Consider the following 288,358-nt stretch of genomic DNA (forward strand, 5'->3'; position numbering starts at 1 on the left):
TCTCACTTGGGGATTTAATGCAGCAAGTGCTAAACAAAGAATACTAAAAGACCATGGAAAGGGGAAGTGACAATGGGCCCTTTCTGTCACGGTGTGAGTGACCTTTGTGCTTGTCTTTTATAGGATGGGAATCCTCAGGCACTTTCTTTTTCATTATTTGTCAGAGAAATGTGCCTCGGGACTTATTGTGTCCTCTCCCTCAGCCCTTTACCAGACATCCCAGCCAAAGAGGAACCAGAAGTTCTGCTGTCAAAAGGGGAAGACAAGATTATGGAGGCTGTCACCAGACAGTAAAAATTCATATGAAACTAACTTAAAGTTAACACAGTCCCATATAACCAGCTCGCTCTATCTTCAGGAGTTGGGGCTTCCTGCTGTTACACAAGAAGACCACAGCAGTTGTATACCATTACTTGACTGAAGTTTCCATGTGGCATTTGCGGGCAGCTCGGGGCTCTGTCTTACTGTCAATTCAGTGTTGCTGAGGTGGACACCAACATGTTCTGCCAGAGTCCCTGCGGAAGGACTTGTCCAGCTGCACGGAGCGGTGTCTGGGAGTGCAGACAGCTTTCAGTTGTCATCTGCAGAGAAGGCCTCAGCTGCAGAGAGCTTCCTTGTCCAGGGACATGCCCTTCCCCAGCTGGCCACTTAGAGCAGTGAGGGTGTTAAGTCCAGGCCTTTGGGACCAACATGGCACAGGGCAATTCTGAGAGTCCATTGAACTCTGGAGCTCTGACGGGGTTGGCCAAGGCTGTGCAAGCATCTTGGCTTCTCCCTCTGCTTGCTCCTGCTCCTGCCCTCCCTTCCACAGATGTTGCTCCCAAGAGCACTTCCTAGTAAGCATTCTGCATCTGCTTCTGGGGGAACACAGCTGGGATGATGACTTAATGAAAAAGCGGGCTGTGAGCTTGTATGAGACTATTTGTTTAACAAATGAATATATTGTTCCAAGTGAATATAGAACATTTGTGGAACCATACAGAAGATACTGTTAGTAATAGCTACCTCCAGGGACTAGCACTAGGACTTTTTGGGAGACAGGAGGTGTTGCTTTATACTCTTTACCATAGTATGAATTATTTTTTCTTTTATAATTAAAACATCTCTCTCTCTCTTTTTTTTTTTTATCCTTAGCCAAGGATATTTTTGCATTTATCTTCAGGTAGAGCGTGAGGGAGGGAGGAAGGGAGAGAGAGAGAGAGAGAGAGAGAGAGAGAGAGAGAGAGAGATGTGAGACAGACACATCAAGTGGCTGCCACCCACACGACCCCACCGGGGCTGAGAACAAACTGCAACCAAGGTACATGTCCTTAGCAGGAACTGAACCTGGGTCTCTCCGGTCCACAGGCCGACGCTCTAACTGCTGAGCCAAATCAACCAGGGCAAAGATTCTCTCATTTTAAGGAGAGATTAGATTACAGTATGAATAGTTGTCAAAGCTACTGTTTGTGGAACAAGTCACACCAGTACTTTAGCATGCATTCTCTAATCCTCACAACAATGCAGAGAGGCGGATGTTTTCACAATCACCCCATTTTAGAGGAGGGAGCTGAGCTTCAGCGGTGCCAAATGACTGGTCCAGTAGTATCTGCCACCAAGCAGTGGAGCTGGAATAGACTCAGGCTCTGGCTCCTAAGTTCAGCCTCTTTCTGAGCTCAATCAGCATACGTGTTTTTCCGTCAGCTCAAATGACCCCCTCTGTTCTGAGTGGAAAGCGTGGCATGGGGGCAGGAACGAGGAACTGGCAGTTGAGACCAAGCTTTTGGTCCTATTTCGGTCACTAGTGACCTCTGAATCATTTATTATCTCTGTGTTGCACAGAGTCGTGTTTGGGACAAAAACCTGAAAGACAGTTAGATACAGAGGCAAGATCAAAGGGCTGTGGGGTTTGACAGAGCTGGATCTGCTAGTTACTGTGTGACTTTTTACAAGTTACTTAACTTCTCTGAGCCTCACTTTTCTTTTTCTTTTTATCCTCACCCGAGGACATTTTTTCATTTTTTGTTCAGATAGAGTGGGAGGGAGAGAGAGAGAGAAACATTGATGTGAAAGGGACACATCGAGTGGCTGCCCCCTGCACGACCCAACAAGGGCCGGGGACAAACTGCAATCACGGTACATGCCCTTAGCGGGAACCGAACCTGGGTCTCTCTGGACCACAGGCTGACGCTCTAACTGCTGAGCCAAACCGGCCAGGGCCAGTTTTCTTTTCTCTGAAGTAGAGAAAAATGGGCTGTAAGACTCAGGGTTATTCTGAGAATTAAATAAGATAATATAATACCTCTAGAAACTCAAGAAATGATGCCTTCTTCTTTGGGATATAACCTTTGGTCTTTGAGGTAGAGAAAAACCGTCCATTTTATACTAAAAACCGTTTTAGCATAAGTAACAATACTCATTAAATTTGCTGAAGAAAATATATTTAATGTATGTGAAAGGACTGGTTTGAGATTCTTTTATGGATCAGCAGAAGAAAGAAACCATTTTTTCCAGGACTACTGTGTAACCTCCATGCACTCCATTGTGACTGAAATTTTCCGAGGGGTTTGGGCTGTCCTGGACGGAAGTGGGGCAGCAATCACTTCTACCTGTGAAAGGAAAAAATATCAATCCCTAGACTTGGGAAGAGTGGTGCTATAGTGGTGGCCCCCCAGAAGGTATGTCCACGTCTTGACCCCTGGAGCCTGTGAATGTGACCTCATTTGGAAAAAGGGTCTTTGCAGAAGTAATGTCAAAATTAGATTATCCTGGATTATCTTTATAAATGGCACAGAGGAGAGACATGGGGAGAAGAGGACAGGCCATGTAAAGACGGGGACAGAGATCTGGTTTATGCAGCCAGCTAGCAATGCCTAGAACCACCAGAGGCTGGGAGAGGCAAAGGAGGACCCCCTAGGCCTTCAGAGGGAGCATGGCTCTGCTGATACCTTCATTCAGACCCTGCTCACACCTTCATTGCAGTCTTGGGGCCTTCTGAACTGCGAAAGAATGTATCTCTGTTGTTTTAAGCCACTACTTTTGGGATAATTTGTCACAGCAGCCACAGGAAACTAATACAAGTGCCATGAGACAATTTTAGTGGCAACTCTGGAAAAAGAATGAAAATGAAAAGTCATCCAAAAAGGACCCTTTTGACTAGTCGGCATCAGGTAATTGAAATACAGACCTCACGTAGATGACAGGTAACCTCCTGAAATGAAGTCACACAAAGGGGGAGGTAGGTCAGCAGAGGCAACAGGAGTTAAGGGTAGGGGACAAAAGAAGACGTTGCGGGAAGTGAGAGACACTTGCCATTTCAAAGCCTGCACCGATAATGGCAAAACGGATTACTCAAGTGCTGGGAAATTGGACAGGGACATAGAAAGGATGAACATATTTCTGTAAAAGTAACAGAAAACAAAAACTATAAAGGAACTGGGCAACAGGCAGGAAGGCCTTCCTTTTTTTAATTGAATAGATTGGGGTGACATTGGTTAACAAAAGTATGCAGGTTTCAGGTACACAGTTCCATAACATATCATCTGTACACTGTATCGTGTGTTCACCACCCCAAGTCAAGTCTCTGTCCGTCAACATTTATCACCCCTTTACCCTCCCCCACCTCCTCCCACTCCCCTCCCCTGGCAATCACCACACTGTTGTCTGTGTCCATGAGTTTTTTTCTTTTCCCTTTTTGGCTCTATCCCTCCACTCCCATGCCCCCCAAAATAGCTTCCTTTCAGGGAGCCAAAGAATATTGGGATGTGCTGTCCTCTCAGAGTCAACGGTTTGAGAGGGCCAACTGACAGGCCTCCACTGAAGAATACCAAGGAGAAATGAAATGCATCAAAAGGAGAGAGTGTATGCCCTGGCCGGTTTGGCTCAGCGGTTAGAGCGTAGACCTGCGGTCCAGAGAGACCCGGGTTCAGTTCCCGCTAAGGGCATGTACCTGGGTTGTAGTTTGTCCCCAGCCCTGGTTGGGTTGTGCGGGTGGCAACCACTCGATGTGTCCCTTTCACGTTGATGTTTCTCTCTCTCTCTCCCTCCCACTCTATCTGAACAAAGTATGGAAAAATGTCCTCGGGTGAGGATTAATAAAAAAAAAAAAAAAAAAGGAGAGAGTGTGAAAACAACCGAAATGTCCAACACCAGAGGACTGGCTAAGTGATAGCATGGCCACATAACAGGACATAATGCAGTTACTAAAGATAAGGCTATAGACTAATATTCACTGAAATATTCACTTGAAAGATATTCAAGACACATTAGTAAGTGTGGAAGCAAATGATAAAACAGCTGGTACAATATAATCCCTTTCCTCATGTCTAAAAAGGAGGTGAAGATAACTGTACCTACCTTGTAGGGTGTTATAAGGATTAATTAATTAATGTATGCAAAGTGCTTAGTGGTACCTAGAGCATGTAGATGCCACACAGCATTATCATTATTATCATCATCACCTCTTTTTAGGTATTCAGGTTCACAGTTTTGACCCCTAGAGGTCCGATGTCCTTTGGAATTCAGAATTTTTCAGATTTTACAAAGGTGTATAATTACAGAAAACCCTCAGTGTCTCAGGCATCAATTCACAATCAAACCCATGAAAACTTCTGCAGCAAAACATAAATATTCACACTAAATGGGATAACTAAAGACTTTAGGAAATTTTTCCTGGCCAGTGTGGCTCAGTGGTTGAGCATCGACTCGACCCACGCACCAAGAAGTCGCCGGTTCGATTTCCAGTCAGGGCACATGCCCAGGTTGTGGGCCCAGTCCCCACTGCGTTGCATGTAGGAGGCGGACAACTGATGTTCTCTCTCATCGATGTTTCTATCTCTCTCTCCCTCTCCTTTCCTCTCTCTCTCAAATCAATAAAGGAAAAAAAAGACTTTAGCAAATTTATAAATTTGCTGCAAACTTAGAAAACACAACCACCTTGTGCTTCCAGAGATTTCACCTTCTGGACTCGTAGCTGGAGGCGTGTGCCCGTGTTCTGCATGGGCGTCAGGAAAGCCCGATAGCCCTGCACTGCTGCAGTTGTGAGTGCAGATGAGATTGCAGCTCACCTTTACTTTTGCCTTTTGACTTGGTTACAGTTTAATTTTCCTGCAATGAGTATTCATTCATTACTTTCTGTGTCTATAGTTTCCTGAATTTTAATCTATTCGAATAAATTTGGCACGGGGAACATTGCGTTGCTCCATGGACCTCAAAAGGATCTTCGTATCATGGTTACACTTCTCTCACTTTTGCCCTAACGAAAACATTTTTGGGCAGAAGAGGGGGACCATTAAGGAGATGGTGGTGGGTTTTTCAAGTCCTTGTCTGGTGTTTTTAAGCTAGTTCCAGCAACAGTCAACATTCAGGAAGATCAAGCCCCATAGAATCTTAACAAGGGCTTACCCTACCTACTCTTTCCTGATCAGTATGTATTCATTTTATATGAAAAAATAAAGCACCCTGCCCGGTTTGGCTCAGTGGTTAGAGCGTCGGTCCTCGGATCAATGAGTTGCGGGTTTGATTCCTGTCAAAGGGCAGGTACCTCGGTTGCGGTTTATCCCTGGCCCTGGTCAGTCATGTGGAAGGCAACCAGTCGATGTGTCTCTCTCATGTCAATGTTTCTCTCTCTCTCTCCCTCCCACTCTATCTGAAGGTAAATAGAAAAATATCCTCAGGTGAGAATTAAAAAAAAAAAAAAAAGCAATACCATGGCTGTTGTTGCTCAGTGGTTAGATCATTAATCCATGCACCAAAGGGTCATGGGTTCAATTCCTGGTCAAGGGCACATAGCTGGGTTGCAGGTTTGATCCCCAGCCCCAGTTGAATTGCATGCAGGATGATCGATGTGTCTCATATTGATGTCTCTCTCTCTCTCTCTCCCCCCCTTCCTCCCTCCCTTCCACTCTCTCTGGTCTGCGGGCCGATGCTCTAACTGCTGAGCCAAACCGGCCAGGGCCTTCCACTCTCTCTAAATATCCTTGGGTGAGGATTAACAACAACAAAAGAAACTAAAGCAACAATAACAACAACACATTGGAAAAGAAATAGTGAGAATATGGGGGGAAGGGAGGACAGCATCAATGCAACAAAGGAGAAAGGAACAAATGAGGCAGAGTTTGCTTCTGAGCCCCAGTGCCTGTCTGGTGAGAAAGGGAGTGGGAAGGGGTTCAGGGGAGAACAGCAGGTAAAGGGACAATGAGTGAGAAGCAGAGAAGAGTTGACTGTTTCAAGAGCCAGGAAGGAGCTGTCCTTGAGCAAAGCTGTGGTCAGGTGAAGCCGTGAGAAGCAGCTGCTGAGCCTGAGTTTGCAGTTCAGGCCAAGGCAGGGCCCCAGAGGGGAAGTGTCCATGTCGAAATGTCTGCAGACGCCCCACTGAGTTCTACAGGCAGTGAAACTAGGGGCCTCTTTCTGCTCAGCATCTTGGGTGATTGAACAATTTGAGGAGGGAAATTACAAATTCAGGAGGAAATTTCAATATGTGTATGTATAATTTTCTAGGGGCTGAGAATTTCTTAAAAAGAAAAACTAGGCATATTAAAAATGATATATATGTGTATGATTTTTAAATATATACTATTATTATTATTATATTGGATTGGCTGATCGTTGAGGGACTTCTGCCAGAAGGTTGGCGAGGCTTAGAAAGGAAAGTGGCCCGAAGCCAGTGGAAATCACAAAAGAGGGGTGGCAAGGACTTGAAGAAAATCTAAATAGAAGCTTTTAATTGCAAGTCCTGGTGTGGACTTCAAGGAGATCAAAAGGTAGAAAGTGCCAGATGAGCCCTGGCCAGTTTTGCTCAGTGGTTAGAACATTGGCCACAGACCAAAGAGTCTTGGGTTTGTTTCTGGTTAAGGGCCCAACCTCGGTTGTGGTTTGGTCGGAGTCGTGTGGGAGGCAGCCAGTCAATGTGTCTCTCTCATGTCAATGTTTCCCTCTCACGTCAATGTTTCTCTCTCACGTCAATGTTTCTCTCTCTTTCTTTCCCTCTCTTTCTCTCCCCCTCCCACTCTATCTGAAGATCTGTAGATAAAAAAAAGAAAATGCCAGATGAAGAAGACATTGTGTACCCACAAAACTAACAACCCATCCTGGCCGGTTTGACTCAGCGGTTGGAGCGTCGGCTCGTGGTCTGGAGAGACCCGGGTTCGGTTCCTGCTAAGGGCACGTACCTCGGCTGCAGTTTGTCTCCGGCCCCGGTTGGGCTCGTGTGGGTGGCAACCACTTAATATGTCTCTCTCACATCGATGTTTCTCTCTCTCTCTCTTCCTCCCTCTCTCCCTCTCACTCTATGAATGCAAAAAGTGTCTTCAGGTGAGGATTAAAAAAAACTAACAACCCCACGCTAGTTGACCTAAGTAAGCCTGGTGTCAGGACCCATGTCCAACAGCTAGTGGAGGGAGACAAAGAAGCGAGAGTCCCTGAGGAAGAGGATCCTCCCTCCAGAGAAAGCTCCAGGAGGCTTCAACACCTTCATAGCTCACAGAGGACACCCACCTCCCATCCTCCCAAGCAGTCTGCAGACTGACCAGGAGAGGAAGCTCCAATTTCTTACCCAGCTACCAAGTCAGCCCCTTGAGGCCTCAGGCTGCTGGAGGGGCAAACCTGGGGACTGAAGGGTCTCGGGTTCGATTCCCATCAAGAGCATGTAACTTGGTTGCAGCTTCGACCCCCGACCCCACTCGGGGTTGTACGGGAGGCAACCAATCAATGTGTCTCTCTCATATTGATGTTTCTCTCTCTCCCTCCCTTCCACTAATCTAAAAAGAAAAAAAAAATCAATGGAAAAATATCCTCTGGTGAAGATTAACAAAAAATTTTTTAAAAAATACATAAATAATGTTATTTTTCATGATAAAATTTGTACACTTTTTATCAGAAAAATTAAAAGAAGAAAAGTTATCCATAATCTCACTTCACCTCCATATATATAGATATATTTCCTTCCAGACTTTTTTGTTTCTTTTTAAAATTTTTAATTTAAATTTTTTTAAATTTAATTTTTTCCATCACCATTTATTCCCTCTATGCCCTCTTCCACCCCCACCCACCTCCCTCTACCCTGGGACTCTTTTTCAGTGGATAGATTAATCAATAATATATTTACAAATATAATTAGATATATTTATGAATAATTATAGTTAATTAATAATAATGTAATATTATATTAATAATAGTTAATTATAGGTTTATTTACTATGTATATAAACTGTATATGTATTTAATATATCAATATTTCAGAGTGTTAAAAAAGAAACCCTGTTGTCCTGAAGCTCCACACCCTGACTAAAAGCAAACAAACATTGTCATTTTTTCAAATTCTGCCTCTCTGTCCTTCTGTTCCTGACTTTCAGACACCTTTCATTTATTTGGGCAACATTTTCTGAGCACCTGTGATATGCCAGGTACTGGGGGTCCAGTGGTGAACAAGACACAGTCTGGGCCCCAAGGAGCTCTCTGTCCCATAGGGGAGATAGGCAAGAGAGTCCACCACAGAGTGGTGCAAGAAGCAGGCATAGTAAGGAGTGGGGAGGGGAACTGAGAGGGACAGGACATGCGCTCTCTGACCTGTGTCCTGAGGAAGGGGGCGGGGAAGGGCAGTCCCAGCATAGGGAGCACAATATGCAGAGGTATGAGGTGTGAAAGTGGAACTATAAATATGTTTCAAGCAGAGTGGTTGTTGGTGGGGAGGGAGGAGCAGAGAGAGAAGATAGTGAAGAAGAGGAGGAAATAGCACAGGTACTGTAGTTAGGGATTAAAGCCTACTATGAAGATTCATTGAGAGGGTTTAAACAGGCAAAGGACATGCTGATTTGTGCTTTGCAAAATGATTCTAATGGAGAACAGATCAGAGGAACAAAGACTTCAGGCAGGAAGTCCATGTGGAGGCTGATCCAGGGATCCAGAGAAGAAATGATGCAGCTTGAATTAGGACATGGGTCAGTGGGGATGGAGAGAAGAGAATGCAATCAAAGCAGCAAAAGGTCATATGTATTGGACATGGAAACTGGATCTATGTGATGAAGAAGAGGGAGGAAGACAGGATGACCCAGGCTTTTGGCTTAGGCTGCTGGGTGGACGGTGGGTCGGTGGTGGTACCCTACACAAGGATGGAAACTATCAGAATTGGTTTATAGATTTTATTTTTGGAAATGTTGAGTTTTAAATATCTAGCTAGGCCGTGGCCAGTGTAGCTTGGTTGGCTGAGTGTCACTCTGTGAATCAAAAGGTCACTGGTTACATTCCGGTCAGGGCACATGTCCAGGTTGAAGATTCGATCCCTGTTTAGGGTGCATGTGGGAGGCAACCAATAGATGTTTCTTTCTCACATCAATGTTTCTCTCTCTCTCTTTCTCCCTCTTCCTTCCTCTCTCTTTAAAATCAATAAAAATATACTTAAAATAAATAAACAAATAAATAGTAGTTGGAGATACATCTCTGGAACTTATAAAAGGAAAACTTAACTGTATAGCACATACATGTACATAATACTTGATAATGATGATACATGACTATATTACTGGTTTATGGATTTACTATACTTTTAAAAAAATATGTTTTTATTGATTTTTAGAGAGAGAAGAAGGGAGAAGGAGAGAGAGATAGAAACATCAATGAGAGAGACACATTAACTGGCTGCCTCCTGTACACTCCGCACTGGGGATCGACTTGGGCATGTGCCCTGACCGGGAACTGAACTGGCAACCTCTTGGTCCATGGGTCATTGCTCAACCACTGAGCCACACCAACTGGGGAATGTATTTACTATATACTTTTTATTGTTATTTTTCTACTTATAGCAAAAGGTTTTCTGTAAAACAGTATGCCAGGTGTTGACCATATCTCTTGATTGCTTCATTTTCTCTTGTGATTTAATCTCCTATTGTTCTGTACAGTAACATGCTACAGGCTTTTAGCTGAGGAGCAACAGGCTCTACCATATTGCCTAGGTGTGCAGTGGGCTATATACAATCTAGGTTTGTGTAACTGCACTCTATAAAATTGGCTACCTAAGAACATATCTTTGCCATTAAGGTGCAAATCTATAATACAAGAAGAACCTAATAAAGATTCCAGAAACAAATTCAAATGAGGATTTAATATAAATAAAAATAACATTTCATTTAGAGGGGAAAGATGAATTACTTAATATATAGTGCTGGCAGAACCAACTATCCATCTGGAAGAAAACATGGTTACACTTCTACCCCACATCATATACAAAAATAAATGCCAGATGGATTAAAAGTCTAAATGTGAAATATAAAAATATTAGATACAAATGTAAGGAATTATTTATAAAATCATAAAGTAAAGAAAGCCTTCTCAAGCAAAAGATAAAACCTAGATACACCAATGGGCACCACCTAAACATAATAGCCATACATCATCTCTTTAAATTTAATTGTTTTTTATTGATTTAAAAGAATTTTTTTTTGTTATTGATTTTAGAAAGAGAGGAATGGAGAGGGAGAGAGAGATAGAAACATCAATGAGCGTGAACATAGATTGGCCACCTCCTGCATGTCCCCCACTGGGGATTGGGCCCACAGCCTGAGCATGAGCCCTGACTGGGAATTAAACCGGTGGCCTCTGTGGACCGCAGGCTGACGCTCTAACCGCTGAGCCAAACTGGCCAGGGCAAACTGGTGGCCTCTTGGTGCACATACATCACCTCTTTAAAATGAACATAGTTTTGTATAGCAAAAGATACTATAAACAAAGTCAAAAGACAAATGATAGACTAAATACTTAAAATGTAGATGACAACGGACAAATGTTGCTAATGTACCATAACTCCTACAAACCAATTTTGTAAAAGACAATCCAATTAGAATTTGACTAAGCATATCAACAGGCTCTTCCAGAAAAAAAAGTGTAAATCATCATCAATATGAAAAGATTTTCAACCTCAATGGTATTCAAGAAAATACAAATTAGAACAATAAAGAGTATACCATTTTGAACTATTAGATTGGCAAAAATAAAAATGACTGGTAAGACCATCAATATGGGTGTGAAATATGAATTTATATAGCCTTTGGATAGTATTCTTAGAGAGAGAGAGAGAGAGAGAGAAATTACCAATAATAGAAACAAAAGAGGGGCTATCATTACAGACCCTACAGATATTACAAGTATAATAGAAAATAGTATGAATGACTTCATATTAATAAAAATTTAAAACTTAGATGAGGACTTCCGGTCAAGATGGTGGTGTAGGTAAATGCAGTATCACCTCCTCCCACAACCACATCAAAATTACAACTAAACTATAGCACAACCATCATTCAGAACCACCTGAAATCAAGCTGAATGGAAGTCCTACAACTATGAAATTAAAGCAGCAGCCACATCAAGACTGGTTGGAGGGGTGGAGGCGTGGACAGGCTGGTCCCACACCCACAAGTGGTGGATAAAAATCAGAAGAGATACCTTGGCTGGGAAGGTCCCCCAGAGGAGTGAGGGGTCCCCATCCCACACCAGGCACCCAGCTCAGAGTACCAGTGCTAGGAAGAGAAGTCCCCTAACTTCTGGCTGTAAAAACCAGCGGGAATTGAGGCTGAGGGAGGCTGAAGCTTCTGGAGCCCCAGGCAGCTCCTCTTAAAGGACCTGCACACGGACTTACTTGGATTTGCTCCCTCTAAGCTCAGAGGGGAGTCAGCTTGAAAGGCACCAGAGACATACGGGAAAGAACTGAGCTGTTTGGCCTTGGGATAAGGGCTGGAGCAGCAGTTTTTCTCTGACAGACATGCTGGTGGAGGCCATTGTTTCTTTGGTGAGCCCTTCCCTAGCGTGGCAGATGGCCGCCATATCTGAGACTCTAGCAACGTGGCTCACATTGTTTGCCCCACCCTGGTGATTCCCTGAGGCTCTGCCCCACCCAACTTTCAGGCCCACCCAAGCTGTTTCCAAAGGCTTTACCATAGGATTGGCCTGTCTTGGATCCTGCTTCAGATTTTTCTAAAATCGCTCAAACAAGCAGCACCTGGTCTCAGCTAGCCCCATACCTCTCATTAAGTGGCCCCAGGCCCAGCTCTAGGAGCAGCCAGCCTTAGTTCACAGCTTGGCTTTTCCTGGGCACCTCCAAGCCCAACACAAGAAGCAGCCATCTGCAGATCACTTTGTAGCTTATGCCATGTGGCCCCGGATAGAACACAGGCAGTAGCTGACCTTGCCCCAGAGCCAGCACACCCAGTGGACAGCTTCAGACCACATCGAAACACCACCACCCAACCACCTCCACAAGTGACACACCCAGTGAGTGGATTCAGTGAGTACCAGAGCCCTGCTGAAGTTTATAAATCTTGCTCTCTGTGGTGGGCCCCAACACAACTGATCCTCCAAGGGAGTCAGAAGCCAGTGGTCAGTGGGCACAGCTAGTCCTTACAGCTGATCAGCCTGAAAAAATCCCTTCTATTGACATGCCAACAGCGATCAAGACTCAATTACAACAGAAGAGTGTACAGTCTGCACTAGGGGTGCACCTCGAGGGCCCAACTGGGGTGAGCACAGAGGCTGTGCCACTGGATCCTACAGGACACCTTCAACAATAGGCCACCCTATGAAGCCTAGGAGAGATAGCAACTCTACTTAATACAAAGAAACAATCACAGGGAAGCAGCCAAAATGAGGAGACAAAGAAATATGCCCCAAATGAAAGAACAGAACAACACTCCAGGAAAAGAACTAAACAGAATGGAGATAAGCAATCCATCAGATGCAGAGTTCAAAACACTGGTTATAAGGATGCTCAAGGAACTTGGTGGGACATTCAAGGAACTTGGTGAGACATTCAAGGAACTTAGTGAGACCTTCAAGGAACTTAAGGAGACCTCCAAGGAACTTAGTGAGAACATGAACAACATAAAAATGAATCAATCAGAAATAAAGGATGCACTAATTGAAATAAATATAATATACAGGAAATCAATAGTAGAGTAGGTGAAGCCAAGAAGCAAACCATCAAATTGGAATATAAGGAAGCAAAAAAAACACCCAATCAGAACAGCAAAAAGAATCGAAAGAAAGAAAGAAAGAAAGAAAGAAAGAAAGAAAGAAAGAAAGAAAGAAAGAAAATAGTAAGAAGCCTCTGGGACAACTTCAAGCGTGCCAAAATTTGTATCATAGGGGTGCCAGAAGGAGAAGAAAGAGACCAAGAAATTGAAAACCTATTTGAAAAAATAATGATAGAAAACTTCCCTAACTTGGTGAAGGAAACAGACATACAAATCCAGGAAACACAGACAATCCCAAACAAGATGAACCCACAGAGGTCCACACCAAGACACATCATCATCAAAATGCCAAAGGTTAAATACAAAGAGAGAATCATAAAAGTAGCAAGAGAAAAGCAGGTCCTTACCTACAAAGGAGTTCCCATAAGACTGTCAGTTGATTTCTCAAAAGAAACTGTGCAGGCCAGAAAGGAGTGGCAAGAGGTATTCAAGGTGATGAAAAGCAACAATCTACAACCAAGATTACTCATTCCTGCAAAGCTATCATGTAGAATCGATGGACATATCAAGAGTTTCCCAAAGAAGAAAAAGCTAAAGGAGTTCATCACTACCAAACCAGTATTATATGAAATGTTGAAGGGTCTTCTTGAAGGAGAAGAAGAACAAAAATATTAACAATAAAATGGCAATTAATACATATCTATCAACAATTGAATCAACAAACAAAATGAGCAAGCAGAACAGAAACAGACTCATAGATACAGAGAACTTTTTGTTGTTTTCCACATGGGTAGGGGCTGGGGGATGGGTGAAAAAGATGAAGGAATTAAGAAGTACAAATTGGTTGTTAGGCTGATGAACCTCAAAGGAAAGGGGGTAGGAAGGGTGAGATGAGATAAACCAAAGAACTTTTCTGCATACATGCATAACCAATGGACACTGACAATAGTGTGGGGAAGGCAGGAGGGGGGTGGTATTGGAAAGGGGTGGGTCAATGGGGAAAAAAAGGGAGGACATCTGTAACTCATTGGACGATAAAGATAAGTTAAAATAAAATAAAACTTAGATAAAATGTATAATTTCTGTGAAGAATACAATTTATACTGGCACAAGATGAAATGCAAAATCTGAATAGTCTGAAGATTGAGAAAATTAAAATTGTTAGCAAAACTTTTACACAAAGAAAAATTTGCCCTGGCCGGTTTGGCTCAGCGGTTAGAGCGTCGGCCTGCGGTCCCGAGAGACCCGGGTTCGGTTCCCGTTAGGGGCATGTAACTCGGTTGCAGTTTGTCCCCGGCCCTGGTTGGTTGTGCGGGTGGCAGCCACTCGATGTGTCCCTTTCACATCGATGTTTCTCTCTCTCTCTCTGTTCCTCTCTCTCCCTCCCACTCTACCTGAACAAAAAGTGGAAAAATGTCCTCGGGTGAGGATAAAAAAAAAAAAAAAAGAAAAATTTAAGCCTAGATCCGTTTAGTGGTTAATTCTATCACTAAAAATGGCACTAATGATTATCTAATATAAAATGGAGAAGGAAATACTTTCAAATTTGTTTTATGAGGCCAGATTGAACCTGATACCAAAAACTAATAAAAGACATTACAAAAAAGAAAATTACAGCTCCCTGGCTGGTTTGGCTCAGCTGTTGGAGTGCCAGCCTGTGGACCAGAGAGTCCCGGGTTCGGTTCCCGCTAGGGGCACATACCAAAAAAAAAAAAAAGAAGAAAATTACAGACCAATATTTCTCATAAACACAGATACAAAAATCCTTAATAAAATATTAGTAAATTGGCAATATATAAAAGGAGGATAAATCATGCTAACTTGGGCTTATCCTACACATTTTCAAGTTTGGTTTAACCTTCTGGGGGGGTCAAATTGGTCTGTAATTTTCTTTCTTGTAATGTGGTAGATTTATGGGAAAAAACTACAAAGGTAAAACATTAGATCAAGGAAAGAATTTTTTACAGTTGCTGGTTTTTACTGGTAGGGAAGAAATTGGTGGTCAGGTCAGCTAAAAATCACCAGACTAGGAATGAGGACCATGATTCTAATCCTGGTTCTGCCCCCAACTCAATGTATGATGTCAGAGAGGCCACTTTGCCACTCTTGGCCTTAGTTTCTTTTTTATTTTTATTTTATTTTAACTCATCTTTATTGTTAAATGTATTACAGAAGTCTTGGCCTTAGTTTCCATGTGTGTCCACTAATGACCTCTTAGGGTTTTTTCCCCAACTTTAACATTCTGAGAAACTATGAGACCAAGTCCTAAAATTTTTATTATCACAGCTGCTTAGACTTTCTGCTTCAGCACCTCAGAAGGCAGAAGTAGAAATTGTGCAAAATATGCTTTCATGCACGAATGAAGTCACCATCTGCACGCAACTTGAGGTGCTGAGGACTCAGTAGTGACCCCCCACTTGAAAGCACCCACGTGTCCTCAGGAAGTGCTTTTAATTAACTCTCTGAAGTCACCCAATATGTCACTGTGCAATGGAAAGGCCATGGACTTTGAGCTCCTGGGTTTGAATCCCAGTTCTGCTACTGGCTGAATGACCCTGGAAACATTATCTAACATCGCTGTCTCAGTTTCTTCACCTGTGACATGATGATAATACCTATGATAATAACTGAGATAATACCTATGACTCAGAGTTACTGAGGATTAACTGAGATAGCATAAGAAAGTTCATGGATTACAGTCGGTGCTTAACAAATGTTAGCTTCCATTCCCATATCAGTAAATAATTAGGTTTGGCTACATATAGCAGAACACACATAATTATGGCTCAGACAAGACAGAGATGTATTTATTTCTCTTTCATATAAAAGAATTCAGAGGTGGGAGATCTGAAGCTTGTTTGGGGGCTCCGTGGTCAGAAGGGAATCAGATTGCCCATCTTCCTGCTCTACTCTCTTTAGTGTGTGACTTTCATTCACAGAGTCAGCTCACAAACTAAGAGGGCTGGTGGATCTCCAGCCATTTCATTCACATTCCAGGCAGGAACAGAAAGGGGGGGGAGGGTGTGGGGAGGGAGAGAGGCGGGGGGGGGGGGGAGAGAATGAATGAATGAATGAATGAATGTTCCAGCAGAGTTAAGCATCCTATAAAGAACCTCTTTTGATGCCCCAGTAATCTCTGCAACACTCCTTTTTCTTGTTTGTAAGGTTACATTTGGGTTGGGGAATCATGGAATAGCCGGTATGGCTTCTGAATCACACTGCATGACAAGAGAGGCAGCTCTTGTGTAACAAATGGATTTGAACTCAAAGTCTAGCTTTGACTTCAAAATCAAGTGACCCTGGGTCCAGTGGATTACCTTATTAGAGTCTCAGTTTATCTGTAAAATGGGATAAAATGCTTACCTCGAAGGTTTGATGTAAAGATTCAAGAAACCTGAATAAATAACAACACTCTGAGCAGAGTTGGCCACACAGTAGATGCCCAAGATTTGTTTCTCTGAATTTGGTTCAGGGCCTGGAAATGGGCACTGCTTTGTTCAACCTGGTCCTAGGAGGGGCCCTTGGGCTGTGGCAGAACCTTCATGGGGAGTGGCCATTTTGGTTAGTAGGGAAGGAGGCCTCACTCTTGCAAAGACTAGGCTTTATCGTCCTGGCCGGTTTGGCTCAGCGGTTAGAGCGTCGGCCTGCGGTCCTGAGAGACCCGGGTTCGGTTCCCGCTAAGGGCGCGTACCTCGGTTGCAGTTTGTCGTGTGGGTGGCAGCCACTCGACGTGTCCCTTTCACGTCGATGTTTCTCTCTCTCTCTCTCCCTCCCACACTCTATCTGAACAAAAAAAATGGAAAAAATGTCCTCGGGTGAGGATTAAAAAAAAAAAAAAAAAGACTAGGCTTTATCTGCGAAGTTATTTGTTTCTAAAAAGTTACAAATGTCCCCAAATAGCCTGCATTGGATTTTAATATGATTCTCCACTGGGTTGGGCTAAAACTGTTCTGAGGAGATAGAAAGGGCACCCGTCTGTATAAGCCCAAGGTGTTTCCAAGGCAAAACTGGTACCTGGTACCCTGGTACTCCTTTTCCCTCCCCCACCTGTGATGGCCCACCAGCCTGGCCAGTCTTCACACACCGTCTATATGAACGTACGGATTCTCCTTGGCCTCCTCATCAAAGCAGGGAACAAAGCCCTCGGATGAAGGTTGTGGGACCTTGGCTAGGTCACTTAACCTGCATAGCAGAGTCTATTTCTGTAAAAAGAGCAGGCTGAACTTGATGATTTAAAATCAAACAGCTAATGCTTGTTGAACACCTGTGTGCTGGCCCCTGTGTGACACTGGAGATGCGGTGGTGAAAGAGACACTGCTCTGCCTTCAAGATGCGATGGAACACTGACAGGGAGGTGGGCAGAGGTGGGGATGCTGGGGCAGCTCCGAGGGAGGGCCCTGTCCTGATGTTCATGTTTCACGAGTGGGAGATACTCCTGGCAGAGCAGGGGGAATCACAGGTGACAGAGAGCTATTGCCCCGCCCACCTGCAATGGGAGGTGATGCCAGCTCAGGCCAGTGGTGACTTGTGTGGCCCTTCAGATCACAGCAGGGCCTGCTTCAAGCACTTACCACCCACTCTAGTGTGCAGAAGCATGGACTCGGGGGCCAGATTATCTGGGTTTAAAACTCAGTTTAGCTATTTACTAGCTGTGTGCCCTTGGGCAAGTTACTTATGTACCTGCAAATGGTTATACTATTAGTACCTCTCTCATAGCATAGTTAAGAGAAGTAAGGTGAATTAAGACCATCCACTATGGCATGTTCCTCCACCTCCACCTTTTGCCCTAGCAAGTGAGGTCTTGATAACCAGGAAAAAGGCTCTTGTCCCCAGGCTTGAGAGATGATGAAATAACATCTTGAAGATGTAAAAAGGAGGGATTTCTTCCCCCTTTTGTTCCTTAGATGGTATGTGTTCATCTCTCTGGCCCTTCTTGTTTGACAAGCCAACAAGACTGTTGGGCAGCAATCAAGTCCAGGTCCTCCGTCATATCTGGAACCCATCCTCGGGCCATTCGGTGCTGGAGGGATTGAGTGCAGAGCCTGCCCCAAAGGTCAGTGCACAGGGACACAGCAGGGCCCTTCAGAAGGGCAGCGCCCTCCCCTCCACATTCTGCAAAAAACATCAAATGGAGATGCAGAAACAGACACCACTTCCCCCAATCTCACCCCACCTGCTCTACAAAGAACTCTGGTGGAATTGCCCGTGTTAGGGACTAGTTATGTCATCTCCCCAAGGAAATGTTGGCCTCTGAGTCCCCTTCCTGGCCAAATACCAGAGGTCAGTGCTCTGCAGCAGTGGCAGTGTTCAGAGTTTGGACAGGTGATTCAGCACCCAAGACCTTACCCACAACTAGCACACACCCTCTTACAGTTGTAACAATAAACAGAAGTATGCTTTTGGTTCAAAGTTGTCCAGATTCTCTTGGTTAGGAAGCAGGAAAGGCCTTTACTCCCTAACATCTGGAGCTGAAAGGAGGTCCATGCATTTGGATAGTAGAGTGGGGTGGGGTATGTGTGATTAGAGGAGAGGAATACACCCTCAGTAGAAAGGATTCTGACAAGGAATACAGACCAGCCAGGTCCCCAGGTCCCCAGGCTCACTTAGAGAGCGAGAGAGGGTGCAGGAGAGGGTAGAGTCTAGAAGACCTGTGTTCAAGGAAAGTTTTCCAAATAGGGTAGTGCACAGAGCTCTAGTATTTCTGAGTTGGAGTGCCCTCTGTAAACATGAGGAAACAGGATTTTGGTAGTTTACAGTTTGCCCTAGTTCCCAAAGTGGGCTTGGAGAGAATTTAGAGGGCTGAGATGAGAATATGGGGCATCCGTCTTTCTGTTCAGATCTCTGTCCTTGTCCCAGCTGCCTTCCTCACCACCCACTCCGTCTTCATCTTCCTGCAGTCCAGGTTCTGCTGTTCCAGGTTGGACTCCAGGATGTGACTGGTGACCACAGCAACCTGTCATTTTTATATCAAATCTCATTTCCCTCACCCCTCACACCCTGCTGATAACCTTCACCTCAAAACCCTCCTTCCGCCTTGGCAGGTTTGACTCAGCAGTTAGAGTGTTGGCCGGGGTTCGGTTCCTGCTAAGGGCATGTACCGTGGTTGCAGTTTGTCCCTGGCCCCGGTTGGGGTCGTGTGGGTGGCAACCACTGGATGTGTCTCTCTCACATCGATGTTTCTCTCTCTTCCTTCTTCTTTCTCTCCCACTCTACATCTCAAGATAAAATGCAAAAATGTCCTCAGGTGAGGATTAAAAAAACAAAACAAAACAAAACAAAAGAAAACCCTCCTTCCTTGGCTTCCTAGTTTTTCTGGCCTGCCTCTTACCCCACCTCTCGGTTACTCTGCAGTCCTTTGCAGACTCTTCATTCTTTGGCTCCTGAGCATGGCCCTTCCCCATGGCTCTGCCCTTGTTCCTGCTCTCTATTCCCTCTCCCCCACCCACTCATGCAGCTTTAATTCCAAGGGTGACATTCCATCCAAGTCCTAAGCCCCATCTCTATCTTCTGAAATGACATAATCCATTTCCCATGGGCACCTTAAACTCAAGGTTTCCAAACTTCAGCTCACCATTTTCCTTTCTCTGATGGCTTTTGTTACGTACAACCTTTTTTTTTTTTAATCCTCACCTGAGGATATTTTTGCATTTAACTTCAGATAGAGCTGGAGGGAAAGAGGGAGGAAGAGAGAAACATTGACATGAGAGAGACACATCGAGTGGTTGCCGCCCACACGACCCCAACCGGGCCAGGGACAAACTGCAACCGAGGTACTTGCCTTAGTGGGAACTGAACCCGGGACTCTCTGGTCCACAGGCTGATGCTCTAACCGCAGAGCCAAACTGGCCAGGGCTGTACAACCTAATTTTGACATCTTATATTCCCCTCCTCCAAGCTTGGGATTCTAAGATTTTCAGTGCCTGAAAAGTCCCGTCTATCCTTCTGTCTCAAATGGAAGGATCGCCTGGTCATATGCATTCATTCACTCATTCAAATACTTTCCGAGCATATTCTCTGTGTTTGAATTGGCTTCAAGTGTCGGAGGTTCTATGGTGAAAAAGGCAGGCTTGAATCCTACCTCCAAGGGGCTTAGGATTGAATGGAGGAGACACAAATTTAAATAAGTAATTGCACAAAAATATATAATTTTTACTAAAGAACAGTACAGGGCTGTGACAGCGCATGAGGGGTGTGTGTGTGTGTGTGTGTGTGTGTGTGTATCTAACGTGGTCTGGAGGGCAGAGAAGTCCTGAACATAGGTGTAAGGTATAACAGGTAGCAAGCTCATCTCCTCTTTTGGAATTCCAGGCCTGTGGGAGGCAGAATAATGTTCTTGCCCCCACACCAAAGATGTCCACGTACTAACCCCTAGAACCGGTGAATATGTTGCTAAATGGCAAAAGAGAATTAAAGTCACGGATGGTATTAAGTTGCTACTCGGCTGACCTTAAAATAGAGAGATTTTCCTGTACTCTCTGGGTGGGAACAATGTAATCGCCAGAATCCTTATAAGTGGAAGAGGGCCTGGGCCGGTGTGCTCAGTGGTTAGAGCACTGGCCCAAAGACTGAGGGGTCTTGGGTTTGATTCTGGTCAAAGGCATGTACCTGGGTTGTAGGTTCGATCCTCGGGCCTGGTCGGGGTGTGTGCAGGAGACAACCAATTGATGTGTCTCTTTCACATTGATATTTCTCTCCATCCCCCCTTCCACCCTAGAAATTAATGGAAAAAATATCCTCAGGTGATGATTTAAAAAAAAAAAGTGGAAGAGGGACGCAGATGTGAGTCAGAGAGAGAAGTGACGTCAGGAATTAGGGTCAGAGAGATGTTATGTTGCTGGCTTTGAAGCTGAAGGCGGCCATGAGCCAATGTTTGTAGTCTCTAGAGGTTGAAAAAGACAAGGAAGAGGATTCTCCTCTAGAGCCTTCAGAAAGGAACCCAACACCGCTGACCCTTGATTTTAGCCCAGTGCCACTCATGTTGGACTTCTGAAATACAGAACAGTAGGACAATACATTTGTGTTCTTTTAGACCACTAGGTTTGTGGTAATTTGTTATGACAGCAGTAGAAAATGAATTCTTGGTCTCAACCTTGGCATTTACATTCCTAAAGCCATTTAATTTATTTCCAGTTTGCTCTAACTCTATCTTTCTCTCATCTCTGCTCTCTGGATCCATCCTCTGGACCCTGTGTTGTCGAGGATCCAAAGGGACAGTGCTACTCAGCTCAATTACAGGAGCCAGCAAGGGAGGAGGACTAGGAGCCGACAGGTGAGTGCAAGAGTTAAACAAGAGCTCTAGCTCTGGACTCAGGTCCCTTATGGAACCTAGGGAGCATTTTCTCCCTGTGGGAGTCTGAGCAATATACAGTATTTGGCTTGTTTCTTCAGCTCTAACATGAAGACAGTGATGGGTGGTACCCCAAATGCATCAAAGACAAAAAGATAACTATATCATACACTCATCATACGAGATGATCATTAATATTCATTTGCCATCAAGAGACCAAATTCAGCCCTGGCCGGTTTGGCTCAGCGGTTAGAGCGTTGGCCTGTGGTCCTGAGAGACCGGGGTTTGGTTCCCGCTAAGGGCACGTACCTGGGTTGCAGTTTGTCCCCGGCCCTGCTTGGGTTGTGCGGGAGGCAGCCACTCAATGTGTCCCTTTCACATCGATGTTTCTCTCTCTCTCTCTCCCTCTTCCTCTCTATCTGAACAAAAAAAAGGAAAAATGTCCTCAGGCGAGGATAAAAAAAAAGAGAGAGAGAGAGACCAAATTCAAGAACTTACTGAAAGGTCACTGGAGGGTAATCAAGGGCAACGCCGAGCACCCAGGGCCAGGTGCCAGGGAAGGTGCCTCTTCCCCTTCCTGCCCCCTCCTCTTTCCTGCTGGGGCAGCGGCTCAGGGAGAAAGCCCAGGGGATGGGGAGAGGGCTTGACCATCTGTGCTCATAACCCCCACCCCCACCCCTCCAGGTCACAGGGGGGTCACAGGGGTCTGGCAGGCAGCGCAACACTCGTCCTCTCTTCCCTCCCGACACCTTCTCCACCTTCGGTGGAGATAAGACCAGGATGGTTCCGCGGGGAGTGGGCGCACGTGGCGCAAAGCCCCCAGCCTCTTCCCGATCCGAACGACGTGGGAGCGGAGGCCACGCAGGGAGCTGGCCGGCGGCCCGGCCGGCAGTTCTCACTTCCCCTCCGCAACCGCCTGGGGTGCAGGTGCGGCGGCTGACCCCGCAGGCGCAGGCGGGGCGGGCCCTGTGGACACGCCCTCGCGGCGAGTCTCCGCTGCCCGCGGGGAGGAAGCGTCAGAGCCGCGGCTGGGCTGCGCGGAGCCGGCGCCCTTCGGCCCCGCGCCCAGGGACGCTGCCGGCCGGCTCCGGGCACCAGCCCCGCGCACGCAGCGAGGCGGGGATGCGAGTGGCGCCCCGCGGCATGGCCGCCTCAGGTGCGTAGGCAGGGCGCCCGGCCCTCTGGAGCTCCCCGCTGGCGCGCCCCTTCCCTCCCCGCGCTCTCCTGCCCTCGGCGGCCCCCGAGGCCGTCCCGTTCCCAGCTCTGTCGGCCTCTGCGGTGCGGGGTCTGTGTTCTTTCTGATCCTTTCCCGGTTCCCTGTCGCAAACCTCCTGCCCCCCCTTTTCCACTGCTCCCTTCACAGCCTGTTGCGGATCCTACCCGACCCTCCTCTGTCCCCGTCTTCTAAGGCTTCTTTCCTCCCTCAGTCACTAGCCCTCGGAACTTCTGAGGGTCCTTCCCCTGTTCTTCCAACTCTGAACCGAGTCCAAGTTGAAAGAAGGCAGAAAGTCGATTTGTCTGTGCCGGCCAACGCTTCTCGGACAGATAGGGGGCGCTCAGGCAGTCCTAGGCTGGCACTGGGAGATCTCAGTAGGCTCTTGGGCCACCTTCCTGAGCCTGCCTTCTCTACCCATCCATCCTAAGCTTTGTTTTTCTTCTGAAATTTCAGTAGGAATCTAGGAACACCATTCCTTTAGCCTTACTTTTCCTATGTTCTTTGCAGAACTTTGGGGAATGGGGGAGAGGTGGTGGCCACTGAACATCGATCCGTCAAAAGGTTCCAGGAGGATGATTAATCTTTGGGTTCACTTCTTGGTTCATGGGGTGTGTACACTTGGCAAGTCGCTCACTGAGAATTAGGAAGAACCATATAACAACGATGATAATAGAGCCAACTTATGAGCGCTAACTATGTACATTGAGGGATAAGTATGTTCTCAGGGGGAACCAAGACATGCCTGGCCTCTGCTCTTGAGGACTTTAGTCTTGTGAAGAAAAGCATAAGTAAACAAAGAGTTACTAGATGAGAATATTATAGTTACCATGTTTGCAAGTGGATTTACTTGTGTTTTCCCTACTCATCTTATGATGTTTTAGTGGAGATAACGTGAAAACAGGAAGTAAAACCCTCTTGAAAAATAAAAAATCTAGTTGACTAGGAGAAGGTACTGTTCTTGGAGGATGTGCGCAGATGCTAGACCCCCTGAGGTCTAGCCTTCTCATGGTGCTTTGGAAGCAGGGGTGAAAAGGCCAATAGTGACAGTTCTATTAGATTCGGTGATATAGGTCTCCTATTTAAGGGGAGTGGAAAGGTAGCTAACCTTAGCCTCATGGCTCCCTAGGTAGGCTCTGAAGTTTAGAGAAAGCTATGTTGTGAATAAGGAACCCCTGGTAATAGTAGGTTCATAGTCCACATATTCCATTTGAAAGCTGAAGCAGAGTTATTTAGAGGGAATTCATTCATACAACAAATACTTATTGCATGTCTGCTGTTTCTAGATACTGTTCTAGGTGTCAAGTATATATCCAGTAAACGAAACAGATATAAGCGATGTCCCCATGCAGCTTATGAAGTAGTGGGGGAAGGCAGGCAGTACACTTAATAAGGAAGAGACATGATATGAGAAGTGCATGGAAAAACAGTAGGAAAGGTAAAGGGGGTTAGTCTTCACGAGAAAGGGTCATTTGGGAAAAGACCTGAAGTGTGTGTGTATCTGTATGTGTGGGGGACACATTTGGGGGGAGAGTGCTCCAGGTAGAACAGTAAGAGGGTGTATGTGGTGTATTTAAGGAGCCGGTGGCCAGAGTAGGTGGGTGACTGGGGAGAAGAAGGAGATGGAGTGAAGTTCCCACCTCCTTCTATGGCTTGGAACAGGCCCTGGGCTCTTAGGCCTGGGAAACAGAAACCCCTGTGAGGGCGGGGGTTGGGCAGAGGAGGCAGGAGAAGCCCTCCTTTAGTGTCCCGTGTGCATCATTCAAGTGGCTGAAGGGCTTAGAGGGCTAGAGGATGTGTTCCCATTCAGATGGGGCTCAAATCCAGTGGCCAAACCTGGGGCTTCTGGGCTCTGTAGTGGCTTCCATGACTGTCTGTAATAGTTAGAACTGCCAGCATCCTCTGTGGTGAGACACCACTGCAGGTGCTGCAAATGGAGTTGGGTCTCTGGGGTCCCTGGGGCTTCCTGAGGTCTAGAGATATAGTGACGCACAGTGGCAGGTCACAGTGGTGAGAATATCTCTTGCTAAGATGCTGTAAGCTCTGGAGTCATCCAGGCCACTCTTGCATGTGGTCTTCCTCTCCCTCTCCTCTACCCCCCCCTCCCCCTGCCCCTCTTTCTCCTCCTTCTTCTCCTCCCCATTTTTGTTTTCCTTCTCCTTCTTTTTAACAACTTTATTGAGATATAATTCACATACAGTACAATCCGCTCATTTAAAGTGTACAATTCAGTGGTTTTTAGTATCTTCACACACAGGTACAACCATTACCACAGTCAATTTCAGAACATTTCATCACCTCAAAAAGAAACTGCATCTGTCACTTTTTTTTTTTTTGGTACATGCCCCTAGCGGGAATCGACCCGGGGACTCTCCCTGGTCTGCAGGCTGACGCTCCAACCGCTGAGCCAAAGTGGCCAGGGCATCAGCTGTCACTTCTTATTCCCTCCTTCTCCCTACCCCTAAGTTCTTTTTTCTGTCTCCATAGATTTCCCTACTCTTGACTTTCATATAAGTGGGATCATGTAGAGGGTGGTCTTTGTGACTGGCTCCTTCATGTAGCAGAGTAATATCAAGGTTCACCCAGGTTTAACATGCATCATCAGTCCCTCATTCCTTTTTATGGCTGAATCATGTGGTCTCCTTAAATTGCCTTATACCGAAGGGTAATCCTTAGTCTTTTGTTTTTGAAAGGTTTATTTGCTTGTTGAAATCAGGGAAATCTTGGCTCCCTGTCCTTGAAAGAACTTGAGAAGCAAAATAAAATGGAGTGGAATCAGCCTTCCTGGAATATTCCCTAGGCCTCTGATGGTATCTCTTGTGTTTGCACTGGAGAGAGAGGAGAAAGAGGCCATAGGTAACTTCCCTAAGTGGTCAGGTATAGTTGGTGAAGACTAGAATTGTTTTCTCCAGGTGTCAGCCTCACACCTTTGAAGAAAGCTCACACCTCTCTTTCTGGCCCTGCTCTCTGCTCTCTAAGGCTTCTCTTATCTCCAGATCCTTCTACCCTCCTTGTACTTATAGGAAAATAGGGCTTGAAGGGACGTTTAATTTTTCATGATCTTAACTTCCATCTAATCCTTGAGATCCCTCAGCACTCCTAACAAGTCTCTGAATTAGAAATCTTCACAGTCTGGAAACTCCTCATATGAACTGTTTCCAGATCTCTCCCTGTCCCGGTCACCTTCACATCCCTTTTCAGTATGGTGCAGATTCAAACACGGGGCTCCAGGACAGATGAATTGTGGCCAGCATCATGCATGCACAGATTAAAGAAATGGTCTGGGCTAGGTAGTTTGAGAAGTACTTCCTCCTTGTTCTCTTCTCAGGTGGATTCTGAATCATTCAGAGGAACCTCTCTTTCAGTCAGGGTGTTTCTTATTCACCATCATCCCCCTGGCCACCAGCCAGCCCCTGCGCTACTGTCCTCTCTTCCTTTTTCTTTCTCCAGCAGAACCTGTTCTTTCAACTCTACATGACTCTTCCTCTTTTCTGTCTAGCTTTTATGGACTCCTTGTTGGTTCATGTATTTCATTTACTGGAATAAACAAATAACTAAAAACGAGAAAACTGATTTGGCACATTAAAGAAACAATGTATGACAGGAAGGGAATTATACTTGAAGAAAGGGGTGTCCTTTATAGGAGAGAGAGTTGCTAACAAAGCATTTAGTCCTTTAACATTGCTTAGTATGTTATGGAGGGACTTGAACTTTCACTTTGGACTTAGTATTTTTTTTTTGCAATTTCCTCAGCTTTCAGTTTCAGCAGCAGAGCAAAATCCAGGAAGGTGATAGATTTCGTTGTTCTCATTTACATTGAGGCAAAGTTTGCATAGATTTAGTATATGTATTGAAGTCACACTACAAGTTGGTGGTGACCAGTAAGTTGTGATATTAACTGGTCTGAGGCAGTAACCACTTCCTTCTCAAGTACTTTTGCTCAAAGGGGGTGTGTGTGTCAAATTTAACACTAGAAACCCTGGAATGAGATTTTTAAATATGTTTTCCATATAGAAGAGGACAATCCCTGCTTTTTATTTCAATTGCATATTTAAACTCTTATTTTAGAAGTTTTAGATTTATAGAAAACCTGAAGGTAGTAGAGAGTTCCCAGATACTCCACACTCAGTTTTCGCTATTATTAACATTTAAACTTTCCTTGATGACTAGGGGTCTTTAATGAACAGGTTTTGTGATGTCTGTTAACAGAGAAGCAGGGAGTGGTGAGGCAGGATGCAGGGTGAACTGAGTACCTCCTCAGTGGCCTGAACTTGTCAATCTTAAAAATGCTGTTTTGCTTTTGGGTCACTCATAAAAGTGGCATAAATGGCTCATGGCCACATGGTCAGGACAGTGTAGTAACTGGTTTCCTGCTGAGTTGCTCAGTGCTCCAAGAGCTATACTGTCTTCTCTTTTTTTCTTTATTGATTTTAGAGAGGGAGAGAGAGATAGAAACACCAATGAGTGAGAACATTGATTGACCGCCTCCTGCATGCTGTCCACTGGGGATTTGGCCCACAACCTGGGCATGTGTCCTGACCGGGAATTGAACTGGCGCCCTCTTGGTGCATGGGTTGATACTCAACCACTGAGACACACCAGCCAGGCTGCCGCCTTCTTCTTTTTTTTTTAAATATATTTTACCAGGCATGGGGGAAAGACTATGCCAGCAGAAGCAATAGCTAATGCAAACATCTGAAGTAGCATGTGTTTAGGCAAAGACAAAGAGTCTGGTATAGTTGTAACACTAACTGTAAGTGGGGAAGGAGATCAGACAGGTATGCTGGGTGCCCCGCTCCTCCTCTAGATGGTGTATCTTGCAAGTCTTGGGCAGCCTTTGAAGGAGCAGGCTTATTAATATATTCTGTGCCTTGTTCTTGCTCAGGGGTGTTCCGAGGGTGTGACATTCTCCTCATCTATAGCCCGGATGCTGAGGAATGGTGCCAGTACCTCCAGGACCTTTTCAGGTCCAGTTGGCGGCTCCGCAGCCAGAAGACGCTGACTTACAGGCTGGGCCCCCAGACCTCCTTCTCGGCCGAGGACCTGACCTTCTTCCTCAGCACACGCTGCATTGTGGTGCTGCTGTCTGCAGAGCTGGTGCGGCACGTCAGCCAGCCGGCCCTGCTGCCCCTGCTGCAGAGGGCCTTCCATCCTCCACACCGCATGGTCCGGCTGCTCTGCGGGGTGCAGGACAGCAAGGAGTTCCTGGACCTCTTTCCAGAATGGGCAGACTGGCAGGAGCTCACCTGTGACGACGAGCCTGAGACTTACATGGCAGCTGTGAAGAAGGCTATTACTGAAGGTAAGGGTCTCCTGATGTAAAGGTGAGCCAGCCCTAGAGAAATGGCTAACCCTGCTGTGGCCAGGTGCCTTGGTTGGTTGCAGTGTTGTCCCATACACCAAAAAGGTTGCAAGTTCAATTCTCAGTCAGGGTGTGTATAGGAGGCAGCCTATCAATGTTTCTCTCTTACATCGATGTTTCTCTCGCGCTTTTTCTCTCTCTCTCTCTCAAATCAATAAAACATATCCTCAGGTGAGGATTTAAAAAAATAAAGACTAACCCAGGTCCTAGGCATTTCGGGAGAGACATTGTCACATTAACACACGTCATCTATATTACAAAATGAACGTGGGCCTCACTATGCTGAGAGCCCCAGTTATATTTATTGGTGTAGAGCAGCCTGTTCCTGGGATGGGCTAGGAATAGGAGAGGTCTCTTGGACCACAGGACAGAAAGGCAACACTTTCCCTTGGGTTCTATACTAGGACAAAAGCCTTTTTAGAATTTTCTACACCTTGGAAGGGGCAGGACACAGGTTCCAGTCTAGTAGAGGGCAGTGGGGGTGGGGGGCTGAGACTTAGTTGGGTGAGGGTGTGAGGAACAAGACTGCCAGCCTTCCTGCGTGCAAGCCACTTCCATTTACCATCACATGACCGTAGGTTTTTGTTGAAAAGGAATCACTTTTTTTTCACATTTTAAAAATATTGTTGAAAGTACTACAGATGTCTCCTCTTTTATCCCCCATTGACCCCCCTCCTCCCCGCTCCCACCCCCCTCATGCTTTCCCCAAACTGTTGTCTGTGTCCATTGGTTATGCATATATGCATGTAAGTTCTTTGGTTTATCTCTTCCCTTCCCCCACCCTCCTTCACACTGAGGTTAGTTAGTCTCTTCTCTACTAACATGTCTCTGGATCTGTTTTGAGTGACAGCTTATTTTGTTCACAATATTCCATAAATAAGTGAGATCATGTAGTACTTGTCTTTCTCTGACTGACTTATTTCGCTCAGATAATACTTTCCAGGTCCCTCCATGTCATCTCAAAGGGTAAGAGATCTTTCTTCTTATACTGCATAGTACTCCATTGTGTATATGTATCACAGCTTTTTCATCCATTCGTCTACTGATGGACACTTGGGCTGTTTCCAGATCTTAGCTATTGTAAATAGCACTGCTATGAACATGGGGTTACATACACTCTTTCTTATTGGTGTTTCAGGCTTATTAGGATATATTTTTAGAAGTGGAATCACTGGGTCAAATGGCAGTTCCATTTTTAATTTTTTGAGGAAACACCATACTGTTTTCCATAGTGGCTGCACCAGTCTGCATTCCCACCAGCAGTGTACTAGAGTCCCCTTTTCTCCACACTCTCACCAGCAGTGTACTAGAGTCCCCTTTTCTCCACACTCTTGCCAGCACTTGTTGTTTGAGGATTTGTTGATGGTAGCCACTCTGATAATGAGAGATGTTGAGCATATTTTTCATATGTCTCTTGGCCATTTGCGTGTCCTGTTTGGAGAAGTGTCTATTCAGGTCCTCTGCTCATTTTTTAGTTGTATTGTTCGTCTTCCTTTTGTTGAGTTGTATGAGTACTCTATATATTTTGGATATTAACCCCTTATCTGATGTATCATTGGTAAATATATTCTCCCAAAAAGGTATCACTTTTAGGTCACATATTTATAGAGAAGCACCCCTCTGTTTCCCGCCAGTCTAGGTTTTGTTTTTAGCCCTGTTTTCCTTTTAAAGGGGGAAAATTCCAACTCTCTCTGCCAGGGAGGGCTAATGACTTCAGTGGCCGCAGGAAGTATGACATACACTCTGATTAACACTAACGGAAGATGTGCTCTTGGATGGATACATGTCACAGCCTTTCTTCCTCTTTTTGTTTTCCATTTTTGCCTCACTGTGGGCTGTGTGCTTTCTTCTGTTCTCTTGCCATTTAGGATCTTACTTACTTGATGCCAACAAAGAAGCCTGGAAAATTATAAAGTGATGTAACTATGTTCAGTTGTCCCTGGTGGGATTTGGGTATTAATTTGGTTCATCCATCCCTGTCTCATTTAATGAACTGAATCAAGAATTTACAAATTTTTAGTGACCTTAAAAGGCTAGTATGGGAGGGTGGGGCAGGAAGAGATTAACCAAAGAATTTACATGCATATATGCATTAACCATGGACACAGACAATAGAGTGGTGAAGGCCTGGGGTGGGTCAGGGGCTAGGTGAAAGGGGGAAGTGAGGGGACATCTGCAATACCCTCGACAGACAATAAAGATAAAAAAACACATTTTATAAGGGGGGAAAAAAGCTAATATAGCTTCCTAGATGCTTTTATATCAGGAACATGCTGCTTTCAACCAATAAATATAAGCAGATCACAGAACATAGTGGGATCCCAGTTCATTTTGTAATATAAATAACTAGTGTTAGCCTAAAGCTCTCACCTGAAATGCTTGGGACCGGATTAGTCATTTTCCCTGTGTTTGCGTTTGTTTGTTTGTTTGTTAATCCTCACCCAAGGATATTTTTCCATTGACAGAGTGAAAGGGAAGAAGGGAAGGAAAAGAGAGAAAGAGAGACATCAATGTGAGAGAGACGCATCAATTGGTTGCCTCCTGTACAACCCCAACCCGGGTCAGGGATTGAACCTGCAACCCAGGTACACCATGCCCTTGACTGGGAATTGAACCCAAGACCCTTTGGTCTGTAGGCTGACACTCTAACTGATGAGCCAAACTGGCCAGGGTTAGGTTTGCTCATTTTTACTTAAGAAGGACACGGTGATAGAAAAAGCACGCAATTCATACTTGCTTGATTGCACTTCATTGCTTTGAGGGAGTTGTGATCTGCCTGAATTTACAAAGAGCTGAGACACAACTGGTTGTTTCTGTGGATGAGCTCATGTCACTGCAGCGGCTCATTATGATCTTGTGGGCTGGCCACTGGGACCCACCAACCCCTCATTCAGAGCCCCATGGACACATTGTCACTGTCCTGGCACCTCGTGCTGTACGCTCTAACACATGTTTCTTTAAAACATTATACTGGTGTTTTCTTTAAAAATATGTTTTTAATGATTTTAGAGAGAGAGAAAGGGAGAGGGAGAGAGAGATAGAAACATCAGTGAAAGATAAACATCAACATCAATCAGAGTGAACTGGAAACCTGGGCATGTGCCCTGACTGGGAATCGAACTGGTGACCTCTTGGTGCATGGGTCGATGCTCAACCACTGAGCCACACTGGCTGGGAACACTGGTGTTATTTAAAAAAAATAGATGGTGAAAAGGATTTTTAAAATATAGTTTGGAGTGCTTGCTTTGGCAGCATATATACCAGAATATCGTTTAGATGCATCCATTGTTTAGATGCCTGGGTAAATGGATCACCTATATTGTTTTACTGTTTACTAACAACTCTGGCTCAGTATGCTGTGAACCTTTAGTTTCAAGTGTTTCAGAAAGAATGAAGTGTTTCACAGTGGTGTTTCTGTTCTGAGAGCGAATAGCCTTTCATCAGAAAGATTATTTAATGGGAAATTAAAATAAGCTGTTCAGTGGGAAATCTCTGCAGCTCAGAATCAGTGGATACATAGGAACAAATGGAATTCTAAGAAAGAGAGGAGGAGGATAGATGTCTCATGGCTTCAGTATAACTTTATCATCTGGTTTTAGGTTGTGAATTTGGGGGTTTGAGCTCTTTGTGTGTAACCGGATGGCTTGGGTTTGCTTTTGGGGTGTTCATAGCCATTGCCCTTGGTCGACCCAGTTGTATGCTTAGCTCTGATTTTTTATGTGTGTTTGTTTTTTTGTTTTGTTTGTAGTATGTGCCCCTAGCAGGAACCGAACCCGGGACTCTCTGGTCCGCAGGCCGACTCTCAACCGCTGAGCCAAACTGGCCAGGGCTCTGATTTTTTATGCTAGATAATCTTTCTTAACAAATGTAAGACTCAGAGTCTAGCAGTGTAGCAAAAAGACTTTTGAACACTCCATTACCTGGCTCTGCTGCCAACAATATTAGGCAAGTCACAGCTTCTTTGGGTTTCACTTTCCTTCTCTGTAAGAGATAGAATTAGACTTGACACTTTCCAGGGCTAATAGTGTACAACTGCCCTAGGCCAGAGAGCCCAGAGATTTTCAAAGCACCACCTTGCCCTATCTCATACCTGCTCTGGCTCCCAGGAAGTTTCAGGCTAAAAGAATGTTCAAGGACAGCACTATCCCTACATTGCGTGTCTGGTAGATTTGTGTCCTTGGTAACATTCTCTATAATTTGTGATAATTTAAATATTCCTCTTGTACATGTAAGGTTTTCCTAAGGCACCTCAAAATAAAAGCAAAAAATAAAAATTTCACACACCCCACTGCTATAAGCTTCCCTAGGCCAATGAGAAATAAATACATGAAACTTGTTTCTTCGACTTTGTGCGTTTAAAAAAAAGTCCCAGTGGGAAATGTAATGAAAAATTGGTAATGGGGATAAACTAATGGTAGGGACAATAATCATGGGGTTACTGATTGTAGGGCTGTTGAAAGCTATGGGAAGACAATTTTCAGGAAAGCTTAGTATCAATCAGAGCATGCAAAGTTGGAGTGGGTGGCCTTTGGAGGTGGTGAAACTCTCAGAATATTTATATTTATAATTTTTTCTTAACTTTAAGATAGTTTGTGAAAAGATATGACTACTTAATGAATATTCACTGAGACTGTTTAAAATTTAGGCTAAATTTTAGACCATTTAAAATGTTAAAGTAAGGCTCAAAGATCAAAAACTTTAGGGAGTAGAGCTGGTAATGGAGGTAATTATTCCAGAAATGTGGGTTAACTGTAGTTACAGGTTGTCAATTATACTTTCTCTTGCTGCTGCATTATCTAAATAAGTGTTTCTCAAACTTTACTGTGTTCAGGAGGCCCTGGGGGTCACAAACTCTGCATATTCTGACTCTGTAGGTCTGGGTGGGGCCCGAGATTCTGCATTTCTAACAAGCAACCAGGTGATGCTGATGCTGCTGGTCAGGGATCCACATCGAGCAAGGGTCTAAGCCACCCTTCTTTTGTCAGGTCATTGGTCATGTACTTCTGTTGTGCATGGACCATTTTCTTACTTCTCTGGAAATGGAAGTATCATTACATCAAGGCGACTCCTGGACACCCATCACTTTAGGTATAAAATTAGGCCAGTGTTGATACTTAGGCCAGTGATTTCAGTGTAGAGCTCCTGCGTTCCCTTCCTGTGCCCCTACTCACATTCCGGGAGTTAGCGCTGGCAACTTGTAATCTCTTAGTTTTCCATATGCACGTGGTCTTGATATTGGAGTGGGGGTATTCTTTCATCACAATCCTTATTGCTTCTTCATTTAGGCCCATTGATCATAATTACTGTTCCACTAAAAAATGTTTTAGAGGTTTCATTTTCCACCCCCTCTCTCCAAATTTATCAGCTACCTTAAAATCGAGCAGATTTTTTAAACGTATATTTATTTAAAAAATTTTTTTTTCTTTATTGATTTTAGAGAGAGAGGAAGGGAGCAGGAGAGAGATAGAAACACTAATGAGAGAGAATATCGGAGAGACAACAAAGGGAGAGAGAGAGAAACATCCACGTGAGAGGGACACATCGACTGGTTGCCTCCTGCACGACCCCAACCGTGGCTGGGGATGAACCGCAACCCAGGTACATGCCCTTGAGTGGAATCAAACCCAGGACTCATTGGTCCAAGGGCCGACACTCTGCCGCTGAGCCAAACCAGCCAGAGCAAGCAGATGTTTTAATTAGAGACTCCAGTGTGTTGGAGAAGCTAGTTGATTTCTCAAAATCTTCATCTGTGAAATGATGGGTTGGACCAGATGATTTGGAAGGTTGCTTCCAGCCCCCAGTCAGTGCTGTAATATAGCATTATAAGTTTTCTAAACAAATTACCTAGAACTTTTCACAGACGCAGTTTTGTTCCAAAATGTCTGTAGGGATGTATATCCAGGGTGTAGAAGACTGTACTATTATTTTCATTTTTTTGGCTTGTTGGGTGATTATTTTAAAAGAAGGAAGTGAGAAAAACCCAGTTACAGCACAAAAATTATTTCCTCTTTACTGGAACTCTATTCTTTGCTGCAAATCTCTCTGGAATACAAAAATAGATTCTGTTAGCCTGTGTGGGAAAGGACTTGGTGGGTGATATTGAGTTTTATTTCAAAAGTTCTCACATTGCGTGTATCTGTGTGTTGAGGGGGAAGGGAAGCTCTACACCTAATTCTCCTAATATTATTCACACTAGCAATCCTATCTGCTTCTTTATAGGAACTATTTTCTCTTTGCCTCCTGCATCCTTTCTCATGCCCTTTGTGCCTCAGAAGTTCCGACGATACCCCAAATCATAATGTATTTTGCCTTATTTTCCTATGGGAAGCATTTAGAGGGATATGCCCACATCTGGCCTTCCTTTGTTGATATTAATGTTCTAATCTGAATGTTAAACTGGAGTTTGAAAGAAAAACAGTTGGGATATATAAAATGCTTTCAGCTAATCTGTAGATTCCAAAATCTCTCCCTAAATTTAAAAAGAAACTTTTTTTTTTCATTGAAATAGTAATATATACTTCCATCATAATGTTTTAAAAAATACCTTTAGGTTATTTCCATTTTTTTCTTTTATAGATAATGTTGCAGTAAATCTTTATGCAGCTTTGTGCCCAAATCTTTGTGAATCTCTGTTGATTTCCCCCCAGCCACATCTTTGTAGCCTCCCAGAGGCAGGATTGCCCACCTGCTCTGTGCATCTCCCCACCCTTCCCATGTAGCCGGAGCCCATGGCCTCCCTGACTACAGTTTCTTGTTATTGCAGTTTATTTTATTTTTTTTTCTTTCCCTTTGTGCCTAAGTCAATTATTCACCTTTACAGTGTCTCTTGCAAAGATCCTCCTGTGGAGAGTAGCCCTTCCCTTTATGGAGAGAGCTAATAATCAGATCAGTGCTTTTAGAACAGTCACTCTGAGTAATGCCTTGGGCACTGCAGGTTCATTTGTTCCCACAACCCCGAATGAGTAGATGGTTTTACCACCATTCCACAGAAGAGGAAACTGAGGGTCAGAGAGTTTAAATGACGCGTAGGGAGCGGGAGCAGTTCACTTCGGAACCTAAGACCTTCAGACTCAAGAATGTGCTCCACTTGGCCTTGTTTTCCTCTAAGTCTCCTCTCCCCATTCTCTTCTTCCTCGTGGAGACAAGAAGGATGAAGAAACCTCATGGAAGAGAAAGGATTAGGGACAATGAAGCTTCTTTAGACAGGTTCCCAAGTCAGGCTGGGCGTTGTCATTGTGCTGCACTTTGTTTAAAATGCAGGTACCTGGGGCCCACCCCAGACCTACTGAACCAGAATCTCAGGGGGCTGGTTGCAGGAATATGAATTTCAGAGAGTCCACAGTTGGTTCTGCTGTGCAGCCATGTGCTAGGCTCTGCTCCTTGCCTGTTGTCCTGTCCATGGAGTTCTGGCTGGATGAGTCAGCAGCAGCTCAGACCCTGTGGGCAGGTCACAGGGCACCGGTCCCAAGGTTTCAGAGCCTGGCTGTAGCACAGCTCGCTTCCACGTCATAGGCAGCAGCCCTTAAAGAGGGGAAGAGAGTCAGACCCTCACAGTAAAGGGGAAGTCACTGCACCCTCCTTGCTCTCCTTGGTGTGGTGGCCTCGCTGATGGTAAGTCATTGACTTCTAGGGCATCCGTGGTGCCTTGCAGAGACCGAGGGAAGAATCTAACCTTGAGCCACTTGAAATGGACTACTTATGTTCTGCTGACCTCCTGCCTCGGGCTTTGGTTGTTGGGTCTGCTATTTTTCTGCTGTGGGTTAGTCTGCAGTCGGCTCCTCGAGGCTTCCTCCTGCTGAAGGATGCTGCCTGCACACAGTCTTTCCTTTTGAAATGATCTTTGATTTGGGGAAGAAGATGCTCAGCTGAGATGGTGAAATCCTTCCCGGTGTCACTGAAAAGCTACAGTCTGTCCAAGTGTTCTTTGGATTTCCCTTGCCAGGTACCCTGATTGTCTTGTAAAATAAAATACCTCTACTCCCCTAGCCTGCAACAGTTAACAAGGACGAATGCCCACGATAGATTTTTGTGCCCATGGAACTTTCCTCCTGAGGCCTGAGAGTCCCCCAGGATTAATTTCCCACAAGGCTGTGAGCCCCGGGGGTGTAATGAAATTGGCCACCCCGTTGCTTCATCCGCTATGCAGACAGCCTTATCCTCCTGGTTTGTTAGTCTTTCTGTGGTCCCTCAAGTAAAGTATCTGCAAGTCCTTTTGTCAGCTGTAGTTGATGAGAGGCACTGAAGAGGGGTGATGCATGCTGAAGTTTGTACCCGTCCTGATTTAAATTTTCGTACGCGTGCCAGAATCAAAATATCAGCTATAGGAATTTAATCGGTTTGTTTCTTATACTGTTGTTTCAGTATTTTTTTTCTGCATCTGGCTTCTCCTGACACTTGCTAGAAGAGAATACTGGAACCTCGGCGGAACCAGACATCTATTTTCCCATTTCAGAGCCCTTTTATAGACATTATTTCATTTGGTCCATGCAATTTTCCTAAAAAAGCAGATATTATCTTCCATTTGAAGATGAGGAAAACAAGGCTTAGCCAGGTTCAATGATTCGTCCAAGGTCACACAGCTGCTTTTATTTTTGAATTCTTTATTGATTTTTTGGGAGAGAAGAAGAAAGAGGGAGAGAGAGAGATAGAAACATCGATGAGAGAGAGCATCGACTGGCTGCCTCCTGCATGCTCCCCACTGGGGATTGAGCCCACAACCTGGGCCTGTGCCCTGACCGGGAATTGAACCGGCAGTCTCTTGGTGCATATGTTGATGCTCAACCACACCAGTCGGGCTGCACACAGCTGCTTTTACATTAGAGCTAAGATCAGGGCCAGGGCCTCCTGCCTTGTAGTCCGAGGCCCTAGTTATTGCCTTATCTAGACACCACAGACAGCCTTTCATCTGTTACATATTTACTGGGCATTTACTCTTTTCAAGGGCCTGTGCTAGGTGCTGGGATAGATCAGAGAGACAGATATAGTCACTGCTATAATCGTATCTACAATCAAAGCCAATGCTACTCAAAAATGCATAATGTGAGCCATATATGAACTTTAAAGTTTTCTAGTAGCTACAATAAGAGAGAGAGCCCTGGCCGGTTTGGCTCAGCGGTTAGAGCGTCGGCCTGCGGTCTGGAGAGACCCGGGTTCGGTTCCCACTAAGGGCGCGTACCTCGGTTGCAGTTTGTCCCCGGCCCTGGTCGGTCGTACGGGTGGCAGCCACTCGATGTGTTCCTTTCACATTGATGTTTCTCTCTCTCTCTCTCTGTTCCTCTCTCTCCCTCCCACTCTACCTGAACAAAAAATGGAAAAATGTCCTCGGGTGAGGATAAAAAAAAAAAAAAAATAAGAGAGAGAGAGAGAGCCCTGGCCAGTTTGTTCAGTGGTTAGAGCGTTAGTCCACGGACCAAAGAGACCTGGGTTCAGTTCCAACCAAGGGCATGTACCTCGGTTGCGGTTTGTCCCCGGCCCTGATTGGGGTCGTGTGGGTGGCAACCACTCGATGTGTCTCTCTCATATCGATGTTTCTCTCTCTCTCTCTCCCCCTCCCACTCTATCTGAAGACAAATGTAAAAATATATCCTCGGGTGAGGATTTAAAAAAAAAGAGAGAGAGAGAGAGAAGAAACAGGTGTATTCATTTTAAAAATATGGTTTACCTAACCCAATATATCTAAAATATTCTCATTTCAACATACAATCAATATAAAATTATTAATGAGATATTTTACATCCTTTAAAAAATATCAAGTCTTTGAAATCGAGTGCATATTTTACACTTAGAGAACACATTTCAGATATTCAATTGTCATGTGTTCTAGTGGCTACCATACCAGACAGTGAAGAGCAAGAAGGATACTTACTTTTCAAAGAATTGGGGCCATATCAGGTAATATATTAAATGTCATGTGTAAAAATATACCTATCCTGGTTTCTTCATTCATTCATTCATTTGGCAGTCAGTCATTCAGAAAGTACTGAGTGAGCATCTGCCAGGTGCAGGCCTGTATGCAACACTTCTTTGACTTTTCCTTTCCTTTTCTCACTAATCTCCTCCTGCTTTTCATCCCTGTTCTTCCCCTTTCTTTGGCCCTTTCTATATTTTGGCAGCTGTTTAGCTGTGTTCCCAAGGTCCAGAAATACAGTGTCAGTTAAGACAAAATTAGCTTTAATTAACAACAGTTCTCTGTCCTTGAAATGACCAGTGTGTCATCTGAATTAGTGGGACTGAGCTCCTGGCAATCTATGTGAAGACAGTCAAACCAGGGTGCTCATAGCACACACACACACACACACACACACACACCTAGATATGTAACTTTTAAAAATTGTGTGTGTGTGTGTAATTTTTTCCCTGAGAGAATATACAAGAAATTGTTGGTAGGGATTGCTTTTGGGTGAATGAAGGACATTTTGAAATTTTTGTTTTAGACATTTCTCCACTGTTTTAATTTTTGTACTGTGTTCATGTGTTACTTTCAGTTAGGAATTTTAAAAGAGAAAAATGAGCCCTGGCCGGTTTGGCTCAGCGGTTAGAGCGTCGGCTTGCGGTACTGAGAGACCCGGGTTCGGTTCCCGCTAAGGGCACGTACCTCGGTTGCAGTTTGTCCCCGGCCCTGGCCGGTCCTGCGGATGGCAGCCACTCGATGTGTTCCTTTCACGTCGATGTTTCTCTCTCTCTCTCTCTGTTCCTATCTCTCCCTCCCACTCTACCTGAACAAAAGATGGAAAAATGTCCTCAGGTGAGGATTAAAAAAAAAAAGAGAGAAAAATGAGCCCTGGCCGGTTTGGCTCCGTGGTTAGAGCGTCAGTCTGCGGACCAATGAGTCTCCGGTTCAATTCCAGTCAAGGGCATGTGCCTCGGTTTCAGTTCAGTTCCCGGCACTGGTCAGGGTCATGCGGGAGGCAACCAGTCCATGTGTGTCTCTCACATGGATGTTTCTCTCTCTCTCTCTCCCTCCCCTCTCTCCCTCCTTCCCTCCCTCCCTCCCACTCTATCTGAAAATAAGTGGAAAAATATCCTCGGGTGAGGATTTTAAATAAATAAATAAAAGAGAAAAATGATAGTGTCATGGGTATTTTATGGATCTAGAGGAAGGAGTTGGGCTCACACCCAGCTAATCTATATGGGTCAGGCTTCAGGTTAAGTTCTGGTGTGTGAACTCCTTGGCCTTTCTCTTGGTGTCATTAGGCTGCTACTCGGGGAAGGGGGTGGGGGTGGGGGCGGGGGGCAAGGTGTAGTGTTGATGTGTGTTATTGTTAAGTCTGTGCCATCACCGGCTGGGTGTGGGCTTATGACTGCAAAGAGGGGACAGCTGTCTTCTCAGGTTACTACAGTGTTTATGACAAAGAGTAAGAGAATATGAGTGAGTATTTCACGGACGCTGGCACTAACTGGTTTTGCCACCTTGAGCAAGTCACTTGGCCACTCTGGATCTGTTTTTACCTCTTTGAAAATGCTGGGAAGAGCACAAGTTAACATCTCAAACCTTTACAGACCCAAAGTTTTGTGATTTCAACTATGTATGATTTTTACATATCTGACCTTGTATTGCTGGGTCTCAATCTCGTAGTTTCAAAATCCCATTAAGATACAGTGTATTTCAGATAGCAAGTTATCTTTCACAACAGAATTTTAAACAGGAGCTTAAATGACACAATAGTAGCTTTCTGTTTATGGACATTAGCTCAAGTTCAGTCTTAAGAGAATATACCATGGTGCCATTCTCTGTGTAGGAGGAAAGAATGCATGTATTTAACATTTTATATATACTGTTTGTTATGGTCTACATGTAGATTTGTGAGCGTGGGTTCATGGAGAGGTAACGGGGACAGGGGAAATGGGGGCAAATATGCATGACAGAGTGGGTCTGTTAATTTCCCTATTATTACAGGATGTTTTGACAGCTTTCAGTTTGTTTCCAGTACCATTCACATGACTGAGAATATGTATGAAATGGCCAAGGAAATAGGATGATTAATGCTGTAAATGACTTGTTATCTGCCCATTAGAGACATTATTGAAACCACAGTAGGCTTGTCATATGGACTTAAGAGCAGAGAACTTCCTAATTTAGCCAGTTTGGTAAAACTGAGACACAAACACCAGTCAGTTGGTGTCCCAAGACACAGAAAAATGAACAAAATCAATAATGGAAAAAATGGTCTTTTCTGTGTGTGTGTGTGGGGGAAACATTTGGAAACTATTTCACCGTGTTTATGTTTTTAAAGAAAATGCTGATCTTGCCCTGGACAGGTAGCTCAGTTGGTTCAAGTGTCATCCAGACACACAAAGTTGCAAGTTCAATCCTAGGTCAGGGCATGTACAAGAATCAACCAATGAATGCATAAATAAGTGGGACAACAAATCGATGTTTCTCTCTCTGTCTTCCACCTCTATCTCCAATCAATCAATCAATCCATTTTTTTTTTTTTAAGATAAAGCTAAATGCTCATCTTTACTGACAATGTTTCTAAGTGATAGGTACCTAGTGAATGGCGGGTAGGTAGATGACTACATGGGTGGGTATGTCCATGGATTGCGGTCCATTTTCCCTACACTTGAGCCCATTTTGAATGTCCCAGTTGGAGAAAAAGATATTTTTCCTGTGAGCTTCCTAGGGCGTGTGCTACTGGTATTTGGATCGTTGGCTGTTCCCTCGGAGCAGGTTTGTCTTGTGGTCACATAGTCAGGATGTGACTAAACTGAAACTCTTCAAGTTAATTTAGAGCAAGACAGGGTCTATAGAGTGTGTCTTTTTTACTATATCCATACTTAAAATACACCAGATCGGACAACCTGTCCTGCAAAAGAATTAGGTATGCCATTACAGAAGCTAATTAGCAACTAGACTTGTTAGCTCCCTGGTGGTGGTGGTGGGGGGGCTGTAAGTCTATTAGGGGCAGAGGTTAAACCGGGTGTGTTCTGTTTGAAGGGGAGGATTGAACTGAAGAAATCTGTAGAGTTCAAAGGAGACCTCTAGAATTGGCTTAGTCGGTTCAGGAATTCCTTGGTACCTTTTTTTTCTGGGTTTATGCCTTGTGCGTGTATTTTCCCTATGACTCTTAGGAGACTAGATCCTTACTAGGTTCTTACTTAAAAGAATGCTGGTTGAACATGCATGTTTTGTCTGACAAATTGCCAGTTTCACAAACACCGCTGGCTCTCTCTCTAACATCTGATAACACAGGAAATAGAGGGGAGGCTGATGATAAAATGAAAATGCTCTACTTTTAAACTGGACTAAAATAAGCTTCCTTTTACATATACAGCTAATGTTTGCGGCTGTGGCTATAGTTAAAGCTTGCAGGTAGAAGCATCTCAGTGATAGCAGTTGACTCTTTTTTTGGAGCATGTAAAATGTGGGGAGACATTTCTGTGGCAGGATGTGGCACTGAGCATTCCAAATGGAGCCAACCTGTCACTCGTTCGGAAACAGATCCCTCTTTCATTCTATAAAACTTTCTGAGGATCATTTCTCAAAGCCTTGCTTTGTTGCCGGAGAAGGTGTCCGACAGTGATTATGGATTTTCGTGTTAAATGTTTTTCAGGAGAGATGGAATGCCAAGATAATCATACAGTCATTTTGGCAGCCTAAGTGTTTATTTTTATTTTGTAGTCACTTGGAATTCAGAATTCCTAGATTATAGAAATCCTTCAACATCCCTTCTTCCAGGGTGTTCATGTGATTAAAACTTGCTTGTACTCCGAAAACAGAGACAGGAGCCACTAGTCTACAAGGTGGAAATGCAGAATGTTAACATTTGGAAAGGAAACTTCAGGATCATCTGGCCCAACCCATTTAGTTTAAAACGAACAAAACAGGACCCAGAGGGGTTAGAGAACTTGTCCAGTGTTACACAGTTAGTGGCAGAGATGAGACTATTAATTTACGTTTATATTCAACACATACTTATTGAGCCTCTGGAGTGGGGTGACACTCGGCAGAGTCCTTGGGATACTTGATGAGAAAGTCGCAGTCAGTTCCTGCTCTTTCGCAGAGTTTATGTGTCCTAGAGGGAGGGGGCCAATAAACAGCTAGTCATCTGTTTTCGGAGTGTACAAGCAAGTTTTAATCATATGAACACCCTGGAAGAAGGGATGTTGAAGGATTTCTATAACCTAGGAATTCTGAATTCCAATTAATTACTTAATGCCAGGAGTGTCCAGTGTTATGAAAAAGAAATTAGGGACCTTTCTTTGACTAATAAAAGGGACTTGAGATATCCTAAGGGCCCTTTGATGGTTCCTTACAGCATCCGTCAGGAAAGAATGAATTTCCTGAGCATCCATCTTGGAAAAGAGAAGAAAAGACATGTGCTTATGGCAAATGTTATGCCGTGCTTACCTAATGGTAACTTAGAGCCCAATTAACCACGGCTTTCGGCAGGGCAGTCATTTTCTCAGAGTAGTGATTTGGACTGTCTAAAATTTTAGAGTAGTTTTATGCAAGCATTCAATTTTAAAATGAATATTTTTCTTTTTCCTTAAGTTTGTAGACAGCAGTGATGTAGAGGTGTGTATATTAATATATTCCCACAATTTGAAAGTTTTACATTCTAGTTCATCTAAGTGTGTGGTTGTTAGAAGGATGGGCTAAAGATAAGTTGAAAACTAATAAGGATCAATAAAAATCCTGCTCAGGTATCAGAAAACTTATCAAACTGTTGTACAAGAACAGGATGAAGGGATATGTATTTTAAGAGCAGCATTTATAGGAAAGTCTGGTGGATTTTGTTGAAGGCAAGTTAAACATGGTCGACAGAGCAATGTCACCTCCAAAAAAAGTAAATGCCCATGAAGGTTTATGAAGAGAAGTATTGGTGTCAGAGGATGCTCCTCCTCTACCCTGCATTGGTCAGCCTACCTGAAGAAGTGTTCAGTGGAAGGCATACACAGCTATCCATCCATCCATCCACCCACCCATCCATCCATCCACCCATCCATCCATCCACCCACCCACTCATCCATTCATCTACCCAGCCATTCACTCACTTATTTTTATTTGTTGTCCCTTCGATAGAATGGTAGCTTCAGGTAGTGACTTTTTTTTCCCACTGCTGTATCCTCAGTGCCTAGAACAGAGCTTTACTTGTAGTTTGCCTTCAGAAAATTGTTGGATGACTGAATGGAGTGAGTGGGGGAATTTCAAATGCTATAAAGTGATAAATGATTGAAGGGAATAAGCTTGTTGTAGAGAAAAGAAGTTTCGGTGGAACCACAGAAACTGTCTTCAGAGTGCTGAAGACCTGTCACGTGGCAAAGCAGGGAGTGGGGCTTTTCTGAGGACAAGGAACAATGGACAAAAGTTGCAACAATGGTAACAACTCAAGTGTAGGATGCCCACATAATCCAAAGACACAGATTCTGGAAACATTTTTATTGGGACTTCATTTTGAAAAGTAAAACTACAAATTAAAAAAGTAAATTTATTTGATCATATTAACACAGTTGTTTTTTTTTTGTATCCTCACCTGAGGACATTTTTCCATTTTTTGTTCAGGTAGAGCGGGAGGGAGAGAGAGGAACAGAGAGAGAGAGAGAGAAACATCGATGTGAAAGGAACACATCGAGTGGCTGCCACCTGCACAACCGACCAGGGCCGGGGACAAACTGCAACCGAGGTACGCGCCCTTAGCGGGAGCCGAACCCGGGTCTCTCAGGACCGCAGGCCGACGCTCTAACCGCTGAACCAAACCGGCCAGGGCTTAACACAGTTTTTATTATAATTTCAGCTGCATGCTAGTTCTTAAACCACACAAAGACTGAATCAGCTGTTTCTGGGTTTTATGCAAAAAGAGCTTAGTAGCCCTGGCCAGTTTGGGTCACTGGTTAGAGCATCGGCCTGCGGTCCAGAGAGACCCGGGTTCGGTTCCTGCTAAGGGCACGTACCTCGGTTGCAGTTTGTCCCCGGTCCTGGTTGGTCGTGTGGGTGGCAGCCACTCGATGTGTCCCTTTCACGTTGATGTTTCTTTCTCTCTCTCTCTCTCTCTCTCCCCCCCCCTCCCTCCCTCCCACTCTATCTGAACAAAAAAATGGAAAAATGTCCTCGGGTGAGGATAAAAAAAAACACACACAAAAAGAACTGAGTACATATTTTTCTAATACAATTTTATGCTTTTACAATATAACATTCCTTAGTTCACTTTTGACTTTTTATTTATTTATTTTTAAAATTTTATTTTCTTTATTGATTTTAGAGAGAGGAGGGGAAAGGGAGAGAGAAATAGAAACATCGATTGGCCGCCTCCTGCATGCCCCCTACTGGAGATTGAGCCCAAAACTGGGGCATGTGCCCTGACTGGGAATCAAACCGGTGACCTCTCGGTGCATGGGTCGATGCTCAACCACTGAGCCACACCAGCCGGGCACACTTTTAACTTTTTAAAAGTGACTGTATTTGAAATATAGTTTACAACACATTTGACTTTTACAGCTCTCAAAGCCTCCTCCCAATCATTATGTATTCCTATCATTGGCTTTTGATTATTGGGCAGTGTCCCTGTGAACTTTCTCCTGTTCAGTTGGTGACCTTTTCAATGCACAGTGGCTTTACTTGTGATTCAGTTTTCCAATATCAATTTCATAAACTTTATAACATTCTCCATCTTTTGCAAAATCTAGAATTACCTCCATAAACTGAATTACATTGCTTTTATAGTACTTTATTGTGGAGAAATTCTAAATCTGAGAGAGAACAAGCAATACAAATGTCACTTGATGGATGAGAATATAGACTAAGATTAAGTAAGCAGAGATGTTTACGTGGAGACCAGTTTTGAAAATGAGCATTTTGCTAGTAAATACTTTTATGTTATAAAAAGTTCAGCTTTCCTATGTTACCATAACTATGGAGACTTGAAATAAGAATACACAGAAAAGGCTGCCAGAGTTGGAAGCTTCTAACGTGGGTTCAGAGCCCTAAACTTCACTCCACCAAGCAGAGCAGTGGGGGAGAGACTATCCTGGCACGTCTCAAACCCAGTGCACTTGGTGGACTAGTTGGGAAGCTTTGTCACTGATGATGGAATCTTGAGTCAAAACAACCTCAACAGGCTGGAACACTGACCCCAATTCAACATATAACATTTAACAAGGCTAAGTGTTTATTTGCAATTAGAACCCAAACTTCATCCCCCAAACCCTCAAAACAAAACAAACTGAACTATACAGTTGTAGCCTAGCAAAGGAAAAGTCCTGGCTTCCATGTCCAACATGAAAAAGAGCTGGGGGTTTGAGGTGACCACATGCTCAGTGTGAATCCGCAAGGTGGCAAGACTGCCCTAAGGTGGAGTCTTGAAATGCCCTTCTGAACCACGGCCAGACCAGAAGAAGTGACAGCCCTTTTTGTGTTATACACAGACTCTAGTTGCCCATCTGGAATAGCTGTTGGCAGAAGGTTGGGGGAGTGGGAACAGATAAACCAGAGCTATCTCCATCTGAGGCCTGCTTCGAAAGGTGAGTGTATTACTCTGGACTTGTTTGTTTGTAAGGAGAGACCCCAGCTTGGGCAAAAGGGGAATTAACCAAACTCTGGGAAGGGTAAGAGTGTACTTGGTCCTCGGAGATAACCTGAAGTCAAGGACTTGAACTTCACAAGATTACCTCCCCACCTCTCCTTTTTGTGTCTCCCTGCATGTGGGTGTCATTCTCTGGTAAGCCATCTCCAAAAAGGTGGATTAGAGCACCTGGGAGCTGTCACCTCATTCCTTCCAATTCCAACTCCAGAGAGGAATTCATACTTGTTCTCTCTGGTCTAATTAGTTAAACTTGGGTAAGGTGCCTAACCCTAGGTCAGTTAACTGTGGCCAGGAGATTGGTAGACTATGAATGGCCCGTGTTGATAACCTGGGGTGTGAGATTTTTAAAAACTTGGCATATTCCAAACTACTTGTTGAGAGTGAGAGATCAAGAATTTTCCTAAAGGGGGACTGCTGTTCTGTTCTTGTCAAACCAATGCAAAAGACAACCGCCACAATGCGGGGTCTGGAAACATGTCTGTGCCTGAGGAACAGAAGAAATAAATAACAGAAGAAATTGTAGAATCATAGAATTTGGAGCGAGAGTGGAACGGAGGTTCAGCACTATCAAGTGACTTGCCCTAAGATACCGGCTGGTTTGAGACAAAAGCCCAAGCCCCTGACTCTGAACTCAGAGTTTCATCCCCTATACTTGATTGTCTTCCTCAAGAAGAAAATACCAAAGGAAGCCGTGATCATTACCTTCAAACACTTGAAGGACTCTCGCGGAAAAAAGAATGGTATGGTTTGATGTTGCTCCAAAGGGCAGATTAGGATTCATGGACAGTGGTGGTATCTAACAAGCAGAAGGAGTTAACATCTGTGATGCCTTAACAATGGAGAGGCTGCCTCAGGAGGTGGCCAGAGGCCTGGTCATTGGAAGCCTTCAGGTTGAAGTTGAATAAACATCTACCAACCACACTGAAGAAGGAATCCCTCAAGTCTCTTCTAACCCAAAGTAAAAACCTGGACAGTGTTGCTTTTTACTGTTTTCCTTCAACTTTTACCACTTGTAGAATGTTTACAGTGCTAAATGCTGTGCTAACCATTTTATAATGATAATCTCATTTCATCTTAACCTATAAGATAAATACTGTTATTATCTCTGTTCTGAAGAAGAGGCACAGAAACAATAAGTTACTTTTCCAGTGACTCATGGGAACTTCAGTTTTGCTCCCAAGACTCTAATTAGCCACTGCATTCAATGGCTCCTCAAAAACTGTGTTTCCAGCCCCATTTGCACAATGTCTCTATCTGGTGTTCTCACAATATGACCCTCACAGTACCTCCATCAAAACCTTTTTTTTTTGGTCTTGATGAAGAACCAAATATTTTGGACCTCATGTTCCTCATGAATATTTGAACCCCCTCGCCCCAATATTCATGTTCCTGGTCTCTCCCAGTTACTTAATGAACCAGACTATCTGGTGGAATGGACTGGGTATATGTATTTTTAAATAAGTACCCTGGATAATAGGCACTAAAGTTTTAAAATTGGTCTACTACTTTCATGGGAAGGCTAGAGGGAAGATGAAATCCTAAAAAGCCTCTTATTTAACTAAGCAGCTTAGACAAGGGCTGAAAGCTGGGGTTGACGTGATCAGAACTGATTTTCAGTAAGTGCAGTCTGGTGGCCATGTGGGCAGGGATGCAGGCTGGAGATCGGGCAGGAGGCTAATTGCGTCCTCCAGGGGAGAGGTGATGTGGGCCTGAGCTCAGCAGGCAGTGAGAATGGAGGGGAAGAGATACTTTGGAGAGATGAAAAGCGAGCAGAATCAGAACTTGGTGCTAGGTTGTGGGGGGAAGAAAGAGAACACAGCCTCGTGGGTGAGTTCCGCCCATAAGAATGAAAGATGCCTCCTGTGGGGCTGGTGTGCATGTAGAAGTGAGAAGATAAGAAGCACGGTCAGCAGGGTGGTCAGCTGCAAACTTCATGGAGGAGACAGCACTGAAGAATCGAGTGGGACTTAGGCATTTGTGAGAGTGGGAGGGAATGACGTCCCAGGATGAGGGAACACTGTGGGCAAGGCAGAGGGGTAGGAAACCCCAGGAGGCATTTGAATTGGGGCTAAGAAGTAGTTGTGAAGGGAAAGAGGAGGGAAAAATTATAAAGATCAGTTTGAGTAAGTGGGATAAGGAGCTTCATCAGGATTAAGAACTTCTCCCCAAGGAGTGCTAGACTTACTTTGTAAGTTATATAAATGCCTAATCATTATGTTATACACCTGAAACGAATATAATATTGTATGTCAACTATAATTTAAAAAATTTTTAAATTTAAATAGCTTTGCCCTTTTTATCTCAGAGGGCTTTTTGTTGGTCGGGGCAGCAATATGACCAAATGGCTTTTGGAGAGACAGTTTCAGCCCAGTGACAGGGCAAACCCTAGTTTTTGAGGCATCCTTTCCCTCAGCGTCAGGTGGACATAGAGCTAAATGCACATAGATCCTACTTAAATGAGAAATAGAACTCCTGTTGCTCAGATTTTTCTGATCAAATGGTATAGTAAATTTCCATAGGCTAGTGTATTTTGTTGAGATAGCATCAAGTGCTACGTTCCTCTGACATATCCTTGCCCTTTGACTGTTATCACCAGTCCCCCCACCCCCTTTATTGTCAGTGGTATTTACCCTAGAGATCTTGGGTAGTGTGTTTGCACCCGGCCTCATCTCATCTGTAGTGTGGGTGAGGAGTGATGGTTGGCTGGAATGACAAAGACTGACGCACAGTGTTCCTATTGAATAGACAGCGGAAATCCCAAGGGGTGTTTAGGTGGCACAGGGTTGTTTGTTCCTAAATCTGCAATAGCCTGTTGGTACATAAACATACAGAGTGGTGGTCAGGGCATTGAATAGTTCTGCCCAAGCAGCCATGTTATGCTGGTGGGTGAATAGCTTGAAAGCTATGGGCAAGCTGTTCTGGATTCTGTGAAATACCATTACGGTCCTAAGAAGCTGGGGTGAAGTCCTGTCTTTTTTATCTCTTTCCTTGACCCCACCACCCAAGTCCCTCTCCTTTAGATTCTAGTATCCATGGTTTGTCCTCTCTCTGGAGTCCTATGGAACTCATTTGCTGGACATCCAGAGGCTTTTCTGTAGTCACTGCCTGAATTCCGGGTTAGTTCCCCAGCTGGAGTGTACGTTCCTTGGGAGGAGGGCCATGGGTTATCATTCCGTAGGGTTCTCCATTGTGCCTGGGAACAGTGTGGGCCCACAGAGAGTTTAGAAAATGCTATTTGCTTGGTTGGCTGTTTGCTTGAAGTCTTGAAGCACAGATATTATAGTTACTTTCCTATCGAAGCAGCTTATAACAGTGATAAGATTATACTCTCAGTAGGATCACAGCCATTATCTGTCACAATTGTGCACTGACTGCCTACATCCTGAGTTGTCGAGGGGAAAAAAATGCTTTCAGAACACTCGTGATCTAAATAAGGAATCAAATGCAGTTTCCTATTTGCTTCAGGTGATCCTGCGGCCCTCCTATTAATATATATTTATTAAACGCCCACTTGGCAAATTTAGTGAGGACTTAGTGCTATATTAGATGCTGCAGAGGCTTTACAGATTCTGTGGAAAACACGGGCCCTGCACTCAAGAATCCTCATGAGCTAAGTTGGCATGTGGGTGTCGGTCTGTTAATGGCCAGTTGTAGCATCTGAGACTTATCTCCCAGTGGGGAGATGGGAGCATGTTTCAGCCTCACCATTTCCCCAGTGCCTCCTGTGTGGTCGGAACCAGCTCCCTCCTTCCCTACTGCTGCATCAGGTCAGCACTTCAGCACAGAAGAGGACATTAAAAGGGCCCTGGATATGAAGGAAATCATTGCCCAAGGCAGGAAGTCAAGGATTTGGAGTCAGATGGGCCAAGGTTCTAGTCTGGCTTGAGTAAGAAGTTCTGGGTTTTGCCCTGGCTGGTTTGGCTCAGCAGTTAGAGCATCGGCCTGCGGTCCTGAGAGACCCAGGTTCGGTTCCCACTAAGGGCAGGTATCTCGGTTGCAGTTTGTCCCCGGCCCTGGTTAGGGTTATGTGGGTGGCAACCACTCCATGTGTCCCTTTCATGTCGATGTTTCCCTCTCTCTCTCTCTCCCTCCTACTCTATCTGAACAAAAAATGGAAAAAAATGTCCTCAGGTGAGGATAAAAAAAATTTAAAAAGTTCTGGGTGTTGGGGCAAAGCTCATTATTTGTAAAATGAGGTGAAAATGCCCACCTCCTGGGGCTGTCAGGGAATGTAACAGGCTCCGGCCTCACCCAGGCTCATCTCTGCTTTTTAGTCAGCATCTGTCTGTGGGGTTATTTTCTCCTTTCTGTTCTCATGGCTGCTGGTTTGGTTTTAAGTCCTGATCATTTCTTGTCACAGAAACTGTATTTTTTATTATTTAAGTTGTAGAAATATCTTAAAATTATAAAATTCATGCTTGTTATAAAATTGTTTTCTAACCATCAGAGGTCTGTAGAGGAAAGAGTAAAAACATTCATTTGCTTCCCCAAATCTTCCTTCTCTTCCTTAGAGGTTAACTATCATAAACAGTTTGGTATGTATCTTTCCAGACCATTTGAATGCATTTATAAAACATGCACAAAGGTGTTTTTTCAGTATAAATAGAGTCATTGTGTATGTATTATTGTGCAACTTGATTTTTTTCAATTAATTGATTTCTTTTCTGTGAATTTAGAACATATATACATATGGAAAATTTTTTTACAGAGTATTGTCTACCTTTTATTATGTAGCTTGCTTTTTATTTTAGCTCATGACACCTGTTTTCTAAGTGGTCTTCTTGTTTCCATCACATACCTCTCTCTCCAGCCCTTCCTCCACCAAACGGCCAGAAAGGTTTTTCTAAAACCCAAACGGGGAACCATTGACTATAGGGTAGTTCAAAGCTCTCTACCATCTGGACCCTGCTGACTTCTGCAATTTTATTGGAGTATTTCTTAGATTTTTTTTTTTTTTAGTAGCAGAAGCTTTTTGTCCCCTGAACCTATGTATACCACCGATGTATTAAACATGGGGCTTTTGGGGTCTGCGTGTAGATGCGTGGGGGCCTCTAGACCTCAGCCGGCTCAGGCACCCTCCCTTGTCACCCAAATCTCATTCTCTATCCTATTGCATTTTCTGTGTTAGGGCATCTTGGTCCTTCCTCCTTGAGATCAGAAGTTTTTGTTGACATGTCCTGAATGATTTTAAGATGTCCTTTCTCAGACATGGAGATTTGGAGAACTTGTTCTTGTCATTTTTCTGTCCTTTTTCATGGTGAACACATTAGACATTCTCCTGTTGTTGACCCTTTCTCTTTGCACTGGAGTTATTATGTTTAGATCTCATGACCCAGAAACACTGAGGTCCTTGAGGAAGCAAGAAGACCAACGTACAGGACAGCTGTCCAAGAGCTAAAATAGAAAGCAAGCTGCAAAACAAAGCACAGTCAGCTGGGTCGTCTGCGTATCTAGCTCACTGCCTGGCGTGTAGTAAATGCTCAACAAACTTTTCATCCCTGGGATGCGTGTCAGGTATGACAATTCCCTCTGCAACAAGGGTGAAGAGATGCAGATATTCCCACTGCAGGAGATACAAGGCCCATCATTTGTTGTCAATCTAGCTTTGAAAGTGGCACCAGGGACCAGAGGCAGGTAAGGATGGTCAACATCCTTTTTTACTGAACTACAACCTCTGGCTGCCTCTACTCCAACCTTCATAGACTTGAACAGAATTGGGAAGACTTGCTAGTGCTCTGTCTTGCTACATTCATACCAGTGATAGATTTGTGCATCTTGAGTTTGATGACCCCTGGAATGACCACCCCAAAAGCATGCTGGGATTATTTTAGAATCTATATTGGTCATCTAAGAAACTGAAAAAAATTAAGACATAACTTGCAAGCTGAATTTTGTGGCTTTTGTGGATATATATATTTTTCAAAAGCAGTAAGTCTGCAGCCCTAAGATACTAAAAATGAAATTCTGTGCTTCCTTTGACCACAAAAGCCACACATCTGCATCATTGCCGGGAGGCTGTGTTGGGGCGTGCAATCTTCCTACTGATCTATAAAAAAGCAAAAACAAACGAATAGCCAAAAACTCCAGTATTGGTTACATGCATTTATTGATGATACACTTCATCTCTTATAAAAGGATTTGAATCTTATCTTCAATTTGTCTTGTTGATTGGCAACATGACATACTCAGCAGAGGGTATCACCTCAAATGCTCCAGGCTCTGATTTCTGTGATCATAGTAGGTTTTTAATAAATTTTGTGTACTTCCTGGTGGATCTTTTTCCTGATATGGAATGTGTTTGGTTAGCTTTTATCTTTTTCAGACATTTGGAAGTTATCCATTCTGCCTTAAATTTTGCCAGTTATGCCTCAAGAGTTTTTCTTAAGACTGCTGACACAGGTTCATTGGTGTTTGAATGCATTGGGATTTTCTGTTTGATTACTGCCGCACACTCTCCCGAGTAACTCAGTGGCGTGTATTTCCCCATCCCCACTCCGGCTCGCCCCACCCTCCATGGTCTGGAACAGCGGGCATGTTGTAGAGTGCAGCCTGCCGGCTCCCAGATCTGACTTCACCGATGAATCGAGCGTCTGTCCTCACTGAGCAGGGATTTGGCCTCCGCAGTGCTCTCGCTCAGGGTTCGAGGTATCCACCACATCCCGCTCACCAGTGGGATGGCACTTGAGATAAAACCAGCCTCCGCTTCCTGGTCTAGCACTTTCCTCACATATGTTGTTTCACTCAATATGTACAATTTCTCACTTCTAGGCATGTAAGATACGTTGGCAACTATTTGGAAATACCCCTCTGTCCACCCCCCACCCCCATCCTTGCCTACTAGCTACGTCAATGGTCTTGAATGGAAAAGGATGACTGAGAACCTTAAAGAGGTGACATGTCATTGCTTTTCACAACACCTGATTGTTAGGAGCATTTGGAGGAGCTTCTTTGTCATTTGGGTGAAATTCAGCCATAAGTCCTAAGTGGCAGAGTTGCACTAGGAGTCAGTCAGGACATTTTCAGAAATCTCAAAGTGAGTGTCCTCTAGTGAGGTCTACTAGGTCTTAGTGATAAAAGTGAACTATTAGCCCTGGCTAGTGTGGCTCAGTGGTTGGAGCATTGGCCCATGGACTGAAGGGTCATGGGTTTGATTCCCGGTCAAGGGCACGTACCTGGGTTGCAGTTTTCATCCCTGGCCCCGGTTGGGGTTGTATGGGAGGCAACCAATCGATGTATCTCTCTCACATTAATGTTTCTCTCCCTCTCTCTGTCTCTCCCTCCCTTCCTTCCGCTCTATCTAAAATCAATGGAAAAATATCCTCTGGTGAGGATTAACAACAACAAAAAAAAGTGCACTATTAGCCGTCAGTCCTAGTTTCTGGTGTTCAGATTGGGATGGGCTTCATCCGTCTCCTATGTATATAGATGCAACCTTGAGTGTTCATTCAGAGAAAGTGCATTACGATTTCTCTGACATTTTGGTATAAGACCTCTGCTGTGCTATGGAATTAGAAAAGCAAAGATCGTGAGGTCTTGGACAAAGTCTTCCTCGTCTTCAGGTAATGCAGCTCTCAGGATATGGTAGCATCTAGATCTCAATAAATATTTGACAAAAGAATAAATGAATGATTAGAGTATTGCTACATTATTATTTGGCTTTAAATAAACAAGATAAAATTATATGGCTTATGGAAAATGACTTCATTTCATTGTCCCAATTTTCAGTACAACCAAGTTGCCCAATTTCTGGGACTGTAAGTAGCAAGGATATGCAATGTATAGGAGGAATGAGGTGAGTGCAGATGTCTTTTTTAAAATTAGAATTTTCTGCCCAAGCTCGGGGTTGTTATCTTGGGGCACCTTTCAAGAGAAGATTGTCAGACTCAGGAGGGAAGCCTTGTTTTGATTTTAACAATTTCCAGCACAGGCCCCAATCCTTTCGACTTCAGCAATGTGTGGCCACCAGCGGAGGGAGAAAGTATATGGTGCAAAGTATCTAGAAGCCACTGTAAAGGTCTATTTTTAGAACCTTATTACATTCTGTTTAAATGTAGTTTTTCAAAATAGATTTTTAATGGTTATCTTCTGAATAACTTGGATTTTCAACTAAAGAGTAAAACAGCTTTTTAAAAAAAAGTAGATTATGTCAGAGGGGTTGCTATGGTGATGATTGAATGTAAATTTCAGTTTATATAAAACCCTGCTAAAGGTTTGATTAGAGACCAGAGGCAAGGCTTGGTGTCAGTTGATAAAGTGGCTAAAAGGAATCTATTAATGAAGCAAAAAAAAAAAAAGATGGGGTCACACAGCTCTCTCTCCACCCAGTTATCATGTAATCACAAACCAATTTCATAGTGGTGACCAAGGCAATACAAATTAGAGCAGGGAATGGAAAATGTTGGTTCTCTTCTCCCATAACAATTTTTCTTTGTAAACTTTTTCTTTGCAAAAGAGGCAGGTCTTGCCGAGGTGAACTCCCATGTGCCAGTATCATTGGCTTTAAGTAGGCATTTGCTGTGGGAAAGGAGATTTCAAGGATTTGATGCAGGAGCTGGGCTGAGTGACCTTTACAAACCCTCCAACCACAACTTCCCATCTTTTGCATGTTTGCTCAAACCAGCAAGAAGGAAAAAACAAACAAACAAACAGACGCTGGTGGAGGGGTTAATAGCATCATGTTACCCTAAAGCTTCAGGCACTAGAATTCCAAATGTACCTGGAGTACAAGCAGGCTTTTGCCTCTTAAATTAAGCACTTTCATCTAAGAAGCAAATAGTTAAGGATCACTGAGCTAACTAGAACAGGTGTTTGTTTCTGTAAATCCTACTCTTCCATGCTACCTACTTAATTCTTTAGTATTTATGTGTAGTTGCTCTAATAGCCCCCCCATATATGTACTTATTATTTATATTTGTGTGTGTATATTTTTAATAGAGGAGAGTATTGAGAAAGCATACCAATTGCTTTCCATTCACCACATCTATAAGAACATGGGTCTTCCAGTCCAGGCAAAATGCCAAGTCATAACTGCCCACCTGGCTAATTGCAGACCAAAGGAATGAAGACAGATGTAGTCAATCAATGCTATGAACATTCAGGATAATTATCAGTGTCTCAACTTCAGTTGCCACTACCCATGTCCTAAATGAAATTGGGAAGTAATTGAATTTGATAACCTCCTTGTTCTTTTTCCTTCAACATTTTCCATTATGATTCACTGCTCAGCAGCCCCCTGAGTCAGCCCTTTTATGTCCAGAGTCACCCACTCTGACTGTGGCAACACCCTGATAGAGCCCTCTTTGTGCAGCTAGAAATGCTCCAGTTCCCAGCACTCTTCAGCACTCTCTTCAACACTTGCCCAGACTTAGTCAAAATCCCCTTCCAGGGAGGCTGATCTCAGCACAACATAAGGAAGGTAGTTGGGTTAATGGTTATTCTTTAAGGATTGTCTAGTGAAGTGCCTGAGACTCTGGTCTCAGATTTCCTGTCCATTTTCTCTGACTTTGAGGCAAATACAAAGTCATATTTCAAATTTGTTTGGGCTGAATTACGTCCACCCCTACCCCTCACCAATTCATATGTTGAAATCCTAATCAGTAATGCCTCAGAATATGACTGTATTTATAGTTACGTTCTTTAAGAGGTAACTAAGGTTAAAATGAGGTCATTAGGGTAAGCCCTAATCCAGTGTGACTGATGTCCTTATAAGAAGAAATTAGGACCTGGGCATGTGTGTGCACAGAGGAAAGTCCATTTGAAGACACAGCCAGAAGGCAGCCAGCCATCCGCAAGCCAAGGAAAGAGGTTGCAGAAGAAACTAAATCTGCCAACATCTTGATCTTGGACTTCTAGCCTCCAGAACTATGATAAAATAGATTTCTGTTGTTTAAGACATTGAGTCTGTGTTATTTTGTTATGGCAGCCCTAGCAAACTAACACAGAATTAAAGATAGGTACCATTTGTAGGTGGCTGGGTAGTTAATACACTGAGTGGCAGAAGCATTATTCAGAATTATCTTGATCTAGTTCAATTTGGATGATCTGCTGTTAGGTCCATACAAGCAATTCAACTAGCACAGCATGGCAGAAATCCCCCATGGCATTAACTTGTGAAAATGAACTGCAGTTTATAGATGACTCCTCAGTTGATAAGGAACCAACAGTAACATGTTGCCACTATAAGCTATTACAGTATTAAGCCACATTAATAAAAATATAGCTCCCCCGTCTTGGAGTATGGTGTTCCATTCCTGGTACCACCTTTTTAGAAGGAAACTGACCACCTAGAATATGTCCCACAGACAGATCCCAGGGAGTTTGGAAACATGTCCTATGAGCCATTCTGTGGAAAGGGTTGTGTCTGTGTCCCAAGGGGGGTAAGGGAGAACTGAGCTTGAGATGGAGGCTCCTGGGCGGCAGGAGTGCTGGACATTATGGTGGAAGTTCCAACATTCCTTCTACCCTGGATGATTAGTGAAGTCAATGAATGCATGACCCCCCTGGTGACGGTTGTTGTGCATGTGACATAAGCTGGAATAGAGTGGAGGGAAGAGTTTATATTCCATGCCTGGGGGATAGTTTTCTCTTTCCTCTGGACCTTGTTGTGTCTAAAGTGAACCTGCAGATTGCTACTACCAATCTGAGAATGAAGCTCATGCTGGAGATGATAGAATAGAGCAGCGATGTTCCACCTTGCTCATCTCTCAGCACATAAACTAATTACTAACAGTCTGTGGCACACCCAAAAATATATTTTTTGCTGATTTGACCAAAAAATGTATAATTTTGATTAATTTACTAATAAAATAATAATAATATTAATTACCTACCCTTTTTGCTCCAAAGTGACTTTTTAAAGTCAGGTGCCTATACTTGTATATAAGGATTTCTGGTACCAAGAATTAACCAATCAGATGCAACTTTATCATGTGATGTGACCAATGAGATGCAACTCTATTATATGACCTATATATTTATGGTTCAAGACAGGACAGTCACACTGGATGGCTATTGTTGTGTTGACTGTTGTCATTTTTTTTATTTGACAATCTAAGGGAAAAGAGGTCAGTGCCTCTGACTAAATATTTTGCATGTTTTAAAAATTCTTGCAGCACACCGGTTGAAAACCGCTGCAATAGAGAAATGGAAAGAACCTGGGGCCTTGATGATGTAATTGAATCCTTCTATTAGCCAACCCCCAAATCAACCCAACTACTGTACTTCCTGTTCCGAGAGATAAATGTCCTTATTATTGGAGGCATTTTAAGTTGGGATTTCTTTTACTTGCAGAAGAATCATTTTAACAGATTCCACAAGGTTGGCTGAAGGTAAAGACGAGCTTTCACATATAATTCCAAACCACCATCAGCTGAGTAAACCCTGTCAAGCCGATAACTATTGTTACTGTAAGTGTTCAAAGAGAGGTTGCTGTGATTTTTAAAAACCCTCCTTGTGGAGTTTCTCTCTAAATGATTCTTAAGTGTCTTTTAAGCCCTGATGGTCTAACATTAACAAACAATCCCTTCTAAGGTGTGAGTGACCATGAAGCTGAACCTCTCCCCAGGCATTTGCATTATCCCCCGTGTAGCTTTTATTAGTAGAATGTGGAGGTGGGGGAGGTTTCTGTGCATGAGAGCCTTCCAGGTGCTCTTTGCCCACTTCACACCAGTGAGCCACTCTCCTCTCCCCCTACAGGGGTCTGGTCTGGCACCCCCACCTTTGGAAGGTTGTTGAACCCTGACCAAAGGGGAAATCAGCCATATTGTGACTGCTGGATTTGCAAAACACAACATACAAAGGGACTGCAGTCTCAGGGAGAGGAAAAGTGCAACCTAGCAGGTCTGTGGATTGTGGGTACTAGTGGCGGGGGCACAGATGCTGAGGGGAGTAGCAGACAGGTAGACAGAGGTTGCAATGATGACGGGAGCAGTTTCCAACCTGTCTGAACTCATGCTCCCTTTTGATAAATGTCCCCTTGCATGGTTCATATTATAAAAATGATCGTCTAAAATGTTTTTAAATACAAAATTATATCAGAATATTGATCAAGCTTTAAAAGCTATGCAATTTCTCCATTTGAATTCATCACTCTGGCAGGACATTTGCAAACATTCCTGCCCCCCTGTGAGAAGGTGCAAATCACTGGAATAGATTTTTCTGGATTCTGATCCCGGTGTTGATTAGATTTCTAGTGGTTCCTGTAATTAATATAAAATAACAGTGAAGATGATATTTTGTGCTCATACTCTGGAACTCTGAACCTGAAAGTGTGCTCTCATGCTGCGTATCTCGTACTACACATAACCAAACTGGGCTTCTGGGGAGAAGGGTTCAAAGAAGGTCGAAAAGGACGGCATGTTTGTGTTTAGTGGGGTACTACTCACAGACTGGCAGACAGAGCCTCCAAAATCACGTTGTATTGTCCACTGTGTGTTAACACAGAGGAGCACTACTGGGAACAGGAAGTGACTCACTCGGGTCAAGTAGTTAAATGGATCATTGACCTGGGAAGGTTGGAGTGTGAGAACTTAGGTTTTACTTCAGGGTATCCTTTTTTTTTTCTCACAGAATTTGAATTTGCAAGGAAACAAAATCTGATTGATTTTTTTTTTTTAATTACTGGGAGAGATAAATGCAAATAATAGGCAAAGGTAGTTAGTGTCAAGAGGCTGATTACTAGTAAATATTTTTGTGTGTAAATGGGGCAGAAGGTGACCCAACCAACGCTCTTAACTCCGGTGAGGGAGTCTCTGCCCACCAGGTGTGTATGGTGTCAGGCTGGCCCTTCCCCTGCTTTGGCTCGGGGGCTGGTGGAGAAACGCTGCGCTCAGAGCTGGGCTCGGTGTTCATGTTGATGGCCGACGAGCAAGTGACCAGCCCATTTTTGCTTTGTGGCTTTACTTCCACTTCAGGGAGTGATCTTATCCCTCAGACAGGAAGGCCCAGTTCAGCTTGGTTGGGAGGGCTCATCCAGTTCCTGTATTTTCTGCCTTCTGCTTTCCACCCTCAGGCTGAAACAGAGCAGCTCAAGGGTTGGAGTCCAGTGCCCGCACAGAAACGTAAAATTCCCCGGTAAAGTCCCTGTCAAGTGGAGACTGTCATTCTACAAGTACAGTTTGATCAGCCTTCTTAAGCTGTTAATTATTAAACAAAATCAATATTTGTTAGTTTAATTTTTACTCTTTTCAGTTAGAAAAACTGAAGGTCATTTATTCAAAGACAAAAAAATAAAACAAATATAAGATAACCAATTAAAACCCCCTGAGAAATCCCAGTGTGTGCTCTGGGTGACCCCCCGGGAAGTGGGGGTTGCAGACATGGCCCCTGAGGTGACAGAGGAGAGGTAACAGGGTTTCCAGTTCTTCTGGGCTCCTTTCCTTTCCTTGTAGGTTCTTAGTTGTTAGTACCACCAAGGTGCAAGGGTCAGCAAGGTTGGGAGAGGCCTGAGCCAGCTGACCCGAGGCCATGAAAGCTGTAATTGCCTCAGGTCACAGCCAGGCTAAGAAGGGGACACCTGTGTGACTCCAGTCAGATATATCGGTCAGAAGCCAGCAGTAGCCAGGCAATGGCCACCACCAGAACACTGGCCAAGGTTTAAAAAAATTAATGTCACAGAGACAGAAGCAATCAGAATTCCAAAACAGTGCTCAGAAGGTGTGCAGCCACGGTAAGAAAGAAAGATCTCTTATCCTTTGAGACGACATGGAGGGACCTGGAAAGTATTATCCTAAGTGAAAGAAGCCAAGCAGAAAAAGACAAATACCACATGATCTCACTTATATACGGAATATAATGAACATAACAGTCTGGGGAATACAATAGACCCAGACACATGGAAGTAGGGCACAGACTGACATCCCTCAGAAGAGGGGATGGGGGGTGGGGGGTGGGAAGAGATAAATCACAGAACTTATATGCATGTATGCATGACCAGTGGACATGGACAACTAAGCCGGGGACAGGGCGGAGGTGGGGTGGGGTGGGGGGTGCCAATGGGGTAAAAAGGTAAAATATCTGTAACAAAAAAATAAATTAAAAATTCATAAAAAAAAAAAAAAAAAAGAAGAAGAAGGTGTGCAGCCAAACAAGGAGTCCAGTGATGGTCCTCTTCATGGGGGAGGGGTGCCTGACTGTGCTTTCCTGAAAGGCAGGCGGCTGTCAGGGGACAGGCTGAGGACACTCAGACAAACAGCAGCACATGGCATAAAGGAGTGGGGTTTGTGTCTGTAGATGGATTCTGACACAATACAACCCACCTTGGCCTCCCCTCCAGGAAAGAGCCAAACTAGGAAAGCCCCTGTGACCTTTAATTTGTAGACCAACTGGTTTGGTTGTTTGAATTGTGTTATTGCCAAACCATGATTCTTGGCTTATGTTCCATGTCCTGGGGTAGACTTATAAAACTCAAATATACATGTGCAACAACGGGGGCTGCTCTCATGTCCTAATTTCTAATAGAAGTCCTTTGTTCTTAGTAATAATAATGGTCAGCGCTGGCCAGTTTGGCTCAGCGGTTACAGCATTGGCCCGAAGATGAAAGGGTCTCGGGTTTGATTCCTGGTCAAGGGCACCTACCTCAGTTGCAAGTTTGATACCCAGCCTGACTTGGGGTCATGTGGGAGGCAGCCAATTGATATGTGTCTTTCTCGCATCAATGTTTCTCTCTCTCACTCTCTCACTCCATCCACTCTATCTAAAATAAATAAATGGAAAAATGTCCTTTGGTGAGGATTAACAACAACAACAACAACAACATAATAATAATAGTCAGGGATATGGCAACTGCCTTTCATGGAGCACTTCTATGGGTTAGAGTGTTTGACACAACAGTTCTGAGATGTTGGAATTACAGATTCCATTTCACAAATAAGGAAAATGAGGCTTTGAGAGGTTAACTTGCCTAAGATAACCAGCCAGTAAGAGCCAAGATCCAACCTACATTGTCTGTACCCCAAATCCCATACTGGTAAGGACTACCCTGTGTGTGGCGGCGAGGAGAACGCACCTGGTAGACCTCTAGCTGTGGGGAGTGGAATTGACCAAGGGCCCCAGGCTGTGCTCTGAAACCATCACAGCATTTGACCAAAGCCACGTTTCCCCCACGCTGCTCCCATCTGCTGACTGAGCACAGCAGGGACTCTATAGCAGGCCAGCTCCTGGAAGACACGGCCTCCCTGTGGTCAGCTTCAGTCCCAGGATTCCCTGACAGATTTGCAGAACTTTGCTTAGGTGGCTCAGTGGTATAGGATCCTTCCACCCAGCCTTCCTTCCCCTTCCTCATTTGGACCCAGACCATCTGATGGGTCTCCCAGCCTCCCTCCTCATTTTCTGCCTCAGGCATTTTCCCTAATAAAGTCCTTGCTTGTTTAATCCTGTCTTAACGTTTGCTTCTCAGAAGACCTGGACTAACACAGTGCACCATGGCGAATTTTCAGGGCAGCCGAGTTTAGGCTGCTAGATTGAATTGGGAAGTTACTTTCCTGTTTCTCTCCAGATGCCACACTAAAAGCCTCAAGGCATGAAGCCTTGCTGTGGTCCTCCCTGTGTTGTATGTACTCCCTCCCCTGTTAGTCACTTAGGTGGTTGGTCTCATCTCATCCATCGATTCATCTATTCATGCAAGAAGCATTTATTGACTTCTCACTATGTCTTAGGCTCTGGGGATCCAAAGATGAATGTCAGGGAATCTGTCCTCAGAGAAATCACAGTCTGGTAGAAGAACAATTTGGTCAACAGATAAACAACACTAATTGCTAATGACTCTTCAGTGCTTCCTCCCTGTCCGGTGCTCTTTTAAGTGTTTTATAAGAATCAACTCATTTTATACTTACAACTATTATATGAGATAGGTGGTATTATTATGTCCATTTTCACATGGGGAGACCGATTCACTGGTGGCAGATGGAAAGTGACAGAATGGGGGTTTGAACGTAGGCAGAGCCCTTCAGCTTACTGTCCTGCTACACTGGCCCTTGCCAGAGTGCCTGTTCTAAGACAATTGGCCATGCCCAGGGAGTGCAGGTTTCCCCTGCAACCAAAACTCCGAGGCTAAAGTGGCTTGGTTCCCACTTTAAAAATCCTCACTGGCTGCCACAGAGAGAACAGTCTCACCAGGTCGTCTGATGGGCACAGAACGCCTGCTGTGTTGTGGAGAATCATAGCTCAGGCTCCCATAGGGAGGTGGCTAGATCTCAGCTGTTTCCTGTCTCCTTGGCTGCCTGGAGCATCCCTGGGCCACCTGATGCTCACTTCCTGGGCCACATTTGATTTCTAGCTTTGAACTATGGGATGCAGAGGTACACACCTGCCCCCTTCTACACAGAGAATTGTTTCGTAGGAGCTCTCCATTCGGTAAATGAATGATAAAAATAACACATACTTAACTGTGTCTAATACTTTTCAGTTTTCACAGGGCTTCTGTGTGTTTATCACTCCCAACAAGCTTGCCACAGGCCAGCTGGTATACATATTCTCATTTTAAAGAAGACAAAGCGAAACTTAGAAAAGCCATGGTTACCCAGTAAATGGTGGAGGTGGGACTTGAGTTCGTGCCTTCAGTGGCCTCGCTGACTGCACTGTCCCAGAACCCCTCAGTAGCTGCATTTCTGTTGCTAGGAAATATTTTACAATGTCTTCAGACCCTTGCCTTTAGTAGCTCAGGTTTTAATTACTGGGGACAACCAGCAGCCCAAGGTTAAAAGGGTTTTTATTTTGGCCCATAATTGTTTAAGCAACATTTGGAGTTTCATCATATTGTTTTAAATGTCTTTAAGTTGACCCAGGAGGATCACACCCCCACCCCAACTTGACCATACTGTGAAGCCAGACACAACCTCTCAGGGTGAGGGGTGAGAGAAAGTTACCCTCTCTGGAAATGGAAAGTGAAACTGACCAGTTCAATTTCACAGTTGCAGCTGGTTAGAATGCTAAGGGTCAGCAAAAGCAGGGACAAGAAAACACCCTCTCAGCCTTTCCTGGAAGTTTGAAGGGTGAGTGGTAGAAGGACAAAAGGAAGGGAGTTTTCACAGTTTCCTAAGCTCGGTTCTATTACCAAAAGTTGCCTTCGACCTCTCTCAGCCCTTGGTTGGGTGAAAATGAACCATATTTTCATGGCCTTCCCCAAACAAAGCCCATTTGTCTGTCCTGACACCAGTAAACCCAGACATCAGTGTCTGTTTAGATTGGAATTGATTCCTGAACCAGGAAACCAAGAAGAGGCTGTTTAAAGACTAGTTATTAATGGCCTCATTACAAGCCTGTGCCATGCCATTTGAACAAAATTTACATAGAGAGAGGAAGCACATTTAAGTGTCGGAAAGAGATGAAGAAAGAGGAAGCCTTCACTGGGGCTGTGGTATCCACAGCTTTATTAGCAACACTGGGGTTTCCTGAACAATGAAACAGGGGCCTGTGGGCCTCAAGCCCTGAGAGTCCAAGGGGAGTGCTTCCTCCCCAGTGGTGGCCTTTGGAATGCAGGTATGGACAGTGCTTCTTAAGGATCTTGACAAACTTGGCCAATGAAGCTGCACTTGGTTAGAGCCGTCCAGGAGACGCTGGGTCCAGGGAGGAGGCGGGTGTCTGTGGAACCCATTTCCACGGCGGGGCGGCAGATTTTCCCGCAATCCTTCCCAGATTCATCCCAGAGACTGGTTGAGGGAACCTGCGTCTGTGGCCAGGAAGCTGCCCGCCCAGGAGAATTATTTCTCCACTGGGGTCATATTTCCTGAGATCAGCTCTTGCTTCGGTCTGGGCCGGTTAGCAGATGGGAACCTTGACTTCTAAATGTGGTTCCATTATTGAGCAAGCAGGGTTCATCAGTTCACGTCCCGAGCCCCCGTTTTCCCTGTGAAATGGAGATAATCACGTCTGTCGCATGTGCCTGGGGACACTGAAAGGAACATGTGAGAACAAGTTAAAAAGTTCTGAGACACTGGGTGGTTCAAGAATGCCCAGTAACCCTTGGCTTCTTGGATGAAGATGGAGCAAATTGGCTTTGGTGTTCCAGGAAGTTTTCTGAAGGTTGAGCTTGGGAGAGGATGAGCGGCCCCAGCCATCGGCAGGTGGGAGGTGTGCAGGCAGATTCTATCATTGTTGGACAACCACACATCGGTTGTCATGGCAACCTCAGTGTGGGGCTATTTTTATTCAAGCTGAAAAGCAGGTAGGGTGAGTTGGGGAGGGGAAGGGAAGAACCATCACCCTTTGCTTTAAAACAAAACAAAACTAACACTTTGACTAGTTCATTTAGAGCAACTAGGTGGGGCTGGATAGAGGTCTAGAGGCCTGAGATCCGCTCTCCTCCTGCCTTGCTCCCTCAGCCTGAACTTTAAGTAATTACCTGGCGAATAAAGGAAATGTAGCTCCTTGTGTACATGAGCTGGAACAGACTGGGGTAGATTCCTGATCCAGAACCCTCCACCCAGCGCTGCAAACCCACCGGCGTGTAGTGCAGCTGGGCAGCCTCAGGAATCTGCAGCTGGCACGGGATGTCTGGATGGCAAGGCAGGTCGGATGTGACAGGTGAGCCAGCTTGTGTTGGGAAAGGAAGTTGGTGTGGCCTTGTGGGAGGATTAGATTCGGTTTTCCTTCTCCCTTCTACTCCTTTCTTCTTGTTTCCAGGGAGGCAGAGTGGCCACCATGAGTTTATCTAAAGCCTGAGTTGAGCATGTGTCGACAGGACTCTGCCTTACCTTTCTGGTAGCATGAGGAGGAGGAGGAGGATGAAGGTGATAAGGACATGATTGATATCACTTTAATGAATTCACACTAATGCCACTAAATAATCATTACTTTCTCCCTTCCCTGGCTTTAATGCCTGTAAGAATGTGGAGGGTAAGAGTCTGTCATTCTACTGACCTCTTAACATCATTCTGATTGATGACTGTATGTGACTTTGGGGGTAGCTGGTAACTTTCGGGTTGGACATTCTTGTCACTGTGTTGGGAGCTTTTTGAATGAAAGGGATTAGTTGGACAGGAAATTCAGTACCCATTAACCAAGGTGAGTGAACAAGGGGGAAGACAGACCCATGGGCGATGACTAAAATGAAAATGAAAAAGCAGCCTTGATGTTTGCCAGGAAGCTGGGCGAGGTGGGGGTTATGAAACTCAAGATCTGAGCCCCACCATGGCAAGCCTCTCACGTCCCCGCTCGGTCCCACATGTTTTTGCAGTGGAGCAAAAGCTCCTTCACTTGGATTCAAACACTTGGAATTTGGGGACAAGGCCAGGTCTGAGGTCTCCCTTTGTGCTTTCTAAGGACACGACAATAGCCATGACATAGATTTTCTTAGTCACTTGCTGGTATAAACAAGATATATGATAGGAGGAAAGCTTAATCTACTTCAGAATCATTTCTCTAAGCATTTTGCAAACCATGCTTGTGGTACGCTTTCAGACATCAGGTTAATTATAGCATCTTATTTGCTCATGAATTCAGATAGAGCAGGATGTTGGCTTGGTAACACTTTGTCAGCCACCAGCTTATGTTATTTTAGATATTTGAAGGCATTGCTTGCTCAGGGTAGGATGAGTGGTCAGCTGCTCCTCTTCTCGATTCTGACCCAGATTTACAAAGGAGCTGATGTATTCTGTTTGTGTGTCTAGAATTATTTCAAAAACAAGCAAAGAAAATTCTTCAACTTAAAAAAAAACCCCTACATTTTATATATAGGAATATATAAATATATATATTTAATCCTCACCTAAGGATATGTTTGTTTTTTTAACTTTAGAGAGAGAGGAAGGGAGAGAGAGAGGGAAGGAAAAGCATTGATGTGAGAGAGGAGCATCAGTTTGTTGCTTCCTATATGTGCCTTGACTGGGAGCTAAACCTGAAACCTAGGTATGTGCCCTGAACAGGAATCGAACCCACAACCTTTTGGTATATGAGACGATGCTCCAACCAATGGAACTACCCGGCCAGGGTTGATCTATATTTTATAGATTCTCCTTTTCTTATGAATACTCTTTGCCCACAAGTCTTCAATATTCAGTCCAACTCTTTGAGTGGTATTCAGGGTCCTCTCTGACACGGAGGTTCCTCTACCCTTTTTACTCTCCACCCCAATATAGAAGGTGCCCCCACTTTGCTTCCTGTACTGCAAGCGTATCATTTGCTCTCATGCCTTTGTGTCGTTAATCATACCTTTTACCTCTGCCAGCAAAGTCTTTCCAACCCCCACATCAGCATTCTCTACGCCTTTCAAGACCCTGCTTGTCACTTTGGGGATGTCTTTCCTTCGATTTTTCTGGTGGCCATAAACTGCATTTTATAAATTCCTGCTTATTTCCCATAATGTTTTGTTTTAAAGTTATTCCTCATCTTATTTGTTTCTGGAAGTTGTAAAGAAGCTATTTCTCTCTTGTGTGGTCCCCCAAAATTAGTAAGGACAAATTTTTTCACCCTAAACATTTCTTGGGGGGATCTAGGATAGGCCTTGAATACTTGTTATTCATTGATAGGAACACATATTTGTTGAGGGAATAAAGAAATGACTTATGAGTTATTTTATTATTTTAAATGGAAAATAGACCTTTTTCACAGAAGGGTAACCTCAGCACCCAAATGGTACTTGACCTAATCGAAGTAAGTTAACTTGTCTTCTTTATCCTTCAGGAAATCTTTCTTGATTTCTCAAAACGTACATGCCAACACTTTTCTAAACTCTTAGAAATGTAACATTTCACACATAGTGGTATTTATGGTCTCATCACACAGGTTAGTGCTTTTGGGGAAGGTATCACACAGTTGTCAGATTTTTTTTTTTTAACTTTATTTTTTACCTTTATTGATTTTTTAGAGAGAAAGGAAGTGAGAGGGAGAGAGATAGAAACATTGATGAGAGAGAACATCGATTGGCTGCCTCCTGCATGCCCCCCACTGGGGATTTGGCCCACAACCTGGGCATGTGCCCTGACCGGGAATCAAACTAGCGACCTCTTGGTGCCTGGGTCGACCCTCAACCACGGAGCCACATTGGCCAGACAGTTGTCAAGTTCTTTAAGTGGAGCCTCATCTTCCCAGTTCAGTCGTAAGCTCCCTAGAGGACACGCTCTTGGGATCCTCCAGGGGGTCGTGTCATACACATTTAGTAGACACTTGCTAGGTGATGAGGAAGCTCAGGCTTCAGCACATTTTACATCGGGCTTTGAGAAAGCGGTTTTACGATTTCATCCTTGTGGCTTAGGTAGATGGGTGAAAATCATAATAGGTGAGAAATTTTATCCTGTGTGGAGCAGCCTTCAGAGGTTTCTCAGACCTCAGGCAACTCTGTATTCCTGACCCTCTGTGCAGTGTTGAATCCTAGACCCAGGATGCAAATGAAGGGGGAACATGGCCCCTTTTTTTCGTGGGGTTGTTTGTCGAATCATTTCTGCATTCTGCCAAGAAATCATGAAACTTCTCTCTCTCATATCAGCCACTCTGGAAATTCAGGGCACAGATCATTCCAGCCCAGAGACATACATGTCCCTGTCTGTCTCCAATGATCATTTCTGTTTTATTCCATTTTGGGCTAGATTGGTGGAAAATTCTTGATTCTCAGTTGAAATTTATTTCCTTAATTTTCTTCTCTGCTCACTTTCTTTTTTCTTGGCATCCAAAACTCAGAGAAAAATAATTCAACATGTTTATGCTACAGGCTTTCTTCCCCCTTCCCACCTTCACTTTACCTTATTTTAAAAATCACTAATAAACAGCTTATTAAAATGGAACAGTGTAGTATAATTTGGTTTTTCTCAAACTGCGGTCATATGAGAATCATCAACACGGTTTAGATTTATTGTTTAAAACAGATTTATTGAAACATAATTTCTATGCCATGCAATTCACCCACTTAAAGTATACAAGTCAATGGATTTGGGGGGTATACATTATCAATTTTTTTAAATTGTGGCAAAATATATATAACATAATATTTGCCATTTTAACCAATTTTAGGTATACAACTCAGTAGCATTAATTACATTCACAATGTTGTGCTACCATCACCACTATTTCTAGAACTTTCCTATTGTACTATTTACAATATTTTCTTTATATTTATTTATTTTTTAAAATTAAATTAATTTTTATATTAATTAATTTTTGTTACAGATGTTTCTCCTTTTTCCCCCATTGACTCCCTCTTCCTGATCCAGCACCCCCCCCCCCCCAAACATTGTTGTCTATGTCCATTGGTTATAAGTTCTTTGCATATAAGTTCTTTGGTCCTGCGGCAGGACCAGTTATAATGTGGTTATCTGGATAATCTGGAAGATCTTTGCATTTACATCCCATTTTAAAGGCATTGTTATCTAAATGAAAAGCCCAGGCACGGGCTCTCATAAGGACTATATCTGAGGATTTTTGACCAATTTGAGAAACATTGGTTCACATCCTGCCTAGATCCCCAAAGTATTTGAAGCAGACTCTAATATTAAACACAGTATGGAAAAGAGAAATAGGCAAGACCAAAGACCTGAATGAGAGCATAGTAGCAGTTAAGAACCAAAACTGTCACTGAGCTACCCGGCATCAAGGGCAAAAGGTGAAACATACCATCGTGTTGTTTGTTCTCATTGTCGAAGAGAAAGCAGGCAAGCTCTCTGAAGAGACAAACTTTTCCGGACACTGAATTCTAGGAGTATTTGCCACTTGGATCCTTAATAGATGAGACTTTGGGGAGCCAAATGTTCAAAGAAAGTATTTTTTTTTATAATTCTTCCTCAGTATCTCTAAATCTCATCAAAGCCGAGGGGGATAGTGTTAAATTTTATTTTATTTTTTTACGTTTTTGTTGTTGTTGTTGTTGTTAATCCTCACCCGAGGATATTTTTCCATTGGTTTTTAGATAGAGTGGAAGGGAGGGAGAGAGAGAGAGAAAGAGAAGGAGAGAGAGAGAGAGAGAGAGAGAGAGATTGATTGCCTCCTGCATGACCTCAACCAGGGCTGGGGATCCAACCTGTAACCCAAGTATGTGCCCTTGACCGGGAATCGAACCCAAGACCCTTCAGTCCGTGAGCCAACGCTCTAACCGCTGAGCCAAATCAGCCAGTGCAAATTTCAAAGTAGTGAGGATACTATTGGTGTCTTAATAATACTTAACATTGTGGGGGATCCATTGGGATTTTCAGAATGCCTTCACTCAAACATTTGATTTTTGAGTCTCAGGACAGCAAAGGTGATATTGTCAAGGTGGTGAGGGTTAGTAAGAGTTTGGGGCTATCTCACTCTATCAGATGGGTTTCAGCAGTGCCTATGTCTGGGGTTGGCATTTCCTTCTGAAGAAACTGAATCTGCTGAAGTGGTTGGACGTGGCCCCGTCTGAAGTATGCCATGGAAGACCAACGTGGCTGGGAGGAACAGAAGTGATGGGGTTTCAGTCAGTGCCGCCAGAATCCCGGCAGAGTGAGTGGCATCCTTCCTGGCTGCCCAAAATGAATGAGCTGCTGGTAGCTATCTATGGGGACTTAAAGAATAGACCTACTGCAAGGAGTTGTTTCCACGGCCCATCGGAACTTGGGGGCATTGCTGCCAAGTGCTGCACTATTAGGATCGATCTCATTTATACCAAGCTGGTGAAATAATTAGCCAACACTCAGTGGCTGCTTTTCTCCTCACCCCACCCCCATTACCAAAGTGCTTTCTCACTGTGGAAAATATGAAAATACATGAAAGGTTGGAAGGAAAATAAGAGGGAGGGCGGGAAGGGCCATGCACAATCCAACCATGCATTTTCTTCTGACCTTTTAAAATGCCGTTTCCTTTATATAATTGATACCCTACATTAAGATGTATGATTTTATATCCTGCTTTTTTTGCTTCACATCATGTTGTGAACCTTTACCTAGAAAGTCTTTGAAACTAATATTTTAAATATTTTTTTCATCAGTTAGGTTATTTTCCAATATTCACTGATGCAAAGAATAATTTAGCAGAAGTCTTGGTTCGTTATCTTTGTCTACATTTTGGACATTTATTTTCCTCCTTAAGAAAGATTTTTAGAAATAGAATTATATGACCAAAGGTATGAACATTTTAAAGACTTTATCTTTCTCTGTTTATGGACACGTGGCTTTCTGGAAAGGTCGTACAAGTTTATACTTTGCTCAGCATCAAATGAGAGTATCTGTCCTACCTCACCTTTAAACATTTCCTTATTCAAAAAGGTAAAATAGCAACATTTTAAAAAATTTATTTGTAATTCCATGGTGATTAGTGATAATGAATTTTATATATACATATATATATATGTTTGATGGGGAGGTAATTTGTATTTCTTCCTTTGTGAATTATCTACTTATTGAGCTTTGGGTGTTTTTAAAGAGATTTCTCTGACCTCTTAATATATATAAAGGAGATTAGCCCCTTGGCATATTTATTTCAAATTTTAACCAGTTTGTGATTTGCCATTGGATTTTTCCTTTTTGTAACAGCTTTATTGAGATATAATTTACATAACATACAATTTACCCATTTAGAGTGTATAATTCAATGATATTTTTTTGGTGTAGTCTCAGGCTTGTGCAGCTGATCTACTTTGTCTCTAAAATTTGCCTATTCTAGACATATCATATATTTGGAATCATATAATATGTGTTTTTTTTTGTGCGTCTGGCTTCTTTCACTCAGCATCATGTTTACAGTGTTCATCTATGTTGTAGCATGTATTGATATCTGATTCCTTTTTATGTCTGAATAATAAAATTCATCAGTTGACCAGGGTTGGGGACCGAACTGTAACTGAGGTGCAAGCCCTTGACTGAAACTGAACCCGAGATTCTTCAGTCTGTAGGCCTACCCTCCAATGGCTAAGCCATGCTGGCCAGGGCATGTACTGATTTTTAATGCTTGCTTTATCACATAATATGTTTTCACAAGAGTGAAGTGTGGTTTGTGGGCTATCTATTGTATTTAATTGCCCTATTTAATTTTTTTATTATTTTAACATAACATAGGACTACGCTTGATTGTTTATTTAAACTTTAGTAGGAGACATCATAACTATATAAATAGAATTTTCTTAGGTAGGAAAATTGAATATTATAAAGAAGAACATTGTTGCTGTGGCAATTTTAAAAAGCAATGCAGGGCCCGGCTGGTGTTGCTTAGTGGATTGAGCATCATCCCATGGACTGAGAGGTCCTGGTTCGATTCCCGGTCCGGGCACATGCCCGGGTTGTGGGCTTGATCCCCAGTAGGGGGTGTGCAGGAGGCAGACGAGCGATGTTTCTCTCTCACATCTCTCTCTGTCTCCCTTCCTCTCTCTCTAAAAAAAAAAAATCAATAAAAACATTTTTAAAATAATGCAAGGAGGGGTGTATAGCTTAATTTGAAAACCAAGGAAATTTTTTTCCATGATTATTGATATAGTCAGGTTTTCTGTATATTTTGAGACAATTTTGGTAATTTATATTTTTCTATAAAACTGATATTGACATTTTCAAAATACTTAGCATAGAGTTTTCACATCAGTGTGTTCCTAAAAATTCTTCATATCTGCCATTATCATCTTTTTCTCATTTGGCTTATTTATATTTTCTGTATTCTTTTATTAACTATATTTACTAGAACTTTGACTCTGGCCAGATGAATGGATCAGCAATTTGGAAGAAATGAAGAGATTTTTTTCTTTTTTGAAGCAGTGATAGACTGTACAGTGGGTCTATCCCAAGGAGATTATGCCTATATAATAAATTAGAATAGGTAATTGGCAAAAGAGTGTCTAAATAATTCTGGAGCAATGAGTTCTGGGCAGCTTTTTGCAGTTTTAAGTAACTGATTGAATGTTTTAAGTCAGTGGGGTTGTTTTGTCATCCAAGAAGAACCTCAGAAATGAAAAAAATGGGATGGTCAGGCATCTAATAATAAAAAATTGACCCTGCCTGGCTGGTGTGGCTCAGTGGTTGAGCATCGACACAGGCACCAAGAGTTCACCAGTTTGATTGCCAGTCAGGGCACATGCCCATTTTGTGGGCCCAGGCCCCAGTGCGGGGCATGCAGGAGGCTTCCAGTTAATGTTCTCTGTCATCGATGTTTCTTTCTATCTCTTTCTCCCTCTCCCTTCCTCTTTCTCTAAAAATCAGTAAAGAGAAAAATAAATAAATAAATCAACCCTGGCCAGTTTGACTCAGCAGTTGGAGTGTCGGCCTGTGGACCAGAGAGACCTGGGTTCGGTTTCCCCTAGGACCATGTGCCTTGGTTGCAGTTTGTCCCTGGCCCCAGTTGGGGTGTGTGGGTGGCAGCCCGTCGATGTCTCTCTCTCACATTAGTGTTTCTCTCTCTCTTCCTTGCTCTCTCTCTCCTGCTCTGTCTGAAGATGTCCTCGGGTGAGGATTAAAAAAAATGTCCTCGGGTGAGGATTAAAAAAAAGAAGAAGAAGAATATACATTATCCCTGATCTTTTGGACTCTTTCGTTCACAGGCCCCGTGGTGGGTGGGAGTTGCTTAGGTAGCGTTTTAAAAGTAACCGACCAAGCAGAGAAGGGTGTAGGAAAGGGCAGATCCAGCAGAGAAAAGAGCAGCCTTCAGTTAATTTGTCTTGGAGAGCAGGGAGCGGGGTGGGGGTGTGTGACTGCCGTTAGCCTTTGCGGGATATTAGCACCTAGTGAGGGAGCCAGAGGAAAGGAAAGGAAAGGAGAGACAGAGGAGAATGATGGCTCTGCTGCCTCCTGAAAAACAGTACCACCCTCCTTGGCACCCCAGGGTCCTTTGTCCCATCTCTTAGCACTAAATTCTGCCTGAACTCTGTTGCAAAATAAGATCAGAGATCTGGACTCACTTAGCCAGGCCTCCTGGAATAATGCACCTTGGGAGAAAACACAGAGGGGGAGGAGCATCAGGATTTCGTGCCTCAATGCCCATCACGCTCTTGGGGTGAGTAGACATCTGTCAACACAGATGTCAGGCTCTTGGACAGGAATGGGAAGCCTCAGCCCCTTCCTCAGCCTGAGCAGCTCTTGGGGGTCCTTGCTTAGGATCTTGCCCCTAGCTCTGCTCCCCCACCTCAACCTTCGAGACTGTGGGAGCACAGCCTCTGCTGGCATGAACTGGTGTCCAGGGTGCAAGCCTGTGGTCACAGCTTTCTGTGGGGACTTATCAGTGGCCTGATCCACCAGACAGCCCAGCATTCTAGCAGGACTGATCAGCATAAGCTCTCCAGGAAGCCGACTCCTTCCCTGGGTGGCCACCCTGTAGGGATCAGCCAAGCTAACCCTGTCCTCTCACCCAGCCACCCTTTGAGATTGTGGGCTCTCTGAAGGCAGGGTCGGTGTCTGATTCATCCTCATGGCCTCTCAGTGCTGGCATATTTGGCTGGCTCTGTCAGTGGTTTAGGAATGCCGACAGCAAGCCCAAGCAAAGGCCGATGAACCTTCCCTCTCCTCTTAACCATTCTTGATCATTTGTCTCTCTTTGAGGATCTGATTAAATCTTTGAATTGTCTCCAGAAAAGTATAGGCGCGTGCGCGTGCACACACACACACACACACACACACACACACACAATCTTGCACACAGGTAGCCTATCAATGAATGGACCCTGGCCAAGAGGCCCTGCCTTAGAGTTCTGGCAGGTTCCATTTACACCATTTATGTCATCTCATATGTACCATGACCCATCTACACACCCCTTGCTTACCGGCCCTGAATCTGTGTGTGCTCTAAAGTCACACCGATCTAAGATTTGTCGAGAATGATTGCTTTTCACCGTTGCTCTGGAGGAGTCCATTGGCTAGCGATGACCCCGAGGGATCATGGCTTCCTGGACAGCACAGGTTTTACTTGATGTTCCAAAGATGGCCTTTAAGTGGACAGTCCCCACCTCAGAAGACTTTCCTCACAACCACCAAAGCCAGCCTTGCAAGAAGCCCCAACGTAAAGCTTCCGGAAGCCTGTTGGTTGAGACTGGACTTGCCAGCTTCAGACAGCAGCCTGCCTCAGACTTTCCTCTCTCATCATCCTCTTGCTGTCACCCTACCTTGTGGCCTACATGGTGGTTGACTTTTCCCCATTAGGTCCTCTTTCATGATTTCCTGAGTCACTCCCTTCAGCTTGTATTTGTTTAACATTCAGAACCATTTCCTATTTGGTAATGTTTGGGGCTTTCATGATATGGAACATACTCGTGAGTTCTCCTTCCTTCTGTCCTATTCAATGGGGTTCTCTGTTCCACAGATTCTGGCTGTGACTCAGTCACCGACACCGAGGCTGAGGACGAGAAGGCCCTGCCCTACGCGAAGCAGCAGAGCCTGCCGCTGACAACTTCACCTGGGAACCTGATGGTGGTGCAGCCGGACCGCATTCGCTGTGGGGTAGGCACTCCTGGGGCTGGTGGACTGATGTCCGAGCGTGGCTTTCAGGCTTCTCAGTAGGTTCATTTGCTGGAGTAAAGGAAGCGGGGTTCTTCCGTTGTGCCTCAGTGTAATCCCAGCCTTCCTGTGGGGTTTTTCCTGTACAGTAGCCGCCCTGGGAGCCCCAGTATGTGGGCCTTGGGCACACCTCACTCCTTTAAGTCAAAGATAGATGAGCCCAGGAATGTATGTACCATCGATCTAAGGCTTTTAGTTCGTGGATCCAAAACTTAGAACACATGGGAGACCAGCAGACGTGAGCATTTCCACTCGTGCCGCTGTGGAGTTAGGGGCCTGTTCCTGCCAGCATCCGCCTAGTGCGGGACAGAGGGGCGTGTGGCACTTTGAGAGCTTGCTGTCCGTCTACTGGCCACTGGCATGGCTCAAAGGAGTGCCGTGGGGCTTGATGGCTTACACTTGCTGGCCAATACTACTTGCTAAAGGGATAATATTGATGCCATATCATTTTCAGGGGTGGGACATACGTGACAGGTGACTGGCATGTGAGGACCACTGATGGGCCACTGGCATTTGAATTCTACTGTAGTGTTGATAGTTTCTCATGATCTTTCCTTTCCTGATGAACAGTGTGTGGTATTAGTTCAGAACAGCAAAGTGCTTCCCTGCGGGTACAAGCCTTGTGCTGAGTTTGCCGCCGTGGCCCCCGGAGACAAGAGGGCGGGGGAGCGGTGGCAGTGCGACGTGCCAGAGTTCTAGAGCTGGTGAGCGGCTTTCCTCGCAGTCTGAGGTCACAAGGCAAACGGCTGCTTTGGGCTGGATGGAACCCAAACATGTTGGTTTGAGACTGCTCGGTATTTTAAAAGTTAGGCGTGAAAATCGGATTCTTTGAATCAGACCCTGGTAATACCAGGCCTGAAATGACTAGCCGGGCCAGGCAGCCCTTTCGAAGGCGATGCGTGTCCCTGTTCGCTCAGTACTCCTCCCTGCCTCTCGTCCTGAGGTCAGGCTGGTGGGTGCCTGTCTGTGGGGGTTGGAACTAAAGAACGATGCCCTTCACATGCCTCCCTGATTCTCTAGGCTTTCGTTCCTTCCCCCAACCTGGCTCCCTGCCCCAGGATACTCCTTGTTACCTGCTCTAGATCTTTGGGTCCTGGGGCAGCTGGGCTGGGGTTGGGTCCTGACTGTCAGTGGAGGAGACACACTGGTTCTGTCTGGCTCCCCAGTCTCCCTAGGAGGAGGAGAGGTGGGGCAGGGCTGGGCCTGCAGCAGAAGCACAAACACATTCACACTCAGCCTCAGCAGCCAGGACCACACCCCTCCTTCACCTGTTGTGAAATCATGGTCCTTGTCATGAAGGGAACTATGAGAACTCTATAGCAAAACCTTAGGATGAACATTTGGGGATTAGCTTTGGCCAGAAGTATCGCGTTGTCATGTTTTTGGGAGGCCTGCCCTTACCAGTTCAGGGTCTAGCAGGACCATTGCCCATCACAGTAGAACAAGATAATTCCATTTGGCAGGCTCAGCAAGAGAGTTTAAAGCAAGGCAAGTAGTTATTCAGGTTGCTCAGTGCCTTTGGAAAATGAATCCTCCAGCAAGTTATTTTTGTTCTTCAAGAAGAGCGTCCATTTGCAGAACAAGAGGGCTTCTCTCGGCTGGTGCCTCTCACACGGTGAGGTGCCTGCATCACGTTGGTCAACTGCAGACTCTGGTTCAGTGGGTCCAGGTAGGGCCTGAGCATCTGCATTTCCAACAAGCTTCCAGCTGTAGCTGCTGGTCCCTTAGCCTCACTTTGGGTAGCAAGATGAATCTAGAACGGTGCTTCTCCAACTATCCGTGGTGAAGAACATTTTAAAATTTTGTTTCTGAATTTTCAGTTCTGCCATGGATCAATGCTTGTATCAAATACAATAAAAAAGAAACATTATAAAAATAAAATCATAAGCCATGTAAGCCTCAGGTTTTAAAATTGTTACTATAAGACTACTCCATCAAATTATTATAAAGGTTTATAAATGTTTACTCTCAGTTTTTGTAACTGGTATCATTGGTCCCGCAGCAAACCGTGGCTGCCCAGCCCTGGACTGCAGACCTGCGCTGTTCTAGAGCAGCCTCCCTAGATAAGGCTGGGGCTAAGGGAGCCAGGAGACTCTGGCTCAGCCACCCTAGCAGGGGACCTAGGAGGGAGAGGGGATGATGACTGGTGTCCCGTTCCAGGCAGAAACCACTGTCTACGTCATTGTGAGATGTAAGTTGGATGAGAGAGTAACGACGGAAGCAGAATTTTCTCCAGAGGATTCTCCCTCAATCAGGGTGGAAGCCAAGCTGGAGAATGAGTACACCGTTTCCGTGAAGGCTCCTGGTAAGTAGCCCGTTGTCCCTCCAGAGATTAGGCATCATGTCAGGGAAGAGGCCCCCTCTTGCTGTCTTTTACTTGTTCTGTCTTTATTCAGCAGCTGAGCAAAGATTTGGATTTGGTTGTCATGTTCTATTTAAAGGAAAAGGAAAGACAGAAACACTTTTTTTTTCCTGTTACAGAAGTAATGTGTGTTCAATACAGAAAACTTAAAGAATAGAGTAACCATAAAGGAAAGAAAGTAGAAAATTACCCATATGTCCACCCAAAGGGAAATCACTGGTTTCTGTATTTTTCCACATCTGTGTACATGGCTTCATACTGTCTCATAGCCCACTCTCATCACCTAGAAAATACCTTTGAGTGTTTCCCCACATTAATATTCTTTTACAACAAGATGCTTAATGGTTGCAATGTAATCCATTGTACAGGTGCGCCATAATTTATACAACCAGTTCCTTGTGTTGGACTTGTTTCTTATAACCATAATTTTTAAAGCTGCATGATACTCAGTTGAAAAGAAGTCTCATCTTTTAATTTTTCATTTCCTCATTGTTGCATATTTATGTAATTGCTGATTTCTTATTGTCTTTCTGTTTTAAATTATCGTATGTTAAGCATCCTTATGCTAGCAGGTGTGTGTGTGTGTGTGTGTGTGTTTTTCCTTTTTGTATTTAGGATTATTTCCTCCAGTTGGAAGCCCTGAAACAATAGGTTTTTTTTTTTAATCCTCACCAGAGGACATTTTTCCATTGTTTTTGTTCAGATAGAGCGGGAGGGAGAGAGAGGAAGAGAGAGAGAAACATCAGTGTGAAAGGGACACATCGAGTGGCTGCCACCCGCACAACCTAACTAGGCCCGGGGACAAACTGCAACTGAGGCACGTGCCCTTAGCGGGAACCGAACCCGGGTCTCTCTGGACGTCAGGCCGACGCTCTAACCGCTGAGCCAAACCGGCCAGGGCAACAATAGGTATTTTTAAGGATCCTGGAAAATAGTGCTTTCTGAAAAATTGCTACTATCAACTTTATGTTGCTATACCATCACCAACACTAGGTGTTAATCATTTTAAATATTTTTTCTAATTTGAGGTGTTTTTTTTTTTAAAGTAGCCCATTGTTTTAATTTGCATTTCTTTGATTACTAGTGAGATTGAATATTTTTCCGTGTTCTCTACTCGTCGCGTTTCCTCTTTTGTGAATCGAATCTTTGTGGTCAGGGTATTTTTAATTTTTCTTTCCCCTCAAAACCCCTTCCTGTGGCGCAGAAGAGAGCTCATAGTAATGCCAGCAGTGCAGTGAATCAATTCTATTGGCCAGATGTGGCGAAAATAAGGAGTTCCACCTGCCAGGATCCTTCTCCCCTTCCGGCAACCGCTGGCCTTTGTATAAAGTGCATTAAATTCAACTCTTCTTTCTGTTCATTGTGACACTGGGCCTATAGTACTGAACAAAACATGAAAATCATTCAAAAATTACATTTCAGGTCCAGTGAGAATAATTCCTCTGACTCAGAGCCCTGCCACGTGCTAGTCTGCTCATCTTCGGCTTCTGCCCCTTCCCTCACCTCCCTGTCCCCAGCTCACCTCCAAGATCTTTCTTCCAGCCCCTAGTTAATTTCTTCACCATTAAGATGAGTCCATAAACACTTTTCCCGGGACACTTGTTCTTCTCGGGCTCTTCTAATTTATCTTTTCTTCTGTTCAGACCTTTCATCTGGGAATGTTTCTCTGAAGATATATTCCGGGGATTTAGTGGTCTGCGAAGCTGTCATCAGCTACTACACTGACATGGAAGAAATCGGGACTCTGTTGTCCAATGCCGCGAATCCTGTGGAATTCATGTGTCAGGTAAGGATGTTGAAAGGAAACCTGAGTTTTCTGGACAGGTAATGTCTGTGCATGGTTTATTCGCCTCAGGTCTTCTGGGTGGGAGGTAGCTTGATTTAAAATCGGATTGTCTTCACTTTTTTATTCAGGCCTTTAAAATTGTGCCCTACAACACGGAGACCCTCGATAAACTGCTCACAGAGTCCTTGAAGAACAACATCCCAGCAAGTGGACTGCACCTCTTTGGCGTCAGCCAGCTGGAAGAAGAAGATATGATGACAAGTAAGTCAATAGTCAAACCTCAGGAAACTGTCCATGGGCGATTCCAGTTTGCTGGTTCAGCATCCACTCACCCCATTCGTCATTCATTCCTCATTGGCTAGCCGGAGATTCTTCTGCATCATAAATCTGAATACCTCAGCCCCTTACTAAAAACCCTAAAGTCCAGACTCCTTAGCCTGTTTGCAGACTTCTTCCCAAGGGCCCCTGCTGCGTTTCTGCTCCCATCTCTCCACTCTCTCCCTTGGCTTCTGTGCTCTGCTCTCCAGAAGATGAACTCCTTTCCCCCAACTAAAGTTCCGCCCTGCCTCTTGCCACCCTGACTCCTGCGAACACTGTTCTTCCTGCCCTTCTTGGTTACCATGTACCTGGCCAACCTCTCTTTGCCTCCCTGTAGCAGCTTAGGTTGCACTTTCTCGGGAAGATCTTCTCGAACCTTCGGTGTTCCATCTACATGCTGCGGCCCCCCTAGCATGTAGGGTTGCCACTGCCCTGGCGCTCCTCAGCTGTGCCTGTCTTCTTGGCTAGCTCAGTGAGGGCTGGGACTGTGCTTCAGTGGCACACTGTAGGCTCAAAACAAGTGTTTGTTTGATGGGGGAGGAGCAGTCTCGTGTGCACATGTGACATGGCTTCAGCTGGGAGAACCACTTGCGTGGGGATGGTGCCTGGCACGTGGCATAGGACGCCTGTTATGGTGGACATCACTCTTCCTTCATGCCACAGTTACACTGCACGGTGGGACCCGCATCCTGGTTGCCCTCTGCTGTGTCCCCCCTTCCACAGCTAAGAGAACCACAGTATGCGCTCATATTACCTTCACGTCCTTCTCCCGGGGGCAGTCTCCTGCTGTGGAATGTTCTTGCATCCCTCCCAGCGGGTTTAATATTCTCTATTCTTAAACTTGGGGCTCAGAAAAGAGTATGCCATAGCCTGGCAATGTGGGATCCTGGGGACATTTTCTGACCCTTCATCCCAAGGATCATATCCTAGTGAACAGGAAGATAGGCTTGTCTTATTTAAAAAACATGTTTGTGTGTGTGTACATGAAACATATATATGTATTTATAGATACATCTATGTATCTATCTTTATATAAATATATTACTGTTGGGCTTAGAAATCATATTTAATGAAAACAAGACAAATATTTTTCCTTCAACTCTCCAAGAAACATGTCTGTTTTCTTGGTCGAATTTAACTTGCTGTATCAAGGTGTTAGTAGGTAGAGGGGGTCATGGGGATCCAGTGACTCTCAGCGGTGCTTGGTTTCTCACGAATCAGGTTAACATACATCCTAGGGTTCACATGCATTAGTACAAACATTCAAAACCTGTTTTAAACAAGGAACTTACTGAATACCATCATATTAATCCTCTCAGCTCTCTTTAAGTTTGTCTGGAATACTTTCTGGTTCAAAACTAAGGTGTAGGGAAGGACTAAGCCATATACTCAGAATTTCTTGACATACTTTATGAAATTAGGAATAAGAGCTATGAAGATGGACTTCTTTTCTTTCAATCAGCACAAAACAATTGCTTTAAAGTACCCTGAAATTTGCAGAGAAGGTCAAAGCATGATTCCTGCTGTACTTTGTGGCTGCTATGTAAGCCTTTAGAAAATCAGCACATTTTGCATCAGTATCATTTCTCAGGATTCTCCGATCCTTTTAGAGAAAGAAGGTAGGATATTAATTATTAGATTTGCTAAGTAATTAACATATAATTTCTTTGTCATCCGAGGGCGTAATCTTCAGTGATGCCTTGAAGGAAGTTGTCAGATGTTAGGTTAGTCAACCAAGAAGTAATGATCGAGTGCCTGCTGGCTGCCCTACTAGGCACGCTGGCTTCATTTCCCAGGGCAAGGGTGCCCTCTGCCTTCATTGCTCTCTGTCCATTAAGTTTCCTTGACGTTATTTCAGATCAGAGGGATGAAGAGCTGCCCACCTTATTGCATTTTGCTGCAAAATACGGACTGAAGAACCTCACTGCCCTGCTGCTCACCTGCCCAGGAGCTCTGCAAGCATACAGTGTGGCCAACAAGCACGGCCACTACCCCAACACCATTGCCGAGAAGCACGGCTTCAGGGACCTGCGGCAGTTCATCGATGAGTATGTGGTAAGGTCCCGGCAGGAGAGGCCCCAGGAATGGGAATGCACTGTGTAGTGCTAGGGCTGCCTTTTCACCAGAGGCGTGGTCAGAGTTAATCTCTAGCGCGTCCTTGTGTGCCTCTTCTGGTGGGGACAGTCTGTGCGGGCTTAAGAACTGGAGTCACGTCGCCTGGGTCCTAGTTCCCATACCACCACTTGTCAGACACATGACTTTGGGGAAATCATGTGTCCTCTCTCTCTCAGTTTCCTAATATGCAGAAGGAAGATAATAATAGCTCTACCATAAGGTATTTTTGAGGATAAAAGGATATGTAGGTAAAGCACTGAGGTCCACCTTTAAAGAATTTAAAAAGATGTTTATGGAATGAATCTGCTGAAGGTTTGATGCTAATTCCTCTTCCGCAGTCACCTCCCCACCCACTTCCAAGGCACCTTGGTGGGATGCTCCCAGCTGCCTCACCCATCAGGCCCAGGGGAACTGTGTTAGGACTGGTTCCTTCCTTAGCAGAGAACCTTATAAAGCTCTGCACCTGAGGTTTCAGGGAGCCCAGCTGTGAGGTCCCACCTTCTGCTGACAGCCTGTTTCTTTCTGAGCCTCTACCTGTCTTACGGCAGATATATCTGCTCATCTGGTTTTGGACCCTCGGGTCCTACTTCATCATGACTTCTGGGTCCTTCTGTGAGTGTAGCCTCACCCCTCGGCTAGTCTATATTTCATGCCCCAGTATCGCTTTCATTGTCTTGGAGGCGGCTGCTCTTCCTGGCTGTACCCTTTTCTGGTTTTCCTCCATCTTCACGATTCACAGTGGGGACGTGGGACTCTCGAATGGGGCTGTGACCCCGAAAGGAACATTAAGTGCAATCCTGTCTTGTTCTCTACCTCCAGACAGGAGTAAGCCTGACACTGCCTCAGAAACTGAACTCTCTGTCCGTATTTGACAGAACAGAGTCACCATTGCATGGACAGGGGTCTTACCAGAGTTTGTGGGTGATTACGTATGCTGAATGAATAGGAGAATCTAAGTGCCTGTGCTGGGCATCACTGACATCAGTGAGGCTAACGGTGCTCACATTCTTGGAGTATTTACTCAGCTTTACTTTGAAGTCAAAGTTGTATAAATGTAGTGTTTCATTTCCATGCCAATACTTTTTATTAAGGACAATACTGTGTTCATAGTAATCACTACTTTCTATTGAATTTATTTGATTAGCAAATGCATGATCTCATTGAATCCTCACCACAATCCTTTGAAGTTGACACTATTATTATCTCTAACAATTGAGGAAAAGGGCCTAGAAAGGCACAGTAACTGTGCCTAGAGTCACATAGGGTAGAGATAGGATTTGAACCTAGTTTGCTGCTGGAGCGGGGGCTCGCTGTCCTACTTGCTGTGTGTACCAGGGAGGTTTAAAGAGGGACTTCCAGCTTGCATTGAAGTCACCTGGCCCCCACGTCTCATGTCATCTCTGTTCTCTGACTGTAATTCCCTTCAACTAATGCGTCTGTAGCGCTGCTCCCAAAAGGTTGTCCCTGAATGTTGGTTATGGCCTCTAAGAACTGTACCACTTCCTCTTTCTACCACATCAAACATAAAGCCAGACCTCGGGTCTCCCACACTCCACAGCTGCACCGGGTCCACTCCTTGGGTCTCATCAGGAAACCAGCTCAGAGTGTCGGTAACAGATCAGCTCTCGTGGGGCAGGGATGATGAAAGTGAATGTTTCTGGGGGTGCGGCTGAAATAAGGATTGAGAAACACCGGAGTTTCTTACCAGAAAAAGTACAGGGGTTTCGAGAAGCCAGCTCTCTGGCTTCATAGTCCCTTGGAGATGGAGTGACAGGGAGCCAGCCTGACTTTGGGGCACTTAATTCAAGGCCATGTCTCCTCCTGGGCACACAGGATATACACTGAGGGGGCACTTTGGAGCAACCTGCTGGCAGGAGCGGGGACTAGTGAGCGAGGTTCCTGAGGGACCTCTGACAACACAGACGTGCAGGAATATGTTAGCTACCGCCTCGCTTATCACATTTGAGTTTCCATGTGGCTGCTCAGTAAGGGCCACACCCTCATGTGCCATTTGTACCCATTAGAGGAATCACTACGGTTCAGTGGAAAGGTCAGCAGCCGGGATTGCAGGCCCTTGGTAAGGTAAAGCACTGGATTTTTCCGAGCTGTGGTTTTCTCGTCTGTGAACCAGGGAATATCGTATCTTTCTCAGGCAGTGGTGGACCCAATGGCACGTAATGTCTAGTCAAATACCGAGCATCAAGCATCATACCTGACACATAAGAGATGCTCATGAGAAAGGTGTATATTTTTATCATCTAGTCATTGGACATTTAACAAGTGTCTCCTGCTTAGGTGAGTCTGTGCTTAGTGCTGAGGGAAGAAACAAAAATTAAAACAAGAAACAGCCCCCCAAAACAGATTTGGAGCCTGGCTTCAAGGGGCTTCCAGCAGGGTGGGAAGTAGGTGTCCACACACAGTGGCCACCCTGACTCGTGTGAACCTTTGCTCAAGCCCACTTGGGGTGCCTCAGTGTGCCTGAAAGAACCACGCTCTCTTTCAGGAAACTGTGGACATGCTGAAGAGTCACATCAAAGAGGAACTGATGCAAGGGGAGGAGGCTGACGATGTGTATGAGTCCATGGCCCACCTTTCCACAGACCTGCTCATGAAGTGCTCCCTCAACCCGGGCTGTGACGAGGAGCTGTACGAGTCCATGGCTGCCTTCGTCCCGGATGCCTCCGAAGACCTCTGTAAGTAGCACAGCCCAGTTCTGCTTCCACGTTTCTGCTGACAGACAGCTTTCTTCGTTCTGGTGTGTGGGGGGTGGGAGGGGCAGTCCCTGCTTACTGACACCTCATCCCAGGGAGAGGAAGATCCTGTTTTATACAAAGTTAGAGCTGTCATCAGGTGCTGAGACAAGCAGAATCCCTCTCCAAACTTCCTCCGCTGTGAGACTGGAGGGTAAAGCAAGGGCCTGGGAGTCCGAGCTGATGAGGGCATTGCCTTGCGACCTAAGAAGCTGAGTCAGCGGCTTTCAATCCCTTCAGTCCCCACAGGCCCTTTTTATAGCAAACAATTTACAGTGAGTACACCCTTTACTACCCTGACACGAGCTTCATATAGAATGTAACCGACCTACATATGAAGTTTTTAGAAATCACATATACACTCTAATTGAAACATGAAACAGAATTATAAATATAAAATAGAGCTAATATAAAAAAGGAGAGGATTCAAACAAGTGCTGACGAGGGTGTGGAGAAAAGGGGACCCTGGTACACTGCTGGTGGGAATGCAGACTGGTGCAGCCACTGTGGAAAACTCAATGGTGTTACCTCAAAAAGTTAAAAATTGAACTGCCATTTGACCCAGTGATCCCCCTTCTAGGAATATACCCTAAGAAGCCTGAAACACCAATCAGAAAGAATATATGCACTCCCATGTTCGTAGCAGCACTATTTACAATAGCTAAGATCTGGAAACAGCCCAAGTGTCCATCAATAGATGAGTGGATAAGAAAGCTGTGGTACATATACACAATGGAGTACTATGCAACTATAAGAAAGAAAGATGTCTTATCCTTTGAGATGACATAGAGGAACCTGGAAAGTATTATCCTAAGCAAAACAAGTCAAGCAGAGAAAGACAAATATCACATGATCTCACTTATTTCTGGAATATAATGAACTAAACAAACTAATGAACAAAATAGACCCAAAGTCATAGAAGTAGGATACAGAATGACAATCCTCAGAAGAGGGGATGGGGAGGGAGGGAAAAGATAAACCACAAAGAACTTATGTGCATGTATGCATAACCGGTGGACATAGACAACAAAGCTGGGGATGGGGCGGGGGGGAGGATGGGGAGGAGGGTGTCAGTGGGGGAAAAAGGAGAAATATCTGTAACAAAAATAAATAAGAAATTTAAAAAAAAGAAACTAACTAACTAACTAAATAAATAAATAAAATTAAAAAGGAGAGGAAATCCTCAGGCGTGCCTGCACAGGAGGACGTGATGCAGTGGTCAGATACAGACCAGTGCTCAGAATACCACCAGTGTGAGGGCTCCCAGGCTGGCCGACACATGTCTGTTGTAGCAGGGACTCAGGTACCACCAGCATCGTTGACATCAGAGCCTGAATTTTCCTAAATGGTGAAAGGTTCTTCACACTCTCCTCTCCATTTTCATAATAATTGAACTCCTAGAAAATCCAGTGCATGTCGAAACCATGCAAAAATAGAAGTTGTATTTATATACCAAGTACTTTGGTTTCAGAGCTCAGAAAATGATAAGCAGGGTTTTTTTAAATGGTAACTTGGTTTTATTGGATTAATATAATAAACTTATTTTCATGTCTCTAGACATGATTTTTCTTGTAAATTGCTTAACAAAATTTGCCCCTTTTTGGTTATATTGTTTTCTTCCAATAATAAAGGTAATACAGTCTTACAAAAACTTGAAACAAAATAGAAATATAGCCTGGCCGGTGTGGCTTAGTGGTTGAGTCCTGTGGACTGAGAGGTTATGGCACATGCCCAGGTTGTGGGCTCAATCCTCAGTGGGGGGCATGCAGGAGGCAGCTGATTGATGTTTCTCTCTCACATGGATATTTCTGTTTCTCTCTCCCTTCCTTTCTCTCTAAAAAAAAAATCAATAAAGACATATTTTTTAAAAAATTATAAAAACAAAATAGAAATATTGAACTGAATTATTAAAAGTCCATATGACTCCACCCACCAACCAATATAACATTCGTAATAGTTTGGTAGATATATCTGTCCATCTTTTTCCTTGTGCCTTCTAATATTAAATAAAAAATATACACACATACATATGCACAGATACGTGCACACACACACATATGTATAAATATGTATCATAGGCAGTTTTTTTTAACCTATCTGAATGTCTGGGGAAATATCTAAAAGCCACAAGGGACATAAAACATCCTATGCAGGGCTGTCCTGCACATTGCAGAGTCTCTAGTATCTTTCTCCCTTTTTCTGCTAAAGGTCAGTAGTGTCCCTCTATCACCATGACAACTCAAAACACTCTCATAGATTTTCCAAACTCCCTCTAGAGGGCAGTGCCGCTCCCCTTGAGAGCCCCTGGTCTAGGTAATGTTGATTCCAGTGTACACACCAGGGTTGAAGCAGGAGGACCATGCCACTGGCCCTCTAGAAGCCTTCTTTTTTTGTTAATCCTCACCTGAGGATATTTTTTCCATTGATTTTTTTTTTTTTTTTTTTTTTTAAGAGAGAGCAGAAGGGAGGGAAGGCAGAGGGGGGAGAGAGAGAGAGACCCATCAATGTGAGAGAGACACATTGATTGGTTGCCTCCTGCATGTGCCCCATCTGGGGCTGGAGATAGAACCTGCAACCCAGGTACATGACCATGAATTGAACCCATGATTCCGTGGGTCACAGACTGTTGCTGTAATTACTGAGTCACACCGTCCATGGGTCTAAGAGCCTTCTTAATATGTTACCATCATTTGCTATAATGCTAAGCACTCCAAAACACTGCCTAAGACTTAGCTCTCCTTCCCTTTGGTCTATCTAATAGATTCAAGAAAGATAAGACAAAATACCTATCAACATATCAGCTTTATTGATGAATGGGCTAGATTGAGCATTGCCAGTTTGCAGCCCGAGAAAAAGACACTAGGCCCTGGGCCCACAGGGAGGTGGGCTTGGTTTTCCCATCCATGAACAGAAAAGCAGGCACCAAGATAGTGCCTTGGAACAGGAGGTGCAGGCAGGGAAGGTGGCTAGAGGCAGATCATGACACTAGCAGTGCCCTGCCAACCGAGTACCTGCAAGTTGCAGTCCGGCGGTTATTGGGTACTTGCCAGTCAGAGTGGCTGCTCCTCTGAGGAAAGGGGGAGAAAGAGGGGACGAGTGGAAGAAGCTGCCTTCCAGCACTTAACTGCGAGGACTGGCGGGCACTCTCCCCGAAAGAGCTGTGACCTGGCAGGGAGGCGAAGAGGCTATTATCCCCGTCCAAGTCCTCCATGTCACCAAATCCTTTTTTTTTTTTTTTAATTTTATTTTTGTTACAGATGTTTCTCCTTTTTTCCCCATTGACACCCTCCTCCCCATCCCCTCCACCCCGTCCCCGGCTTTGTTGTCCGTGTCCAGTGGTTATGCGTACATGCATATAAGTTCTGTGGTTTATCTCTTCCCTCCCCCCCGCCCCCTTCTGAGGGTTGTCAGTCTGTACCCTACTTCCACGTCTCTGGGTCTACTCTGTTCCTCAGACTGTTATGTTCATTATATTCCACAAATAAGTGAGATCATGTGGTATTTGTCTTTTTCTGTTTGACTTGTTTTGCTTAGGATAATACTTTCCAGGTCCCTCCATGTCGTCTCAAAGGCTAAGAGATCTTTCTTTCTTACAGCTGCATAGTACTCCATTGTGTCACCAAATCCTTAAAGCAACTGTACAAGGATGCTTTTACTTACCTATATTTTACAAATGAGAAAACTGACACAGAATGGTTACACAGCTTTCCCGAGGTCTTACAGTTAATAGGTGATAGAGCCAGATTTGAACCCAGGTCTGTCTGTCTTTAGGACTATTTTTAATTCTGTGCCAGAAATCTCCATCTAACGCCACAGATTTATTCCTGGTTTCTTTTAGAAAAACTATTGAGGGGCTGCAGCCCTGCTTCCACTTTCTGCAGCCCAGACATTAGCTTGCATAACCTCTGGCGCCCCCTGCCCCGCACGTCCATCCATCTCCATCTACCCAACAAGCATTTCTGGAGCATCTATGTTTCAGCTACTTGCTTCTCCTGGTATGGGGAAGGCAACGGGTCCCAAGACACAGTTCTTTCCAGTATGGGACAGATACCCCTTCACAAATGAACATTTGGGAACAAGTGCTGCCCACCTGGGAAGCAAGAGACCATACATCCTCATCCGCGCTGTGTCCGTACTGTGAGGCACTCAAACAATGAAAGAATCCCCCCTTTGCTGGCAGTTCATTGTGGACAGAGCCTTAAGGCCTGTTATCCCCTGGGTGCTCCACCATGTGAAATTCCCCACTATGTGAGTGGGAAGCTGCAGGGAATGTGAAGGGCAGCCTCCCATTACTCCTCATGGCGGGAAGAGAGCCCCTCCAGCACTTCCCCCGGTGGCAGAGTGCCATGGAGCTGGCCTGGTTTGTGACCAGTCGGCCACTTGTAAAGTTACCTAGGGTGAGGGCGATTCTGGTTGTCAGGGAACTAGAAGGAGGCCACTGATGGGCAGGCTGTAGAATTTGGCAACGTTGGGGACAGGGACAGGAAACCACTGCATTTTTAATTTGCCTGATCATATAAACTCTGGGTTTTCTGATTCTTGACATGATTTGGTTTGTGTTCTGTCTCTGTGGTTTAATTTTGAGATTGACCTCTCACCCACTGACCCAGAAGAAGCAGCAACTTGTACCTGGAGAGAGAAAGCATTCATACTACTACCAGTGACTCTCTAGGGGAGAAGGTGGTTTAGTTCATACATAAGGACAAGCTGATAAATCTGAGATCCGTATTTTCAACATGACCCAACACATTAATATCTCAAAACATCTGCCAACTGTCAAGTCAACAGACGGTTTTTATCTCTGTCTTCTCACCTGACTGTCCTTGTGCTTGATAGAATTATCTTCATTTGATGGGGAGAAAATGAAGTCTCCAAGATGTAGTGACTTACTTAAGTCCCATTGAGGGAGAACTGGCTGAGGAATCTCGGTCTGCAGAGTCCCAGGGGACAAATCTGTCTGCTCCCCTACTGGAATAGAGGATCCTCCTAGCCTGTCCTTCTGGGGTTTGCCAGCTCTGGGGCAGACACTTAGATAGCATCTATTTCTAAACATCTAAATAGCTGAATTTATCAGTGCCACTTCTGTTAGCATTCAACCCTAGGTGCTGCAAACAACATATTAAGGAATCAAGTGTTCACTTATTCATTCATTCATTCACTTGCTCTCAGAACAAACATGGCCTGCAGGCTTTAGGTCTGCTTCTTACCACTGCTTTGGAGGTCACCTAACCATGTTGGAGCAAATCTGCCTCTTCTGATTTGAGTTTTGGAAAAGCGAGAGTAATGAGGCCCTTTTTCCAAAGGGAATCTCAAACAACCACTAAGTTGGAAGGTTGCTAGGGAAACTCACTGTGTTGAATGGAAGGGGGCTGGGGAGCAAGGTGGGGTTCTGACCCTGAGATTTTATGATTCCACTCCAGTCTTCCTTCCCCCTGAGCTTTGGTGGATACATGCATGCGCACGCATGCACTCACACACACGGTACAAGCATACACACACACATGCACACACCCCTCACACTCAGGATCTTTAGTTTATATATGCTGCCACCAGGTGGCAACTACATGTTTCTGTTATCAAACCTTCGACTTGACTCCTAATTCTCTTGAGAATTTTTTATTCAAGATCTCACAGATTTAAACCATCAGCATCCTCACCTTACTATATAAGAAATAAATGTCTTTATTAAGGTCAAGCTTATGCAAACTCTAAATAAAAATCAAGGCACACCTCTCTTAGGGTGTTTTCACTATCTCCTGATCTTTTTCACATTTAGTTCTTTTGCCCCTGTCTCTGCCTTCAGAAAAAGATATGATGGTCCTGGTGGCCCTCTGACTTAGGTAATACATTTCATGTGGAAAGCCTCACCCAATGACTGGTCCCTTCCCTGAGGCTCTGCGTACTAAGGACTTGGGAGCCATTTCTGGGAGGCCCTTGTCCAGCTGTTTCCAAGGTAATCAGCTTGTGGATTTAGCTTTGCTTAAATATCTCAGAGGCCGTCTTTATTCCAAAGGAGAAGGAGCAAAGGTGAAATGTGTAATATCATGCTACTAGAAACTGTAAACTCACAGGAGTCTCTCTAATCCATCCCAGAGGCTGTTCTGCTTCATGTGACTCCTGCCTTGAACTTTTCTTTTGCACCCCTGCTCCCTCCGCCTGGTTCTCCGGCTCCAGTGTGTGTGTGGCAGAGAGCTGACTCCGCCCTTAGCAACCCCCTTGGTAAATGGCGCCTTTGTGAGAGATCATCTCCAGTGTTTTCTTTTTTTTTGTTAAATCCTCATCTGGATATTTTTCCATTGATTTTTAGATAGAGTGGAAGGGAGGGAACGAAAGAAAGAGAGAAACATCGATCTGTTGCCTCCCACACAAACTCAACCAGGATCTGAGATCAAACCTGCAACCCAGGTACATGCCCTTGTCTGCAAATGGAACTTGCGAGCCTTGGGTCTGTGAGCCGATGCTCTAACCACTGGGAAAAACTGACCAGGGACTCCATTGTTTTCTTTACCCAAGCTCTCTGATTACAGCCCTTGTCTGGGGCTGGGTCTCCTCAGAGCTGGAGGCACAATTGAGCACAGTAAAGGGCTGTGCAGCTCAGCCATGTCCGGTCTGAGCCCAGCTGAAGGAGTGTTTAGAAGCAAAATTGTTGTTACTGATTTGCTCCTGGAACATGCCGCCTTCCCTGTCTGCACCCCTTTATCTCAGGAATCTTTTCTGCAGCAGCCGAGGCCCTGCCATTCTCCTGCTTCCCATCTTGGGAAGACGGGCTGGTAGAGCCAAGACATGCATTAGGGGCAGCGGGGCTGGGTGCAAGGCATGAGGTCTTACCAGCAAGGAACGCATTCTGTTCCTGTCCTGTCCAGGCTGAAACTGACCCAGTGGGGCAAAGGGAGGCTCAGGGCACTTCCTGATTTTTTCTTAATCCTCACCTGATATTTTTCCATTTATCTTCAGATAGAGTGGGAGAGGGAGAGATGGAAGGAGGGAGGGAGGGAGGGGGGGGAGAGAGAGAGAGAGAGAGAGAGAGAAAGAGAGAGAGAGAGAGAGAGAGAAAGAGAGAGAGAGAGAGAAACATAGATGTGAGAGAGGCACATGGCCCTGACCAGGGCTGGAGACCAAACCCCAACTGAGGTATCTGCCCTTGACTGGAATCAAACCTGAGACTCTTCGGTCCGTGGGCTGATGCTTTAACCACTGAGCCAAACTGGCCAGGGCTTCTGTTGCCTTATGATCCTCCAGATGTACAAAGAATCATGTTGGGGACATAGGCACATGATGAAAGCTACTGGATTGAACATGTTAAAGCCAATACGATAAAATCCCCACCACCAGCAGTGACCTTGCCCCCTCTGGACCTGCACAGCTGTGGGTCATGCTTTCCTCAGTCACTGCATGCGAATCACTGTGCACTGTGCGTACGTACACGCTTCCCTGGTTACCGCCCCTCCCTCAGTCAGGAAGCATGTATTATCCACAGTGCTGTACACGGCAGGTGCTCAACTGTTTCTTTCATTTGAGAGTACCAGAAAATGAGAAGTAATCCTAGACTTTGTGGTGTGAAATAGTTTGTAGCCATTCCAGTGCAAAGACTTTACTTTCCCGCTAGGTGGTAGTGAGACATCTGTTAGATGTCCCGAGGGTGGGACGTCTCAGGGTGGTGCTTCCTCCGCCGCTCTGGGCTGCTTTCTCTCTCATGTCTGTACATTTGCTTGTCCTAGTCCTGCTGCCTGAGTTGTCCTCCTTTCTCAACTTGGGAGATGCCCAGATTCCTGCACAAGTCCAAACACCTCCATATCCATGTATTCATTAGTTTGCTTCTCATGAGTGCACGTTCACACATTCACATGTTCGACAGTGTTTCTCGAACCCCTCGTGTGTGGGGAGAGCTGGGTAGTAAACATAAGTACCATGTAACTAAATACAGAAGTGCCGACTGTGGCAGTGCCATGGAGGGAAAGGAAATGGTACCCTGAGGGGCAGCTATGGAGGTGGAGAATGGGGGGTATCTTAGCAAGTCATGGTACCCACTGCACCCCCCCCCCCATGAACTCCTTCTGTAGGCTGATTCCTGCACGGCAGAGTGTGGGTGCTGGCCAGGAGTACTGCACGGGGCGCTTGTCTGCGTGAGAAAGCCATAAAACTCAACTGGCTGCTTCTCCTAACTCTTTCATTCTCAGCTCCTTCTTTTTAAAAATAATTTTTCTTTATTGATTTTAGAGAGAGGAGGAGATAGAAACATCGATGAGAGAGAGAAACATCAATTGGCCACCATCCACATGCCCCCCCCCCCCCCCCCCCCCCCGCCGACTAGGGATCAGGTCCACAACCTGGGCGTGTGCCCCGACCAGGAATCGAACCGGCGTCCTCTTGGTGCATGGTCGACGCTCAGCCAGTGAGCCACACTGGCCGGGCTCAGCCCTTCTCTTTCATTGCCAGTCACTCCTTAGCCCCTTTAAGGTCTGCCTGCCATTCTCCTCTCTGTCTCTGCCTCTGTTTTTCATCTACTCCAACTCCCCTCACCCCTTTCTCCCCTCTCTTTCTTTCTGTATCTCTCTCTCTCTCTCTCTCCTTTCTATTACTCGGGCATGGGGAGGTTGGACTTTCTCAATGACATGGTCAATCACAGCATCCATGCCAGTCAGGTTTTAAGTTACCTTCAAAGGGGTGATCATGCTGCTCCTGCCTCTGAGGCTCTTTTTTTGGCCACAAAAATACTTACTGGGGGAAAAAAAAATTTGGCCTGCTTTCAGGGTTTGAGAGCCTTTCCAGAAGCATAGTCTCTCAGTATCTGACATTTTACTGTATTATATACCCAGATGAGGTTTTATATTAAATTAACAACACATAATCTGGATGGAGTTTCTACTGCAGCTAAGTAATCTAGATTTATGTCCCATGAGGAATATTATATGGGCTTCTTTGCAAATTCATTATTGCTCTGGACTGATTCCCTAATTAAGTGCCTGCCGGCCTTTCTCTCATCTGCTCAAGCGTCCTTCTCCCCAGGAAAGGGCTCTTGCTGGCTGACTTCTTAAGTAAAGCACAGTGTCATTCTGCAGCTGCCTCTTCCCACAGGGGACTCGGCCCCGGAGTCTCCTTGTTTTATTTTTCTCTCTCCGCTGAAATGAAAGAACTTTGCACTTTCTCCTTAGACCAGCAGGTTTCGGCGCGTTTCAGTTTATTTTTAACTGACAATTGGTGAAGGTTAAGCACTTGGAATCTGAAGTACAAACCCTGAGCACCCAGGACGCAGGGTTTACTGTGCTGCTTTCCTTTGCAGAACGCCCTTCGTCCCTGCACCTCCAGAGCTTTGTGTTAGTCACTCACGTGTTACTTACTGTATGCCTGGGTTGTACGTACACATAGGGTTGTCACATTTAGAGTTTGAGAGGGTCTTATCGCTCATTAACTCCAACAACCAGGTTCTTTTTTAAAATTTAATTTATTGATTTTTTAGAGAGAGAGGAAGGGAGAGACAGAGATAGAAACATCGATGAGAGGGAACATCAATTGGCCGCCCCCTGCGTGCCCCCCCGCCCTGGGGATTTGGCTCACAACCTGGGCATGTGCCCTGACCAGGAATCGAACCGGTGACCTAATGGGTCGACACTCAACCACTGAGCCACACTGGCCGGACGCTTTTTCTTTTCTTTATTATTACAAAGGTAGTATCTGCTACTACTAGGATTTACTGCCTGAGGAAGGTATGGCAATCATGTTTTAGAAATAATTTCATGTCCCAAAGTCAGCTGGTATTGAGTGCCTGGGGCTGTGTTGAGAAGAATTCCGAGGCCAGGAACAAGGCCGTGATTGATTAGCAGTGTTCGCCCTGAGTATAGAATAGGGACCTGGAGGCCAGTGCATGGCTTTGCTGTTCCTGGTCTAATTCAAAGATATATATGTTCAATTCAGGATGAAAAGAATCATTTTGTTTAAAATAGAAAAGAAGATAAAATCACTTTTAGGGAACTTCATTTTAGGCAGTAACATTCAGCGGCTGAGAAAGCCCAGTGCCTGTCAGGCCAGGCTGCCGAGTCCTGTGTGCACACGATGGTCTTGCTCGAGTTGCGTGTGCCCTGATCCCTGTGCCCTGCTCCCAGGCTGAAGGGTGATATTTGATCTTGTCTGTGGTAAACAGAGTAACGTCCCTGAATCTGTGACTATGCAGGTTACGTGGCAAAGGGGAATGAGAGTGGCAGGTGGAATTCAGTTTGCTAATCACCCAGCCTTAAGATAAAGGGAATGTCCTGGATTGCCGGGGTGGGCCCAGTGTAATCACAAGGGTCCTTAGAAGCAGCAGAAGGAATCAGAGATGGCACCATGAGGAGGACTCAGTTCAGCTAAGCTTTCTGCCCGACATGGCTGGCTTTGAAGTTGGAGGAAGAGGGCCTGGTGCCAAGGAAGGAAGGCAGCCTGTAGAAGCTGGAAAGGCCAAGGAGACAGATGTTCCCCCAGAGCTCCTGGGAAGGATGTAGTCCTGCCAAAACCTCGAGTTAGCCCAGTGAGACCCATTGCAGACTCCTGAACTGTAGAACTGTAAGATAACATATTTATGTTGTTTGAAGCCACTAAGCTTGTGGTAATTTGTTACAGCAGCAAGAAACCAATACATTATCTAGGTTACCTCAATATAATGTTAATGATAATGATTACTATTTAGTGCCTGGCACTGTTGCTAAGGATTTTATAAGCATTGTCTCAGTGGGCACATACAGTCTTCCTATGAGGTGGGTGCTCTTATTTATCCCCACTTTCAGATGGAGATGTGGAGGCTCAGTGACATCAGGTAACTTGCCCAAGGATGCAGAGCTAGTGAGAGTCAGAGCCAGGCCTTGAACCTAGGTCTCCAGGATGCCAAGGTCTGTGTCTCATTCACAACCCTTTTGGACCACGGATTCAAAAGCATTTGCATTTGAAAGAAAGGGCTTAATTTTGAAATCTATAACCATGGCATTGTATATAACAGAAAAAAAAAAAAAAAAAAGGAATCAAGCCCTAGCCAGTTTGGCTCAGCGGTTGAGCATCGGCCTGCGGACCAGAGAGTCCCCAGTTCAGTTCCCACAACTGGGCACGTACCACAAAAAAAAAAAGGAATCAGGAACAACAAAAAGTAGATAAATTGTGGTTTATTTAGACACTGGAACATTATACAATAGTTGGAAAGAATGTATCAGAGCCACTTCTGTCAAAATCATAGTAATAGCATCTCAGAAACATAATGAGAACTCAATTTTTAGGTCACACGTGTAATTAGTTATTTATAAGGAGGACACACATTGACCTTTGGCTTTCACTGTTAAGCATAAACCCATGGAAATCAAAACTGTATATAAACCATTCTGTTACCACAGCAGATTCTGCTTAAACCTGATTAACCAATGGTGCCCTATTACTCTATGACTCTGAAGTGTGTGTTTTGGGAGCAACATTTCACTCCTGTGTTAAAAGGAGAGTTTTGATATTCCCAAGACTTTGTACTCACTATGTCATAACACACAATTACTGGAGACTTACTTGCTTAAGCAAAATATGTAGTTTGAAGTTGAATAATATAGTCTGAGAAAAAATGGTTTGAATTTCATTATTATTTATTTATTTATTTTTATCCTCACCCGAGGACATTTTTCCATTTTTTGTTCAGATAGAGTGGGAGGGAGAGAGAGAGAAACATTGACATGAGAGACACATTGAGTGGTTGCCACCCACTCAACCCAACCAGGGCCGGAGACAAACTGCAACCGAGGCGTGTGCCCTTAGCGGGAACCGAACCTGGGTCTCTCTGGACCGCAGGTCAACGCTCTAACCGCTGAGCCAAACCGGCCAGGGCTGAATTTCATTATTATACACAGATATACTGTTTCCTTACTACTTTGATCTTTGGGGACCAGTTAAATACAATCTGGTGGATTTGTATGAGGAATTCTATGTTTATATCACATTTCCCAAGAATATAAAGTCACCAGATTGTATGTATACCCTTCAACTTCAAACTATATTTATACCTTTTGAGTCTTGTGGTCCAGGAAAGGGCCTGAAAGTTGTAAATGTTGTTCTCCTTTATCCCCCACACTTATTCTGTGATCTTATTGAGTGGATGGATGGACGGATGGATAAGTATAATGGATGGAAGAGTGAATTCTTGAATCTCTTGGTTCAAGATCTTTTGATTTGTTAAACCTTGTCTACCCATGTGAAAAATCTTCTTGCTTGTGTGGAAGAACAACTTATAACCTCTTAGTCTCCTTTTCCCTCTAGATGTCGAAATGCTTCAGGCCAGTTCATCTAACACAATCTCTGGGGAAGGTTTCTCTCGGACCACTAAGGACTCTATGATCCGCAAGTTTTTAGAAGGTAAGTTGTAGCTGTGAGAGGGGAAGAAAAGAAGAGAGAGAGAAACAAATGTGAGACACTGCCTGGTTCCATCTGAGGGTTGCCCCACGCAAGGAGTGGGCTCCATGTACGTGGCATATGGGTGACTGAAGGCACTCTCTCCCATGAGCTCCCCCTTCCGTCTGTTCCAGGGAGGCCGGAAATTCCCCCCACCACCGTCATTCATTTAGATAACCAAGTTGCCTTCAGCAAGACCTTTTTTTTTTTTTGATATTTTGTTCAGATAGAGTGGGAGAGAGAGAGAGAGAGACATCAATGTAAAAGGGACACATCAAATGGTTGCCACCCTCACAACCCAACCAGGGCTGGGGACAAACTGCAACCGAGGTACATGCCCTTAGCAGGAACCGAACCCGGGTCTCTCTGGACCGCAGGCCGACGCTCTAACTGCTGAGCCAAACCGGCCAGGGCAAGACCTTTTTTTTAATGCACATGTTTATTTTTATTTAACCAAAATTTATTGAGTACCCACCGTGAGCAAAGCATTCTTGTGGATGTTGGGCTGGGGGACATAAGGAAAAACAAGATGTGATTAGTGCTTCAGGAGACTTCACCCCTGGTGAGGGAGGAGAGTACAGGGGAACATACACCACTGGTGTTAAGTTGAGGCTGTATAGCAGAGTGGCTAAGAGCACAGCCTCAATTCCTCCTTCAGTTAGCAGGAAAACCTTAGACAAGCTAGTCAACTCCACTGGATCTCAGTTTCCCCAGCTGTAAAATGAGATGACTGTTGTGAGAATTAAATGAGTTATTGTACAAAAGGCCTCAGAGCAGGGCCAGATAGAACAAGTAATAAAGGTTTATTATTGTTAATATTGTTCTTATTATTGAAGATGTTAAAGGTGGTGTTATATCATAGGAGTAATTCCTTAGCTCTGTTCAATCATTTATAATTTATGGTGGGGTCTATTGATCAAATAGGTAAGAAGCGGATAGGACTCAGGATGGGAAAAGTCGTTTTGACAGTGAAGAGCAAAGGGAGTTGTAAACATCAGTGGACAAATCACAGGGAAGCCGCCCTGGCCAGTTCGGCTCAGCAGTTAGAGCATCGGCCTGTGGTCCGGAGAGACCCGGGTTCGGTTCCCACTAAGGGCACATACTTCGGTTTGGCTCAGCGGTTAGAGCGTCGGCCTGCGGTCCGGAGAGACCCGGGTTCGGTTCCCGCTAAGGGCACGTACTTCGGTTGCAGTTTGTCCCCGGCCCTGGTTGGTTGTGCGGGTGGCAGCCACTCGATGTGTCCCTTTCACATCGATGTTTCTCTCTCTCTCTCTCTCTTCCTCTCTCTCCCTCCCACTCTATCTGTACAAAAAATGGAGAAATGTCCTCGGGTGAGGATTAAAAAAAAAAAAAAAAAAAAAATAAGGGCACATACTTCGGTTGCAGTTTGTCCCCGGCCCTGGTTGGTCGTGCGGGTGGCAGCCACTCGATGTGTCCCTTTCACGTCAATGTTTCTCTCTCTCCCTTCCTGTCTCTCCCTCCCACTCTATCTGTACAAAAAATGGAAAAATATCCTCGGGTGAGGATTAAAAAAAAAAAAAAAAATCACAGGGAAGCCAAGAGCAGTCTCCCCCCCAGCTCAGAAGATGCTATTAAAAACTCCTAATAAATACTAGGTTAGAAATCCCATAGGAAGAAGACCCAAACTTGATTCATCTCTGTAGCTCCAGCAGACATTTAATAAAGATTTGTTGGCTGAGTGGTGCTAGGGAGAAGGAAGGGAGAGGAAAGCACCTACTATGCGTATACACTGAGCTGGGTACTTTCCCTTTATTATCTCATTTTGTCCTCACAGTACTCCTGCGAGTAGTCCTCAGAGGGAGATCAGGCTCAGGGAGGTTATATAACATGCTCAGGGTCACACAGCTCTCGGGTATGAGATGCAGATGGCATACAAGTCTGCTGAGATTCCTGAAGCCAAGAGGCTGTTGTATTCAGCTCCAAGCACAGAGCATGTCAGCCTGTCACTAGGAAGGAGCCAGAGCAAATTGGAGGGAAAATCCAGGGACAGAGGGTGGGGGGCAAGCTTCAGTCCTAAATCTTTTGGTCGATGGGGAGCAGAGTGGCAACAAAGGTTGCAAGAGAAGCAGTAGAACGTGCTGGTTAAGAGCGCAAGGTCTGGAACCGGCTTTCTTGGGCCCGATCTGGCCCTGAGTGACTCTGAGCAAGTTTACATCTCCAAGGCCACAGGTTCTTTGTTTGTAAAATGAGAATAATGATTGTAGTTACTCCACAATGTTGTTATACAATCAAAGGAAATAATGTGGGTAATATAGTTGGAACAGCACTGGGCACAGAGAAGTCCTCAGTTCTCAGGTGGAGTTTGCTACAGTCTTTTTGATGTTGAAGACAAGGGTGCTGGAGCTGTTGGTGGTGAGGCCTCCGGGCCACCCTCGCAGTGCTGCCCAGGCCCAGGGGTTGGTTCAAAGTGTCCTTGGGCTTTGGGGCTGTGCTCCCTTTTCCCTAGTTCTAATGTGATGAATAACAGATTCTCGGCAGTAAAATCGAGATGGTAGAGCCTAGAGCTCACTTCCTTCTGCTTCATTGTTTTCTCAGTTGCTTTGCAAGGGGTTCTCAGCCACTCTTCTCAGTCACTTTGCTATGCTTCTAGGCAACAACATGGACATGGCCAGTTTGGAGAAGGAGCCGTACCCTCTGGATCCACAAGATGTTTATCACACAGTGGAAGACGATGAGGCCTTTTCCGTGGACCTGGCCAGCAGGCCCCCTGTCCCAGTGCCCAGGCCAGAGGCCGGTGCTTCTGGCACTCACCAGCCACCCGACAATGAACCATACATTTCTAAAGGCAAGTGTGGCAGGAATGATGCCTAGTGGGGCAGTCAGAGCTTCTCAGCAGGAAGTCCCTGGATCCTCTAGCTTCTGAACCACCATCACGCAGATGGTCTGAGTGGTCTCCAGCTAGCCCAGGGGACAGGGTCAGAGCTTGGGGCAGATTCCAGAACTAGACTAGGGGCAATGATCGGATTCAGTCTGGCCTCCCTGGAGCATTCATTCACAGAGGTAATCAAGATTTCCCTCTTCTCCACATGATAAGAACCCTGCTAAATTTTTATCTCCTAAACTCTTATTATTATTATTCATTTTTAATAGCTAACATTTATTGAAATATACCAAGAGTGCTCTATCCGGAACATGTCATTTAACCTTTACAATAATCTATTAGGTAAGGACCATTACCATCCCCATTTTACAGATGAGGAAAATGGAGACTCACAGAGGTCACTTGGTTCCCATATAGCAGAGCCAGGATTTGAACTCAGGGAGACTGTCTTCACAGACTTTCAGCCAGCAGATGCTGTGACATCAGATGCTGATAGCATTGTCAGTTTCCCTGTCTTTCGGGACATGATCGTATTAATAAGATTATAAGCACAGTAAGAGTAAAAGAACTGCCAGATCTGTGCACCTGAACTTTATTCCATTTTTAATGGTATAAGCAGGTTGTGGAATGGGTGTTAAAGGGAGATCATAAATTGGGGAAGGTAGTCAACCAGAGCCCCAGGTGATTGGGCTGGGGTTGTCAGATACAGTACAGGATGCCCAGTTAAGTGTGAATTTTAGACCAACAACAAATAATTGTTATTGTAAATGTGTCCCAAGTATTGTACCCTTTTTTTTTTTTTTTTTTTTTGAGGCTTTAGTTTTGGTCTGTAATCTGGAAACCCTAAATGGGTAGAAATACAGGGAGAGAGATTCCACATTGCCAAGTATTGTCAGTGCTCCTGGTTTGCCGTCCCCTTGGGAAACACCTCCTTTGGTGTGTGTCACAGACACTATTAGTGCCCTTCCCACATCCTCTTAGTCCTTTACATTTCTGGGCACTGGCTGGATCCTGCCTGTCAGCCTGTGTCTCTAGCCTGATAGCTTCCTTTGGCAGCCAGAGCCTCCTCTGACCCCTTGCAGGACAGGCTGGAAGAGTTGGGGGGTTAACCCCCCCTGGACACAGCCCTCAACCAGTGACTGACGGGGATTGGTGGATAAGCATCCCAGCTTACTTGCCTCTTTCCTGGGAGGACTCTGAGGTACATCCTCAACATTGCTCCCCAGCTTGCCCACCATGGTAACTTACTGGACAACCCACGTTTACTGCTGTTCCCTGTCTCACCTCCGTCACCTCCCACATAGACTGTTTACACTTGGGTCCTTGTCCCCGGGTCTGCATCTGAGGGAACCCCAATGAAGGAGCCTGCAAATATGCCTAAATGGCAGAGGGGTGAAGGAGAGGGTGTTGATGGCACAGCTCATTGCGGGGAGGCAGTTGGGACAGGGGCACAGGTGATTCCTAAGGAGCCCTGATGGACTTGCTAAGAAACTGTGGGAAAGCGAAGGAAAGGAGAGAGGCAGGGGAGGACATAAGGGTAGTGGTTTGGAAGCCTGAAAACCTGAGTTCGTGTCCAAGCTCTTGCATTTTCCACCTGCACAGCATGGTACATTGGGTAAATCATTTCACCCTCTTTAGCTTCCTCATCTGTAAAATGGGTATCATAATAGTATGTGCATGCACTGATGCATATATCATAAGAACACTCTCCCACAGCCTTATTGTATGGGTCCGATGAAATAATACCTGGGGAACTACTTTGCAATCTGTAAAGCACTGCACTGGCATAATTTGTGTTAACTAACATGCCACAGTATTGCTGTCCTGTTGGCATCAATCTCAAGGTTTAGATGTGAGTAATGATAATCAAAGCTGCACCTGAGAACTTACATGTGCCAGGCACTTTTCTAAGTACTTTCCACGTATTAACTCACGTAATCCCCACAACAACCCAGTGAGGAACGTACTATTATTGTCCTCCTTCTACAGATGGCAGAATTGAGGCCGGGGGAGGTCGAGCCTCTTGTTTAAGATCATATGGCTCCTAAGTGTCAGAGTCAGGATTTGAATCCGGGGAGTCCTGTGAGAGCCCAGGGAGCCTTAACCACGCTGCAGACCTACCAGTACGTGGACATTTGTCACTTCTCAGTGCTCCCTATTAGCCTTTATGGGTCTGCCACTCATGAGTGCCTGCATCTAAGTCCCTCTGGAGCTGTGCACACATGGTCTCTGTGCCACCTCTCCCAGCTCTGTCTGCAGCACTCGCTGACCTGTTAAGTGGCGCTTGCTTTTATGTTCAAGCTTCAAGGTGTTCCCCGGCTAGCTTCAGGCATTTGGGGATCCACTACACGTTCACATCACCCTCCTCTTGAATGACCTGGCTTTGTCTTTCTGGGTTTGCCACCTTGTCTGTTGGGTCTGTCTTCAGCTCACAATCCCTGCGGCTTCTGCTCATTAGTTGCTGCTCTGAGAGTTTTGATTTGTAGAACGGCATACAGTGGTCCAAGGTGTGAGATCATTATGATTATTAATTTTGTACAGGGTTTTGAGTAAATGCAATTTTGAGTAAATGTATAAGACCTTTAGAAAGAGATCTGATTTGTCTTTTACCTAGAATACTGTTTATCTCACAGTTTTTGCAGAAAAAAGACAAGAGCGGCCTGGGAATTTCTATGTCTCCTCAGACAGCATCAGAAAAGGTAAGCCCGTTGTCCTCAGCCTCCTTTTGTCTGACTGGACTTCCAGGGGGTAGGAGGGTTCTTGTTTCAGTGATTTCCAGTTGTCACAACAACTCCTTAGTTAGCACTGGAAGACAGAGAGGTCCAAGCGATACCTTGGGTGGAGCTGTCTGAGAATCCTGTACTGATGGGAAAGGAAAAGGAGAAGAGATTAGGGTGCCCACGAATATTGCAAAATTGATTATACCAGGGATATTAATACTCTGGAAAATGTCTGTAACAGCAGGCAAAAGTACTATCTGAACATTGAGATTGACCAGTACCCAGTCTTGACCCAATGATACAGTCCCACCATGCTACTTACATACCCTGTCTATCCTAGCTAAACTAGACATTACCTCAACTCTTATTTAAGAGACACTTTGCTTGCCATTGGGTAACATTTTTCTTTTTTTCAAAAGACTTTTCAAGGGGTTGACTTCACATTTCCCTCAAATTTCCAAACAGAGAACTATGAATTTGTAATGTGGAGGAAGGGTTGGCATAACCCAAGGAGAGCCAGTTGGGCCAGCACCTAGTATACACCTGGTGACATTGGACCTGGGTTGTGATTCCATTGGCGTTCCAGTCTCCTCCGGCATTTCTGGCCCATGGTTCCACCATCCTGCTCCACGCTGCTCGGAGGCAGGGAGGATGGAACTGGGAGTGTGGGGAAGCATCCTGGCTAGACTTCCCTGTGTATTCTCTTCTGGGAGTGGATTTTAGTCTAAAGCAGTGGTTCTCAACTGGGGATGCTTTCTCCACCCCTACCCATCCAGGACATTTGGCAATGTCCGGGACATTTTTGGTTGTGACAGCTGAGGAAGGGGGAATTACTGGCATCTAATGGGTGGGGGTCAGGGATGATGCTAAGCATCCTGTAGTGCACAGGACGGTCCCCCAACAACAAAGAATTCATCCAGTGCAAATGTCCACAGTGCCTAGGTGGAGAGATGCTGGTCTACAGGCCTCTCCGGCTTGAGGGGTTTTATTAACTCGTCAGCAGATTTCAGACCTCCCTAAAATGTTGTGGCCTTGTCTACCTTAATGGAACAGGCTTTGAAAGTATTAGCTGCTTCCCGCACTCTGATTCCGTATCATCTGCCCCATTCTTGGTTCTACATGTAATTGTTCTTTTGAGACTCGTCCTCTTGAGCCCACGACCAGCCTTGTTAACCCCACTCATGCAGTCGATTCCCCAGTGGGGGAGCTGTCAAGCTCAGTTTTGCCCTCCTTTCCAGAGCCTCCCGTCAGACCGTGGAGAGACAGGCCCCAGTCAAGTATATACGACCCTTTTGCTGGGATGAAAACACCAGGCCAGCGGCAGCTCATTACGCTCCAGGAGCAGGTGAAGCTGGGCATTGTCAACGTGGACGAAGCTGTGCTCCACTTCAAAGAGTGGCAGCTCAACCAGAAGAAGCGGTCGGAATCCTTTCGCTTCCAGCAGGTAACTGGCTCCGGACAGAGCGTGTTTCATGTCTGTTTCTCCTGTTGGGTCTGCAGCTGTCTTTTGTATGGCTAAACTGAGCACCTGTGGCCGGGCCTGTGAATGTTGTGCGAGTGTCATTGTGAGTAAGTGCATGTGCATATCTGTCACCTGCAGTCTGTGACCACCACGGCTCCCTGGCTGAAAGCTGGATGGCTTTTCTGGTGGTTGCGAGGCTAGGGATCAGGAGCAAAGACGCCGTGGTAAACCCCAGTTCTGCGGCTGCTGCTTCCCTCTGTAAGTGGCCCCATGCTTCTCCTTTCCAGCTTTCTTCTTCTCAGAGACCCTGTCTCTTCTCCTCGTGGTCAGACTCCCACAGAACCATCACACTTTGGAACTCAAAGAGAACTTGGAAAGCTCCCAAGAAATATGATTAAATGAACAAAACAAGTCATAGATATAAAACCAGCCCTGGCTGGTTTGGCTCAGCGGTTAGAGCGCCGGCCTGCGGTCCGGAGAGACCCGGGTGCGATTCACGCTAGGGGCATGTACTTAGGTTGCAGTTTGTCCCCGGCCCTGGTAGGTCATGCAGGTGGCAACCACTCGATGTGTCCCTTTCGCGTCGATGTTTCTCTCTCTCTCTCTCTCTTCCTCTCTCTCTCTCTTCCTCTCTCTCCCTCCCACTCTATCTGTACAAGAAATGGAAAAATGTCCTTGGGTGAGGATAAAAAAAAACAAAAAAACAAATAAAACCACCCAAGTTAAAACGTACACACACACACACACACACACACACACACACACACACACACACCTTCCAGTATTTTCCTGCTGTTTCCTGGACCAAGCCCAGTCTCTCAGTTACAGTCACAGCCCAACACACCTTTGCATTCTGGCCTCTTGACTGTGAACTTTCTGCATAGCTGGATGTTAGTCCCTGGGGCATTGTCCCTAGAATGCTCAGACACTTCACTTCCAGGTGGTTGTCATTTATTGACTAAAATAGCAACAAATTTCTACCCTCACATAACTATTCAACATTTATTGATTGACTGTAATAGACCAGACTGCAGGATTACAGAAAGATATAAGACCTGGTCTCACCCTTCAAGAGTTCACAGTACTCTGAAGAGCTCATGTACATGCGCACACACACACACACACACACACACACACACACACACATTGAGAGAGAGAGAGCGCACGCATAACCCAGTACCAGACGACATGGGCGATTACTAAAGACTTGAGCAGTGTGGGGAGGTTTTAGGGCAGCGGTTCTAAACCTGTGGGTTGCAACCCCTTTGGGGGTCAAACAACCCTTTCACGGAGTTGCCTAAGACATAACAGTTGGGGTCACCACAACATGAGGAACTGTATTAAAAGTGTCACGACATTAGGAAGGTTGAGGACCACTGCTTTAGGAGAAGATGAGCCTTGACCCAGGCCTGCAGCAGAGTTACAGAGAGCAATCAATGTCCTTCAAGGTCAGGTGAATCGTGGAAGCACACAATCTCGGAGGCAGAAATGTACATGGAGTGTTCGTGAGCAGGTAACAGACTGGCTTGGCTAAGGGGCACACAAGGAGGAAGGCAGTGGGTCATAAGGCTGGGGAGGAGCTAGGGACCAGGGGGAGAGGAGATACTTTGTTGTAGACAGGGTGTCTCTCTCATCTCTCTAGGCACAACTTCTAAGAATACTTGGATTTCTCTGGGGGCGGATTGCAAACACACTCAGTCTCATTTGCATGTTGGAGACGTTATTGCAATCTGATGTATCGTACAAACAGCATAAATTCAGAAAGAAATTCTAATGCCTAGAAGGTATAATTCTGATGCATACTTTAAAAACAAATTTTTTTCTAGGAAAATCTTAAACGGCTAAGAGATAGCATCACCCGAAGACAGAGAGAGAAGCAAAAATCAGGAAAGCAGACAGGTATGTGGCTTCCTGGGGGTGAGGGACTTTGCTGTGATCTGTTGTCCTAGACTCTCCTTTCTGCTGGGGCCTGAGTGGGTGGACAGCATCTGTCACCCTGTGTACCTATTGTGCTCCCCCCACTAGACTGTGAGATCCTTTTGGTCGACGGCTTTGTCTTTCTAGTTCTGGATGTTTAGTACTGGGAACGTAAGACATGTGAGCAAGTGAATAAATGAAGGGCTTGAACTCTGTATCCCTAACCCTCTCCCACAAAGAGGATGGTAATGCTTTCTTCCCAGGCGCCAATTCTCCCTTGGGCATTTAGGAAGATGTGTTTTTGAGCAGAGAAAGGGGAAAATCCCATTTGCATGGAATCTGTTTTGATTCAAGCAGGGAATTCTGTCATCGCTGTCCCCACCACACACTGCTTCAGAAGAAAAGGACCTAAGCATTGCAGGGCTCCTGGCATGTGTCGTGGGGATCCAGTAGCAGACCCACGAATTCCAGTTGTGCACACAGACCAGGTCCCTCTGTTCTCCTTGACCCATCCTCCCCCATGTGGCACCACCACCCATGCAAGCAGTGGGCATTTGTTCACACTGCATATTCCCACCGAGGACCTGAGGCATGGTGGGTCTCTACGGTTTACACTGGCCAGCCTTATACCAAGAGGAGCTGGGAAAAAATGCTTTCGGGGGCTCTTAGGTCTTGAAAGGAGCCTCATTACATAACGAGTTAAGTCTGTGTATAAGTTCTGTAGTCTGTCTCCAGCTGCCATCAACAGCCCGATTTACATGAACGTGGTAAGGCTGGTAACACCCGTTTTCAAACAGGACATCTTTCTGCCACAAAACCCTCGCTCATGCCTCTCTCCACCCACCTGTAGGAAAATTCCTGGGCTGGCAGCCCCTTCACAGTGAAGCCTTCGTGGAGCACCCCAGGCCACCATGTTCCGTCCTCACTTGAGCATCTGTGGGATTACTGTCTTTCCATTCATCTGGTACTTCCTTTTTGCTGCCTGTGATTGCTGTTACTTATTCCTTCATTCAAACTGTCAGCAATTCCAAATGCAACTTAAACCTGCTCATTTCTGACCATCTCCCACGGCACAGTTGCAGCCAAACCGCCGTCACCTTTTAATGCATGTCCCCATGTCCGTTCTTTCTCCTCTGCAGTTAATTCTACGAGCTGTAGCCAAAGACCTTGTAAAAATAAGCAATCAGATCATGCCACTCCCTTGCTCAAAACCTCCAGGGGCTCTTGTCCCACCCAGAGGGAAGTCATACTCCTCACTGTGGCCTCCAAGGTCCTACATGATCTGACCCTAGAGCTCATCCCCTACCCCACCCCCCACCCCCCAATTCACAGTGGACTCCTTTCTGTTGTTCTATCAAGCCAAGAGCATTCTCTTTGGGGCCTTTGCACTTCTTTTCCCACATCTTCACTGGGTGGTTCTTTCCATCCTTCAGCGCTTGGCTGTAAGTTCTCAGAGGACCCTTCTCTGCCAGTCTCTTCAGAGTGGCCTTCACCACTCACTTCCGGTGCCACTTCCTACCCTCTCTTCACACACCACAGACTGGAATTATCCTGCCTTCTTGTGATTATGTCCCCCCCACCCTACCCCTCATCTTTTGCAGGCTCTGTGAGGGTGAGAACTTGCTTTGTCTTGGCTGAATCCCTGTGTGTAGCACAGTATATTGATGGGGCTCAAGCTGTCTTGGTTGGAATGGTTGATTTCCGTAAAATGTTTGGTGACATCATTCATTCATTCCACAAATACTTATTGAGCACCCTGCCAAATACAGAGAGACCCATAACACATAATCGCCACCATCCCGTAGCTCACGAGTTGGCCTTTTATGTGTGTAGGTCTGGTTTTCCCAGCTAGAGCCTGTCCCACGGTGCCTAGCAGTGTTTTGCATTTGATACTAGCCTAGTGAATATTAGTGATTTTGATTACAGTCGGCCCTCGTTTATCACGGTTAATCAGTTCTAGACTCTACTGCGATAAATGAATTTCTGCAAAGTAGGATTCTTTATTTATATACAATTGTCCCTCGCCACTTCGCGCTTCCACTTCTGCGGCTTCACTCTATCGCATTTATTTTTTTATTTTTTCAAATAAAGAGGTTACACCCATCCCATGGCGGGGGTCAGAGAGGTCATTCTTCGATGTCTGCTCGAGTGACTGGATTTGAACTCTATGCTGCCACTAGTTACATTCACACTTGTCTGCTCTCCTGGTTGAGAGGGTGAAAAAGGAGAAAAGGAAGAAAAGTTGGTTCAAGGTCTGCAAGTCATCCTTGGCTTGGACAATAGGGCTCTAGGTAGTAAAAGGACTAAGGTGCCTTTTTTTTTAATCCTCACCTGAGGACATTCTTCCTTTTTTTTTTGTTCAGATAGAGTGGGAGGGAGAGAGAGGAAGAGAGAGAGAGAGAAACATCGACGTGAAAGGGACACATCGAGTGGCTGCCACCCGCACGACCAACCAGGGCCAGGAACAAACTGCAACCGAGGTACATGCCCTTAGCGGGAACCGAACCCGGGTCTCTCTGGACCATAGGCCGATGCTCTAACTGCTGAACCAAACCGGCTAGGGCACCTTTTTTTTTTTAATCCTTACCCGAGGACTTTTTTTCCATTTTTTAGTTCAGATAGAGTGGGAGGCTGAGAGAGAGAGAAAGAAACATTGACATAAAAAGGACACATCAAGTGGCTGCCTCCTGAATGACCCCAACAAGGGCCAGGGACGAATCGCAACAGAGGTACATGCTCTTGGCTGGAATTGAACCTGCAGCTCATTGGTCTGAGGGCCAATGCTCTAACCACTGAACAAACCAGCCAGGGCCTGAGGTGCTTTTTAAAACTAGAGCACATGAACTCAAATAAAGAAGCTTTGATTAAATGAAGCATTCAAGCCTTTAAATATAGGCAGCATCAAGAACGCTGCCATTTGGTGATGCTTGGCGGGGGCAGGGGTGGGGGCAGCTGGGCATTTAGACACCAGCCCCCGTGTCTTTGGTTGAGGCCTGATGGAGGGAGGCACTTGTAATCTGGCCACCAGAGAAAGCCTCAGCAGTTGGAAGTTGGACCCTGTGCTGGACGGACAGTGTGGCCCAAGGGCTTCAGAGCACCTGTCAAAGAGAAGGCATTATTTATGGCTGAGTAACTGTGATCTATTAGTTAACTCCATACAACTTGAATATATGTATATTTAGTGACATACTAACCTGTAATTGCCTATTCCGGGGATTTTCACACTGAGGTGCCGCTGTGCTGCTGTGTGCATGCTTGTTGGGGCAGAGGTTTGGAACTGGGGGTGGGGTGAGAGAAGGGGGAGCAGATTCAGATAGGGAAAGGGTTTGGGGCCACTTACTCGGCTCCAACCATTGCAGCTCCTTTAAAAAATGTGTTTTCTACACTGAGCTCCCATTTTCACTAGAGGAAAGAATTCTGCTTCACGAAAAACATCCGAAAACCTTTGGCACAGGATAACATTGATCTGTAGGAAAATTAAGGTTCACGGATGGCATTTCCATTTAAAGGACATTTTCCAGAAATGGAACCCACTCCAAGGGACTGCCTCTTCATTTAGAAACCTCAATTGCCTTAGAAAAGAAAAGCTGATCCTTTTTCTTTAAAGGTTATAGGTTAGCACACCAAGGATAATTAAAAAGTAAGAATCTGTTCATAATAACTCGCCAGTCTTTCTTCAGCCCCAGGGAGCTGTTTTGCTCTTATTGGGATGGAGCAGAGTGTTGATGGTGCAGGAAATCAGAGGAGGGCTGGTGGGGCTCCTGGCTTATTGAACGCCCCAGCCCCACAGAGAAGATGGCCAATATTTGTGTTCTGGGTGTGTCTGTGGCCAGTCTGGGGCAGGACCCAGAGCAGCGGGCTGGGTCCCAGGAACCCTGAGTTTTGATCTCTGCTTTCTCACGGAATCACTTTATAACCCAGGACAATTCCTTGAATTACTCTGTGCCTCAGTTTCCCCATCCGTGGTTATACTTGACTTATTTACTTAACGGAGAAGTAGTGACATTCAAAGGAAGTATAACATGTGTGAACGCACTTTGGGGAGAGTCTAGTGATGCTAACTAGTATCCCTGGCATTGTTCCTTTGTTCCAAGACTGTCAGGATTTTGTAGACATTTAGACTGGCTCTATTTGACTTTTTTGAACTTTCGAATCCCCTTTGTCCCCCTGTGTATTTTACTTTTCTTCCTCCTAGTACTGTTGTTGTTTAAATATTGTTCTTTAAAAAACATGCTAGGTCAAAGCTGAGAGGCAAAAAAGTACAACACCTGTTTGAACTCTCAGAATCCCCAGACTCACACCCGTGTGCGGGTACACCCTGCTCAGTCTCTGCCGGGGAGTTCCAAGCGTGGGTGGTGCTTTCTCCACTCAGTTGTAACCACGAGAGCCCAGGGAGGTGACAAGGTCTGTTACACGGAGACCTGGAAAAGCTGGTTTAGCTCTAGGATCATACATGGCACTTGAAACCGGAGTCTCCAGAATGAGGACAGCTTGTGCCTACACAAACCAGCAAAGCACCTTTTAATATTCTCTGTGCAGAATGTTTGCCATACACTTGGTCTGCCCTGTGCTCGCACCCACTCTTTCATATTGTTCTAGCTTGTCCTTGTATCCTGTTGGCAGACTTTTGCCTTTGGCAAGCAGAGTTACCTCTACTCCTAGACTCCCTGAACTTCCTGCTACGCCCATCCCATAGAAGAGGGGGTGGAGGAGGAAGTCGTACCTCAAAAGTAAGGGTCCACGCGTGTACACCTGAGCTACCCCTCTTCCCGGAGGGCCTGCCTCGCAGAGCCAGGGGAGCTCACTGGGCTTCACTCCCCCGGCTTGGGAGCTGGTGCGCCACCGCAGACGTTTTATTCTGCTCGTGATGCGGGAGTTGTTTTCTGGGCTAAGAACCAGGGTGGTAATCTAGGGAGGAATAAAGACCAACCACTGGGCATGGCTAAGCCTATAAAGAGATCAGGTCAATGCTTTGTAGGGCAAAGAAATAATCTTTCTGAATCTGTGGAGTCTAAAACCACCCATCAGTCTTGCAAGTCAGAAAACCTTTCACATTCCTGATGGGCCTCCTTTCGTGGCTGTCTGAGTCATTGTTATCAGTTGTGGACCACCCACCCGTCATCTGTTGTTTATTAAGGGATTGACAGGCAGTGTGAGTGGTGGTGGAGAGCCTGGACTTTGGAGCCTGGTTCGAATCCCAGCTGTCCCACTTACCAGCCCTATAATGAGGCCATACTGCCTCACTGCTCTGTGCCTTAGATTCTGCTGGGAATGATGACAGTACTGTTTATTTCATGGGGTTGGGAGGTTTTAAGGAGCTGAAAACATGGCTGTTCTTAGAACTCTGCCTGACACATAGGGTAACCTCTTATTAGGCGCAGTGATGTTCACCCCCCCTCCTCAGAAAGGGAGGGAACTCAGGCAGGTTGACTGAATGAGTCCCGTTCTGCAGGGGGGTGGCAGAGCCGGAGCCCCAGACCGATCCCTAATCAAACGTTCCTTCTTCTCCCCAGACAGAAGTATTTCCCTGCTCTCTCTCTTGTCCTCCACCCTCTCTTTTGTCCTCCAACAATTGTCACACAGGAGTCTGTGGAGTTTCAGTGCTAAATTGGGCAGTACCCCATCCTTCTCCCCCTTCTTTTCTCTCTCTTCTCCCTGCTCCTGTCCCCCCCCTCCTCCGGGCACCCTCCAGGGAGGCAGGCAGAGAGGGAGCAGCCATGCAGTGTGGTAAGTGGCAGTCCGGTGCTTTGAAGCTTATCCCTTTTCCCTGTAATTCCAGCCCTGGAGATCACTGTCCCCATTCGACACTCACAGAACCTGTCTGGCAAAGTGGAGATTGGAGTCTACGAGAGTGGCCCTAGGAAAAGCGTCTTCCCCCCACGGACGGAGCTCAGACGAGGAGACTGGAAGACGGACAGTACCTCTAGCACAGCAAGTGAGCAGGCTGACCAGGATGGGTGCCCTCACAGCTGGACTCCAGCTGGTGCCTCTGGGCCTTGGAAACATGCCGCTGTGAGCCCAGCGTACCTCAGATGGAGCCTGATTTGGGTTTGGGAGGCATAAGAAATGGGGAACATTTAACCTGTGAGTTTTGCCCTTTTTTTCAGGGTCCAAAGATCCATTACACAAAAATCTCCTGAAGCCAGATTACATGATAATTATTACTCTATCCCTTTTATAAATAGGAAAACCTAGTAATAATACTGTTTAACGCTTATTGAGCATTTACTACATGCTCAGTCTCTTCCATAGATTTTCTGATTTAGTCATCATAGTGACTGTATGGGAGGGGACTGGAGGTTCACTAAGTACCTTGCCCTTGGCTGAATAGCTCATAAGTGGCAGATCTGGGATTTGAACTCAGGCAGACTGGACCCAGGGCCAAGACTAACTGTTAACTCTTTTTGCTTCCTCAGCTGTGGTAAGGAGAGGGAAAGGGCACAAAGTCAGAAACATTAGAAAACAAAGGACTCAAACTTGAGAGTTCCAACACTGTAGGAGGAGGATTTGATTAGGAAATGCCTTCCTTTTGGCTTGTGAGTGTGAAGAGGAGTCTGATGGCAGCAGCAGTATGTGCTGACGTGTGGGCAGGAGCTGGGGCTGACTTCACCACCCGAGTAGATCCAGTTTCCTTTCTTTCACACAGTTCATGTTATCGAAACAGCTAGGAGCGCCATAAAAGAGCAAGAGACGAGCAGCGTTTCAGGGCTCACATCTCCTGAAATGTCAGGCATTGGATGTTGGAACAGGAAAGTCATGGAACCCAAGGGTTCTTAATCTTTTCTTCATCACAAACTCCTTTGAGGATCTAATGCATGTCCTGGATGTACTTTCCTGAAAAAATGCACACGCACTCATGTGTACACAGGCAGGCATACACACACACACACACACACACACACTTACACACTCACACATAAAATTCTACTCATCTGTGAACTTAGGTCACGAACCTCTGAACTAGTCTCCCTTCTTACTTTATAGATGGAGTATTTGTAACCCAGAAAGGGACAGCGCTTTGCCCAAGGTCACACAGCCAGTGAGTGGCATAATGGGAGTGGAATCCAGCCAGCTCGCCTCAGGTTAACATTCCTGCCACTATTACCTGTCAAAACAGACCCAAAGCACATCACACGACCACGCGGGAAGTCCGGACTGGACAGGGGAGAAACCATCCCCTGACATTCTGGGGCTGATACTATGTATCTAAACCCCCCTTGAGGCAATTTAGAGAATTCTGACAGGTTTAGAAATGGGAGATATTTTTCCAGTGATCACAAGTGACTGAGGAAGCAAGGGGCATGTGGCCCATTTCCCAGACATTTGGTGGAGGAGAGAAGTGGTGTGCTTACCACGTGCCGTGGTTTGTTGCCCAGGGATGGCTGGCTCATCTGTTTAGAAGATGTTATTAAGTGACAGGCCAGTGGATTTTACTCTACCCCATGGCTGTAGACTGCACCCGCTCCCTGTCACACAGTTTCAGTTATCTATTGCTGTGTAACACACCACCCTAAACGGAGTGGCTTGAAACGACCATTCATTTCTGCCTGATTGTAAACTTGGGCAGGACTCAATGGGGATGGTTCATCTCCAATCCATGTGGGTCACTTGGGGTCTCTTGAGATACTGTATTCAGCGATAAGCTTGGCTTGGGCTGGAACATCCGAGATGGCCCCTCATCCTCGGGCCTCTCTGCATGTGGCGCCTACAGCAGTAACCTGGACTTCTTATATGATAACCAGATCCATGAAGGGAACATTCCAGGACAGCTCTGATACACCACTGCCTCCTAACCCTCTAAGTCACCCCTGAAAACAGCACTGGTGTTATTAGAATGTAGCTGTCATCTCTCGGGAACCACAGAAAAACAGTTGTAGGTTAAATCTGGCCATCACTAAAATTTTAATCTCCAGAATATTAATGTTACATTGAAAATAACCAAAGTTTCATTACAGAAAGACTGTTGACGTTTTCCTAGATTGTCTGATCTAAGTCACTTAAGGATCATACATTTGGTCGTTTTTTTTCTCTCTCATTCATTCCTCCACCAAGCATTGAGCTAGACTGTGCTGGAGACAGGATGTGAAGGAGAAATGGGTCCTGCCTTCAGGGTGACGGTGATGGAGGAGAGAAAGCACAAAAGCAGCACAAGTTAGATGCTTGTCTGATCCTTTTTCCCTGGTGACAGAGCCTGATACGGGGTGGGCGTTGCCCTTTTCCACATGGGCAAGAGTGAACACGAGGGAGGCTGAGGCCTCCACCAGCTATGCTGTCCAGAGGGAATGAGGACCAGGGCAGCTGATCCAGGGAGCCAGGTTCACAGCCAAACACTGGGGTTAAATATTTAAGAACACGAACAATGGGAGCTGATGGGTGTGAATTTCTAGGGTTCTGGAGCCTGTGCCTGGACAGCTTTCTGCTCCCTCCTTGTGGATAACCTGCGCACAAGACTGGTTATTGTGAGGGAGCGGGATGGACCGTGATGTGTGACAGGGGAGGCCTGGCCCCGCAGGGAGGGGAGCCCACGGGCGGGAATCTGGAAAGGTTTCAATAGCATTTGTCCTGAGCACTGGAGACTGGAGGTTTTAGATTGTGGATGGGTGGGCGGGAGGAGTGGGGAGAAAAGGACATTCTGGCGGAGTGAACAGTATCATATGTGGGTAACCAAATAGGAAGGGACAGGGTCACATGCTCCTTAATAAACAAACTCTGAATCCCCTGGTTTCTAGAAATATTTTGACTTATTATTTAAAGTTTAAAATCTGCCTCTGAGAAATAATCCAAAATTATAATCTTAAGTGAACGTCTAAATTAATTACGTCAAAGTTAATACCATAATGAAGTCAAAACTAAGACTCTTTACCCATAAACTAACATGATGAGGAGCTATTTTAAGTGGAAATTAGCAAACCTAAGATCTGGCAGTAGTGTTAGTGGCAACGTTGGTGAACTGAAGTCAAAGTGTCCTTGTGTCAGTTGATTAACTGTTACTCTTGCGTCTTCCTGGTCAGATCATCATGTCTTGAGCTTGTGCTAAGGCCGTGCTGTCCAGTATGACAGCCACCAGCCACAAGCAGCTATGTCAATTTCAGTGCATTAAAAATAAGGAAAATGTAACATTTAGTTCCTCAGTTGCACTAGGCATGTTTCACACTAGTGCTCATATTGGACAACATAAACTAGAACATTTCTAGAGAGTTCCATTGGATAGTGCTGTTCTGATGATATAGGTGATAAACTCCTAATTCTAAACACACAGCTACAGCCCCTACCATGAGTGTAAATTCTGCTTTAAAACATTTTTTTTTCTTTATTGATTTTAGAGAGAGAGGAAGGGAGAAGGAAAGAGAGGTAGAAACATCAATGAGAGAGAACATCGGCTGGCTGCCTCCTGCATACCCCCACTGGGGACTGGGCCCACAACCTGGGCATGTGCCCTGACCGGGAATCGAACCGGTGACCTCTTTGGTGCATGGGTCAATGTTCAACCACTGAGCCACACTGGCCGGGCAGTAAATTCTGCTTTTGAATTTGTGCTTTGTGGTTTGTTTTGTGTCAAGCTGTCTGGCCCCTTATTAGAAGGTGTATATACACGTGTGATACATCACATGTTTGATATAATTTCTAAGTAAATAGAAAACTTCAGCAACAAAGTTTGTTTGCAGCTTTTAGAAATAGCCTTGAGCAAGTGAGAAATGGAGCATCTCTGCTTCCTTGTCTGTCAAATCAGAGCGCTGATACCAGATAGCGTTTTCGTTGGCGTTCAGTGACCGTGTCTTTAAAGCACATGATGTGTGGAAGCCCTCTGTGAATGGTAGCTGTAAAACAAAATATGTAATAAAGAGGTAAACCATTTCGTTTTATACTGAAAGAAAAACACCCTCTGATAAAATGGTATAAGATGGCAGCATTTTGAAGACTCCCAGATTCACAGCTTATGTATTGTCTCTATCGGTAAAAATAAGCAAGTGCTAGAGTTGTGCACTGTATTTTAGCCTGAGAGAATCTGCGCTCCTGCTGATTTTGTTTGTACCCTGCAGGCAGCGCGAGTAACCGCTCCAGCACCCGGAGCCTCCTCAGCGTGAGCAGCGGGATGGAGGGGGACAATGAGGTGAGAGCCGGGACCCCTGCCCCCATCTGTCTTGTCCTAGGGGTCGTTTCATTGCAAGAAATAGAAATCCAGGTGGAAGAAGCCAGACACAAAGGGTCACATACTGTAAGATTCCATTTACATGAAATGTCCTGAATAGGTAGGTCCAAGGAGACAGAACACAAGTTGGTGGTTTCCAGGGGCTGGGGAGAGAGGAAAATGAGGAGAAATGGCCCAGTGTTTCCTTTTGGGGTGATGAAAATGATTTGGGACTAGATGGAGGTAGTTATTGGTTGCACAATATTGTGAATGTACTAAATGTTGAGCTGCTGGCTTTATAATGGTTAAATGTATGTTATATGAATTTCGTGTCAATAATAAGAGGAATGAAGGGAGGGAGAAGGGGATAGAAATCCACCCAGGCTACTTAAGCCAAAGGGGCATCTATGGGAAGGAGCTGGATGAGTCTTGGGAATCCAGGGCCAGAGATGACGTCTGGCGCCTGGATCAGGGTGGCAACACATGCCAGAGCCAATGCCATCGGTCTGTGTTTCTTAGGCCACAGACTCTTTAGTCTCTACTCTCTTTTCTCAAAGCCCCCTGACCTCTTCTGTAAACAGTGCCCTGGGAGCCACAATGCCTCCCAGCAGAGAGTAGCTGGCTGCCTTAGGCTGAGGCCTACTTTGGCTTATGGTTCTATCCTGACCCAGGACCAGGGGCTTGGACGAGTGGGAGGGGTCACATGAGGGGGGATCACCCAGGAGACTCCCTGAGAAATGGTCCTAGGGATGGGTCACCCCTCCAATGCACAGCTTATTTTACCCTATGACTGAAGACCACTCACAGTTCAGTTGTCCCCAAAAGAAACTTTTGTTTAAAAATAAAATTTCTCCAGTGCTATCTGGTTATATAGAGCAGTGTTCCTCAAACTTTAATATGCATAAGAATAACCTAAGATCTTGTTAAAATGCAAGTTCTGACTGAGCAGGTCTGGGGAGGAACCTGAGATCCTGTACTTCTCACCAGCGCTCAGGTGATGCTGACCTCGGTGGCCCACAGACGTGCTTTGAGTAGCAAGGCCCATTACCGAGATCGTGGGCCTGACTGTCTCCTCGGTGGCTCCAGGAGTCAACAGAAGGCTGCTCTGATTTTGCTGGTTGATCAGTTTGTAAATAACCTTCAGCCAAAGCCTGAGGAGGCGGGGGGGCTTTGGGGATGGCGGTGTCCATCTGTGCTGGCTGCTTGATGTAATTCTCACCTTTTCATCTCATGTTTTTTGCTGTAGGATAATGAAGTCCCCGAGGTTACCAGGAGTCGTAGTCCAGGCCCCCAGGTGGACGGAACACTCAGCCTACCGTTTGAGAGGCCACCCAGGGTGCCTCCCCGAGCTGCCTCACAGAGGTAACGTTGAAGCTGACAAGAAAGCTTTTCCTCCCTCTCTGAATTCTAGGGGAGAGAAGCATTTGGGGGCATCTAAGATGACCTAAGAATGAGTGCAGAACAAACTGAAATGCCTAGTTTTGACATAGTTCAGTGTGGACCCTTCATTAATTTAAATGATGCTTTATTCAGTTGCACACACTTTTATTTATTTTATTTTTATTTTTTGTTAATCCTCACCCGAGGATATTTTTTTATTGATTTTTAGATAAAGAGGAAGGGAGGGAGGGAGAAGAAGAGAGAAACATCAATGTGAGAGAGATACATCGATTGGTTGCCTCTGTAAGACTCTGACCAGGGCCAGGGATCGAACTTGCGACCCAGGTATGTGCCTTTGACCTGGAATCGAACCCTTCAGTCCGCAGATTGATGCTCTAACCTCTGAGTCAAACCAGCCAGGGTGGATGCCCATGCTTTTAATAGGAAATGAAATATTTCATCAATGAACTACATTGGCTATCAACTTTTTGAATAATTTTTATCTATCTGGTTAGATTTGGCTTCCTACTAATTCCCTTGGCTGTATTGTGGGGACAGTGCATTTTGGGGACCAGGAGATAAGAAGGAATTGGGAATGAAAATTAGGTGGGAGGCAGCATGGTATGGTGATGAGGAGCATGGCTCTGGTACCACACTACCTGGGGATAAGTCTCCTCTGGCAGTCACTTGTAAACTTGGCTGAATTATTTACTGTTCATGTGCCTTGACTGAGTGTAACTTCATTCCTGCCTTCCTTACAGCTCCCACATCCAGTGTGGCTCCAGGCCTTGTCCATTCTGCTACTCATTCAGCTCTCAGATGCCCCCCTCCTCTCCATCTGCCAGCACCTAAGTTCATCCACATTTACCTCTCTGCCTCCAGTTGGTCCCTCCTCCACACTGCAACCAGAGTGCACTTTCTAGAACAGAAATAGCTGATGCTGTCCCTTCCTGGCATACAAGCCTTCATATTTAGTTCTGTATGTTTTAGCATGCTCTGGCTCCATCTTGCCTCAAGTGTCACCCTTCTGCTATATTCACCAATGCTCCACCCTTTAAAAATTCCCAGTGAGCTGGGCCAGTTTGTATGTCTTTGCTCAATCTGCCCCTTTGGCCTGAAATGCAATCTTCCTACTCCCATCCAATCTCTGCTTAGAAAATTCCTACACATCTTTTAGGATGCAGTCCAGACATTACCTCCTCTGTGAAACCTTCCCTGATGTTCTTAGGTGCATTTTTTTGTGATTCTCCAAATATCTCTATTATAATTCATTCCACATTGTGGGCCTTGTTTACATATCTGTCTCTTCAAGTGGATATGGTGAACCTCAAAAGAATAGAAACGGTTTTCAATTAAAATTTTTTTCTACTCTCTCCAGTGATTATTAGTACAGTAACTGGACATACCAGAAATTTAGCAAATATTTATATTTACCATGTAAATGGATGGATGGGTGGATGGATGAGTGGATGGATGAGTGGATTGGTACTGCTTGGTTTGGACTGCCTACCTGCTACATAGTTAGCCATTAAGTCATCTACCACAGTGCAGGTGGGCTATAGATGAGTGGAAGGAGGCTTCACGCTCCACCTGTTGTAAGTTCCCAGTATATTTCAAAGTCAGGGAAGGCAGATGGTAACAGGAACAGGAGCAGATGCCCTCTATCTTTGCATGGCATTTTCTTTGCTCCTTAATCCCTATAGAGTGGGCACCTGGCAATGTCATCCTCTTCCTTGGTAAGGTCCTGCCAGGTGAGGGGAAAAAAAACACAAAATTCTTGCCAAGCCATGCCCCTTTGTTATTGAATTTATTTTGCCATTTACAAGTGACTACTATCTCAGTCTCCTTTAAGGCATAGCCTAGGTAAACGCCTAATTACAACTCACTTCTGGAGGCCTGGGGTTAATCCTTCAGCTGCTGACTTGTGAAGAGGTCTGCTGAGTTTCTAGGAGGGGCTGGAGTGGTCAGGGAGTGAGGGGACTTGAGACTGAAGCTATTTACTAGTCGAGAAGCTTAAGAATATTTTTTTTTACCACACTATGACCATACTAAAGCATACCAGCTAAACAGCCATCTTGCTTTAAAAGAACATTAACCAATATCAGATTGCTGGATTCTTGAACTAAACTTATCACCGGCAAGACCTTGCCCTCAACAGGGAGGAGAAACCAGAGCCCAGTGTCTCCAGACAGTTGTGTCTCCAGCTCCAGCTTCCCAGGGTCCTACAGAGGCTGTCTCCCTACAGGCCACCTTTTTTTTCTGGTTTAATACCCTTGAGTCCCATGGTTCCGAAATGTCTATAATCACAAATCCATTTCCCTGAAATGGAACTCCCAAACCTTAGTTGGCATTCTTCATCAGCATGAAATTGAGAGATGGTTTGTTTGTTGACCCACCCCAACTGCAGAGTGGGCAGCAGAGAGGAGGGGCCAGGAGGGAGTCATGATGTCTTCGTGGTGGAAGATAAAATGTAAGGCTTGTGGGGCATGTAGAGGAAAAAGATCTAAGAATAGATCTTTAATTATATTGATAAAAGTATTAGCTTTACTTCTTGAATGCCTACTCTAAGCCAGAAACTGTGCTACCCACTTTCCAATAGTCATCTCCAAGCCTCACAAAATTCTGCAATGTAGGTATCATTACCTCTGTTTGGTAGGTTCAGAGAACTTGAACTTGTCCTTCAAACGTGCATAAATATTTCTGCTCTGTGTTCCCACAGGTTATGACTTCCCTGGTCAAAACACTCAATACAGTTTACCGATTTTTCCTACTGTCTGTTTCATCCATTACATTCTCAGCACCTTCAGGGTGGAATCCATGCCCATTTTACTTGCTGTTATTTCATCCCACATCCAAGAGTAGATGGGTAATAGATAAATATTTATCTGTTGTAGAAAGGAAGGAAAGAAGAAGGGAAGGAAGGACAGAAAAGAGGGAGGGAGGGAAGGAAGGAGGAAGAAGTAGTATCATCTAACTGTGAACCCACAGTTCAGAGGACAGGAAGCTGGAAGGAGACTGTCCATTTGTTTTCCCTGGTTAAAGAGACACCCACATAAAACCATCTACTCCCAGGGGCCACAGCGGGACCTCCTGAGGATATCTGTGATTATTCTTTCCTACCTCTGCCTCCCTCTCTCGTTCCTGAGACAGCCCCTTTCCCCATTTTTGTCAGTTCCCTGACCTATACAAGACTTGCATTCAAGAGACCTTTAGTAAATATTTACTCATTGATTCATTTAATCCTCAAGTACACAGTAACTCAGTTCAATTCCAGCACCTGACAAAGCTCTCTTTCTTGACTTACTGATTTGCTTCCAAGAGAATTAATATTGGTTTTACAGCACACATATGGAAATAACACCTGCAATTGTTGAACCAACTCAAGCCTATCTGGAGTGTCACTTAGGACTATTCAAAACCCAGCCAGAGCAACGGGCAGGGGGGGGGGGGGGGGGGGGGGGGGGCTCTAGGAAAGCAGAAGTGGAGCTGGGATAACACACCTAGTGATCCCACGAGGAAGTAGTTACGAGAAGCAGACCGGGAATTCTCGATTCCTCTCTCAAGAGACCTTCCTACTACAGTGTGTCTCCTGCCTGGCTGCGTATTCGAATTACTGGTGTTTTAAAACAAAGATTTTATCATTATTCAGGTATGGCAAGGCCAACAGAAATAGCTGCCATTGAAAGATATGAACTATGAACTGTGGGCTCACAGATGATACTACTTCTTCCTTCCCCCTTCCCTCCCCTCCCCTCCCCTCCCCTCCCCTCCCCTCCCCTCCCCTCCCCTCCCCTCCCCCTCCCCTCCCCTCCCCTCCCCCTCCCCTCCCCTCCCGTCCCCCTCCCCTCCCCTCCCCTCCCCCTCCCCTCCCCCTCCCCCTCCCCTCCCCTCCCCCTCTCCTCCCCTCCCCTCCCCTCCCTCCTTTCTGTTCTTCCTTCCCTTCTTCCTTCCTTTCTATAACAGATAAATATGTATCTATTATCATAGGTCCCAAGGGGAGGGGCACACTGGGAAGCTCCAGGTGTAGTCAGGAGAGAGGGGAGGGGAAAGGGTGGGCAAGAACTTTTGTTGTGGTTTCCACAGGAAGGACTGAGTGTGGCAGGGTTAGCAGGTTTAGAATTGACTAGTGTGAATAATTTCAGCAGGCCTGGAGCAAAGGAGCTGGCTCTAGTTGTCTGGCACCTGGTAGCTGAGGTGGTTAGGGCAGGTGGATAGTACCCCAGCACCCCCACACCTCCCCCACCCTGGGCTCTGGATTGGTTGGTTTGCATGTGAAAGGTGCACTCAGTGGGACGTTGTTTGCTATTTCCAGGAATTCACTTACCCTGGGAGGAGCGGCCTCTTCAGGCCGTGATCAGCAAGGCCCCAGATGTCAAAGCATCAGAAAATAAAAGACTTGTTTGGGAGAGAGATATGATTAAAAAATTGTGATGCTTGAGCCCAATCTTCTAGAGAATATGATGGAATGGGTCTGGACTAGAGCCTGGGGGTTGGTATTCTTCAGAGCTCGACTGGTGATTCTACTGAGCAGTGAGGATTGTGAGCCACAGTAGCATGTATGTCACTCACTCAAAGGTGCCTGTGTGTGGCCAGCTTCATTAACTAAGGACATGTCCTTTGTATAATAGATCAAATTTGCAACAAATCATGGATGCCTAAGAACTAGTTAATCAAATTCATTTTAAAATAGTTGCTTTATCTGTTTTTTTTTTTTTAAACTTATTATGCAGTAATTACAAAGGTTAAAGACTTGCTGGGCCTGTTGGATTCCTGGTCAGGGTACAAGCCCAGGTTGTGGGCCCGATCCCCAGTGGGGGGCATGCAGGAGGTGGCCAATTGATGTTCTCTCTCATCAATATTTCTTTTTTTTATTTTTTCCTCACCCGAAGACTTTTTTTTTTTCCATTTTTTGTTCAGGTAGAGTGGGAGGGAGAGAGAGGAACAGAGAGAGAGAGAAACATCAATGTGAAAGGAACACATCGAGTGGCTGCCACCCGCACAACCGACCAGGGCCGGGGACAAACTGCAACCGAGGTACGCGCCCTTAGCGGGAACCGAACCCGGGTCTCTCTGGACTGCAGGCCGACGCTCTAACCGCTGAGCCAAACCGGCCAGGGCTCTCATCAATATTTCTACCTCTCTCTCCCTCTCTGTCTAAAGTCAATAAAGAAAAAAAAATTTTTTTAAACCCACAAGGGTTAAAGACTCTTCCATCTCAAATAAAAATAACTATTATAATTATACACATAATAGTACCTTATAAGAAATGAGTCCAATAAATATCACAGTACACTTTCTTTTTTAAAACTTTTTAATGAATTTATTGAGGTGGTGCTGGTTAATAAAATTATACAGGTTTCAGGTGCACAGTTCTATAATACATCATCTGTATATTATGTGTCCACCACCCAAAGTCAAGTCTCCTTTTGTCACCATTTACTCCCCTTTACCCTCTTCCACCTCCCCCAACCCCCTGTTCCTCTGACAATCACCAAACTGCTACAGTGCATTTTCAAATCGGAGAGACAAATACTTTCTCATTCACCGTGTTTGACATAGGAAAGCCTGTTCACATAACGACCTGTAAGGTCATGCCTTTGCTTTATCTTTCATTTCAGGCCTCCGACCAGAGAGAGCTTCCTTCCTCCTCCCCCTGTTCCACGCAGAGGCCGCTGACTGCAGCTCCTGAAGCCTGCCTACGTCAGGACTTGGAGACTAGCAGCTTCCAGCCTGCTCACGACGTCTTCATGTTGCCTTTCATGGCGTAACTGCTGACCCTGAGACCCACTCTCATGCTGATACTGTTGCGGCCCTGCTGGTTTGGGCTTTCCCTGAAGAAGATACAATTAAGGCATGAAGAAGTGAAAAACTAAGGACTTTATTCCCCGTCGCCAAGTACATTGATTCATAACCTTGTTTGCCGAAAGGATGAAGACCTAATTGGGATACTTACCTCTAATTTGATATATCAGAAGCCTGAAAGATTGATTAGAAATGTACTTTACAAGTGATTTTACTGAAATGCACGTATATTAGGCCTTACTTTCTTGTCAGTCCAGACTAATTTCTACAAGTGGTTATGATTTAGTACTTACAGTATTTAAGTAAGAAGACATGTCCTAATTTTTGAATGATTCTTCAGCTTTTCTGTTGAACAGGCCAGGACTGTTCCTTCATCTTCTATTAAAACCTGTGAGCAGATACCCCATTATGTAAATAACAAAGTATGAAGACTGAGAGACTATGAGCAGGAGGTTGGAGTTGCAGTCAAATTCAGGAGGGTGTTTAAAGGCCAGGGCTGGTCACATACAACAATCTGAAAAAGCCTGCAGAGAGGGATTAGTCCGAGCTCCCCTTAGTCAAATCGGAGGTTCCACACACGTCTGGAACTGAGAGTATTTGGTTTGTTAGAGGAAGAGGCAGTTTAGAATCTGGGCCTGCTGATTCAGGTCACCACACTTTCCATTTCCAAACAGCCAAGCCCTCTCCCTCAAGACGTGCCCAGATGTAGAAATTCAGTCAATGGCCGACTATTGGCCTTCCAAAAGTTTCCTTCTTCATTATCTCCTTGGTATAGAACTTCAGTATGCTTTCAAAACAGTGATGCTGCCAAGGAACGTCTATAAATGGTTGAAACCAGAAGCTTGGGATGCCAGGGACCCCATTTGTTCCTCTGCAGATTTATAGGTCTGGCCGTAAAGAGAGGAGGATCCTTGACGTTTTCTCTGCTACAGTGTCGGAAGAGGAAGGAAGATCCTAAAATAGAAATGGTTATCTATTTGTAATTATATACCTATTAGTACCACTGGGCTTTGGCAATCCATTTGTGCAGAGAATATAGAGCCTAAAGTATGTAATGAATTCTGAGTCCTGGAACATACATCTATCTGAAAGACACAGGTCCTTAATTTGATGTTTAAACATATAATAAAATTAATATTGGACCTATTTCTTTAAAAAATATCAGAAAGTTTGTGGTTTTCCAGGAAATTATTCTCCATCCCACAGAGGTGTATAAAAGCCACACTATTAATGATCAATTAAGTACAATTTTATTTCTAATGATTAAAGATTCTTTTTCAATCTCATTCTTCAGTCCAGTGAACAAGGACTGTTATTGAAGTTAATAGCTTCTGAGATCTTGGGGTTTTTTTCTGACATAAAATACACTATTGGCCATGGCCATCAAGAGAGTGCTTGTGCACCTGGCCAGGTGGCTCAGCTAGTTGTAGTGTTGTCCCGTACACCAAAAGGTTGCAGGTTTGATTCCCAGTCAGGGCACGTACCTAGGTTGTGGTTTCGATCCCCGGTTGGGGAGTGTATGGGAGACAACTGATGGATGTTTCTCTCCTTTCTCTCTCAGATGAACAAAAACATATCTTTGGATGAGAATTAAAAAAAAGGGGGGGGGGGAGTTTGTGCAAATTACCTGCCACATGGCTAGTACATAGTAGCCCCTCTGCAGTGGCCCCTTTGTTCTTCTTGTCACTTATTTGGGAGAAACAGGTTGATGTGAGATAAAAGGAGAACAAGAAATTATAATGTTGGTATAGTTGTCCATCCTGTTATTTATAGACAGTCTCTATATTCAGCACACTTGATTTTGATAAAAGCTATACTTTTAGAATATTTAATACCTCTAATCCCCATTTTGGATGCCAGATTTATATTTTTGTACATTCTCTGATTGACAAGCATTTAGATTAATAGCATGATGAAACCTACTGCCAGTCAATAGTGTTAGCATCTTTGTATGCACATCTTGTGCAATATTGGAATATTTTACTGCATTTTATTCTTATGTGAAAATAAGTAGAAAATATAATATTGAACGTGTTGCTGAGAAACCTGGGTCTCATTAATATGATACCCTTGAGACATGGATGAAGATGATCAGGAGTATCAAATCAAAAGTGACAAGTCTTAAACCCTCACTAAATGTTCACTGATTGGTCATATGTAAAAGCAAAAGAAGAAAATGGAAAAAAATTGGAAGAAACACTGGCACTGTGTTATCAAAGAATGTCTCTAATGATGAGGTAAAAAAAATTGTCATTTTCTGGGTACAGAACCACCCACTCTAACATAAATTTATTCAACTTCCACATACCAACTTTTGTACACATTTTTAGGAATCCATTATATAATAAAACCATGGGTTTCAATACAATGAGGATCAGAAACTAAATTGTAACAAGGTGTCCAAAGAGACTATTAAAAAGTGCTCTGTCTGATGCTCTGGGAGAGAGCTCTGCTGTCATCATCCTTCCCCAAGATTTCACAAGCTGGTGGGTGCCATAGAAAGTGAAATTATTAGCCATAGTCACTGCCACTGCCTTTGCCTCTACCTGTTCAAGGTACATTGTCCTTCAGTTTCTAGGCGACCATTGTTCCTTTATCTTATATTAAAACATGTGAACACATAACCTGACTATATAAGCAACAAAGTATGAAGACTGAGAGACTATGAACTCCTATTTGATTGGTGTTGCAATCAAGTAATTTAACTTGACATATTTAATGATGTGAGTAATCCCCAATGCTTTGTCACAATTAGGCAAAGTGATACTATGTAAATGACCTCAATGACTATTTTTCCAAGTCAATCTAAATTATCTATGCTTGTCCCCACCCCTTTATTTTGCTTGTTATTAAAAAGGAGAGGTTCTGCTCTGTCCTGTATCACTGCAACAGCTGGGATTTTTAGATCCCTCTCCCATAGGCCCCAGGAAGTAAGTTGGTTTTCTATGCTCCTCTTTCAAAGAATAATGTGTAGTTTTGCAGTCGGTTGGCTAAGGAAGCATTAGTAACATTTATTTCTAAGAAAGACAAATGACTAATTTGGATAACTCTAAAAGATTCATCCTAACAATCCTCAATTTTGAAGCATCTGCCTGTATAAATATTTGCTTCAGTTTTATAAATAAATTGTGTTCTGTTTATTTCCAAGTGAGTTATTAAGAATATAAAGTGGCCTTCCGCGTTCATTCCTAATGGCCAGGAGTGAAAACATTCCTAATATGTTCACCGGGGTGGTGAAAAGAAGAGTAAGAGGTTGAAAGATGTGTTCTGAATTCTGAGGCACAACTCAGATTTCGTTTTTCTCATGGAAACTGTAATAAATAGTAGGTTCCCAGGCTAGCCCACCAAAAATGCCTTAGCTAGCTATGCAGTAAGAGTTAGCATAGTGCAGAGAGAATATTGGCTTGGAAGTCAGGAAACCTGCAGTTCAAATAACTTGACTACCCTGGTCCGCTTCATCATCTATGAAGAGTTTTGTGTTTAATAATTTTTCAGGCCCCTTTAACTCTGTAAGACCAAGTCTATGGCGAAGGGTAGAGAATCCCTCATCCTGAAGAAGCAGGGAGGCAGCCTTATGGAGACACCACCTAATTGGCAAGGGATCTTATTATGTGGCAGCTGCTGTTCCTTGCCCTGTGTCATTGTTGTAACAGATCAGTTTTTAAAAATGTATGAGAAACAGTGAAATGGGAACCGAACAAAGAAATCAATAGCCTTAGTTGCTCTTCAGACTAAGAACCAAATGTTTTAAGTGGTTGCTTCCTAAAGAAAAGAACTCAGACCAATGATAAAGTTCTTTGGTACCTAGAACATCTCAGAACAGAAAGGTAGTGGTGAAAGGTAGTAACAGCAATAGAAGGGCTGCTCACCCCAGAAGTAAATAACTAGCAAGACAAATATAACAAAGTGGAAAGAAAGAATAGAATTTCTAAGAAAAAGTAGCTGGGGATGGACATCGGAAAATATGTTGTCATCTATAGACCAGACTTTTGATGATCATGTTTATCAAGAATGAGAATAAAATATTGAATTTGTGTCTTTTTCTGGATCATTTGCTGGTCTTAGCTCTATAACCAATTGCATCATACTAGAACTACCATAAAAAAGAGGCTGTATAGCTTGGGTGGGGGTTTCCTTTTACTGGCATTGCCCCCCACCCTTTTTGGTATTAGGGAATGGGGTCATTCATCTAGATGAAGAAACTGGTGAATTAAGATAGTATATCGATGTTTTCCACTCCTGTTTGAAGGAACAGCCCTGATTTTGATGGCGCTTCTGAGTCCTAATTGATTCTGAGCCCGAGGTCATCAGGTTCCAAGGGTCTTTGAAGCCACACTCCTTTTCCTAATCAGTCACTTTATCTCCAATTCCTTTTTTCTATACCTACTGTTACCAGACTTTTATCACCAAAGCCATTTATCATGATTATTTCCTAGTACCTACCAGAATTCCCGGCACATAATAGATGCTCAATAAATAGTTGTTAAATTAATGTTATATTTTCCTAAGCACTCCACCCAAACAGGGTTTCCTCTTTTCTCCTTGCCTATTGCTCTTTGCCTGTGGAACAGTTGCAAAGTTGGTCACATTTTGTGTGGTTCTTTTTTTGTACACAGTTATGCCTGTTCTCTGTTGTGTATGTAATGTTTCCTGGATTTAAGTCAGCACTCCCCAAATGAATATACCTTTTCTCGTGTCCTCCCCATCCCCAAGGAATCACCAATCCAATGGTCCCCCCAAACAGCAAAAAGCTTACTGACTGAAATATGTGAAGCTGGTGATGGATGTTTAAGCAAAAAACTACTCATCGATCTTAATTCAACACTTGCACTGCTTGTTCTTCAATTGCCCATCATCACTTGATTCAAAAGCAGAGATTATTCATTCAGAGAGCATTTACCATGAGCAAGTCACCACGTGAGGTGCTCTGGGGGATATACAAAGATGTGTAAAATGTATAAGACACCTCCTTTGATTTCTATAGCAATTACTGGTGTATGATTCATTCAGCAATTAATCATGTACTGCTTTGTAATATCTCTTAGAGAAAGTGTTCTTTAAATCCTGCTATGCTATTTGACTTTCACTTTCATTTATTCTTGAAATAGTTGTTGAATGTCTATGATGTGACAAGCACTATCCCTGCAGCTGGGACAGAAATAAAGATAAACAAATGGTAGTATTTGCCCTCAGAAAGGTCAGAATGTAGTACAGAAGAGGAAATGGGACTAGATGCCAAATGTTGTTGGAATCCCTAAGGAGCTGCTCAGCTTCCTGAGAACGGCATGCAGGGTTTCATTGTAGAGGTAATTCAATTATCAAGCACAAATGCACAGAGGTATAAGAGAACATGATGATTGGGGAATCAAGGACGGAGACCAGTGGGATGTAAAGTTGGGGAGATAAATCAGGATCTGATTGTGCAGCTGCATGCTAACAGGACTATCCTTTAGCAAGGATCCCCCCCCCCCCCATTACATATGTAGCATATGCTCATTGTGAAAAAAAGAACATCCAAATATTCATAGTCCATGTACAAAGTAGACTTAACTAATGTTAATGGTTTGAGTCATAATCTTTCAGATTGTTTTCTGTGGGTAGACTAATATGTTACCATTTAAAATGGAATTATGCTCTATTTTTAACTTTTTTTTCATTTAAAAGTATTTTGCGGATATCATTTTATGCCAGGACACATAAGGCTATTTCATTTTTCTAAATGGCTGTATGAATGGTAATCCATTAGCAGTAAAAAGACAAATTCTGGAACCAGACTGCTTGGGTTTGGTCTTTCAGCAAGCTACTTAACCTCTGTGCTTCAATTGTCCTATCTGTAAAAGGAACAGTAGTAGCTGTTGTATAAGGCTTTTTTTTTGGGGGGGGTGGGGGTGGATTAAATGAGTCAATACATACTATGGGCTCAGAAATGTGCCTGGAAGGTGAAAATCTTAGCTGTGATTTCATGACTTATTTAAACAGTATTCAAGGGGTGTTTTAAGGAAGAGGGTGATATCAGGTTTCTTTTTAGAAAGGTCACTCTGGCACCTGTTGGAGAGAATAAACAGGAAGGGAAGATTGGCGGCAGGGATACTGCTGGAGACTGCTACATACATAGGGAGATAGAGACTGGCTGCTCCTGGCAGAGGAGAGAGAGGAAAAATAAACTTGAGACATTTCTAAGAGACCTAGTGCTGGAACTGTTGAGTGCTGAAGCTTCAAGATACAGACAATCCGACTGCAAGTTCCAGATTTTTGGCTTAGAGGATGGTGTATGGTGTTTCCATATTAGTATGTTTATTTGAGAGATATTTTTTTGAGTTCTATTCTGAGGCTGGGACGGCAGTGGGCAGGATCCCTGCTTAGGGAGGAGCTCAGATTCCAGGAGGCATTTATGACTGCGTATAGGAAACCAACAAATACATGAACAAGAATTTCAACAAGATTGAACCGCTGTGGTCCAATAAATAGTCGGTGATTTAAAAACACTCGCTCAACCTCCCATTAACAATCTCCCATTATGATGATTATATGATCTCGTGATTCATACACAGCGACAGTGCCTGCAAAGGGTTATCGGACCAGATCTCCCGAGATCGAGAGGCAGCAGGTCGGACCCCATTTCGTACCCCAGGAATATGAGGCCAGGAAAAGTTAAGCGTGTTGGCCAAGGTCACACAACTCCCAGCGTCCGGACGCGGCCCGCGGGCGGCTTCGGCCCTGAGGTCCGGGCTAGGTCACCTACGCCGTAGCCGAGCCGCGCCTGCGCGCCGGGGCCGCGGAGACCAGCGACGGCCGGCCAGGCCAGGGCACCCTGCGGCGCGCGGGCGGTTTCAGCCCGGCCCCCGGCGGCCGAGGGCTCGCGCGTCCCGGGCGGGGCGGCCGGCGGCGGTTGCGGCCCCGCGTCGCAAGGCACTTCCGGCGTGTGCCCGGGTGGCCGGATGACGTGGCTGAGTCAGAGGAAGAGGCAGAGGAGGCGCCGGGGGGCGGGGGAGGCTACGGAGCGGGCGGTGTCGGCGGCGGCGCCGAGGAGGCAGCGGCTGAGTCCGAGCCCCGTGCGTCTCTCCGCGCCCGGTGGATGCGAATCGGCTGCGGCGGCGGAGGAGGAGTCGGTGGGCGGGCGCCGGGCCGGTGGGAGCGCGGAGGATGAGGCCGCTGCCGGGCGCTCCCGGCGTGGCGGCGGCCGCCGCGCTGTTGCTGCTAGTGCTGCCCCTGGCCCGGGCGGACGAGCACGAGCACACGGTGAGAGGCGTCCCCGGCCGACACGGCCACCACCGGCCTGCTCTCCAGCGCGCCATCCCTGCAGGCCCGGCGCGGCCTGGAAAGCCGGGCGGCCCGGTCGAGCCCCGCGGCCGTCCGCGGGCGCCTTCCGGTTGGGCCTGGCGGAGCAGGAACCCGGGCGCTGGGAGGAGGCATTTCCATGCGCTCCTGGGACGGGACTCCGCGCCCGGGCGCCTGGGCCTCTTTCTCCGACCCGGACCTAGATGGCGCCGCACCCCTGCGTCTGGGGCGCCGGAGGCCGGGAAGGAACGTGGTGAGGGTCGGGGCTCCCTTCGCCGAGGGTGTGGCGCTCGCAGGCCGGCCAGGCTCGGGGCTGGTGGCCCCAGGGAAGGGGGCTGTGCTCTGGCTCCGGGGGGCTACGACACAGCGGAAGGTGGATGCATCACGATTACCCGTCATACCCAACCAGGAAATAGCACCACTTTAAGGTCCTACCGGCCTTTATTCTCCCCTCCTGCCCAAACTTGGGGTGAAAGAGCAGTTTACACGTGTGCACACAACAACCCCCACGCACTCACTTCCGAGCCTTTCTTGTGACTTAGTCCTTACCTCTCCAGCCCCTAGGTGAAGCTCCCATCCGGTGGTCTCTAACTAGGACAGCTTCTGACGCGAGGGATCTGAGTTTCCCCGCCTGTCTGCCGGGAGCAGTCCCCTTTGCATTTACCCTGAAGTTCATTGGCTGTTCAGCTGTCATGAGCCTTCACGACTCCAGTGACTTCGGGCTGTAACTCGGAGGTTTTTAGGATGGTAACTGTGAGCAAGGCAGGAAAGTCATAAATTGGCAGGTTGCTTGGCGAGTAATTGTTTTCTTACCTTCACTCACTAGTGATACGATTTTGCATGAAAGGTTGTGTATGTCATTACTGATAAGTGAGGAAATGAAGCAATCGTCTTATTTATTCAGTGCATCCTACTTTAGGTTTTATTTGTGCCCTTGACTGGGAATCGAACCCTACTTTAGTTTTTATATTTGTGATTAGCCAGACTTCTTTTCTCTACTCCCTGGGTTAGCTGGGCTCTTATTTACCTAATAAAAGCGCTAAACTTTTGGCTACTTTACCTTCAATCACAGCCAGAAACTTCTTACCTGTATGTATTTTTAGAGACAAATCTCACATCGATGACATGTTTCTGTACTGTATTTGTGACTTTTCACCTTAACGATAATTTTGTCCAGAGGTTAAACAGTTAAATTGAAAACGATTTCCTATTGTTGTCAGGTTACTTGTCACAAAGTGTAAGAACTGTTCATTTCCAATGGCCATCCTTTTAGTCAATGGTATGGTTACTAATACTTTTCCAATTTATTGAACACTTAAGGAAAGTTACTATGTAAAACTGAGAACTCTCTAACTGTACTACCATACAGGCATATAGACTTAAGAGTAATAGTGTGCTTCTTTATGGATTTTATAATGAACTTCTATAAATAGGGAGAACTATTAACTTAAATTTCAAAAGTTAGAGGTATATAAATGGCCTTAGATTAATTTACAGATTTAAAATGTTAATACTAATTTCACTGAAATTTTGTTGCCAGAAACATTTTAATTTTTTGTATCAGTAATTGAATATAAGATATTTGATGAAAGGGTTTTGAGAGAATATATAAGATAATTGTTGGACAAAAAATTTGGAATCTATTTCATTTATGTCTACATTGGACTGCTCTCACTCAGTTACCTATTAATAACTATTATTGAGAAAGCAAAAAAGTTACAGGAAGTATAGCATTAAGATGTAAGTATAAAATTTAAGTGTCATTCATATTTCTTTTGGCTATTAGCCAGAATATTTTACTTCTTCCAAGTTTCTTGAAAATATTTTTTGAAAATGAAGCATTCACCTTAGCCAGATAACAGTACTGAAAAGGCTATGATTAAGTGAATTTTTTTCCTATCAGGAATGCAGAAGTAGCCAGTGAAGAAAGAATGATACTGAAGGAGGAGAAAAATTGCCAAGGGAAGGTTGCTGAGTAGGTGTTTAATAAATACTTGTGGAATTGAATTATTAAAAAACAGTTTTCAAAAGTTTGTTTAAACTTTAGATTAACTTTCTGTGAAGACAGTTTCCAGTTAGAAATAATAATTACAAGGATTTTTTTTTTTTTCTTTATCAACTTTGGAGAGTGGAAGGGAGAGGGAGAGAGAGATAATAAACATAGATGAGAGAGAACATCCCCCCACTGGGGACTGGGCCCACATCCTGGGCATGTGCCCTGACCGGGGATGGAACCGGTGACCTCTTGGTGCATAGGTGCAACCACTGAGGCAATACAAGGATTTTTGTAGTATTGTATGCTAGGCATTGTTCTAAGTACTTTACATATATTAACTCATATTTTAAACATATATTAATAACCTTGTGAGGTGAGTGATATTATGCCCTTTTTATAGATGAGGAAACGAATGCCAGAGAGGTTAAGTTACTTGCCTGAGTAATGTTTGGATAATTCTAACTCCATAATGGGTTGATACTGAGAAAATGTTTGGGTTATTGTTAGAGAGCAGTAGGACCAACTTAATGGGCATATGACCTGGGCAGTCACATGCAGTGCGCAAGCACGAGGGACTGCTTGGTTTAATGTTCTGTGGTCAGCATCTTGGAATTCTTAATAATTTTTGAGCAGGGAACCCTGCATTTTTTATTTTGTACTGGCCCCCACAAGTTATGTAGCTGGTTCTAAGAAGGAACACCTACTCTGTGCAGTTCCACAAAGCCCCTCATTTCTCTTACTTTAATTAATGAATTAGGATTTGATTTATATGACCATTGGACTTATATGATATTTTTATGTGCTTATTTATCTAAAGCCCTTTTAATATTCTCATAAGAATGATGAGAAGGAAATGTGCTGCTGACTTCTAGAGTATACATACATCTAGAATATATAAAGGTATGTTCCTTTCATTTTTAAAAAGTTGAATCATGAATTACAGGACATTGTTGAAAGTAAAAATTAGAGAACACTTTGCTCTTAATACGTGATTGAAGGGTCATAAAAAGGACTGTTTAAAATGAGTGGAAGGTATATAGGATGTGGTTTATGCTTTTTTGGTTTTCTGAAACTCGAGGCACTTGAAACATCTAGAGTTAGATTACCATGTCTCCTAAGATTCCAGAGGATTCCATTAAAAAGATTTCAAACTGAGAATCAGAATTTTAGAACAGGAAAGACTTGAGACCATTGTATCCAATACACTCGTTTTCCTAATGGCTTGAAGAGGCTCAGTGACTGGCCCAAGGCCACATTAAGAATCTGAGCTTCCTGAAGTCCCAGGGGTGGGGAACATCTAGCCTGAGGGCTGTATAAGGTCCAAGAAATCAATACCAGCTAATACCACACGTCTCACCAAATTAGCCTGACCAAATATAGCAGGCTAATTTTTTGTTAATCCTCACCTGAGGATATTTTTCCATTGATTTTTTTTTTTTTTTTCAGATAGCGTGGGACAGAGGAAGGGAGAGAGAGAGAAACATCGATGTGAGAGAGACACATAGATTGGTTGCCTTCCCTAAGGCCTGGACCAGGGCCAGAGATCAAATCGCAACCGAGGTTCGTGCCCTTCCATTGACTGAGAATCCAACCCGTGACTCTGGACCTCAAGCCGATGCTCTAACTGCTGACCCAAACCGGCCAGGGCTATAGCAGGCTAATTTTTAAGTTGATAATTTTGTATGGCCTGCAAATGATGTTATAAATAATATCCAAATGGCCCTTGGCAGAAAAAGGTCCCCACCCTCGCTAGTCCTTGCTTTTTCTACCTGTCTTGTCCGTATACTTCCCTTAACTATGTAAAGATGTCGGCAGCAAAAAAACAGTAAAGGGCACAGGAATCTTAAAGCATTTTATGATTTGTACTGTAGCCTTGAATTTTAATGGGTTCTGTTTCCTCAAGATCATAAAGTCAACTTAAGAATGTTTTGTCTGTTACATGCCCTGGCTGGTTTGGCTCAGCGGTTAGAGCGTTGGCCTGCGGTACGGAGAGACCCGGGTTCGGTTCCCACTAAGGGCACGTACTTCGGTTGCAGTTTGTCCCCGGCCCTGGTTGGTCGTGCGGGTGGCAGCCACTCGATGTGTCCCTTTCACGTCGATGTTTCTCTCTCTCTCTCTCTCCCTCCCACTCTATCTGTACAAAAAATGGAAAAATGTCCTCAGGTGAGGATAGAAAAAAAAAAAAAAAAGAATGTTTTGTCTGTTACATATTGAGGCTCTGTGCTTGGCACAAGAAGTGGTATTTAATTAGTGCTTGTTGAGTGACCTGAGTAATTAGGGAATTACTAGGGACAAAAATATGCAATGTTGGAAGCATGAAACTGGTGCTTAAAACACAGTGAACAAACTCGGACCATTGTTTACTTAAGACAAGTAGTCTCAGGGATGCCTGTTCTGCTTTAGGGGTCTCACCTAGGCTAAAATCCATTTCTTTTTATTTTAATTTTATTTTCCTTTATTGATTTTACAGAGAGAGGAAGTGAGAGGGAGCGAGAGATAGAAACATGGATGAGAGAGAACATCAATTGGCTGCCTCCTGCATGCCCCCGACTGGGGATCGGGCCCACAACCTGGGCATGTGTCCTGACTGGGAATCAAACCAGCGACCTCTTGGTGCATGGGTCGACGCTCAACCACTGAGCCACACAGGCCGGACTAAAATCCATTTCTTTGTGGCCCATTGTATCTCTGGTAGGTAGTGTTGGAAGGACCTGATCTGTGTCTAGGATAGCTTACTCTTAGCCTCTGCATAAACACTATGTCATGGAGTGTTTTCAGAAATGATTTGTTGGCTTTACTTTGGCAAATGGCGGCCTTTTGTTTTTGTCTCTGTTGGGGGTATAGGAACTCTTAAAACTTATATGAAGATGTATAAAGAGAATAAACTGTTTACTGCAAGTGAATTTGTGAGTACTCTAATATAGATCTAATTTTAGGAAATGCCATAAGTCATTGTCCTATTTTCAGTTGTACTCTGACAGACTAAAAGTTTATTTAGGTACAAAGCTATTTGCGAGGGAGAGAGCAGTTATCTCAAGAGACTATCTACAAATACCCTTCTGATTTATTTGTATTCAAATCCTGATGTATGTGTTTAAAATAAATAATTAAAAGGCATTGAAATTATGATTTCTGAAACATTTTCAGAACTGAATTTTGCTACCTCATATATCGATTTTAAAGCAAACACTCATCCATGAAAATGATGGCATTTGGGTGCTTATTCTGAGCCCTCAGTCCTTTGCCTGTCTATATAAATTCAGATTTCTTTATTCAGATTTTATATAAGTAAATCAAGAAGAACATCTTCTAAAGTGTTCTTTCTGAGAAAAGTTAATTCATGACCTCTATCAAGTAGGGAAACTTCTATATCTCCCCTTTCCCAGCATATAAACAATATTTAAATAAGAGAGGCCCAACATTGGTGACTTCTCAAGATTAGAGCACAAGTACTTCTTAGGAAGTTTTTTTTTTTTTTTTTTTTTTCCTTTAGGGCAGTTTAAAAGCTCAAATGGAAAAGTTGTCAGTATTCAGTACCATCTCTAGTTGCAACTGTACTTTTTTCATATTGTCTCCATTTAGTTTTAGCTGTTTAGTTAATGAAGCTGACTAGGGATTAGCAAAAGTAGTCCTAAGGTTGTAAACTGGATGTTAGTTTTATGATCTTAGATAAATTATTTAACATCTCTGTTCTTTGGTTTGTTTTAATCTGTAAAATGGGAAAAATAATAGGTCCTGTCTTAAAGTTTTGAGATTTGAATGTTCATGTAAAGACCTTACAACTATGCCTAGCACATAGTATGTGCTTATTAAGTGTTAGCTAATGATACTTAATGGTGAAAAGATGGTGAGATCATGCAAGTAAGGGATTGGTCTGTTAAGGCTTTAGCTGAAGATTGGAGGATTGGACCAGTTCTGAAGGATAAGTAGAAACTGGCTAGGTGAGAGAAGGAAGGTATTACAGATTTGAGGGAATGGCATAAGAAGAAAGGTGAAGCAGGAAAGGAAGGGAAGACAATGTCATAAACCATTGTGGCTGGAGCGGACAGCTCAGAGGTGAGTGTGTAACAACGAAACTCTTCTGAGAGCTGGAAAGTGAATGGAATGGTGAGGTGAATGCAGGTTGTCTGAACTGGCTTCTCATGGCTACTTCCCAGGGAGGTCGCGTGGCAGGATTACAGCCATGCTCAGGGACTCCCGATCCACTGCTGTGCTTCCTTGACTTTTTTGCTCCCCTTCTGGTCATACTCTGAGGGTAGAGGGAATAGCCTTACCTGTGAATTTCTTCCCATGGAATTGGGGAGCTCAGGAACTTTCTCAGCAGTTTTAGTGAAGGGAAAGTTGTTCTTCTCTTTCATAAGGTGTGTGGCCCTGGCCAGTTTGGCTCAGCACTTACAGCATCGGACCTCAGACCAAAAGGTCCAGGGTTGGTCAGGGGTTGCAGGTATGGTCCCCGGCCCTTGTCGGGATCCTTCAGGAAGCAGCCAATCGATGTCTCTCTCTGACATTGATGTTTTTTTGGTATTTTCTAATTTCAAGATATTTTAAGACACATTTTCTCTCTTGGAAAATAACTCTTGTTTTGACCTTGTCTTGGGAGTGCTTATTCTTAGGGACAGGCAAGAACTGCAACAAAAAGTAAACATAAGTTTATATATGATCATGGTCTGCATAAGGAACAATGTAAAAGAAACACTTTTGCTTCAGTATTCACCCTAACGTGTGTGTGTGTGTGTGTGTGTGTGTATTATATGTGTATGGATATGTGAATGTATTACATATATGTACACTGTATTTATATATTTTAATTATTATTTTTAGTCTTCTTCCCAGAAAGAATCCTAGACTACAAAATGGTGTATATTTTCTTATAGTTTGCATCATGTCATCACAACTCTACTCTCTTAACAGGTTTCATGAATGTTTAAAAGGAGTGATATCAGAATATGTAGTTTAACACAAACTGTGACCCTTAAATTATTTTAGTCCTATGTTTCAGTTTGTATAAAATAAATGAACATCCTATTTTTAAATTTTTTTAATCCTCACCTGAGGATATTTTTCTGTTTATCTTCAGATAGAGTGGGAGGGAGTGGGGAGGAGAAAAGGTGTGTGTGTGGGGACATCTATGTGAGACACAATGACTGCTGGTTGCCTCCAGCATCACCCGACCAGGGCCCCGACGAACTGCAACCAAGGTACCGGAATTGAACCTGTGACTCATTGGTCCGCAGGCCGATGCTCTACTGCTGAGCTAAACCGGCCAGGGCACGAACATCCTATTTTAGCAATCATTTCTTTATTGTTCAAATTTATGTCTTTTTAAAGGAATATGAGTATTAAGATTTCTAAGGAAAGTGTTCTTGTGCTTATTTTTATGAGTTACATTTAAACTCTCAGCTGGAATAATGGCAAGGTCCTCATTAATAGGTCCTCTCATTCAGCATTCTAATTTTAAATGGATGTATTTTGTTACCTCCACTTTCTTATTTCTCTAAAAGGGTACCATTGCAGTCAGTGCATATGTCGGTCAGTGCACATACTTCGAAATTCTTTTACTATGTTGTTAGAAACTCTGTCAGCATCTTTTTTCATTGTTTTTCCATCGTATTTACTAAATACGTTTTGCATACATTATATTATGGAGAGAGCTTCCTGCCTACTGACCAGGTTTCAGTTCTAATGCCGACTCAGTCAGTTGATAGTGATTGGCTTAGAGCACTGTTTTTTGTTTTTTTTGTTTTTTTATCCTCACCCGAGGATATTTTTCCATTTTTTGTACAGATAGAGTGGGAGGGAGAGAGAGGAAGGGAGAGAGAGACAGAAACATCGACGTGAAGGGACACATCGAGTGGCTGCCACCCGCACGACCAACCAGGGCCGGGGACAAACTGCAACCGAGGTACGTGCCCTTAGCGGGAACCGAACCCGGGTCTCTCCAGACCGCAGGCCGACGCTCTAACCCCTGAGCCAAACTGGCCAGGGCTAGAGCACTGTTTTGAGGATTCTTATATCCATATTGTTTTGCAGAAAGGATTGCCTTGATTGATTAGTGCCATGTGACCATAAGCATTGGATGGAACTGAATGGGGATGTATGGATTTATTCCTTCGTACATGAATATTACCAGCTGTTTTTCTGAATTCACTTGAAATAGTTTATAATTTTCTGTACTATTATTAATCCTGACCCTTCTCTGTTAAAGCAGAATTAATCAGTCCTTTATTGTTTCTACTATAGCCCTTTACTATCTTAATTATAACACATATCTTCATTGTTAATCATTTACTTGTCTGGCTTCTCTATGGATTGTGAACTTCTTAAAGAAAGGGCAGTAATTTATCTGTATATCCTTAACACTTCACACTGCTTGGCATATGTCTCATGTAGCCAAAAAGTGAGATAATTCGTTGTTTCCTTGATGACGTGGATGATGCCTTATATGAGCAATGAGACATTTATTATGTTTGAAGATAGATGATCAGATCTCAGTTCTAGGATGCTGGTGCTGTGAATCAAAAGGAAGAGACAGATGCTTTAGATAAGAGTAGACAAGTCAGTAGTTTTTTGGAATGCAGAGGGAGTTGGTGTTTGAGCTCCATGTCTGAGAGAATGGTACCATTAGAAAAACAAAGTTGAGGGGGTGGATTTGGGTGGGATGAATTGGGTTTTGGAGATGTTGGATTTTGATTCAAAATGTTTGTTTATTAGTTTTAGATGGAGGATTAGAGAGAGCTAAGGATTTGGTGTTTGGGCTAGGTGGATAGCTTCCTCTGTTACATGCTTCATAGCACCCTACTTGATTATAATTTCTTGTTCAATGTCCATAATTCCCTTCAGGCTCTCAACTCCAGTAGGGCAGTGAACATGTCTTGTTCAAAGTTTTATCCTCAGTTATAAAGTTACTGTTTGGCACATGGTAGGCACTTGGTAAATAATTTTGGTAAATAATTGTTCAGAGATTTAACTTCTGCACTATTAGTTGACTTAAATTGTATCCTGTGTTGACTTTATATTGCTAAATTAGGGTTACTAATTTTTAAATTACTTGGATAATTGCTTTTCATAGAATCATTGGACATTTAAACTTGAGATCTTAGAAATCTTTGACAAATCCCCCAGTTGGACACTGGAAAGGTGGTCACCTACCTACCCAAAGTTATTGAACCATACTCCAGTGTGGTATTCACTGATGGGTACAGCCATAGATATTTATTCAAAGAAATATAGAATATATGTCTTTCAGGCTGATAAATGGGAAGATAGATTGTTTGAATAGATTGTGGTAGTTTCATAGTATGGTTTTCTCTTTCTCTTGTTTAGTCATTTCTCTCCTCTGGTACTTTGACTAGTGACATGGATAAGATTAGAAAGAAAATGAAATTTTATTTGTGCTCACTGGCAACAGATTTTTGGAGTTTCTAATGATTAACATGAGGTTTAGATAAGCTATTGATTTTTTTCCTCCTTCCTTGTCATGTTAGCATGGAGAATCATGTTGGTTCTAAGCTTACCATTATTTGATAGTGTAAGTAATAATTATAAACATTTACTGAGTTACTGGATTCTGTTTAAACTACCATCTGTAAAACAAAGTTTGGAAAAGGTGGATCTGCCTACGACCGCAATCAAAGGATATAATTTTAAAATTCAACAAGTTTCATTTTTTAAGGTGTGGACATTAATCATCAGATTAAAGTAAACTTCCAGTATTTTATTTTATAGCTTCCTAAACAGAGACAGTATACTTTTGTTTAGAACAAATAAAAAATAGTCCCTTAATTTGAATATTATTTTTAAAAAATATATTTTGTTTGTTTTTTTTGTTTCAGTATCACGATAAGGAGGAAGTTGTCTTATGGATGAATACTGTTGGGCCCTACCATAATCGCCAAGAGACATATAAATACTTTTCACTTCCATTCTGTGTGGGGTCAAAAAGAAGTATCAGTCATTACCATGAAACTCTGGGAGAAGCACTTCAAGGAGTTGAATTAGAATTTAGTGGTCTGGATATTAAATTCAAAGGTAAGTAAACCTTAATAGTCCTTCTAATACAAGTTAGATTGTAGACCAGGGTTTCTCAACTTTGGAACTATTGACATTGCAGCAGGATAATTCTTTATGTGAGGGGCTATCCTGTACATTGTAGAAGTATCTTTCGCTTCTTCTACCCACTAGGTGCCAGTAGCACTTTCCAGTTGTAACAGCTGAAAAGTCTTCAGATGTTGCTCATTTGAGTACCTACCACTGCTCTAGACTCTAAGAAATATATATATTTTTAATACGTTTTTATTAATTTTTTAGTGAGAGAGGAAGGGAGAGAGAGAGAGAAGCATTGATGGGAGAGAGAAACATTGATCGGCTGCCTCCTGCATGCCCCCCCACTGGGGATTGAGCCCGAAACCTGGGCATGTGTCCTGACCAGGAATTGAAAAGGGACCTCTCATTCCATGGGACAACGCCCAATCCACTGAATCACACTGGCTGTGCTCTAAGAAATGTTTTAACCTATAACTTAAGTGCATTACATTTAGAAAAATGTAGTAGTAGCTAACAAAGATTTATTTTGAATATTTATAAAATAACAATGAATAATTGTTAATAAAATTATATTTTCCTAGCATATTTCTTTCTCAGAAATATATTCTAGTAAACCCTCTACTGATTGATTTGACATAGGTGGTTGGGGAAGGCCTTCTTAGATTCATAATGGAGTAATTTCTAGAGGTGCGGGGATGTAATGAGGTGTATGGACACTTAAAAATTTTGTGTAAATCCTCAATTTCAAATGTGTACTATTGGCTTAGAATGTATTTAAAAGTGCTGTATTAATTTACACTCTCAATACTTATAGGATAGTGTGGTTTTATTTATTTTAAAATTCTCACCCGATGATACTTCCCATTTATCTTCAGATGGGGGGGTGCGGGAAGACAGAGGGAAACATTGATGTGAGAGGGACACATCAATTAGTTGCCTCCCCCACCACCCCAACCAGGGCCAGGGACCGAACCACATCCAATGTACTTTCCCTTGACTGGAATTGAACCCGAGACTCTTTGGTCTGCAGCCCAACGCTCTAACCACTGAGCCAAACCAGCCATGGCTAGGATAATGTGGTTTTAAATTTTAAGTCAAAAACATGTTAAAATTGAAAAGATCCTTAGGTCCTTTGAGTGTGTTTATACTTTTTATTTTGCTCTGTGAAGTTTGTCAGAGAGTGTATTTCCTGCAGAGACATTTTTAATCTGGTGAGTAGAAGCATGAATTTTTGCAGAATCTTTGATTAGGTGTCTTGATTTTTGAATAGGGCATGGATCTTGTAATCAGGAGCTTTGAATTTTAATCCTATTTCTTTTACTGTATCGGTTTCAGTAAAGTTGTTTATTCCAATTTGATTTCATTGCCTAAATGTGTAAAATGAACAGTAACTGAATTCTGGCAATTTTTGCACTTGTGGGAGGATGATATGAAATGAGATTTGAAAAATAATGTTTAACTTTAATTAGTTAAATTTTATTCTTTTTTTTTTTATTTTATTTTTCAAATCTTTATTGTTGGATGTAAAATGTATTACAGATGTTCCACATTTTTCCCCCATTGACCCCCTCTTCCCCACTCCCACCCCCCTCCCACCTTTTCCCACACTATTGTCTGTGTCCATTGGTTATGCATATAAGTTCTTTGGTTTATTTCTTCCCACCCCCCAAACCCTTTTCCCTTTGAGGTTTGTCAGTCTAGCAATGAATTTGTGCTTCTTAATCCCTTCACCTTTTTCACCCATTCCCTCAACCCCCTCCCAACTGGCAACCAACAAAATGTTCTCTGTATCTATGAGAATGTTTCTGTTCTGCCTGTTCATTTTGTTTGTAGATTCCATTGTCGATAGATATGTATTCATTGCCATTTTGTTTGTTCATACATTTTATCTTTTTCTTCAAAAAGACCCTTCATCATTTCATATAATAACGGTTTGGTAGTGATGAACTCCTTTAACTTTTTCTTGTCTGGGAAAGTTTTTATATGTCCATCGATTCTAAATGACAGCTTTGCAGGATAGAGTAATTTTGGTTGTAGGTTCTTGGTTTTCATCACTCTGAATATTTCTTGCCACTCCCTTCTGGCCTGCAAAGTTTCTTTTGAGAAATCAGCTGACAGCCTAATGGGAATTCCCTTGTAGGTAACTAGCTGCCTTTCTCTTGCTGCTTTTAAGATTCTCTCTTTGTCTTGAACCTTTTGCATTTTGATGATGATGTGTCTTGGTGTGGGCCTCTTGGGGTTCATCTTGCTTGGGACTCTCTGTGCTTCCTGGACTTGTATGTCTGTTTCCTTCACCAAGTTAGGAAAGTTTTCTGCCATTATTGTTTCAAATAGGTTTTCGATTTCTTGTTCTCTCTCTTCTCCTTCCGGCACCCCCAAGATGCGAATGTTGGCACGCTTGAAGTTGTCCCAGAGGCTCCTTACACTATCCTAATTTTTTTGGATTCTTTTTTCTTTTTGCTGTTCTGATTGGGGATTTTTTGCTTCCTTATATTCCAAATCGATGGTTTGCTTCTTGGATTTACATACTCTATTATTGAAGCTGTGTAAATTATTCTTTATTTCAGTTAATGCCTCCTTCAATTCTGTGTATCCATGATTTCTAACTGGTCCTTTTTTATGCTCTTGAGGCCCTCCCTAAGTTCACTGAGGTTCTCACTAAGTTCGTTGAGCATCCTTATAAGCAGTATTTTGAACTCAGTATCTGTTAGGTTGCTTATCTCCATTTCGCTTAGTTCTTTTATTGGGGTTTTGTTCTGTTCTTTCATTTGGGACCTGTTTCTCTGTCTCCTCATTTTGGCTGCCTCCCTGTGTTTGTTTCTGTGTATTACTTAATGAGAGGTATGGGGCTAGCAGAGACCAGATGCTGCTCGTTTGAAAGAATTTAGGAAAAACCTGAAGCAGGATCCAAGACCGGCCAATCCTATGGTTAAGCAAGTGGCAACAGCTTGGGTGGGCTTGAAAGTTGGGTGGGGTGGGGCGGGGGCTCAGGGAGTCACCAGGGCGGGGCTACCAGTGTGAGCCAGGTTACTGGAGTCCCAGATATGGAGATGGTCTGCCGCCCCCGGGAAGGGCTCACCAAAGGAACAAAGGCCTCTTACAGCACTTTTGTCCCCGAGAAAGCCCCCTCTCCAGCCCTTGCTCCAGTGCCAAACAGCTCAGTTCTTCCCTGTATGTCTCTGGCACCCCTCGGGCTGCCTCCCCTCCAAGCTTAGAGGGAGAGAGTCCGATAAGTCCGTGCGCGGGCCCTTTAAGGAGCTGCCTGGGGCTCCAGCTGCTTCAGCTTCCCCGAGCCTCAGTTCCCGCTGGTTTTTCCAGCCAGAAGTTATGGGGACTTCTCTTCCTGGCACTGGAACCCTGAGCGGGGCACCAGTCTGAATGTGGCTGCTGATTTAATTCCGTAGTTGTAGGACTTCCATTCAGCTTGATTTCAGGCGGTTTTGAATGATGGTTGTTCTGTAGTTTAGTTGTAACTTTAATGTGGTTGTGGGAGAACGGATACCGCGTTTACCTACGCCGCCATCTTGACCGGAAGTCTTAAATTTTATTCTTGTTTTTAGAATATTTTTTGTTATTGCTATTGAAAATAGGTATATATACATATTTGCATCCCCCCCTCCCCCCATTATATTCCTTGGGGCTTAATTATAAAATGAACTTGTAAATTTAAACCAGTTACCTAGCCTATAGCTTTATGAATTATTGTAAACATGCCCTGAGGTTTGTGTATTAATTTAATCAGGTAGCTTAACTTTTGGGGGGGGGCGCGTTAATCCTCATCCAAGGATATATTTTTTCCATTGATTTTTTTTCTTTTAGAGAAGAGTGGAAGGGAGAGAGGGAGGGAAGGGAGGGAGGAGAGAGAGAGAAACATCGATGTGAGAGACACATCCATTGGTTGCCTCCCACACACTCAGGGATCTTACCTGTAACCCAGGGTCTGCCTTTGACTAAGAATTGAACCTGAGACACTCTGACCAGGATGGTAACTTAACTATTTGATCACAAATAAGGAGAACACAGAATAGAATGTGTGATCTTTGAGAAACTCAATATCAGGTTTATTCCCCTACTTTCTCCTTTTCCGTATTTGGTACACATTTTTTTATTTTTTTTATTTATTTTTTATTTTTTTATCCTCACCCGAGGACATTTTTCCATTTTTTGTTCAGGTAGAGTGGGAGGGAGAGAGAGGAAGGGAGAGAGAGAGAAACATCGATGTGAAAGGGACACATCGAGTGGCTGCCACCCGCACAACCAACCAGGGCCGGGGACAAACTGCAACCGAGGTACGTGCCCTTAGCGGGAACCGAACCCGGGTCTCTCAGGACCGCAGGCCGATGCTCTAACCGCTGAGCCAAACCGGCCAGGGCCATTTTTTTTAATTTTTACTTTTTTGTTGTTGTTGTCGTTAATCCTCAGCCGAGGATATTTTTCCATTGATTTTCAGATAAAGTGGAGGGGAGGGAGGAACAGAGAGAAACACATCGATTGGTTGCCTCCTGAAGGACCCCAACCTGGGCCAGGGATCAAACCTGCAACCCAGGTACGTGCCCTTGACCGGGAATTGAACCTGAGACCCTTCAGTCTAAGGGCCAATGCTCTAATCGCCGAGCCAAACTGGCCAGGGCTATTAGAATAAATTATTAAAAGTAGAATTACTGAATCAAATGCTATAAACACTTATTTATTTATGTTAATCTTTACCCTAGAGGATGTTTTTCCATTGATCTTTTTAGACAGTAGTGGGGCGGGGGAGAGAAACATCATTGTGAGAGATCAGACACATCAACTGGTTGTCTCCTGCACACAACTGGGTCTGGGGGATTGAACCTGCAACTCAGGTACATGCCCTTGAATAGGAATTGAACCTGTGACCCTTTGGTCCTAAGGCGAATGTTCTTAACCGCTGAACCAAATTGACCAGGGCTATCAACATTTTTAAGGCAGTTCTTTTTTTTTTTTTTTTTTTTTTTTTTTTAGAGTGGGAGGGAGAGAGAGGAAGGGAGAGAGAGAAACATCGACGTGAAGGGACACATCGAGTGGCTGCCACCCGCACGACCAACCAGGGCCGGGGACAAACTGCAACCGAAGTACGTGCCCTTAGCGGGAACCGAACCCGGGTCTCTCCGGACCGCAGGCCGACGCTCTAACCGCTGAGCCAAACCGGCCAGGGCAAGGCAGTTCTTGATACATGTTGCTAAATAGCCATCTAGAAAAAAATCGTACAGTTTATACTGCCAATGAGGTCGGTCAGTTAATCATTACTCTTTATATATGGTTGGTTAATTAACTGTGAATATATCAATTTTTCCAGTCACTCTCCCCCCTCCCTTTTTTTTTTTTTTTTTTATGGATTTTAGAGAGAGAGGAAGTGAGAGGGAGAGAGAGATAGAAACATGGATGAGAGAGAACATCAATTGGCCACCTTCTGCATGCCCTCCCCTGGGGATCGGGCCCACAACCTGGGCATGTGTCCTGACCGGGAATTGAACTGGCGACCTTTTGGTGCATGAGTCGATGCCTAGCCACTGAGCCATGCCGGCTGGACACTTCCCCCCTTTTAGAAAATTTTATTTAGCAGTTTTTGAAGGCTACTACTGCATTCCAGCACTATGGTAGGCTCCATGGGCTCCCTGAAATTGTACACATAGTTTGGTGTGAATGTGCATTTTGAGGGGGTTAGGGAGATACTACTTTCATTGGATTCTTAAAGAAGTGTGTGCCCCAAGGAAACTTAACACTTTGACTATATTGACACTTTAAATTAGTACAACTCCGGAAAAGATAGCATTATCTCTGTTTTGAGGTTAGATGACTTGTTTTTATTCACATAGCTAGTAAGGAGGGGATCCCAGATGAAAACTCAGGTTTCTGCCCAGTTGTTGTGAGTTTGTCTATAGTGACTTCATGAGAAACTTTGCTGAATTTGAGGTAGAGTATTTCTGATTTTGCAGTTTTGTAATGATATTAAGAAAGAAAGTAAACAAAGTGAAGCTTGATACGTTCATAGAGAACTCAAATAATTATCACATTCTTTTCTCATATTTTCACTATAAGTTCAACTATTGATCTGGAGTGTTGTTGAGAATTGATGACAGACTTATTGATATGCAGCTTCCAGAATCTGTCCTTGCTTTCTGAAAAATCAGTATTAACATTTCCCACTTTATAACTTTGGTTTGTTTTTCTCCCCCCCCATAAAAAGTATTTATTGGTAAATAAATTGGTAAAATTTTAATTGCATCATCTTCAAAATTCATAGATGTGTATTTCATCTAAGAACTATGTTTTAATTTTAAAGCAGTGGTTCATGGTAACAGATGTTTAAGATTGTTTTTCAGTGTAGTATAGAATGCCGACTAATGATTTGGCATATTCAGACACATTGCATTCCTAATCTTTAAAGTGACTCTCTCCTTTGAGAATTGCTATGTTTCTCGACTAACCAGCCTCTTGAATTATTTCTGGTGTTTGTATTTGCCTACATGCATGCAAGAGGAATTTCATTAAAATATGACCAACCAAGGCCCTTTTCATAGCCTGGCATCATGATAGAGTTTTTCTTTCACTGAATTTCTAGATTTTACATCAGTGAAAGTTACTCTTCAAGACTTATTCGTCAATCCTTTTGAGCTACTCTCCTCATTTTTTTCTTACACACACACACACACACACACACACACAGATATATGTATATGTGCATAATTTAATATAGAGATTTTCTTTGCTAAATACATAGAACATCATGCTCTTAAAATTTGTTAACATTTTTTTTGTTTTAGTACCTGCTTTGTGAAGGGTACTATAACAGGCATAGCTAGAGGTAAAAAGGCTATAATCAGTTATAAACAGCTCTCAATACCTGATAGTGGTTTTGAGGAGTAAGATACTGGAAGAGGTTATAAGTAGTTCAGGCTGGTGCCATAGGGAAGTATGGAGAGAAAGCCATGGGACTTCAGAGAAAGGGGAAGGTTGTGGGGTTTGAGGTTTGGGGAGTCAGGGAGAGTGTGGGGAATGGGAAAGATTTTAGGATGGACATTTGAGGTGGAGTTTACAACGTAAGCAAAAAAGTTCAGAGGCCAGAAAGCACAAGGTGTGTGAGAATTTCAGGCAGTGGAGTTTGGCTAGAGTATAGGGAGAAGGGGTGATAGAAATTTGAGAAAAGAGAGTTGAACTTAAGTTCAGACTGTTAGGGAGAAATCTTTTAAAGGCTTTATATAAGTAATGTTATATCTCAGAATTTCATATGCAAAACTCTGCATTGTTAATGACAGTTATCAGTGAAGATCTGATTATAACCGGAAGGAATTTGGTGGCTTTGCAGACAGGTAGCTGTGAGGTCTCCCTCAGCCACTATGGCCATTTGTTGCTGCTCAAGCTTGGTCCTTCCTTTGATTTTCACTCTTCCCTTTGTAACTGTTGCTGCCTGCTGCCCTTTGTGCATTATCACAATCCATGAAAACCCCACTTGTGGACCTCTTGCTACTAGTTCTCCGAGATCTTGCTGTAGGGACCCTCTGTAGCAGTCTCAGCCTCTACCTTCCCTTCCTCCTCTGTTCAGCCTCAGTTTTTTGCCATTATGAAAATCCTAAATTCCTTGCTGTCTAAAAGGGCGTGGGTAGAAATAAAATCTGTATGGGAGCCATTATTATTGGAGACAAAGCAATTTTCTTCTCCCGCTTTGAGAATGAGAGAAGGTCCCTCTTCTTTCATGGGACTTCAGTGTTTCCTGCCTTCTTGGGTATTGTAGTCTTGAGGTACCCCCTCCGGGCTGAGCTGTAATAAGGCAGAGCTGTTCTTTTTGAGGGTTGGGGAGACATGATACTGGTATCTGGGAGTTATAATGCAGATTGCTATTTCTTGTAGAAATAATATTATAGATAGCTGTTAATCATAGTTCAGCTGCAATTTATGTTTAAGAAGTTTTTAATCAATATTTAAAAATTTAACCATTTTTCTTGTGAGAAATTGCATTTTAAGTTCTGAATAACAGATGTTATAGTACAGGAAAACTAAAAACAAACAGCTATGCTTTTTTGTTGTTAAGATTGATTTCTAGCCCTGGCCAGTTTGGCTCAGCGGTTAGAGCGTCGGCCTGAGGTCCAGAAAGACCCGGGTTCGGTTCCCGCTAAGGGCACGTATCTCGGTTGCAGTTTGTCCTCGGGCCTGGTTGGGTCACGTGGGTGGCAGCCACTCGATGTGTCCCTTTCACGTCGATGTTTCTCTTTCTCTCTCTCTCTCTCCTCTCTCTCTCCACCTCTTTCTTCCTCCCACTCTATCTGAACAAAAAAATGGAAAAATGTCCTTGGGTGAGGATGAAAAAAAAAAGATTGATTTCTGTTTTTCCCCCCTAATTGCTTAAGTAATATACAAAAACAATTGAATCCTTTTGTTGGACATCTAGAGTATCTGAGGTTTTTTTGGTTTTAGTTTGTTTTGTTTAGAAACTAATGATCATAAGTACATTTTGAAAGGTTTATGTTAGAGACCATCTGAACAGTATTATGGTAGCAGTGTTTTTTAAAACAATCAAGAGTGGAAGTGATTGATCTCCAGGAAACATTCAGGTAGGTAATTTATAAACACTGCTGCCTGCTACACAGAGGTTTGCTTTTTAATCTTCTGATTATGAAGAATCACAGAGATTCATAAGTAGAATCTGTGTTTTCTAGTGACTTTCATTTCCAAGAATGTTCAAAAGAATATTTATCTCAGAGATGTTATAGCTAGAAATTGTTGGCCTAATTAAGAACATATTCTTAAGTTTTTGTATACCTAAATGAAAACTTTCCAAGTATTAAGCTTTTTAATTTTTGTTCTTTAAATGAAAATCAAATTATTCATTTTAAAGTTACTTTGTAGCCTGGCCGATGTGGCTAGTTGTTGAGCATCAACCCATGCAGTAGAGGTTGCCAGTTTGATTCCTGGTCAGGGCACATGCCCAGGTTTGGGCCCGATCCCCAATTGGGGGCATGCAGGAGGCAGCCAGTCAATGTTCTCTCTCATTGATGTTTCTGTCTCTCTCCTTCTCCCTTCCTTTCTCTCTAAAATCAATTAAAAAAAGAAAAAATATTTTAAAAAAATGGTTACTTTGTAAATGTTCTTGTATAGTTTTCTTTATTTAAGGAATGATTTCTTCACTCAGTAAGTTAATCTTTGAAAATAAAGACGATTAAAACTATTTGATTGTAAAGTCTTAAATATATACAAAAAAGAAAGAATTGTGTACTGAATACCCCCCCGCCCCCCATTTATCACCCTGATTTTCTATTATGAATAGAAATTTTAACTTCAGGAAATGTTGGCTTTTTTCTTCTGTTATTTTTTTCTATAATTATTGTGCAAACCAATGTGTTAATTTGCAATTTTTATTTTATACAGATGATGTGATGCCAGCCACTTACTGTGAAATTGACTTAGATAAAGAAAAGAGAGATGCATTTGTGTATGCTATCAAAAATCACTACTGGTACCAGATGTACATAGATGACTTACCAATATGGGGTGAGTATTGTATGTTTTTTTTTTTTTTTTTATCCTCACCCGAGGACATTTTTTTGATATTTTGTTCAGATAGAGTGGGAGGGAGAGAGAGAGAGAGAGAAACATCGACGTGAAAGGGACACATCGAGTAGTCACCACCCGCACAACCCAACCTGGGCCGGGGACAAACTGCAACTGAGGTATGTGCCCTTAGCGGGAACCGAACCAGGGTCTCTGGGGACCGCAGGCCGACGCTCTAACCGCTGAGCCAAACCGGCCAGGGCTGTATGTTATATTTAAAGTTTGGGAGTCCTGCCAGAGAGTCCCGGGTTCGGTTCCGGCTAAGGGCACGTACCTCAGTTGCAGTTTGTCCCCAGCCCCGGTGGGGGCTTGTGGGTGGCAGCCAGTCAGTGTCACTCTCTCACATCGACGTTTTTCTCTCTCTCTCTCCCTCCTGCTTTATCTGAAGATAAATGCAAAAATGTCCTCGGGTGAGGATAAAAAATAAAAATTAAAAAATTAAAGTTTGGGCCCTGGCCAGTTTTGCTCAGCAGTTAGAGCATCGGCCTGAGGTCCAGAGAGACCCGGGTTCGGTTCCCACTAAGGGCATGCAGCTTGTCCCCGACCTTGATTAGGTTATGCGGGAGGCAGCCACTCGATGTGTCCCTTTCACGTTGATGCTTCTCTGTCTCTCCCTCCCACTCTGTCTGAACAGAAAATGAAAAAATGTCCTCGGGTGAGGATTAAAAAAAAAAAAAGTTTGGGAATATTTACATAATCAAGATTTATTTAATTACTCTGTTAAGGTGATTGTACACTGAATCAATAAATGTGTTTTCACAATTTTCCATAAAATGATTTTAATACCAATTTTATGGTCCCCTGTTACTTGAAGGGTTTTTGACATTGCTAAACCTTACACGAAACTCCCTCAAAATATAATTTTTATGCAGTATAACACTTCATGTTCAAGGGGTTAAAAGTTGCTTTGAACAATCTGAAATATTCCCCCTTCCCCTATTTTTCTCATATCTTATTTTGACTTATACTATAAAATGCAATCAAAGGAACTAAATAGGACTTTGAAATTTTATTCTGATTTTGTCTCATGTGGAACTGTGGTAGTATGGATTTTATTTTATTTTATTTATTTATTTTTTTGTCCTCACCCGAGGACACTTTTCCATTTTTTGTTCAGATAGAGTGGGAGGGAGAGGAAGAGAGAGAGAGAGAAACATCGACATGAAAGGGACACATCAAGTGGCTGCCACCCGCACAACCAACCAGGGCCGGGGACAAACTGCAACCGAGGTATGCGCCCTTAGCGGGAACCGAACCTGGGTCTCTCCGGACCACAGGCCGATGCTCTAACTGCTGAGCCAAACCGGCCAGGGCGGTAGTATGGATTTTAGATATGATAGGTTCCCGAATGACTTGTTTTGCTAGTTCCTATGTTATTTTACAAAACTCTGTATGTTTAATTTTTTTTTGGTTTTAGCTTTTTAGTTTTTTATGTTTAGTTTGTTTATCCCTATGAATGGAGAAGAGCAATGGCATAATATATACCATGTGTTAGACTTGATTAAGTTATTTGAAGTGCAAAGCATAGCCAGCTATCATAGCTAACATGTTTGATCAAATTTTTCTCTTGGTGATTTTTCTGTTAGCCATTCTTTTGGGGGTGGGGTGGAACTGGACACCTATTCTTATGTAAAATTAATATTCTGATTCTTAAAATTGTTAGCAGACTACTATATTCAGCAAACTGAAATACTGAACATAAAAGATCAGATTTAGTGTGGTATTAAGATTAAAGTTATATGAAAGTTAATCTCAAGATATAATTGTATGCATCATTGTTACTGTTGCATGTTAATTAGGTATAAATAGTAAGCATTTCATATAAATGACTGTAATTAGTATTACATTAACACAGACATCTCTGTGATCAGCTCTGAGGGTGGCAAGAAGATGTGCTGGAAATTCTTCCATGATTTCTGAGCCTGTAGTTCAGGAGAACTCTTTCGTCTGGGTTTCCAGTTTTTGGTGAGAGCAGGCTCCTCTCCTAGTCTTTTCTTTTGCTTATGGGTTTCTTGTCTGGAACCTTAGGTATCTTTCAGTCATTTCTTTTTTTTAAATATTTTTTCTTTATTGATTTGAGAGGGAGAGAGAGAAAAAAACATCGATGAGCGAGAACATCAACTGACCGCCTCCTGCACGCCCCCCGCCTCCCTGGGGATTTGGTCCACAAGTTGGGCATATACCCTGACTGGGAACTGAATTGGTGACCTCTTGGTACAAGGGTCAATGCTCAACCAGTGAGATACGCTGGCTGGGCTCTTTCAGTCATTTCTGTGGGCATTCTTACAATGTGGCAACTATACTTTCCTGTCTTAAATCTTCTTTAGCCCTGGGATATCAGGGTCTGCCATATTTAGGGGAGATTCTTTTGGGTGTCCCAGAATGTCTGAACTATGGGAATCCTTGCCAGAAAAAAAAAAGTTTTTATCTGGCTTTTCTTGGGGTAAAGGTTTGAAAGTTTTTTAAAGGCCCCTTTGAGAATAGCTTCCTACTTGCTGTAATTGTGTCTCTACCCCCAAAGTAGATAGGTAAATAAACCTTGATAAAATTAATTATTAGAAGGATTTTATTACCTCTCTATACCCCAAATAAAACAAAACTGTGTTCCTTGAATTTGTACCAATTAGAACAGTTTTAGTTAATAATAAAAAATAATCCTTAATAAGAAATAATGCTGCCCCCCCCCAATACTTTAATGAAATGCATTGACCATAGAGGGAAGGTCTTAAAGGATTAACTTTCAGAGCACACGAAGGCTTGGTAGGGAACATTGGATAAATAGCTGACAGTATATGGGCACAAGAGATAGAGCCTTAGCTACCACTTATTGCCCTCACACTGTTTGGATCTACCCCTTCCAATATCCCAGCCATGATCAAAGTGCTCATTTTAAACTGTTGTCTCATTGCCCAGCTGGTGTGGCTCAGTGGTTGAATGTCAACCCACGCACCAAGAAGTTGCTTGTTTGATTCCCAGTCAGGGCACATGGCCAGGTTGTGGGCCAGATCCCCAGTGGGGGGTGTGCACGAGGTAGCCAGTCAGTGTTCTCTCTCACTGATGTTCCCTTAAAAAAAAAAAAAAAAATTAATTAATTAATTGATTTGTTATTGTTGGAAGTATTTCAGATATCCCCTTTTTATTCCCACTGACTCCCTCCTTCCTACTCCCACACCCCCTCCTGCCTTCCCCAGCCTAGTATCCATGTCAGTCTTTCTCTCTCTCTCTCTCTCCTTCTTCCTTCCTCTCTCTCTAAAATCAATAAAGAAAAAAATCTAAACTGTTGCCTCATTACCATTTATCTTCAAAACACTTCTTTCATTTTTTTTATTGGAGTATAGACTTACAATATTATATTCATTTCAGGTGTACAACATATTTGATATTTATATACATTATGCAGAGATCACCATGATAATACAGAGTTATTACAGTATTGTTGACTGTATTCTCTATGCAGTCTGTTTCTTTACTGTGACTTATTTATTTTATAACTGGAAGTTTATACCTTCTAATCCCCTTCACCTATTTTTCCCATGTTCCCATCCCCTGTCCCTCTGGCAACCACCAGTTTGTTCTGTGTATCTATAAGTCTGTTTTTGTTTTGTTTTGTTTTGTTTGTTCATTTGCTTGTTTTTTTAGATTTCATATATAAGTGAAATTATTTGTCTTTGTCTGTCTCATTTCACTTAGCGTAATACTCTCCAGGCTCATTTACATTGTTGCAAATAGCAAGATTTCATTCTTTTATATGGCCGAGTAATATTCCATTGTATATATGTACCACATCTTTATCCATTCATCTATCAGTGGACACTTAGGATGTTTCCATATCTTGGATATTGTAAATAATGCTGCAGTGAACTTAAGGGTGCATGTCTTTTTGGATTACTGTTTTCTCTAAATAAATACCCAGAAGTGGAATTGCTAGGTTGTGTGGTAGTTCCATTTTTAATTTTTTGAGGAACCTTCATGCTGTTTTACATAGTGGCTACACCAGTTTCCATTCCCTCTAACACTGTATGAGGGTTCCTTTTTCTTTACATCCTCACCAATACTTATTTTTTGCCTTTTTGATAATAGCCATTCTGACAGGTGTAAAGTGGTATCTCATGGTTTTGATTTGCATTTCCCTGCTGATTAGTGATGTTGAATATCTTTTCATGTGCCTATTGGTCATCTCTATATCTTCTTTGGAAAAATGTCTGTTCAGGTCTTCTGCCCATTTTTATTTTTATTTTATTTTTTTAGAAAGAGAGCTAGAAACATCAATATGAGAGAGAAACATTGATCAGCTGCCTTCCCAACGTGCTCCCCCCCCCCCCCCCCCCCCCCCCGGGGATCAAGGGGATTGAGCCTGAAACACAAACATGTTCCTGACCCGGAATCAAACTAGGACCTCTCAGTCCATGGGAGATGCTCAATCCACTGATCCACACTGGACGGGCTGTTCTGCCCATTTTTAAATTAGATTGTTTGTTTATTTTTTTTAAATCCTCACCTGAGGACATTTCTGCATTTATTTTCAGATAGAGCTGGAGGGAAGGGGGGAGGAGAGAGAGAGAGAAACATTGACGTGAGAGAGACACATAGACAGGCTGCTACCCACACGACCCCAGCTGGGGCTGGGGACAAACTGCAGCCGAGGTACATGCCCTTAGCGGGAACCAAACCCGGGACTCTCGTCCGCGGGCCGATGCTCTAACCGATGAGCCAAACCGGTCAGGGCTGGATTGCTTTTTTTGATATTTGGTTGTATGGGTTCTTTATATACTTTGGACGTTAACACCTTATTGGATAAACTATTTGCACATATCTTCTCCCCTTTTCGTTTTATTGATGGTTTCCTTTGCTGTGCAAAAGCTCTTTAATTTGGTGTGGTCACATTTGTTTATTTTTGCTTTTGTTGCCCTTGCCTGAGGAGACATATCCAAAAAAAATATTGCTAAGACTAATGTCAAAATAGCTTACTGCCTGTGTTTTCTTTTAGGATTTTTATGGTTCCAGGACTCCTTTCATTTTAATGACTTCCCAGGGATAGGTGCAGAACTTGAGCTATAAAGAAGGAGGCATTTTAAGTTTCAGTACTCATGTACACATATGTGCAGCTTATTAGGAATGGGTAAATGATAGATTATTAGAGATAGTACTGTACTGGGCCTCTGGGGACCTTGGTTTTAATTTTACTTTGACCAATGATAAATGGATAACGTTGCCAGACGGTGATACAGCGTTTTCCTGAAATTTTGAACTATCGGGTGTACACAGATAAGGTGATAATTATTACAATGAAGGTGATACTAATGATGAAGCATGGATCTCAAGGATCAAATTAGTGATAGGTGATACTGAACTGTTCATCACTTTTTTTTTTACCATGGTGTGATCATGGTTTGTGTTTGCCAAGTAGTTAACAAAGAAAAGTCCAGCCTGTACTTTTGCTTTATTCTAACCACGAGGGATAATGGTAATATGCTTTTCTATAAAAACATTTTATGACATTTTGGTTCTAACATTTTAAATATTAAGTGAAATTATCTTGTATAGAATGTTATTTCTTTTGTAGGTATTGTTGGTGAAGCAGATGAAAATGGAGAAGATTATTATCTTTGGACCTACAAAAAACTTGAAATAGGGTTTAATGGAAATCGAATTGTTGATGTTAATCTAACTAGTGAAGGAAAGGTGAAATTAGTTCCCAATACTAAAATCCAGATGTCATATTCAGTAAGTATTGAAATAATTGTATACAGGGAGAATTGTATGTGACCTCATATAAAAAATTAAGTGTTTTTCTCCTTAGTAAATGAAAATATAGCTTGAAATGGGATGACAAGAAATACTATTAAAACTGCATTTTTCTCAGTGTAGGTAAGTAAGCCTCTTAAAAGCAGGGAGAAGAGTTGCTTCAGGTCTGCAGTATCGGATACCAGTTATGCATTTGCAGGGTGTACCGTTTGCTACAGCAAAGTTTACCATTGTAACTGGGCAGCTAGTTAACCTAGCCATGTATTTTCATAGTTATGTTTTTAGATTGCAGTATTCCGTGTTCTTTTTTGTTTTTACTGTTTCAGATAGAGATGATGGTTTTAAAAGTATTATTGGATGGGTAGAGTTGACCATATTTGGCTCTATCAGTTGGAATAAGATACTCCTGCAGAGTAAGAGCAGAGTCCTTTATAACAGTCAAGTTAATTCTGTTCCATTGCAATTAAAACTAGTGGAAAGGAGAAATCTAATGTAGCTAGCTTCTCTCTTTGCTTGTTTTTTTTTCCCCTCTGATAACTGGAATGAGTCAATTGCTAGTAGCTGATTTTGAAAGTTTTTCAAGCTTTTGCCAATGTACCTAGTGCAAATCATATTTGCATAACTGAAATAATGAAGAAATTTGGTAATTGTAATAAAATTATTGCAATCTAAAGATAAAGAGGTACAGATTCTTATTTTAATTAGTCTAATCAATTGAGTTCTTATCATTTTTATCCAGAGTATATAAGTCAGCAATAGTTCATAATTGTTGAAAACTGAAATGATCCCTCTAAGTAAAGTTGTAAGTTTTGTTATTACACAGAGAGGAAAGTTGGTTAATTTATCATACATGTTTTAACTTCTGAAATTGGTAGTAATTTTCCACCATTTCTCTAGTTTCTTATTCTAAGTGTACAAATCTTTTCAAATTTTGCTCAGAATTTTATCAGATTATTAATTTGTTTACTGCCCATGATTTTCAAATAAAAACATCTTTTTCAGGTAAAATGGAAAAAGTCAGATGTAAAATTTGAAGATCGATTTGACAAATATCTTGATCCATCCTTTTTTCAACACAGGGTAGGTAAATTGTATATTTTAAGATATTCATTATGTGCTCTAGTCAGTTTAACAAGTATTAATGAGCATCTGCCATATGTAGGACACTGTGCTAGGGCTGTGGATTTCAAAGATTTAACTAATGAGCTCAGTGTCATAAGGGTGATGGGAGGAGGTTTGGAGGGGAAAATCAGAGAACAGTTTAGGACATGTTAGTTTTGCAGTGTGTATAAGACATCCATATAGAGGTACTGACTAGCTAGTTGAGTATATCAATCTGAAGTTCAGGAGAGAGGTCTGGGCTAAAGATACAAATTTTGCAGCCATTGGCATGCAAATAGTATTTAAAGCTCTGAGACTGGATGCAATTACCAGGGAAGAGTATGTAAAAATAGAATAGGACCAAGGACTGAGCCCTGGGAGCAGGAATAAAAGTTTGGGGAGAACAGAGGAAAGAGAAACCAGCTAAGGGCTCTGAGGAGATACCAGTAAAGTAAGGGGGAAAAGATTGTATGCTATTCCTGGAAGTCAAGAGAAGAAAGTGTAGCCCTGGCCGGTTTGGCTCAGCGGTTAGAGCGTCGGCCTGCAGTCCTGAGAGACCCGGGTTCGGTTCCCGCTAAGGGCGCGTACTTCGGTTGCAGTTTGTCCCCGGCCCTGGTCGGTTGTGCGGGTGGCAGCCACTCGATGTGTTTCTTTCACATCGATGTTTCTCTCTCTCTCTCTGTTCCTCTTCCTCCCACTCTACCTGAACAAAAAAAAAAAAAAGAGAGAGAGAAGAAAGTGTATAATGAGGGATAGAGAAATTAATTCTGAATTATTGCTGATGAGTCAAGTAAGATGGATTCTGAACATGACTATTGGATTCATCTAGAGTCTTTGGTGAACTTGACAAAGTGGTTTTGGTGTGGTGGTGGGGCAAAATTTTAACAGACGTGGTGTAAGGGAGAGGAGAGGAATTGAAGATAGCATGTTTGGCTATGAAAGGGAGCCAAGAAATGGTGCAATAGCTAGTGGAAAAGATGGAGTCAGGAGATTTTATTTTTGAGATTTAGAAAAATACTTATATGTTGAATGGGGTTCAGTCGATAGTGCAAGATGGACAATAAAGGAGAACAGGGGAGAATTATTACAGATTTTCCTTAAATAGGCAGGAGGGGATGGGATCTTTTGTGTAAGTGCATGGATTATTTCTAATACAGTGACTACAAGCACAGGCTTAGGAGCTTGAGCTGAATACAGTCTGTCTGCCACCTACTGTAACCTTTGTCAAATTACTCAGTTCTTTACCTTCTGTCTCCTTAGTTGTGAAGCAAGATTATAATACCTTGCAGAGTTGCTGTGAAATTCCATTTGGTAGTGTATATAAAGTACCTAGTTCAGCCCTGGCCAGTTTGGCTCAGCGGTTAGAGCGTCGGCCTGTGGTCTGGAGAGACCCGGGTTCGGTTCCCGCTAAGGGCATGTACCTCGGTTGCAGTTTGTCCCCGGCCCTGGTTGGTTGTGCGGGTGGCAGCCACTCGATGTGTCCCTTCACGTTGATGTTTCTCTCTCTCCTTCCTCTCTCTCCCTCCCACTCTATCTGTACAAAAAATGGAAAAATATCCTCGGGTGAGGATAAAAAACAAACAAACAAATAAAGTACCTAGTTCAGTGTTTGACACATAGCAGCTCAGGTGCTCAGTAAGAGGCAGCACTGGGAGTGCAGGTTGCTGTTCATCTCCAGTGTTCTAAAATTCATGACGAACCCGGGCTGCTGCCTTAGGTGAGCAACGCTAGAGGGTGCTGGAGTCAGCAGATTGTGAGGTTGGTAACCCCTTCGTGACATCTGATTCCTTTATTATTCTTAAGAAATATCTTCGTTGGTATAATAATTTTAAAATTACATTAATTTTTTGAACAGATGGATATTATAAAATGTCAGGTTATTAGTAGTACATTATAATAGGTATTGATTTGAGTTCAAATCTTTGATTGGAAAAGAGCAGAGTTTTCTTACAAAGTTTAGCATTATAATAAGAAAATCTTATTACTAAATTGTAACTCTGCAAAATTTTTTTCTCTTCAAAAACTTCATAAATTGACTGAAAGCAGACATGAGTCATATATAATTTTTTCTCTCTTTTTCTTTTTTGAGTCATTAGTTTCCCAAGGTGGGAAAAAATCAAATCTTGGGAAAAGCCTATAATTATAGACTGCTTTTACAAATTTTGAATGTTAGTTTTGTGATACACTTAAATTTATATAACCGTTTTTGCAAATATTTCAAAATATAATGCATTCATTGTTTTCTTTATAATATCAGTAGGTATTCAGTAAGTTGTTGAACGAAGAAAGACATATCTCATGAAGAGGCAGAGGCAATTGGCTGTCTCCTGTTTTTCAGGGAGAGCCATAGAGTTTATCACTTGCCTGAATCCTCAGGGTGGGTAACAGCCAGGACTATCTTTCACCCTAGTGCACAACTTAGCATTTTAGCCCAAGTTAAAATCTGTTCTAATTGGCCCTGGCCAGTTTGGCTCAGCGGTTAGAGCATCGGCCCGCGGACCAAAGAGTCTTGGGTTGATTCCGGTCAAGGGTTGTGTGAAAGACAATCAATTGATGTGTTTCTCTCACATCGATGTTTCTCTCTCCCTCCCTCCTTCTTTCCCTTCCACTCTATCTGGAGATAAATGGAAAAATATACTCAGGTGAATATTAAAAAAAAAAAAAAAATCTGTCCTAATTGTACAGTACATCCTTCATGTTAAAATGTTTATGTATGTACTTGTAGAAGTTTAGAGCAGCAGGAGGATATCTATGAATAACTGGAATATGTCAGTGAGAGGTGGTTTTATGGAACAGAGGGGTTTTATGTGTGTGTGTTTTGAGAGAGGAAGGGAGAGGGAGAGAGAAACATCGATGGGAGAACATCAGTTGGCCGCCCCCTGCATGCTCCTCATTGTGAATTGAGCCCACAACCTGGGCATGTTCCCTGACCAGAATCGAACCAGCAGCCTCTTGGTGCATGGGTCGACACTCAACCCCAGAGCCACACCGGCTGGGTGGAACAGAGGGCTTTTGAGTTGAGCTTTAAACAGTAGGTAGAATTTGCAGAGGTGGACAGAAGTAGATCCCATGTGAGGAGGAGTTATGAGCAGGCTACATAGGTGGAAACGAGTATGCTGTACTTGTGGGTCATTGAGGAAGAATAGGCCTGATTGGAATATAGGGTACAATGGAAAGAAAGGTTAGCTAGAGAAAGTGAGGTGGCCATATCACAAAGGGTACAGAATATTAGGGAAAACGGTTTAGATTTGATATGTGAGAAAATAGGGAATGTCACTGTAAGTTTTAGAGTAGCAATATATGAACGTGATGTTTTAGAAAGATTCTCTGGGTAACTTTTTTTTTTTTTTTTATCCTCACCCGAGGATATTTTTCCATTTTTTGTACAGATAGAGTGGGAGGGAGAGAGAGGAAGGGAGAGAGAGACAGAAACATCGACGTGAAGGGACACATCGAGTGGTTGCCACCCGCACGACCAACCAGGGCCGGGGACAAACTGCAACCGAAGTACATGCCCTTAGCGGGAACCGAACCCGGGTCTCTCCAGACCGCAGGCCGACGCTCTAACCGCTGAGCCAAACCGGCCAGGGCTCTGGGTAACTTTTTATAGGAAAGATTGAAAGGAAGGGGAGAGACCAAAAATGAAGGCCAACTAGGAGGCCATTAGAATTATCAGTGTGTGAGGTGATGACATGGGAATGGAGAGGAAGGGATAGATACAAGAAACATTTCAAAGGGAACAAAAGCCCAATAATTATTACCAAGGAAGGATTAAGGAGAAGGAAGAGCCCTGGCTGGTTTGGCTCAGCGGTTGGAGCATCGGCCTGCGGTACAGAGAGGCCCGGGTTCGGTTCCCGTTAAGGGCACGTACCTCAGTTGCAGTTTGTCCCCGGCCCTGGTTGGTCGTATGGGTGGCAGCCACTCGATGTTTCTCTTCACATTGATGTTTCTCCCTCTCTTTCTTTCTCTCTCTCCCTCCCGCTCTGTCTGAACAAAAAATGGAAAAATGTCCTCGGGTGAGGATAAAAAAAAAAAAAAAGGAGAAGGAAGAACCAGAGATAATTTCGGATTTTAAAAGCCAAATGTCAGTACCATTAGCAGAAGTTAGAAATCAGAAGGGAGTCGTTATATGTGAAAACAGAAGATTAATAGTTTACTTTAGGGCAGTCTGAAGTTCCAGAAAGACATTCAGGTGGAAATGATCATAGTTAGCATAAGTCTGAAACATGAATGGGAGGAAGAGGGCTAGAGATTTGGGGCAGGGTTGAAGCCGATGGCAGAGGGTGTTACCATCATCATCCGATGCTAGTGAAAGTTCTGAGAGCCTGGCCATTGTGGCTCAGTGGATTGAATGTCGTCCCATGGACTGGTTTGATTTCTGGTTTAACTGTCGGTCCGATTCCCAGTCGGGACACATGCCTGGGTTGTGGGCTCGATCTCTGGTGGGGGCATGCAGGAGGCAACCGATTGATGTTTCTTTCTCACATCGATGTTTCTGTCTCTCTCTCTTCCTTCCCCTCTCTCTATAAAATCTATAACAACAGATTTAAAAAAATGTTTTAAGAGCCCAAGGAAGTCTGCAGAGAACCAAGACTGAAGCTTTTGGAATAGTGCACAAGGGGTGGGAGGAGTAGGCATGGAGGATGAAAGAGGAGAAGCAGCGGTCATGAAGTAGGGTGGCAAAGTGTCAGCAAAGATCGAACATGGTCAGGAGAGCAGGGAGAGTGGGGGCAGCTAATTGACTGGAATCAGTTTAGAAGTTCATTGCAGGTTTTTGAGAGACATTTTGTGGGGCAAAGTGAGATGATATTATGTTTAGGAGTAAGTGAGGGAAGTAGAACCTGTAGTTTCCTGATTTGAAAAGTGTTGGCATTGAAAGGAGGGGGTGAGAAGAAGATTAAAAGAGTGAGTAGGCAAAAGATCAAGCAAACACTTTAAAAGATAATAGTAATAACACGTTTTAATTTTTTTTTTTTTTAGTGTTTTATTATGTCAGGTACTATGCTGTATGCTTTACATTTATTATCTTGCTTAAGCTGTATAACAACCCCAGGGAGTAGGTACTGTTTTAGGTAGGGACTTTGGAGGTTGCTGATGCTGGAGAAATGTGTAAGTTTAGGGATGCAAATTGAGGGGGAAAACACCTCAAGGAAGAGATTAGAGCCTAGTGAGAGGATTGATTTAAGAGGAGAAACAACTTCTAGGGGATTGATAGGAGGATAAATACAGAAAAATAAATAAAATTGGGAACTTGAAGAGAGAAGAGAAGTTTTGGATCGGTTCCTAAGGAATTTGGGGACTTGAAATACAAAGGCATTACTGGACAGTGCTGTAGACCTGGTGGAAGCCATGTGCACTCAGTTCTGAGAAGTACTCAGAGACACAGTAGTAGTACCTTGTGACCAAGTGAGCCAGAATCTTGACATAATTTTGTGACAAACACGTATGTGAAATCAAAGTCAAGAGCCTTGGGAACATTACGAAATTATGGGTTACCTCACTGTTCTCTGCACCATGGGGAGTTAATTTGGAAAGGAGTGAATAATGATGGCAGCAGAATGGAGAGGGCGAAGTGGAAGTGAAGCAGGTGATTCAGGAAGGTGGCTGCCAACTATGATGGTTTAGTCTTGGTGCTCTAAAGAGAGTTTCAGGTTGTTGCTCAGTTAGAGGGAAGGGAACTAACATTATTCACTGCTCTGTGCCAGACACGGTGCCAAACTTATTATATGTTATTAAACCATACAAATCACGAGATAGTATTATTTCCTTCATTTATAGGGAAATTGGGGTTACAAATATAGCTATTGGCAGAGCCTGGGCTACCCAGGACTGTTTGATTTTAAAACTCCATGTTCCTTCTCTGTAATGCTAAATAGTCTATGTTATGCTAGCCAGATTGTACTTTATTTGTATAATAAATTTGTGAAAATCTCTATAAACAGTATCATGTTTTTAGTGCATCTGAAGCTTACTGTAAAGAATGCCAATTCCTTTGTATAGTGAATACTCATCCTCATTGTATCGAAGGTCATCATGGAACCTGTGAATTTTGTGACTGATATTTTATGTAAGTAATATTTTATTTTCTGTTATTTTTAGATTCATTGGTTTTCAATTTTCAACTCCTTCATGATGGTTATCTTCCTGGTGGGCTTAGTTTCAATGATTTTAATGAGAACTTTAAGAAAAGATTATGCTCGGTACAGTAAAGAAGAAGAAATGGATGACATGGTGAGCAGACATTTTATATTGTACTTATAAAAGCAGATTAACTCAGCATTATTTGGGATGTTGGAATGTAGGTCCACAATCCTGAGGTCAGATGAGTTTCAGAATTCAAAATTTTTAGGTTTTAGAAAGGTCTAAACTCTTGGAGGGGTCTCTAATACCATCTTAATTTTTTTCCATCAAAACATAGGAATGTTCGCTCCAAGTGGGATAAACAGTATAAATAACCTGTTTTTACTTCAGTCCAAGTTTTGCCACAAAATAAAGATATATCAAACTTCTGAAACAAACTTTCAGTTTTCAGAGCTTTTTATTTCAAAATTATAGTTAGGAGGTTGTAGACCTGTGTTGGCATCTTTCTAATACTATTAAATATTGCATAAAATTCAGAGAGTGGACAGAAGGATTGATTCACATTTAGTTTAATAGCTGGGGGAGGGCCTTGTTTTCTAAATTCTTTAAAATATAAACAAATGTAAGTGAGAAAAACTATTATGTAGAATGTTAATGGCTATTCTATGTAGATATACTCCATCATTAAGTATGTTCGGAAACAAACAGATTTAAATTTTAATATGCTAATTAATATCAGAGGGTAAATAAAATATTTGGTGCTTCTCAAACATATCTGACCAGGATCTCCCCCTAAAAATCAGATTATTCAGAATAGTATTTAAAAATACTATTATTTAACTATCTGATATTTTCCCCATGTATGTTTTCTTAGATTCCAGGCTATAAAGGACATTTCTAAATTGTTAGGGCATCTCATACTGATTTGATACTCTTCTTTTCCACCTGGCCCCTGGTCATATATGAGCCACAGTCACGATGTAAATGGCAAGAGCAGTGTCTGAAAGTAATGTTAAGAGAGTCGATGTGCTAGTCTCCTAATTTGACCATTTCTTTTTGCTCATAGACCATTTTCTTTTTTCATTCTTTGAGATTTTTCTGAGCACAACCAGCAATCACATTCCTGGGCCTCAGTACAAGTTATTAAGGCAGTGATTATTTTAAATTTGAAATTTATTTTCTTGATATTTGAACCCTTTTAAATAGCTATAAGTTTGGAGCGAGGAAACTTATAATTATCAGTATAATTTTTCACCTATTTTCTGTATTTTAATTTCATTCTGAATGATTTTCTTTTCTGTCTACATATTTATGCATATAGGATAGAGACCTGGGAGATGAGTATGGATGGAAGCAGGTGCATGGAGATGTATTTAGACCATCAAGTCACCCACTGATATTTTCCTCTCTCATTGGTTCTGGATGTCAGATATTTGCTGTGTCTTTCATTGTTATTATTGTTGCAATGATAGAAGATTTATATACAGAGTAAGTGCTTGTACTTTATTACTTTTTTGTTCTTTAATCATTGGAACCTTTAAAGTCAATCATAATTAATTACTTGCTTATTTCAAGTCTTAGAATTTAAATAGCATAAATGTCATTATTGCAGACAAATTAAATAATGAACAGTAATCTTCAGGTGTAAATATATGTTTCTGTTACATGCTAAAACTTGCTAGTCTTACTGAACATTTTGGTTGGTAATAAAAGTTATGTCCCATTAGAAGTATGAGCAGAGTTACTTTGTAGTCCAGAACTGTTTGACAAAATGTATAGGCATTTAAAAATTTTTTTTTTTTTTTTATCCTCACCCGAGGACATTTTTCCATTTTTTTGTACAGATAGAGTGGGAGGGAGAGAGAGGAAGAGAGAGAGAGGGAAACATTGATGTGGAAGGGACACATCGAGTGGCTGCCACCCGCATGACCAACCAGGGCTGGGGACAAACTGCAACCGAGGTACATGCCCGTAGCGGGAACCGAACCCGCTACGGACCGCAGGCGGACGCTCTAACCGCTGAGCCAAACCGGCCAGGGCTAAAAAATTTTTTTAATTAATTATTTTTTGTTATAGATGTCCCCTTCCCCCAGCAGACACCCTCCTTCCTATCCCACCCCTCCCCACAAAGCATTGTTGTCAATGCCCATTGGTTCCACATACATGCATATAAGTTCTTTGGTTTATCTCATTCCCCCCCACCCGCCACTCCCCTCCTCTGAGTGTTGTCAATCTGAACCATACACCTTTCTATGTCTCTGAGTTAGACATTTTTTTTTTTGAAAGCCAAAGATCCAATTAGTTCTTCATAAGAACCACAGGCTTTCAGTTACTGAATGAGTTCTTCACATTTGCCTCCAAAACTGGGAGACTGTCTATAAATCAGAAGAAAACATTGTAAGTAATAGTAAAAAGTGTGTTGGAGAAGGTACATGAGGTTAGGAAAATGATTGGTTAACTTCTTATCCTATTCTTATATGGTTTCTGGTACATTTTTCCTTTGTGGACAAAAGCAGTTGCAAGAAATTCTTGATTTGAGGTTTTTGGATTATAAGAAAAAGTATATTTACAAGGATCTCAGGTCGCTATTTAGTGGTCCTATAACCTTGTGCTCAGAGAGCTACGACCTCAATGAAGCAAACATACCCTGAGCCAGGGTGGCAGACACTTCGCATGCTGCCCTTTGAAGTCTCCAATCAGAATGAACTTGTCTTTGGTTATATTTTATATCTCTATTTCAGTTCATAATGCATTACTTCTTATATATGCCTGGCATTTGGTGTACAAACAATAACTTGTTGCTGGAAGAATGGTTTTTTAGTTGTATATTAAATATTTAATTGTACTTAATTGCTTTACAGTAAGCTCTTTGAAAGCAAGGACTAGTTTTAACTTTGAATTCTCAAAGTACTTAAAGAAATGTGCATGTGGAAGGTACTCAGTCAGTGCTTATTGAACTAAAGTGAATGTGTATTAATCAACAAAGCTATTTTTCTGGAATAGTTTCTGTTTCATTTATTTAATGTAACCTTTGTAGTTTATTTACCATATAAGCTTTAAAATAATTGACCAAAACCTAAACTTCAGTGTTCTTGTTAGTTCATATTTTAGAATATAATATATGTCAGATGAATACAAGAAAAGCATTTCGAATCTACCATGAAGTCATGCTTTACATTAAATACTGACTGAAATTAATCACTACTGAATTAACACTGATGATACAGTCACAGTCTTAGGAGCTACTAGTGGGTAATTTCTCCTAGAAACCAAGTTTTTGCTCTTTTTCTTCTCAAATGTTAGTGTTACAATCTTGGCAATTCATTTTTTAATACAGCAACTCTTCTGATTATAGAGAAATAAGAAACTGTTTCTAACAGATGGTATTAGCAGATAAGACATGCATCATTATTTTAGTCTGTTATTACTATTGATGATTGTTCTATGTTGTGCTTATTTGAAGTGAACATATTCAGTTACTTATATGATCAATATTAAAGCTATGAGTATTATGTTATCACAGTGACTACTATTATTGAGGTTCCATGCTAGGTGCTTTTTGCTGATTAGCTCCTTTGATCCTCACATCAGCCCAGTGAAGAGACTGTTGTTATCTTTATTCTACAAATGAGAAAAGTAGATATCATTCAAGTTAAATAATTTGACTGAGATCACATGGCTCTTTGTAAGGGGTATTAATAAGCTGGGATTTGACCCTTGCTGCTATTACTCCGGAATTTGTTTCTTAATTTGCTATGCTGTGGAAATGAAAGTAGAGATAATAAAAATACCAAGTGGTGAGAATATGAAAAACTTGCACGTAAAATTTGTAAGAATTACTCCGGAGTAGTTTTGATTCTAAAGGAAAAAAAGCAGATTATGTAATATGTGAAAATTACTTTGCCTCAGTGATGGCTATAGCAATCAGAGAAAAAAATATTTAGGTAGGTAGAGATCACTATCAGTGTGAGGTCAAATAGTGTGATATTAACTCTAGAGAAGGCTTAGTATTTGAGAAAGTATGGGTAAGTCTGGTAAAATTCCACAACTGCCACTACTTGAAAGTTTCGATGGAGTAAGGAGGTGGCCAGTGTAGGTAAAGCAATCTCCTTAGATGTTTCTCCTTTTAGTCTTAGAGAGATGAACAAAGAGGACAGTTTCCTACCTCAGCAGATTTTTCAGTGTAGATGAAAATGATCTGTCTTGGCTAGGAAATGCCCATAGATGTTTATGAATGAAGAGGTTAAGGGTATACCTGACTTTTCTGGTCTGTGGGCCAACGCTCTAACCTCTGAGCCAAACTGACCAAGGCACGTCTGACTTTTGAAACTGACAGATTATGACTGATACACTTCCATTTAGTGAAAGTGTCTCTGGGGACTGCAAGCCTAAATTCCTGGTAGTCATTTTGGACTCTCAGTCACATAAGCAGCTTTTGTCAGCCCTCTCTGCTAATATTAAGACTTCTGGCTTGTATTAGACTGTTCTTACACTAAAGCAGCCTTTCAGTTTTCAGTATTGTTAGTCCTATGTCAGCCTCACACACCCAGTTATAAACAGTAAATGGGTTGAAATTGTTAATGATAGTCTGGAAGGAATAAGTGAATACTTGCATTGTTTAATTGGGTTCTTGAAAACTGACTTTGAGACCTGTGATCTTTTAAACATTGGAATGACACGTTATTATTTGCTACCACATTTATATTTAGCTGTGTATTGGTGGAAATTCAGTATTGCAATGCTATAACTGTTATACATCTACTTTAAGAAATTGATCATAGGTGTTTGGGCAGATGAGTGTTACATATTTCAAGTCTGTATGATGTCTGTATTCTACACAGGTGGACAGTGGAATATAATAATAATTATTATTACCCAGAAGGTGGTTAATTTTTTTTTTTTTTATCCTCACCCGAGGACATTTTTCCATTTTTTAAAATTCAGATAGAACGTGAGGGAGAAAGAGGAAGAGAGAGAGGGAGAAACATTGACGTGAAAGGGACACATCGAGTGGCTGCCACCCGCAGGACCCAACCAGGGCCGGGGACAAACTACAACCGAAGTGCATGCCCTTAGCGGGAACCGAACCAGGGTCTCTCTGGACCATAGGCTGACGCTCTAACCGCTGAGCCAAACTGGCCAGGGCAGAAGGTGGTTAATTTATAGAAATTGTATATCCTTCCAGTGCACACATTAGTGTGATGTTCTTGTAAATTCTCTTTACGCGAGTATTCTTTAGCTTAAACAAACAAGGTTACATGTCCTATCTATAGCTAGAACTTCTAATATTTTCTATATATTGAACATATTTTACCTTCCTAGTTATGGTGAGTTTCAGAAATGGGCTTTATTGTTAGTGGGTTAAGTACATTTCTATATTATGACAAATGATACTGTCATTTATCATTTTAATACTTTTCTTTGCAATTAGGCATTTAAAAATTTGTGTCTAGTTTTACTCAGGAGGGTTAGTTTGAATATCCTAGGTATCATTATTGCAACAATTGTTGATCTAAATTAATGTTGGTTGTGGAGCAATGGAGTTTTTTTTTTATTCCTCACCCGAGGACATTTTTGCATTTGTCTTCAGATAGAGTGGGAGGGAGAGAGGGAGGAAGAGAGAGAGAAACATGAGAGAGACACATCGAGTGGTTGCCACCCACACAACCCCAACCAGGGCCAGGGACAAACTGCAACCAAGGTACGTGCCCTTAGCGGGAACCGAACCCAGGTCTCTCTGGTCCTCGGGCCGGGCCGACGCTCTAACCGCTGAGCCAAACCGTCCAGGACCCAGTGGATTTTTATAAAACCATTTTTAACAGTATAAGGAAACTAATTAACAAAAGTCTCAGTGTTACATCATTTAAAGTAATAGCACTAATATAATAGATTATACTGCTTATGTTATATTTTTATCAGCATGCAAGAATATTAAGCAGTTAAATTAAATTATAAAGAGGACTATTTTAATTATTTTTCTTAACAGATGAATATCCTTTTCCATATGATGTGATTGGTTCACAGGGTTGCAAAATAATTTTAGTGCCAGCTTCTAATATTTTTGCCAAAAAAATGCAGTATGCAGGGTGGGCAAAAAGAGGTTTACAGTTGTAAATATGTGAAACACAGTTTATCCTTGTATTATTATGTATTAATTATTGTATTATTTTCCACACGGACAACTGTAAACCTGCTTTTGCCTCACCATGTACTTCTTCAGGATATATTACGAAATTTAACTGCAGATTTAAAAAAATGAGGATCAGCTCTTATCATATAAATGCAATTTTAACTGGAAATTTATTCACTAGGCAACCTTTAAGGTCCTTTGCAGTCCAGGATGATATTTTTAAATTTTTTTTTTTTTTTTATCCTCACCCGAGGACATTTTTCCATTTTTTGCACAGATAGAGTGGGAGGGAGAGAGAGAGAGAAACATCGACGTGATAGAGACCCATCGAGTGGCGGCCACCCGCACGACCAACCAGGGCAGGGGACAAACTGTAACTGAGGTACGTGCCCTTAGCGGGAACCGAACCCGGGTCTCTCTGGACCGCAGGGCGACGCTCTAACCGCTGAGCCAAACCGGCCAGGGCAGTCCACGATGATATTGATGGATTTTTTATTTGACTGATTTTATTATTTTTATTAATAATTTTTTTATTGATTGATTTTGAGAGAGAGAGAGCGCGAGAGAGAAACAACGATTTGGTCCTTCACCCATTTATGCATTCATTTGTTGATTCTTATATGTACCCTGTCCGGGAATCTAACCTGCAACCTTGGTGTATTGGGACGTCACTGTAACCAACTGAGCTACCTAGCCTGGGCCCTGGATGACATTTTTGTGTTCCTGTTAAGTTTATCTTTGAAGTTAAACTAATGTTAATGTGATAGGCTATATAATGTGTTCTTTAAGTTTTTGGTTTTAATTTATCTTATATGTCTTTTCGCCTTTTTAGGAGGGGATCAATGCTCAGTACAGCCATATTTGTCTATGCTGCTACATCTCCAGTGAATGGTTATTTTGGAGGAAGTCTGTATGCTAGGCAAGGAGGTAACTTATGAGTTATCACTTTGTGTTTATAATTGTAGATGCTAATATTTTACAGTGAGGTATTTGTAATTTAAAGTGGGCAATACAGGCATTGTGAAATCTTTTGCTATCCCATTTCACATATCACCACCAAACCTATTATATATTCTATCTTGCTTTTATGGAACCCCCTTGCATTTTATTTTCTAAAATTGTGAACAATTAATAGATTATATGCATTGTCCACTAAGCATTTAGGCCTGAGGAATATGTAGGAAAGCGTATATTTAAGTTATTGATATTATTTTACTTTGAGGTGCCTAGTTCCCTACATGTGCTCCATGGGAGGCCTCCAGGTAGAGCGTGTAGCTTTATGGTTGAATATAAAGGCATGCTTTATGGTTTATGGATAAAGTGTCTGGACAATGGAAGGAGAATAAGAAGGAGAGCTCTTTATTTCTATTGACCCTTAAATATTTATCAAAGGACCCTGCACAAAGATTTCTGTTATTCTGTGTCACAGTCTTTTACTAAGAGCACTTTATCTTAAATACTCCCTTGCTTCTTTATTATTGTGACCTGGAGTGATGTGGGGGATACATGGATGATACAGGGGTACTTGTTTCTTGCTGTTTTTTTTCTGTTACGGCATTTAAGGTTTCATAAATTCTTTGTTTTCCCTCTAATTGTCTGGGGTCAGAAAAGTGCTGAAGGTAGAAGATATGCATATTTCAGGTTATGAATGAAGGGTTGTTAAAAGACCTTAAAATCTTATTCCTAAGGATAAGACTTCCTAATGTGATTTTCCCAGCTCATCCTAAGCAACATCAGCATTAAGGGATCTGGTCTTCTTTTTTTAATCCTCACTTGAGGATGTTTTCCCATTGATTTTCAGATAGTGGGAGTGGGGAGAGAGAGAGCCCGCACAAGCGCAAGAGAGAAACATCAATGTGAGAGAGATATCTTGATTGGTTGCCTCCTGCATGACCCCTACCAGGGCCGGGGACCAAACCGAAACCAAGATACATGCTGTGCCCTTGACCCCAATCGAACCCATGACTCTAGTCCATGAGCGAACGCTCTAACCGCTGAGCCAAACTGGCCAGGGAGATCCTTTTTTAGTAGACCAGACTTACAGGTTATAGGAGCTCAGAGCATAGGATCATTTAAAATTCCTATAGGATATCTTGATTTACTCTTTCTTTTTTTTTTTTTATTCTACTAGACTTACTGTCTTCTATACCTTCAGTATAGGTAATTCTTTGGATTGTCTGAGGAAGTGTCATCATGAATTCCTGAGTTATTTTATTTTATTGATTGATTGATTGATTGATATGTGCCCCTAGCGGGAACCAAACCCAAGACTCGTCCACAGACTGAGGCTCCAACTGCTGACCCAAACAGGCCAGGGCCATGTCCTGATATTTTGTCTGAACTATCCCTAAAACCAAGTTAATGTAGAGGTCAGCTCAGAGAATCAAGAATTTTCAGAGTTATCTCAGGATTTGAACTATAATGAAGCTCAGGTTCTTCACACTGTCCTCAGTGCAGGAGATAACGCTCCAGACCCAATTGGAAGCCAAGGGTGGCCTGGAACTTGAGCAGAGTCTCTAAGGGTGTAGGGAGTAGTGGGAAGCAGTATAGTGCAGGTTCCTGGGCTACTGATTGTACCCGGTGGAATGTAGATATGATTCTTTTTTTATTGTTAGAGGGGGAGAGAGAGATAAAGTGGAATATGGAAATTATTAATGCTTGCCTGAATCTGAGAAGATAATGGAAAATGCAGGAAAAGAGAGTGCTAGGGAAAACTAGAATTAAATAGGAGAAATAATACATAACATTAATTAGTTGCTACCCTTTAGGTGTAGTTGTTCAAAAGGAGGGGTTCTTGAAACCTATCTGAGAAAGAAATGAAATAAAGGAGAAAGTTCAGAATCAAAGAGCCTTTCTGGAGAAATGTCGAGATTTGGGATAGTAACTCTGTGAGACATATTTTAAAAGCTTTATATAGGAAAAACAAAAGTTAGGTTATCGCTTGTTTTTCCTATAGCATTTTCTGTTTGGGTTCCTATTGCTTATGGTTGTGGGCTGAGTTTTAATAGCGACCCAGTGTTAAATCTTCCCGATGCGTTCCTAAGCATCCTGAGGATTCCGTGGCAGTGCACTTGTGTGCACTCTGCTGGCTTAGCAAGGTAGCTGCTGACACTTTCTTGGTCACTGAACATAATTTAAATTTTTGAATACTTAGTTTAAAAATGCCTTCCCTTCATTATTTAAATAATAGGTGCTCACCAGATCAAATTTTGCAATACAAAGAGGTGCAAAGAAATAAAACTTATACATCTGTAGTTCTAATTGCTGAGAGAGCTCATGAAACACATTCCATTGTTTTTCCTTTTAAAACATCGAAACAGCCCTGGCCAGTTTAGCTCAGCAGTTAGAGTGTCGGCCTGCGGTCCAGAGAGACCTGGGTTTGGTTCCCGCTAAGGGCAGGTACCTCGATTGCAGTTTGTCCCCGGTCCTGGTTGGTCGTGCGGGTGGCAGCCACTCGATGTGTCCCTTTCCTGGTTTCTCTCTCTCTCTCTTTCCCTCCCACTCTATCTGAACAAAAAATGGAAAAAAAAGAGAAAACATTGACATAAATGTGAATATATTTATAGTTATAATTAGAAAGCTAAGAGTAAATTTAGGGACCATTTAACCTAGAGGTTTTTTTAGCATTTTTTTTTTTTTAATGCAGTATAACCCTCTTTTCCAATGAAGCTTCTATAATACCCCAGTTTGTAAAACTGTTGAAAATGGACTTATTCTGGTTGAAGCAGGGCCTGGGGACCTGGGCTCTTTCTTCACCAGTGACTTCATGGGCACCTCCAAGAATCTTCTGAACACCAGACAGCAGTTTGCAAACACCGTTCTAGGCCAGCGTATAGCCCAGAAGGATTGAGTGGCTTGCCAAAGCTCATAGTAGTTCAGTGGCAGAATCAGGGTAAAACATCAGAATATTTTACTACAGTTCATTGCTCTTTTCAAGTATAAACTTTAAAAACTATGATTCCATTAGACAGGAATAACTGGACTGGTCTTTACTAGCTATCACTTTGAAATAGTTATTAGGTTGTTAATTTACAAGTTTATTACATTAAAATTTTAAATAATTTGGAACTAAATAATTAGTTTTTAAACATTAATATATGCCTGCCTGTCTACTCTCTGATATTTATAGTTTTCCTTCTCTTCCAGGAAGGAGATGGATAAAGCAGATGTTCATTGGGGCATTTCTTATTCCAGCTATGGTGTGTGGCACTGCCTTCTTCATCAATTTTATAGCCATTTATTACCATGCTTCCAGAGCCATTCCTTTTGGAACAATGGTAAGTTGCTTGAGTCATACTTTTAAAGTGAAAAAGTATAAACATTCTACTACGAGGTCTATTATCTCTCAAAAGTACTTACTGAGTTTTTTTTTTTTTTTTTTATCCTTACCCGAGGACATTTTTCCATTTTTTTTTGTACAGATAGAGTGGGAGGGAGAGAGAAAGAGAGAGAAACAGCGACGTGAAAGAGACACATCGAGTGGCTGCCACCCGCACAACCAACCAGGGCCGGGGACAAACTGCAACCGAGGTACATGCCCTTAGCGGGAACCGAACCCGGGTCTCTCCAGACCACAGGCTGATGCTCTAACCGCTGAGCCAAACCGGCCAGGGCCTTACTGAGTTTTGATAGTTACAGCCAGTCCTAGAAAGTTAGGTAAAGAAGAAAGTTCTTGTTAGTCTCCACATAATTCTTGTTAAGTTTAAACCTACAGTGGCCCCTTTTTTTTCTTGATTCTGTGAGCCAGTAAAGTGAAAGTTTGTCTCCCTGGCCAGGGGCTTAAATTGGTTGGAGTGCCATTCCATACACCAAAAGGTTGGGGTTCAATTCCTGGCCAGGGCACATACATAGGTTTCAGGTGTACGAGATCCCCCTCCCCACCTAAAATCAATAAAAACATATCCTTGGTTGAGGATTTTAAAAAGTTAAAGTCCATCGCTTAAGTATGACAGAAGAGAACACTATAATTTTTTTAAAGAGATGGGTGAAACTGGTTAATATATTTCAGAGAAAGAATAATGGCACATCAAAAAACCTGGAATTTTAAAAAATATGTTTTTATTGATTTTTTTTTAGAGAGAGAGAAACATTAATGTGAGAGAGATACATCCACCGGCTGCCTCTTGCACAGCCCCCTACTGGGGATGGAGCCTGCAACCCAGGCATGTGCCCTGACGGGGCATCAAACCGGGCCCTCCAGTCCGTGGGACGACGCTCAGTTCACTGAGCCACAGCAGCTGGGCAGCCTGGAATTTTAATGTGATAGGTGAGTGTAGTGGTAGGAAGTGAAGCTTCTCCTAACACTTGTTTTTTTTCAGGAATAGTGTACTATTTTTAGAACCTCATTAAGCATTTATATTAGTATTGGTAATATATGTTGCTATAGATACTAAAATCTTTTCACATATCTTACCTGTAGTCACAGACTTTGAAATTTTTTGAATTATTTAAATACATTAAAATTAAAGTACAGATATACTGGTGCTTTACAGAGTTAATCCATGGTCTCCAAATTCTTCCTGTTGTCACCTTTTTAATAGAAACAGAATTTTAGGCCTTGATAAACATTTGTGCACTCATGTACACACACATATACAAATTGCAGGATGGGTTGCTGCTTCTCAGATAGGCTAAATAACTTGGTCAAGGTCATACACATAGTGGTAGAAGTGCAACTGGAACCTATATCTCTCTCTCTAAATTTTAATTTTGTTTTAGTTTTCTTTCTCGTATATGGGAGTTTTTGAATAGTTTCGCTGAAATTCCAGATGATTTTGATTGTTTTATAGTCCAGGACAGGTTTTTCAAAGACATTTGCATATATATATACATATATATATATGTATATATATATATATATGTGTATATGTATGTATATGTATATATTTATTATGTCTTTACTTTTTAGTTAGGAATATTTTTGAAAATTGCTTCAAAATTGCAAAAAAAATTTTTTTTGCAAGAGAATAAGTAGAAAAGGTTAAAGTAATTACTGATATTCAGAACTGGAAAAGAATTTGCTTCATAGTAGTTCTAGGCCATCAGAAGGTACACATAGGGAGTCAGGTTACTTCTCTAAAGATGATCTGCGAAATCATTTCTTAGCGCTTTAAAAAATAAAATTCTTATTCAGTTATAATTTTCCTTATAAAATTTTGAATTTGATGTGGTGAAAATTATACTTAAAAATTTTTTTGTTTCACTAAAGTTACAAATTTTACCACTTTGCAAATGGGGTTTTAAATTGTAATAGTCAGTATAACTTGCCTTTAGATCATTTAATAATTACCAATTATCAAAATACAATGCCCAACTATGCTGAGCTAGAGAAGGTTTATAAAATTGATCTTTAGTGTGTAAAAAGACTGGCTGTTGATCTGTAGCAGGCTCCTACAATATAATGTTCTTAATTTGCATTCTAATTTGGAATGAAGGAATGCTGAACTAAGGGCATTCCACTGGCCTCAAGTTTGAAAATACCCTCGTTTGAAAATCAGTGTCTTCACATTCTTCCATATGCTCTTACCCAGGCCTTAACTCTTTCTGTCCCCCATTGCTTTGAGCTCTTGGATATTGAGCCCTGTCTCTGAGTGATCTTGGTGCTAGTTCTTTGTTTTCCAGAAGATTCCACAATTGAGGATTTAAGCCAACCTTAGTAAAAGTGACTTCAGGCTTCTGCCTCACTTAAGGAGGCACCAGAACAGTAGGGATTTTGCCCACTTGGGATCTGGAGTTTTGTGAGAATACTGCTGTTATCACTAGGACTAGCCTGAGGTAAGACTGGAAGTGGGCAAAGTTTGTCTTTGGACCCCTAGCTTTTCTGCTGATGTGTCCTAGTTACATGTGAAAGCTGTTCAATTAAACTTGTTGAACAATAGTCAATTTTAGCAGCTTAATAAAGATGAAAGAAACATAGGTAGAATGTGGTTGTGCTAATCTGAGGTAATATCTAGTGTCCCAGGTTTAAGGGATAGTGCCTCGAGTCAAGAGAGTATTACAAAAAGACGTAAGAGAGCATTTACATGAAATTTGAGGCCAAAGACTATCCAAAAATGGATATACCCGTTAATCCCAAAGTTGGAGTGTTCTGGCAGAGGTTCAGCAGAGAATGGGAGGGAGTGTACTTGAAATTAGATTGACTCTGGGAAGGTAAAACCTTTTTCTTTTGGGGATTTGTTCAAGAATGATTTAGGTATTGTACCCAGAGCTTTTGGTCCTGTGAGAGTTTCTTGAGAATGAGGAAGGGTTTGCTAAGATGTTTTGAAAAACCGTTTTAGGTCCTGGCCGGTTTGGCTCTGCGGTTGGAGCGTCAGCCTGCGGGCCAGGGAGTCCCGGGTTCAGTTCCCGCTAGGCCCTAGCGGCTAGGGGCACGTACCAAAAACAAAAACAAAAACAAAAACCAATTTAGGTCTGAAGTCTTTTGTGTGCTGTAAATTTCAGACCATAAATTTGATGTTATTGTAGGCTTTCAAGGGACAAAGAACCAAATTGCAGAGTTTTAAAACTCACAGAAGCAAAGTAGCATAAGAACAAATATTCTTTCTGCTCTAAATATTTAGTTCAGCATGCACGAATAGATCTTTGACTTAGACTTATGGTTTTGTCTCTCAGTGGGTAGAATAGTTGATGGAGAAGTAACAGGGGTCATGGTCATAGGTGAGACATGTTATATTTGTCATGTTAAGGTCTGTTTTACCTTGGGAGGGGAATCTTGAACATCACCAGAAATGTGTCCTTGGATTAGGAAAGCAGATTTCACAAATATTTAAGGAAATGCTCTCTTATGACCTAAGTTTTGGGCTATAACAATGTGGAATTACCAGAATGAGGACAAAATGGAGACCAGGATTAATGGATAGGCACTATTTTGTGATTGTAAAGGTGGTGAGAAGAGTATGCTATATTCAAGTATAAAAGAATAATAAAGATCTGTAACAATAGTGTTAGGAGCCCTGGCCAGTGTGGTTCAGTGGTAGGGCATCGGCCTATGCACTGAAAGGTCTTGGGTTCGATTCCCGGTCCAAGGCACAGACCTGCATTACAGGTTCCATCCCTGGCCCAGGTTGGGACGCATGTGGGAAGCAACTGGTTGATGTGTCATCACTGTTTCTTTTTCTCTCCCCCTCCCTCCCACCCTCCCTTCCACTCTCTTAAAAAAAACTAGTAATAATAAATGGAAAAAATATCCTTGGGTAAGGATTAACAAACAAACAAAAGCAGTGTTAGGAAAAAATCCATTACTTACAGACAAACAAAAGCAGTATTAGGAAAAACTCCATTACCTATCCTGAACCTTTGACAAATGCTAAGGCAAAAAAAAAAAAAAAAAAAGGGATTTTGTAAGATATTTTCATAGCAAGATCAAAAACTCATTGCATCAGTGGTGTCAGAGTAAAAGAAGAATGGCTCTATCCCATTCTTCCTCTTTTTTTTTTTTTCAACAAATAAAATAACCTTCAAACAAGAAGAGATGAGAGGAAAATAATCCCTAATAAGAGGGAAGTAAAGCCTAAGGTAGGTAAGGGGATTGATTGTACAGGAATACCCAGCCACCTTAGCTGAAAGTGTTGTTGCTCGTATAAGTGATCTAGAAATACTGAGAGTGCAGATAAGAAATACCCGAATAACTGTAAGAGCAGAAGTGCTGTGCAACTGGACATAGGCAAATTTGCTTTTCCAGAAGGAAGGAAGGAAGTGGATTCTGTCTTACAAAATGTGAATTGGATGTTGATGAAGTACAAGATTTTAGAATGTGTTACTAAATGTATTTTTTTTTTTATCATCCTAACCTGAGGACCTTTTTCCATTTTTTGTTCAGGTAGAGTGGGAGGGAGAGAGAGGAACAAAGAAAGAGAGAAACATCAATGTGAAAGGGACACATCGAGTGGTCGCCACCCTCACAACCAACCAGGGCCGGGGACAAACTGCAACCAAGGTACATGCCCTTAGCGGGAACTGAACCCGGGTCTCTCCCGACCGCAGGCCGATGCTCTAACCGCTGAGCCAAACTGGCCAGGGCACTAAATGTATTTTTTAATCTCAGGAATTAATAAATGGATTTGTTGAAGTAAAAAATACTAGAACAACTTAATTTTCCCTTTTGGTAGGTTTTAGTAGCCTGGAAGAACAAAGGAGTATAAATAAAGTATTATATCTTGGACAAGATGGAGAAATGTTAGAATAGTACAATCAGATGGACATGTTGCTAAATAATTATAGAATGAAAATACTGGGATAAAATTACCCATAATATTTCACATACTATCTTTGAGTAGAATGGGACAGATGTTCTTGACTTTGACCTATTCAAATAATTGTTAATGACTAAAGGCATAGTGATCTGATGATTACATTAAAAAGACAGGGGACCAGGAGGAAACTAGTACTGTAGTATGGAATGGTGAATACAGCATCTGAAACAGTCTCAGCTGACTGAAGTGATGTGCCAGATCTAATAAGATGCATTATAAGTACAATACATTTGCTTAGCACTTTGTAGTTTACAGAGCACTATGAACCCAAAGAAATAGGCAGACCTAGTGAGTGATAAATACATCGTCCCTGTTTTGTAGAGCAAAAACACAAGACTCAGTAGTAATTGACTAAAAATTACATTTTCTTTGTTCTGGTGTTAGTGACGGTGGATGTTTGTTTTGTTTTGTTTTGGTTTGGTTTTTGTTCTTTCCTTCTGTCAAAAAGAATTCTAACTTTATTCCGAGGGTGATGGACAGTCTTTGGAGAATGTTTTATGCCTTTTTTTTTTTTAAGTCTGTATGTTTTGTTAGTATGTATTGAAGTATAATTAACATATGGTAAATTATTTAAAGTGTACGATTTAGTGAGTTTTTATATATGTATATAGTTGGGAAACTATCACCACAATTGAAAAAAGAAGGTATTTATCATATCTAAAAGTTTAATTGTGTACCTTTGCAATGAATTCATCCGTTTTTCTTCTCCTTCCTTCCCTCCCCCATTATCTGATAACCACCAATCTGTTCTTTGTCATTATAGGTTAGTTTGCATTATCTAGAATTTCATATAAGTAGAATCACACATTATATTGTCTTGTCTTTTCTTCATTCAGAAAATTATTTTAAAATTTATTGATGTTGCATGTATTGTTTCTTTGTATTCCTCATTAGTATTCTGTTGTATGGTTAGACTACAGTTTGTCCATTAACACAGTAATGCACGTTTGGTTTGTTTCCAGTTTTGGGCTATTGCAAGTCAACCTGCTATAAGTATTCATGTACAGGTCTTTGTGTGGACATATGTTATAGTTCTCTTGGAGAAAAAACTACAGTGGAATGACTGAGTCATATGATAGTTTAACTTTTCAAGAAACTGCCAGATCTTTCTAAAGTGGTTTTGCCATTTACATTCCCACTAGCACTGTATAAGAGTTCCGGTTGCTCCACATTATCTCTAGCACATGACATGGTCAGTCTTTTTAATTTAAGCCATTCTGGGAAGGGTTTTTTGGTTTTTTATCCTCACCAGAGGACATTTTTGCATTTATCTTTAGATAGAGTACGAGGGAGAGAGGTTGTATGAGAGAGAGAGAAACATTGATGTGAGAGAGACACATCGACTGGTTGCCACCCACACGACCCCAACAGGGGCCTGGGAACAACTGTAACTGAGGTACTTGCCCTTAGTGGGAACCGAACCTGGAACTCTCTGGTCTGCGGGCCGATGCTCTAACCGCTGAGCTAAACGGGCCAGGGCTAATTTAAGCCATTCTAATGTAGTGGTGTCTTATTGTGTTTTTTGTTTTTGTTTTTTTTTTATCCTCACCCGAGGACATTTTTCCATTTTTTGTTCAGGTAGAGGGGAGAGAGAGAGAGAGAGAGAGAGAGAGAGAGAAACATCAATGTGAAAAGAACACATCGAGTGGCTGCCACCCGCACAACCGACCAGGGCCGGGGACAAACGGCAACCGAGGTACGCGCCCTTAGCGGGAACCGAACCCGGGTCTCTCAGGACCGCAGGCCGACGCTCTAACCGCTGAGCCAAACCGGCCAGGGCTTATTGTGGTTTTAATTTGCATTTTCCTAATGACTAATCTTGTTGAAAATATTTTTGTGTAGTTATTTGCCATCCATATATATTTTTTATTGAATGTTCAAACTTTTGCCAGTATATTAATAGGTTGTCTTGTTGAGTTTATATATTATAGATGTAAGTCCTTTGTCTGATACGTATTTTGCAACTATCTTCTCCCATTTTGTGGTTTGTCTTTTTATTCTCTTCAGAGTGTCCTTGGAAGAACAAATGATTAATTTTGAAGTCTGATTTATTGATTATTTTGTCTTTTATAGTTTGTACTTTCCCGTCTTATTTAAGAAATCTTTTGCCAAACCAAAGATCAGTAAGCTTTCCTTGTGTGTTTTTTTCTAGACATTTCATGGTTTTAGCTCTTAAATTTAGCTCTATGACCCATGTTTGGTTACTTTTGTATATTGTGTGAGTTAAGGGTTAAAGGTTTGTTTTGTTTATGGCTGTTTAGTTGTTTCACCACCATTTGTTTAAAATATTATATTTTCTCCACTAAATTGTATTAGCATTTTTGTTGATAGTTAATTGACCATGTTTATGTGGATCTGTTTCTGGATTTTCTGTTGTTTTGTTGATTGATTTGTCTTGTTTTTATGCCACTATCACACTGTCTTGATTACTGTAGCTTTACAGTTGTAAGTCTTAGACTCAGTTCTTCTTTTTCAAAATTGTTTTGGCTTTTTAAGTTCTTGGCATTTCCATATAAAGTTTGAAATCAGCTTGTTCACTTCTACAAAAAGCCTGCTGGGATTTGATCAGGATTGCATTGAGTCCATAGATCAGTTTGGGGAGAATTGACGTCTTAATAGTATTGAAAGTCTTTTGATTAATGAACAAAACTTCTCTGCAGCATTTTATAGATTTTAGTGTTTAGGTTTTGTATATCTTCTATCTACTTTATTCTAAGTATTTAATATTTTTATGCTTTCTGTAAATGGTGTTTTTTAAATTTCAGTTTCTGATTGTTTATTGCTAAACAAATATAGAAAAACAAATAGAATTTTGTATATTGGCTTTGCATGCTGCAACTTGACTACATTCACTTAATAGTTCTAATATTTTTTGTAGAGTCCTAAAGATTTTTTTAAAAAAATTATGTTATTTGTGAATTAAAACACTTACTTTTTCTGCCTTTCTAATCTGTATGCCTTTTGTTGTTGTTATTGTTAATCCTCACCGGAGGATATTTTTTCCATTGATTTTTCAGAGAGAGTGGGAGGGAGAGAGTGGTGGGGGAGAGAAACATTGATGTGTGAGAGAGAGACATTGATTGGTTGCCTCCTGCACACACCCAACTGGGGAAGGGATTAAATCTGCAACCCAGGTACGTGCCCTTGACTGGGAATTGAACCTGTGACCCTTTGGTACTCAGGCAGATGCTCTAACCACTGAACCACGCTGGCCAGGGCATGTCTTTTGTTTCCTTTTCTTGCTTTATTGCACTGACTAGAACCTCTATACAATTGAATAGAAGCAGTGAGAGATAACATCCTTGACTTATTCCCAGTCTTAGGGGGAAAGTATTCAGTCTTGTGTCCTCAATTAAATGTTCACTGTAGTTTTCTTGTAGATGTCCTTCATAAAACTGATGAAGTTCCCTTCTAATTCTAGTTTGCTGAGAGTTTTTTTTTAATTGTGAATGGAGGTTGGGTCTTGCAATGGCTTTTTCTGCATCTTTTGAGATGATATATGATTTTTTTTTTTAGTCTGATAATGTGAATTGCATTGATTTTTGAATCTTAACCCAATTTTGCATTCCTTTTCTAAACCTCAATTTGTTATGATCTGTTATGCATTTTATATATTGTTGGGTTTCATTTGTAAAAATTTGTTGTTGTTTATACATCTATATTTATGAGAGACAGTGGTCTGTGGTTTTCTTTTTTTTTAAACTTATCTTTGTTGTTGAATGTATTACAGATATCCCTCCTTTTTTCCCCCCTTGACTCCTTCTTCCCCACTCCCACCCCGCTCCTGCCTTCCCTACACTATTGTCTGTGTCCATTGGTTATGTATATAAGTTCTTTGGTTTCTCTCTTCCTGCCCCACCTTCCTCCTTCCCTTTGAGGTTCCTCAGTCTGACAACCAGTTTGCACTTCTTAATCCCTTCATCTTTTTCACCCCCCAACCCCTACCCATTTGGAAAACAACAAAAAGTTCTCTGTATCTATGAGTCTGTTTCTGTTCTGCTTGCTCATTTTGTTTGTAGATTCATTTGTTGATAGATATGTATTTATTGCCATTTTATTCATATTTTTTTGCTCCAAGAAGACCTGTCAACATTTCATATAATACTGGTTTGGTGGTGATGAACTCCTTTAGCTTTTTCTTATCTGGGAAACTCTTTATATGGCCATCAATTCTAAATGGTAGCTTTGCAGGATAGAGTAATCTTGGTTGTAGGTCCTTGCTTTTCATCACTTTATTTATTTATTTATTTATTTATTTATTTATTTATTTATTTATTTATTTATTTATTTATTTATTTATTATTTTTACAGCCAGAAGTTATGGGGACTTCTCTTCCTGGCACTGGAACCCTGAGCTGGGGGGCCTGTTGTGGGACGGGGACCCCTCACTCCTCAGGGAGGACCTTCACAGCTGAATATCCCTCCTGATTTTTATCTGCCACACATGGGTGTGGGACCAGCCTGTCCACGCCTCTTCCACACCTCCTACCAGTCTCCATGTGGCTTCTTTTATTTCATAGTTGTAGGACTTCCATTCAGCTTGATTTCGGGTGGTTCTGAAGGATGTTTGTTCTATAGTTTAGTTGTAATTTTTTTATTTTTAAATCTTTATTGTTGAATGTATTACAGATGTTCCTCATTTTTCCCCCATTGACCCCCTCCTCCCCACTCCTTCCCCCCTCCTGCCTTTTCCCACACTGTTGTCTGTGTCCATTGGTTATGCATATAAGTTCTTTGGTTTATTTCTTCCCACCCCCTAACCCCTTTCCCTTTGAGGTTTATCAGTCTAGCAATGAATTTGTACTTCTTTTTTTTTTTTATCCTCATCCGAGGACATTTTTCCATTTTTTGTACAGACAGAGTGGGAGGGAGAGAGAGGAAGAGAGAGAGAGGGAAACATCGATGTGAAAGGGACACATCGAGTGGCTGCCACCCGCACAACCAACCAGGGCCGGGGACAAACTGCAACCGAGGTACATGCCCTTTAGCGGGAACCGAACCCGGGTCTCTCCGGACCGCAGGCAGATGCTCTAACCGCTGAGCCAAACCGGCCAGGGCTGTACTTCTTAATCCCTTCACCTTTTTCAAACATTCCCCCAACCCCCCTCCCAACTGGCAACCAACAAAATGTTCTCTGTATCTATGAGAATGTTTCTGTTCTGCCTGTTCATTTTGTCTGTAGATTCCATTGTCAATAGATATGTATTCATTGCCATTTTGTTTGTTCATATATTTTGTCTTTTTCTTCAAAAAGACCATCATTTCATATAATAACGGTTTAGTGGTGATGAACTCCTTTAACTTTTTCTTGTCTGGGAAACTCTTTATATGGCCATCTATTCTAATTGACACCTTTGCAGGATAGAGTAATCTTGGTTGTAGGTTCTTGGTTTTCATCACTCTGAATATTTCTTGCCACTCCCTTCTGGCCTGCAAAGTTTCTTTGGAGAAATCAGCTGACAGTCTTATGGGAACTCCCCTGTAGGTAACTAACTGCTTTTCTCTTGCTGCTTTTAAGATTCTCTCTTTGTCTTGAACCTTTTGCATTTTGATGATGATGTGTCTTGGTGTGGGCCTCTTTGGGTTCGTCTTGTTTGGGACTCTCTGTTCTTCCTGAACTTGTATGTCTGTTTCCTTCACCAAGTTAGGGAAGCTTTCTGTCATTATTTTTTCAAATAGATTTTCAATTTCTTGCTTTCTCTCTTCTTCTGGCACTTTCATGATGTGAATGTTTATATGCTTGAAGTTGTCCCACAGGCTCCTTACACTATCCTCATTTTTTGGATTCTGTTTTTTTTTTTTTACTGTTCTGATTGGGTGGTTTTTGCTTCCTTATATTCCAAATCGATGGTTTGCTTCTTGGCTTCACCTACTCTACTATTGATTCCCTGTAAATTATTCTTTATTGCAGTTAGTGCATCCTTCATTTCTGACTGGTCCTTTATTATGCTCTTGAGGTCCTCACAAAGTTCACTGAGTGTCCTTATAAGCAGTGTTTTGACCTCTGCATCTGATTGATTGCTTATATCTATTTTGTTTAGTTTTTTTCCTAGAATTTTGTTCTGTTCTTTCATTTGGGACATGTTTCTTTGTCTCCTCATTTTGGCTGCCTCCCTGTGTTTGTTTCTATGTATTAGGTAGAATTGCTATGTCTCCTAGGCTTCCTACAGTGGCCTGTTTTAGTAGATGTCCTGTAGTTTTCTTATTATATCTTTTTTTCTGGTTTTGGTATCAGGATAATGCTAGCTTCAGCCACTATGGAAAACAGTGTGGAGGTTCAAGAAGAAATTAAAAATAAAACTATCATATGATTCAGCAATTTCAATTCTGGGTATTAATTCCTAGAAAATGAAAACATAGAATAAGTTTTCAACTTCAAATCCAGTATTTCTTTTATTATAGTACTGAAATGGCTCAAGAAACAGAATGAGAGTTATTTATTAGCATGCTGAAAATATCTGATAAAGTTAGGCCTCTTATAGGCATTTGTTTTTGAGTTGATGATGCCATGCTTATTAGGTACTATTGCCAATTAAATTGAAGCTAAATCATCTTTATATAAAGCTATAAAGTCATAAAAATGTATGAACTAGAAAAGGATGATAAAATAGTCTACTCTGAGTAGGTGTTGAAGAAATGCATAAACATAATATAATGGCTGACAAGATAATATATATTTCCTGAGAACCACCTTATCTATAAACAATTACTGTCTACAACCCTAAATAAAATTTATATCCTTTAGCATTCTAAAATAGCCCACTTCAGGCTGCTTTCTCCCTTTCCATCTTACTCACACCACAGATTTTCCAAAGGCCAGTCTGGAAGCAAAGGTAGAATAAGTAATAGCCACATTCTTGGTTTGTGACCGAGACTGAGAAGAGTTGGTCAGTTGCTACATCTGTGAGGTATTAAGTACTGGTAGGCAGTATTTGTTTCTAACTGGTTCTTATTGTAGATATTGGAGGCCCTCAACCTGGAGTAAGTCTTTCCCCTCCCCACTGCATGTTTTCACTCTCCAGTGGTCCCTGGTCAGTGACTAGGAGGCTAGGGGAAGGCCCTGTATTGGTTTGAGTTCCAGGGTTTTCACCAGTATATTAGACTAATTTTTTTTTAACTCTTCGCTGCTAAATTTAATTTTAAAATAAAACTTTAATATGGAAGCAAAATATAGAAGGCTGATATAAGCATGATTCTATTAGTATAAATAAATTTTACAAATTCAGTATTTTAACATTTTATATTTATGAGAGCAGTAAAGTTGTGATGGATATGGATCTGATATCAAAAGGTATGAGTAGCAGTTCAGTCCTATATTCTTTTCTTTTTTTTTTTTCTTATCCTTACCCGAGGACACTTTTCCATTCTCTGTTCAGATAGAGCGGGAGGGAGAGAGAGGAAGACAGAGAGAGAGAGAAACATTGATGTGAAGGGACACATCGAGTGGCTGCCACCCGCATGACCAACCAGGGCCGGGGACAAACTGCAACCGAGGTACATGCCCTTAGCGGGAACCGAACCCGGGTCTCTCTGTACCACAGGCCGACGCTCCAACCGCTGAGCCAAACCGGCCAGGGCCAGTCCTATTTTCTTCAGTAACCAATTTAATTGGTTGAATATCAGTATCGAGAAAAATTCTGACTTCAGGGATGATTTATTAGTTCCATGTGACATTTTTTTTGGTTTAAAAAAACAGCTTCCCTTGCAATCTGAGAGTATTCTTCAAATAAACTCATTTAGAACTTTTATACAAAGGAGTAGAAAATTGGTTTCATAGTTTAATCACTGCATTTCTAACAAATTGCTCACATTTTTTATCCTATATAAGAAAAAGTAAGACGAGAAGGGGGAAATTAAGCAAATGATAAACAGTTGATAATGTCTTGATGAGGCTGTTTATAGGTACCTTTATTGACTGTTCTTTATTTCTTTTATTTCTTCAGTTTCATTTAACTTTTTCCTCATTTTTACTTTCTATTAATTAGAATCCCAAAATGTATAGTTAAAAGAGATCTTAGAGGTGATTTAGTCCTACTTCATTTTTCAGAAGTTCACTGTGAAGTGATCTTAACTGATACTGGCTGGAAAAGAGCTTGAAATTGTGTCCATGTGTACCCAGATTTATCTAAAGAAAAAATCACAAAAGTAAATGTTTTTCTGACTACTTTGGTTCTAGAATTTGACATCGTCTTCCCTGTAACTTTAGACTTGGAATTACTAATAGTCAATATTATTTTAGTAATGACACATATATAATAAATAGAGCTATGCTTCTATTGATAATATCCTACTGTAGTCCAGAGTAGAAATGAACATGGTCTTTGAGACAGACAGGTCTGAATTGAAATTTTAGTCTGGCTACCTGCTAGTTGTGTGATCATAGGATTTATTTAGCCTAAGTATCATTTTGTCCATATATAAAATAGTGAAATAACTTATGTAAAGCTCTTTGTGCATATTAGGAGCTCAATAAAGTGTAGCCAAGTAAATAAGTTGGTTATAATGAAGGAAGAGGAAGGATTGTTACAAGCATGGCAACTGAAATTGAAAGAGAAAAAAGGACTATAGCAGAGACAGTATGAAAGAATAGGAAAAACAAGGAAGTAAAGTAAATAGGAAACACTTCAACTTATATTTAGTTCAATTTTAATATTATAAAGCACATTCTTTTCCTATTTTCATTAGTGTATATCTTGCGCAATTTTAACCCACATTGAATCTAAATATTTACTTTTGTTATCAAATTGTGTTTAAATTTTTGTATCCCTTTTATTTATCTTTATTAATGTTATTGTTCTGAATAATCACACACATTTTAATTTTATTTACAGGTGGCCGTTTGTTGCATCTGTTTTTTTGTTATTCTTCCTCTAAATCTTGTTGGTACAATACTTGGCCGAAATCTATCAGGTCAGCCCAACTTTCCTTGTCGTGTCAATGCTGTGCCTCGTCCCATACCGGAGAAAAAATGGTAAAGAGCATGCAAAATCTTACATGATTGTCTTTCACAATGTATAAGTTCTTAAGGCTGTGACATATATGTAACTTAGAATTGGCATGTATTTATAAGACTCTCTTAAGTTTTAAGAATTTGTCTTTGTTTTTTCCTTCAGCCTGTATTGTCAGAAATAGTCATAAATTTTATCCTTATTTCACTTTCTGAATATTGGTGCCATTTACAGATTAATTAAATGCTTTGATAAGTACACTGTGTGTAAAGGTGGGTGAAAATGAAAGCTGCAACCGTTTTATAACTGCAGCCTACAGCCCAATTCGACCTGCTGTTTTTATTAAAATGAGTTTTGTTGGAACACCTGTTTGTTCACATATTGTCCCTGATTGCTTTTACAGTGCAACATTAGAATTGAGGAGTTATGTCAGAGACCATAACACCTGCAAACCTGACGTATTTGCTACCTGAACCTTTATAGGGAAATTTTGCCAGTCCCTCATTTATAATTTGATTTTCCTTTCCAGATATTTTATTATTCTGAACAACACTGACACATATTTAGAGCCATATATATCCTACAACTGAGAGATGAATCAGGGTTGAGACCAATTGTAACTGACTGACTTGCAGTCTTTATCTTCACTTCTGGGGTATTGTCGAATCTCTCAAATACATTGTCATCTTTTATGCACAAAATGTGTTCTTGAGGACCTCCTAAAAAGGATGACAAGTATTTCTGTTTAATAGATGAAGAGACTCTTCTGTTGCACCAGTGTAAACATAGTTCACAGTTTATTTGACCAGTCAGCTTTCAAATTATGATTCTTGATGGCTTTTTAATTTGAGATGATTTATAGTTTTTCAAATTTTGGACATAAAATGAGATGTCATTAATATGTTTATATCTCTAATTCTTTTAATTCAAATTTTAAGAAAATGTGAACTGAACGTATATATATATTTTGCCTCTTAAAACGAGTAAGTTGAATATTTAATAATATATTAAATTTAATATTTATTAAATTGATTTCTTCTATTCTTCATACTTCATTTTCCTAATTCTTACTTGCAGACAAAATTAGGACAGTCTTACTGTACATTTGTTACATTCCTCATCTCATAAGAATAGCTGTACAGCTCTGGCCAGTTTGGCTCAGCAGTTAGAGTGTTGGCCTGCCGTCTAGAGAGACCTGGGTTCGGTTCCCGCTAAGGGCATATACCTTGGTTGCAGTTTGTCCCCAGCCCTGGTTGGGTCATGCGGGTGGCAGCCACTCAGTGTGTCCCTTTCACATCGATGCTTCTCTTTCTCTGTCTTCCTCTCTCTCCCTCCCACTCTATCTGAACAAAAAATGGAAAAATGTTCTTGGGTGAAGATAAAAAAAAAAAAAGAATAGCTGTACAGTAGGCTACATAGTCTTAATAAGGGATATGTATGTTCCTAGATATTTTGCCACATTATAAATGTAACTTACGTTCAGGTACTTATACAGTCATTTGTAGACTTGGAGGTATGTAGACATTTATATAAATGGAATCTGAATAAAATAGCTTCTATTGATTAAAAGGAAAGTGATCTGTTTTAGTTTTAGAAATTGTTTGTGTTCTTTTTTTTTTAGATTGGTTTTATGAGAATTTTCTAGTTGGTTTTTTTAACTCAACTATATTTTTCGAATTTGATTTTTTAGGCCCTTTGGTGTCCTGTTACTCACCTATTACTGGGGATGATAAGTTTAAAGGAAAAGCATAGTCAGAAATCACAAAAGTTCTTCTAGGTCACTAGAGCTAGCAAAGGAGGGGAAGGAACAACATATGACCTTGCCAACCATGGGTTAAATTTAGGTGTTAGAAGGCTTGTGTGTATCTTCATTTTCTTATATAGACACATGGGAACCCAAATTTGAAAACTAAATCATGCTCGCACTCTATCACCTTGAGAAGATCATTTTAACCACTGTAGGTCTTGCTTTCTATAAAATGGGGAAAGAAGACTAAATTAAATGATTTTTTTTCTTTAGTTTTTCTTCCAGCTCTCAAATTCTTTGGTTTTCCTCTCAGTTTTTTAGTTTGTTCATTCTAGAGATCTAGTTTAGTGCCTTTTATGTGCCAGACACTGTGCTGGGCACTGTGAGTACCTAGATGAGTAGCTTCTGCCTGCAGGGTTTATGATCCAGTGAGGTCTGCATGTAATTAAGACAGTTACAGTGTGGTGTAGAAAGTGCTGTGATGGAGTTGTGCTCAGAGGGCAGTGGAAGAATGGGGAGGCGCCGGGAAGGCGGCAAGGGGACACTCGAGCGGACATGTGCAGAGAGGCCTGAGACAAGGCATTCCAGGTACAGAGTGACCAGCTGCAGTTAGTAAATGTTTACTGAGTAAATGAGTGAGTTTGACACTTATTTTTTTCATTCTTTGGCTCCATTATAACTCAGGACTCATAATATCTTAATTGTATAATTCATAGCAAGAGAAATTACTGAACCAATGAAAGAGTGAGCAAAGAATGGCAAGGCCACCGTTTGGGAAACATTATTCAGTAGGGATCTCAATCAGACTTTTATTGTCTTTCTCTGTGGCTTTCTGTAAGTAAATGCCTGTAAAGTTCTTAGAAGTTATTGAGAGATATAGAAAGGAACAAAAACACAGAGTCTTTAATGCTGGAAAGAATTTTGACTCTAATCTAGGACTAATTTGAAGACCCACCTCTGTCATGTCTCTTTGGATTTTAATTTTTCTTTTATTGATATGTTTCTATTCTTTAGGTTGTTTTTAAGTACTAAGCATCTGCTTTCTGTTACCAGGATTTATATAATATAACATAAAATCATACTAGAGCTTTACTGTTAATTTTAATATTTTGTAGGTTTATGGAGCCTGCAGTTATTGTTTGCCTGGGAGGAATTTTACCTTTTGGCTCAATCTTCATTGAAATGTAAGTTTTGGCAGTGTATTTATGCTTTGAGGGATTTAATTGATATTAGAGAATTTAGGACTTAGGGTAGGGTGGGAAAGCATCATAGTCAATTCCATGGCTTCTAGAAAGGGGTCCAGGTATCTATCAAAAAATAATTTTCTGCTCTGTTCTCAAATATTCAAGTGAAGTTTACACGTTTTTTGTATTATGTTCTAGACCACTCTCATTTTACAGGAAATCTTAGAAATCAAAGCATGCACGCTAGAGAATGCTAGACCAGCTTTTGATCACATGTACAATATAAGAAATTACTGGTTTTTATTGTATTTTTAAAATATTTCTGAGGGTCCAAGGAACTAGGTAAATAATGACCTACCAGTTAGACTATCCTGGCATCTTCGGATGCATAGTCATTCCTAGTTTCCTTCCACAGAGACCTGCAGGAGTGCTGGGAAATGTGTGTGTGTTTGGGGTTGGGAGGTAGGCCACCTTGTGTCCAATTACCATGCTTCACAACTGCATCCTTGGTTACCGCTGCAAAATGTAAGCCTTCTTTTTCTTAGCCTGCGTTCCAGTGTTTCTTGATGGGAATGCTCTGGCATTTTAGGCAAGGCAGCTCAATGTATGGGACTTTCTCAAGAACTACAGTCATACACCTCGGTCCCTGCCCACAAAATGCCAGTCATTGTAACGGCTCACAATTCCTTTCCATGTTTTCTTTCACTGCTGATTCTCTCCTGCAGAGTGGACCCCTCTTTAACAGACATGATTGGATCTGATAGTTGGTTAATTGAAAGTTGGCTCATGTAAGGGAATTATAAAGAAAGATACATACATAACATTTTATTTTAAAACTAAAAGTGCATTCTTCACTGATTTTTAAAAAAAAATTTTAAGCCAAAGTCTTTTCTGTGATTTGTATCTAGTTGGTGTTTCCGTCATTTTTCCTTTGACCTTCATAATACATCTGTGCTTTCCAGCCTTTTTAAAGTGGAGCAAGAACGTGTAAAGACCCATCTGAAACATTCTAAGTGCAGGATCCTTCTAGATTTGAACATTTGTCCCTCAGTCTTTTATTACTATCTCACCCACACCTAACTTTATAACATTTTTTAGCAACTTACCTTATTGAACTTTTCCAAAGCATTCAAAATAATTTTTAGAAATCACACATTCTTTTTTATCTTATGTTTATTATTTTATGTGACATTTAATTAAATTGTCTAATTACACTAACAAGTACAACTGATAGATTTGGGCAAGCTCTTGCCCGCTGTTAGTACTAGTCAGTAGCTCAGAGAGGGATTGGATTGGCGTATGTGTCATTTTAGCTCGTGGTTTAATAAAGCCAGTTCAGGAACTTCTCTCCTCTCCGTCTGATACTGCTTTTTGTCCTCACCCTGATGTGACCAATTTTTTCTCCTATCCCCATCCCCAGTTCCTTCTGGTTCACATCTCTTCCTGCTTTCTCAGGTACTCTGTTCCATTAGATAGCCTTTCTGCTGTATCTTCACCTTCTCCTATTTTGACCCCTTTCACACTATGCCATTCTGCCCTTGGTGGCTGAAGTGATCTTTTTGAGGTATCAGTCTGATCATGTCACTTCTTTGCTAAAGACTTCTTGTTTTCATTGAGGTGAGTCCAAACTCCATAACATGGCCAATAAAGGGCCCTTATAATATAGGATCTGGCCCTGTTCACCTTCATCTCTTAGCTCTCATCTCTTCATTTGTAGTTCTAGCTACACTGACCTTTGAGTCTTTCAAAATACAGTGAATTCCCTTATTTGTGAGCCTTTGCCTTTGCTGTTTCTATGCCTGGAACATTATTTTTGTTATACCTACCCCCTATCCCTCACCCTCCATTTCTCACATGCCTTATCTGATTCTTCTCACTTACTCTTCCTCCCAAAGCCCCACCCAGCGAAACCAGTAAGATGCCCCTCTTAGATGCATTGGTAGAGCACGTATCACAATGTATCATGATTGCCCCTTTACCGGTGTCCCCGCTGAACAGTAAGCTCCCTGAGAGTGGAGACTGTGTCATCTTCACACTTCTGTTCTCACTGTTCCTGACAGAGGAGATAAGGAACAAATGAACTAACACAAGAGAACAAGAAAAAGATAAGAGACTAGAAGATACCCTTTCTAACTGAATGATGACTTGGGTAATGGAATTAGAATAGTCTTTTTCTTAGTGTAAGTCTTTCTTTTATTTTTTTACATTGTGTGATTCCTTTAATGTAAATACAAAAGGGCAGAATAATACTATAGTGTTTAGGGTTAGGCGGCAAAGTGGGTATGGCTCAAGGTGAAGGTTGGTGGTCATTATAGAGGCATGAGGGGAGTTTCAAGGGTGGTGACAGTGTTCTGTTTTCAGAGCTTAGTGTGAAATACTAACGCCCTTTCTCTGTCTGTCCTCTGCATAAAGCTTCTTTAGTCTTTCTTTTCCTAGTTTTTCCTCCCTAATTTTATATACATTATTACTCTATCAAACCTAGTTTTTAATATAATAGGATATTTTGTAAAATACAAAATACATTGCTTGAGTGATTTTGTATCTAGGAAAAAAATGAAAGAATGAGGGAATTAACTTTATTTTACAAATATGAATTTTTAGCTCTTTTTATTTGTTCTTCCACATTTTACTCCTTTAAGCTTCTAATTCATTGTTTGCTTAGACATAAAAGTTCCACTAAAGAAATTGTTCTTGAAAGATTATCCAAGAATATTTTGGAGAGAATTTAGAGTATTTAAGATGAAAAAAGGTAAGGGAAATTGTTGGAAGTTACTTGAAAGAAAAATATTGAACTTTAAGTGAGAACTAAAATGTGAGACTTAGTGAGAGCAGGGTGAGCTGCAAGATGAAGACTAGAAAGCTGTCTTTCTGCATTTTATTCAGGTATTTCATCTTCACATCTTTCTGGGCATATAAGATCTACTACGTCTATGGCTTCATGATGCTGGTGCTGGTCATCCTGTGCATCGTGACCGTCTGTGTGACCATCGTGTGCACATACTTTCTGCTAAATGCAGAGGATTATAGGTGGTGAGTGCTTATTTCTGGGAAGAACCTCTGAGGACTGTACTATTTTAAAATTAGATTTCATTTGAAGTATGTTGAGTGAAGTAAAAGACCTGTATAAAAATTTTGCTACATGTATAGGGATTTTTTTCACTTATAAAAATGATGTAGATAAATATGATGAAGATTTTCTGTTGTAAAAATCATGAAAAATAGTATCAGTCAGTTTTTTTGTATTAATCAGGGTCACTGTGTTAGAAATACTTTCACAAAATGCTTGATATAGAAAGAGCTAGGGAATCGGATAAAATTCAGGATCTCTTCTTCTAGTTCTTAGGCTCTCCCCTTGTTGATGTATTTAACTGTGAAGTATGCGCATTTGTTTTTAAATAGACAACATTTTAAAGGAGTTTTTAAAATAAAATTCTTTGCTTTTAAAAATCCTCATTTCAATGCCATTCATTCAAAAGAGCTATATTTTCCCCCCAGGCAATGGACAAGTTTTCTCTCTGCTGCATCAACTGCGATCTATGTTTACATGTATTCCTTTTACTACTATTTTTTCAAAACAAAGTAAGTTGAAACATTTTCTCATTTTGTATTTAGGAAACCGAACTTATCATTTAAATACTAGAATTTAAGGCCTTATATTTAAGGCCTTACATTGAAAGTGAAAATGGATATACTATTTATAGTTATTTTGTTTTATTTTAGGATGTATGGCTTATTTCAAACATCATTTTACTTTGGATATATGGCGGTATTTAGCACAGCCTTGGGGATAATGTGTGGTAAGTTCTGAAATTCTTGGAATATCATGAGTAAATAAATCTTTGAGTGTTTCAGAATCAGAAAAATATAGTAATGGGAAATTAAGAAATTACATTCTGATCACGAACACCAAAATAAACTCAAGAGTCTGATAGACTTTTTTTTTTTTAGTTCCACCTTTAGCTGTAAGGATAACAGAATAAGGCAGATGTGATAATCTTGTTAAAAGCTAGGTTCTGGTATGACATTTGTGGACCCTTTTGGGGTACCGGGATTGCTTTTTTTCTTCATCAGAAGAATCTCTCATGCAGATTGGTGGTTGTCAGAGGGGGAGGTGGGGCTGTGGGTGAAATGGGTGAAGGTGGTTAAAAGATACAAACTTCCACTTATAAAATTAATAAATCCTGGAATGTTATGTACAGCATGGTGACTACAGTTAATAACACTGTATTGTATATTTGAAAGTTGCTAAGAAATTAGATCTTAAAAGATCTCATAAGAAAAAAGTTTTCTAACTGTATGTGAAGTAGAATTATTGTGTTGCATACCTGAAACTAATATAATGTTTTATGTCAATTTAAAAAATGATCTATTGCATTTATATATACCATGTACATAATTATGTGTGCACACATGAATGACATTCATTGTCAAGTAGTAAAATTTATTCCACAGACTATAAGGGAAGACAGTCTCTATATTATGATCACATGTTCTATTTATAGCTGTTGTGATAACCTTTCTTTGTGATAATTAAATAGTTAACCAACTCTGGCGGAAAGATGAATAGGAACTGAAGGTTAAAATTAGATTTATGTTGCCTTGGCTGATGTTGTTCAGTGGTTAGAGCATTGGCCCACAGACCAAAGGTTCAAGAGCACATACCTGGGTTGAAGGTTCGATCCCCAGCCTTGGTTGGGGTGTGTGTGGGAGGCAACTAAGATATGTTTCTCTCTTTCTCTCCCCTCCCCTCCTTTCCACTCTCTGAAAAGTAAATGAAATAGATATCCTCAGGTGAGGATTTTTTAAAAAAACAAACAAGCCCTGGCTGGTTTTGCTCAGTGATTAGAGCATCGGCCTGTGGTCCAGAGAGACCCGGGTTCGGTTCCCACTAAGGGCACATACCTCGGTTGCAGTTTGTCCTCGGCCCTGGTTGGGTTGTGCGGGTGGCCACCACTCAATGTGTCCCTTTCACATCGATGTTTCTCTCTCTCTTTCTCTCTCTGTTCCTCCCACTCTATCTGAACAAAAATGGAAAAATGTCCTCGGGTGAGGATAAAAAATAAGATAAAAAAAACAAACAAAAAAAACTAGATTTGTGTCATATGTGAACATTCTAGTATATCTTTAGGTCATTGAAGTTTCCTTTAGTATTACTGGCCATCTTTCCTTCAGAGTAGTGCTCATTGAACTCCTCTTTACTTAATATGAGATCTTTCTTTATTATCACCACCATTCTGTGAGGGTTAGAATAATGGGATTATGCAGAGGGTTAAGTTTTTTTTTTTTTCCTTGATATGTCATCTTTGACCTAAAGCAATACTATCTTGATATTTACAAATAAAATGGAATGAATTTAACTAAAAAAATTTTAATGATGTTGAAATTTTATTTTGCCACCTGAAAATCTCAGTACATTTACAGTTCCCTGTTGTGTTGGCAGTGTCCCAGTATTTATTCTTCAGTGGGTTTATATGCCTTCAATGCCAGTCAGTTTTGGGGGCAGAGGGGAAACAGGTCAGGCTGTAACTGATTAAAATGTCATCATAATACAGAATTATACATACTCACCAGTTATGTATCAGTAATTGAAAGAAAAATTTTTTGAGCCTGGCCATTGTGGCTCAGTGGATTGAGTGTCGTCATTCCATGGACTGAGAGGTCCCGGTTTGATTCCCAGTCAGGGCACATGCCTGGGTTGTGGGCTCGATCCCCAGTAGGAGGACGTGCAGGACGTGATTAATTGATGTTTCTCTATCACATCGATGTTTCTATCTCTCTCACTGAAAAAAAATCAATAAAAAAGTGTGTGCGTGTGTGTGTGTGTGTGTAGATAGATAGATAGATAGATAGATAGATAGATAGATAGATAGATAGATAGAAAGAAGTTTTTTTTGGTACGTGCCCCTTGCGGGAACTGAACCCGGAACTCTCTGGTCCACAGGCCGACACTCCAACCACTGAGCCAAACCGGCCAGGGCAATAAAAACATATTTTATAAAAAGAAAAATAATGTTGATTTTTTTAACACAGAAAAAGGAAACAAGTATGTTAAGATGGGAAATAGATTGTTATAGTCTATATTTTGAGCATAGCATTTTAGTTTTAAAGAAATTAAGTTTAAAAGAGTATCTTTTTATTATTCCCAAGACATTTACTATTCTAGAGAGCATATTCACTATCCTCCTCTTATAAAGTCATATTTTTATAAGCTTATTCTTGAAGTACACCCATGAGATTAGGAAAAATGATTCCCTAGTTTGATACTATTTTGCTTTTAAGCATATATTCACTCAAAGGGGAAGAATGTATTATAAGTCTAGGAAATTTTATTTGATTGTTGGACTAGTGTTATATTATGCCAGTTAAATTTATTATTCTAGTTAACATTTTGTAGATATTTTTATGTTCTAAGGATTCAGGTTCATTTTTACAAAATTGAAAAATTTTTTTTTACCTATGACTTAATGACTTCTATCATATAGTAACTATCATGTAACTATTTCAAAATGAATTATCAGTATTTTATTTATTTATTTATTTTTTATCCTCACCCGAGGACACCTTTTCATCCTTTGCTCAAATGTAGTGGGAGGGAGAGAGAGGAAGAGAGAGAGAGAGAGAGAGAGAGAGAGAGAGAGAAACATCGACGTGAAAGGGACACATCGAGTGGCTGCCACCCACACGACCCAACCAGGGCCGGGGACAAACTGCAACCGAGGTACGCGCCCTTAGCGGGAACCGAACCCGGGTCTCTCTGGACCACAGGCCGACGCTCTAACCGCTGAGCCACATCGGCCAGGGAGAATTATCAGTATTTTAAAGTATGATTTATATTATAAAATATCTGTTTATTGCGAAAATAATTGAAATAGGTTTGCTGTGTTGTTTTGGCGATGTTTTCTTTTAATGTTTAATATTTAATTGTGGGGCATTTTCAAATATATACAAAGAGAGGGGAAATTTATCTGTTTATCTGTCTATAGTGAGTCCCCATATACCTAACACACCTAATATCAATAATTATCATTTCATGGCCCATCTTATCCAACATGAATCTTGAACCTTATGTCATTTCAACTGTAAATATTTCTGTATATAAGAATATATATAATAGTTCTATAATATAATTATGTAACTACATTGTGATATATATAAATGTTTATATTATATATAATTGAAATGTTCTTTGAAATAATATATTTATTATATATAATAATGTTTTAGTGTGTGTGTGTGTATATTAAGGAAGTATATGTGTGTGTATATATATATATATACTTCCTTAATATATTCAAATATTTCAGTGTTCAAATTTATTCGACCTGTCCCCACTTCTCTCTCTCTTTTTTTGGTTAATCCTCACCTGTGGATCTTTTTCCATTGATTTTTAGAGGGAGAGAGAGAGAGAAACATGGATGTGAGAGAGACACATTGACTGGTTGCCTCCTGCACCACCCCGACCAAGGCCGAGGTTTGAACCTATGATCCTTCAGTCTTCGGGCTGATGCTCTAACCACTGACCTACTGGCCAGAGCCACATTTCTCTTTTAATATGTCTTGTCATCAAGATTCAATTAAGACCAGTGTATTGCTTGGTTAAAATGTCTTTTAATGCCTTTTTTTTTTTTTTTTTTAATCTCACCTGAGGACATTCTTGCATTTATCTTCAGATAGAGTGGGAGGGAGGGGCAGGGGTGGAGAGAGAAACATCGATGTGAGAGAGACACACGAGTGGTTGCCACCCACACCACCCCAACCAGGGGCAGGGACAAACTGCAACTGAGGTACCTGCCCTTAGCGGGAAATGAACCTGGGACTCTCCAGTCCGCAGGCTGATGCTCTAACTGCTAAGCTAAACTGGCCAGGGCTTAAGGCTCTTTTAATCTGTTGATGTACTTTCTCTTTTCCTTTCCAATTTATTTAAGAAACTTGGATTGTATTTGTGTGTTTGCTTTAATTCCAATAGAGGTTTTCACACTCTGGATTTTGCCAAGGAAACCCTGAGATGTCATTTAATGTTTCTCCATGTGATCCTGCATATTTCCTATAAAGTGATAGCTAGGTCTGTAGGCTTGATTATACTAAAGAATATTTATCTGCCCTGGCTGGTTTGGCTCAGCGGTTAGAGCGTCGGCCTGCGGTCCAGAGCGACCCTGGTTCGGTTCCCGCTAAGGGCACGTACCTCGGTTGCAGTTTGTCCCCAGCCCTGGTTGGGTCGTGCGGGAGGCAGCCACTCGATGTGTCCCTTTCACGTCCATGTTTCTCTGTCTCTCTCTCTTCCTTTCTCTCTCCCTCCCACTCTATCTGAACAAAAAATGGAGGAGTGTCCTCGGGTGAGGATAAAAAAAAAATTTTTTTAAGAATATTTCACAAGTGGTTTGTAAACTTTTATAGTGAGGCCCTTAATATCTAGTTGTCTCTCTGTGAGGTTAGCAGCATTGATAACTATTGCCTAGCTCGAGTAATTCAGTGCTTATAATCTAACTTTGTGGTTCCTTTTATATTTATTATCTGGATAATTCTATAAGGAGAAACTTTTTTTCATCAGCTGTTTGGTTATCTTGAGGTCCATATATATAGGAAAGGCAGAAGAGATTTCTTTCTTTCCTTGCATAAACCATTTAGTTCAAAGATGACCAGTTAGGTGTATGAGTGTGTGTGTGTCAGTATTAACTCATCATGGAAGATTTACTTTTAAACTTTCAATAATGGACTAGCTGCTAAATTCCTAAATCCAACAGAGAATCTTCTCTATGACTTGAATGACCAGCTGTCTTGTACTAAAGATAAAGATCCCTTAGTATTTGCAGTAAAGAACTATCCAATCATTCATTCATACAACAAATATTTTTTGAGTACCTTGTCATGTGCCAAGCACTCCAGCATCAGAGGTAGGTACTTAATTTAACAAAACAGACAAATGCCTCTGCTTTCTGGTGTTTTGAGTCCCATTTGAGGCTTATTATTCAAAAATGACATTTCAAAACTCCCAACCTACATATATGTCTCTCAGATATGCCTTCCATTTTATAAACCGCACAACTTGTACAATTTAAACATAAAAAAGAAACCCTCAGAATATGCTTCTTCTCTAGAGCTTCAAATGCTATTGGGCCAGCTGGGGTCCTCAGTCCTTCCTAAAGCGAATTTGCAGTCATTCTTACCTACTTATCTATAAGATTTCATATGGTTTAGGGAACATGTTAATATTGGTTTAATGATTTAGTATAATATATGCTCATATTTTTTTAAAAAGATATGTTTTTTCATTTAACAACTTTTTGTTATTCACAAATTATTCTGAATTTATAAAAGATGTATTTTAACTCATATTTATTGATTTATATATGTAGTAATTGCTACTTAATTCTGTATCAGGTCAAACTTGGTGTATGGTAGTATCAGGTGATATGCAGAACAAATGATATAATTTTAATAAGTTCAGAGAGAATGCTAGCATAATGACATTATCTTGATAAAAAAGAATAACTTTCCAGAGCAGAGGGCATTTAGTGTTTATAAAAGATGGATACTGCTCTGTATGTATTTGTTTCAAAACATCTTATTTTATCTTTACAGGAGCAATTGGTTACATGGGAACAAGTGCCTTTGTCCGAAAAATCTATACTAATGTGAAAATTGACTAGAGACCCAAGAATACCTGGAACTTTGGATCAGTTTCTCTTTCACAGGGGTGGAACTTGCACAGCAAAAAAAAAAAGCGCAAGAAGAGATTTGAGCGTTAACACTGGGTACTTTGTGGGTCTATCTTTCATGGATGGCGTAAAGTAACATCTATTTCCATTGATCCTAGGTTCTTACTGACTGCTTTCTCCAACTGTTCACAGCAAATGCTTGGATTTTATGCAGTAGGCATTACTACAGTACATGGCTAATCTTCCCAAAAACTAGCTCATTAAAGATGAAATAGACCAGCTCTCTTCAGTGAAGAGGACAAATAGTTTATTTAAAGCATTTGTTCCAATAAAATAAATAGAGGGAAACTTGGATGCTAAAATTACATGAATAGAAATCTTCCTGGCACTTAGTGTTTCCACGCTATTGAAAAATGATGTTCCAGAAATAATTACTTTTTCTCTTATTTTTACTGCTATCATCAACCTATTGTGGGACATTTTTATATATTGAATCTGGGTTCCTTTTTGACCTGTTTTATTTTATTTTTTTCAATTCAACTGCATCCTTTTTTAAAAAGAGAATTAAAAATATTAAATTCTGCATGTAATATATCTTCTGTCATCTTAGTTGGACCAACTTCCCATTTATTTATCTCAAAACTATCCAGTTACATCTTAATTCCATCCAAAGAAGATACAGTCTGAAGATAGAGGTGTACTCTCTACAATGCAATTTACTGTACAGTTAGAAAGCAAAGTGTTAAATGGAGAAGATACTGTTTTTATTAAACATTTTGAGATTTAGATAAAGTACATTTTAACTGAATGTCCTAAGTGATGATCTTTTCTCCACCCTCCCTCCCCCAGTTAGTCTTACATCTTTTTTGGGTTTGAATGAAGGTTTTACATAAGAAATTATTAAAAACAAGGGGGGTGGGTAATAAATGTATATAACATTAAATAATGTAATGTAGGTGTAGATTCCCAGAATGCATTTGGATGTACAGATTGACTACAGAGTACTTTTTTCTGATGATGATTGGTGTAGAAATGTGTGAATTTGGGTGGCTTTTTACATCTTGCCTACCGCTGCATGAAACATGGGGTTTCTTCAAAATGTGTGTGTGTCTTCTTTTGGGAGGGGGATTGTTTTCTTCTGTTTCTTTTCCAAGACTCCTATAGGAACTAAATTTGTAATTTAGAAACATTTAATTTTGTTAATCCTGTCTGGGGCACTTGAGTAACATCTAAAGCATTACTGCTTTAGAATGTTAAAATAAAATTTCCTGACCAAATTGTTTCGTGAAAATAGATGTGTTTGCAATTTGAAGCTATCTTTTCAAAAGATAATATTACTGAATGCAGTTTTTTTCATAAATTATCAATTACACTTTTTTAATACAGAGAACCCACACTTTAAAATCCCCAAACTTGCTTACATCTAGATTATCCAGTGCAGTCATAGAGTGAATGACAAACCCTTTGAATGAAATTGTGGCACAAAATCTGTTCAGGTTGGTGTACCGTGTGAAGTGGGGGTAGGGTGAAAGTGGTTAACTTACTAGTAGATGAGCAAATAAAGGTTACAGTTTCTGAGAGAAGTGATTTTAATTTTGAATACATCTTTCTGGAACTATCCATAATGTGAAGTTTTCCTAGAACCATTGAGTTTCTAGTTTAATAGTTTGCTATGCAAATGACCACTGAAAAAAATACTGTATATTGGTATTTTTAGAAAGAGTCAAAACAGCTATATTTAAACCTTATTGTGAAACTCATGCCATTCATAGTTACAAATAAGATGTTTCATTATAAAATATGTTTATAAATTAATAGACTCTGCATCCTATCATGTGGCATATAACCACTATAAAGAGTGAAAAATTTGATAGGTTACCACTAAGTGTGGCTGACAGAAATCTGATCAGAAGCTGCAGGTAAATTCTTTTCACACCAAAATGTTATATTAATGTAATACACTGATTCTTCCATTTTCTCCTTCTTACCTGCCTTTAAGATCTTACAAGAAAAACTAAAAGTCAATATTTAATGGCTTATATTTCTAACTACATGTAAAGTACTTGTAACAGTATATAGTCTGTCTGATGGAGTGTACATTGGACAGCAAGATTTTGTAATAAAATGAAACTTGTTTCTCATCAGCCTTGCAGGTAAGATGTAGGGTTTTAAAAGAAGGCGTGGTTTAGCTGCTTTCCGGTGCACTAGTTCTTTCTATTAAATTGAGCTCTGTTTGGACTCTTCAGCGAAAAATAGTTTTCTAATTTTCATATATATTAAGAGCTCTATTAAAATGAATATAAATCACCTTGAAAAGTTCTTTAGAAAATATGTCTGGTTTATGGTTTCATAGAGGGCCTGGATGTGGTGTGTCTTGAAGATGCAATTCATAAATGGTTTAGCTCCCTAGCTCTCAGCTGTAGACTAGTAATAAAATATTATCTAAATTAAAGGGTGGGGTGTTTCCACTCCATTAATGTTGCGTACCTTTTCATATGTTAACATTATTTGCTCAACTTCCCAACTGTTGCTATCAAATACTAAAGATAAACTTTCCCCTTGTATCTAGAAGCATATTTCTCCTAAAATTTAGCTCCATCAGTAATTGACATCATTATATATATGTCCTTGTACAAGTGTAGGATAAGTTGGAAATGTAATGGCTGGGGGGATGGCAAAGCATTCTTTAGTAGATCAGGTTGGGCTCCTAGATTGTACTGGGTTTGCCCATAAGTCAAGCCCCATGCTCTTAGAATTCATTATTCTGTGGTGATATCTGAATGGTGAATGGTGTATTCACTTGATGAATGGTATGCTTGGGTATTTTCCATTGAGAGTGGGTGGACCTCTTCATAAAGGTGGTTGCTGCAAATTCCAGTTCTTCCAAAAGCCACTTTATTTAGGGTTTACCCATAAATTGTATTCATTTTGATAAAGCTTTTGTTTCTTAAATGTGTACTCTCCACCTTATGCCAAATGTCTTGCAAATAAATGTTATTTTAAAATTTCCTCAATTTTTACAAATGTAAAAAAGAAAAAAATGTATTAATGTAATTTGTTCAGGAAAAGCTACATACCGAAGGGCTTCTGTATATGAAGTCTGGGAAAGAAAAGCCTGTTTGTAATCTATACACTGTAGTTCCATCTGGTTTTCAGTTTAGATTTTAGCGTGTCTTAGTGCTTCATTTTCTTGATTTATTGGAACACAATAAATAGGAGTAGTGATGTATGCAAACAAATATTTATTAATGTTTTATATCTTCATAAAATTTCAATTATGAAGCTATATTTTAGCAATCAAGATATTAAAAAGAGAAGTGACAATTTTAAAAGATTGTTTGGAAGTGTATGCAGAAATAGACTAGACTAGATTTAGAGATAGGGTAGATCAGAAAGTTAACAGCTGCAGAAATTTTGTATGATAAATTCAGTATGAGGAATGACTCGTTCCTCCTGTGAGCATTTTCTAAAGCTATCTGATTTGACATTCTTCTCAGCTATAGGCAGACGTGTGCAAAGACAAAAGTAAAAATTGTTACACTGTGTTAGGAAATGAAAATAAAGAACTGTTGTGAAAGCTGCTTACACTGAAGTGTTGGTGAGCTAGGATTGCTAATAACTGGCTGATAAATCAGTGTTCTGTGTGTTCACCCCCGCTCATCAGTGTAGGTCATTTGAAAATTTTAAACATAAGTAAGAGCTTAAGGTGAGGAAGAAATGACATGGAATTCTGTTTGAAAGCCAATAGAGCATAACTGGGTGGAAAAGCAGTCCCATTTGGGCTTTTCAGCTCTGTCAAACCTGAATCTATAAATCCCCACAGAGCACATTTAATCAGTGACAGAGTTGGAAGGAAACAGTTATTGCTTGGTGATTACTTCCATTTGTACACATCCTTGGTTTGTGTAGGCCATATTCCAACTGGCTTTTTAGTAATAGAAATCCAGTATATAATGTATCAAATACATTTGAGGTTCTAATCTAGTCTGTTTAACTGAAGTTGGATTTTTAAAAAGTAATAAAAAGTTAAATGTACTTCCCTTGGAGCCTTTATTTCTTTACTTTTTGAAACAGGTGAACCAAGAATAAGGGATAACCCATTATTATTGGCACACAGGAAGAGATTACTGACAGCTTTCCACAATGAATGAATAAAGCAGGGTTCAGCAGGCGTTTTTGTAGAGACCAAACGGGGAATATTTGAGGCTTTGCGAACCATATGGTCTCTGCTGTGACTATTTGACCTTGTAGCACATAGTAGACAGTACATAAACTAATGAGTATGGCTATGTTCCAGTAGAGTGACAGAAACAGCCAGTGGATCATAGTTCTGGCCCCTGAAATAAAGGATTTAAAATTTAGGATTTTATGCCCCCCAACTTCGTAGTTTGGAAAAAAATTCATTGTACAGAAACTTGGAAGAATGCTATAATGAATGAGGGTTGTCTTTTTTTTTTTTTAATGATTTTTTTCTTTTATTATTTTTTGACACTTTTTTCCATGTAAGCTCCAGCTCCTACACTCAAACTCCACAATCCATGCCAGTTATTCTCCTGATTGATAATAGATTACGTTTGTCTAGTACTTACTATTTTTTCGAAGGATTTTCAGATATGTTTCCTTACAACCATCCTATGAAGCTGATAGGGTAGACACTTCCATTTTATAGAAGCCATGAAAGGGTCTCATTTTTAGCCCAGAAGTCATCAGGGTTAGGATTCTATTGCTGTAACTGCCAATTGGGTCTGTCACCTCCAGCCTGTGGAGTGGATAATGTATATGGAGATCACACTCAAAATGAGTGGGATGGAAGGATTCTTTTTATTGTACTACATCAAAATCTGTCATCAGTTTCTCCTGATCTGTTGTATTTTTTTCATCTCCAGTTTTAACTAGTTATTTGAACCCTTTTTCACCCTCTGATCCTATTAGCTTCCTCAGTCAACACCTGTACTTGACAGCTCCTGTTAAATAGTTTATGTTGGTACAAATTTGAGTTACTTTTGATCTCTTTAATGAACCGTTTTCATCTTGTTGGAAAACTAGGAGAATAAGAGAATCTTATACAGCCAACCCCTTGATATCAATGTGAGAACTCATTAAATGGTTAATCTACAGGTTAACATTAGAGGGGGGGGAATAAGCCTACATTGGGATATGTGCAGTCGATCAATGGTAATGTAGTCTACACATTTATTTGAAATTATTTTCAAAGTTTAAACTGTGAAGGTGATAGGAGTTTCAACTTTTTAAAAAAAAATTGAGTCACAAAAGGCTTTAAATGGCTGCTAAATCTGTATTAAATATTTTTTATTTTTTCCAAATAACTCAAAAATACCTTCTCAGGGGTCAGTAATGTAAACTAAGGAGTGAGCCAGTGGATGAGTACCCACTTGTTCTGGAGGCTCTGTTCTTTGCCTTGAGGAGATAACAATGTGTCGTGGCCTGGAAAGGCAAAATGAGGTGATGGCATGTGTGGGGTCGTTCAGGAGGGCAGATGTGGAGGGGTTTGAGAGCTACTGCAAGAGAAATGGGTCACTCTGGGTATCGGGGTAGAGATGGAGTGAATTGGGTGGAGGACAGGCATAGGACTACAGGGGGGAAGCCTACATCCACTTGCAGGTGTTCTGCACAACCATGTGCCATGGAGGAAGAAACCTACAAATAGGAATTGAATGAAACGAAGTTGAGCTTCTTTAGATCATGAAACCTTTCATTTTAAATCTACCTCTAGTTTTTTCATGGAGTTTAAAGAAAAATGTATTTAAGAAATATATAAAGTGATGAGGAGTGAAATCAGGAACTATGGAAATGAGAAAAGATATTAATTGTCCATTTTCAACTGTTCGTATCTAACCTATAATCCAAATATTTTGTTGATGTTGGTCGATACCAAAAGCAGCATCTGAATAGGGCTCCTGACATAAAACTGCAGCTTGATCGTCAAGGAGCACCAGTGTCTTCAAACTATTTGGACAAAGTGCTGGTGAGAAGACCTGGCAACTGCTCATCAGGTGGAGATTAGAGGCAATAAAAGCTCGCGGCCTCAGTGCTTGCACAAGAGGTCTCTGTAATGTCTCTTCCAGAGGAATTCCCTGCTAATGAGGCCAGTTGGCTGTTTGCCTAGTGCCATCTGGAGACCTGGAAGTGTCACAGAAGTTTGCTAGGCCTTTTAGATGTTGACTTTGTGGAGTTGTCTACTGACAGGTGGTGACCTTCACTGGGTTAAAGGCAGAGAACTATGGCGTTGGGTTTGACTCCTTCCAGCCTTCAGGCAGAAATGTCATTCAACCCCCTTCCAAGTCTATTGCCTGTTTAATGGCCACTTGGCCTTTCCTGCCATTTGGTGGCATCAATCCCCCCATCAATTCCTTCTGCTGGTCAGTTCCTAACCAGACCTTGCCCAGTCTAGCTCCATTCATTATGTGCTTATTTGACGAAAAATGATAGCATGAAGCAGGGTCACTTGCATTTTTCTCTAAGGGCCAGGACGAAATACTCAGTAGGACCCTTCCACTGGTTAACGTAAACCTTTACTGGTTTAAAGGACTTGTTATCCTAGTTATTAGAGGAGAAGACAGATGATCATGCAGGAAATCTGGAGTCCTGTATAACCAAGCTCTGGTCTCCCTGTCGACTATTTTGTCATCAGTCTGTGAAGCCATGTGGAAATCCAAAAGGGAAATTAAGTCTATTTTTCTACTTACAGTTTAAATGAAAGAAGATTGTTCTGGGCATGATGCTGAAAATCTGTACACATTGGTGTGTTTTACTTCTTGATTAGGGTAATTTTGCTTGCATAAAAGGTCTTTGGAAAGCCTCATGGTAATACTTTTTATGTCTATAAATCAAAATGGCTCAGTTCTGACAATTTTTACATTTAGGGGGTAAATAGGAGTGGGTTTCAAATATCTCTTGATTATTCTAAATTATTTGGGATATGTTTTTAATTGGTAAAAAAAAAAAAAAAACAGACTTCAGAAATTGGTCATTTTTATTCCATCAAGCTAATGGTGAATGGTCTATTTAATAAAACATGTCTGTAATTTAACACAAATAGCACCGTGCTGCTGTTCATTTGTCAATCTTTTTGCCTGTATAAAGCATCTTAGACTATTTTATTAAAGGATAGATTGGGTCACTTAGAGGGGAAATCCATCATTTTAAATCATTCCCTAAACCACTAGATTAGTGGGTGGTGCAGCAAACACCCCTTCATGGCTGAGAATCGAAATCCTCTATTTTTTGTGCACTGAAAGCAACCAGAGAGAAGATTGATTTCATCCCTGCAGAGAAATGATTGTCCGAAAGCACACAGCGAGTTGGTAGGGAAACGGACCGCTCACGAAGGGCTCCTGGTCCTGCGCTCCAGCTCTTACGACTGCTGCCTGCCTTCGCCCACGTGTGCACTGGGAGTTGTAAAGGGAGTTATGAGAATAAAACAAGCCGGAAAGTCCAACCTTGATCTTCAGGAGCAGCGGTCTCCGGTGGGAGCGCCGCGGACCCAAGGTCCTTGCCTTCAGCATCTTAACCTCGCTCCCCTTCCTCCGAAGTTGCGGAGGTGCCGGGAAGAGGAGGGGCTTCGCCTCGGGCGTCCGAGTGATTGGCTGCCCGGGGACCCTGGCGAGGGCTGTCTGGTCCAGCCCGGGTGGAGAGGGGCGGAGCGGCCACTGCTCCAACCATCGCCACCACCGCCACAGTTGCAGCCGCCGCAGCCTCGGCCGCTGGGCAAGTATCTCCGAGCGGCGGCTTCCGTGGAACCCCGACGAGGACTGGGGCGCCACGCTCTGTTTGCTCCGCGCCGAGCCATACTGGGCGCCCTCGCGTAACCGCCGCGCCTGGGCAGCCGCCGACCCGACCCTGTGTACCGTCCCTCGCCCTAGCCCAGCTTTCCGCACACGCAACTCCCTCGGTCTCTGCGGGTCCCTCGCAGCCATGCCCCGGGCGACTGCTCTCGGAGCCCTTGGGCCACTGCTGCTGCTGCTGCTGCTGCCGCTGCCCCGCGACGCCGAGGGCCTCGGGGAGCGCTCGGACGCCGCCTCGGACTACTCGGCGCTGGAAGGCGAGGAGGGCGCGGAGCAGCAGCTGGAGCATTACCACGACCCGTGCAAAGCCGGTAGGTGCCGCCGCCGCCGCCGCTGCCGCCGGGGAAGTCCGGCAGAAGTTTGCCTTTGAAATGCAAATGAGGTGGTGGGCTAGCCTGCGCTGCCGTCTGTGGGGCGGGTCTCCCCTCCCCTCCCCTCCCCTCCCGCGAGGTCCCCGGGCTCCCCGGGAAAACAATGCCCCAGAGGAAGGGCTGAATGCTGCTCGGGCTGGGACGTCCGGGCTCCTGGCTTGCGGCGCGCTCGGGTGGCGGCCGCGGGAGTGTTTCCGAAGCGAATCGGGGAGGGTGCCGAGGCCGAGAGGGCGCTCAGGTCTGGGGCGGGCGCCGGGCCGCCTGACGGCCAGGTGGTCAGCACGGGCCACCGGCGGACGCGCTGGGCTGCAGCGGAGCGGCGGGGCTGGGCGCGGCGTTCCCAGGCTCAGATGCAGTCGCTGGCTCAATTTCACGGCGTTTGTAAGTTTCGCGCAAAGTTTCCCAGCATCTTGTGGTTACTCTTGGGAAGAGAATTTTCAGAAAACGAAAAGCTTCACAGCAGGCGAAAGGCACGGGGTAGCCGAGGGAGGATGTGCATGACTCAAGTTGCCGCACGCTTCCCAGTGACCCCTTAGCCTTGTCCGGCCTGGGGGTCGCCCGAGGCGGGCGGAGATGGAAGCCGGCAGGTGCCGTAATCCCGCCAGGAAGCGGCGCCCCGGGACGCGCGGATCTTTCTGGCGCAAATCACGGCTCGGGCGCTGCAGCTCCCGTTTCCCAAGAGCCACCAGCGGGCTCGTGTGTCCTCAGGGAAGCGGCTTCCGAACCAGAATAGTTAAGACATCAGCCCCAGGAGGGCCCAAGCACTTGTTCCCAAGAGAACCTATGGGTCTGAGGCAGTTCCCAGCTGGGACAGAAGGGTATTCAGGCTCCCAGTAGAGGATGGTCTCAGAGGCCCTGGATAGGGGTGTTTGCCTCTAGGCATGGTCTGGCCTTTTCACTTGGTGGCCTGTAGAAATGAGCCCCCATCCGCGGAGTGCCTCTCCCAGGTGTTGGGAATGCCATGAGCCAGTGGCCCAATTCCTCGCTGCCTGGAGACTTCTAGTAGACTCGTTTCTTTCATCTCTAACCTGGAGACAGTAATTATAGGAGGACTCAGGTGATTTATGGGGAAATTCTCTTCAAATGGAATGATGATGATGGCCCTGTAATTATTTGGATTGCTACTGCAGACGTTGTGGTCTGGGCTGAGTGTCAGGCTGGTCAGAATTGGGTGAAATCTGGGAAAGATCAGGTTACTAGGAAGTGGGAGGACCTAGGCTGTGGTGAGACCTGAGAATCTTCTCCTCCGGACCGCAGGCCAATGCTCTAACCGCTGAGCCAAACCGGCCAGGGCGAGACCTGAGAATCTTCGGAAGGTTGAAGATCAAACCAGGCTTGAGGGGCTTGGTCTTATGGTGTGGGAAGATTCCTACAGAATACCCACCTATTGCTGTACCTTCTGGGGCTTCTGAGTGGGGAAGGTGGGCAGAAGAGTTGGTTCCTGGTTAATTTGAGAGAATATCAACCAGTAGCATGCCCTAACTGAGGTATCTCAGTTCACCACGGGACTTAGCTCATAGCCAGGGAGAGGGGTCTCTGGAGCACTGTAGGAATGGTGGTCTTGACTTAAGAAGAGGGACAGCGAGACTACTACAAAGGGATGGGGGCTAAAGAGGGTGGATCAACCATCATCACCTGCACCTGTCCGATATTTGACTGTACTGAATGTGAGCTGGGGGCTGGACTGAGGAAGTGATCAATTTATTGAGAAATGTATTGAACACCTCTGTGATGCTGGGTGTTGCAAACCCAGGTGAAAAAGGCTTAGGTCTATCTGTGAAAGCTTCCAGTTCCTGGTCTCAGCCTTGAGGAATAACCCTGAGGTGGATTGTTTGCTTGTTGGAGCCTAATTTTTCGCCAGTAATTTTGGACAAAATGCTGGATAATGAGGGCATGCGTGCTTTGTGACTCTCCACAGACAGGATGGGATGGAGGGGTAGGGCTGAAAAGGAGAGGATCTTGGGAGTGTGGTTCTGTAAACTACATGCATCCTCCACAGCCATCCTCCATCCTCCATCCTCCCAACCCCTTGGCCTCTCCTTGAGCTTTGCTGATGCTAATAGTAGCCAGAAGAGGGCGACAGCAAGGGAGACCTAGGGAGGAGGTCACATCTCAAACTGCCTGTGGTTCTGGAAATTCCCTCATCTAGGGAACAGCCTTCTGGAAGGACAACAAGCAGTTCACCAGTGCACTGAGGTCTCAATGAAAGGACTTGCCTCTCAGCTCAGGGGAACACTACATTTCCTGGTTACGTATTTATATCCCAGTCAAATCTTAACTCCCTGACTCCTCTAGCCAGAGCCCTCTGCAGAGGACCTGCCTCAGGGCTTTCAATCTAAAACACTTCCCACCTGCCCCCTCTCAATTGGAGTCTCCATTATACTGCAGAGCGTAAAAAGGAGGCTTGATCTGTTCCTGGGCTCTTAGGGGTTGTGTTACCTTGGATGAGTCTTCTGTCTGGGCCTCGGTTACTCAGCCATGTGGTGAAGATGCTGGACCCTGACAGGTCCTGGTTCTCTTGGTCCACATCTGCCATCTCGCCCTCTGCCTGCTTCATACCTTGTACATTTGAGTTGTGCCCCTGCTTCCTTCCTACTTAGTCCTGTGACCTTTGCGTCTATCTCAGTTTTCAGAGGCTGACCAAACTGGCAAGTGTTTACCTTTACAGTTTCACCATTTACAAATTTTACTATTTACTCTGCCATTTACAAGCGGTGTGACCTTGGGCAAGCCACTTAATTTCTCCGTGCTTTAGTTTCCTCATTTATAAGTGAGGCTGATTCCTAATAGATTAAAGTGGTTAAAACAGTGCCTGACCTATAGTTAGGTGATTTCCAGGAAACTTGTTGAAAGAACATCTTCATGCTGACTTTTGAAGCAAGTTTTAAACTGCAAAATTCGAATTTATTACTAGGTACTATATGATGCTGTACAAGGGTATGGTTTTATTTTATTTTATTTTATTTTATTTTATTTTATTTTATTTTATTTTTTATCCTCACCCGAGGACATTTTTCCATATTTTGTTCAGATAGAGTGGGAGGGAGAGAGAGTGAGAAACATCGACGTCAAAGGGACACATCGAGTGGCTGCCACCTGTACGACCCAACTAGGGCTGGGGACAAACTGCAAGGTACATGCCCTTAGCGGGAACCGAACCCGGGTCTCTCTGGACCATAGGCCGACACTCTAACCCCTGAGCCAAACCGGCCAGGGCAAGGGTATGGTTTTAAAATCAGATGATTATAGAGTAAGAGTGAATCTGTGAAGTCTTCCTGGCCCAGGACTGCTAAGGTACCTGGGGCTTCCTGGGCATGGTCTCAACAGGTGGCTCATAGCTCTGATACTAACAGTGTGGCCAAGGGTTCACTGAACTTTACATTACAAGGCATCTTCCCAGCCGCCTCTGAGAGCAGCCTTTGCAAGGCTTCCGAGGGCTTCTCCGGCCTGCTTGCCCTCATCCATAACTTTTTAGCTGGATTCAGAGCCAGAAAGTCCACGTTCTTATCCCTCTTACTGTCTGTGTGGCCTTGAGCAAATCACTTTACCGCTGCATGTCTCAGCCTCATCTGCAAAATGAGGATGGGAACAAAACTGCTTGCCTTGTAGGGCAGACACGAGGCTAGTAGCAGCTGGATCTCTCAGAGAGCAAGGACTTGTGTAGGTAGTTTGGGAGCTGATCCCAAGAAGCAGGGAGAGTGAGACAGAAAAGGAGGAAGTTCAATGAAGCAGGTGGAATTGAGGCAGCTGCTTAGTTAATGGGGTCTTGTCCCCACCAGGCCTCTGCAAAGCCTCCTTCTTTGGGTGGTCACCCGGAGCCCTCTAGGACAGCGTTCTCCGGGGAAGATCTTGCCGGAAACCCTCACATCACTGATGTGAGGATGGAATGTCGAACTCTGAGGTCAGGGGCTCTTGTCTGCTCTGGCCGTTGCTCTAAGCCCAGTGCCTAGAGCGGTGCCTGGCACATTGTGGGCCCTGCTCAACATTTGCTGAATCAGAGAAGGATGATTTGGGGTCTATATGGGTCCATGGCTGCAGGAAGCTCTAAGCACTTTGTCAGCCTGGAAAGTAAAGCAGCCCTGGCCTAGTGGGCTGCAGCCCACCTGCGTGCTCAGGTGGAGCTGGGGCGTCTGTTCCTGGGCGTGCTCAGGTGGAGCTGGGGCGTCTGTTCCTGGGCGTGCTCAGGTGGAGCTGGGGCGTCTGTTCCTGGGCGTGCTCCCCAGGAGTTTTCATCCTCCATGGCAGGCGCAGGTGTCCTGGATTCTTAAGCACAGATATGAGGCTTCCATGGTGCTTCTCAGAAGCCTGTCTCCCTGGCACAGCCTGTTCCCATCTCCCTGGCACCTCTCCTCTCCCATCCCTGTGGGCCACACCCAGGTGAGGGTGACTGGCATTTTTACAAGTTTATTCTCATTCCTACTTGTCAAGGTGTTCTTGCTGATGGGCAGATGCTGATTCAGTGGTGTCAACATGTTTCAGGGTTGTATTGATACAAAATGTGTGTCTTCCCCACTTCTCCAGGCAGGAGCACTATCTGGTCCACCTGTCTCCAGTATTCCCCCCCCCCCCCCCGAAGTGCACTGGGGCAAGGCACGAGGTGGTTAAGGGCACAGGCTTTGACACCTGACAGACCTGGATTCAAAATCTACCACCTATGCAAGGCTTTGGGACCTTGAGTAACTTACTTAACCTCTCTGAGCATCAGTTCCCTCACTTGAAAAGGACTAATATTTCACTCTTCAGAGTTGCTATATGGGTTAAATGAATATAGTGTTGGCCAAGTGCTTAGCATAGGCACAAGGCAAGTGTTCAGTGATTGATATATCCATGAGGAGAACACAGAGCAGCAGGTGCTCACACGTACTTCTTGAACTCTTGTTGAAATGCCGTACAGGAATTTACATTTTTGTAATAAATGAACAATTAATTTCATGTAGTGTAGTTACTTAGGGTTACTTTAATTCAGGGTTACTTGAAGTCAGACCTGATAATTATTGGTAAACAGGGTCTCAAAAGTAAGTGAAGGTTGAATTTTATGGTATGTGAGTTATAGCTCAATAAAGATTTTTAAAAAGTAAGTAAAGATGAAAACGGGCCAGGGCAGTGTTGTGGGAGGAAACACACAGAACCTAGAGGTCGCAGCTCTGGCCAAGACTCACATTGGGGCGGGTAGTATCTGGGAGAGGGGGGACCAGGAAGAGATTGGGGGCTGAGTGATAGCCAGAGCAACACCCCAAGACCTTTGACATAGTCCTGGGGGTAGACAAGCAGCCTGAAGGTTCCACTTGCATACAGAGAACCTGAGCTTCCTGCCAAGACCTACCTGACATGATGCTCCTTTGACCCCCAGTGCCACTTGTGTAGACAGAGCTCAAGTTCTGCCGACAGAAAAGTCCCCAGTGGTATCATCCAAGGTCGGTCCCCACGATGACACCAGTGGAACTCGTTTTTCCTTCCTTCTCCGGCCCAGTTGTGCAGCAACCAGTGTTTCACACCCTGTCCTGTGTGTTGGGAGAGTGTCCTTTAACCCTCTGTCCAGCACAGTGACAGGAGAGGAGGGATGGGCAGTAGCTGTACCACAGAGCCATTCACAGCAGCCCCAGATGTGTCGGCTCTTTGGATGTGCTGGGGATCTAAGTGCCACCCAGACCTCAGCCCTGTCCCTGGGAGCTTCTAGCTCAGGGTGTGGCATCTTTAGCAGGAAAATGCTCCTGATGGCAGCTGAATGTAGACAGGTCATGACGCAGGTTGTCTCTTTTAGCGCCTCCTGTGGTCAGTTCTGGACCTGCCACTTTCATGGAACTCACCGTCCTGGGCCATGCTGTTTGAGCTCCTGGCTCTTCCCTGCCCGTTTGTTTTGGACCCAGGCTTTGGAATCAGGCCGACTTAGGTTTTCCTTCTTGGCTGTCACTTACTAGCTTAGTTAGAGGTTGAGCAATCCTTCATCCTAGAGCCTCAGCTTCCTGGTTTAGATAATGCGGTTAATAGAAACTCCTGTTTCGCAGGCTTGTTCTATGCTGAGCACTCGATGAATGTGAAATACTGCTATAATTTTGTGGCCCCTGAGGAACCTGTCATGTGCAAAAAGGGTGCAGATTACACTGAATCACATGCACAGCCCCACTTTCCACCCCGTGGGAGGGCCCAGGTGTCACCGGGCGGACCTGCAGGCCGCCTGCCCAGGTTCACACCCTGGCCCTGCCACTTCATGGCTGTGGGCCTGCCTAAGCTGTCTGCGTTTCAGTTTCCTCGTCTATGAAATGTCTACGAACATCTACCACAGAGCATCATTATGAGTATAAATGAGCGAATATAGACAAAACACTTAGAATAGAGCCTGGAATATGGCAGAAAGTCAGTAAATAATATTGTTTTTACCATTATCATCTCACACTAATCCAGCAAAGTTTCTAAGGGACAGGAAACCAAGTATCTGAACAACTGAAGCTCTGTGATATTTTCAGAGTTTTATGTTTCCCAGTGATGTCAATGCAGAGAGCTCCTCTATATCCAGAGACCTTGGTCTAAAATCCAAGGTCTCTGCATCGGCCATGAATCCCGCTGGCTATATTGAGGTTAAGCTGGGGTGGCAGGTTCCACGTCCTGCAAGCCAACCAGGTGTCTGGGCCCCACCTGAGAAGCCAGCCCCTGACTGCGGAAGGTCCTTGAGTAATGTCGTTTCATTCAACGTCATTTTGTTGTATGATGTTGATGAGATGCCGTAGGAACTTAACTCTTGTTTACATCAATCAGCCTGTGGTAAAATTGGTTTCGTTATATGGCGTTTCGCCACAGTTCCAAGAACGTACCAAGAATGTTAAGGGAGGACTTGCTGTATTTGGAGATGTGTGAATGGTGTCCTGAGCCCCCGTTCAGCCAACGGCTTCGCCCAGCCACTCCCCTCTCCTCCAGCCTCAGGTTCCAGACGCTGAGGTGTGACCCGGACTGGGGCTCACTTCACATTTGATGGTGGCACCCAATGGTTGCAACCTTGCCTTAGAGCAGCGGTTCTCAACCTGTGGGTCGTGACCCCTTTGGGGGTCGAACGACCCTTTCACAGGGGTCACCTAAGACATAACAGTAGCAAAATTACAGTTATGAAGTAGCAACAAAAATAATTTTATGGTTGGGGGTGACCACAACATGAGGAACTGTATTAAAGGGTCGTGGCACTAGGAAGGTTGAGAACACTGCCTTAGAGCTCTGGGTGACATCTGATGGTTTACTACGCTCTTTTCCTGTCCCCTCCACTGGTCTCTCAGCCAGGAGGTGGGCATGGCAGGACGTGGTCGGTGTGCTTGCACAGGGGAGAGGCTGGGCTGGGACCCACACAGGACACTGGACTTGTAAGTGGTGGGACAGGCTCCTCACACTCTGTTCTCCCCTCTGAGTACGAGGCCTCTCTGTCCCTGGAACCGCTCCCCTTCTCCTGGCTCCCGCCACACAGCCCACGCGCCCTGCTTGCTGCCCAGCTGGAGGCATCAGGCAGCCGGTGGCGTGTAGCCTGTCTGCCCTCACCACCTGTGTGGTTTTGACTAAGCTTCTAAACCTCTGTGCCTGAGTGTCCTCATCTGGAATATGGGAATGATATTTAAACCCATCTAATAGGTTTGTTTGAGGGCGGATGGGAGCAGTGAACACGAAGTGTTTAGCAAGCAGCCATTAATTCTTTCTTCTCCTCCTTGCTAGTGTTGTTATTATTACTCCTATTAGTATTCCCCGTTTAAGAATGTCCCTGTAAGTGACACTCTCTCAGGGGCCTGTGTGTGCTTATCTCTCCTTCTCAGGGCTACAGAGAGTCTCTTGGGATCCCTAGCTTGTGGCAAGTGGTAATTTATTGCTCCACCGCTCGATTGCTCTCATCCATGAAGCAGGGAGAGCATGACAGGTGAACCAAATGCACAGAAGCAGGTTTCTCATGGTATCCTCTTAGCCTGCTCACAACACAGTTCTGCCTGGATGCAAACGTAGCAACAGGAACCGAGCTTTCGTGCTGATTGGTTCCAGACCTGTCTGTGATCACACCATCCTCTAACTACTTCTGTCAATTACCAATAGATACTCTCAAGCTCGCTTGCCCCAGCCCTTGAGTGTTGACGTTCACCCCAAGTCCGCCTGCTCCACCAGCTGGGCCACTTATCTCCCAGCCCATCCTGCAATTTGCACGAGCTGCCTCCCCTTCCTCCCACCTGGGTTACTGGCCTTGAATTGATGTGAGTCCCATGTGAGCCAGTTTCCCACAGGAGCAGGCTGCCTTCCTCCCTGACTTTCCTTCGTGTCCCTCCGTCAGTTCTCCTTCCTGCTGAACTGGCACTGGTTTTCCCTGCCCTTCCCCTGGGCTGAGTCTGCACGGCTCACTGAGGGCTGGGCTGCATGGTGGCAGCTACCAGGTGATACCAGAGTCAACCCGGGTGCTTAGGACAGAAACCCAAGTACCATGCTGCACACCTGCCTCTCCCTTCCCCTCTCACACCATCCAACCCAAATCCTGCCCATTCTACCAAATTTGAGTCCATCCACTTCTGTCTTCACTGCCAGTGTTTGGTCCAAGCCTCCACCAGCGCTTATGTGTGTTCCTGCAGCAGTGCCCGGCCCCTCTTGCCTCCTGCAGTCTGTTTTCCATGTTGCCGGCAGAGTGATCTTTTGGAGATGTACATCTGATCATGTTGGCAAAATCCATTCCACTTAGGACCCATTAATGACTTCCTATTGCACTTGGGATGGGGGCAGAAGCAGACCCTGCCCCTCCCCTTCCTCCAGCCTCCTCCCCTTCCCTGCCATGCTCCACCTCCCACAGCCGCTGCCTGCTGGAAGGGCCTCCGGACTGTCCACCTGGTCAGCTCCAGCTCACCCTCTAGCACTCGCCTTTCATGTCCTTTCCCCCGAGGCTGCGCAGGCCCTGATTTCAATGAGGGCCCTTCTCTTAAACCTCTCGTCACCTTGGTCTCCCTGCATGGCATTTTTTACATAACTGGGTACAGTCACTGGTGTGATTACTTGCTCAACCTCTGTCACCACATTAGACAACAAGCTCCAAGGGGTAGAAACTAGACTTGTTTGGTTTCCCAGTCACCAGCACAGTGCCTGGCACACAGTGGGTGCTCAGCCAATATTTGTCAAGTGGAAAACTGAGCAGATGAGATCACATGCAGATAAAGAAATGGTAGCAGTCACTGTAAGACAGTCAAGAAGGCTTCCTGGTGAGAAGGCTGGTAAACCCCGAGCTTGTCCTGGAAGGATGGATGGGATGTGGAGAAGGTGGGGTGCAGGGGAAGACACAGTGTGAGCCAAAGTGAGGCAGCAGGACTACATGTGATGTCTGGAGCTGGAGGGTTTCTTTGGTTTACTCTGCAGAGAAGTAAAGAGGCTTAGAACAGTGCGTATTTACAGCGTCCCTTAAACCCTGGCCAGTGTGGGTCTCAGGTTCGATTCCTCATCGAGGGCACCTACCTAGGTTGTAGGTTCGATCCCCACCCTGGTCAGGGCACTTGTGGGAGACAGCCATTCGATGTGTTTCTTTCACATTGATGTCTCTCTCTCTTTCCCTCCCTTCCGCTCTCTCTAAAAAAATCAATGGAAAAAAATATCCTTGGGTGATGATTAAAAAACAAAATATCCCTTAAGAAATGGGGAGCTATTGATGGTTTTTGAGCAGAGGGAGATGAAAACATCAGTGTGAGAGAGAAACACCAATCAGCTGATCCCTGCATGCCCCGCAGTGGGGATCGAGCCCTCCATCTGGGCATGTGCTCTCACGGGGAATCGAACCAGGACCTCTCAGTCCATGGGATGATGCTCAATCCACTGGCCGGGCAAAATAATTGTTTTAAGTTACACAGCTAAGACAAATACACTTGAGAACAGAAAATATAGAGAGCAAGAGTAAAAATTTCTAGTAATTCCATTGCCTAGAAGTAATTGTTAACATTTTTGTTGTGCATTCTTCCCAATTTTTGTATGCATGTTTATATTTTTAAAAATGCTGTATGTACCACTTTGAACCTGCTTGTACCATGAACCTCTTTCTATGACAGTAAAGATGCTTATGTGATAAAGGTACTTGTATAACATCAATTTTAATGGTTTTGTACACCACTGAATAGAGGCACTATAATTAATTTAATCAATCCCCTGTTGTCGGACATGTAGATTGTTTCCCCAATCATTTTCTTTCGCTTTTATAAACAATGATGCTGGAGTCATCCTTGTTGCTAGATGTGTATTTTGAATTATTTCTTTAGAAAAATTTCCTACATGCAGAATTTCTGGGTCAAAAGTATAGATGCTTTTAGGGCTTCTGGTTCTTCTTTTTAAAGTGCCCTTCAAAATTTTTTGTTTCTTTATACTCCCCTTAAGATGATCATTTTGTATTCTAGTTTTAAAAGTCTTTGCTGATTAAATAAGAAAAAAAATATTTTGCTATCTGTTTAATCTGTATTTGTATTGTAATTGTATCAATTCCTCAAATGATTTTGAACTTTTAAAAGTATGTTTTGACCATTTGTGTTTCCTTTGATGTTCATTTCCTGCTGTGTGCTCCCCCTTCTGTTTGTGCTCTTGTGTTTTTTAATTGGACGTTCATTTTTTAACATTTTTGTAGGGACTCTTAAATATTAAGGGCTCCAACTTCTTACCTGTCATGTTTGTCATTTTGTGCCCAATGAATTGTGGAGAGATTTTTAAAAAGCAGAAATCTTTAGTACCACACTATTCACTTTTTCCACCGAGATGATTGCAGGGCTGTGTCAGTTAAGCTGAGGTTCAATTGCTGGTAACGGACCCAAGCTAATTGGCTGTGTCCATTAGAGTCCAGTTGGGAGACTGAAACCACACCAGTAATTTGAAATTTTAATATAAAGGGTTATTAACTGGCAAAGGGGACAGGCTGCTAAAGGAGGTAGGAGAACTCTGAAGACAACAGAAATAGCAGGTGTAGGGAGCAGCTACTAGGGAAGGAATAAACGTGACAGAGGCCTCCCTCCCCGCTCCCCTCACTGGGCTGAAATTCTGACTTCACAGGAGAAGGTGTGGCTGTGGCCCAGTGGAGGTCGGGGAAGGTCGCCAAGATGCTGCAGGAAAAGGCTGGTCCGGGAACTTCCCACCGGAGGACTGGCAGACTTTGAAGGGCGGGCACCTATGGGTCACTGCTGGCAGACACCCTAGGAGTGAGAAAGAGGAGACCCCCAGAACCAGTAAGAAGTCCCTTCCTCCCACAGTATCCTCCCTCTAGTGCCCTCTGCTGACAGAGCCTGGTGTGCCGCTGACAAAGGAGATCCAGATCCAGCATCACAAAGCATGGCTAAGGAGAGTAGATTTCGAGCCGAGAGGCACCAGCTGGAACATTGGCTCCAGCAAGCTGGAAGTTTCTTTCTCACCTCAAAGCCCGGACGTCTGCCGGGAAGGGCGAATGTGGCGGCTCCACTCCAGAAGGTCCGCTCTCCTTTCAGGCTGAGACCTTGTCCCCAGGGCCCAAGCTGGTAACCAGGATTCAGACCATCACAAACACAGTCTAGACATGGAAGGCATGGGAAATAAAAGGGGCAAAGGCTATGTGAAGAGAAGTTTCCCAGGAAAGGCCACTTGTCACCTGCTTTCATCTAATGGGCCAGAACTCAGGCACATGGCCACAGACAGCTAGATGGGAGTCTGGGAAGTCTTTCTTCTGGAAGGCCTGGAACTGGACCCAGAGGTCCTGTTACTATGGGAGAGGGAGAAAAGGCACTGGTAGATAGTATGCAGTCTCGGCCACGTGGGCTAAACTTGCCGAATCTTTGCCAAGAAACATAGTCAAAATGGTGATAGGCCCATTATCGTGAACTGAGCGTAAACCAGCTACACAAAGTAATAGCTTAGAGTAGAATCTTGTAGAATGCTCAAGCTTGAAGAAGCCCTTGGGATTATTTAAGTTTTTATGTTCCCTGTGAGAACCCGGAGCGCCTGGGAGGGGCGGTTCCTCACCCAGGGTCACATGGGCAGCAGCTGAGCGGGATCCCAGGTGTCCTCTGCTCTCCACTCGGTGTATCTTCCCACCCTTTGCGGTGCTTAGGGTCTCCGGTGGCCCGTCTTCAGAATGCGTCCCACAGAGTCGCACTGGTACCCGGTGGCTCTAGGAGAGGTCACTCCACAGTGGAGGGATTAGGGCTTGGGAGATGTGCCTGGGCCTGGAATCAGACATATAAGATGCAAAATTAGAGCCCAAGACACCTCTGGCTTTTAGGACCTAAACTGCACCCTTCTGTCCATGACTGAGTGGAGGCTGTGTGAGCTCAGGCTGTGGGAATGCGGCAGGTTGAGAGCAATGAGTCTTGTTCTTCTGGAATCGAGCAGTGAAAAGTGTCCTCTTCGGCCAAAGTAGCCGTTCACTTTACCCGTCAGAATCCCATCTTTCTGTGCAGACTGACAACCCTCAGAAGAGGGGGTGGCGGGGGGAGGGAAGAGAGAAACCCCAGAACTTATGTGCATGTACGCATAACCAATGGACATGGACAGCAAAGCCGGGAACAGGGCGGGGGGGATGGGGAGGAGGGTGTCAATGGGGTTAAAAAGGAGAAACATCTGTAACAAAAATACAAAAAAAAAAAAAAAAAGAAGCCCATCTTTCTATTTAGCTATGAAAATTACGGACCGATTTTCTTAGAACAGCTGTTTGAGCCAGGGTCCCAGTAGGAAACAGACTTGACCCCAGATGTTTCAGAGGAAGAAACTGTAAGGAAGGGACTACTTACAGAGGCAGGGTTATGGGAACAAAGAGAGACTAGCAAGCTCCCCTTGTGGCAGAAGGGACAGGGAGGGAGCCGTGTCACAGGAGCGGGAGCCCTCGGGAGGGCGGTGGCGGAGGGATGTGACTGCCGCAGGAGACCCCACACCGAAGCAGGAAGAAGTGCCTGCCTCTCGTTCTCCTCTTCCCTCTGATCCGCCAGAGTCCTCGGGTAGACTGCAGCCAGAGGCCAGAGGGAAGTGGAGGATGGTCACAGGCTCAGCCTTCCTGGGCCCAGAGAGGGTGGAGAGTAAGTATAAAAAGAATAACCTCAATCATAGCATGGGACTTGCCACACATATTCATTTACATGGATGAAAACATTTTTAGTGTCTTTACAACATACATTAGTAAATGGCCAGTGTGTGGCACCTTTGATGCCACTCCTCTTCCATGCCAGTAGCAGACAAGGCTAATTGATCGTGGCTCTTGCCTGTGGGTCCAGGAAGTGCTCACAGACACATCACCAGTTGAGTGGGGTTGGCACGTGAGAGGAAACCTATTTGGAGCTATAAAACTTAACTAAATAGGCTTGCAAGTGTGGCTACTGCTCATGCTAATAGGGCGGGCAATCTTTTCTTTCTGGGAAATTAGCTGAATAGGTATTTCTTAAGCCAAGGGAGTGCTGCTTGGAAAGCCACGCTGTGGCCTGTTCTGCAGTGTATTGGTGCAACCATATCGTGATATAGATGAAGAGTCAAGGCGGGGGGCGTATCTGCCTTGAGCAAGATGGCCACCAGCCCAGGCACCAGCCAGATGCTCGTGGCTCATCTGTAAAATAGGATGATGCCAGCCAAGGTGGAAGGCGGGGTTGGGGTTCTCTTGAGCTGAGTCACAATGTCATACCCAGCTGTGCTTGGCGCTCTCCTAGGTCCTGATTGACCTATAGCTCCTCAGGTCCTGTTGTGTTTCTGGTGTGCACTCTTGGACCCAAGTTTAGGCTTTAAGTGGTTTTGAATAAAATATCCTTAGCTGCAACAAATGGGCAATGGATTATGGATGTTGTCAGCATGGTGTAAGGCACAGATAGCAAATAGGTCTCAACTCATTTGCCAGTTCTATCATTTGTGCTGGTGCTCTGGAGCACTGTGTTGAGATGGATTTGAAGGCTGTGTCCAGGTTCAGTGGACAGGAGGGCCATTATCCATTAGGGATATATACCCTGGGGGACAAGGGTAAGGGGGGTACATGGTTAGTTCATATTTATCATTCCTGCTAAAAGGGAAGAACACTGGTATAGAGTCAGCAGACATGGCCTCTTGGTGCAATATTTTGAGCAAGTAATTTAACCTTCTTGGGCCTCAGTTTCCTCATATGAAAAATAGGGACATTGCTCAGGTGACTTTTAAACTCTCTCCACCTTAGAAGTCCCATGATTCAAATTAGTTTTTAAAGTCTTCAAGGTAAAACATGAAACAAATCTGTTAGATCCAATTAAAATCATTCCAGCTCCCCACTCCACTCTGCCATATGCTTGCGTAACTAAGCTCTCTTTCCCCTGTGAAGGCCACTTCCCCAGGCTGGAGCAGCTGGAGACCTTGGAGACAGGAGGCCTCCCATACTAAACAGATCCGACTCTTTCATCTCAACCAAAAGATCCAGGAGGCATGATTCCCATCTCGCCCTGTTTCCTCTCCCCAGTCCTCCTCCAGCCTGCACCTCTCCCCTCCTGCTCTGCAAATGTGCCTGAATGCAGGGTTCTGAAATTTAGGTTCATGGTTTCAAAGTTCATGGTCCTGAGAATAAACAAAAAAACTATTGTGGTTGCATAGAGCTGTGGACCCCATTAACACCACCCCATGAATATTTATAGCATGAAACTACAAAAGAACATAGAGGCCATATTGTATTTCCTAGAACTTTCTTTCCACGGGGCCCTTTCTCTGGGGGTCACTTTGCTTATTTAGTTGCACACTTTAAGCCGATTAACTTTTTACTAAAAAAAACCCCTCCCTGTTTGTTTGTACATACACTCCCTTGACAAAGATTCACAGAAAACTGCTTTAAACCTGTTAAATCCCTCTGCTGGAAACGACGTGCACTCGGTGTGTCTCTGGGCAGGATTTCCCTGTGACCCCCGGCCCCTGCCCTCGGCCCACCTCCGCCGGCCTGAGAGGAATCCCAGTGGCTCGGCTGCTCCACATTTCGTTCCTCCAGCAACCTCGGCTCATTTCTAGGTGACTGTCTCCTGGAGCGTTAGTGGGGCCCTCCCCGAGTGGCTTGTTATTGGGGTGGACAAACAGCAGGCCCTGGCTGGATACTCTACGCGTCACTGACAGAAATGGTCGGGAAATCAAGCATTAGAGCTGCAGAGACTTCAGAGACCATGGGCTCCACTGGTCTCCAAACTCCAGTTTGTGTGAGTCACCTGGGCAGGAATTTAACATGCCTATTTCTGGGATCTGTCCCCAGAGATTCTGATTTTATAAATCTGGGTTGGGGCCTGGGGATCTGCAAATAGACACTCTCCTTACACTTCTAACACAAGTGGTTTGTGGACCATGCTTGAAAAATACTGTGCTGGTTCAGCTGTCTCATTGACTGTGTGAAGAAAAGGCCACCAGAGGGGAAAGTCACTGGCCCCATGTCACACCGGCGTCCAAGCCCCCTCTTCCCCAGTACAGACTGGGCCCAGGTTCCATACTGCTTGACTTTGGGCTGTTCGTGCCGGAGCAGCTCTTCCGTGCAACGTTTGTGATCAGTCCCTCAGTGGGAAGCTGACTGAAAAACAAGGCACCTGCAGGCCCAACCTGTAAGTGTCGAAATGAAAATCTGCAAATGGCCCGACTGGTGGGGGTGAGATGAGGTAAGGTGAAGACCTGCTGGAGGTCACTCCCTAAGTTCAGGTCTCTGTTGGTTTTGGAGTGAGCCAGAAGGGTGTCCTCAAGCAGTGTCAGCCTCTTGATCTCTGGGTGCCAGGAAACCGAGCCTTCAGTAAGTTGCCATTTTATTTGGTTGATGGTTTACTTTGCTGTGCAGAAGCTTTTTAGTTTGATGTATTCCCACTGGTTTATTTTTGTTTTTGTTGCTTTTGTTGTCAGATTCAAAAAATCATTGCCAAGACCCATGTCAAGGAACTTACTACCTACATTTTCTTCTAGTTTCATGGTTTCAGGTCTTATGTTCAAGTTTTTAATCCATTTTGAGATAATTGTTGTGTGTGGTGTAAAACAAAGGCCCCATTTCATTCTTTTGCACGTGGCTGTCCAACTTTTCTAACACTGTTTACTGAAGAAACTGTCCTTTCTCTATTGTATATTCTTGGCTCTTTCATTGTAAGTTAATTTCTGGGCTCTCTATTCTGTCCCATTGATGTATGTGTCTGTTTTTATGCTGATATCATACCATTTTAATTACTATAGCTTTGTAATATAGTTTGAAGTCAGGGAGTGTGACGCTTCCATGCTCAAATATTTAAAAAAAAAGAAACCTTATCTCTCTTGTAGTACCTCGTCAAACACAGCAAATAGTGACCAAGGCATGCAGCTGACATTCTGACTTCCAGTGTCTTCACTTAAAGCCATAAGCTCATTTAGTTCATCTTCTGCCTTTCAGGCTAATGCAGGCAATAGTATTACCAAATACTTTATCACTGCATAATATAAATCACTTTCCTCCAGCTTGTAGTGACAATTTCCTTGACACATACTGGGTGGCCCAAAGACAATGTATTTTTGTTACAGTGGTATACCACTTTTGATAGCAATTTCTGTATTAGTCAGGATAAAGAGCTTATGCTTCAGTAACAAACAGCACCAACTCTCAGAGACTTATAACAAATAACAGTTTTTGTTTTCCTCATTTATGCTACATACCCATCTTAATTAGCCATCCCTCTGCTCCACATCATCTTTGCTCCAGAACCCAGGGTGACAGAGTGGCCCCCATCTGGAACATTGCTTGTCTTCTGGAAAATGGAAAAGAGGACGTGGAGAATCATGCACTAGCTCTTCAAGCTTCCTCCTGTGCTTAATTAGTCAGAGCAGGTAAAATGGTCTTCCTGATATCAGTGGGGCAGGGAAATAGAACTTTCCCCCAGGGAAGGACAGCAAATATTGTGAACAGTAGTGTCATTTACCACATTATGCTTTTTCATTTATATCCTGGGACTCTGAAGAAGAGAGACAGCTGTCTTGATCGTGGTGGTTTTGCCCAGAGCTGCCTACAGCTAGAGAAAGACAGGGAGTGCCTGGCCGGTGTGGCTCAGTGGATTGAGTGTCTCCCGTGGACTGGGAAAGACAGGGAGACCCTTCAAAATACCTTACACACCTAGGCCCTTGATCTTTATGGCAGTTGACCCAAGCCCTATGACTCTGATACACAGAATTATTACCTGTTGTTTCTCCTTCTCTGCCAGCCCTATGTCAGGATGAAATTGCACTGGATGAGCTGTCTTTTCTAGAGTATGCTACCCAACACCCAGTGCCTTCTGGGGCATTAGTAAGTCCATTTCTGACCAGCTTAAATGGACCCATTTATGTTTTTTCTTCCCAGCTGTCTTTTGGGGAGACATTGCCCTAGATGAAGAAGATTTGAAGTTATTTCATATCGATAAGACCCGAGACTGGATCAAGCAGTCAGTTGGGGAAACGGGACATCGAACAGGTAAGTACTGCATCCCCCCTCTCCCCTGCCCCAGAGGGAGGGTCAGGGACTCACCAGGGGTAGATGGACCACAGGTCCTCAGGGTTTGACCTGTCAGTTCATTGCCCACCTGTCTGTGGAGAACCCAAGGCTGCGCAGCTGGAGCCCCAAGAGTGCTGATCCTCGTGAGGAAGTCCCGCCTGCCTGTCTCCCACTCTCCTCCTTGCCTCCGCCTCGGGGTGAATGGTCATGGGACTGATCTCTCGGGTGCTTCCCACCCCTCTGCCCATTTTGCTCAGACACCCCAGCTCTGGAATCACCTTCTCAGAAGCAGCCTGTGGGGCCGGGCTGTGGGCTGGTGTGGGGACCATGGTGTGTCTTTGGTGACTAGTGCTCACGTGTGCCTGATGCTGCTGTCTGCTCCCTGAGACTCCTCCCCACCCTCTTTTCCTTTTCTAAGGCTTTTAAAAAATTACTCTGATAAGAACACAATGTGAGATTTACCCTCAACAAATTTTATTTATTTATTCATTTATTTTACCCTCACCCAAGGACATTTTTGCTCTTATCTTCAGATAGAGCGGGAGGGAGAGAAGGGGGAAGAGAGAGAGAGAAACATCGATGTGAGAGAGACACATCGACTGGTTGCTACCCACATGACGTCAGCCAGGGCCAGGGACAAACTGCAAACGAGGTATGTGTCCTTGGCAGGAACCGAACCCGGTCTCTCTGGTCCGCGGGCCGACGCTCTAACCGCTGAGCCAAACCGGCCAGGGCACCCTCAACAAGTTTTTAAGTGTACAAACAGTGTTAGGAACTGCAGACGCCGAGTGGCGCAGCAATCTCCAGGGCTTACTCATCTTGTGAACCCGAAGCTTTATACCCTTGTTCTGAGCACCTGCCGTGAGCCAAGTGCAGTGCTGGAGAACGAAGAATAAGACATGATCTCTGCCTTCATAATGACCGTTCACACCAGGCAGACAGAGTTTAGACCTGGACAAGCTCTCTGACATCTAACATCTGTAAAACAGGGCTGAAACCAACACTCACTCCATAAGGGGTTGGGAGGGTCAACTCCAAGGCTAATGGTGCCTGTCACATAACACTTCTTCAGGCAGTGGCAGACACTGTCACCACGGTGCTCCCAGTCTAGTGGGCCGGGATTGAAATGTAAATAAACGAATTCCTCCTGGCAAGTGCTGCAGTGAACCAAGAGCAGTGGGAAGGGGAAGAGGGAGTGGAGAAGCCTAAGCAGGTGAGCCAAAAGAGGCATCATGGGAATGGGCATTCTTGTGTTGTGTCTTGAAGGATGAGTAGGAGTTTCTTAGGTGAAGAATCAAGAAAGGCATTTCAGGCTGAGGGGAAGCTGTGTGCAAAGTCAGGGAGTATGAGGGGGTCTGTCTTCATCTGGGGAACAGAAGAAAGGTGTGGTCACTGGAGGGTGGCTCTTTGGGGTAGGTTGTGGTAGAGACAGTTACCTGGAGAGGTTGGCTGGGGTACATGGTAAAGGTGCCTGTCGGAGGGGTGGGTGGGAACATGCCCATAGTTGGGGCAACTCCCAGGAAGCCCAGTGCCTGTTGAGCTAATGAGCTGGGACTTTCCTGTGTGGGCTGCAAGGGTCCTGCCCAAGGCTTCTGAATCGGAGGGCGATGTGACCTGCTGAGCTTTCCCTGAGGTGACTTTGGTGGAGTCCTCTCTCCCACTGCTCTCCACAGCCCAGCAGCTGCCCCGAGGATGCTGGTTCCTGGCTGTAAGCTTGGGCTGTGCCACCATGCTGCTTGCTGGTGGTGGGGCGTGGGGGTTGTCAGGCAACCCCTTCCCCACTGCTGATGCACTTGGTGGCATCCAGAACGTTCCTCACGCCTTTGGTGCCTTGCGAGGCTCCGCGGTTCCGCTAAAGCTGATTCACTAATTCTTTGCTTCGTCATTTCCTGCCACAAAAGACTCTGGGACCTGTATCCACCTGGGAGGGAAGGAGGAGAATACACTGTATTCATGTTGTTGGCTGTGGTCTCCATTCATTTATTCACTCACTCGTTGAAACCTCTCCTGAGTGTCGACTTTGTACCAGGTCTTGTGTTAAATCCTGAGAAGGTACCAATTGGGGTTTCTCTTCTTAAGGATTCACCAGGTGGTGGATGAAGTAGGTGCAGAAACCAAAAAAGTACTGAAGAGTTAGAGGTGGGTGGGGAGGGGTCCCAGGAAGCACAGGGGCCGTGGGCACACTCAGAACTGGGGACATGACTAAGAGGCGAGTCGGAAAGGCTTCCCGGAGGAGGGGCTCCTGGGGAGAGGGAGGAGCTTGCCAGGCTGGGGAGTAAGGAGTCAGAGCACAGAGAAGGACATCCCAGACCGAGGGGGGCTGCTCCCTGCGGTGGGAGCGGGCGCTGGGAAATGGGACAGCGGTCACCACTGAGGAGGTCCCGTGGCCTCCTCCTAGTGCAGTGTTCAGGTCCCTCTTTCTGTGGGCGGGGTGGGTGGGAATGTGCTCGGAGGGGGGCCAACTCCCATGGCCCATGAGGATGGCCAGCAGCTACAGGGACAAGGCCACGTCCTGGGCTCCCAGCTCCCCACAAGGGTGGGGGCGCTGAGGGGAGAGCAAGAGGGCAAAGGTTGTCAGGAGGTCAGGGGGCCCTTGCCAGGGGCTGGGCGGAGGGCGGAGCAGTTAGGCACGTCTGAGCTTCTTTCCGGTGTCTGGTCCTACGACTCTCATTCCTTAGGATTTTGGGGACCTCTTATGTACAGTTTGAAAAGTTTATTCAAGTTTGAAATGGGGTTTGAGAAACCAAGTGATCCTGACAGCAGCATACACAACCTTCACTGAGTACTACCAGAAGGAAGCATCTGCTCATGATTCCACCAGCTTCTTACCTGGAGGCCTGGGGAGGTGGACCTCATCATGATCTTTGTGTGGTTAAAAGTATTTTCAACTATTTTTTGCATTATTACTTAAAAGCAGTGAACTTCAAATATCTCAAACATATGATATAATGAGCTTTTACATATGTCCGTGTGACCACCACCCAGACCAAGGTGTCGGACATTTTCAGAACCCCCGAGGCTCCCGTATGTCCCCTCCCATCGGTGCCCATCCCACCGTAGCCGCCAGTCTGACCTCTGTACTGCAGATTCTTCTCACCCACATCAGGAGCCACGCAGGACGTGTTGTTTGATGTCCCTTCTCACTCAGCTCTCTGCTGTGACATCCCCCACACCGCGAATGAAGCTGTACTAGTTTGTTCTCTTTCATCGTCGTGTGGTATTCTGTTGTGTGAATGTACCTCGTATATATATATCCTTAAATTCACAGACATTGGGGCAGTTCACAGTTTTTGGCTACGATAAAGATGCTGCTGGCATTTCTGGACTTATCTTCGGTGGACACCAGCCCTCACTTCCGCTGGGCATAGACCCAGTAGAATTGCTGGGTCACAGGGTGTGTATACGTTTAGCTTGGGCAGATACTGTCCAGCAGATCTCCAAAGTGGCTGCACCCATTTACACTCTGCGTGGGTACATACTGATTTGGAAAGCGGAGGTGGGGGTGTCCATGTAGGATCCAATGAAGCCTTTTGGGTCTTGGTCTTTTCAGCTTGGGGACCTGCCACTCTCTGGGCCAACACAGCATTCAGTTGACACCCATATACCATCATGGGACACCCTATCCGCAGGGGGACCTGCCATGGCACAGCATAGGGGCCCAGGCGTGGCACATGTGAGATCCCCCAGGGAGGGGCCAGGAGGGGCCAGCCCCCATGCGGGCTGTTCCCCAGCTGCCGGAGCGGGGCCAGTCCAGAAGCTTGCCCGAGGATGCCACAGTGAAGGGAAGCCTAGCAGCCCTGCCTTCACCTCCCTTGCGGCCCTGCCCCCGTGATTTTCAACCCCTTTCATCTCATGGTACACATACACTAATTACTAAAATTCTGCAGCACACCAAAAAATTCATTACATTTTTTGCCGATCTGACACACGCACAAAAAAGCACAATTTTGATTCATTCATACCGGATGGCTATTGTTGTATTGGCTGTTGTCATTTTTTTATTTGACCGTTTAAAAAGGTCAGTGCCCCAACTAAATAGCCAGGTACTGCTTGTTTTAAAAATTCTGCGGTGCACAGGCCATGTGGTCTAAGAACTTGCGAGCCTGTTTTCTCTTTCCTTCTCCCCTATGAGCTGAGAGAGAGCAGAGTCTGTCATATTAAGCTTCAGGTCCCCCAGAGGTGGCCCAGCTCCTGTTACCTGGAAGGCACTGCCCAGCACTGGTGGAGGAGGGACAAGGAACAGGTAGACCAAGACTTTCCAGACCCCGGAGCCCTCTCCCAGGGGCCTAAGAGATGAAGAGCTCCAACAGGAGCATGGTCACAGTCATGGGCTTTTGGGTCAGACTGCCTGGGCTTGAATCCTTGAGCTGGGCCTCAGTTTCTTCATCTGTCAAATGGGAATAGTAACGTTCTGAGGACAAAAAGAAAGAATATATGTTAAGTGCCTAGCACAGTGTCTGGCACATAATAAATGCTCAGTAATATCAACCTTGCCTCTTCTTTCTTCTCCTCCTCCCCCTCCCCCACTTCATAGTAGTAGTATTTGCAGGAAGACCGCTGGCCGGGGAGGCCTTAAAGTTAAAGTGGAGAACATTGGGGCCAGGGCCTGAGGCCTTTGAAACGTGTACCTACCTGGTGTTGCTTCCTTCCCAAGCTTGGGGTGTGTGGGTGTGTGTGTGGGTGTGTGTGTGTGTGTGTATATATATTTTTTCCCAGTGTGTTTTTCTGGCAAGGTAATTTTTATCCTGATTACTTTCCTCTGAGGGCCAAGAGTACTTTGCCTCTATCTAGAATAGTTATTTTATTTTCAGAGTGGGAATAGTTTTATTGTTTTTGCTGATTAAACTAACACTGCCAGTTGTTAAAAAAAAAAAAAAATCTAACAGTTCAAAATTGTAGAAAGTGAAAATCCCCTGTTATCCTGGCCCCAGGGATCCCTGTCATTACCCGTTTGCTGGGTTCCTTCCAGCCTTCCTGCATTCGGGCCATGTGCACACAGCTATTTTAAATATGTAAATGGGATTTTCTCACCACCTCTTATGTAACCTGTGTCTTTCTCTTAACACACCTGACGGACATCTCGTGCAGTACATTGGGGTCCACTGATCTCATCTACAACTCGGCCACAGTTCAGCCAGCTAATCCGTAAAGATGGGCGTGAAGGCCGTTTCCCTTTTTTCCTGCAATGTTTGTTTCCTGTTAGAAACTACTATGAACAATGTTGTGCATAGATCTTTAAACATTTGCTTTTGTTTTATTTTATTTTTTTCCTTTTTTGATTTGAGAGAGAGAGGAAGTGAGAGGGGGAGAGAGTGAGAGAGAACATCGATTGGCCGCCTCCCGCATGCCCCCCACTGGGGATCAGGCCCTCAACCTGGGCATGTGCCCTGACCGGGAATCGAACTGGTGACCTCTTTTTGGTGCGTGGGTCACCGCTCAACCACTGAGCCACACTGGCCAGACCATTTGCTTTGATTTAAAAAAATAAGTGGAAAAGGAACCACACCTTTATTTCTACTTTGTATTTCCAAATGTTTGAAAAGACGTATTCTTAGATATAGGTTGTCTCATTTCCTAGCTTTGGGTTTTGTTGTTGTTTTTGTTTGTTTATTTGTTTTTGGTGGGCTCCAAGGTGAACCCCCAGTGGGGGACGGGACACTGTGCGGCCCCAGAGGCCTCCTTTCCCTGGTTGGTCCTGCAGACTGGAGCTGCTTTCCTGGCTGCAGGGTGAAACAGGTCATTGCGCTGGGAGTGACCTAGTGGGCCCCATTTCCTAGAAGAGCCCAATGTCCCAAACTCAGTGGCAGCACCCAGGTTTCCCATCCCCCAGGCTGTGTGTCCTCCCCTGTGCCAGCCTATCTGCCATGTGCCAGTCAGCAAGAATGGACAGGGTGCATGTGCGCATGCCTTTGCCATCACTGGGAAGCAGGCTGGACTGTTTTTCGCCAAGGGGTGAGCAAGACCTTGTACCCAGGTTTGTTTAAGAGCCTATGCAGGCCACAGAAAAGTCACTGAGGGCTCTGGGACCCCCAGCAGGGAGACCTCACTGTGTACTCAGGGCCCTGGGCTTGGGGTGATTAGTACAAATTAGTCTGCCTGCCTCTAGTTATTCTTTCCCCGCCTTTCCCTGTCCTGCTTCCGGGAGATCTTCCTGGCCCTGACCTTGCAACCACTGTCCTGGGTTGAAGAGCACCCCTCCCCCAAATTCATGCCCACCTGGAACCTCAGCATGTGACCTTATTTGGAAGCTTTGCAGATCTAATTAGTTAAGGATCTTGAGATGAATCACTCTGGATTTGGGGTGGACCTTAAATCCAATGACGAGTCCTTAAAGAAGAGGAAAGGACACACAGAGAGAGGGAGGCACGTGGAAAGGGAGGCAGAGATCACGGGGATGCAGCTAGGCGCAGGGAACACCAGGATTGCCAAGAGCACCCCCAGCTAGGAAGAGGCAAGGAAGGGACAAGGAAGGAGTCTCCCGAGCCTTCAGAGGCAGCATGGTCCTGCCAACGCCTTGATTCCAGACTTCTAGCCTCCAGAGCTGTGCGAAGGTAGTCGTCTGTTGTTTTAGGCCATGCACGTTGTGGTCAGGTGGGATGGCAGCCGAGGAGCCCAATATGCGCATGCTCCTTGAAACCCTTCAGCGGCCCCCCGCCGCTCACCAGACACATTCCTTAGTCTGACCCCCAAGGCTCTCCAGGCTTTGCCCACATCCTACATATCCCCCTTCCGCGTCCTCATCCTCCAACCGAACAATGACGCTTTGTATAAGCCCCGAGTGCCCTCCCTTCCACCCGCTGTTCCAGCTTGGCCGTCCCCTCCAAGTCCCCATTCTACAGAGAAAGAAATGAAGGCCCAGAGGAAGCCAGTGACTCATTCAGGGCCCTCCAGGTGCTGTGTGTTGAAGACACCCCTTTATTCAGCACCGCTGCCAGCCTGGGGGGCCGCCTGGGTTCACTGCTGTTAGAACCAGCCTCGCTCTGTGCTCGGAACTTCCCCGTTTCAGACAGGCTGCTCCCCTGCATGGGGGCTGCTGGAGGAAGAGCCGGGCGCTTGGGATGTGCGCAGGGGCAGGGAGGCAGGCGCGCATTCCCGAGGCGGAGAAGGTCCTTCTGTGTGCATTTTATTTGCAGTGAGAAGAATGGGAGTTCGGGGCCGGCATGGGCCAAGCTATTCTGTGAATGGGGCCCTTGAATGAACATTTCAGAGCTCCCCAAAGCAGCTAATCGGATTAGCTGTGTCGTGAAGGAAGTGCTTAGTGGGACACACACAGACACACAGGCAGGCGCACACACCCTCTCTTGCGTCCTCTTCCGCGTGATGGTGCAGGTCCTGACAGCCCCACTGAGACACCGCTCCTCGCCACACCAATGTGGAGGAAAGGCCTACACGGCTGATGTTTGGGACTTTTTTGTATGTTTGTTTCTTGCTAAAGAACCCAGGAAGACCATGTTGAACACTCCCAGCTTTGCAAATGTCTGGAAACGGGGAGGCAATCTCGTCCTGCAGTTATCACCATCTGGATAATGGACCTGATTTCTTGACCTTTTTAATGAGGATTCTGAAAGGGGAAATGGTTTTCGTTCCTTATTGGCTCAGATGGAAGCTGATGCTTCCCACCTTGTCTGTTTGAGCCCCTGGCCATGTCCCTCTCTATGTAGGAGACCGATCTTGCTCTGAATCCGTTTCCTAAACTCCTGTCATCTGTGCCCAGCATTCACGTCAGCCCAATGGCTTGGGCCCCCAAGTTAAAAAAAAATACACCAGCAGGAGAGAGTCGCAGTTGTAAGTTTGGACAACTTGTCTCCCCTCTCTGGGCTTCTTCTGTGCGTTTTAAGGCCCCTTCCATCTGGCAGACCCTTCTTGGCTCCGAGAGTTCCTTTGTCTGCTCCCGCCACGACTTGGAGTGGCACCTTCCCTGCCCTTGGTCTCTGTTCCCATCCGCACAGAGGTGCATGAGACCATGTCCTCGTTTCTTTCAGGCTAGTTTGAGCTCTGGTGTTTCAGGTTAGAAAAAAGAGGGGAGCCCGGCCAGTGTGGCTCACTGGTTGAGCATCAACCCATGTACCAACAGGTTGCCGGTTCGATTCCCGTCAGGGCACATGCCCAGATTGCAGGCCAAATCCCCAGTGGGGGCGTGCGGAAGGCGGCCAGTCGATGTTCTCTCATCAGTCTCTCTCTCTCTCTCTCTCTCTCTCTCTCTCTCTCTCTCTCTTTCTCTCTCTCTCCTCCTGCTAAAATCAATAAAGAAAAGAATATTAAGAAAGAAAAAAGAGGGGAAGCAAAGGCCATTGAACATCAAGGAGCTAAATTTAGGCATAAAAGGCTAATGCATACCCATGAGATACCCACATGTACACCGGTTCCTAAGCTCTGCCTTTCAAGGTTAGAAGGTATTAAAAAAAAACCAACATTCTGGCCAGTGTGGCTCAGTGGATTGAGCATTGTCCCAAGGACTGAGAGGTCCCGGTTCGATTTCAGGTCAGGGCACATGCCCAGGTTGTGTGCTCAGTCTCCAGTACGGGGTGTGCAGGAGGGAGCCGATTGATGTTCCTATCTCTCTCTCCCTTCCTCTCTCTAAAAACATCAATAAAAACATATTTTAAAAAACCAGTAAAAATAATAAAGACCCAACATGTCTCTGCTCTTGACACATTTTTTTTTAAATTAAGTTAATTGGGATGACATTGGTTAATAAAATTTTATAGGTTTCAAATATACGATTCTATGATACATCAACTGTATATTGCATTGTGTGCCCAACACCCAAAGTCAAATCTTCTTCCATCACCATATAGTTGATCCCCTTTTCCCCATTACTAGCCCCCCAGTCCCCTTCCCTCTGGTAACTACCATACTGGTGTCTGTGTCTATGAATTTTTGTTTTTTGTTCATTTGTTGCTCTCAATTTTATATCCCACATATGAGTGAAATCATATGGTCTCCTTGACTTCTTCTGTCTGACTTATTTCACTTAGCATGATAGTTTCAAGATTTGTCCATGTTGTCGCAAATGGCAGTATTTCATCTTTTCTTAAGGCTTGGTGGTATTTCATTGTATATATGTACCATGATCTATCAAAAGGTACTTTGGCTGTTTCCATGTCTTGGCCACCACCCCTTCCACAAGATGTCATAGGAGCCACACTGCCACCATTCTTACCTGGACCCTTGTCAGTGAGCTGTACTCCCACCCCCAATAAAGAAAATTAATGAAAAGATGAAGCCATGTCTATAGCCTGTCAAAGGGGTTGCTGAAAACAATTCCGTGCAAGAGCCTCAAGGCTGAAAATGTGTTTTCATGTCTTGGACTTAACTCTCTCTAATGTCTAGGGCCTGTTTTTAGCCTCTGACTCCATCGCTTCTAGAAACAGCTGCTGGCATCACCCCTAGCCCTGTCCCCTTGAGCTGTGAAGACTTGGTCTCCCCACCCCTACCTTTGAGAGGTGATGGTAAAAGACAAAAATGAGTTCATGTACTGATGGGGCTGCACCTCCTGCCCCCTGTTATCTCGCGTGGCCATCCAGGGGGTGCCTTGCTGTGTCCCCAGACTGCCAACAGCTGTGGCTTGTCCTTGTTTGGTCTTGGCCCTCCCTCTTTAGTTCCGGCATCAGGCTGGGCACACGAATGTTGCCAGACAGACACCTGTGAATTGTGGCTGGGGCCACGGGCCTTAGAAGTACATGGTGGCCTCCTCGCTTCCCAGCTCTTCTGTGTCCCCAAGAGGCCAGTGGGGCTTAGGAATGTTTGTCTGAATGTGTGACGCTTCAGACCCCAGCCTGGAGTGGGTGCCAGCAATGACAGAAAGGCCCGTACTCAGAGGTGGTGCCCGAGGCTGGGCAAGCCCAGATCACCTTGTAAGGAGTGTCGGGAAAGGTATCCTTTGGCCACATGGTCAATAGCTTGTCTTTACTGGGCTCTCTGCACAGATCCCCAGATGGAGATGTGGTCCTTAGGTCTTTTCCACTTCTCTGAGCCAGAGAGAGGGTGCCGGCGTCCCTGGTCGCTCCTCCAGGGCTCCTTCAGCCCTTCTCTCCAAAGACCTTGGAGGCCCCAGCTGACCACCTGGTTTCATACCTGCCCCACCCATGTTGCCTTGGCTCCCATGGTTCAGAACTTGATCTCATGCTGAACTACTCTGGACCTCCCTGCACTCTCCCCTGCGTCTACCCCACAGCTCTGCTGACCCTCTGCCACCACCTTCATGATTAGGGTCACTTTCCCTCCCTCCTGCCTTCAAGGAACAGAGGCTAATTGGGGACCTCTTCTGTGCTCAGCAGCAAGGACACCGCAGTATCCATTTCTCTTCTGCTGTTCAGGAGATGGGGTTTTAATGATGTGGGTGATTGTGGTCATGCTTTGGGGGTACCGGAGGAATGGGGCAGGCTGGAGGGATGGGCCCTGGATCAGAAGCTCCCCCTGGTTGGGGGGACTACAACCTTCTAGAGGAGGTGTGGCCCAGAAGGCAGAACTCACATCTGGAGAGAGGTCCCCAGGTGACAGCTGTCATCCAGGCATGGGCTGGCGCTGGGGGCCAGCCTGGGGCACAGGGCCTGCTGGGAGGCAGAGCAGGGCAGTGGGGTGACAGCACCCTGGCAACTAGCCCCAGGGAGGCCTTTCCAGTTCTGTGCTGCGAGCGCAGAAGGACCAGGCACGGACCCCAGTTCTTCTGGGAAGCGGGTGTTCGGGAGGACACCATGCCAGAAGCTCGGCCTGAGAGGATAAGACGGGGACTCGGGGCAGAAATGAGCGGAACCCCACAGATCAAAATCGGGGCCGCAGATGTGCTGCTGAAACCCTCAACTGTTCATCCAGACCCGGTCAGTCCCCGCAGCCGAGAGCAGGCCCGGCCGAGCGCACGGCAGCTGGCAGCTGGGGGGCGGGGGCTGGCCGACATTCCGCCCATAAAGTTTTCAATTTAGTAAGATGATTTGAGATGATAAAGAGGCATCTGATAAAGTGCACATCTGTTCTCTGGGAAGGGAAAAAGAATGCAACATAAGGATTCTATCATCTCGTTCTCTGGGGCCTCATTCAGAGGCTGACTTATACCTTGGATGAGAGCCAGGGTTCACTGTGAACTTGAAGTGTTGGGAAAAGAAAATGCACCTTTCGGTTGATTTTTATTATGACTACACATTGGTCAGAATTTGGTGAAACCGCTGGGAGTCCCCTTGGAGCCACAGTGGGGCTCAGAGCCGGCGGGGGGGGGGGGCAGGGACAGCCGGTGGGCATCCATCCCTCCAGGGAGTCCTTGTCCCAGGCGTCCTCACGGGCCATGAATCTAGGAGCCTGAGTCAAAACTGGGAGATTCGCTTGAGAAACCAGGACAAACAAGAGCTTGGGACCTGAAATCCTAGACAGGTTTCTTTCCATTTCAAAATACAGAATTCCGCTCAAAACAGCTGAAGTAAAGCCGCTTATTTAAGAATCTATGCTCATGGCCATCTAAGCAGAAGAGCTGGCCTCTTGGGGACTGAACTAGAGTTTGGAACGAGGCTGCCTTCTCTCTCAGGGCCCACAAAGCGTCTCGTTTTCGCGCTTGCCTCTTCTGTTTGCACCTGGCCCATCACAGCCGCTGCACCCAAGTCTGTAGCATGATCCCTGAACCCGAGGGTCTCCACTGGATGTCTGTGTACCTACCGATGTAGGTATACCATGGAAGTCTAACAATGGAAGAGGTCGCCAAGGAAAGGGGTATAAAGCGAGTTGATCAGAGGGCTGACAACAGAGCCACCAGGAGGTAGGAGGAGGTAAAGGGATCATGGAGGCAGGTGGTGGGTCTGAGGGTGAATGATGCAGCAGCCTGTGGTTTGCAGAGGTGACGGGTGAGCGAACTGACCCCCCTGGTATGGAGGTGTGGAGGCAGCTTCCTTTTAGGTGAACCTGGTCTTGGGGCCAAGCCTGGTAACCTCATACCCATTTGGCCATTTATATTATTTTCATGGGAAAATACTTTATGAGTTTCCATCAGCCATATTAACACGTGGAATTTGGGGATACAGCCCCAAGAGAGCTGGGCATGGGTGGGCACGCCCGAGGATCCGATCTTTGCCTCTGTCTTGGCCGACAGAAAGATTGTGCCTCACCTCTCCGAGCATCACTCTTTGGTTCTTAATCTGATTCTGTTTTTTGCTCTCCTTTAACTATGGATCTTTTTTTGTTTGTACTTATTGGATGGTAGTCTGTTTCCTGTTTTTAATTTAAACAGTAGTTGATTCCTAAAGCAGAATGAAATGAAATGAACCATACTTAAAGTCTTGTTATCCATGCAGCCCTCCAATCAAGCATTCTAGCCTTAATGACCTAGATAGAAAACATATTTCCCACCTCGACTTAAGAGAACCTGTGGTGGATCCTTTTTGACAAAAAAGAAGATGATCTCCAACAAGCAGTCACCCCCTGACACTTTTGCACGTGGCACTTGTAGTTTTCTTAAAGCTACGCCCCTTGCTCTGTGTGCCGGGCCTCTCCTAGATGGGTGCGTTTTGCTGCAGCTGGGAAAGGACCTCTGTTTCAAATGCTTTTACTACGCAAGTCTTTCCTTATTGGGCACGATAATGAACTAGATCGTTTTTGGACAAAAGCAGGGCCACCACCTTTCAGAGTTATCCACTGTCTAGCAGACCTTGGCTATGTCACTTGACCTCGTGGGACCTCTGTCTCCTTGTCTGTAAAACGGAGCGTTGGACTCTAAGCTTTCTGAAGGCCAAGAATGAATCTCTTGGTTCTTTTGCCAAAGATAATCGGTGAATGCGTGGGAACTCACTGTGGTGGGGGCTGGGTCTGCTGCATGCACATCTGACTGGACAAGTGTCCTTGTGGAACCTTAGAACAGTCTGTTTGAGTTGCATCTGCCCGATCCCTCCAGTGGGCTCCCACAGGTGCTGGCAGAAGGGTGGCTGTGGCCTCCCTTTGTCCCGTCTTAGAAAACAACAAACAACAATGGGCCGGAGAGCAGGTTCAGGAAGGTCAGCCTGCCTCCCCCAGCAGAGCCGATGGGGGTGGAGCCGCTGCGCACGGTGACAAGTGAGCGGGACGGGGAAAGCCAGAGCGCAGCTGAGGGGCAGCAGGTGGCCCTGTGGTGTGAGTTTGGGATGAGGCTCCTCCTCGCCATCAGGGTAACCTGTGGCTGAGGTATAGGACACAGTCACATGTCTTCTGAGGCTGTTTACATGACATCTGCAGGTCATTATATCTGTGGATTCCAAGGAGGTCCAGAGAGAGAAGGTCATGATGGTGGTGGAGCTGCCAGTGGAATCTCGTTCCGCGTTCTGGTGTCTCACTTCTCCCTGGTCCTTCAGTGAGCCTGCGTGCCCTAGAGAGTGAGGAGGGCCCAGCTGGCCTTGACACTGAACCTCTGACCTTTACCCGGCCCCCGTCCTGCTCCTGCCGCCGCTTGCTTTCTGCTTCCCAGGTCCTCCGTCACCCTTGAGCATGCCCTGCACCTTGGCTGCCGTTGCCCAAGGAATTCCTGCCGTCCCTGACATTGGCACCCCCTAGACGCGTGACTTTTCCATTCACTCTGCAGCCCAAAGGTCCTAAGGGGTCAGCCCATGAGCCAAATCTGGTCTGCAGATGGGTTTTGTTTGTTTTGTAGTGCTTAAAAAAAATTGTAATTTACTGCCAACATTTAAGAATCGGGTTTCTCATAAATATCCAGAATCCTGGCTTCTCTTGAAAAGTTGGAAGATCTGGCCATGCTGGTCCAGCAACCTCACATGGCAACAATCAACAGAGTTGCATGATCCTGGGTTGAAATTGGGAGGAACAGGTGCTCTGTGGTTTGCCACAGACCCCACTACTCCCTATCCATCTTCCCCACCCGACCTCTTCCACCCTGAGGTATTACTGCCTGACCCTCCAACCCCAGGGGGGCTACTGGGGAAGAGACACCATCCTTGGGCCCACATTCAGGTCCCGTTACACTGGCCTGGGTGACTTCTGTCTTCTCCATTGGGGGAGGAGGATCCTAGAGCTTCCGCGATCACCTAGGAGTCTGGAAAAAGACCCTTCCTCTGGAACTTCTTTGCTCGTTTTCCATGAACTTTCAGTCTCTGGCACCTGCTTGCAACATAGCATGTCACATCCCAGGCTCTGGATTGTGCGGGGGGGGGCGGGGGGGGGCACAGGAAAGTCAAACAGGACACTCGGTGTCTTGCAGGGGATGGTTAATGGCCCAGCACATGCATTGGCATCAGAACAGGTCCTTTCTGCCCCAGTGAATCCGTGGGAGAGAATCACTAATAGGTATTAACCTCTGTGAAACAAAGGGCCCATTACCCTTCACTGACATATGCCATCACCCAAAACACATCAGTTGCCTTAGTGTCTGTTTACCTGTAGCTTCTCTTGAAGGTGAAGCCATTGCTCTGCACTTCTCCTTGAACCAAGCTGAATGGGTGCTGAGAGGTCACAGACAGGTCATGAAGCTCCATGCTGTTTCTGCTTCTCTCTGCTCATTCTCTGGAGAGGGCTCAAGTTAGCCTTTTCCTTTCTTTGATTTCCTGAGTTCCTTGCTACTGTTTCTGTAATCCAGTTTATGGGATTTGCCCTTCGAGACTTTTTACATCTTTATTGTTCATTTGGTCATCTGTGCAAAGGCCATGTGATCAAACCCTTCTAGGATTTTCTGTGAAGACAAACATGTACTTTACCTCATTAGCCTTCGTTTCCTCATCTGTAAAATGGAGATAACAATGATATCTTACCTCATACAGGTGCAGTGAGAATTAGCCGAGATATTACATGCAAGCATTAGCCCAGCGGTTCTCAACCTTCCTAATGCCGCGACCCTTTCAAACAGCTCCTCATGTTGTATGTGGGCGTATCTGCATGTGGGCGGACCCGCCTGGAGACGGATAGAGGAGCCGTGTCTCCGTTCCTAAGACCATTGGAAATTTGTGTTTTCCGATGGTCTTAGGCGACCCAAAGGGGTTGCGACCCACAGGTTGAGAGCCGCTGCATTAGCCAATCCAATTCAAATGGATGTGTTAGCATCTGCTATGAACACCACATGATAGAGATAGAGAGGCGCTTTCTCCGTCCTCAAGGAGTTCATATCCTCGAGGTAGGGACAGCAGACTGGTTCACAAATACCTATACTGTGGGCCTGGTCTGATCAGGGCTTGGAGCTCCTTGAGAGCAGGAACTGTGTCTGATCTGTTTTTCTGTCCCTGCACCTGGTACAGAGCCTGGCCCAGAGAGGTACCCCATAGAAGCGTGTGGAATGAAGGAACGGATGAATGAGTCAAGCGCCATGAGGGAGATGCCAGTGGAGCAGAGAGGAGGGGGAGGCTTCACGCGAGAGGTTGAGCTTAGAATTTGAGTCATGATTGTGTTAAACCCATAACTTCATTTGGAGAAGTTAACACATTTATAGTATTTACCCAATTTATACAAGAACACAAAATGTCTTCTTACTGCTATTTTTATAAATTGCAATAAAAATGTATAATTCTCCTCTTGCAGTTATACAACTGTCCTAGTAACGTTATCCCAAGTCTCTTATGTTGACTACTTTAAATGGGTCCTCTGAAGTTTTCTATTGGCGAATTTCAGCATGAAGAATGGGCAAGGGGGGCCTTTGTCCCACCTCCGAGCCGAGCAAGGTGTTTCTTCTCCTTCTTCACGTAGGCTAGGGACTGAGTTACGTTCGTCCTCCTAGCACCGCCCTCTCCATCCCTACAGTCCCGCCACTCCCCGGGCCTGGAGAAGGGCACTGTGTCTGCTGCAGCCTCCCTCTCCCCTGCCCCCCACCCCCACCCCCCAGCAGCCTCCTCCTGCATGCATCAGCGGAAGAGACAGAGCTTGCCTTCCGGAGGGCTAGGGAGGCAGGCAATAAACACATTCGCAAATAGAGGAGATCATTGCTGGTAATGCACAGTGATTCCAAAAGGAAATAAATGGGGACCGAGGAGATTCTTCTGTCATCTCCTCTTAGCCTTCAGCTCATTGTTTCCCATTTTGGCCTTCCTTGTCCCAGAAGGCTTTGCCTGGGGCCCATCATGCTCCCAGGTCCCGTCTCACCGTTAGCCAGGAACACAGTGTGTCTGAATTTCTCCCCGCCGTACCCACTGCAGGACCCTCTGCAGCCACACCCTGCTTTAGAAACATTCCCCCTGCCCACCCCAGAAGCTTCTGGAAACCTGTGTGAAGGAGAGGCCCCAAAGAGTCCCCCAAGGGCCTCTGAGGACCAGCAATTCTCCTCCCTAGCTTTGCAGAACCAAAAAACGAGGAAATGCCACCGAAGGTCAGGTGCCGGTCACTGCTGTGGGGCTGAGCTGCTACTCCTTTCTCATCTGTCTTCCTTCCGCTCCCTTTCCTCTGCTGAATGAAACGGTGTCTCTCAGACCCTGCTCCAGTTTTGGCCATGGGGCAGGGCAGAGACAAGCCATCATCTGTCAGGTCAATGCAGGTGTGTCCTGAGCAGGAGGGATGGGGCGAGGCTGGGGTCCGGGCAGAGCTCCACTCGGGGGGACAGGGAGGGCTGGTACAGCTGTGCTCCTAGCCAGTTAGGCCACAGTGTGATCATCAAGACAAAAGAGGTTGAGGCTTCCAAAGATGACCTGAAGAATAATCGTTAGTAAGATTATGGCTACAGTGTGCCAGGTACTGTATTAGATGTGCTCACAACCTGAAAAGTTAGATCCTATTATGTCTATTTTTATAGATTAGGAAACTAAGTTTCAGAGAAATTAAATATCTTGCCAAAGACCACTGAGGTAAAAAAAAAAAAAAAAAGTTGTGCTACCAGGCTGGGCAAATTGTTTTCCTTCTATGTTCTATTTCTGTCTGACACCCTCCCACCTCCACTTGTTATAACCTTTCATGTCCTTTATTGCCACCTCCAGGAAGCCCTCCTGGACTTTCAGGTTGGGAGTGGGATTTCCTTCACCTGATTGCTCTGACTGTTCTTGTGCCTATGGCTCTTGCGGGTGGGTCATTGTCACAGCTGTGTCTCCCACACAGCCTAGCATATTGTGGAACTAACCTGATTCAAGGCAAGTGGTGAGTCCTGACCAGTCAGTACCTTAGATGGTTCCAAGGTGATCCAGTGGTTCTGAGCTCAGTGAGAAGTGAGGGGGCTCTCCTTGGTGTCTGGAGAGGACCACTTTTTATTCCCGAGGAAGGACCTGCTCTGTCTTCAAGGACATCTGGCCTGAGCCCCGGTTTAGGGCCTGAGAGCTTTGACTGTTTGTATGTGTCTAGGGCAGCCCCCCCCCGGTCGGATGGGGTTTCCCTGGGAAGGTGGAGAGTGGTTTGCCTGAGCAGCTTCCCTGGGGGCTCTGGCTCCCATTCATCATCTGCCTCCCCTCCCTCTCCTCCTCTTCCTCAGAGGCCCTGCCTCTGGGCACTTCACACATCAGATCCAGACAGGTCTCTCTGAGCCTTTAGCATGATTCCTGAGACGTGGACCCAGAAGGCTCTTCCTGGGAACCTGCCCCTTTGTGTCTAGCTGCCCAGAGAATAAGGAGCTAGGATTTTCCCAGCCTTACCTCCTGGGACATTTGCTGTCAATCATTTAGGTTGGAGTCCCCTGGTCCTGCATTACAAGGCCATCAGTAGAATCAGGTGGGCCTGGGATTGCAGCTGGGTGTTGCTCCTTACTAGCTGTGTGCTGACGGGGGGAGTAGTTTAAAGTTTTCCAAGGCTCCGTTCTCTCACTTTAACTAAAGCTTGTAATAGTCCTTACCTCACGGTGCTAAGAATTAAGTGAGAAAATACACATAAGGCAGCACACACAGTCCTTAGCACACACGAAGTCTCTAGTACACCTTCTGGTTCCTCAGCAAAGCTGTGGCCTTCAGCTCCACTGTCCCGAGACGACAGGATGACACCATAACCTCGTCACTCGGTCATGATGCATGTCTTTAATGTTCATAGTTACTTGACATCTCAGATTGTTATGGGAAGCACCATTTGGGACAAGATTTTGAGAAATACCATGCCTGGTACAGTGGATGCCTTCCTTCCACTGACTGTCGTTGACTTTCAGTGGATTCTCAGTCCAACTTGGTTTTGTTAAGTCTACTTTAAGGAAAACTTGAAACTTTTACTTGAATTGTGATGCTTCAGGTATAAAATGTCTTGTGTCCGTGGCTTATTGTTTCATCCCAATCTTCTCCTTCAGACTTCAGACCAGTTTTAGAGCCAGTAGTGATCATACTAGTACCAGTAGCTACCTCAACGAGTGCTGGTTTGGAGCCAGATACTGTTCTATGCCTCGCATGGATTATATGTACTATATCTTTTTTTTTTTTTTAAGTTTTTATATATTTTTTTTATCATCCTCACCCGAGGACATTTTTCCATTTCTTGTTCAGGTAGAGTGGGAGGGAGAGAGAGGAACAGAGAGGGAAAGAAACATTGATGTGAAAGGGACACATCGAGTGGTCACCACCCGCACAACCAACCAGGGCCGGGGACAAACTGCAACCGAGGTACATGCCCTTAGCGGGAACCGAACCCAGGTCTCTCCGGACCGCAGGCCGATGCTCTAACCACTGAGCCAAACCGGCCAGGGCTTTTTTAAGTTTTTAAAGCCAGAATTTATTTCTATTTAAAAATGCTCATGAGACTTTTTAAAGGCCCAGAGGTGTTCAGTTTTCATTTAAGATCATTCTGAGGTGTTGTCCGTCAGTTTCTTCATTACTGAGGCATCAACTTGATTCTTGTTAATGAAACACCTCATTAATTGTAGTTGGGTTGTGATGATTTCCTCTGACTCCTGGTATCTTTCATAAATGGCCATCAGCTCATGAATGATGAAAAATGTAATACCAGGAATAATCATTGTCACTGAAAGAGTGACTCAAACAGAAAGCCATCACGACAGTTCCAAAAATCAAAATTATTAATTCAATAAACAAACCAGACGTCTGCAGATTCTACTTGAATATCCTTTCTGCATTATTCTTTGCAACCAGTTCCAATGCTTATTAGTTTCATTACCGGAGATCGTGATGTGTGTCACCTGCAAAGACTGGTATTAAATGCAGCTCTTTCAGAACGGAGAGCAGCCAACACCCTTCAAGACGAAACACCCCTGTATTATATCTTTTAATGGGCATAAGAACCCTATGAGATGAGTGCCCTTATTCCCCATTTTATGGATGAGAAAACTGAAACACAGAGAGGGTAAGTGATTATTTAAGATCACACAGCTAGTAAGTGGTCAAGTAAAGGTTTAACCCAAGCAGCCCGGCTCTGGAGATTGCACTCTAGGTCCATCTTGCAAACCAGCTGACTTACTAGGACCTTAGGGACACAGCGATCTGGCTGGTTGTAGCTGTTACATCCATGGCCCCTGATGAACTTCACCTGGCATAGTCATTCTCTTGTACAGTCCTTTACCTCAGTGACTTGCTTTGGCCAAGAGGACAGTAGTAAGCAGATGCTGAAAAACATCAGGGCCCATCCTTTAGGGCTGCTGCCTCTTGGAACCCTGAGACCACCCTGCGGCTGTGAGGAAGCCCAAGGGAGCCATGTGGAGAAGCCACATGGAACAGAGCTGAGGCCCCAGACATGTGGCTCTAGCAGGGATGGGGAACCTTTTATCCGCCGAGGGCCATTTGGATATTTATAACATCATTCAGGGCCAAACAAAATTATTGACCTAAAAATTAGCCTGCTATATTTGGTCAGGCTTATTTGGTGAGGTGTGTGATGTTAGCTGTTATTGATTTCTCGGGCCTTATGTGGCTGGCGGGCTGGACAGTCACCTCAGCCACCCCCAGCCGTTCTGAGCCACCTAGTCCAGGCGGCAGACACGGAGGAACAGAGACAGGCCAGCCCGCTTGTTCCTCCCCCCGGTTCCAGCCCTCAGAGTCAGACGCAAGCATACAGTAGTTGTAATTTATAGCCACTCTGTTTAGAGGGATGATTTGTATGCAGCAGTGAATGATGGACACAGCCAAGAAGTCAGGGCCAGGCCGAGTACAAAAGATGTGGGCCAGGTATGCAAGAATACCTGGAGTCCAGGGCTCGAGGGAACTGGAGGTTTGAAGCCAGGTGAGCAACAGGTACTCTGAGAGCATCGCTAAGCAGAAGGTCTGTGTAGTTCATCCTACAATCAGGGGCCCAGAAAAATGGCGATGCAGGAGCTCAGGGTGGGTGGAGGTTCCCACTAAGCGACATGTAGGTCCCGCTGGAGGCTCTGGGAAAAGAAAGCTCAAATCTGCACGATGAAGCAGCCTCCCATGAGTTTCTGCCTGGACAGGAGCAAATTCTGAGGCCTCATCAGGCAGTGCAGGACACAGGTGGGGGCCGATTCGCTGCCCGGGGAAGGGAGGGCAGGATCTCAAGCGCCCACCCAACACTGTCTGAGAGAAGCCAGGGAAAGTTCTTACAGACCCTCCCGAGTTCCATCTTGCCAAGGTGTGGACTCCTTTTTTTTTTTTTCCATGGTCAGAGCAGTAAATCAGAAAAAAAAAAGATTGGACCACAGCTTTCCATCTGTGTAAACACAACTATGTTTCTTTCCCATCGGAAACAGGTTTCCCCAGCAACCGTGCGTGTGCGTGCGCACATCCACTGCGGACTGCACAGCACGTGCTTTGAGGCAGAGTGGACGCTGTGATCGCGTTCTTCTGTTTGGAAGTCCTTTTCTTTCCTGATTTTAGAAGTAATATACTGAATACATTTGGAAATTTCAGAAAGTATATGAGGAAATAAAAGTCACCCCAAAATCACCCACCAGAGATAATCACAATGGACATTTGGGGTAGTTCCATCCAATATTTTTTCTTTTTCTTTCATTTTTGTATATGCTTTTTAAAAAGGAGAGACTCATACTGGGCACTACTTCCTAACCTGCTTTTGACTTGTATATGAACATGTTTCCCATTTAGCCAACTTTCTTCTCAAACAGTTTAAAAGTTTACACAGTGTTCCATTATATCATAACTCATTTTACCATTCCCATACTGGGTGTGGTTGTTACAGTCTTTTATAAAAAATGTTGGGATGAATGTCTGCTGTCTTCAGCGCCAATCAGTTCCTTAGTACCAAGATCTAGAAGTCATACTGTCTGTTTTACAAAACTTTGGTGCATATTGCTAAATTCCTCATCAAATGTGATCGGTTTGTGTTGCTCCTCCACTAGCAGTGTACAAGAATTCCCATTGTGTCACACACTCGTCGATGTTACATCATTTCATCAACCAAAACTGGCAGTACTCTTGTAACTCATTCCCCTTTCCCTTCTTTAGCATTTGAAATTTGGCATAGATGTCAGACTTACTTGGCACCAAATGACTTAGGATTACACATTGATTATCATTGTGGTTGCCTAGTTCACTCCTCAATCAATCTGTTTAAGGGGCCTTGTCATTTTGCCTCCCTAATGAATAATGAAAACCTCAGCCCAGCTGGTGTGTCTTGCAGGTAGTTTTCTGACAGAGGTGTACAGATGTTTCATTCATTGGCCTTGCCTGGCTCAGACCAGGCCTGCACAGGTATTGGGTTGAGGGGCGGATTCTGGAGTCAGAGGGGCCCACCTTGGAATGCAAGTTTGGTCACTTACCAGCTGGATGACCTTGGACAATGTATTCATGAGACTCAGTTTTTCTTCTGTAAAAGAGAAATAATATTACTTACTCATGGGATTGTTGTGCATTTACATATGACCGGAGGGCATGGCAAATTAAGACGGCTTAGGCCGTGGTTCTGAGGATGAGACCGTGGGAGCTGGGGCGCTCACTCAGCCCTGGCTCCAGCCGCATCCGACTCTTATTATCCTTCTTCAGGACTCCTTTACTTCGCACCCCCACTTTTTTTCCCCTAGAATACTCTTCCCAACCCAAATGGATGTCCCTTTTTCATCACTGAGGTCTCCACTCCAATGCCATCCACCCAGAGAGACCTTCCCTGGGCTCACATCCGCCATTGCTCTTTCAAAAGCTGTTCTAATCTCTCCAGAGTGCTTAGTCCCTCCACGGAATGATTTGTTCTTTATTGTCGGTTTTCATCCCCTCCACTAGAACCATGAAGGCACCATGAGGGTAAGCCCTGGCCCCGCCTGGCCCTGCCTTCGGGCACCCAGCGCGCTGCTGCCCAAAGCAGGCTCTCAGCCAATATTTACCGAATGAACGGACTGGTAATGAAGTCATTTTTAGGCTCTTTACTGGAGATTACTTTTTCTTTTTCATGGAGTAAAGCAAAGCAGTTTCGCGCTAGATTTACATGTATTTATATGTATTTTACACATATTAAAAAGTCAGTGTTAACCTAAAAATAAAAAGTCAGAATGAGAAGCAGCAAGTGTTTATTTAAGATCAAATAATTGCAATTCGGGAAGAATGGATTCAGGCAGAAGCCCAAACAGTACCCCCCCCCTCCCCCCTTCCCCGGTACAGGAGAGGGACCCATAGGAAAAGGAAGGAAGAGGAGGTAAGTTATATCTTTGGTGCTGGATGAGGTGAGGTTCGATTTGTACTTCATGGACTGGCTTGAGATTCAGTCATTAGACAAAAGGCTAGATTTGTGCGCATTGATTGGTTAGAGATTTGGTCGCTGGTGAAGTCCACTTTCATCATCCCTGACGAACAGGATATTCTCGTTCTCACCGACTTCTTGGGATGTTGGCAGTTTTGTCCAGTTCGGAAGATAAAGAAAGGACGTCGTGCGGGGCATTTCCTCTGAAATAGCTACTCAGCTCTGTTTTAACATGGCTGCACTCATGTCATCTTTCACATGAGTAAACGTGAGAGGGAGGCATGTGATGCATGCTAAAGGCTTTGACACCACACCGATCTGGACAGAACCTCAACCTCTCCACCCAGTGGCTGTGTGTCCCCGAGAGCCTCAGTTACCCTCCGTGTAATGAGAATATACCCACCTGGGAGGGTGGCCTGAGGATTAAATCAATAACATATGTGTAATACCTGCAAATAATCAGCACGTAAATGGTAGTTATTCTTGTGTTTAAGAAAACCAAGACCCAAGTACTGTTTGGTTTTAACAATGAGTGGCGGAGGGAATAATTAATATAACATTAAAAAAATTTTTTTTTCTTTATTGATTTTAGAAAGAGAGGAAGGGAGAGGGAGAGAGAGATAGAAACATTGATGAGAGAGAACATTGTCCACCTCCTGCATGCCCCCCTGGGGATCGGGCCCACACCTGGGCATGTGCCCTGACCGGGAATCGAACCGGCGACCTCTTGGTGCATGGGTCGACGCTCAACCAGTGAGCCACACCGGCCAGGCTTAATGTAACATTTTATTTATTAATTACCAAATTAAGAATATGAATTCATACTCATTATTGTTCGAATGAACAAGACTGGTCTCTGGAACAAGGCTGTGCCCTCTGGGCTTTGGAAAAGCCTGTGCTTTTCTACCTAGACGTCTTTGGATGTACACAGTTAATATTTCATTAATTATGGTGGAGGGGCGTTGTGTGTACATCGGTGTCTCCTATGATGCATCTAATTAAGCCACTTTTTTGTTGGGAGCGGAAGAAAATTGGGCTTTCCCAAAGAAAAGCAGCTTGCTCCCTAAGTTGCTAACAGATTGCTTCTTAATTGAACTTGGGAGGTGAATTATATGGTGAATTAGAAAAAAGAACAACTCTGAATTTAGTGAATTGTTCCATAAAGGAAACTGTGGGATTGAATTGCAAATGCTGGGCAGAAACATTTCAGCCTGGCCCCAGGCATCACGGGCCACTGACCTCTGCTGTGTTTCAGTGAGAGGAGAGCAGCCTGGAGCTCTCTTTTCAGGGCCTGGAGGGCATTCTTTCCAGGGGACCAGCTGTAAGCCTGGGTTTCTTATGCAAAGGAGATGTTTGAATAAACCCCTGTGACAAATGAAACCTACAAGATCTCTGCATATTCTCTCACTGAAGAGGTAATTAACCAAAGATCAAATATGAGGAGATATAGATAGATAGATCTATGTTTTTTTCCAAATGTCTTTGTCTTGAAATCACACCCTAGGAAAAGTATATCCGCACACCCCGAGTCCCTCTCCCGTTGCCCCAGCCTTTGTCTTCATCGGGTTGCATTTCTTTCTTCCTTGTTCTGTGCGCCTATTACTGCGGTTCTAGCCACAGCCACACCTGTGTGTTTTTACGGAACCAGAGCAACACTTTCCACCAATTTAGATGTGAGGAATGACTTCTGGTGTGCGACGTCTGTCTCCAGCCCTACGTCTTCCATTCCTGGTGCACTTGGAAGGAGAGGGGTTGGCTGTAAGAAAATAATCACGAGATGGGGCTTCCTCTTACAGGATTCTCCGAATCTTGAATCTCAACCTTGGCTGCATTTTAGAACCACCCAGAGAGCTTTAAAAAATCCCAAGGCTGCGGCCATGCCCCGGACCAGGTAAACAAGAACCTCTGGGGGTGGGACCCAGGCATCAGTCCTTCTAAAAAGCTTCCCAGGTGATCCCAAGTGCAGCCAAGGTTGAGGACCACTGTTACAAGATACCTGCTTTCCTCCCTCCAGAGCTGATAAAGACAACTTTTCTATCAGTTAGGCTGTTAGAAACGATTGAGTTCTCTTTTTAAGTCCTGTCTACTCCATCCATCCATCCATCCATCCATCCATCCATCCATCCACCCATCCCAGATTTATTGAGTGCCTGCTCTGTGCCAGGCACAGTGTTGGCTGTTTGTTTTGGGACAAGACAAAGTCCCTTCCTTCAAAATGCTAAAAACTAGAAACCAGACGGGGGGTCAGCTGAGGAACAGGAAAGCACATGCCTTGTGATGAGGGATGTGCGTGCAGGAGCTGTGGGGGCGCAGAGAAGCTCCTCTAGCCTGAGAGAACAAGGGCACTCCCCAGAGGACGTGGCATCCGGCTGATGCTTGAAGGGCCATCGATTTGGGCCAGGTGAAGAGGTGGGTGTGGCCGAGGCTGGCACATCACTGAGAGGGAAGTGGAAATCCAAGGTGCTTAAGGTGCTGAGGGTGGCTGAGCTCAGGAGGGAAGTGGGGACAGTGGCGGGATCCCTAAGCCCCAGGTGGAGGAGGCCAGCTCAGGTGGAGGGGACAGATCACAGGGGCCTCATCGGCCACGTTAGGAGTTGGAAGTCACCCCAAGGGCAGTGGGGAGCCTTTCGAGGGTTTTCATCAGGGGAATGGCCAAACCTCATGAACGCCAGGTGGATCCCCGCTCAGCTGTACTGGAAGCATGAGGTGTGAGCTTCTGAGAAAGCTCTTCTCCGAAGGACGAGCCTTCGGGCTCTTGCTGGTCAGGATGACGGGGAGGGTCTGTGTTATTAACTGCCCATGGTCCCGGCCTCATCACTGACTTTGGATGTCCTCCCACAGACCTGGAAAAATGCCCTGGGTCCCTTGGGGGTAACCAGCCTCTCCCAGGCACCCCTTGTTCTCCTTGTTCTTTCTGGGTCTGAGGCTGAGGGGAAGGAGCACAGGTTTGGGGGTCAGACAGGACCCACTTCCAGTTGTCACCACTACTAACAATCCTTGTACTCTCAAGATAGGCAAGTCACTTCCTCTTGGAACCTTGTTTCTTCATCTGTAAAATGGGGATATTTATGGTCCGTTAGTCACTGGGTCCTTATGAGGCTAGAATTACACAATTCAAGGCAAGGAAAGCATTTAACATTGTTCTTAGTGCATGGTCGGCACCATAATTGGCTCCTGGTGAACACCGATTTTCCCTGCTCCATCTGCTGGGGGGCACCTGGTCTCCCCCCAACTCCAGAGCTTTATAACCCCAAGCACAGGAGGTAAAGGGAATCAGAAGTCCTCAACCCGTCTCCCCCAGCCTTTGCTCCGTAGCCACAGCCTGCAGCTAACCTTGGACCAATCTACCCAGGTATCCTTACGGGTCCATTTCGTGTGTTTCTCCACCCCTCATGCAGGAGCCAGGCAGGTCTGAACCTGCCAACCCTCCAGGCTGCAGTGCTGTATGGACTCTCCTTTCCAACCCCAGCTCCTGTGTCTCCCTCCCTACCCACGACCGAGAACCTCAATGGTCATACTCAAAGCTGCAGTCACAGAGCTCTTTCATGTCCTCTGGCTCTCATCTAGATCTCTCAGAATAAAAGCCCAAGTCCTGAAAATGGCTGGCAACGCCCCACATGAGCTGATTCTCCAGACCCCCACTGCCCACTGACCTCATTGCCTACTACTCTCTCCCTTGTGCATCCGTTCCAGTCATATCCGCTTCCCTCATGCCAAATATACTCCCGCCCCAGGGCCTTTGCACCTGCTATTCCCCCCTTTTGGAATGCTTTCAGATAGCTGCAGACTCTTTCCCTCACTTTCTTCAGGCTTCTGCTTTTTACCTCACCTGAAACCACAAACCCTCCTGCCTAGCATTCACTGTTTCCCTCACCTCCACTTATTTTCTTCATAGTGCTTCCTAACAGTCGACTTAGATACTTAGTTGTCGATTTGTTTATTGTTTTCTCTCCTACCCTCCATCAGAATATAATTTCCATGAGGTCAGGGTAGAGTTTGTTCAGTGTCATATCCGGCACAGCAGGAACAGCATCTGGCATGCTGCAGGTGCCGGATAAATATTTGTTGAATGAGTGAGTTCCTGAACAAACCATGACCTCATTTGGTCCTCGCAACAGCCCATTTGACGGATGAAAAATACTAGCGCCCAAGGCCTTATCCACAGTCACACAGTGGAGAGGAGGCTCAGCTAGTCCCAGAGCCCCGGCCTCGGGCTCCGCTTCGCTCCAGCACATGGCACATTCCTCTGCGGGCCAGCAGTTTTCATACCATCAGGATTTCCCCTGACCTTTAGCCTGAGAGGAAATGATATCGCAACTGGAAGAATACCCAGAGGGCTGGGAGCTGGCAGCGGACGCCCGGCAGCTGCAGGGAGTGTGTGAGTGGATTCCGAGTTGGCCAGAAAGGCATCGGAACGAGCAGGATGAAGGCATACAGAAATGTCAGCATGTGCCTGGCCCCCCGCCAGTGTCAGTCACCAGAGGGACGAGGTAGTCCGCACGTCAAGAGTTGAGATGTGGGACCGCAGGGCTGTCCGCAGGGCTTGTCTGGGGCCAGACCATGGGTTCCGTGTTTTGGACCCTTCCTAGCTGTGGGACACAGGAAAGATCATCGCGCTCTGCCCAGGGGACTTTCCTGAACCCTCTGCCTCCCTGATGGGCTGGGCAACCCTGGGATAATCATTTGTGTCTCAGTTTTCTTCTCTGTGAAAGGAATGCCACTCTGTCTGCCACTGAGTAGTCTACTTATGGTCACAGGGGACGTGCGGGAACTGTTTGGTAAGCTGCACATTTCTACACAAGAAATAGTTTTGCATTAGTAAAGAAGATTGTTCTGTAGTTGCTTTGGTGTGGATTCATGTGTATAATAGTCTCTCAGGTCCAGGCTTTGTCCTCAAACCTGCTTTCTGGTGTCACTACCCACCCAGTTGCTCCAGCCTCAAATGTAGGAGCCCTGGTGGCTGTCCTTAGTGCCATCAGCCTCTCTTACTGCTCTGCCTCCAACTCCATGTCTAACGTGACAGGTCCCCAACATCTCCATGCACTGTCCAGCCCACCCCACTGCTGTCTCTCGTCTGGACCTGCACAAGGCTCCTGTCTGATCACCGGCTTTCTCTTTGCCTGCCAGAGATCTTGGTAAAGCAGATACAAACATTCCCCTCTATCCCTCTCCTGCTTTAAACCCTGTCCCCCTCGGCCACCAAGGTCAGCACCTCCTCAGGGCAGGCCTGTTCCCGATGGTGTTCTGTCCCCATCCTGCCTTCTGCCGGGGTTGCAGTGGCCCAGATCTCCGTGTCACCTCCCTGGAAGGGCTTTTTCCGACCACCCTCTACGCAGCTGCTCCAGGCCTGCCCCACCACATGCTGATTTGATCTTCAGCGCACTTTCTGAACCAGCAATGATCTTATTTATTTTCTTGCTGCGTATTGTCCACCCATCTGGAAGGTGCACACCTGTCTTGTTCACTGCTGGATCCCCAGTGCTAGAACTGCACCTGACTCACAGTGGATGTGATGATAATTGGTGACTGACCATGTTCCCCGGGGGGGATGGATATGAACTGGCTCATGGATCATGGCTACTAGCAAGCAAATGCTAGCCTCGCTGTCCTGGACTGAGGCGCTGTCTGCAGAGTCTGACTTACAAGTTAAACAGAGCAGTTTCTAAAAGGAGGCTCACCCCGGATCAGAAACCAGAATGCCTGTTTCAGCCAAGGAGCAGTAGTAACCAGCTAGCCTGGTGCATTCCCCAGCAGGGGGACCCCGGGGAGCAGCTTGTTTGCATTTGGGCTTTCTTATGGAGGAGGTGAGGGAGCTGACTTTTTGGGATTTGCCTATTTGTATATTTCACTTCAAGTGCCCTTGAGCTGATCAAGGAGAGTAATATTTTTATAATTTGTGAATTATGTACATGTTATTAAAAAAAGTAGGTTCTTTTTTGCCCTAGTGTCTAGAACAGATCCCGGCATCCGGTAGGTGCTCAATAAACCTTTGTTGACAATATCTTTACTGCTCCACCTGTGCCTCTGATCGTCCCCCAGGTGACCGGGCGTCTCCCTCACCTCCTGGTGCTGGTGCAGAGAAGACTGATGAGTCATCACGTTCCTTTCTCCTCCTCCCTTCAGGTGGCCTTGAGGAGCCGTCGCTGGACAGCTGGCAGAACCCTGCGGCCAGGAACGCCAGCGGCGAGGAAGCTGGAAAGGGTAACACGGGACCCACCGGGCCTTTGGGTGCTTTTCTTTAAAACTGTGGTAAATTGTACATAACAGAAAAATCGCCATTTTAACGTGCACGGTTTAGTGGCGTTACGCGTCTTCACAGTGCCGTGTAGCCATCACCACTGTCTAGATCCGGATTGTTTCCAACCCCAGCAAAGGCAGCTCCAGGCCCACGGGCAGTCACGCCTCGTCTCCCGGCCCCCACACCCCAGCTTTGGGAACCTCTTTTTATCCCCTTCATCACAGTGGGCTAAGGAGTGCTGAAGTCTGTGGGCATGAGGGAGTGTGTCCTTTTATTGAGTGAGGTGGCTGGCTGCCAGGGAGAGGGATAGAAGGGTGGCGTTTGGTTGCTCAGAGACTGTAGGGTCTTTAGTTAAACTTTGAAATCTGTACTTGACCTTTCTAGAGCTCGGCTTGTGAGTTGCAGCCCCTGAGGGCTGAGAGGAGGGATGATGAAGTTCGGGGAGCTAGGGGCGAGTGGGCATGGAGGCAGGGAAGGAAACAAAGCTGGGTTGGGGCGAGGAGGGTGTAGACTAGAGAAGCTTGGGCTGTGGGAGAGGGCACAGGTGTGGATGTGGCCGTCTGTGGGCAAGGCCACCGGCCAGCAGATACCTGTCCGGGAGCACCACCAGCCCTGTCTGCACAGCGGTGCTCAGGCCGCGGGCGCTCTGAGGTGCTGAGGTTCCAGCCTGGAGGCTCTGGGATGGTGTCTCACTTTTGAAGAAGCTTTTCCTGCTCAGACAAGAGGGGCTGCTGGGCTTCTGCCAGCCCCAGTCCTGTGGGAACCAGGGCTCGCTGCCAGCAATGCGGTTCTTGTTTTGTTTGTTTGTTTTGTTAATCTTCACCCGAGGATATTTTTCCATTGATTTTTAGAGTGGAAGAGGGGAGACACATCGACTGGTTGCCTCCCACATGACTCCCGCCAGGGCCAGGGATTGAACATGCGAACCAGGTGTGTGCCTTTGACTGGGAATCTAACCCAGGACCCTTCGGTGTGGGCCAGGGCTCTAACCGCTGAGCAACAGTGGCCTGGGCAGTGGTTCTGCATAAAATGTATACAGAATAGTTTTAAAATGCCAGAAACCTGTGTTTGGAGATGACATGTAGGGAGGAAATAGAAATTATTATGTGCTTTCTTTTATGTTTTTGCTTTAATGTTATTTTATATTTCACACATACACATGCATATACATAATTTTACACAAATGCATATATATACATACATACATATATATGTATATAATTCACACAGATGTGTAAATGGAATAATGTAATGACATACTTTTTTTTTTTTTTTAATCCTCACCCGAGGTCATTTTTCCATTTTTTGTTCAGATAGAGTGGGAAGGAGAGAGAGAGAGAGAAACATCGACGTGAAAGGGACACATCGAGTGGCTGTCACCCGCACGACCCAACCAGGGCCGGGGACAAACTGCAACCGAGGTACGTGCCCTTAGCGAGAACCGAACCCGGGTCTCTCTGGACCGCAGGCCGACGCTCTAACCGCTGAGCCAAATCGGCCAGGGCTGACATACTTTTTTTTAATGTTGTCTTGTTTTCTTCTCCCATTAATTTGGCTCCCTCCTTCACTTCCTTTTTCCTACGGTCACCCCTCTACCCTTTCCTAGGTGTTGCACGCTAATGACTTTGTGTGCACCTTACATACTTCTCTCCATGCGCATATACTCACACGTACATGTAGAAACATATATATTGCTATAAGCTTTGTCATTTTTTAAAAAATTGGATCATATTTGCCCTGGCCGGTTTGGCTCAGAGGTTAGAGTGTTAACCCGTGAACCAAAGAATTGCGGGTTCAATTCCAGTCAAGGTCAAGAACTTTGGTTGTGGTTCAGTCCCTGGCCTTGGTCGGGGTTGTGTGGGAGGCAACCAATTGATGTGTCTCTCTCACATCAATGTTTCCCTCTCTCTCTCTCTCTCTCTCTCTCTCTCTCCCACTCTGTCTGAAGATATATGGAAAAATATCCTTGGGTGAGGATGAAAAAAAATTGGATCACATTTAATACATGTTTTTTTATGTATCATGTTTTTCTCACTCATCTATACCTTATGGGAAATTCCTCTAAGACACTTGTTATAACTTCAATTTATTCTTTTGAATAATTGCAAAATATGCCTGGTATGAATGGACCGTAATTTTTCAATCCTTTTTTTTATCAATTATTATTCACTTCACTTCAAGTTTTTGCCATCGTGAATAATGCTGCTAGAATATGTTTCCATAGCAACTTAAACCTGTGCCCTTCCCCCCATATTCTTTCTAACTCTAGGTATTATCAGCATTTTCAATAATGTAAACGGTAGCTTATTATTACATAATTTGTATTTCTCTGACTGCTGGTGACTGTAGGCATCTTTTCCCACCTTTGCCAGCGATTTGGAGTTGTACTTCTGTGACTCACCCTTTCCTGTCCTTTACCCATTTCTTTTTCTGGGTTTCTGATCCCCCTCTGGTCAGTGTGACCTCAGTTTAGCTCCCACTCCCCACCACCACCGTAAGGCAATTGCAAACTTGGTTTCCAGTCACACAGTTTGCTTCTGGGACCATGTGCAAGCCCCCCTTTCAAATCTGTATTTAACTGCTTTGTGTATTCAAACATATTTTGACTTATGTGTGTTTAGGCTCCCCAGACATCTGGTAAACTCAGTGGCACTTCATTTTGGCCACGGCTGGCCAGCCCTTATTGGTAACAAAGGAACATGAGGTGTGGAGATGAAACCAGAGGGTTTGCCGTCACATTGCAGTGATGCAGATGCCACACCTAAAGTTTCCTTCCCGATTTAAGTGCTTTAGTGTCGCATTAAAAGTACCCCCAAACTTAGTGATGTCACACAGTGGTTTGTTGTCTTTCATGATTCTGTGGGTTGGCTGGGCTCAGTGGCGTGGTCCTTTGGTTGATGTTGGCGGGGGTCACTTACTTGACTATATTCAGCGAGAAGCTGGGTCCAAAACAGCTGTAGTCACGCCCCGGCCCTTCAGTGTGCCTCCAGGTGGCTCCTCTCTCCACGTGGCCTTCACCACTTAGTTGTCTGCCCTGAGACTTCTTTATAGCATGGCAGCTGGCTTCCCAGGGGGCGGAAGCAGAAGCCATCAGTCGACCTAAGGCCTGGACTCAGAATTCCCTGAAGGCTGCTTCAGCCACATTCTACTGGTCACAACAAGCCGAAGTCCAGCCCGGGTTCAAAGAGAAGAAAACAGATTCCACCCCTGATATGAGAGGTGGCAGGAGCTCACAGGGATGAGAGGATTTGCTGGTGGCTGCATTTGGAGACCATCCGCCACGTTCCCTCACTGCCTCTCACCTGCTCCGCAGTGGTAGACACTGTCAGGGTGTTTGTTTGTTTGTTTTTAATATTTACTAGTTTATTGGGTGTAAAATGACCCGACCAAATAAACTTGGAGAGTCAGACACACTTGGGTTTGCATCCCAGCTCAGCCACTTAGTAGCTACGACCTTGGGTAAGTTTTCTAACTCCTCCTAAGAGATTTGGAGAATTAGAAGTAATTTGTGTACAAAGTGTACAGCCAGGTGCTGTTATGTAAACGGTTCTCCATGAGTGTAGCACCTCCACTACGTCTCCACCTCCACCTCCAAGAATATATTATCCAGTGTTGAAAGTGCATCGTCCACCTCTGGACTGGAGTCCCACAGCTGTTCAACAGCTGCATAGAAACACAATTAAGAGGGACAGGAAGGAATTAAGCTGCTGCAGCCCATTAAAATTCTGCCTCTGGTGGGGCTGTGCACAATACCGCACTGCAACAAGAGGCCTTCTTGGGTTTTTAAGGACGATGATGACAGCACTCCCCTGCCCCCCCCCCCCCAATCCTAAAGCTGGCTAAATCCATTGTCTGTAGCTCCTCAAATGAGCCTGGTTTGTTTGAAGAGGATAATGTCCAGGTGAGGCCAGTCCTTCTCTGTGACAGCTGCAGGCGAGCAGGTCTTTATGCAGCCAGGGCAATCCTGAGGGGAAAGGAGACCCCGAAGGGGAGGGGAGGCAGAGTGTTCCAGCCTGTCCCTCGGGCTCCTCATCCACTCGTCCCGCCCGGACACTGTCAGGCCCCAGCTTGGGTGCTTCTTGTTTTGTTTGAATTAAAGATAAGGCGAGTTGTGTCCATCTCAGAGTCTCTTTTAATCACAACCTGCCCCCCTCCTGCCACCCGAGGAAGAGAGACCGCCCAAGCAGGAGAAAGGGTCGGAGGGCAGCCCTGGGCCCACTGGCTTTGGCGGCCGCTTTATTTCCTGGCTTTATGTGTCTCCCCTCAGCCCTGACGGTGGGGATTTGTGCTTCCAGCCCTGGGCAGGGCTGGGGGCTCGGAGAACTGCTCACTCAGCACCCCCCAGGCAGACTGTTTGGTCTCAGGAGCCTCCCTGCCCCGGAGATGGGAGCTCAGCCTGCGCCCGAGGCTGATAATGGGATCAACGACACGGCCTGTGACTGCTCCACGCACGAGGCTGTGAGCGTTTTGCTGGAGCCTGATTTCCAGACCCGCGTTCATGATGGAGAACGGACCTTGCACTGCCAAGGCAGCCCCTGTGGCGTTGTGCTGCAGCAAGTACTCATGGAATCTGGTTGCACCAGAAAATAGGAACCCCACCAATTCGGGTGCAGAGCCTCCCTCAGTACCGAACCCCCGCATGTCACTTCCGTCAGTGCATCTGGCTGTAGCCGCGGAGCCTAACTTCAGGCATTTTTTCTGGTTTGTCCCCACATGCAGACCTTGATAGCCGTGGCTGCAGCTCGCCTTGAGCCCTCACCACAGCAGGCGTTTGACATTCATTACCTGGGTCAGTGCCCGCACCGCCACCGGGCAGCAGGAAGGAAGGCTCAGGGGAAGGTGGCTTTTCCAAAGCTACACAGGTAGCAAACGGCAGTGTTTACCCTGAGCTTAAGTCCCCCTGGCCCCAAACCCCTTGCTCTTAACCTTTGGGCTATGTCAGTGGTTCTCAAACTAACCTGCACTTTTGAATCGCCTGGGGAGCTTTAAAAACTACAGATGCCTTCTCCTCACTCTAGGCCCACTGAGTCACCATCTCAGGGCAGAGGGGCTGACACCAGAATTTTTTTAAAGCTCCTTAGTCCCTGGCCGGTGTGGCTAAGTGGTTAGGGCATCGGACCGTGCACCGAAGGGTCTCGGGTTTGATTTCCTGTCAAGGGCACGTACCTGGGTTGCAGGTTTCACCCCAGGCCCTGGTCGGGGCACGTATGGGAGGCAACCAATCGATGTGTCTCTCTCACATCAGTGTTTCTCTGTCTCCCCCCTGCTCCACACTCTCTCCAAAAATCAATGGATAAAATATCCTCAGGTGAGGATTAACAGCAAACAAATAAATAAAGCTCCTCAGCTGATTCAAGTGGGCATAGGTGTGAGAACCGCTGTGCAGAACAACCCAGTGTCCCCTTCCAGCGAGGGCTGCTCTCTGGTCGGTCAGGATTGCCACAGCTCAGACCAGGTGCGAACTTGCCCGTCATCTGCGGGCCGAGGGTCATGCAGATGGCTGGACTGTCTGGGTGTTCACTTCCAGTGTGGGAGTGACCGGCTGACTAATTGAAAATTCGCAGTTCCTCGCTTGGGAAGGCTAGGTCAGGCCTGGTTCTGTTTATGACACGGCTGTGGCTTCAGCTGGAGATGGAACATTGAATAGTTACGGCCGCTCTGCTGCTTCAGCGAGGACAGGGTCCACTCCCAGGGTCAGGGAATTTAAATGGACTTTATCCCGCAGCCCACCCCACCCCCAGCGTGTTAAATCCTTTTAGACGCCCCAGAGCTCCTTTTCAAATGCAGGGCTCTGGGCCATAATAAATAATTACATCCTTCTATTTGGACTCCGATTCCAGATAGTAGTAATCCAAGAAAATCCAATAATGACAGTTGCATTAAGATCCTTCTTCCAGGCTAAGCGGAACATCTGTTTAGACATATTTTTAATCGGCAAATGCTTCCTGTGTTGAGTCCTTGGCAAATTAAATTTCTCACTGGACCGAGGGGGAAGCTGTCATTCAATAACCCATCTCTGAAAATTACACCCGGTCTCTTTCCAGGTGCACTTTAGATTTTCCCATGCTGACTCGGCTGCATACCGGCCCCGACAGCACTGGGTCACTTGCATGTGTAACACAGCTTGTCTGAGAAACATGGTGTCTCAGTGTTAGTGCCTCCAAGAGAGAAGTATTTTTGTCCATTCTCCAAAGGAGAGTTGGAGGCAGAGGAAAATTCAGAGACTTGTTGAAAACCATACGGGAAATGAATCACAAACTTCCACTTGCTAAATCGCTGCCTGTGATTACTTAGGACGTGATGAGTCTCAGGGTTTAAACATTAAGGGCTCCAGGGCTGCCAATATTTCGAAGAGGTTTCCACCACAGAATAATTTGGACTGCTGGGATGTTTATTTTTAGCATAACTCATCCATTCTTTAATTAATTCATTCAAAATACGAAAGCTCTGAATGTTTACCACCAACCAGGCACGGTGCTCGGTGTGAATAGTGTGAACAAACCAGTTGCAGTTCCTGGTCCCGGGAAGTTTCAGGCTCCTGGGCCACTCATGTTTGAAACCTGGGTGCAATCTGTAGTCCAGGGCTGAGGCCAAGCAGGTTATGTCAGTGGGTGAAGCTGGCTGGACAGGACAGTGAAGCAGGAGAGATCCCGGCAACGGGAAAACGTGGGCCCTGACGGTGGGGAGCAGGTGCTACTTAGCTCCAGTGGCTTGTAAATGACAGAAGATGGGCTCACTGTCTCCAGGGCTTTCTGTTTTTCAAGAAAAACTAGAAAATCTGCATTCTTATGTGAAATCTTTTGATTTTTAAAAATTGGCTACTAAAGGGAGACTAAAAAAACAACAACAAAAAACCCACAGTGTGGGCCAAACGTGTTCAGGCCAAACAAAACACATCTGTGGGGTGGGTTATCCCAGGAGCTGCAAGTGTCTGACTTCTGGTCTAGAAGCTCTAGCAGTGAAACAGTCAGGTTCAGGTTCGGAAACGCGTTCCGTGCCAGCTCTCTGGTTCCGGCCGTGCGCACGAGTAGGACCTCTTATACAAACACAGACGTGCTGAAGAAATATGTAACCTTTTCTCCACCCCAAATTAAAAATACAGAGTTGGGCTCAAAGGACGGAGAGGGAAGTTGCCCTGGTCAGAAGAGAACAGGGAGCAGAAGCACGTGAAACTGGCCTTCGGGTGGTGGCGAGACTGCGGAGGACGGGCAGGCGCTCTCTGTCTCTCTTGGGCTCGAGTGGGGAAAATATCTTCTACGAGAAACTGAATCCCCAAGCCTGTTCCTCATACAGGTACAAGTTCTCAAGTGACATTTCCCGTATATGGAAACCCTGAACTTAGAAGTTAATGTAGAAATTGATCAAGGATCGCCCTGGCCGGTTTGGCCGCTCTCGTCGGCCTGCGGTCCTGAGAGACCCGGGTTCGGTTCCCGCTAAGGGCACGTACCTCGGTTGCAGTTTGTCCCCGGCCCTGGTCGGTTGTGCGGGTGGCAGCCACTCGATGTGTCCCTTTCACGTCGATGTTTCTCTCTCTCTCTCTCTGTTCCCCCCCCCCCCCCACTCTACCTGAACAAAAAATGGAAAAATGTCCTCGGGTGAGGATATAAAAAAAAAAAAAAAAGAAAGAAAGAAATTGATCAAGGATCTACAGAATCCCAGGAACCCAGAAAAAATGAAACATGGGGCCACACTCATGATGGGGGGCATGTGGGACTCCTCCCCTAAAAAGAAAATTTTTAATTTTTTTATTTAAAACATTTTTCTGTTAATCCTCACCCAAGGATACTTTTTTCCACTGCTCTTTTAGAGAGAGTGGAAGACAGGGAAGTGGGGAGAGAGAAACATCGATGCGAGAGAGACACATTGATTGTTTGCCTCCTACACAATCCCGACCAGGGCCAGGGATCAAACCAAACCTGCAACCCAGGTATGTGCCCTTGACCGGAATCGAACCTGAGACCATTCAGTTTGTGGGCCAATGCTCTAACGGCTGAGCCAAACCAGCCAGGGCAAAATAAGCTTTAATTAAAAACAGTAGAAACACAAAATGTTAATCTGTGAAGGAGAATCAGCAGAGACAATATATGGGGGAATTAATACTGGAAGATATAGAAATAATAGAACAATCTGAAGGAGATTAAATAAGTATACATAAAATAAATAAAGAGCCAATGGAAGAATTTGAACTATAGTGGGGAAAAAACAAAACTAAAACAGAAGGGCAGGCAAATTTGGAAGCCACTAAATAGGACTTCTAGAAATGACAACTATGATTGTTGAAACTGGACTGAAATACATGTTATATTGAACAAAACTGAAGAGAGAATTATTGAAGTAGAAATTAGATCTAAGGAGAACTTAGACGTTTTATCATTGAGATAAGGAGACAGAAAATGTGAAAAAAGGTAAAGCAACATGAAGGATCCAATGAGTGTTTCATGTGTAATCAATAGGAATTCTAGAAAATGAGAGAACTCCCAAAGAGAGATTGGGAAAGAGAACCCAGTGGTCAGATAGGAAATAGGATATTCCAAAATGAAAGAAAGATATGAAATTTCAAGAATACTGAGTCTCAAGTAGAGAATTCCAACAAATCCACATGTAGACGATTATAATGGTGTTCAGGAACACCAAAGACAAAGAAAAAAAGAAGGAAAACAGAACAAAAGAATGGGTGAAGGAATGACTGTTAAATTAAAAGGATATCTCCCATTGGCAACAATAAAGACCAAAAGACATTGGGATACTATCTTTGAAGTGCTGAGGGAAAAATATCATTCAACTTGGGGTCCTGTACATTCCCAGCTAAACTTTGTGTCCAGAGTGAGGATAAATAAACTGAGAGAAGATAAAGTAAATAATGAGGATGAAATAAACTTAGAGAGTTTATTATCATCAAGAAAGAATAATTAAAGATGCATTTCCAGGGAGATTTGAGATGCAAGACGTAGCAATTAGCAAAGAAAAGGGGGACTATGAAGGTAGATATAAGTCTGTTGCAAACCAACAAACCGTCAATAATAGTGTCTAATTTGGGGTCTTAAAAACAAGTAAACAGTAACATGAAAATTTTGAGGATCTATTTATAAATTAAAACATTTTAAGATCCTTGTATTCTCAGAATAAGAATAGACATTCTGATTTCTTCAAGTCTATCTTCTATTTCACTAATTCTTTATACTTTGTTGAGTGTGAATGTTAAAAATTAAAGGCAATACTGAAGGCTAGAAAGGAGATAATGGAAATGAAAGGTAAATATAGAAAAACATCTTAATCCAACAGGAAGCAATAAAGGAGAAAACAGAAACAAAGAAAAATATAACAAAAAGAAAGGGAAAAAAAGAAGGAAATAAGCCCAGGTGTATCAGTTATAAAATAAGTGCAATTCATCTGTTAAAAGAGAGATTCTCAAATTGAACAACAAGGAAAAAAAATAGCTATTTGTCATTTTAACAGACACATTTAAACTGTAATTACACTTACATGCAACAATCCTCAACAAAATAAAAACCAACAATAAAGAAAATAATTGTACAGCATAATCAAATGGAATTTATTTCAGATATGTAAGGGTGTTCCGCATTTGAAAGTCAATCAGTAACCAACAGTATCAACAAGCTAAAAGAAAATTTCTAGCCCTGGCCAGTTTGGCTCAGTGGTTAGAGCATCGGCCTGCGGTCCAGAGAGACTTGGGTTTGGTTTCCGCTAAGGGCATGTACCTCGGTTGCAGTTTGTCCCTGGTCCTAGTTGGTCGTGTGGGTGGCAGCCACTCGATGTGTCCCTTTCACGTCGATGTTTCTCTCTCTCTCTCTCTCTCTTCCTCTCTCTCCCTCCCACTCTGAACAAAAAATGGAAGAATGTCCTCAGGTAAGGATTAAAAATAAGAAGAAGAAGAAGAAGAAGAAGAAGAAGAAAAATTCTATGAGTACATTAGCTGATGCAGAAAAAAAACATTTCACAAAATCTAACATCTATTTATGATAAAAATTCAGGAAGTTAGGAAGAAAGAAAGTATCTTAACTTGATAAATAGCATGAATCAAAAACACCCCTGGCTTACTTCGCACTCATGGTGAAGGACTGAATGCCCCTGGAGGTTGGGAGCAAGGCAGGGAGATCCGCGTTGATGCCTAGTCCTGGGACCATTCAACGCAGTTCTGGAAGACACTGCAGCGAGGCAAGAACAAGAAATTAAAGGCATAAAAATTGAAAAGGAAGAAATAAAAGTGTTTTTATTTTGAAATAACAAATTTATAGAAGATCAGAAGGAATCTACAAGAAACAAATAAACAAGCATAAAACTCCTAGAATAAAATGAGTTTAGCAAGATGGCAGAATACAAGACCAAAGCACAAAATTCGCTTATATGTCTATATACTAACAATGAACATGCAGAAACCAAAATTAAAAACACAACACCATTTATAATAAAAGAAAATGAAACACTTAGATGTACACTGAAAGAAAACATGTACAATATTTATATACAGTTATGCTCTTCATGACCATGTTTTGGTCAGCGATGGGCCACACGTGTGATGGTGGTAAAACCACGTATCCGAGGTGTGTACTAGGCTATGCCATCTAGGTTTGTGTAAGTGCACTCTGTGATGTTCACACAATGATGAAATCACCTAACAAAGCATTTCTCAGAATGTATTCCTTCATTAAGTGGTGCATGACTATACTGCATATTATTATGCTAATGAAAGAAATCAAGAGAGACCTTACTTAAATGGAGAGGCATCCAGTTCCTATCAGTGGATTGGAAGACTGAATATAAAGATGCCAATCCTGTCCTGGCCAGTTTGGCTCAGCGGTAAAGCGTTGGGCTGCAGACCAGTGAGTTACGGGTTTGATTCCAGTCAAGGACACGTACCTCGGTTGCGGTTTGTCCCTGGCCCTGGTCGGGGTTCTGCGGGAGGCAGCTGATGGATGTGTCCCTCTCATGTTGATGTTTCTCTCCCTCTCCCTTTCTCTCCCTCCCACTCTGTCTGAAGATAAATAGGAAAATATCCTCGGGTGAGGATTAAAACTAAAAATTAAAATAAAAAAAGATGCCAGTCCTCTCCAATTTGGTTTACAGGTTTAATGTAATTCCTGTTCCAGCAGGGCTTTATCATTAACATAGAGGAGCTTATTCTAAAGTTTACATGGAAAGACACAAAAGTGCATATGGAAACATAGCTAAAATGATCGTGGGAACGAAGTCTGAAGTAGAAGTAATCACTCTCCTTGATACACCTTATCGTGTAACTGCAGTAATCAAGACTGTGTCATATTAGCAGAAGGATAAACGCATAGATCAATGAAGCAGGATAGAGAACCCAGAGATAAGATCCATTACTATATGACCCAGCAATTTCACTCTTGGGTATTTATCTCAGAGAAATAAAACTTCTATTCACAGAAACTTTTGTACGTGAATGTTCGTAACAGCTTTATTTGTAGTAGCAGGAAACAACTCAAAAGTCCTTCAACAGGTGAATGGTTAAACAGACTGTAATACAGACGTATCAGGGAATACTCCTCAGCAACAAAAAGAAACTACTGATAAATGCGACAACTTGGATGAATCTCCAGGGAATTGCAGAGTGAGAAAAGCCAATTTCCAAAGGCTATATTCTGCAGGATTTCATTTTATAATAGTCTTCAAATGACAAAAATTTTTGAAATGGAGAACAGATTAGTAGTTAGGGATTTAGGTGGGGGGAGGGGAGAGGAGGTGGATGTGATTATGGCAACATGAAGGGTCCTATGGTGATGAAACTTCAGTATCTAGAATGTGGTGGTGGATACACAAACCTATACGTGTGATAAAATTGCATCGAGCCCCCCCCCCCATGTATACATAATAGTAATGCCCCTTACCCAGTTGTGATATTGTACTATAGTTTTGTAAAATGTTATTGTTGGGGAAAACTGAGTGAAGTGTACACAAAATATCTCTGTACTGTCTCTTACAACTGCATGTGAATCTACAATTATCTCAATAAGAATTTCAATTTACAAAAACCATTTCAGATATAGTAAAAAAAGTTGAACTTCAACATTATGACCATTGTGAAGCTTGTTTTATTGTTTGTTGTGGGAATTGTAATTTACTCAAAGAATAACACCTGTTGAATGACTCGAAAAAGTAATTACACAAAAAGATTGAAAATAAATGGATGCAAAAAAAGTCATGTTAGGCAAACAGTAATCAAAATAGAACTGGTATAGCAATATTAATATCAACCAAAATAATCTTGATTACGGGTGAACATTATTACAGATAGAGAGAAGTATTAATGATAAAAGAAACAATTTGCCTGGAACACCTAACAGTCTTTAACTTGTATTAACCAACATGGCCTTGAATAATATAAAGCAAAAATTAAGGCTAAAGGAGAAAATGACAATTCACAATCTTAGTTTTCAAGGTTGTTTAAAGCACTTTTCTCCGTAACTGATAAACCAAGGAGCCAAAAATATTTGTAAGTAGAATATTTGAACAACAGATGTAGCACACTGCAAACATCAATTATGGAAATTGATATACATTATTTCAAGAACACATGGAACATTTATGAAAACCAATCATGTACTGGGCTACAAAGGAAGGCTCAACATACAGTACCAAAGAATTGATACCTTGGAGCACGAGTGAGCCATTTATGGTCAAATTCAGCCGGCCATCTGTTTTTGCAAGTAAAGAGTTACTGGAACACGGCCATACCCATTCACTACAAATGGTCTATGGCTGCTTTCATACTACAATGGGAGAGTTGAGTAGCTGCAACAGAAAACATATTAACCACAAAACTTAAAATATTTACAGAAAAGGTTCGCTGACCTATGCCTTGGAGAGGAGGTCCGTGGAACACACACCAATGTCAGAAATCAGTAACACACACACAGACAAATGTTTAGAAATTAAAAATCTCACCTCCAAATAACTCAAAGAAGAAAGTCTAAAGGGAACTTAAAGAATATATCAGTGTCTAACATTAAAACGTACGTGTGGGAACTTCCGGCCAAGATGGCGGCGTAGGTAAACGCGGGATCGCGTCCTCCCACAACCACATCGAAGTTACAACTAAACTACAGAACAACCGTCATTCAAAACCGCCTGAAATTAAGCTAAATGGAAGTCCTACAACTACGGAATTAAAGCAGCAGCCACATCCAGACTGGTAGGAGGGGCGGAGGGGACAGACCGGTCCCACACCCACGTGTGGCGGATAAAAATCAGGAGGACACCTCGGCTGGGAAGGTCCTCCCTGAGGACTGAGGGGTCCCTGTCCCACACCAGGTGCCCCGCTCAGGGTTCCAGTGCCAGGAAGAGAAGTCCCCATGACTTCTGGCTGGAAAAACCAGTGGGAACTGAGGCTCAGGGAGGCTGAGGCGGCTGGAGCCCCAGGCAGCTCCTTAAAGGGCCCGCGCACGAACTTATCGGACTCACTCCCTCTAAGCTTGGAGGGGAGGCAGCTCGAGGGGCACCAGAGACATACAGGGAAGAACTGAGCTGTTTGGCAATAGAGCGAGGGCTGGAGAGGGGGCTTTCTCCAGGACAAACGTGCTGTCAGAGGCCTTTGTTCCTTTGGTGAGCCCTTCCCTGGGGCGGTAGACAGTCCCCATATCTGGGACTCCAGCAACCTGGCTCACACTGGTAGCCCCACCCTGGTGACTCCCTGAGGCCCCGCCCCGCCCAACTTTCAGTCCCACCCAAGCTTTTGCCACTTGCTTAACCATAGGATTGGCCTGTCTTGGATCCTGCTTCAGGTTATTCCTAAATTCTTTCAAACGAGCAGCATCTGGTCTCTGCTAGCCCCATACCCCCCAAAAAGAACTAAGCGAAATGGAGATAAGCAACCTAACAGATGCTGAGTTTAAAATACTGCTTATAAGGATACTCAGTGAACTCAGTGAGAACCTCAGTGAACTTAGTGAGGGCCTCAAGAGCATAAAAAAGGACCATTCAGAAATTATGAATGCACAGTCAGAAATGAAGTAGGCATTAACTGAAATAAAGACTAATTTACACAGATTCAATAGTAGAGTACGTAAATCCAAGAAGCAAACCATTGATTTGGATTATAAGGAAGCAAAAAACGCCCAATCAGAATAACAAAAAGAAAAAAGAATCCAAAAAAATGAGGATAGTGTAAGGAGTTTCTGGGACAACTTCAAGTGTGCCAACATTTGCATCTTGGGGGTGCCAGAAGGAGAAGAGAGAGAACAAGAAATTGAAAACCTGTTTGAAACAATAATGGCAGAAAACTTTCCTAACTTGGTGAAGGAAACAGACATACAAGTCCAGGAAGCACAGAGAGTCCCAAACAAGTTGAACCCCAAGAGGCCCACACCAAGACACATCATCAAAATGCAAAAGGTTCAAGACAAAGAGAGAATCTTAAAAGCAGCAAGAGAAAGGCAGCTAGTTACCTACAAGGGAGTTCCCATAAGGCTGTCAGCTGATTTCTCAAAAGAAACTTTGCAGGCCAGAAGGGAGTGGCAAGAAATATTCAGAGTGATGAAAAGCAAGAACCTACAACCAAGATTACTCTATCCTGCAAAGCTGTCATTTAGAATCGATGGCCATATAAAGATTTTCCTAGACAAGAAAAAGTTAAAGGAGTTTATCACCACCAAACCGTTATTATATGAAATGATGAAGGGTCTTTTTGAAGAAAAAGATAAAATATATGAACAAACAAAATGGCAATGAATACATATCTATCAACAATGGAATCTACAAACAAAATGAACAGGTAGAACAGAAACATTCTCATAGATACAGAGAACATTTTGTTGGTTGCCAGATGGGAGGGTGGTTGGAGAAATGGGTGAAAAAGGTGAAGGGATTAAGAAGTACAAATTCATTGCTAGACTGCCAAACCTCAAAGGGAAAGGGGTTGGGGGGGGGGGCGGAGAAATAAACCAAAGAACTTATATGCATAACCAATGGACACAGACAAAAGTGTGGGAAAAGGCGGGAGGGGGGCAGGAGTGGGGAGGAGGGGGGTTAATGGGGGGCAAATGTGGAACATCTAATACATTCTACATTCAACAATAAAGATTTAAAAAAAAAAACAAACGTACGTGTGAAAGGATGGGTTAAAGGTAAAGAGGAACTCAAGACATTTTAGCTTATAATGTTAATACTGGAATATAAGAAAGATTGAAAATTTATGTGCCAAACAGTCAACTCAAGAAGCCAGAAAAGGAGGGCCAGTTGATTTGTTACAGGGGTGCCAAGACAATTCCATAGGAGAAAAACAAGTATTTTTAACAAATGATACTAGAACAACTGGATATCCACAAGCAAAAGAATGAAATCGGACCTCCCCCCCACACAAAAATTAACTCAAAATGATCAAAGACCTAAATATAAGAGCTAAAACTATAGAACTCTAGAAGAAAACATAGATACAGATCTTTGTGAGGTTGGATTAGGCTATCCTTTCTTAGATCTGACACAAAAAACACAAGTGACAAAAAAAAAATCAATTTCCTTCATCAAAATAAAACTTTTGTACTTGAAAGGGTACTATTATAAAAATGAAAAGACAGCCGCCCTGGCCCGTTTGGCTCAGCGGTTAGAGCGTCGGCCTGCGGTCTGGAGAGACCCGGGTTCGGTTCCCGCTAAGGGCACGTACTTCGGTTGCAGTTTGTCCCCGGCCCTGGTTGGTCGTGCGGGTGGCAGCCACTCAATGTGTCCCTTCACGTCGATGTTTCTGTCTGTCTCTCCCTTCCTCTCCCTCCCTCCCACTCTATCTGTACAAAAAATGGAAAAATATCCTCGGGTGAGGATTAAAAAAAAAATAATTAAGCCCTGGCCGGTTTGGCTCAGCGGTTAGAGCGTCAGCCTGCGGTCCGGAGAGACCCGGGTTCGGTTCCCGCTAAGGGCACGTACCTTGGTTGCAGTTTGTCCCCGGCCCTGGTTGGGTCGTGTGGGTGGCAACCACTCGATGTGTCGCTTTCACGTCGATGTTTCTCTCTCTCTCTCCCCCACTCACTCTATCTGAACAAAATATCGAAAAATGTCCTCAGGTGAGGATAAAAAAAAAAAAAAAAAAAAAATGAAAAGACAGCCTACAAAATAGGAGAAAATATTTGCAAAGCATTTATCTGATAAGGGTCTGGTCTCCATAATATATAAAGACTAATTATAACATAATAATAAAAACAACTCAATTGAGAAATGGACAAAGGATTTGAATAGGCATGTCTCCAAAGATGTACAAATGACTAATAAGCACATGATGTTCAGCATCATTAATCACTGGGGAGATGCAGATCAAAACCACCATGAGATACCATGAGATCCCACTTCACACCCATTAGAATGGCTGTGATAAAAAAGATTGACAGTACCAAGCTGTTGAGGATGTGGAGACATTAGAACTCTGATGCATAGCTGGTGGGAATGTAAAGTGGTGCAGCTGCTTTGGAAAATAGTTTGGTAGTTTTTCAAAAGGTTAAACATAGACTATATGACTCAACAACTCTACTTTTTGCCATATATCCAGGAGAACCGAAAACATGTCCACACAAAAATGTATTCATTAATGTTCAAAATAGCATTATTTATGAGAGCTAAAAAGTGGAAACAGCCCAAATGTTTACCAACTGAGGAATGAGTAAACAAATGTGATTAAGCCATACAATGGAGTATTATTCAACCATAAACTATAGTGAAGTACTGATACATGCTACAACATGCTAAATGAAAGAAGCCAGACACAAAGGGCCACATGTTGCATGATTTCATTTATACAAAATACCCAGAACAGGAAGATCTCAGAGACAGAAAGTAGATCACTGGTTGCCAAGGATGGCCCCAGGCTGCGGGGCGGGGGGAGATGACTGCGGATGGATACAGGGGTTGTGTGGGTGGGAGAGTGATGAAAATGTGGAATTCTATAGTGGTGATGGTTACACAACTTTATGAATATACTAAAACCCACGCAATTATATACTTTAAAAGGGTGACTATTTTAGTATGTAAATTATATTGTGTTTTTAAAAAAGAAGCTAGAACCCTGGACAGTTTTTCTCAGTGTTAGAGCATTGGCCTGAGGCCCGAAGGGCTTGGCGTACCTGGGTCGCAGGTTTGACCCTGAGCCCCTGTCAGGGTCTTGTGGGAGGCAACCAATCGATCTGTCTCTCTCACATCGATGTTTCTCTCTTGCTCTCTTTCCTTCCCGCCCTCTACTCTATCAAAAAAAAAAAAAAATCAATGGAAAAATATCCTCAGGTGATGATTACAAAAAAAGAAAAAGAAGCTAGAAATATCAGAATAAAACAAATAAAAGTAGTAAGAAGTAGTAAGATAAATGAAATAAAGAAAAACAAAAAGAATCAACAAACACAAAAGCTGAGTTTTAGGGGGAAAAATATAAAAACTAAAGAAAAAAAAATGCTCCAAGTGAGAATCATGAGAGATTCTAAACAGACTGAAAACAAAACCCTAAATTGTCTGAATGGCGAATAAAAGGAAAGTTATTTGCTTGCCACAGTTCTAAGTGGTTCTGTCTCACCTGTCTTTCTGCTATTTCCCGAGGTCACACCTCGGGCCCACAACCTTAAAGACAGCCTCCACTTTCCCCCACATTCTTCCTTAAGGGTTCAGAAGTACCGAGAGATTGGGATGAGCGGGGAGGTTTTATGAGGCTCTGCTTTTTCTAGAGGTTTATATTACAAAGAGTTTCTTTCCCCAGCATCACAGACTGGTTCACTTTATTTGTCCAACTGGCCAGATTATTTTCCAAACTTGCAGCATTGGTGGAATTTGGTCAAGGCAAGGGATAGACTCTGTTTGTTCTCTCGCATGTGGGTGGCTAAGATAAGAGCCCGCGCCCCTAGCTTGGCTCCATCTCCAAGGGCTGCGAGTTGTCTGCACCCAGTTAGTTCTGTGGCCCACAGGCTGCCCTCATTCAAGGCCTCCAGCAGTCGGGCTCACTCTCATCATAGGCCTGCTACACGTACCGTACTTCCTCTCGCCCTGCCTGGAAAATGACCATCCTGGGGATCAAAACCCTGACCAGATCCAATACCCTTTTAGGACACGTTTGGTGGACTCACAGATAATATAATGTCAACCATAAGGCACAGGAGTAATTCAAGGCAAAGTAAAGGCAGTGTGACTCTCTTGCAGATGGCGAGGAGACTGCCATGCTTCCACGGAGCCCTGCGACCTTCTCTTCCCGGGTCCGAAGAGCCACAACCTCGAGGACAGAGAGGATATGGCCTGGAGGGGTCATCCCCTACGTCATTGGAGGGAACTTCACCGGTCAGTAGCCCCAGATGAGGCCTGCGTTGGGGCCTGGTGTTTGGTCTCTCTAGGTTGACAGTCCTCTCAGGAAGGACTCGGTGGGACTGAGCAGATATGGGGTCACAACAGCAGATGTGGGGTCCCTGCTAATGTGCTTTCATGCAAACAGGGTCTGGTGCACTCGGCATGGGGACTGCAGTCTCTGTGGAGGCTACACCTCTCAAGGTCGCCACCTGGTGCCTGAGGCTTCATGTAGGGGTGACATATGACCCTAGTCCCGAAGGCTAGACAGGGTTTGCACGATGCGTGTGTGAGCACAGCCCTCCAGGCAGAAGGAAGAGTGTGAGCAGCTACACATGGCGGCTAACCTGTCCGCTGCTGAGCACCTGGGACCACCCCACCCCAGAAGTAACCAGCTGGTAACCAGGGTGGGTCCAGTCCTGGCTGCAGCACTGCCCAGCCCTATGCCGGGGGAGGTTACTTATTAACCTCTCCAGGCCTCAGTTCCCTCTTCTGTAGGTGGGGTACATTTTCCACTCCATAGGGTTGTTTTCAGAATTAAATGAGTTAATTTAGATAAAGCACTTAGGATAGTACCTAGACATAGTAACTAGTAATTATTTGCTATTGGTATTATTATCTTAAAACGTGTAAGTCATTAGTAGCTTCCCATCACTGCTGATGAAACACAGACTCCTGCTATGACCTCCAAGCCCCCTCCCGCCTGGCTCTACCCCCTCTTCTCTGTCCTTCCTTGCTGGGTGCTGGCCTCACCGGTGGTCTTTCTTTTCTGGAACACGCCCACCTCATTGCCACTGTGACACACTTGCATTTGCCCTTCTGTCCACCTCAAGCGCTATTTCCCCCCTCTTCTCAGGCTGGCTTCTGGGGTCTCAAATCAATGACATGTCCACAGAAAGACCTTCTCTGACTCCCCGGTACCCCACCAGCTACTCTCTCCCAGCACCCTGACTATGGTCTTTATAACACTTGTACCTTAACTTTCTTTCAGGCCTCACATGTTTTTCTAACTAAAGATTTATATAACTTTCATCAAAATGAACTAATTTATTCAGAGAAATTTCTTTACACAGGGATTTTTGTTATCCTGTAATTAGTAGGATTGCTATTTCGGTGAGTGATGAAGCTACAAATAATTCGAGCCAAAAGTATATATAAAAAAAAAAGGACAGCAAAGTTACTGTTTGTTCTATATGAATGTTTTTAGGGACAGCAATATGACACCACACCTACAACTTTTAGACAGGGAGCCTCCCATTGGCTGGTTGGTTGGTTAGTTGGTTGGTTTTTTGCAACAAAATTATTCTAGAATTCAGACCCTAGCCCCAACCAACCTCTGTGCTTCCCAAACTATTTTTCTAGCTCCTCATTGCTTCTAGCAAAATCAAAATAGTCTTACTCATCTCAGATTGGTAGATTTTGAAAAGAATGCATATTTCCTGTTCCTAGCTAGCAGACTGGAGTTTGCAACTACTTTACTTACTGTTTTATTTTTTCAACACATTTCTAATAAGGAAACATGTACACACGTTCAGAGAAAGTATGAAATTCACCTGTTTTCAAAGGCTTTTTAGAAAATCAGGTTCAAGGCTACTCCGGAAGACACTGAACCCCCATGCAAAGGCAGCGGTGCACCCGCACATAGAACTGTTAGAGCCTAGAGCAACATCCTCCTCGAGTTATAAAAAAATGAGGGTGTGGAGTGAAGTGCTGGGAGCTACGTCAGAAGCCTGACGTCTCCAAATTGGACAACCTGGGTAAGATATACGTCTTTTTAAGTTTAGAAAAGCACTTTCAATACAAAGGAAAAGCTGGGAAGCCTAGATAGTTTGCAAATCTCTTTTCCCTTTCTCTTCTGATTCACAAACTCCTCTCTGTATGTTTTGGTAATTCAGGGAAGTTATAGTGTATTCTTAGCAAGGTAAATCCTCACTGCTGATACATTTCTACTCCGAGTCACCTGGACAAGCCTTTTATTTTCTGGTCATTGGAGCAGGCTGCTGTCGGCCTGCGTGCATCAAAGCACCCGCGGTACGCGTGGACCGCGAGTGCAGTGATGAGCACTTGCTTGTCGTTCCAGGGAGCCAGAGGGCCATTTTTAAGCAGGCGATGCGACACTGGGAGAAGCACACCTGTGTGACCTTCATAGAGAGGACGGACGAAGAAAGCTTTATTGTGTTCAGTTACAGAACCTGTGGGTGAGTAAGCAAAGCTTGGCCACCTCGGTGGAATCAGGCACAGACAAAGCCGATGGCTCGCGAGTCTTCAGTTTCCTCTGCAAAGCCAAGTATTTCCAATGAGCAATAATATGTAGGAGCCCAGGGTGTGCCAGCCACTCCCCTTTGCCCTCAGTGATCTCGCAGTCCGGTGATAAAGCAGGCGGGTCACGGGGAGACTAGGAAGACGAGGCGTCTGGATGCCCGCTCATGGGAGCAACGGAAGGAATCGGGGGTGTTTCATGTGGAGAAGTGATTCTGAACCAATTTGGCATCAGTGACCCCCCTGAGAATCTGCCGGGCTCCCTGATGGATGTGGTGTACATATATGCAAAATTCTGTATGTAATTTTACAAGCTTACAGATTTCCTCAAGAAGACATAACAAACAATGAGATAACTGGATTATGCCTGAACTTATCCGTTAGGCCAGTAAAGGTAAGTGTGATATACTCTGTTACTGACAGAAAAAGGTTCCCATATTGGTTTCAAAAACTTAAACCTAACTACATGCTGTGTATACGTGGTAACTACTGAAGAAAAGGACCCAGAAAGGTTAAAAGGACAGGAAAGAGGCGAGCAGGCAAACGTGGCGAAAAGGAAGCTGGCATCAAATTTTCGTTATAGACAAAGCATTTTTTGTTTTGATTTTAAAATGGTTTTTTTTTTTTTAAAAAAAAAAAAAAGGTGAGACACTTTATAATGAGAAAGGGTACAAGCTCCAGTGAGAATATAAGTGTCATAAATCTTCACGTACCAAATAGCATAGCGCTAGGAGCCATGAAATAAGCCCCAGGGAATCCAAGGGGAAATTGACAGAAACACTAGCAACAGGAGACTTTATTTCATTTCTGTCAGCACACGTGGATCACTGTCCAGTTGGCCGAAACGTAAGTAGAGATTTGTAGGGAATTAGAAAAATATATTTAATAGAGTTGATCCTATGGGTCTATCAGATTCTATAATCTGATAACATCTTTTTTTTTAAGTGTATTTTGAACTTGAATGACATTGTCCATCTATTACGTGTTAAGAAAAACCACCTTAGTGAATTCTAAAAGGCAGAAATAGCATTAAAATATTCTCTAATTGCAAAGCAATGAAACTGGACATAATAATATAGTAACAAAAATAAAACAAACACCTCTACATTACCTGGTAAGTTAAAAATTCTCTCTCTCTCTCTCTCCCTTTCTCTCTTACTCTTCCTTCCTCTCTCTCTCTCTAAAAAAAAAAAAAAGAGGAAAGAGAGAGATGGTTAAAGCTACGTCCAGAGGAAAACCAATATCCACATCACTAATTCAGAATAAAAAAGAAATATTCAAAGAAGCTAGCAAAATAAATAAGTACATAGAGCCTACTAACACAACAAAATTAACTTAATGAGAGCACAAGGAAATAGACAAGGTAACACATTATAGGACTAATTGAAGAGTGAACTTTTTGAATAAAATAAACAAGAAGTTATAGTTAAAATACTTCTTAGTCTAACTAAGATTAAAAAAAAAAAAGTGACAGTGCAGAAATATACAAATCAGAAATGAGAAAAAGGGATTCAGCAGAATCATAAAAGAATACTCTGCAAAACTCTAGGGTAAGAAATGTGGAAATCTGGATAAGGTGAATGGCTTCAGGAGAGATATAGAGGACTGGTACAGTCCAGTAGCTTTGAAAGAAATTTTAAAAATTGAGGGAAAACACTCTCTCCCTCAAAGCACCAAATCTACAGTCTTACAGATGAATTCTTTGAAACCTTCAAGAAACAGGTTATTCTGGTACTAGTTCAGCTTCCGAGAACACAGAAACAGAACTCTTCCTTCCAAATTACTTTTTTTTTTTTATCCTCACCCGAGGACATTTTTCCATTTTTTGTTCAGATAGAGAGGAAGAGAGAGAGAGAGAGAAACATCGATGTGAAAGGAACACATCGAGTGGCTGCCACCTGCATGACCGACCAGGGCCGGGGACAAACTGCAACCGAGGTACGTGCCCTTAGCGGGATCTGAACCCGGGTCTCTCAGGACCGCAGGCCGACGCTCTAACCGCTGAAACAAACCAGCCAGGGCCCAAATTACTTTTAAGGAACTATCATGGCATTGCTACCCCAAAATGACAAGGATGGCCCCCAAAAGAGAAAATTATAGACTCACCTAACACGCATGGCCACGCCAAGTCCTAACCGACACGCGAGCACAGGGTATACAGTGGTAAGGAAACGGAGGAGCGGGCTGCCCAGGGGTGTCTCAGGAATGCAGGACTAGGTCAGAATTAGCACATGCACTTTCATGACCCCCCATATTGGTAGGGCAAAGGAAAGAAGCCACCTTCGTGTCTCAGTAGATCCTAAAGATGCATCTGCATGGTTCAACATGCATTTTGGGGGGTTGTTTTTAAAAAGTAGCCAATGTAGCACAAGAACAGATTCCAGGATAAACCCTTGCCTTACAGATATATACAATTTCTTGTTTTGTACCTTTCTATGTTAGGAGTAATGCATAAATGTTATTTGAGAAAATAATTGTGACCCAGAGAGTCATCCCTAAGGCTCCTCTGATAACAGTACCAAGAGGCATCTTTACAGAAACTCACCTGCTTCCCACGACATCAGTGATGGTCTAGCAGAGACTCCAAGTGGAAGGGTGGGGGAGGGTATGTGCTTTATTTCAGGAAGAGAGGCCATGTCCATGAGCACCAGGAAGGTCAAGACACTTTGGAGGTTATTGCTACATTGGGAGGAAAGTTGGACAGTGAGAGAACTTTCAGCTCTAAAATTGTGTTTCATTTACACACACACACACTCACACACACACTCACACACGCTCACTCTTGCTGTGCCCTGACCCGCTGACCTGGGTATTTCTGCATTGTCCAGCTGTTGCTCCTACGTTGGGCGCCGAGGAGGAGGCCCACAGGCCATATCGATTGGGAAGAACTGTGACAAGTTTGGCATTGTGGCTCATGAGCTGGGCCACGTGGTTGGGTTCTGGCATGAACACACCCGGCCAGACAGAGACCAGCATGTCACCATCATCAGAGAAAACATCCAGCCAGGTAAGGAGCCTGTGTGGAGTCTGGAAGCTAAAGGCCCAGCATGTGGCATCCGCAGGGCCAGGCCTGAGGGAAGGGGAGTTGTTGCTGGGAGCCGAGCAATGATCGTTCATGAGTACTGAGGCAGGGACTGTACTGTGCAGCCTTTTGTCACCAGCCCGTCACTGACCATCTGGGGCCCTTCCTGGGAGGTCATCTGCCTTAGTTTGTAGGTTAGAGCAGAAGCAAAATGACTCTCAATGTTGTAAAGGACAATGAAATCTAACTCCATCTCCTAAAAGGAACAGAACCGACCAGAACACTGTAGCAGCATCAAAGCTGGGAAGCCAAAAAGAGTTCTGGTGGCTTTTTGAGTCATTTTTGCTGACTTGGGCAACACATCTTTTTGAAACTGAAATACAGTTAGGACACCAGTACATATAAAAACATTTTTGCCTAGAAACGTTCAGCCCCAAGGCAGATAAAGTGTCTAGATTTGGAAAAAAAATACTTTCTCATGTTAAATAATTTTATATAGAAGTTCATATCGGACATGAAAGTATCTGGTTGAATAATACAGTTGCCTTAAAAATGCTCTCACGAGGCTGAATTGTGAACTGTTTGGGATTGAATTTAACTCTGACTTGTTTTCTTTTGCTCCTTCAGTAGCAAGAGCAGAAATCCCCCTTTCCCCAATCAGATTGATAACTCACCTGCCTGAAAACTTAGTTTAAGAGTTTGGAGTGGCATTTGGGGAGGGGTCTTGGGTAGTGAGGTCGGGAGAACATATTCTAAGTTTCCAATTTCCAGTCTTCAAAACAGCAACAAGAACTGCCACCAGGCCGCTGGTTTGCCGGGTTGGGCTGACCGAGCTCTCGGGAGTTGCTGTGGGCCCTCCCTCCCCCCCTTTCCCTCCTCTCAGGTGCCTGCCTTGTTTTCAAAGGCCTTAACCGAGTGTTGTGTCACAGGTCAGGAGTATAATTTCTTAAAAATGGAAGCTGGGGAAGTGAGCTCTCTGGGAGAGATGTACGACTTTGACAGCATCATGCACTACGCCCGGAACACCTTCTCAAGGTTGGAATCTATGCTTTTGCCTCGTCTGTGTTTTCCTGTGGCTGCCGCAGGCTTGGGTCAGATTCCTGGAGGGCTGCAGAGCGCGGGCCTCCGCATGCTCCTAGCACAGTAGGCATGTCTGTCCTTGAAATACAGTGGCCTCTGGGCTGCAGTGAAATAGAATCTAATCAGGTTCCCGCTAATAAGATTGAATCCCATTGTGAAGCTGGTGTTCCATCATGCCTAGTGTCACAAGCAGCAAACTGGAAAAGGGACATTATCAAGAGGTAGGCTACAATAATAATGGAGAGGCTCTGTGTCAAATTTCCAGTGGTGGTGGTGGTGGTGGGGGTCTTCCAAATCATGCCCTCGGCGTGGGCATGGTGGTTTACCAGTTCTCCGCAAGGAGATTCAGTTTGCTGGAAGCTGGGTGGTGTCAGAGCTGGGAGGGCACTAAATCGTGGGTTCACTTCAGACGTGAAGAAAGTGAGGCTCCAGCCAGCTCGAGGGCACACAGGTAGCTGGGGCAGGAATGAGAACAAAGATCCAGGTCTCCTGCCTGTTGGTCACACACGGTGGTAGTGGGGATCCCCAGTGCGGCCAGACCCAAATGTATGGCCAGTTTGGCAGGACCTGTTTTAATGAGGTAGTGTTCTGCTGCACCAGGGGTTAAATATCTTCAGTACTGCCCTTGCTTCTGGACCACGCCGGTATTTTGCATATAGAAGTGTTTCCTGCCGGTCTCAGTTCTGTAGGTCTTTCTAGTCTTGAGCTAATGGAGACTCCATGCAAATGTGTTTTTCCCCTGATACTTTTCTCACAGTCTCCTCTTAAAACTAACTTGTTTGCTGTTTATCTGTTTATTTATGTATGTAATAAAAAAAAGATTTGAGGTGATTCCCAATATATACGTAGGACAAAAAGGACAACATAGGGGAGGGAATTTGAGCATGGGGGAGGGGAAGAAATAAGGGAGATGGCCAGGTTGGAGTTTGGGAACAATTTAATATTCAAAGTATATGCCACAGGCTCATGGCAGCACATCCTGCCCTGTGTTTCCAGCAGGCACAGAACGAGGGAGGCAGTTCATTTCATGAGTGGCCATGTCCATCCAGATGAAAGAAAACCATTCGTTCAGGGAGTGAAAGGGAAGCTGCCTCTCTCCCCTGCCCCCCCGGGCTCCTTAGCTCTCGGTGAGGCTGCTGGAAGCATCCTGTTGACAACGTCCCAGATGTGTGGGTGAGATCCTCCAAACCTCAGTGTCCCAGGTTTTCAGGGGGCACTGTTGCCTGGCCACACTGCTGATTTAGTTACGAGCTTCATCCACACCCAGACAGCAGCTCTCCAGAGCCCTGATGGGCTGAGCGTGGTCTAAGTCAGCATCTCTGGTGTGGGAGTGAGCGACCCTCTCTTTCCTCTTGTCTGTATCAGAAGACACGAGGGACCGCGTGGCGCAGTGAGGAGGCTGCTGGGCTGAGAGTGGGAAGTCTGGGTTCTGGTCCTGGTTCTCCCAGGAAGCTTGCGATAGCGGGAGTTCTGGATAGTAATTTGGGGCAGCTGTGTGCAGGGTCAAATCTCCACCTTCCTGGGCCTCAGTTTCCTCCTGAGGGGGTTGAACCACATGTTCTTGGAGCTTCTTCCGGCTCAAAAAGTGTGTAATCTCTTAGTCTGGTGCAGATGGGTGAAGGATTGACAGATATGCTCTCATTCATTGCCATCTGGAAATCTGGGGCTCCCTCCTCCAGGTCGGGAAAATGAGATCTTGAGGGACCTACTCAGGGGGCCACTGGGTTGGGCGGGATGAGAGACCCCTCACAGAGGTCAGTGCAGGGTATGCTTGGGCGTTGGGCAGAGGGGACTCACAGGTTTGGAAATGGGGCAGGGACTAGCTGGGTCACAGCGCATCAGCCCCAGGGGCTGCGGGTTGCTCGGTGGAGACAAAGCATTGATGTCACGAGGGAACCAGTGTCAGGCTGGTCCAGGTCTGAAGCTGGGAGCTGGGGTCTTGTTTCTGTAGCTGTCATAACTCTTTGTATTGCTTTATAATTTATTTTTCTATTAATATTATTATAAATTTATCCATTAATTCTTATCTGTTGTGTTTCCCTCTCCCTCACTAGACTGAGATCTTTGAGGACAGAGACTATCTTGTCCTCTTCTAACCCCAGCACTTAACATGGGCAAAGAGTAGGTGTTCAGTAACTATTTGTTAAATGAATAAATTAATGAATGAGTCCAAGGAGGTCTGCAATACTAGGGACGAGGTGAGGGAAGACATTTCCATTATCCTCACTGCAGTTCTTTCTACCTCCTCACAAATGCAGCGGTCACTTCGTTAAGGAGAATCTGCAAGTATCCATTCTAGGTTATTTTGGATTAATTACTACTAATGGGTTGTAGGAACGACACTTTCTCCTTGGTGTCTGCTCTGAAGCCAGAGGCCAAGGCAAGAATGCAGATAGAGCATCTCCGGCACCAGCATTTCTTTTGTGTCTTTCTTATTAAAATCTCTATTTGTCGCACTGGCTGGTTTGGCTCAGTGGTTGGAGTGTTGGCCCGAGGACCAAAGAGTCGTGGGTTTGATTCCCGTCGAGGGCACGTACCTTGGTTGCAGTTGGATCCCAGACCTGGTTGGGGTTGTGCGTGGGGCGGCCAATTGATGTGTCTCTCTCACATCGATGTTTCTCTCTCTCTTTCCCACCCACACGCCCTCCTGCTTTATCTGAAAATCAGTGGAAAAATATCCTCGGGTGAGGACTGAAAAAAAAAACCTCTATTTTTTTTCTGTGATCTCTAGCTCATAATGCCAGCCCGTTTGCCCTTTAGGAGATAACCATTATTAACCACTGTGGTCGACGTGAAAAGCATTTTCTCAGCGTAAACCAATGGACGCCCATGGACTAAACCCATGAAATCACAGTTCCTATTCCAAAGTTCCCGGGACCCCTCAGAGGGAGACTGGCAAGAAGGCAGCACAGGGCTGCTGGGCACCTGAGGCCCTGGAGGGAGGAGACATCCCCTCCTGCCACCACCTGTTATCTATTGCTGCAGAGCAAGCTACCCCCAAGCACAGCAGCTTACAACAGCTTACTTATTTCTTATGATACTGCGGGTCATTCTGGCTTGCTCTTCTCTGGTCTCCCCTGGACACTCCCGCAGCAGTAGCCATTTGACAGCATGATGGCCCTGGGTGATGGCCAGTGCCATGTCTGGTCATTGTGTCGCCCTCGGGGCCCCCTGTTCCTCCGTGTGGCCTCTCGCCCTCGGGGAGGCTGGCTGGGCTTCCCGCTCCGTGGGACCCTGGAGTTCCTTAAGGAAAAGCTGGCAGCTGCAGGACTGAGGACCCGCGACATCGCTGCTGCCAGAGCAAATCCCAGATCAGGTGATGGAGAAATAGATTCTATCTCTTTTTAAATTTTTTTTGTTAATCCTCACCCGAGGATATTTTTTTTCCATTGAGTTTTAGAGAGAGGGAGAGGAAAAAAACATTGACGTGAGAGAGACACATAGGTTGTGCATCCCAAGCGTGCTCTGACCAAGCTAGAGGTGCACCTGCAACCCAGGTATGCCCCGGGCCTGGAATCAAACCCGAAACCCTTTGGTCTGCAGCCCGACACTCTAACCACTGAGTCAAACCGGCCAGGCGACTCTACCTCTTCCTGTGGGGAATGGCAACTGCACTTCGCAACGGGATGTGGATATCGGGAGGCGTGGTTCGTTATTCTAACCATCTACCGCAGCTGCCTTCTCAGCTCTGCCCCAGCCTCAGAAAGGTTGTGGCAAATCTGTCTCCTAGCAAGCAGATACCTGCACTGTCCTGTGTGCAGTCTTCTCCGTGGACCTTCAGAAGACCACTTTGTTCGGTGGGACTTGTGTCAGCCGCCCCCTTCCTGGCAGGTCCTCCTAGCCCGCTTTTTGTCAGACGTGTCCCACTCCTTAACTCCGTGTCAGTACCTCGGCCCGTGTCCCCTGGAGCTGGCCTGCGCATTGCCTTTGATTCCGTAAAAGAGCATCAAGTGGCCCATAGAACACTTACTCATCTGGGAGGCGAATGCTATCCCTGCTGATGGGAAAGCCAGTCTTTGTGTCTTTACAACCGAGCTGTCTCCTTCCCACGTCCAGCCCTCGAGTTTATTGCAGCCCGTCCCCCTCCCCTTGGTTGGACCCGGGCTGTGGGTAGTGGTGTCTTTGGAGGATTTGTTGGGCGAGGGTCCAGGAGATGAGGAGATAGTTCTCTGGTACAGCGTTGTCTTTGTTTGGAGAACTCCAAGCTGACGGTTTTATTCCCTAAGGCATCTGCCCAACCCTTTCTCAGATGAGCAGAATGTCAATGCTAAGAGTTGTCCTACATAAAAGGGGGAACATTCCTACAGTGGTTTACACAGGGGACGTCTCTGGTAGTAAGCATCTTCCCAAACCCGCCGCCTTGCTGGCAGCTCAGGACATGCTGGGGTGGGGGGGAGTCCCAGCCCCCAAGAGCTGATGCATATGAGGCCATGCTGTTCCTGCTGCTTGAGGTCACCCGTGTTCCCAGCAGTCATTTATCTAATGGACACTGAGGCGTGCTGTTTCTGGGCAGTGGGAAAGATGGTTGGAAGGTGCCAGAAGGCAGGCTCCAGGCTGCTCTCCGTCGCCAGCTCCGTGCTTGGGGAAGGCCACTGCAGCTCCGCAGGCTGGCTTTTTCCGCCTATAGCAAGGGACCCGAATGACAATGGCACTTGCATCCTGGAGCATCATGAGGATGAAATGAGGTGGTGCACATCAAGTGTCCAGCCAGGGCCTGGACTTGGACGGCCTTGTGGACACTCCGTGAGTGTGAGAACACATTCTCCACGCAGCAGGCCCCTGGGGCAGGGTGGTCGGCAGGGTCAGCTGGTCAGGCTGCTAAGAGATGGTGGTGAGCATTTTGTGCAGCAAAACGTCTTGAGAGAAATCAAGAAAATAAGTTCAAATGAACACATTTTGTGTTAGGGCAGGAGTACCCAATTTTTGATGAGTAGGTGATTGAATTTTGAATTTTATGTAGAGTTGTCACTTGTGATTTAAAACGTGGTGAGGTTGCCCCGACCAGTTTGACTCAGTAGTTAGAGTGTCAGCCTTTGGACCAGAGAGTCGCAGGTTCAATTCCGGTCAAGGGCACGTACCTCGTTTGCAGTTTGGTCTCCGGCCCTGTACGGGTTGTACGGGAGGCAACCAATCATGTGTCTCTCTCACATCGATATATTCCCCCCCCCCACACACACACATTCTATCTGAAGATAAATGGAAAAATATCCTCAGGTGAGGATTTAAAAAAAAACAACAACAACTTGTGAGGTCATGAGGGAGACAGAGGGCTCCGGTGCAGTTTCTCTGAACTCCAGACCCAGAGCTGAGACCATGGGAGTCAGAGACACTGGGGCAGATGGTTAAAGGTTGGGCTAAGGGTACTAAAAAGAACATCAGCAGGTGAGCTAGGCTCCTGTGTATGATCTTGGAAAGCAAGTAAACTTGAGTCTAACTTAGAAAAAATGTCTATACAAAAACCAGAAGGAAGAAATAGGTCGTGTAGAGTTCAGGGAAATGGAAATGTCTGAAGGAAAGAGTACAGCTACTAACAAGGTAGTGATAATTTTCGCATTTCCTTTTGAGGGTAAATAACTATTTTGCAAAATCTTTTCAAGACGGTCCTATCTTGGCTGTGTAACTTAGTTCGAGAAGCATTTCCTGAGGCCTGCTACGTTCCAGTCCATGAGGGCGTAGAGGTCTCTGCTGGAGGAACTTGCTATTTAGCAGAGGAATTACTATCACCCCTTCGAGAAAGACAGTCCAGTATGATAAGAAGAGACCGGCTGAAGAAGGCCCAGAGGAGGGAATGACTAACTCAGGATGAGAGAGATAGAACGGGCTCGGAAGACTTTCTCGGGGGAAAGCCATCGATGGGGTTTTGGAGAATAAACGGGTTTACTGGGCACAAGATGGGTGGTAGACAGCGTCAGCAGAAGACAGCATGTGGAAGGGCATGTGGGGGTTAGCAGGTCACTGTTGCTTAAGGTAATGAGTGAGGGGAGTTGTCAGGAGATGTGGCTGAGGAGGAAGACGGGAGCAGTGAGCCAGGGCCTGGGGACCCGGTGGTGATCGGAGGTTGGTGAAGGGTCGAAGCAGAGGGGCACACCCCTGCCTTTGCACTTCAAGATGGTCCTGTTGCAGCAGTTGGGGGGCTGGAGCAGAGGTGGCTGAGTCTGCAGGGAGGGAGCCAGTTAAGAAGCTAGAGGGAAGAGTTCAGGAAGGGGGTGCTGACTATCTGAGTTGAGGCAGAGGTCTGGAAGGAGAAGCAAGGCACGGATCCAAGGCATGCGTAGAAGGTGCCACAGACAGGACCTGGTCCTGATTTTGCCAAGGGAGTGGGAGAAAGGGCGCAGCTGAGGGCACCTGCAGATTCAGTCTCAGGAGACAAGGTTCATGGAAGGAGCAGGAGAATGGAATACATTTGGTTTTGAATGTGTTGGATGCAAGAGGCCTATAAAACAGCCTATTGGAAGGGTTCCCAGGCATTGGCTCTGGGGCTGGCATCAGAACTAGCTGTGAGCCTATACGTGGTGGTTAAAGCTGAGAAAAGCAGGTAGAACCAGAGAGAGTGGAGAAGAGAGAGGGGGACGAAGCCTGAGGAACAGCACTCCCAGGGGAAGCAGAAGAGCCTCCTAACTTACTGCGCGAGAGCAGAGCCCTGGGACCAGGGAGAAGAGAGTCCCAGGAGGTAAGGGACAACGAAGGTCTCTGTGCTATAGAGAGGGCAGGTGAGGATCGACCATACGAGGTGTCAGTTGGTCGGTGGCTGGTGACCATTGCTACGTGGTCAGATTGAAATCGGATTAAGGTGAGCAGGCAGAGAATGGAGACAGTTCTTTCCTGGAACGTGGTTAAGACGGGAAGGAAGGAAAGGGTTGTAACTGGACAAGGAGCCCATTCACAGGAAGGCCCTCCCCTCCAGGAGGTCCCAAGTAGGGGTGTGGAAGCAGGGGGGGTGGGCTTAGGCAGGGGGTGCACCACCCTCAAAACGTGGAGTGTGAATAGGGCCCGCACTCAGCTGGGCGTCCAGGTGTCCACTTGTCTGTTTTGGTCATTTTAGACTTTCTCTGCGTGGGGGTAGAAGACATTAACGTTAGAAGGGACTGCCCTGAACATCTAGGCCATTCTCTTATTGTTCAGAGAAGTAAACTGAGGCTCAGAGAGGGGAAGGGACTTGTTTGAACTCACTCAGGAGGCAGAGCCAGGCCTTACATAGAAGTCACTAGGCCGGGGCTCTCTCCACTACCCCTAGTTCTCTGCATTCATCTCACTTTTATCTGGTTACCCCTCTCACCAGTGAGTCCCCCAGACTCCAGCCCCAGTATTCGCCAGCTCATCCAGAACTTCCTGACCAGCCCTGGTAGTCTCACACGGTACCGGTTCCCATGTGCTCCCTGCAGCTTCTCCGAGACTTAGTCATGCTCAGTACTGCCCGTCGCACAACTCCAGGGGGCGCCACTCCCGTCACAGTGTCTCTGAATGGTGCTCCCTGCAGTTTTGCCACATGGTGGCCTTGGGACCCGAACCTGTCAAGGGCTTTGTGGAAACACTTAATATACATTAGTAAGCAAGCCCTTAGGCCACGGGGCTCGGGCATATTTCTAAACGTGGCAGAGTCGTTTTCCCATTGGAAAGGGAGCGGGCAGCTGAGGAAATGGAATGGTCCAATGCCACACGCGAGCAGGCCGGGGGTGGGGGCTGTCGATGGGGTTATGGGCAAGGACATGAAGACTGTAAACCCCAGCGCGGGGCCTGCCAGCCTTGACTTCTTTCCCCTTTCTCTCACTCTCTTTTGCGCCTGTAGAGGAGTTTTCTTAGACACCATCCTCCCCCGTCGCGATGACAATGGCGTCAGGCCAACCATTGGCCAGCGTGTGCGGCTCAGTCAGGGAGACATAGCTCAAGCCAGGAAGCTGTACAAGTGCCCAGGTAACTGAACCCTGGGGGTTCCCAGGGCCCCCGGAGCGCCCCCAGCACGACTCCATCTGCCCTCTGCAAACATTCCCCTTGGCTGGGAAAACAACTTGGGGAGCCGGAAGAGACCCCTGGCAGCTGTGATTTCTAACGAGCTGCTGTAGGAGGTGTTAGGCGGTGTGGAAAGTCCACATGGTGAAGTGACTGCCTGCCGCGAAGTGAATAGTAAAGCCCGAGGTTCAGGAGGGGAAGGGGCATCGCAGAACCACAGTGCACCCCCAACGGCAAAAGCGCCTCTCCTTCTGTGGGAGTAGGGCTGTGTTTTGGCAAAATAAGAGGCAAGGGTTTTGCAGGAAGACAAAGAATGGAGGAGAGTGATTTTGGAAGGGTGGGAGTCAGCTTCCCAAACACTGGAAGGTGGAGGGAATCTCCGTGCTGTAGGTGAGGTCATGTCTATGGTCTAGCCATCCAGGGTGCTGGTCAGTGGCCACCAGTCGGCCACTGAGGTCTGGGCAGCACACTGCAGTCTGAGCAGGTGCCCACTTTCCTGCCGGTCCAGAAGCCTGCTCCCCTTGAATTTGCCCTCTCTTTTTGCCTCTTGTCCCCTTGACTTCAGCATCATCACAGCCCCTGCTGCCCTGGGGGTGAGCTCACATTGATCCTTTTAAGCTGCTGAACTTGAATGCAAAACACTGGGTATAGCAGCCAAGTTTTTACCACTGATGGGACAAAGTGCATTTCAGCTTCGGAGGTGGGAAAGGGAACTCCATCACCAGCAGGCCAGGAACCTTTTCAAACACCCAGATAAGGCCTCGGTTCCATCATGGGACAGAATATTGGACCTAGGGGCCATCTTAGGCTGTGTGGGCCATCACTTCGCTCTACTCAGCGGGATCGCAGAGCCGGCAAAGGGCCGTGCGAGGCTTCGCTCCTTCGTGAACCTCTAGGAAATACATTCATCCAGCTATTAGTCATCTGGGGGCACATTAGGGCTGCAGGACAGGACACACATATCATGTAACCTCGCTGAATTGAAAGAGAAACCTTATAGCATTCCCTGGGAAATGCCATCGTATTTATTTAGTTATAATGCGTATGCCTCTTGCTTCCCCAAAGGATTCGAGGCAGCTGGTAAATACCACGGAGCCATGCAGTAACGTATCTGTTCCTGCAGAATGTTGATGATTATTCCGAAATGATTTCCATGGAACCCTCGGGGGTGTTGACTGCCAGGCATAATCCTTATGATGCCCAGCAGTTGTTTGGTAACATGATAGTGAAGCCCCGAGATCCAGGATTTCCTGAGGCCGAGGATCCCTTCCTGCGGCTCCCAGGAGTTTCAAGTGGTAGCTGAGGGCGAGAGGAGTTGCCGTGCAGAGTTTGGATTGCACTCGGGAAAATGTGCACGAGGATGCTTCCTTCCCACCTTTTGGGGGTGGCCCCCAGCAACCCACTGTCTTTGCCTTTGGGGCCTGAGTCCCTGGGAGTTAGGGGAATATGAAACCTGCAGCTTCCAAGCTTCCTCATCCAGGTATGAGGACACGTTTAGAGGCCTAGGTTTAGACTCAGGGCCCAGCAACCCCCAAACATTCAAGACCAGGACAGCCTCTTGTAGCGTGTGCCAGCGTCCGTGCCTCTGCTCGTGTCCCCCTGTTTTCTGGACTGTTTGGTAGCTCATTCAGAGGTGGGTAGCAGAAAAAGAAGAGGCAAGATTCAAACCAACCGCTGACATGAGTTTCAAAGCAGTTTCCTTTTTGCGTCACCCATGTGGGCTCGCGTGTCCTCTGCCACAGGTGTTGTTATCGGCGAGCACAAGGCTGCCACGGGCGGAGCACTTGCCGCGTGCCGTGCACTGAGCTGATCCCTTTCATTTAACCCAGATGATTTCATTAACCTTCTGGGCAGGCCCCACCCATTGAACAGATACGAAAACTAAGGCTACCGCCACACAGCCGGCTGGAGAGCTGATTCAAACCCAGCTCGAGGCCGTGCTCAATCCTGAGAGCCTCAGAAGAACCCCTGGGGTGTTCCTCTTTGGTGCCCAGACCCCATTTCCACTTGTATTGGCCAGGAAGATGTCAGTGGGACTACCAATGCGTTCTAAGGCCATGGCTGGCAAAGGGGTGTGTTTGCTCAGCAGCCCTGTAGAGGGCGCTCTGAGGTGGGGCGTGTGTGCGTGGGCCTGGATCACGGTTGTCCTTTTGCCTGTGCAGCGTGTGGGGAGACTCTGCAGGACACGACGGGGAACTTCTCTGCACCTGGTTTTCCAAACGGCTACCCTTCTTACTCCCACTGCGTGTGGAGGATATCGGTCACTCCAGGGGAGAAGGTAGGTGTGGGACCACCTCAGGAAACGACGTGACATCCTTTGAGTTGGGTGCTGTGTGCGGAGCTCTTATTAATAGGAGCAGTGACAGCTGTTCTGTTGTGGGCACCCACTGCGTGCCAGGCACGGTGCTAGCTTGCTTCCTGTGATTTCCTTCTGGACTTTTCGGCCAGCCTCCCTCATACACATGGAAGCCTGTATACTAAATGTCCACATGAGTCATAAATCAAGCTCGCCGCTGTCAGACAAAGTAGGCTCTGTCCTTTTCTCTTAATAGACATACCGTCAGAATGCCCTGGAAGGCAAGGATCCAAAGTGGGATTTCTGGACCCCTCAGAGTGCTGCTCTGGCAGGTGGCATTATGGGGACAGCTAGCCACCAACCCCCAGCTGGCCTCACCTTCTCCTCCCAGCCCCAGTTCTGTCTCAGGAGCCCCTATAGTGACACCTCAGCCCACACTTCACTCCCACCTTGCAAACAGCCATGCTCGGCTGTCCCCGCGGTGGAAGTAGGCCACCCAGGTGTGCTGCCTACCTCCGGAGGGTGGGTGCAGGGCGGAGGTCCTTGCATGTCCTGGAAGTGGGCAAGGAACTTCAGGGTTCTAGGCCCCAGGTGCGAGGTCTAGAAGCTCGGCAAGCTCTGGGTGGGCATGTTCCTTTGGCCCCGAAGATGCCATGACTCTCGAGAGCTAAGCTCAGGGCAGGGCCTCTTTTGCCCTCACCCACGGGGGGTGTTCTCAGCCCTACTGCAATGTGCATTTCCTTATGTCCATTAACCGCATGTGGAATCAGAGGCTCAGACATTGTGAATTGCCCAAATTCACAGTAAGATATAGAACCGAGAACTGGGCTTCTACAGTCCAAAACTTGTGTTTTCTTCGTCACACCCTCTCTGCAT

The 288,358-nt window shown here is 44.2% G+C and overlaps 3 protein-coding genes across 5 annotated transcripts in view; all 3 read left to right on the plus strand.

Annotated features, from left to right (window-relative positions):
* Positions 1 to 22,326: 22,326 nt before the first annotated feature.
* On the plus strand, positions 22,327 to 121,878 carry PIK3AP1 (phosphoinositide-3-kinase adaptor protein 1). 2 transcript variants are annotated; one of them, XM_036265108.1, is made up of 17 exons: positions 22,327 to 22,378; positions 27,321 to 27,737; positions 73,475 to 73,611; positions 75,829 to 75,973; positions 77,674 to 77,816; positions 77,945 to 78,077; positions 79,993 to 80,189; positions 82,753 to 82,942; positions 95,255 to 95,350; positions 97,998 to 98,192; positions 100,862 to 100,927; positions 102,187 to 102,392; positions 104,237 to 104,309; positions 110,107 to 110,262; positions 114,368 to 114,438; positions 115,703 to 115,818; positions 121,455 to 121,878. In XM_036265108.1, the coding sequence occupies exons 1-17, from the start codon at positions 22,345 to 22,347 to the stop codon at positions 121,510 to 121,512; spliced, it is 2,433 nt and encodes an 810-aa protein (XP_036121001.1). In that variant the 5' UTR covers positions 22,327 to 22,344; the 3' UTR covers positions 121,513 to 121,878. The 2 variants fall into 2 exon arrangements, with proteins under 2 accessions (XP_036121001.1, XP_036121002.1); XM_036265109.1 differs by lacking the exons at positions 22,327 to 22,378; positions 27,321 to 27,737 and adding an exon at positions 62,871 to 63,838.
* Positions 121,879 to 128,766: 6,888 nt separating this feature from the next.
* Positions 128,767 to 198,689, plus strand: TM9SF3 (transmembrane 9 superfamily member 3). Of its 2 annotated transcripts, XM_036265111.1 has the most exons (16): positions 130,820 to 130,891; positions 131,730 to 131,812; positions 138,745 to 138,940; positions 148,340 to 148,462; positions 154,086 to 154,246; positions 155,270 to 155,347; positions 161,468 to 161,599; positions 162,771 to 162,937; positions 168,412 to 168,506; positions 171,726 to 171,856; positions 185,662 to 185,801; positions 188,641 to 188,709; positions 191,593 to 191,739; positions 192,205 to 192,288; positions 192,430 to 192,506; positions 198,289 to 198,689. In XM_036265111.1, exons 3-16 carry the CDS (start codon positions 138,775 to 138,777, stop codon positions 198,354 to 198,356), a joined length of 1,638 nt encoding a protein of 545 aa, XP_036121004.1. In that variant the 5' UTR covers positions 130,820 to 130,891; positions 131,730 to 131,812; positions 138,745 to 138,774; the 3' UTR covers positions 198,357 to 198,689. The 2 variants fall into 2 exon arrangements, with proteins under 2 accessions (XP_036121003.1, XP_036121004.1); XM_036265110.1 differs by lacking the exons at positions 130,820 to 130,891; positions 131,730 to 131,812 and adding an exon at positions 128,767 to 128,877.
* Positions 198,690 to 206,300: 7,611 nt separating this feature from the next.
* The window catches only part of TLL2 (tolloid like 2), a 114,937-nt gene continuing 32,879 nt past the window's right edge, over positions 206,301 to 288,358 (plus strand). Inside the window, exons 1-9 of the mRNA XM_036265529.1 lie at positions 206,301 to 206,481; positions 223,793 to 223,903; positions 252,485 to 252,562; positions 270,741 to 270,875; positions 272,959 to 273,076; positions 275,966 to 276,144; positions 277,089 to 277,194; positions 285,026 to 285,150; positions 287,349 to 287,464. Of these exons, the coding sequence (XP_036121422.1) occupies positions 206,301 to 206,481; positions 223,793 to 223,903; positions 252,485 to 252,562; positions 270,741 to 270,875; positions 272,959 to 273,076; positions 275,966 to 276,144; positions 277,089 to 277,194; positions 285,026 to 285,150; positions 287,349 to 287,464 (1,149 nt within the window). The remainder of the gene's footprint in view (positions 206,482 to 223,792; positions 223,904 to 252,484; positions 252,563 to 270,740; positions 270,876 to 272,958; positions 273,077 to 275,965; positions 276,145 to 277,088; positions 277,195 to 285,025; positions 285,151 to 287,348; positions 287,465 to 288,358) is intronic.

This window comes from Molossus molossus, unplaced genomic scaffold (assembly GCF_014108415.1).
Source record: "Molossus molossus isolate mMolMol1 unplaced genomic scaffold, mMolMol1.p scaffold_m16_p_17, whole genome shotgun sequence".
Classification (NCBI taxonomy): domain Eukaryota; kingdom Metazoa; phylum Chordata; class Mammalia; order Chiroptera; family Molossidae; genus Molossus; species Molossus molossus.

Bases quoted from the DNA above. Each gene is read 5' to 3' on its own strand.
- PIK3AP1 (XM_036265108.1), top strand. From the start codon at position 22,345: ATGCGAGTGGCGCCCCGCGGCATGGCCGCCTCAG. The intron at 78,078-79,992 runs GTAAGTCAATAG...ACGTTATTTCAG, and splicing joins AGAAGAAGATATGATGACAA to ATCAGAGGGATGAAGAGCTG. The intron at 114,439-115,702 runs GTGAGAGCCGGG...TTTTTGCTGTAG, and splicing joins GGATGGAGGGGGACAATGAG to GATAATGAAGTCCCCGAGGT.
- TM9SF3 (XM_036265110.1), top strand. From the start codon at position 128,782: ATGAGGCCGCTGCCGGGCGCTCCCGGCGTGGCGGCGGCCGCCGCGCTG. The intron at 128,878-138,744 runs GTGAGAGGCGTC...TTTTTGTTTCAG, and splicing joins CGGACGAGCACGAGCACACG to TATCACGATAAGGAGGAAGT. The intron at 168,507-171,725 runs GTAACTTATGAG...CTTCTCTTCCAG, and splicing joins TCTGTATGCTAGGCAAGGAG to GAAGGAGATGGATAAAGCAG.